The sequence below is a fragment of the Lonchura striata genome, chromosome 3 (assembly GCF_050655825.1).
Source record: "Lonchura striata isolate lonStrDom1 chromosome 3, ASM5065582v1, whole genome shotgun sequence".
Lineage (NCBI taxonomy): Eukaryota > Metazoa > Chordata > Aves > Passeriformes > Estrildidae > Lonchura > Lonchura striata.
Window position 1 is genome coordinate 10,287,488 of NC_140705.1, and position 288,358 is coordinate 10,575,845.

At 40.1% G+C, this 288,358-nt stretch overlaps 5 protein-coding genes and 1 long non-coding RNA gene across 15 annotated transcripts; 5 read left to right on the top strand and 1 right to left on the bottom strand.

Moving 5' to 3' along the window:
- The first annotated feature begins 7,852 nt into the window (after nucleotides 1–7,852).
- On the top strand, nucleotides 7,853–21,190 carry LAPTM4A (lysosomal protein transmembrane 4 alpha). 5 transcript variants are annotated; one of them, XM_085574506.1, is made up of 9 exons: nucleotides 7,853–7,999; nucleotides 13,759–13,991; nucleotides 14,038–14,067; nucleotides 14,685–14,805; nucleotides 16,843–16,919; nucleotides 17,019–17,141; nucleotides 18,320–18,415; nucleotides 19,782–19,880; nucleotides 20,385–21,190. In XM_085574506.1, the coding sequence occupies exons 4-9, from the start codon at nucleotides 14,700–14,702 to the stop codon at nucleotides 20,457–20,459; spliced, it is 576 nt and encodes a 191-aa protein (XP_085430632.1). In that variant the 5' UTR covers nucleotides 7,853–7,999; nucleotides 13,759–13,991; nucleotides 14,038–14,067; nucleotides 14,685–14,699; the 3' UTR covers nucleotides 20,460–21,190. The 5 variants fall into 5 exon arrangements, with proteins under 5 accessions (XP_085430632.1, XP_085430631.1, XP_021381026.1 ...); XM_085574505.1 differs by having other exon boundaries at nucleotides 13,759–14,067; XM_021525351.4 differs by lacking the exons at nucleotides 13,759–13,991; nucleotides 14,038–14,067.
- A 2,005-nt stretch (nucleotides 21,191–23,195) lies between these two features.
- Nucleotides 23,196–37,098, top strand: MATN3 (matrilin 3). Of its 2 annotated transcripts, none has more exons than XM_077781810.2 (7): nucleotides 23,196–23,352; nucleotides 25,017–25,586; nucleotides 28,104–28,226; nucleotides 28,635–28,757; nucleotides 29,289–29,411; nucleotides 34,714–34,818; nucleotides 36,594–37,098. In XM_077781810.2, exons 1-7 carry the CDS (start codon nucleotides 23,229–23,231, stop codon nucleotides 36,647–36,649), a joined length of 1,224 nt encoding a protein of 407 aa, XP_077637936.2. In that variant the 5' UTR covers nucleotides 23,196–23,228; the 3' UTR covers nucleotides 36,650–37,098. The 2 variants fall into 2 exon arrangements, with proteins under 2 accessions (XP_077637936.2, XP_085430630.1); XM_085574504.1 differs by lacking the exon at nucleotides 23,196–23,352 and adding an exon at nucleotides 23,420–23,666.
- Nucleotides 37,099–40,947: 3,849 nt separating this feature from the next.
- On the top strand, nucleotides 40,948–82,488 carry WDR35 (WD repeat domain 35). 3 transcript variants are annotated; one of them, XM_085574502.1, is made up of 28 exons: nucleotides 40,948–42,162; nucleotides 42,286–42,403; nucleotides 43,244–43,315; nucleotides 44,631–44,723; nucleotides 45,804–45,932; nucleotides 46,146–46,279; nucleotides 47,871–48,036; nucleotides 48,133–48,278; nucleotides 50,298–50,423; nucleotides 52,882–53,067; nucleotides 53,617–53,649; nucleotides 55,686–55,746; nucleotides 64,207–64,351; nucleotides 65,619–65,688; nucleotides 66,425–66,478; nucleotides 67,464–67,573; nucleotides 69,096–69,306; nucleotides 69,896–69,976; nucleotides 70,101–70,237; nucleotides 72,188–72,391; nucleotides 74,184–74,330; nucleotides 75,419–75,551; nucleotides 76,245–76,355; nucleotides 77,786–77,950; nucleotides 78,949–79,089; nucleotides 79,857–80,013; nucleotides 80,600–80,840; nucleotides 81,761–82,488. In XM_085574502.1, the coding sequence occupies exons 2-28, from the start codon at nucleotides 42,394–42,396 to the stop codon at nucleotides 81,909–81,911; spliced, it is 3,414 nt and encodes a 1,137-aa protein (XP_085430628.1). In that variant the 5' UTR covers nucleotides 40,948–42,162; nucleotides 42,286–42,393; the 3' UTR covers nucleotides 81,912–82,488. The 3 variants fall into 3 exon arrangements, with proteins under 3 accessions (XP_085430628.1, XP_021381028.2, XP_021381029.2); XM_021525353.4 differs by having other exon boundaries at nucleotides 40,948–41,038; XM_021525354.4 differs by lacking the exon at nucleotides 53,617–53,649 and having other exon boundaries at nucleotides 40,948–41,038.
- A 1,650-nt stretch (nucleotides 82,489–84,138) lies between these two features.
- On the top strand, nucleotides 84,139–85,943 carry TTC32 (tetratricopeptide repeat domain 32). The gene is made up of 3 exons (XM_021525355.4): nucleotides 84,139–84,269; nucleotides 84,350–84,501; nucleotides 85,273–85,943. The coding sequence occupies exons 1-3, from the start codon at nucleotides 84,148–84,150 to the stop codon at nucleotides 85,398–85,400; spliced, it is 402 nt and encodes a 133-aa protein (XP_021381030.2). The 5' UTR covers nucleotides 84,139–84,147; the 3' UTR covers nucleotides 85,401–85,943.
- A 4,792-nt stretch (nucleotides 85,944–90,735) lies between these two features.
- Nucleotides 90,736–107,618, bottom strand: LOC110467925 (uncharacterized). Of its 3 annotated transcripts, none has more exons than XM_021525356.4 (24): nucleotides 107,479–107,618; nucleotides 107,338–107,408; nucleotides 107,179–107,257; nucleotides 106,950–107,042; nucleotides 105,171–105,298; nucleotides 103,659–103,805; nucleotides 102,592–102,663; nucleotides 101,064–101,231; nucleotides 100,875–100,971; nucleotides 99,787–100,004; nucleotides 98,601–98,754; nucleotides 97,553–97,761; nucleotides 96,255–96,372; nucleotides 95,200–95,405; nucleotides 94,450–94,567; nucleotides 94,203–94,369; nucleotides 93,980–94,080; nucleotides 93,772–93,893; nucleotides 93,605–93,655; nucleotides 93,328–93,511; nucleotides 93,119–93,242; nucleotides 91,940–92,033; nucleotides 91,655–91,756; nucleotides 90,736–91,131 (listed from the first exon to the last, which is right to left on the bottom strand). In XM_021525356.4, the coding sequence occupies exons 2-23, from the start codon at nucleotides 107,386–107,388 to the stop codon at nucleotides 91,674–91,676; spliced, it is 2,784 nt and encodes a 927-aa protein (XP_021381031.2). In that variant the 5' UTR covers nucleotides 107,389–107,408; nucleotides 107,479–107,618; the 3' UTR covers nucleotides 90,736–91,131; nucleotides 91,655–91,673. The 3 variants fall into 3 exon arrangements, with proteins under 3 accessions (XP_021381031.2, XP_021381032.2, XP_021381033.2); XM_021525357.4 differs by having other exon boundaries at nucleotides 90,736–91,153; XM_021525358.4 differs by having other exon boundaries at nucleotides 107,179–107,237; nucleotides 107,479–107,617.
- Nucleotides 107,619–107,628: 10 nt separating this feature from the next.
- On the top strand, nucleotides 107,629–221,909 carry LOC146767789 (uncharacterized). The gene is made up of 4 exons (XR_014953566.1): nucleotides 107,629–109,493; nucleotides 198,331–207,132; nucleotides 215,345–215,533; nucleotides 221,363–221,909. It is a non-coding gene; the product is annotated as an uncharacterized LOC146767789 (long non-coding RNA).
- Nucleotides 221,910–288,358: the final 66,449 nt, after the last annotated feature.

The following is a 288,358-nucleotide window of genomic DNA, read 5'->3' on the forward strand; positions in this document are numbered from 1 at the left end:
ACAGCATGCTTGTGTGATTAATCTCTTTTGTCAGCAGTTAGGAAAGGGTATGTTGTTGCTTGTTTGAAATGGCTGTGGCAGTACCTGGAGCCTTCCTGTACCACATCCCCCAGCAGCACTGCTGCAGAGGCTCCCAGGGATACAGAAGTGTTCTTCAGTGAGAAAACTGAATTTACAAAAACAACCAAATCAGAACACAAAGCTCCAAGCAACTCTGTCAACTTCCATTCTTTCACTTCCCAGTTGTCAGAGGCTGAAAAATCATACAGCTTAATAAATGGTCTCTGCAGATGCTTTGAAAATCAGACAAAGCTTTGAGTTCCTTAAGAAACTCCCTTTCATCACCACATGTTCAGATTATTCCCTGGTTTCTGTGCTTTTAGGACAGAAGTTGTGCAGATCATCAGCCTGCTCTGCTGCCCTGGCCTCGGTAGGGTTACATGGGTGTGCTGGATGTGCACATTCTCCCAGTCTCTGATCTTTGCTAGCTGGAGACTATTGAAAATCCTCAGACACAAAATTCAACATCCCCCGCAACATGCTGAAGCATTGCTTGAGCTATAACTGAATGTTATCCCTTAGAAGAGTAAATCAAGAGTAGCTCTCTCTGGTCATAATAACCCAGTGTGTCTAATTGCCAGTTCATGGGCCAGGTCCAGCTGGCACCCCCTGCCTTTTCCCTAAGCAATTTATTAGCTGCTTGAGGGGCACTTGCCTTAGGAGCAGCCAAAAGTTCTCCACATGCCTGAAATGGCCCAGGAGCTGGAAATCAAGCGTCTGGTGCAGCCACAGTGTGGGAGGTGGGTTGAAGTGTGGCTGGCAAACATCTATGATCTGGTTAGGGGCAAGCAATTAATTGTTACAGCAGCAGCTGTAAATTATGAAATACCCGGCTTTAAGTTTCCACTTTCTCTTAAACTCAGTCTGCTCTATGTTTCTAATGACGCTCTTTCTTGTGGGCAGCTCTTGGAGGTAGAAGATTGGCTATATCCCTAATAAAAGAGCCATATCCGTATGTGGTGAATCTATAGGCATTAAGATATAGCTGGTTATGTAACTGACAAGCACCTGACCTACAAAGTTGTGTTTACTTGCAGGCAGACAGCAAGATGCAGATATAGAGGCTGAAGCTTCACACTCAAACCATGATGTAACACTGCCAGGGTAAAGATGGGCAACCACAGAGAGGAATTTGGCCTGCTGTGCCATAATTACCCATAACTGATCACTGTAATTGTCTATAATTATCAAGGTCCCACCCAATGTGGAGATCAGTGGCACAGCCAACATGTGCACAAGCTGACTAGCAGGTAGACATGCTACTTGCCTGGCAAGAAATAATTTCTTTACTATGGTTAGAACATGGGCCTACTCTGTAGTGCTGAGTATTTTCTAAGGGTAGCTGGATGTTGTGAGAGAGGGTTTTTAAGTCATGGGCCACAAAAATCAGATATAGGAAACCTTGTCCTTCTTTGATTGTACTGAACAAGACCCAGAGATGTTTTCAGGGTAAAATGAACTTTCTAGCATGCACCATCCCTGACATTCAGCCCTGCAGGTGTTCCTGCAAAGGAAAGATCCTCCCGTACTGACTGAAGAGACACTCTAATGCATTGATCTCAGAAACAACGCTGTGTCTTCTGTGGAAAAGGCCACTATAAGAAATATTGACCCCTGTGTCATCCCACCAAGAGAGTATCAAAATTTTGGTAAACACTATTTTCTATCCAACTTTGATTTCTCTGTGTATGCACGATTTTTGTTTGGTGGTGGTTCTGTGCAGAGCACGTTGCAGGGACCCACGATAAATGGCTTTATTGAGCTCTTCTGGCAGCAACAGTCTCCTGCCAGTGTTCCTCCTGGAAACCTGCTGGCATCCTGAACTGCAAACCCAGTCAAGGAGCCAGTGTGTAAAGAAATGACAGCCATTAGAAGGTGACTCCCTGCTTCCCTGAGGAGGTGGTGTTGAGGTCCTCAGGCTCCTCCTGCTCACCCTGCCAAGATTCACAGAGGGACAAGTCTGGGCTGAGGCCTGCAAGGGGGAGGCTGCCAGCGAGTACAGGAGATTTTCCATTTCCAGTGCTCACTGTTGTTCATGTAAAAGCTCTGAGATATCTGAAATTCCAAGTACCATTTTAGATCATGATATTTTTAGACATTTTCATAGCTCCTCAACTGTGTGGAGGCTGCTATAAATGAACCACAGATCTTTTAGTTTAGCAGATTTTGATTCTCTAAATGAAGACAAGAATTTTTGTTCAGTATTTGAGATTTAGAAAATAGGAGCATACAGCAAGTAAACCAGAAACAGTCCTGGGTTTAGAGAGACTATATAATGCTGTCATATTTTAGCTTATTTTCTAACCCTGACTTTCTGACCCATCTGTTATGAGTTTAAAAGGTTTGGAACTGAGTTAAACTGACTCATACTGGTAAAAGATAATTCATATTGTTAACAGCAACCAACTAGAACAAATAGTACAGAAGCTTGGAACATTACATTAGGAATCCCAAAATGAAGTTGATTAATTCAGCAAACAAGAGTAAAATTCAAATTACCAAACTCATTGTAATACATTCTTATTACATTCTAGTCCTTTTTACAAGAAACCACTGATCCTCCAAATTAGGTTGTTTTCCTACAAAATTCATCCTGGAGAAAAAGGATGGTAAAATTTGTTAATGCTGACTTCAGGATATCTGTGATTTGGCTGTATGAGTCACGAAGAGGAAAGCTTCCCTCTGACTAATTTATATGAGTTTTTTTTTTTTCCTCTCATGATATATTAATACATTGATTTTACTCTAGTAAATTCTTACCTTTTTTAAGGAAGCAAAAAGTCAATCCATACTTTCAACCTGGGTATTTTTCACACCTTCTGCACCAGTTCTATAGATTTTTCTAAATTCCACTAAGGGGATACAGTACTATAGATTGGAGTTTCTACATAAACATATTACTTTGTCTGTGATGTTGAAAAACTTCAGGTTTTTTAATCTAAAAATGTTTGTTCAGCATGGAAAATAATTGAATCTGAGGCGCTAACAAACTTTATTCTTTTGTTGTTGTTGTTGTTTTGTTTTTCGTTTTAGAATGCAGAGTAGCAGGCTCATGCATAAAGTTATAGGGGAAAATAATAGCAGTAGCTTGTTCCTGCCCTCATATTCAAGTGCTTTCCATTTGGGATGGAGGAGCTCCAACATGTCCTGCACTGTACCTTTTATTTCTAGGCAAAGAAGCCAATGGACAAGATGTTCCTAGAACTTTGGTTGACCTGTAATAGTGCTAGTCAGATCAGTTCATCTCACTGTACCTTTGTTTCTCAACCCCCAGCAGGACAATATTTTCACTATGAAGTGATATGAACTCTGCCCAAGGTTACATATAATTATCAGTTCAGAGTCTATAGGTTTCCGTTCACACAACACAGCAAATGCTGAAAGAGAACAGCACCTTATTCTTCAAAATGCTGCCATCCTGGCAATAGTTCAGTGTGTGGTTACAGCATTAAACCACCATCTTGTAGCCAAGGATAGACTGAAGAACAGCACAAAAGAGAAAAACTATGGTATTACAAAAACTAGCAGAAAACAGTCTTAGTGCTGCATTGTTTTGACATCTTGCAAACATAGGACTAAATTTTTAAAGATGTTGAAGTCTGGTCTCTTATTTACCTGCTTCTAGCTGTTTTGCTGTCACCTTATTAAAATCTGGTTATCCAAAACTAATTTGTGTTTGGTAAAACATTGTCAGGCTCTCTCAAGACAGAAGTGCAAATCTCCTGTCTAGACATGGGTTTTGAAAGCCCGACTAGTTTGGCTAATGAGGAACACCTCGATATCAAACCCTCCCTACCTGCTGAGAGGGAAGGAGTTAAAATGTCATGCTGGTAAAGGAATCCAAATCATTCTTTTGCAGCTGCTTCTGACTTGCAGATCTGTGTATGGCTTCCTGCTCTTACTGTTGTGGATGCTTTGGTCCTGCATGCCTGGTCTGCTTGTGAGGAAGTTTTATCACTACTACTTGCTGACTCTCTGAGATTTTGCTCGGCCTGTCATGACTGTAAGCTGAGCCCAGAGTTTTTAATATATTTAGCCTCACAAATCCTCTTTGAACTAGCAAAATGGAGAGAATTAAGGCTCAGCGAGAAGGAATTCTCTTGCCTGAGGTCATCTGGGCTGCTTGTGGCATGGAAGAACCAGAATCTTTCACAGAGAGTAGGACTAAAATCATTAGCCTATTACATCTTCCCTTAACTACAAGAAACAATGCAATCATTCTCAAAATACGCTTTAAATCTTTCTTTTCCTCTTTTTTTTTTTTTTTTTTTTTTTTTTAAGGGAGAGAAAGTGGAGAGGTTTTTTTATGCAAATTCAATAGTTCCACATCAGCCCATCCTGCTGTGGAAAGCTCCTTTGTGATGTTAAATGAGATTCACATTATTCTTCCCTGTATCTTTGTTGCCGAGTATAACAAGCAGTGAAGCTCAAGGGAATCGTATCAATTTTTATTCTGAGTCTGGCTGACAAAGATATGAACACTTAATTAAGATTTCTTTCATCTCATGAAAATAGCCCTGACAATCTGAGCCTGATGAGAGCTTGATCTTAGCGAAGGCAGTGTCCAACTGCAAGTTCTTAGCTGGAACACTTGCCATCACAAATCACTTGAACTGGGAGTGGGATTTAAAGGTTTCCAAGTGGATGTCCAGACTTTGAGGGAGTGGTTCCTGCTTTAATTTCTGAGTCATTCTAATCCTGTGAACTTCTGCTTCACACAGGGACAGACCAACAGGAAGGAGAATCTCTCAGCTCCGCAGAACAATGTAATTAATTCAGGCATGCATGCAGCAGGAATTGTTGGCTTAGTTTCCCTAAATGCCATCTGTAAGAAAACAGATTTTTTTTAAATTACTGATTACAACAAAATGCACATTCTTTTTTCTATTTTTTTTTTTTTACGTGGACATGTGTCTATTGATTAAAATTAGTCCCTTCTTGCTACATTAAATCAGAGTGTTGATAATTAGGCATCTGTGCAGAGGGCTGAGAACATCAGCAGCACTAAGGAAACAAAAAATAGTTTGTAAGAGGATCATTACAGCTATCTTAGCAGCACTTACAACATGTTTATTCAAAAATGAAATATGCCCTAAGGAAGAAAAACACCAACTATGGAACTCTGGGAATTTAAAATAAAAAAGGTCACTTTTAAAGTCCTTAAGTAAACAATTTCAAACAACTCAGTAACAGCTCACATTAAAAACAGACTAAGTGGCTAAAGCAATAAAATGTGTTAATTGTACAATCTGGAATGTATCAAAAGGACAACCACTGTCACCCCCATTACCTTATTGTTCAAAGTGAAAAACTCAATACTGATGTACATCTTGGTGTATATAGACACAGCAAATATTTATGGTTCAGTGTCTCGGACTGTGCACTGCCAAGAAGGAAATACTTGCAGCTGCAAGTAGGTTAAAATAAACTGTGCATTTCTGCATCAACAGCTCAGGTCTCCAGAAACCATCGGGTCAGGAGGTCCTGCTCCATGTGGGAGAAGGAGACTGTGTGTCTAAGTGGTGGTGAAACTTACCACATACACAAATGAAGACAGCACTTGGATTTACACACGTTTTTTCTAATTAACGTATTGAAAAGTGCAGCACCCGCAGGTTTCAGTGGAACTAATGAAGCATTTTCATTACCCACTCACCAACAAAGTAAAGCACTTCTGTGGACTGGGTTTCACCTCTTCTGTTTTCCCTATGATGGCATATCCTCTCAGCACGTAATACAGTCTTAATATTATTCTTTAATCCAAGGAATTAACTCAAAAGAACAGCAAAACGGTTCATGTGAACTAAACCTTCTGCAGCGAAATTCAGCAAAAGCCGAGGGATGCTGGCAGTACCTCAAAGCAGACCTTTTCAGGCTCTGCCCAGATGTCATGGTTTAGGACTGGTAATTCCCAGTTCAAGACCCCCAGTGCGACTTTCCGAAACTACACACTGCTCTCTCTCACTCCCCCTTCCTCTCATTTTTCCTGCTGCATTGAGATTGTTATAGATAATAAAATGATAGAGCCGAATTAATAATAAAAATAGGTTTTTATTTCGCGACCGACATTCGGTCTCTGATAGCCGCAATCAAAGGGGCAGCGCCGAGCCGGCACTGGGTGAAGGCTGATCCGAACTCTATCGCTTCGGATCCCCTTTGTTCATGAATGCTGTCTCCCTCCGGTTAGTTTTATACAGTTTTTTTCCGCCTGGGGCAGAGAGAGGTTCTCTTGTTCTTTTCGTTGCTTCACATTATTCATCGGGTCTCCTTTTCTCTGTGCTGAGCTGGACAAAACTGTTTCTGAGAAGCGATATGAATGCTGACCGTCAGCTTGGCATGCATGCTCCTGACGACTCTATCTTGATCGCAGATATTTCTCGAGTATTCATCGTTTGGGTGTCTCCTGGATTGTCCCAGGAAAGGGCCCATCTCCGCACGAAGCCACGGTTTTTCGTTTGTAAATTAGGTTTTTCTCCCTGCTGCCATCTGTGGTTTCGCAATCTTTCCCGGCTGCGGCTTGTGGTTTTTTTTAAACTAAGAATTGTTCGTACAAGCACAATTTATTTAATGTATATTTTACGTAAGCCCGAAATATTCCATAACATATGTTACAGGATGGAGTTGAGAATTAGAAGCACAATATACTGGGAACATCAGAGGTAAGAAACCTGCCCCCACTCCCAATACACAGTACCAGTCGGCTCCCTCCTCCACGTTTTCTCCATAGGAAGAAACTTCTTTTCCCCTGCTTCTGGCAATGCCCAATGATGTGAGGTGGGACAGAATAACCTCCATATCCGAGCCATGCTCCCTCCTGTCAGCTGCAAAAATTAACACTGCTCCAGCTGGCATCAGGACATCAGGAAACATTACTTATTCATTACCATTTTGGAATTAAGGGCTGTCCATAATCACAAAATGAATTAGGCTGGAAAAGACCTGTGAAATTATAGAATCGAAACAATGACCAAACACCGTATCAACCAGACCATGGCACTAAATGCCAGTCTTTAAACAGCTCCGGAACAGTAACTTCTGTTCCAACGTCTAATCACCCTTTCAACGAAGAAATTCCTCCTGATGTCCAAACTAAACCTCCCTGGTGCAGCTTGAGGCCATGTCCCCCAAAGCTCTCACCAGCTGCCTGGGAGAAGAGCCGACCCCCACCTGGCTACAACCTCCTTTCAAGGAGCTGTTAAGAGTCCTAAACTTCCTCTGAGCTTTCTTTTCTCCAGCCAAAACACCCTCAGCCGTTCCTCCTCCTGCTCCAGGCGCTTCATCAGCTTTGCTACCCTTCTCTGGACGTTCTCCAGAACTTCCATGTCCCTCCTGAACTCAGGGGCTCAGAGCTGGCCCCTCAATTAGAGCCGCCCCTCACCCGCGCTAAGCACATGAGAACGTGCCTAGACAGCGCAGCTTTCCCCATATGTTTTTCGCTGCCTCCCCGGCTGCCGAGTTCCGGCTCCTCAGACCCGGGCGAGCCGCTCCCGTGCGCCAGAGGAGCAAGGCAGGACCTCTCCCCGCCGGACCCGCCCGAGGGCCGGCGGCAGAGGCGGCACAGCCCGACATGGCGGAGAGACACCGCCCCCCCCCCTCAGGTGCGGCCCCCGCCGCCGCAGGTGAATGCGAGCGTCATCACCAGAGCTGTGGTGATTGGTCAGGAATGCTGTCAATCACCCGTCACCACGGCAACACAGGCCCGCCCCGCGGCACTCTCTCGGCGGTTGATTGGTCAGTGCGGCGGTGACGCGCACGCCGGGGGTTTTACGGCCCTCGGTGTCGGGAACGGCTTGGAGAGGGCGGGTGGCGGGTCTGGTGGTTGGAGCTGCGCGCTGCCGCCATGACGTTCAAGCGGAGTCGTGACCGCTTCTACAGCACCCGCTGCTGCGGCTGCTGCCATGTGCGCACCGGCACCATCATCCTGGGCACCTGGTACATGGTGAGAGGCGGGGGCGGCCAGCGGCTGGAGGGGCGGCGGTGGGGGCCGTGCTCAGCGCGCGTGCGCGGGGCGCTCGGTGGGGCGGGGAGCGGCGCCCGCGCGGCCGCTCTGAGGGACCGCGGGCGTCCCTTGGCCTGAGGGGTCCGGGGGGCGGCACGAAGGGATTCCCTGCGGTCCCTCTTGTTTCCCGGGGTCTCCTTAGGGCTAGCGAAGTCCTGCTGTTCCTCGGCAGCCTTCCTTGTTGTGTTTGGAGAAAGAAAGTGAAGAGAAAGCTCAGAGCGTTTTAATCTGCGTCTCAGAGAGATTGTGTTACTCTTTCTTAGTTTGGAGGGATTGCGGCTTTAATACAGTACTGAGCGTGTAAGGGAGGAGATGTGGGGGACTGGAATTAGGGGTGTATAATCGGGGAATAAGAGGTGATTATTGTGTGTGATATATGTGAAAATAGCCGTGAGTGCTGCGTAACCTCTGAGAGGAAGATGAGTGTCTCCAGAATGAGCAAGAGCTTTGTGGCAAGGGAAGTTCCTGCTTATTCCATACTCTGTTCCTGAAACAGGGATTGAAAAGCAGTGGAAAAAAATTTGCTCTCAAAACACTTCCTTCTTCTGCCTGGTGAGTGCTTTCTCTCCGAGAAAGAGCTGTGGTAGTGCGGATGAAATATTAGAAATCAAGTGCTCAACTATAGCGAAGGAGAAATGTGAAAACAGTACCAGCAAGCTAAAGGCCTGGAGCCCTAACTTCCCTTGGTTCCCTTAAAGGGGCCTGAGCTCCCCTTTATTGTAGTCATTTCCTCCTCCTTCCTTCCCCTTAACCTCGTGGGCAGTAAAAATGAGAGGATAGTTTACAAAAGTTGCGTCATACCTCTTCTGTTCTCCTGGAGTTGTAATCAAAACCTGTGTTCTCTGCACTTCTCCAGATTGTAAAAAACAAAGAATGATGAATTTTTGTGTTGACATGTAACAGACATACACTGCCCTTAGAGACATGGGTGTTTGATTTTGGGGAGTTTATGGTTTATTTTCAACAAGTATGTGGAGATCCTTTATGTTTATGCATCTTGGTCCCTCAGTTGACAAAAAAATGTACAGGCAAACAAAGTTGCTGGAGAGACGGGACTTGAGGAAAAGGCAGGGTAGGGGATTGAAAATGTAACGAAGCTTTAGGGAAAAGGTATGTCTTTCAAAATGAAATTTTACAAAAGTCTTGGCGCTGTTTAAGTTCTAGTATTAGTTAATTTCAAAGGAAAAGGCCCATTGAATTATTGAGAATCAAACTTTTAGAAACCTGCAAACCACCCTGTGCTGATGGATGGCGTTCAAGAACATGCTTCTGGTCCCTCAAGAAAAAGCACAAATCGTGAACCGTACGGGGACAGTAATCCTTGTTAGAGAACAAAAGCACCTCGCCGCCTTCCGCGCTGCGATTCCTGTTCGCGGGAGTGTCTAAACCCAGGAACTTGCTGGGGGTGGGGACACGGAGATGTTTCCGTGGCCACAGACCTGGTAGCGCTTCAGTTCCCACCTCTCCTGCTGTGCTTGTGTTTCCTCTCGTTGCCTGGATGCGGCACCTCTTTCTTCTTTCTGAATGGGTGCTGGGGACGGTGGGAGCTGCGCCGGCACCCGTGCGGCTGCGGCTCCAGGGGCGGAGTGCGGCTCTGATCGTGTCACTGCAGCCGCTCGGTCTGCTAGAGGGAAAATAGAGCCGAGTTCAAGGTGCCAGGGGGCATGCAAAGTGCTTCAGAGATGCGTGTTTTTATTAAAAAAACCCTTGTGTATCGAGCACTTTGTTATACCGTGCGTTGAATATCTTTATCCAGTTCTCAGCTGTCACCTGGGCAAGGGTGAGAACTTTCAAGTCGGGCAACAGCTGTTTGAGCTGAATTAAGGTTATAACATAAAGCTTTAGGTGGTTCTTCCCTAATGCTTTAAAATCAGAATTCAGCTATAAATTATACATATTTTGAAGGTAAAATACGGTTTTGACAGTGAAAGTTATATTTAACTGACTTCTGCTAAGCTTTATAAAATTGTCTGGAACATGCCAGGTTTTTTAGACATGTTAATTAATGCACCATTTAAGTATAGCTCTATCTTAGTCTTTCAGGCTCTTATGAGAAGTATTTCTAAATCAATTAAGTAATCTCTGCTTTTAAGTTACAGTGGGACAAATAGTAATAACTTCATGTGTAGCGTGGTGTTTTTTGGTTTGTAGGTTTGGTGGGGCTTTTTGTTTGTATTTTTTGTTTTTGTATGTTTTGTTTTAGTTTTGTTGGGGTTTTTGAAGGATGTAGGTTTTGGAGGGCAAGAAAGTTTATAGTATATAGCAAGATTTTCAGTAACATAAAACTATTCTTGAACTAAACAGTGTTCTCATGCAGTGCAGTTCTGAAGGAATTTGCTGTCAAACTTAAAATGGAGTCTCATAGCAATCTACTCCAGATGTTTTAGTAAGATAACACTTCTGTCTACTTAATGCATGTGTTATTCTTATGTAACCATTTCTTTAGGCATTATCCTATTCCTTGCTTATTTGTGTACTTTTAAATCATGCATGTAATTAACTTTGCTCCTTGCTAGAACAGTTTTATCACTGTCCTGGCTGTGTGCGTCTGCAAGTCCAGAGAGAACGAGGATTACCTTCTAAAATGTCTGCTACTGATGCTGTGTGAACAGTGTGTCTCAAGCACGGTTCTGTCTGTGTGCTGCTGCTGTTTGTCATCAGTAAATAAAAGTGTATTTAGCAAAAGACAAGTTAAGAACATTTCTGGTAGAATTGTACTTGAGTTCCAGGTCTGATAAAGCTTGGTTAGCTCTGCAACACCCACTGCTGTTCTGTGTGGGAAAGAAAAAGAATCCTCCTGTTCTCTCTCCATAATTGCAGTCGTGTTGCTTTGAAGTTTGTTTCTTCCCGTTAACTTTCATATTGGGCACTGTGCTTTCCAGAATCCGGAAGCATGAACACTGCACTGGCAAAAATGGGATCAGAGTTCAGTAAACAGCATAAAAGCTGTATAATAGCATTGTTTTGGAGGGAGGGGCTGCTGCGTTCTGGCAGAAAACTTCAGGGCTGCAGTCAGTGATGAAATGCTGCTGGTTAGCAGGAGCATGAGGGGGATCTCTGGAATTGTTTGTCCACTGAACCAGATTGACAAAAATGAGCCAATATAACTGGTCTCAGTCTAATAGTGGTAGTGCTAGAGGCTCTGAAGTACCCTATTTAAAATTGCTCTTCTTCAGTTTTTAGTTTTTCCTATTTAAATATATTAATAAACCAAACTAAATGAGACTCTCCATCTTGGTGGGGTTTTTTTGTTTGTTTGTGTTTTTTTTGTTTGTTTTTTTGTTTTGTTTTTCCCCCTTTGAAAACATGTCTAGGGAAAAAATACTGGAACAGGAGTGTAGTAGTGCAAGGCAATTTCCCTTTGTCCCCTCATAAAAGGATGTAAGCAAATTATAAGTAGGAATTCATAGTTTTACCCAAGTCACTCAGAGTGCTTGGGGAAAACTAGACTTCATGTTTAGGCCTCCAGAGAGATGAAGCACTTAGATGATGAGGCATGAAATGTACACTGTGGAGATAAAACTCACTAATTAAAAAGCTAATGCTTGTTAATAGTACCAGAGTCTTTTGAGTTCTAATCATATGGGAGCTAATTTTTCTGTTACCAGTGTGTAATAAATGATGACTTTCTGATGAAAATTTGAAATTTCAGCTATTTTAATTTTGATACAAGCTACACCAGACTGTTAAACTTAACTATCCCAGATATAAAACTGTAAAATACATTCCTTAAACTATTACCAAACTAAATTAGGGTTATTTTCATCTTAATGGTATTATTACTTGAACATGCATTTTGCAATTTTTTTTGTTACTATTTTTGATTTCTTAGCAAAAAGACCAGAATGAGGCCACTAAGATTTCTGATGTGTTACTTTAGGGTGCTGCAGTATCCACTGAGAGCTGTTTTGTCAGGCTTTTTTGGTTTGGTTTTTTTTTTTTTTTGAGGGGGAAGATGGTGATGGTTTAATCCTCATATTATATTGAGGCAAAGATGAGTTAGTTCCCTTTTTTTGGACTTCTGTATGTAAACATTTGTGAACATACATTTGATTTGTAGTGAGTATATACTTAAAAGTTCTAACAATGTTCTGTGGTCCAAACCGTATTCTTGCTGCCTGTTACACTGATTATTTTGAAACAAGCCTTGTGGTCTGGCTGTTATCAAGCTTCTGGGAAAGAACTGAAGTAGTTAAAATAGAGGCTCTGGCTCTGTAGGTCTTAATCACATTTAACATATGAATTTCAGTTAATTAGTGTTGTGATGGATTTGTAAACAGTAGTAATGGAGTGCTGGAAACCCTGAGGTGTTAATTGGCCAAGGTTTGGGTTGTTTGTTTTTGTTCAGTTTTGTTTTGGTTTGTTACTCTTTTTATTTGATCTCACTGATTCTACTAGATTGGTTTTTGAATTACTCTTATTTTCTGTTTTACTTGTATACCATTTCAGGTTAAGAAAATAAACTTTTAATACTTGGAATTAGACTCAGTAACTAATGAAATTACTAAGGACTTTGGTACACTGAATTAAGCCCATAGATAATATGAAAAAAATAAATAAAGTGACAGATGGAGAATTACAATCTCAGAATTCTGAGGCAAGTTTTTCAGTACTTCTGTAGTAATTCAGGTGCTGCTTACTTCTTATCCTGAGGCAGATAGCCTATCATGGCAGCCAAACTCATCACTGTGTATAAATGATTTAGTTGTAATTGAACATGTACTTTTGTTCTTTATGAAGTAGAGATCAATGTTTCAACTGCCAGAGACCTGAACCTTGACATAGGCTTTTTGAAACAAGTATAGGGCAGAAAGGTATTTTCAATATACCCAGTTCACTCACAGAAGAGGAAATAGAAGGGTTGAAAATGCATTGGGAGCAGAAGGCCAGAGTACAGAAGGATAGGCCAGGAGGGAGATGAAAGTGTTCTATATATGTGACCAATGGTGAAGCAAAGTAAGATTTGAAGACAAGAGGCAGGTGAACAACTTGACAGTTTGTCCTTTAAGAAGTGTCCTGTGAGAGTGAAAATAAGTGCATTTCAAGGCTAAAGATATTGGTGGTTAAACAGAGTTCTTCACTGCCAGCTGTTTTGGCTACTATGTTTTTTATATTCCAAGGCATAAAATGCCTTATAAAAAGAAAGTGCCTCAAAACAGTTGGAAATTCAAGTAAGTGATGAGATGATTGCATTTCTACAAAGTGAAATGCACTACTAACTTTAATTCCACTAAAAGGTTCTTTTAGCAGAAAGTGCAGGCAAGCTTATCACCATTTATCTCTTAAGTCCGTGGGAAAAAAAACCAGTAAAAACAGTGAGGGAAAAAAAAGTTAGAGGAACTGTGAGTATCAAAATTTTTAAAAGGTTCTGAATGTTTTTTCTTCCTTTCTGAAATCTTCAGTAATTGTATGTAGACTTGCCACCGTCATTGACTCCTGGAACCATGCCAGATAATCTCTTTTGCAAGCAGGGGAACCACAAAATTTTGACTTCATTATTGCTAAAACCCATTTATTTACCACATCTATAGACTCTTAAGTTGGTTTCTTTGTGCTTAAAATCTAACAAATACAATCTAACTTGAGGAAAGCAGCTGTACTTCTGTAATATCTTACTTCTGTAAGTCGATAGAAAAAAAATACCTGGCTAATATTCTTATGTTGTGAGAAACTGCAAACCAGTTTTTTTTTCTTTTGAGGCTAATTGGAAGGGATCCTGCTGGTGGTGGTGACAGTACTGAATACTGATTGGAAAATGTCTGCAGCTCAAAAAGACCATCATGAGGTTTTTTGGTGTTATGCAACCTTTGGCATGTGTCTCCAGATATCAGTAACAGAAACTCTGTCCCTGTAAACCTTGAATACGTTATAAATGCCGTCAAGGCAATTTTATAGAGGCTTAAGCTACTTCTGATTCTCTGAGCTCTTCCTGAAGACATTCCTGGTGTCTAACAAAATGGAGCAACAGAAGGAGTCTTAAGTGGCAGCGTGAGGGAGGAGAAAGACTGGTGAGCACACAGCCCGTGCTGGCTGCGTACCCATTGTGGGGGTTGGTCTTCGTGTGAAACTTAACTTCTGTGTTTGTGTAGACCTTTCTGATAAGGACTGGTGAGGTTTTAATAAGTGATCTGGGAAGCAGAGGAAGATGTTCTCTCTAGTTTATTAAAGCTGAAACATGGCAGAAACCCAGTAATTTATTTGTATGTTAAATTAACTCAACTTGTAGAAAGCAGAAATTCTTTAAAAATAGTGCTTGTTCAGTACCTTTATCTTTCTGATCTTTTTTAACTGTTTCTACTTTTTCAGTTCACAGATCTCTAGAGCATCAGCTTAATTATGTTATTTGAATCCCTAGGAGCCTTAACCATCCCCTCAATTTGCAAAGTTATTAATTGTGATTCACTGAACCTAGCAAGTGCTCCATACTCTTTGGGTTGTTTTGGTAGTTGTTTAACTAAATCGGCTTTTAATTTAACTGTAAATTGGGCTTTTTTTTTTTTTTCTTCCACATACAGGCAAAGGGAAGAGTTTATTTTTAACTGAAATAAAGGATTATTAGTGGTCATTAAAAACATCTTAGCTGTTGCAATGTAATTAACCTTGAGGTAACTGTGATCTCTCTCAGGTGGTGAACTTGCTAATGGGCATCTTGTTGACAGTAGAAGTGACTCATCCAAATATGGTGCCAACTGTTGATATCCAGTATGAAGTCATTGGAAATTACTATGCTTCCGAGAGAATGGCTGGTAGGTCTAGAACTCTGCTGGCTGATGGGTTGGAATATATGCACAAAACTTTTAATAAATATGGTTATCTTGTTTCTTGAATTTCTCTTCAATTATTCTAGGATTGAATTCTTCTACAAGAATAAAAATAAAGCTTTATGGACTATTATTTTAACTTCATTTTATACGCAAGCATCTTAAGTGGTGAGATTTCTTGGCCTTCTGATACTTTTAGTGTTGAAGTATGTGTGGGACATCTCTGATTCACTTCTCCATAAACATTTATTATCTTTGCTGTCTCAGTAAAACAAGCAGCAGAAAACAAGTTTAAAGACTTTTCTTGAGAATTTTTGGTGATCTTCATAGATCAGAAGATACCTTACAGCTCCTGTGTATAAACTTACTAAGAAGAAAACCATGCTATATTTTGAAGAAGAGAGGCACAATTGGAATGCCAAGTACTTGAGTGAAATCAAAGTGTTTCTCTAAGTTTCACCTACAGAAGAAATGAAAGAGAAACCACCATGAGCAGAATTAAGCTTTTTCACTCTGTTACTGAGTGTATGATGTATACAGCTATAATTGGTGTCAAGTTTTTTAACTATTGCATCTGTAAACCTGTGCATGTTCTTTGCTTCTCTTGGTTTTAAATGTGCAGAAATATGTAGTGTGGCCCTTCTAATCTACTTCAGTCTGTTATATTACATGAAAATTTAGGGAGGGTCAGATTCAGCAAAGTTAAATAGTACAGCACAAAACTAGGTTTTGAGCATTTTGGTTTAATTGTTCATGACCTGAGTTGAGGATCTGTCAGTTCTGACCTGTGACTGTAACTGGCATTTACTACTAATTAAGAGTGGGAGCAAGGACCAAATTCATGAGGCTGAGATATGAAATAAAATCACAGCAGATGTCTGTAGAATGTCATATGATCTGTAAAGGCTGTTGTACTTGGTAGCCTTAAGCTTATATGAGTGAAAGATGCTTCTGAAGATGCTTTCTTCACTCTTTAGTGTAAAATCTATCACATGCTTTTGACTTAAAAATCCTTATTCTTTATGTTGGGATCTTTATGAGGGTTCTGTTTGTGTGAAAGAACATTACAGGTATTGTACTTGTGTATATTGTGAGTAATAACTCCTCAGAAGACAGCCAGACTTACTGAAACTTAGGTCTGATCAACACAGTGCGTTTCAGACATGGTGGGGCTCTTCCTTGATGCCATCTATGTCTGTAGATATTAATTGCAGAGTAGAAAGGGTTCTCAGATAACCTTTTCCAAGCAGGGGAACCACAAAATTTTGGCTTCAATATTGCTAAAACCCATTTATTTATCACATCTATAGACTCTCAAGGTGGTTTCTTTGTGTTTAAAAAAGAACAAGTATAATTTACCTTGTGGAAAGCAGCTGTACTTCTGTAATCAGTAACTGTGATGGACAAGGAGAATCTTTATCATGCAGCGTCTATGAGTGTCCTGGATTTTGCTACAAAATGGTTTCTGTTCAACTGCCTTTTCTTGCAAATAGTAGATACCTTCCACACAGTGATTTCCTGTTTTCCTTAGTGTTACTGAAGGAGCAGTGCTGCTCCCACTGCCAATGACCAAATTACATAACCAAACCATTTTCAAGTGTAAAGCTTGATAGTGTGTTAGCTTCACTTAAGATTCTGTCCAGTTGTAAAGTTAATCACTCACATACTTTCAGCACTGACACATATTGCAAATCAGCATCATTATGGTGCATTACTGTCAAACTATGTCAAGCTTCTAATTGGTGTTCCTGGGCTTTAGTCAGGCTTTTGATTAAGGCAGAGGGATTTTTCCAAGTAGTTGTAGATTTTCTTGAACCAGATCTTTTTTTTGGTTAGGAAGGATCTGAATACTCTATTCTGCTGCTGGTAGTTGGCATGGATGAGTCAATTGAGAACAGATCATAGTAATGGACAAAGCTTGGGTATCTGTCAGCTGCAGTGTGACAACTCCAGGAAATGACTTCTTACTGTGTTTTTTTTTTTTTTTTGTTTTTTTTTGTTTTTTGTTTTTTTTTTATTCAGAGAATGCCTGTGTTCTGTTTGCTATCTCCCTGCTCATGTTCACAATCAGTGCAATGATGGTGTATGGTGCCATTGCTGTAAGTATATTTATAATCCATGGTTTTAGAGTTGCTACTTGATTTTTTTTTTAAACTAAATAATTTACAGGCTGCTCCTTTTTTCTATTTTCTTCTTAGCATCGTGTAGGCTGGCTGATCCCATTTTTCTGTTACCAACTCTTTGACTTTGTGCTCAGTTGTCTGGTTGCCATCAGCTCTCTAACCTACTTGCCCAGAATCAAGGATTACCTGGATCAGTTGGTAAGTATGCAGCTCAAGCTGATATTTTATATTTGAAATTAATGTTTGTTTTAATTGTATCAGTGACTGAGCTCAGTGGCTCTCCTTCCTCTGCATAAGAAAAAGGAATTCAGCCTGCAGCAGCCATAGGTGGTTATTAGGGAATGGTAGCTTATCATTCCAGCAGAGGTAGAAGAGTTGCTCCCTAAAAGGAAAGCAAGGGAGGAGAGTAAGGAAAGAATTGAGATGGGAACTACTGGTTTAAACTGTTTTGGCTACAATTGGACTTAACACAGTTAAGTGTGTTCTTTAACACACTTAACTGTGCCTTTTAAGCAGTGGGGTTCAGTGGCAAATTTGCTACTGCAGATTAAAAATGTGTTGACCCTTATTTGGTAGAGGACAGAAAGAGAAGTGTAGGTAAGGACTGAAGGTTAAGGGAAGTGTAGGTTCGGATTCCACAGCATTACACATGAAATCTGAGCTTTCCTTTTTACATTCTATGTGTCTCTTCTCAAGTTGCCACAACACTTTCTAAGGAAACTGCAGTGGAGTTCTCACTAACCGCTGTCTGTGCTGTAACTGCAAGAAGAGTCAATACATAGAATGTACTGTCAGCAGGGACCACAAGCTCTGGCTGGCTGGTGTTTTAATCTGTTCAAGTATGTGTTTAAAAGCAAGTCTTTTTTAAAACATTAAATGTTAGATTGGTGTTTGAGAGAGGCTTTGTTACTGTGGTTAAGGAAGGAAAAGAGATGAGTTTGCAGAAGCTCTGTTTCAGCTCCCCCAAGTTTGGGGGTGACATCTTACACTGCACACCTGTGTGTTACAGGTTGGACTGACAGGATGTAATTAACAGTAAGCCATTGAAGAGTTGTAGAGGACCATGAGTACAAATACTGCCCTGCAGCTGTGAAGAAGAATCTGTGTTGCCATGAGACTGATGAAGTGACTAGGGACACAGACTGTACTGTAGTGATCTGTTCTTGTGGGACAGAGACAGGATAAATACTGTGCTTTGTGGGTGGATAAAGAGGAAACTTGTTAGAAATGGAACTTCTTGTTTCAGGGGAGTAGTTTACACAAGGGTTTGTTTCATTTGGTGTGAAGTTCAGATTCTTTTTTATCATATTTGATTATGCAGCCTTCATTTTTATCTCTTCCCTTTCTCTCCCTTTTCCCCTGTTTTTTTTCACTAGCCGGATTTTCCTTACAAAGATGATCTCCTTTCTTTGGACTCCAGCTGTCTCTTGTTTATTGTTCTGGTGTTCTTTGTATTATTTATCATTCTAAAGGTAAGTTAAAACTTAATCATCTGTCTGTTGCAAGAGTAAATAAATATTAAGACGGTGCCAATCTGAGTTAATTCTCAATGCTGAATTCAGAACCCAGCTGCCTTCTTAATGCTGAGGTGAGAACTTCTTTGAGCACAATTGGTAGGATGTTCAGTTCTGGTATGACTTCAGTCTAATATGTTGTGTACTGGTGTCTTCAGCTAACTTGTGTGTGTCCAGTGGGGTGTGCTTATGCAGCTCTGCTCTTCCTGAGTAGGAAGCAGAAATGCAAAAAGACTGTGTAATTGGAGATAATTTTAATATTTGTAATTAAGCTTGTAGTGAAATAATAATGCATACAAGTTTCTAAACAAAACGTTTAAAATCTCTCACTGTGCCTAACAGACCAGAATGCAAGTTTTGGAAGGAAGATGATTGAATGAGGAAATGTATAAGTTAATTCTAGACCTGCATCCTCCTCCCTGCTGAAGGGTGATAGTACCAGTTACTTTCTTTCTGAAGATCTGAATAATGAGGCATTCATTTGGGTTTTAAAATCTCTTGTGTAGACATAGCATAATAGAGAAATGAATTAAAAATACATATTGGCCATGATACTTTTCCTTTATTGCATTCAAATTGCATTTAAGAAAAAATGAAATTATGAAAAATATTTTTATTGGTTTTCTATACTTTTTCAAGAGGAATGTTTAATTGGGGGGAGTGAAAACCTAATATAATTAGATAATACTTGTGTATTGATTGGGAAATTTCGTACCTTTTGTACAACAGTGCTAACTTGTTAGTGAGAGATTTAGAGAGGTTAATGTTACACAAATTAGTAAGAAAAAAAACCCTAATCCTTATCAAGTCATAATAGTGTTTCTTTCTGCAGCAGTCAGTGTTGACTCGGAAGTTCAAGCTTCATTGCTCTACCCTCTCCCTGCTGCCTCAGTTGTGTGTCTGAGCCCTGTCCTTAGCACTGGCAGTTAGCTGGAGAAACAGTGCTAAGTGGGGGAGGAGTGGGCTTGTACTGTTGGCCTCTCCCTCCTCCTGGCAGGTTTGGACTGATATCCACAGAAGCATAAGCCAGTTGGGGATTAATTTGATTAGCACTGCTGAGGCAGACAGAGATTAGGTGAATGGATCTGTGAATTCTTTTGCTAAAACCTGTGTGGTGTATCCTATGAGTCACAGTGACAGCAAAGCTAAATGGATAGCAACATAGGTATGTGGCCAGGTCTGTGAAATAGCAACCATTCCTCAGCTATGTATTGTCTAAGTTGATTTATGTTCCTTTTTGTCATATGAATGTCATCCAGCATCTAATTTCTGAATCAGCCAATGCTTATGAGGTGTTTAAAAAGAGAAATTTCTCTTCTTTCAGGCATATCTAATTAACTGTGTATGGAACTGCTATAAATACATCATCAACAGAAGTTTGCCAGAGATTGCTGTGTACCCTGCTTTTGAAGCTCCTCCACAGGTAAAACCTCTTTTGAAGATAAAAGGAAGCAGTATCATTAATTTTGAAGCAGGAATTCACCACATCCATGTATATTTCCAAGCCCTGTCCAGCTTTCTAAAGAAAGACTGGAAAGATAAAAAATTTTAAAGCAGCTAATTTTGTGGTGGGTTATTTCTTAGCTAAATTCTCAGTGCCTAAAAGAAGGGTCTTTAGAGAGACAACTCTTTGAATGTTTTTCTTGCGGTATAGGGAAGCTTTGATTGCACCAGTCCAAACCTTCATTGCTGCTTTGCAGTGGGGTGTGGAATGAATGACTGAGGGTTAGGCTCAGCAGAGCAGTAAAATGCTCCTGCACCTTCTTCCACTTCCTCATTTGCTTACTAGGAACTGCAGCAAATTCTTAAAATAACTGCCTGCAAGACAGGATTAAGTTGTTGATGGGCCATGTGTGCTTTTGTTCTTTTTTTTTTTTTTCCATTTGAAATCTTTTGCATTAATCACTTCAAAATATCTTTTCCTTAGTATGTTCTGCCAACCTATGAAATGGCAGTGAAGATGCCTGAGAAGGAGCCTCCACCTCCCTACATACCTGCCTGAAGCAATTTTTATGTTCATTAACATCTGTACCAGCTTCTTGGGGGTTTTGTCTTTTAATCTTGCAAAACTGCTTAAGTGATAGAAATATTCAGGGCTTTAGGAGCAAACTGTTCTGTTTAAAATATGTTTGATATAAACTTACTAAGCAAAACACATCTGAGAGTGATTTCATTTGCTTTAATTTTTGTTCTCCCTAATGCTCTTAAACATTTTATTGCCTTAGGGCCTTACACCTGCAAGAACTTATGCATGTGACTTACTTGTGGCTTTTAATAAAACCAGTTGAGCCACTCTGATTGAAGTTAGCTGTGATTATAAGTGTCTGCAGGATTATGCCCTTAATTTATATTAATTTTTTGTAAAGTAGTTCATAAAGACAATCTGATCGTGCAGCAAAATGACAGTTTGCCTTTATTCATTTTTTGGAAGGGGAAGGGTTTGAATGTGGTATATATGTGACTTTTTTACTTTGCACTTTTCTCATATGTTATCTTACCTTTTATTGTGGTTTTTTGTTTTGTTTTTTTTTTTTTTTTTTTTTGGTTATCCTGTGTCTTGAGACAGTATTTTTGAGGAACAAGTGAGGGTGGCACAGGAGTTCTATTACAACGAGCTGGGAATGCAAGAAAAATAAATAGAAATGTAGAAGATGGTTGCATGCTTCTAATCTTCTATGTATTTTCCTCTTTGTGATAAATGATACTTAAATAAATCTTTTACAAAAATGTTTACCAGTAGTGTTGGTTGATCTTTTTGGTGGCTTTTTTGTTTAAGTGCTTCAGTGTGCTGCAGACAGTCCAGCATACTTAGTTACAAGTTTAGTGGTTGATCCATGCTTCAAAAGTCCTTAAGTGGCTAGAGAACATGGTTTCTATGTAACACACAGTCCTGCGTTAAAGCCTTTGCAGTTCAAGTACTTGGGTGGCTTCCACTTGTCTGATTGGTACTCACCCATGAGGTGGGAAAAGGGAATTGCACTGGAGGCTTTGAGTCCTTGGGGAAATCTGATGTCTGGTCAGCTCGGGCATTAAAAGCAGGACAGACACCCAGTAGGACTACATTTACTTTGGAAAATGTCCAGAGGTGTTGGAGATATGCCATAACTTGTGATGTTCTTCTACAATCAACAAAAAAACCCAAAACCAAAAAACCAAGCTGCAAAAAACTTTTCACTCTTCCTCTTTTGTAGCAAGAGCTGTAAAGAGGTAAAATTATTTATTATTTATTATTATTTAACGATTTAAATAATTGAAAAAATCTGACAAACTTTTACTGCTTTGGAAGAGAAGAGGTACCTGGTATTAAATTCTGGGAAAAGGGATTTAGATTGTTGCAGCATATAATTTGTGGGGTTATTCCTGTACTTTCAATATGTATCTCTCTACACATTTAAAAATGCTCTGTTAGGGCTGTGCTGCCAGCAGTATAGTTTCCCCTTTCTAGTTAACTCAGGTGCCACCTGTGAGAGCACTTTGAATTGCAGTGATCTCGGAGCCTCTCTGCCCCTGTTCTGGCAGTGCTGTCCCGCTGTTACCGTGAGGGGGTACCCAGGTGGGCCCAGTGCTGCTGGCAGCTGTGCTCTTACTTCGGGATTCTGAGGAGCTGCACTGGATCTGAACTCCCACAGAGACTCCAAACCCAGGGTGTCTTCAGATGCTACACAGACTGCTTCAGTGTGACTCCGGAGGGAGGAGGGGGGCGTGAAAGACCACTGTGGTTTCGTGTGGTGTAAGAAACACAGCTGCAACTGGGTGCTGGTCAAACACGGATTCCAGCACACACTCTGCTCTGGGTCCCTCTGCAGTGAGGGAGTGTGTGTGTGTCTGACCATGAGTGGGCAAAGAGCTCCTGCCAAGGGCTGTTTATTGAGTGTCCAAGTGGGTGGCTGGCCATGTGAGTGAGTGGTGTTTGACGGCAGCAGGCACTGCCTGAGGTGTGTGTGCATGTGCTCTTGCTCAAAAAGCTGCAGTGTCTTCTGAGAGAGAAAAGCCTTTATACTCCCCTGGAGCCCTGGCCTGTGTCTTTCTTCTGCTTGTAGGGTGGTGGTCCCTCTTCCCTGATAATGTTTTGCAGCCTTTGGGGATGTGATGATGGCCTCCTCTACTGTGCTTTCGAGGCAGAACTTGCTGAAATAAGTCAGTGTCTGCCTGATACTGTACAGCTCCGGGGCTTGGTGGTTCCTCTCCTAAATCAGGGCTTCCTGTTCTACTGCTGGAGGTGATGGGAGAGATGATCCTGCAGTTCAACCGGGTACAGATTTGGCAAAAGCATCTTCTAAAGCTCTGCGCTGGAGGTCAGGGTGCCTTTGTGCCCTAAGCCGTGCTTTCCCAAAGCTCACTGCAGCTTCCTGCAGGAATTGGCCAAAATGCCCTTGGCCAAATTTGGCAACAGAGCAGGCAGTTCTTGTGCCGCGGTGATGACACTGGGAGCTTTCTGCCGTTCTTTTCAACTACTGTCCCGGAGGCGGAAAGGCAAAATAAGCCTGGACCGAACACTTACGGAGAAGGAAGAACGGTGTCTCAGCTCCCCCTGCGCCCAGGTTCGAGCCCTGCCCCGGCCCTGCCGCACGTTCCCAACGAGGAGCTCCAACCCTCGCCCCCTTCCCTCTCCCCAGGGCTGAGCGCCGGTCGGGGCGGCGGAGCCAGGGCCACCGGCCCGCCCTGGGGAGGAGGCGGCGGGGCCGGCCGATGCCCCCTCGGTGTCCCGTCCCCTTCCCGCTCCCGGCAGCTTTAAATGCGGCGCGGCGGGCGCGGGGCCGGCGGCAGCACCATGGGGCGGGCGCTCGGCATCCTGGGCTGCTGCCTGGCGCTGGCGCTGCTGCCGCTGCCCGCGGCCCCGCGCGGCGCCGCGCTCCGCCCGCGCCGGCAGCCGCGTCCCGGCGGCCGCTCCGCAGGTACCGCAGCGCGCCCGCGGCCGCCCCGCGCCGCTGCCCCGCGGCCGCTCCGCGCCCCCGCGCCGCTGCCCCGCGGCCGCTCCGCGCCCCCGCGCCGCTGCCCCGCTCCGCGCCCCCTCGCCGCTGCCCCGCTTTCGCTCTGCGCCTCTAAACCCTGCGTAGCTCTTCCCTACCTGTGCTCATTGCTCGAAACATCTTTATTTCTGCCTACAAGCACTGCACTTCATCTTTTTTTATTTCTTTTCTTTATTTTATTATTTTTTTTTAGACAAACCGTGCTTGTCTTTTTTTCTTTATTTTTTTCTTGTCTTAAGGTAGGCATGCATGCACTAACATGCTTTTTTTTAGCTTTCCAAAGGCAAAACTGAATTACAGGATTAATATGGAATTATATAGAATCCACCTGGGTGGGATCCTAGATTTGTCTGGTCTACTGCTCCATCCAAAGGCAAAATCAATTATGCTGCTGTGCTTCCTGAGAGAATTTGTGCAATTTCATTTTTTTCCCCTGTTTTCACTTGAATCAGAGAAAAAAATATTTCTAATGGCTTGTAAAAAACTAAAAAAATGCTGTTTTCACCTCTACTTTTAAGATACTTGTGAAGATTTTTTAAATTTAAGCTGGAATGGAATAATAAAAGTAAACTTGATAGTAGCCAGGAGAGGTGTGTCAGGTTAGCCCTCGATGTGTGAATTCAAACTGGACACCTCATATTTTGCTATTTAATGCACTGGTGAGCCAGGATGTTTCTTTTATAGAAATACTCTTGTTTTGGGTTGTCCATTTTTCAGCTGCAAATTCAACCTTGATGGCATAAATTAAGTACATGGCACAGTCTGTGTCAGGATGTGGTATCAGGACAAGGAGGGGGCATTTCAGTTGCCTGCTGTCACTGTCTTGATTGGTTTTTGTCTTCCTAGACGTGATGCTTGTCTCGATCTAAGCTATGGCTTTTCTACTTCTGTCTAGATTTTATATAGAAGTGAGGAATTGTATAAATGTGTGTGTAAATGTTCATTTTTACATGTAAAATTCCTTCATGAGTAATTTCATTTTTCTCTCTGATCTACAAGCTTTAAAATGACAACAATTTCCAAAGAAGCCTTTTTACAACATCATTTTTTCTTTTTCCTTTTTTGCCTTTATTTGTTCTTGTTCTGTATTTTGGATTATGATTTACAAAAAAGAAATAATTCCTTATTAGCAGTTTATATTGTTACTATCCTAAAAAATATTACTATCTGTTCCCTATGTGATCTACTCAGATGTTTGCTATTTTATTTCTTTATCTTATAAAAGCTGGAATTCAAACTTCTTGAAAATAAATAGTAAATACATTTATATATAACTTTTCCATCTCTTCGTTGGCTGGTTACATGAAAACCACAACCCTTTGTTTCAAGGACAGTTAGACATTTTGAGGGCTCAAATATGCACCTATCTATTAATGTTTAGAAAAAATAAGTTATTACTTACTCGTCAAAATTAATATTTTTGACTCTCTAATATGCTGCTCACTATAATTTGAAGCCTCTTCATAAAGAATCAACCAACATTATCTGGCAGGAGTAGCTTGCCGTGACAGCACTCACTGCCCTTGGGTGAGTGAGAGCTCCTGTGCTGTGTAGGAGATGACTGAAGCATTTTGCTTCCTTCTTGGCAGACACTGCCTGTAAGAACCGGCCTCTAGACCTCGTCTTCATCGTAGACAGCTCCCGCAGCGTCCGACCTGAAGAGTTTGAGAAAGTGAAAATCTTCCTGTCAGAAATGATCGATACCCTGGATGTCGGTGAAAGAACGACGCGTGTGGCGGTCATGAACTACGCCAGCGCTGTCAAGGTGGAGTTTCCCCTCCGGACCTACTTTGACAAAGCCTCTATGAAGGAGGCTGTGTCCCGCATTGAGCCCTTGTCTGCTGGCACCATGACCGGCCTTGCCATCCAAACTGCCGTGGAAGAAGTCTTCACCGAGGAAATGGGCACCCGGCCGGCAGCCTTCAACATCCCCAGGGTGGTCATTGTTGTGACGGATGGACGGCCACAGGACCAGGTTCAAGATGTGGCAGCGAGCGCCCGGACAGCTGGCATCGAGATCTACGCGGTCGGGGTGGGCCGGGCAGACATGCAGTCCCTGAGGATCATGGCCAGTGAGCCCCTGGATGAACATGTCTTCTATGTGGAGACGTATGGTGTGATCGAAAAGCTGACCTCCAGATTCAGGGAGACTTTCTGTGGTAAGGGGATCAGTCCAAGAGAGCAGTGTAACTTGGCTCCTTTTGACTTCTGCGGTTCTACTCCTTAAGAAAGAAGTTTTTCAGAAGTGTTATGTATCACATCTAAATATTTCCTTTACCATCCAGACAAGCCAACCCTCTTTTTCAGTACAGGCCAAGCAATGGCCTTTCATTTTGAATAGTGACCTTAGTGTAGGTAACAGACCTGACTCGAGTGGACCTCCTTGTGCAGTTGGTCAGATTTAGAGAGAAAGAGAAATCACAGCAATCTAGACAAGGTTTGACTGCATATATTTATTGCATTACTGCACACCAGAGCTGTGCAGGCTGCTCATTTTTTTTCCCATCTCACTGGGAAGTAAGGAGGGTGGGCGTGTAGAGCTGAAGGGATTCCCTATAGGTTCAGAATAGAATAATCAGCATGGCAGGTAAACCACTGCAGTGTCTTGAGTAATCTGGTGCAGGATAAAGTGCCCAAATGCAGCTGCAGGTCATCTCAGGACAGGCTTTCACTCCTTAGGCACTGCAGTGTGCCAGGCTCACATTTCCCTCTGTTTCTCTGTAACTTGATTTAGAGAAGAACTGTGGGATGTGATTAATTAGCTTTGTTTTTTCAGGGCTGTTATTATAAAAATGCTGTATGTATTTGGTTTAGGCTAGAACTCCACTAACAATGCCAGGCCAGAGTGGGCTGTTACTGTCATTTACAGGGAAAAAATGTAATCTGGAGTATTTAGAACTGTCTATAGATAACTGTGACACAACCCTACTCACAAAAATCAAATGACAACTTTCTGACAATAAAAAATCTTGTGCAAAGTAGATTTTTCTAGTAAATTTCTAAGAAATTTACTTTAAAATAAATCTCCAGCAAATAATAGGTAAAATAGGTACAAATGACATTGTAAAAGAATTAAAATAACAGCCACTTCTTTGGGAAGTTCGTTGGCAGTGTGTTACTTTGTTTTTTCAGAGCCTTACTAAAAATTACCACCACACCTTTTGAGTATGTTTAGAGTGAATAAACGTCTTTCTCTAGGTATGAATTAAATGTGTCAGACCATCTGCAGACAGGACACTTTGTCAATAATTAGCATAGGAAATGCCTTGAGGTTTGGCTTGACACCACGTTGTGCTGCTGGTGTGACCAGATCCTCACAAGTGCCCACCTGGCTGGACAGGTACGTGTGCTGTGAACACAGCACTCATGTCCACCTATGTTCTCACCAAAGCAAGTCTTTTCATAGCAGCAAAGAAAAATCTCTTGTTCTTGAGAATAAACTGTTTATTGTGCTGAAGAAATTATGCCCCTGCAAGGCTCTTGGGTAAATCAGAGAGCTCACACATGCACACTTCCAGTGGAACTCGAGGTGCCTGCGTGCAGTTTGCCAGAATCTGGGATTCATGAAAAAAACAGGGTGTAGGAAACAGTCTTTAAAAAGACTCCTATAAACCAAATTGATCTAAGAGGGCCTTGTAAGACAGTATAGTAAACTGGGTCCTTTTCCAGCTCCAGAGTGCTTTTTGGTCAGAAATCTGGACTCACCAGTGGCAATTTTTCCACTTTGACCGAGGCAATTAATTTATTTGCAGGGTGAACTGAGAACAGGAAAACTAATGTTCAGGGGGAAAACAGTTGGCTAAGATCAAGTTCTTGATGCATTGAAAGTGTTATTCAGCATGAGGCCATCCCAGAGATGGAAAAGTCTTAGCCTTGAATTGCTGTCCAAATCAGTGAATGTTTGACTTTCCTACCACAAAAATCTGACCATTTGAGTCTGAGCTTCTCACTTATGCTTGAAAAGACCACCCAGAGATTTTGTGCATGTAAAACATAAAGACAAGACAACTCTATCAGCCTTTTTAGCAGACTTTTAAATCTTCCTTATTTTAGAAAATGGGAAAATTTTGTTGCCACAAAATTGCCTTGTTTTCAGAAATACATGAGGTTTAAGTACTCTTGCTTCTGATTTTTTATCTCACCAGTATTGTTTTGGAGATTGATTTTACCAGTACTCCACAATACCAGTACCCACAATAATACTAATTAGTAACTACTAATATAAGTAAAAATCTCAGGTAAAACCAGACCTGTCTTCCCATCTTCCCATTTCTCTCTCTAATCCATCCTCCCTCCCTCCCTTCCACACTTTGTCCTTACCATAAAGGGACTGGATACAAAGAGCCAAAAGGTCCTTTTCATGGCTGAGTTCTCCTTTCCAGTGTAATGTTACAGAATGCTTAAAATCTCTCCTTGTTGAATCATCTCATTTTCAATTCATCTTTTCTCCTGCCACCTCAGGTAATGAGTTATTTCCATGCCATTTATGACCTCTCTCTCCTGGCTATGAAGTACTGCAAAGGAGGTCTGTAGCTTCTTGTGACAGCAACACAGCACTGCCATTTACTACCACTAATGCAGCAAACAGTGCAAGATGTACTTCTGTAAGCATGAATGAGCAATGCCCCTTCCTTCCCTCTGGGGTGACTGCAGTACCTCTCTGTCATGCCTTGTAGCTGTGAACGTGTGTGCCCTGGGGACCCACGGCTGCCAGCAGGTCTGTGTGAGTAATGGGGCATCCCACCTCTGTGACTGCTATGAAGGATACACCCTGAATCCAGACAAGAGAACCTGCTCAGGTATTATTCCTTTGGATAATGAGTTCAACTAGAGAGAGAAAAAAAGAAATAACACTGTTCTTGGATTTGTGTGCTTCTGTTGAAACAACAAACTGTATCTTTTTCAGTAAGAATTCTAGAAATTAATAATAAATAAAACTCAGGTGCAAGTAATGGTGAGATGTAGTTTGATTATTTCACCGTCCTTTTTATTGTGGCTACAGATCCATTCATTAGGGCCACATGCCAAAACAAAGTCTTCAAATACATTACAGATATTTTCTCCTACCACTTGTTCTAATTCCTTCAATTACTACTACCATTTCTGAGCTGATTCCAAATCAAAATATATTTAAAAATGGGAATGTGCACTCCATCCCAAATTGCCTGTTACTGACAATGAGTTGTTTCTCTAACATGCCTGACAAGCTGTGGACATGTGTGCACCTGGGAGGCATGAGTGTGGCCAGATCTGTGTGAGTAACAACGGATCCTATGTCTGTGACTGCTATGAAGGCTACACCTTGAATCCAGACAAGAAGACTTGCTCAGGTAAGAATTAAAGGCTACTTGAATATATGAAACTCATGGATATATGGATATGTTTTCTGTGAGTTACCCTAAAATGAGAACTCACCTGTAGTCTTTTCCTTGTTTCCAATAACAGTAACATTGCATTTTGGTTTAAATTTGTTAATTAGAAAATGCAGTTTGGCACTTATCTACCATTTAATGATCTTTACAGAATTCCATAAACATTGTTTAGCTGCTTAGTCTGACACAGGGCAGGTTATTGCTCATCTCATGTGGGTTTTTAGATTCATCCTTACTGGGGATGTGTGGGACTGTTGGAATTGCTGATGAAAGACAGAACTGCATGAGATGTGGTGTAGTAATGTCTTGCAGTATCTGCCTCCTCCATTAAATAATTAATAACTGAATTCAATTGTCTGCAGCATAATATAATAATGTAGTAGGATACTGGTTAAATTGTAATTAAATTGTAATTAAAAATGTTGAGCATTTAAAACAGTTTCTGGGAGGGATTAACAGATTTCTTTCCTAAACCATGGCTCCCCACAGCCCTGGACATGTGTGCACCCGGGAGGCATGACTGTGCCCAAGTCTGTCTGAGTAATGATGGATCCTACAGCTGTGGCTGCTATGAAGGATACACTCTGAATCCAGACAAGAAGACTTGCTCAGGTAAGATCTGATTAAGAAAAAATTTTTCTGCTAAATTATCTAGAGTTGCTGTACAACTCCTGAAAACTCAGGACAACTTTGTTTTTCCATATGTACAGTAGAAATTTGAGATCCTTGGCTCTTCTGCTGTTGTGTGAAGCTTGTATTTGATTAAGATTAAAATGCCATTTGGCATTTCCTTGAGGACTTCACAGTATTTTCACACCCATGGAGCATGAATTGCCATATCCAATATGTGATGTGGATCACGTCTGTCAGAAAACTCTTCAGTAAAGCAGCACAAGGGAATGAGATGAGGGAGAGCATGGGCTTTGCTGAATGAGAGATTGCAGTCTGTATCACCATGAGTGTGATTGCTCTTTCTGGTGGATATGTTTGGACCTTAAAAAATATTCCAGCCTTAGAGGTCTAGAGGATGGAGGGAAATGTTCCTTCTCAGTTCTGGTCTCTTATGCAGAACAAGAGCATAGATGTAGCTGGTACTCAGGGATGTACATATAAGTATATATTACCTATAAATTATTATCTATTCTATATTATCTTAGTTTGATTAGTGTTTAATCTCCACTCTGAATTTCTTTGGATATCTCATTGGTGATTTATTTAGGGAAAATAGGGGTTTTTTTTCCCCACTTCCACTATAATCCCTTTCCTTACTATATTTTGTGTGACAAACTTCCAGTTCCAAGAAGATCTTGGGCAAATCTCTCAAGGTAAGTCACAGGTCTCACATCTTAAACAGGTGAAGCCAGAGGGCCTCAATATTTCTTCCTGTCTAGGTTAGGAGCTGATTTTGTAAATATGGTGCTTAGCATTAGCTCTTAGCTGGCATTACAGAGAGGCAATAAATATGGGAGGGAATGTAAACTCTGCTAGGCCTCCCCTTTGGGAGTTTAATCACAAACATCATTTCATAGCAACGATTCTCCTTCTGCTTACTCAAACTTTAAATTATTTTCTTCACATTGCTTGCCTTTTTTTCCCTTTCGAATCTCATTTTGCAGCATCCTGCTAATGATTTCCCAACCATCCAGGTCTTTGTCACAACTATATCACAAAGATATGCAAAAAATGTTGCAAAAATAGTCTAGGTCTGGGAGAGGGTCTTTTTTCCCCTTTTCTTTTACCTTTTCCTTTTTTCTTCTTTTCCTTTGCTTCCTTTCCTTTCTCCTTTCTTTCTCTCTTCCTCGCTCCCTTTCTTTCTCCACCATTTATTTTTTCTTGTGCCTTACTGGGCCTTCTTACTGTAAAGATATCCAAATATAGGAACTTGTTCTCAGCTTGCCCTTTCAGAATTGATGTGTTAAATTTGGCAGAAAACAGCAGACTCACACATAAAGTGCCCACTTTGTAACTAGCAGTGGGTGTCACATCTTTTTTAGCAGCCACATATACTTTTCTGTTTATGCTCTTTTCACTCCATAAAACAGTGTCTTCTCCAACTCAATTAGAGCTGAAATAATGCCAAATAGTCTCTTAAAATCAAGATACTTGTTCTCTGAAACTCTGTTGGATAATTGTTTTGTGACTTCTTCACTTCCAGTTCCATTCCTTTTGCCATCTGTTACAGCTGCAGAAAAGTGCTGCCAGTATTCCAGAATTTCCTACTAATTCTGTGACATTGATAGCCAGATAAAAACACACTCTGTGCGCCGTGCTCTGGTTAACAGCACACTGACACGCAGTAAAAACGTCCTGGTTTGAATCCAGATGAGGATACATTTGCAAACGGGAATCACTGTGACCAGCTCTAAAGTTTGGATATGGATTGATATTCTCCCCTGCAATGCCTCCCTCAGCTGCTGATGTGTGTGTGCCTGGCAGGCATGAGTGCCAGCAGGTCTGCGTGCGGGGCCACCACTTGCACTCCTGTGCCTGCCACCCAAGCTACACCCTCACCCCTGCCAGGAAAACTGCTCAGGTGAGAGCAGGCTGCTGATCCCTTTCCAGCCTTGCCCTCCCCAGCTAAGTGCATGTATTGCAATAGCTCTTGTTAGCATGTGAATACATTTATATCTGCCTGAGGAGTTTTCACACCACTCGGGTGTTAAATTAACAGTTCTATGTCACTCTGCTTAGCTCATTTGAGCAAGTGTCAGAGACACAAAGAAATATGTAACAACGTTAGTAAATACTCACCATGCAGTCTTTGTCAGCTTATAAATAAGGCCTTCCCTAATTCATGTAATATTCAGCAAACCCAGAACTGACAAATTGTTGAGGAGAGAAGATCTGGGGTTAGTCACACACTTTACAGTACTGTGGAATGTCTGTACCACCATGCAAGAGAGTTTGAGGTGATGTCCTCCCCTCCAGGCTGAATTTCATCTTGCTGTTCCTTTCCTTAGCTTCTCAGTGACTTCATGTTACAGTAAAAATGTAACAATTTCAGAAGTATTTCTTTTGTTCCCAGTCTCCTTACCGTAAAGTTACTGTGTACTGGAAACCTTTCCTAGTGTGCCTTTGGAGCTGATGTGGCATCTCACATCTGGTGGGGTTTTGCAGCTGGGTCAGAGGGAGCAAGGTCTTAGGTATCCCTCATATTAATTAATATATTAATCCCCAGTAAGACAATTGCTTCTCCAAGGTGAGATCAGTTACACATCTCAGCAGTTCCTGATAAGATTCATAGAAGACAGGATCCTGGCATGGAAAAGCATTGCCATTGGGGAGCATTAAAAAATGTTATCTTGGTTTTGGATAACTGCTTCTCCAAAGCTCATCCTGTGTGAACTGGTGTGTGTGCACCAGGAACCTATGACTGGCAGCAGGTCTCTGTGAGTGGATCATAGACCTGTGACTGCTATGAAGGCTTTATCTTAAATTCAGATGACAAAACATGCTCAAGTAATAACTTAATGTTCGGGTATTTTACTGAATATGTGTATTTATTGAAGCACTTCTTTTTAATGTATTAAACATTTTTAATCTGTTTGAGAAATGGTCTATCAACTCACAAGCTCTCAGAAAGTATAATCCCTTTTCATTCTTTTATGCATTTTTTTCCATAATATTTTGAACTAGTTTCGTCCTTCTGCTTTAGTTCTAGCAGTTACTGTATTTAAAACTAGTTGAAGTTTAATGTTGCTGCTTCCCTATCATCACACCTTGAAGGACTGACTGCATTTGAAAACACAGTCTGTCATGATCTTCATTCCTGAAATGGGAATAATTGAAGGTATTGGCAAGGCAGGGTTCTGGGGCACCTGCCTCTGGGATGTGAGTCTCCATTGCCTACAAGCATTTGGAGAATGGCTGGGGGATCCCCAGGGGAACAATACTCAGGTTAGAATTACTGCAGTGCTAAACTTTGCATTCTTGGCATCTCCTCTAAGCTGAGTGGGGCAAGAATGAACTCACCCATTTTCAGATGGGCAATACTGGGATCAAATGTTGGCAGAACCTCTCCACTGTTTGATGTAGAATCCAAAGTTAAGTTGGGTAGGAAGGGACCTCAAGAGCTACCAAGCTGTACCCCTGGTTCAGAGTGGAAAAAACCTGCTATCACACCAAGTGGCTGAAAATGCTGTTTAAGAGCACAGTTATAACATAGGTGGATATAGACAAACACCATCTGCAAAAATAGATGTTGGTCTGGACTTGACCACATAGGCAGTGTAAAAACACAGCTTTAGCATGTTTTGTGTGACTTGTTTGGTATCCCAGTGGCAGCAGGAATGCCCCAAATTTTGAATATCAAATACTGGAAGAATCTCAATTTCACAGTAGGACTGTAGAAGAATTCAAAATACCCTTGGACAATTTCCAGAGCTGGCTGGAAAAATAATTTTGTTAAAACAGACAAAATTCAAGGAGGATCTGTATCTGTCATTGGAGGATTTAAATGGAGACATAAAGGTTAACTGGCAGTTGGTTGGAAACCAACCATGTTGGTGTGATGTTCCAAACTGGCCTTCCTCCAGCTGACTCTTGAACAGCTCTTCTTTGTACATTGACCATAAAGCCAGTGGAATGTTCCAAAGAGGGGAGCTGAACAAATACAGGCTCAGTGGAATCAAGGAGACACCAATTTCAACATTGGCTTTAAGACAAATTAGTTTCTGCACTGCCAAATCTGCAACCTCACAGATTTTGCAGTTTTGTTGCAAAACGGGAGTAATAATGGCATGACTGCTAAACTCACACACATTGTTTGACATTGATCAGCTATTTATATATCTAGAGAAAACAAAATTTATTTATGTGCTATTGCTGCCTTTGCAAGTAATGTAAAAAACCCATTTATTAAGAGATAGCTCTTATACACAGGTAATACCTCTTGATAACTTATTGAAAACTTACTTATAGGCTCTCTTTATTATTCCAGTTTCAGATGTGGATGGTGAACTCACTACAGTACCTGTGCTGCAGTAGCTGTTGATACATTTGTTCTCAGCCTTCATAAAAATGGTTCAGTCTTAACTTATTTACCTTATGGAGTAGGTGAGGTTAAATTGCCTTTCATGCAGCTAAGAACTCACAGCCATCTACTGATGCTTGACATTATTATACTGCAGTGAAATTGTCATCATTGTTGGGGTTTTTTCTGTGAATTATGGAGAAGGAATTCTTGAGGACAGCTGAAGCTGGTCCCCTGTAAGTTTGGAAGACTGAGTTCAAGACTTAGGAACCAATTAAATGGAAGCACTGTGGAGTATAGCAATGATTACTTTCTCTTTCTGAAGAGACTGGTAGCTCTTCTGTCATACTAACTGGCTCCTTCAGTTAGATTGCTGTGACTTTCTGCTAGATTTTAAATTCACTTGGGTCTATTTGAATGACATAATGCCCTCCATCTATATTCATGTGGCATTTGAATAGATTTGTGTCCCTCCTCTTGAATAAAGAAAGACACTCCCTGTGCATGCATATCGCAAATGTTAGAAACCAAGAGTACTTGTGGGATGACACAATTAAAGTTGAAGGGGAGGAGGCTGGTTGGTCTCTGCAGTCAGGCCTGTTTGTTTGTTTGTTTGGTTGGTTTGGTTTTTTGTCCTCCTCAGTAATGGTCTAATTTAAAGAGTGTAGAGGATCTAGGCAGGCAGGTGAGGAACATCCTGCTCTGCTTCCTTCTTGGTTCGAATTGAACTCTCTCTTCTCTGTTCTGGACTATCACACTCAGGTCTCTGCCTACGCACCAGCCCCTGTTCACTGCTGCCACTCCTTCCCAACTGCCCTGGCTTGCAGTGCTTGTGTAGTCTCACATCATGGGTTTGACTCCTTTCACAGGATCAAGCATTTTCTTGGGATTTAAATGTTCAATAATTGTAGTAAATATACTAAATGCTGTTTTCTCTCTTAGGAACCATAATGAGCAGTCTTGTAACTGAAGAGTCCTGTAAGTGTGAAGCCATAGCTGCCCTCCAGGACTCAGTGACCTCACACCTTGAAGCTCTGTCCACAAAATATATCCTTTTTCTTACATGATCGCCTGCATTCAGCACTTTCCTGGTATTTTAGAGGTGGCTGTTTTGTTATGAGCCAGGGAAGAAATATCCCTCAAAATAGAAAGTATTTTCAGGCTAATTTTAGAAATACTATGGGAAAAACAGGTTGTTGCAAACACCACTATGTTTTCACATTCCATTGAAGAGCAACACAATACAGATAAAATAAATGCATATGCCCACATTCCCTAGATTGTATCTGCCATGTTGAACATCAAACACTGTTCATCAAACTCATAATTCTTCTAGCTGGCTTTTACTGTTATATCAGACACTCAGTTTTGAGCCCTCCTATTATGTCCCAAAACTTTAGGGACAACTTCACTGGCAGTGTGACAACAGTCCCATCAGCTGTGGTATTCCTCTGCATCCGACCTCCCTAGGCAGGCACTGTGCCAAGTGATTTTCAAGCACCTTCTTTTCTCTGAAAATGTGTGAGCCTCTCCGGGCATGCAGGGGCGGGAGAGGGCTGGAGGCAGGGTGCTGAGGCTGGAGGCTCTGGGCAGCCTTGTGCCCGCAGAGCCCCGAGGTGCTGGCTGGCGGTGGGATCTGCCGGCTGCCTTCGCTGCAGAGCCGCGTCTGCAGCCGGGAAGAGACATTCCACAAACATGTGGGAGAGATAAAAACCCCAAGCAATAAACAAAGAGAAAGCGGTGATCTCTGTTGTACCACAGCAAGCCTGAACGCTGAAATAAATGCCCTCAGATGACGTGGCAGAAACTAATAACTGGAGGTTGGACAAGCTGTGGTGCATCACAAGCCATAATTTTTAGAAGTGAGAGTGGTTGATCACTGCCAAAATTTACCAAGGAAGGTCACAGATTTTCTTTGCTGAAAACTTTTGAAACGGAATGCTTTTTTCTGTCAAAGGTGCTCTTATTCAAATAGAAATTGATTTAAAGGAGCATTATATCTGTGGTTATCATCCCAATCTCTTAGGCTTCAAAATCAAGGAAGAGTGGACTATTTAAGACTAAAAAAAGGAGAGCAAAATAGTGAGTTTTATACATCATTTAGATAGATACAAGAATTTTTCAGTTTGCCAAAGTTTCTGAAAGTCAAGTAAAGACTTCTGCCAAGGGTACAAAATTTTCCCAGTTTTTGAATAAATTCAAAGTTATTTTCATGAGATCTAATTGCACATTCCTCTTCATGCAGTGCACTTGGTGTTCAGTTTATCTGCCTGGGAAAAGCAAGCGTAAAACCCTCAGATTTTCCTGGATTATAATGTATAATTCTAGGGAATCTATTCAGTTAAAACTGAACACCAAAATATTTAAACCTGTAATGTCATCTCAGTACTAGCACATCCTTCAGAGTTCAATCTTTCTGCCCCAAGAGCTCATGTTAAGCAACAAAATGTTGTAGGTTTAAGTTAGGAATAGACTTTACTACAAAGAACTGAGGCTTTCTTTCAAAGTCATTCTTTGATTTGCCATTTCTATCCCTAGCATCCTTTCAGGACAACCTGGAAAACAGCAGAGGCCATCACCTTCTACTCCTCATCCCTGGGTATCACCTCATCCAACTCTTTCCATGAGATTAGGGTTGTTGAGAGTATTTGGGAAGATGCCAGATCTTGACAGAAGTCTAATACGTTTAGAAATCTCTGTTTCAAGTATGTATCGACTTTATCTAGAAACCAGACTGTTTTTTGAAAATTTAGCAATGAGAAAGAGTGTAAATAAAACAAACCTTATAGCCGTCTATTTTATTGCCCTTAACAACTGACCACTAGATGAAGTGTCTGAGAAGCTGCAGACATATCAAGACAGACAGCAGATTGTCTGAGCTATCATTTTGCTTTATTTTAAAATAATTTTTCAGAATCAAGCCTTTTTATTGTTTTCAGGAAGCTTTATTTCATTGCACAGCTTACAAAACAGCAGTGGTTTATTATTATCAACAAATGTCAAGAAGACTTCAGGAAGACAAGATCCTTGAAAATACAGTGACCCTAAAGATCTTAATGTACAGTCACTTTATAGCTATGAAGTTACTCATACCTGCTGTACTTCAGTTTCTACAGCAGATACTGCTTTTCTGTAGTAACTGCATATTTTGTTCTCTTACTTCAAAGTAAATACAGAAAAACTTGAATGGATACTGTATATCACATTATATAAAACTTTCAAATGGCAAGGCAGAATGAAAAAATGTGCCTATGTCTTCTTTCAATTAAGTGGAAAAGTTGGGACCTTGTAACTTATTTTAATAAAATACAATATGATATGCACAAAGATGTTGGAAGTTATTTTGTATTCAGCCTAAAGGACATGTGTTATGAAATAAAGGGTTTAAAAAACCCAAGGAAATAAAACTTCAAGGATAAAAGGCATACATGGAAGAAATAAACAGAAAACTGATCCAAGTCACATTTGGAAAAATAAGTATTTGACTTTAAAAACTAGATGTCACTGTAAATATAGATAAAAGATTGAACAGTAATTTCAAGTATTAATAATGTTAAAAATGTAAAAGAATGAAAGACATCCACCAATTTACTATTTCTATCCTGCAAGATTTACTTATGTTCTTAGTCATTCCTACTGTCATTACGGACTTTACTGACACTTGTGTCAATTGGGCTTTTAAGATAAAACACACAAGCTAAAAATAAAAAAAAAGTAGTCATTAAAGGAATCCAATCATTTTATACACTTGGAATTTATAATCATCCAAATACTTTAGAAGTTATTTTTAAATTAGAAGTCAAAATGATGGGGTTTTTAAACGAAAAAAAAATCCCATATATTTTGTAGACCTTTGCAATATCATTACACAAAATATTATTTCTGGTAACTGGTTTGCCAAGGATGTATTAAACAACATCTGTTCTTGTTTCACACTCTGCACACACCACATTCAAGCACGTTCAGTTATGTTCACTTCACTGCACATGGGAGTGTGACTTCAGGTATGCCTACACAGCATTGTTAAGCTGGAATGTAACACAGAACAGCACAAATGAACATAGGACACAGCTTCAGCTGTAAGGGCTAAAAATGAAACTATAAACCCTCCAAGAACACTGGATTTGGCTGTGCTTGGTATTTTGTGATGTGTCCCTGATACTAATTTGCTGCAGTGCAATTAAAGTTATCATGGGATGTCCTGGCTATGCTACACTTGCTCCCTCAAAGTGCTGTGCATGCACAATTTTTTTATTTCTCCAAGTCATGGAGTTTTATATCCAGCACTTTACTTTGCTTACTTTCATGTCCTCTGCTTAAGCATGAGTATTATACAGTCATTTATAGGGCCAGAAGTATGCCTTGGCCTCTGTAATTGGTAAGAATAAACAAATTGTAAATCTAATGCAAGACTTTACAAGTTCTTGGCAATTGGGAGGGGATGACATCAGTCCTATTTACACTAAGGCCAGCTGTCAGATGAGATGTAAAATTTTATAGGATAGTAGAATATTATCCTGGAGGCCAGATGTATCTTGCAAGCTATCAGCTAGGCAGGCTTTGATTCATGCACTAATATTCATAACTTCATTTTGTATTACAAATTATAATATTTATATTCAATTCCTCTGAGCAATTACCTGCCTCACTTTGTGAGTACCACATAAAATTCCAAGATTATATAAGTGATTTGTTTAAAATAGGACATATTGTTGTTCAGAAAAATTTGATTTATTATGCAGTGTGCTACAAGCCAATAATTACACACTCAAAAGAGATTTGATTGTTTATTTCAGAGTTGTGCACCCAGGCCTGGGTGCTCAGTGGTGTTCCAAAAATCAAGTGCTTTGCCTATAAAAACTTTTTAAATTTAGGAAAACACAAAAATATAGTAAAATTTTTCCCTGAACACAATAAAATTGCAGTACAGATTCTATTTTTGTCCATGTGCAGTTCTTGAGTCCTGAGTCAGTTTCAGCTTTGGGGTCTTTTTGTTAAGACCACCACAAAGTTGGAGGAATACCTTTGGTCTATGTATAATGAATTCATGAGTCCAGTCATTTCAATTCCATGGCCCTGGGTTTGGTTAGCAGTACCTGATAAGGTTCTTTCCACTTCTTAGCTAATGAAGTATCTTTCCAGCTTTTCAGGTAGACTTGATCTCCATGCTTGAAAGAATATATTGGTGACTTGACTGGGACTGGTGTTCTAAAGAGCAAGTACCTGTGTAATAATCTCAGGGTTTTCTTTAAAGGCAAGAGAGATTCTGTTAAAGCTTTCTCTCTTACCATATAATCTGGTCAGTTTTTCCTGTCAGATTCACATTATCTTGTGTACCATACAGAATTTCAAATTTTTCTGGATTTCTTAGTACAGCCTGGCAGACTCCTTCCAATGTATCAAATCAGTGGTTGAAGAGGGAACTTTTTGAAAATGGTTTTGGTGCATCCAAATTCAACCCCAATTGGACTAAATGCATCACTTCCTCCAGTCTTACCAGCAGTACTTTCTGGTCCCAATTATCACTATCCTCTGATTTTTTCTCAGAGAAACCAACAGTTGTACACCTTCTTCCTCAATACCCACTTTCAGATACCTTTTCCCTGTACTACAAGCCAAACAGCAACAAGATAATTTCTTTTTCTCTTCCATCATCATTAACACATTTGAATCAGTTGCCAATAACCTGCATTTCTTTCTTGTTTTATGACCATTCCTCAATGAGAAAAATAAATCCACACACAAGATTTCATCCTGCTTATCCAATCTTCTGCAAAACAACAGTTGTAGCATGTTATTATAATTTAATATTCCCATTTCTGTCCACTTTTCATCACTATCCAGTTTATATTTTGGCCACCACTGAGTACAGTATTCCTTTAACTTCCACTTTGTAAGAAGCTCTCCACTAAACTTGTCCCAATGATTCAAAATACATCCTAAAGGAGAACAAGGAGAAGGATTAAGTGATTGCCCCATTCCACATTGCTACCTAAAAGAGAATGTTTTTTAACCATGACTTCATACATTCCACTTGTCACTCTCAAGCATGTATAAGTGTTCCAAAATTCTACTACAGGATACCAATTCCACAATATTATATCAACCCTTCTTCTTATTTTATATAATCACTTCATATGTTGCATCTTTGCATCTATTACCCGCTCCTGGATGAGGAGATACTTGCACAATCCCTGACCAAAAGCCCAATGGGTGCTGGAGTTACATAGTGCTACAAGTTACATAGTTCTTTTATTTAGTGTTCTACCTTCTGTTGGTTCATGATTCTCTTGCTTCTCATGTTAATTAGTCCACATGCTCAGTGTTTCTTTTCTTTTGGGCTGGTGGGTTTCTTGGGTCCGATGGTTGCAATCTGCCCCTGCTGGAATTACCCCTTACGTAGTCTGAGCTGATTGTCACGCAATGCTGAGTTAACTTTATTAATTTCTTTCTTACCTTGGGAGCTCTGCCAAATGTGGGCCTTGTGGCCCATAAACTCTGCATTCTTTGTGTCCATTATCAGTGTGACATCCTTCTTCCTAAGCTTTATTAACCTCCCCCTAGGTCTGAGATCATCAAAACATCCAGCTGTAAATTTGAACATGGCAGTATCAATGACAAGTAATTTATCTTTCTAATACCTCAACACCACCAAGAGCTTGTTAGTTGTTCTCTGTTTCATTGGCTAAGTTTCCTTCGTTTTTGATGAAGACTGCCTTTAAACTGAAGGAGGGCAGGTCTGGGTGATGCATTAGGAAGACATTAGTTACTGCGGGGGTGGTGAGGCTCTTGCACGGAGCCCCGTGGGTGTCCGGTCACTGGCAGTGCTCAAGGCCAGGCTGGATGGGGAGCAGCCCAGCCCAGTGGAAGGTGTCCCTGCCCACGGCAGGGGGACGGGATCTACATGGTCTTTGAATTCCCTTCCAACCAAACCATTCTATGATTCCATCTTGATGTAAGTTACACTACAAACACCGTGCGCGGACAAGCTGAGGTTCACAAACGTTGGTATTTTTCTTCGTGTACACGCAGCGTGACCTTTATTAACGACCTGGCAGTGCTTTGTAACCAAGCTGAGCGCTCCCGGGCCGCGGGCCGGAGCTGCCCTCACGGCGCAGCCCCGCTCCCGCGGATGGCGCCGGCCGCGCCCCCGGAAGCGGCGCCATTTCCGCGGGCGGTTGCCGGGGGGACGCGGCGCCGGCTCGGCCGCGCTGCTGTGGGGCCGGCCCGGGCGGCTGCCGCGATGTTCATCTACCTGTGCAAGAAGGTGCTGCCGGGGCGGCGGAGGGCAGGCGGCTCTCGGGCAGGGGGAGCTGCCCCGGGGAGTCCCGGGGATGGGGAGCGCGGAGCCCGCGGGGTCTGAGGGGAGCTCGGGGCTCTCCCGGCCGGGCAGGGTGCGGCGCTGGCGGAGCGCTGCCTGATGTGCCCCGCTGTGCCCCGCTGTGTCCCTCTCTGCCCCTCTTTGTCCCTCTCTGCCCCTCTCTGTCCCTCTCTGCCCCTCTCTGTCCCGCTCTGCCCCGCTCTGCCCCGCTCTGTCCCGCTCTATCCCGCTCTGTCCCTCTCTGCCCCTCTCTGCCCCTCTCTGTCCCTCTCTGTCCCTCTCTGTCCCTCTCTGTCCCGCTCTATCCCGCTCTGTCCCTCTCTGTCCCTCTCTGCCCCTCTCTGTCCCTCTCTGCCCCTCTCTGTCCCTCTCTGCCCCTCTCTGTCCCTCTCTGTCCCCCTCTGTCCTGCCCTGTCCCCCTCTGTCCCTCTCTGCCCCGCTCTGTCCCGCTCTGCCCCGCTCTGCCCCGCTCTGTCCCGCTCTATCCCGCTCTGCCCCTCTCTGTCCCTCTCTGTCCCCCTCTGCCCCTCTCTGCCCCTCTCTGCCCCTCTCTGCCCCTCTCTGCCCCGCTCTGTCCCGCTCTGTCCCCCTCTGTCCCTCTCTGTCCCTCTCTGCCCCGCTGTGTCCCTCTCTGCCCCGCTCTGTCCCTCTCTGTCCCGCTCTGTCCCGCTCTATCCCTCTCTGCCCCTCTCTGCCCCTCTCTGCCCCTCTCTGCCCCTCTCTGCCCCTCTCTGTCCCTCTCTGTCCCTCTCTGTCCCTCTCTGTCCCGCTCTATCCCGCTCTGTCTCTCTCTGTCCCGCTGTGTCCCGGGTCCCTCGGCCTGGCCCGGGGCTCCTTCGCTCTCCCGTTGCTCCGCAGATTTTCCCCCGATGGGCTTTGGACGCGGCTTTTCCGCTGGGGACCGAAGCCCTGCGCGCTGTGTGAGCCCTGTCGCCTGTTTTTGTTGCTCAGCACACCCTGCAGGTGTCCTGGTATTATCATTCACTGCGTGAGTTCAATTGCTTGAGGGTGGCACAGTTTCACCAGTGCTTGCAGTTCTGTCTTCTCTCTTTTTTTCATGTACAGATCTGGTAATATAAATAAATTTATCTCTTGTGCTATTATAGGTGTCTCTGAGGTGTTCAGATAGACAATGTAAAATAAAATGACTTATTATCGAAATTGTGTAGAGATACAAAATACTTCTTTTTCAGATTGCAATTCCTGGTAATATTCGATTAAAATGTATTTCCTGGAATAAGACCCAAGGTTTCATAGCCTGTGGTGGAGAGGATGGATTACTGAAAGTTATAAAATTAGAAATGCAAACAGGTAAATGTGTGTGTGTGTTTGTTCTTGTTTATTTTTTTCTTCTTGTTTAGGGTTTCTTTTTCGTTTTAAAAATTTTTACCTTAAGGACAAAACCCACCACTCTTAAGCATAACTTCTTCCCCGAGCTACTTGACAATATTGCATGTGTTTTAAAATCTGTATGTAGCTATTATGTATTTCTTCTAACATCAGATTTTTTTCATCACTGTCTTATGTGTACAGTTTTTCTCAAGCTGGCCTTACCTGGCACACAAATAACTTGTCTACCCATTATATCTGCTGAAGTTTTCTTCAGTGCTGCTTCATTTTTTTCCAGGGCATATAATTAATTATTTTTGTGTAAGCTTCCTCTTTATTTTGGAACTTACCTTGTTATTGATTGATTTTATCTGAATGTTTTTTACTATCTTAATTATTTTATGGAGAAAGCTATGTATTTTCTTTTGAATAAATATGTTCCAGGAAAAGTAAAATCCATTTTCAAAAATTTTTAAACTTTTTTTCCTGAATGTAACAAAATGTGATAACCATAGATGTTGTTGTGAGGTTTGAGGTTTGATTTTTTTTGTTGTTTTGTTTGTTTATTTGTTTGTTGTGTTGACTTTTTTTCCCTGAAAAACTGCTAGACCATAAGGCAGGTATCAATTTGGATGACAGATGTGAATAGCAAACACATGGAACTGAGGGGTAGAAATTTCATCCTGCAGTTACTATGTACTTCTTTCTAAGTGGTTCAGTTAATCTATGTAAATAGTGATTAGAGCTTCAGTATTCATAGAAACATGGTAACATGTATGCTTTGTTAGGTTTATTTTCATAGTGAATTGTGTTATTTTGTAGATGAGGCAAAGATAAAGGGACTAGCAGCTCCTAACAACATTTCTGTGACTCAGACCCTTGAAGGTCATAGTGGTAAGTGTATTTGGGCATTTGGTCTACTTTTAGTTAGAACAAAAATACAAGATTTTGTGAAGCTGATAGGGTAATTTTGGTATAACTTTTTATTGTAAATCCAAAATAAAGGTTGTGAGTATTCAGCATGGTATGTAACAGCTTGGCTGTATAGTTTTACTATGTTATCTTGAATAAGGCTGTTTGGGTTTTCTTTTTAATAATGTCTGTGAGATTATGTGTTACAGTTGCTTTCCATTTTCTTCTGAAGAAATGAAAATTGGTTCAGTAAACTTGATTTCTGTGTTAAATATATGGTAATTTTCCCCTTTATTGGCAAATTACAGAATGTGTATATGCATAGACTGCAGGGTACAAAATTTAGAGAGGTTAGAAAGCAAGCTGAAGTCTAATGTGTGAAAGTAAAAATTGAATGCAGCAAAATTAGGGAGGACTTCTCCCATGTGAAATGTTGAATGGTCATCAGCCATGGACAATGGGATTTGAAGAGGATGCTAAAATCCTTGCATTATTTGAGGGAGGGGACTTTTTAATGAGGACTTGCAGTTGAAATCTGCCAAGAGTCAGGTTATTTTAAGGGCGTAATTAAATAGGATTGGAACAAATTAATTGTGAAGAATTGATTTAATGAATTCTTTAAATGGGTGTCTTCAATCCTGAAATAGATTACTATTACCTTAAAAATCCCTGACAATCAGAATATCTTTGATTACATCAGTTGATAATGTTCTTGACTGAAACACTAAAAATGGAAAGGATACAGAGAAAATGGGTACCCAGCAGTGAGGAGAGGAGAAAGTGTGATACAATTTGATCTGCAGTATGGAACTGATAAAAGTTCAAACATGTTTGAAATATTTGTGAGTGGGATCCCATATGAAGCTTGAGGGTCTGAAGGATTTGTGTGTAGAGTGCTCTTTTGGGTAATTGTCAGGGAGATTCTATTTTATATGTGCAGTGATAGTGAGGATCAGACTACTAAGAGGAAGAAAAACCCCACATTTCTTACAACTGTAAAATTTTGTCAGTGTCCCAGAGTGTCAGAGGTGGTCAGAAACTGCAAAACCAGGGTTTTGGGTATGGAATCAGCACTGAGCAGGATTTGGAGAGGATGTTACTGCAGTGGGTGAATACAGAAGCAAAAGGAGCTCTTGAGCAAAATTTTGAAAGAGGAAATGACACTGAAAGAAGCCTTCAACTAAATCAAAGTCAGCAATGTAAACTTCTGAAAAGTTCCAAGTTGATTAAGTTGGATGTTGTATTTTTTATTAACTACTTAAATAATGCCAATAAAAAGCTTTTTATCACTTTCTAGGTTTTGTGCAGGTTGTGACATGGAATGAACAGTATCAGAAATTGACTACCAGTGATCAAAATGGCCTCATCATTGTGTGGATGATGTACAGAGGTATTCTGCAGGATAAACTCGAGATGGGATAATATTCTGTGTCATGAGAAATATTTTTTTCCTCACTTGCACTTTTTACTGCTGTTTTTCAGAGTTTTTATTTTGCAGATTGTATAGCTCAAAATAGTTTAAAAACCATTTTCAAGTTTTATTGTAATACTTGTCTATATTTTTTATAGTGTAGCCTCATGTGACAAGGTGCTTTTCCTGCAGAGCTGCTGTAGATGAAGATATCAGTACTTAGCCTTTTGCTTGATAAACTGCTCTAAATTTTTTATCTCTCTTGCTTGAAATAAAATAGGAAAAATATATTGTGCAGTAAGCACAAACATGTGACTACAAAAACTTATCAACACTGCATAAAGCATCAATTCAATGCTCTCACAAAAACTATCTTTAGAAGTGTTTAAGGTAGTGAACCAATATGACTAACCACTATATGACTATAATTATCTTTTATTGCTCTTGACCCTTTCACACACACATATACTGTGGTTCACTGGAATTCGTTTGAAAGCCAGCAGACCTCACAGTCAAGGTAACCACTTTCCAACACGTGGGGAAAAAAAAGAAAATAAAGAGTTTTCCTGTTCTCTTGGGAATCTTAGTTTAATGAAAAATGGAAACAAATAAAATTTTAGCTTTTCTTCTCATTTCAAGAGTAAAGAATAAAAGTCTTTCTGGCTGATACATTGTGGCTACTGTCACACAAATCTTTTCATTTTGGAAAATAATCAGTAAATTACTTTTTACCTATTCCTAGCAAAGCCAGTTGTTCCCTTGGTTTATGTTTCCTATTTTATTGTCAGTTCTGAAATTACTTAAGCACAGAGCTCTTTCTGTAGGCCCCTCTTGGACTTTGGCTCTCCTTTCTCAGCCCTCATTCATCACTGTTGGCTTTGGAAATGTGCAGCTCCCATGGGTTTCACAGTAACTGTGTCTGTGTCTTCTGGGGACACTGTGCTGTAGTCTTGCTAGACTTTTACTGAAAGGGCAGTTCAGTGATTAGCATGTACCCTGAGACCTCTAGAGATTTGTCAAATCACAAGTGTAACTCAGCTTTTCTTTCACTTCTGATAGGTTCTTGGTATGAAGAGATGATTAACAACAGAAATAAATCAGTGGTTCGAAGTATGAGCTGGAATGCTGATGGACAGAAGATCTGTATTGTATATGAAGATGGAGCTGTGATTGTTGGATCAGTGGATGGTAAGATTTTAAGCCCTACTAATTGTTGTGCTATCACACAAAATTGTTTGTAGCCACGTACACAGTGGCTCTGTTTCTCTAGGTAAATACAATTAATAGTTACTTACTAATTGTTGCTTTGACTTCAGCTGTTTTAGTTTTTACACTGGTTGCTTGCATCCTGCCTTTAATTTTGTGTTATATTTATTAAGGGCAGTCAATGTTCTGTTCCAGGCAATCGCATCTGGGGAAAAGACTTGAAAGGCACCCACCTGTGCCATGTGGCCTGGTCCTCCAATAGCAAAATTTTACTCTTTGGAATGGCAAATGGAGAGATTCACATTTATGACAATCAGGGAAATTTTATTGTAAGTTCATTGTGATATAATTAAGTATTATGATCATAACATCAGGATATAATAATAATTATTTATAAGGATTATGATTGACTTCGACAGGCATAAAAGCTCACTTCCTCTTTATTTAATGTTTGTTTAATTGGTGGACATCAGTCCTAAGAACTGGACAGCTTCCTGCACAGAGCTTTTATTCAAGAGTTCTGCAGCTTTTTATTATAATTATTTTTTTTTTGGTAGCTAAATGATTATCACATCAACTAATACCTTTCAGCCTTGCAATAGTTACTGAATATGTATGTAAAAGTAGCTGAAATTAAGTTATACTCTTTAAGACATCTGAAAATCTTTACTTTCAAAGATGTTTGTGATGATAGGTCAGATTTAATATTTTTAGCTGTTGTTTTTTTCCTCCTTTCATTATTTGTAGGAACTAATGCTGGCTTAAAGGATATTGTTTTCTTACAGCTTCTGCTTCTTAAAGCATTAGCATGCTTTTAGAAAAAGCAATAGTTTATTTTCCTATTGCTCCTATTATTCTTTAGAGAAATCCTGGTAGTGTGTAGAAAAATAGAAGGAAATAGCTATAGTATAGTGTTGAATTCCTGCAATCTAGAGTTAGTTATTTATTTTTATCTACTTAAAGTATTGGAATATGACTATACCAAAATGCTAAGTAAAACACTGTCTTTAAAACCAGTGTATCTGGGACCATGTTCTTAACTTTTAAATGCCTAATGTGGTGAATTTTCTTCTCCTTTCCATTACCTTCCTAGGAAAGTGTCTGCTACTCTTCCCATTTTCTTTTCTTTTTTCCTCCCACTGTATCATTCTTTTTTCACACTGTATGAGTCATGGTATTCCCAACTGCTACAAATTACTGAAATTCTTCAAATAATTTACTGTCATTTCCCCCACTATATCAACAATATATATGTTCGTGCTCTCTCTCCCTCTCCCCCTCTCTCCCATAATTTACCTGGCATTCCTCTTGGAATTGATTCAGAAATACTCTTATCTTTCAGACAAATCCTCACTTGTGCTACCAGGTATTCTGGGCTAGTTATTGCAAAAGTTCTCTTAATTGGTGTTCTAATTTGGACACTACTTATTTCCAGCTATTTTTATATGTTATCCAGCAAACTTTAGTCCAGAAAAAGCAAACAATTTTTTTTGTTTTGTTATTTTCATTGTTGGTGGTTTTTTTGTTGTTGTTGTTTTCAAATATTGTGCCTAGGAATGGTTTGAAATAATAATTTTTTTTTTGCAGTGTTCCAGGGGGTTTCTTGTGTCTATACACATGTGTGAGTGGTGGCTTTTTTATGTTGTTTGTTTTCTTTGTTTTTAATTTACTTTTCAAAGAATGAAAATGCCAACATTAGAGTACTTCTTTGTAGTTAAAAATATATGTTTTTGTATGTCTGAACTGGGTTTGATTATATAAGGAAGTTTTTCAAACCCATAAAATTCTGAGAACTTCAAAATCTTTCTTGGGACAGGAAAAGAATTTTGCGTAAACATCTCATCTTTTGCAAGTGTCAGTCAAGATATAAATTATTCTTTAAGTAACATGTTTTATATGACTTTAACCATTTTTGTGCAGGTGAAAATGAGGCTGAGTTGTTTGGTGAATTTAACTGGAACCTTCAGCATTGCTGGGATACACTGGTACCATGGTACCCAAGGCTACATTGAACCCAACTGCCCTTGCCTTGCTGTCTGTTATGATAATGGGAGATGCCAGATAATGAGAGATGAGAATGACTACAGTAGGTACAAAATGTAGGGTGCAAGTTACTGAGCTTCTCTTGACCCAAAATGTCTACTTGTGTTGATATTTTTAATGTTTATTCCTTAAAAACTAGATCCTGTTTTGATTGATGCTGGTATCAATGTCGTGTGTATTCAGTGGAACTCCAATGGAAGCATTCTGGCACTGGCAGGCTCCCTCAAAGCAGCTTCTCAAGATAAAGATATTAATGTTGTGCAGTTCTACACTCCCTTTGGTGAGGTAAAAATATTTGATATGTAGTGTAAATGTTTGGGTTTTTTTCTTCTTTCTAAATTTTATTGCATTTTGCTACAGAGCATTGCTGGTGGAATTTAGATACCAAAATGTTGGTGTTTAGTGCTCTGAGGTATCCATATAGGATATCCACAAGGATCTGGAAACAGGACCACTTACCCTTTTGGAGCAGCAGCATAGTGGCCAGTGTGAAAATGCCAAGTGCCTCTCAAAACACTAGTGATAGATAAGTGTGGTGTCTTAACTTCTAACACCAGATTCCTGAGATGAGACTGTGGAGGATAAGCAGTTTGGAGCTTAGGCAGCAGTCAAGATGTCAACATCTGTGTGTCAAATCCAGAAGTACTTGTCTTTCTACACCAGCTGTGTAAGAGACCTGGGCATCTCTAGATTAGAAGCCTGAAAATACAGCGGTGAATGAGTATTGGTATTAAATAGTTGGTGTTTGCTCTTTTATATGGAATCTGTAAAAGTGGCAAAAAGGCATCCTGTATCAGTAAAAGCAATGGCTCAGAAACTTCAGAAAAGCAAATTTTTTTTCCTAAACTTCTTCATTTGGCTGTTGTGGCTATTATTTTGTAAATGGTTTTGTCCATCCTGGCTTTTTATTATAGCAGATTAAGTGTTTGATAGTTGAGAGACACCTGGTCAATGTATTTTTTGTTGTGCTATTTTTGCCTTGCTAGGTAATATCCTGTTCCTTCTTAATAATATAGCTGAAAATTAGTAAGTTAGTGTTATGTATCAGAGTGTGATGAAGTTTGTCCTTTGTACAGAGGAAGTACTGGCCAGCTCTGAGCTGCGCTGTGAAGGGGGTTAAGATCCAACATCATGTGTAGGGGTTGCCTTAGTTGAAAGGATTTAATGAAACCAAAGGTTTTGGCAATAATGTTGCATCTCTGGTTGCTAGTGTCCTTTGAAGGAACTGAAACTGATGTTGCAGATTTTGTAGTTAGTGTTCAGAAGTAAATTCTTCAGGTTTTAGAATTGTTTTGTATTCGTTCTGATACTCAGATATGGACTTCACTTTTTGGAAGATGGTATTTTCCGTGAATAATGTGTGAGCGGTATTTTGATTTGGTATTTCATCTGATCAAAGGCACAAAATAGGTACTCAAAAGGAGAGTTAGACCTGAGCATCAATGTTCTACTCAGTAAAATGTATTTTTTAAGGCCTAAGATTATTCAAAAATGTACAATAAATAGTACTAAGTGTATCTTTTACTACATATATCTATATTATTTGCACCTAAAAAGGTACCCACAAAGAAGTGCTCTGTGGGACTAACATTATAGCTTTTCAAATTATTTTTTTACTAATTGTTTCCTTCATTCAATTAAAAATTCTTCAGCAAAATAAAGTTATTTGAAAAAAGATGGAAAGTGTTCAACCTGCCTTTCTTAGATTCTTTTGGAAAGGGGACAGAGAAGAGGAAAATGTCCATTGCTTTAGTGAAAATTGTGTACCTCTGCAGCTAATTAATTGCATGCTCTTGACATAGAGTAGGGATATGTTTTTATTTGTTTAAACTATCAGCTGTAGTTAAGAGTGTTGTTTATGAACTGACTAAAACACTTCCACTGTCAGTGAAACTTCTGAGGCGTGTCAGGATCAGAACTACTTCTGGGTTTTAAGTGTGACTGAAATCATAAAGGTGATTCAAATTACCAACCAAGGGGAATAATGTTTATACTGTCATTATCTACTGTTTATTTCTTCAAGCTTGAACTATCACTGAGTCCTGTTGTTTCTTTCTCTCTGGACAAATAAAACAAAATTAAAAAACAACAAACCATACCTGAGGTGAAGGAACACTTTATGGTGTACACCTTAAGTATCTCTCTTTCTTTGCATATGTATTGCAATTTGAGAATTGTTATGGGGTACTGTAAAGAATATCTATAGGGTTTTTTTTCAACAACTATCAAAACTGTAATTTATGTATTTCAGAGTGGCTTTCCTGTGATAAATCCGAATCTTTTTCTTCCCTTGTTCTAACCAAGCACTTACGTACACTGAAAGTTCCTGGCAAACAGATTTCTTCCTTGTCCTGGGAGGGAGGTGGACTGAAAATTGCACTTGCTGTTGATCATTATATATATTTTGCAAACATTCGTCCACATTACAAGGTATGTAGTAATGTGAAACTTAATTGTATTAATAAGTTTCCTGTTTCTTTTTCTCTTTCCGATCAGGTTAAAAAAGAAGCTTCCACTAATATACATACACACATACATACATACATACATATGTGTGTATACATATATATATATATGAAACTAGTGCTTCACTTACTATTGCAGCTTCATCAACACTACTGACTTACAGTTTTAGTGGAATGTGAGGGTCTGTCTTGGTGATGCAGTGACTTAGCCATTGCCTTCACAATGCATTTGGAGTTTCATTTGCACAGTAAGGAAACAGAACTGGGCACGATTCTGAATTTGGTAGGAGTTGAGGATGTCATTAGGTAAGGCTACTGTGTTTTCATTGCTGTTTGGTTGACTAGGTTGGGCTGAGCCATACCATGGGAGTTGTTTCTTACCTTACTGCCATTTTTTTTAGTGGTGAATTATTCATTTGAGCCTGGAAAGTTGAGTAGACACCTGAACAATAGGAGTGAATGCAACCTGATAGATGTACTTCCTGCTTACATTTCAGTTCCCAGTATACTTCTTACAAGTGTCTATCATCTAATTCTAAATAATCTTTTATCTTGTTTACCACCTGAGTTTTTTCATTTGGTGTTTTTTTTTTAGGAATTAAAACTATTTAATTTAAACGTACAGCTTAACAAATAATAGCAATTACTATCCAGTATAGAGTATTATATACTTCTTTTCACAGCACAGAATATGTTCTTTAATCATCAGTGTGTAGCCACTGTAATTAGAGAGAGTGCAAAACATCCTGCAGCTATATTGAAATGTATTTTAGTCAGGGAGTTGTAAACACAAATATGCTAGGAAGCCTTTTCAATTAGTTTGTTGTAAATATTCTGGAAAAGACTTTGGAAATCTGAGCTGGAAATTAGTCTTGCAGGAAACGCTACCTAATGTTTATTCTGGGAGATGTGCAACAGCTGGAACACAGGCCTGTTGCTTTTTCTTAAACTCATCAGTATCTAGGAGACCATGTGTGTTTCAAGATCTGGCACAGTTTGCAAATTAATAATACTTTGAAACTTCTGTTTCAGGAACTGCATGTGTAAGCTCATTTTTTTTTCCATTTTGCACAATTGAAAAGGAAAGAGATGTTCAAATTAATTTATTTCTGTAAATAAACTCCTAAGTAGTGTACTCTATTTCAATGTTAAATATTTTTATGTTGAATGATACATGTTTTCCTTCAACAAATACTTCTACTATGTTTTGGTAATATAAGTGACTCCATTTTAGGAGCTACATATTCTAAAAGGTGACAGTCATTAAATGGGAGTGATTCAAAGCTGTAATTACGTTATGCTGGATTGGAATTAATGACCTGGAGATGAAGAGTTAATGTCACATTACCAATCTACTGAATAATCTGTTTTCCTCTATTTTTCAATAAGCCATAATAAGAGAAAAGAAGTTTTAAATTAACATGACAGCAAAAACTATGAATTGAGCTGATCTTTTTTTAAACTATTCATAGTTTGCATGGAGTTGCATTACTAATTTAGAGTTTACAGGTCTATTTCAGAAGTTCTTCTGTTGATGCTGTAGTTTATCACTTTGGTTTCATTTCCTGAGGAGTGTGGGAGCCTCTCTTGCCAATAAGCTCTCTCTTCTCCCTCTCTAGTAGATACCGATGCAGAGAATTCTATTAGGTTTTCTGCAATTGCATTGTCATATTTAAGTGTTTTGTTTTGTCTCATTTATTTGACAGCTTCACCTCCTTTCTATTTTCTGGTTCTCTTGTATTAGAAAGGATTTTCATTATTATATTTTGTACTTTAAATCAGTTAAAATGCATTCTCATGTATATTCTGTTTCTTTTGCCTTTTTGCCCTTTCTCCTACTTGTTACATAGAAGTAATTACATTCTTCTGGGAGGAAGGGAGGGGTTTTCTCATGATACTAATAAGGAAGAGGTGATGTTAGTTATTACAGTGCTCCTGTATAATTGCTTATTTTTGTTTGCTTCTAGAATTGCACTGTTTAAGGTATTTATTGTATTTCCTTTGGGAAATGAACTTCAGGTTTCTGAATCAGTAGTCACAAAGCAAGCATTTTCATGGTGAAAACCATCATCAGACTTGGTTTTTCTGAATACCTGCTGAACTACATAAATACACCTCTATACCTGCTGAACAAGGAGGAAACAGGGCAAAGTGAGATCTTGTCACATTTTAAGGTTGATCCTTCAGTCCTGAAGGTGATAGGAAAAGCTTGCTGTGGTAGAAAACCTTTTGCCAGTTCAATATTATTCCAGTATCTTATTATGTGAGCTGTATTCTCATAATAAATCAGTTTGTCACTTGACAGGTAGGAAATATTAAATACTAATTGTTTATATGAAATAAACTCTTTAATGGCTGGAACAATTAATTATTGAATTCTTACAGTTTCTGACTGGTTTTATGAACATTGTCTTTCTTGGCAGTGGGGTTACTGTTCCAATACCGTTGTTTACGCCTATACCCGAGCGGAGCGCCCAGAGTGCTGTGTAGTCTTCTGGGACACAAAAAACAATGAGAAATATGTGAAATATGTCAAGAGCCTTATTTCCATAACAACTTATGGGGACTTCTGTGTTTTAGCAACTAAAGCAGATGAAAATCAGCCTCAGGTAAAATCTGTCTTAATTTCACTTGAAATGCTCTGTTCCACATGTCAGTTCTTTACAGCTGGAATAAGATGAAATGTAAAAGTCTGAATCTGCCTTAGAGTTGTGTCAGTTGTCATTTGACAGGATGGCATGAATGGGCTCAGTGTTCAAAAACACAGAATCCCAACAAACAACAAAGTAGCTGATTCAAAGTAACTGCATCTACAGATCAGCTCCTTGTAGCCATTAGTAACCTAATAAAAACTGCAACCTTCCAGATGAATGTTTCTTCAGAAATATTTGGAACAGTTCTCCAGAGACAAGGTAAAAGCATCAGAATGGTAATGAATATTTCATCAGTCAGAAATGGGAAAAAAAGGTGCAATTTTTTAGGCAATGTAAGTTATATTTTACTGCAAACTTCTTTGTTTATTAATTTATGTGTAATCACAATTGATAAATGTATTCTTTGGTTAATGAATGTTCTGTTAGTGTGATACTGTTACATGATTTTTCCTGTGTAATCATTTCAGAATTATTTTCTGTATCACTTATATATTGCTTACAAAGGAGGAACAGGAGACAGAGTCATTTGGTGCCATGGTAAAAAACCTCAAACATGATGTAGTGCTGCTTTGCTTCATTGTGCTAGAAATGTTATACTGTCATATGGACTGAAAACATAGGATTGTGGCCATAAACATTTGGTGAAGTTGAGTGCAATAAAATAGTTTTTTTCTGAATTATAATTTTAAAGGAGGAAACAGTGGAGAGATGTAGTATAACTCTATTCAGCATAAATAAGAGATTTAATTTTGCCACCTGAAAATTACAGATAGTAAGGACCTATCATTTGTTTTGAAATGGTTCCAGTGTAATTATTAACACTGTGAGTTGCCAGGTTTTAGGAAATGAAGTGCATAGGCTTATGGGTAGCAGTTCATTAGAGTTGTCTGAAAAACTGATTTGGTTTACAAGAGATTTTGGTCATTAGAATTGTGGTTTAAAAATGGCAGAATTTAAGCAATAGCTAATGGGAGAAATAAAGACTTAATTTCAGCAGGACCTGTTTGAAAATATTGCAAGTAGATGTGTCAGTAAATTAAGAAGGACTTCATGTTGATATCCATAACAAGGCTGGATAAATCAGCCAGTGGAATCTCCCTGCCCTGGCACCACTGTGTGTGGGTCATATAGCCTGTCTTGGATACTGTTACTGCATTACTCCTTGACTGGCTCTGATTGGCTGACTTGGAGTCTCAGAAATTACTAGATAGGGCATAAAAGAAAAATTTATTGTCGACTGAATGTGGGGATAATTTACCAGAGAAGAATTAATGTAAACATTATGGAAATAAAAACTAAAGAGTGAAAAAAGCCATGTGTGTTTTCTTACACAGGCAAAAGAACATTTTTTTTTTTGAAAATAGAAATTTGAGAATGCTGGTGGAAAGTTAAACGCATGAACAAAGAAAAATACTATTTTTGTAAGATACTTACTAGTGGTCAAACCAGAAAAAAAAAACTTAATAAAAAGAAATCCATGTTCAGGTCTTTTTCTTTGGAAGAATGAAGTTCTTATGGTAGATGAAAAGCTAAATTGAGCTGCTCTTGTGTGATGCATAAGATGTCAATCTATCAGTTTAAAAGGGTAGCAGTACAGTTACTGTAGTCACATACCACAATGACATAGATTGTTCAGGAGGTGAAAGAGCCATGAAAAACTAATTATCTTTCATTTCCAGGAAAGTCAGGGTAATGGCTCATGGGTAATTCACATTTTGGTAGCCTGGTGTATTTTATTTATTTTATTTTAAGGTTAAAGCCTCAACAGTAAAAGTTGCTCCTTAACTTCCACAATTCTCATTCAAGGCATTTCCCTATACAATAATCATTAAGGTATTTAATCCTTGATTAGACCTGAAGAACTACAACAATGAAGCATTATTGTTGAGCAAATTGTTATTTATTTGCATCTTCCTGAATTTAACAGCCCAGTCTCTGAGGTAACTGTGCTATTAAAGCCTTCCTCAGTGAGATTATAAGAAAGGAAAAACTTAAAAAAAACCCCTCATCACTTCTGTAGTACCTATGATACTGCAGGGCAGAGGGAGAGCCTTATTCTCCCTGCACTGTTACCCTCTTGGAGGTTCAAGGAGATGGAGATCTGCAAAGGATAGAACAAAGATCCTAACTGCTGGGAGTTTATTAGATTATCTTTTGCATGAGCAGCTGATGAGAACTAAATCCCTGAGTCAGGGGTGTACCATGCCTGGAAATGTTCTCAGTGCAGCCTGTGCCTCACCCAGCAGCAGGGGAGACACTGTCTGTGGTTGTGCTGGTGTTATCTCCCACTTGTTGGATGTTGTCAGGTAGATTTGCTCCCATGCATAAAACAGCTGGTTACTTGCCTGTTTTGTGCTTGATCTTAATTTGTAGTGCTAAATGGCAAATAGCTCATTACTCATGCTTATGCTGCTTTATATTTGCTGCAGTCATGGTCTCTGTGTTTTCTGTTGCTGATGAGCATGAGAATGTGTGGTGTGGGTTATGAGATGCACCTTCACAGAAAACCGTGTACAGTTTACTGATCTACAAGAAGTGCAGTAGTAATGACGCTTGCTTTTATTTCCGTACAGTATGTGCTGGTTCTCTGCAATTCAATTGGTACGCCCTTGGACCCAAAATATATTGATATTGGTAAGCAATTTGCAATAGTCTTATTCTGTAATCTGTGTTGGAATTGACCTGTAAGTTATCTTTTAATAAAGATAATGGCTTATCAAACCAGTAACATTCCTTGTCAAACTGGCTAAACTTAAACTGATTCTTCCAGTTAATGCAAGCTATGGATAATATAATTTTTAAAAATTGCTACTTTTCTTTTTTTTTTTTTTAATGGGTGTCTTTTGGCAATTCAGATTTTCCTTCAGAACAGTGGTAATTCAACTTCTTCATAAGAAAATGTACTTTGAAAAGGGTCCAGTTGTATTGGAGGAAGTGAAATAATTTGATTTGGGCTTTCATTTAAAAATCACTTGTTGCTGCTTCACAAATAACTCAAGCATCAATTTCTTGTGTTTCAGAGTTGATAATATCTTTCCCTTATCGTCCTCACAATTCTTTTACCTAAGTAGTTTCAGATTATAAATTAAAATTCAATTTAAAAAAATCAGTGGATTATAACACAAGTATGAAAACACCCCCAAATCCTAATTAATGCTGAATTCCAGGCTTTCCCTACTGTTTATTTGCTGCAGGCTTGGTACAGAACATTGCCAAGTAATTGCAAGCCACTGTTTTCTGTAATTTTTGCTTGAGAATAAAGATAATTGATTTTTTTTCCTTTTAAATAGATGAGGGAATTATAGCCAAACTGACAAATTAATCAGTTTTTTGACTAATGAATCCACTTTTATTTGTTCTGGTTTTTGCTTTATTTTTGGCTTGTTACCCAAATAGATCTGAATTTGGATTTAGAGTAGACACTGTGAATCCTGCTTGCAGTTTTCTTTTTCAACCTTGATTCTTTGATTAACTCTCCTGATTTGTTTCAAGGCTAAATAACTTATTTAAATTTATACAAATATTTATTTTCTTTTGAATGAGGGGGAACACTCTATTATGACAAGAAACCTCATGAATTTTTTTTAATGTAAATTGCCTTCTAGAGCCGTTCGTTTTATCCTCTGCATAAAGAAACTTTTCTGGCTAAATTAGTCTCAGTAGAGATGTTATTTTTAAGTCATAGTGCTAATACTTGGTGTTAATATTAAACAGCAAACAGCTATTCTCTCTGATAAAATTGATGGGCAAAGTGTCTAGCAAAGTTCTGGTAAGATAGAAATTATGGGGAAAGTAAGGTGAAGAACTATTGAACAAGAAAATAACAGCAATTCACAGAAGAATATAGGTGGGAAAAAAATCAACCAAGGACTAGAAATAATCAAGATCATAAGTTATTATTTTCCCCAAACAATGTTTCTAAGCGTTTTTATACTTTATTATATATTTATTAAGTTTAAAGCATAATTTTCTAATGTTCAGTTTTTCAGTGATAGCAGGAGGAAATCAGCTGTGAGTCACAAATATATTTTGAAATTTGTGCCGTATATTGTAGATCATACTTAAAATGAAGAGTATGCTCTGATGAGTTGGACTACTTTGTCCTATAGAAAGTTTATGAAATATTGTGGTAGTTTTAGTCTTGTGGTTTCTGTTTCTGTCCCTTTGATGTCCTCTTGCCACCTTTTGCAATAGGGGGGGCCATATCAGAATCTGAAGGAGTAATATGTCCAAGAGGTTCAATACCAAAAAGTTTACCAAGACTGGAGGAAAAAACATCAGTAAGACAACCAAACAATGCCCTCCCCTGACAAAAAAAACCCCAAACAACCCAAACTAAAAAACCTAAACCCAAAACAAAATCCCATGAAGCAGGATGATATTATGGGTGATAGTGGTGTGAGTTGGGTGTGTGTTTTGTCCCTGACCTGTCTCTGCTCCTAATCAGATGTCTGTATGTGCCCACTGGTTTTCTGGATTTACTTGGCAGGCAGGATTGGGGTGGTGGGAGGAGGGTTCAAGGACTTAGAGGGAGTAGGTCTTGTCATTTCTGCAGCTGACATCTAAAATTAAGTTGAGTGACTCATTCATGAACGGGGTCCTTTTGCTCTCCACTGGGTATGAAGAAGCCCAGGGCAGCCAGCTCATCTCTGTCAGAGATGTATAAAATTAGGTGAGATGAATCCCACTCACTGTTATAATTAGCTTTGCATGTACACGTCTAACTATGCATTTAAACTCTTTGCTTTGCATTTTTCAAGTGTTGTATTTATGTGAACTTTGAGTCTGTGAGTTTTATTTCATTTTTTTTTTATTATAAACAAAGATATCTTTATAATTCTGCCAGTATGACCCATCTCCTGCAGCTGCCTGTACACAAGAAAAGAATCTTTTTCAGTAACTGGGAATACTTAAAAAGAAAGGCTGTTTAATTGAAAAATGCTGTTGTTATTCCAACTGTACTTGAATTGTATTGAAGAGATTAAACAATTTCTTCCCTTAGCACAGCGAAGCTTTCTGCAGTCTGCTGCTGTTCCCTCCAGTACTGGAGGACCAGTTCAGTGCTAGATTTGCTCTTTCCTAGAGTGAGTTCACTTGTGAAAGTGCTGGGCATTATAACGTTCAGCCTCCTAGATGGACAAATACCTGAGGTTAGGAACATTTACATTTTTGAGTCCTGAAAAAATTCTGTAGTCTGTGTAAAAAAAGAGTCTTTCATTACTGTATGGTATACACAGCCAAAGATTCAGACTTTTTTGAATATATGCATCGTGTAAGACTTCTTTAAAGTTTGCTGTCCAAACTTGCAGAAGGGATTGAAGGTGAAAGTGAAAAGCAAATGCCTATAAATGCAACTTTTGGAACACATTGTGCCGGTTTCATCATAGTTAATTTGCTCTATTTGTGACATTTGAAAATGCAACTTTATAGAACAACTAGAAATATTTACAACAGAAGGTCAGTTGGTGTGAGAGGTTGACAGCTGTACATAGTCAAGGCCCTATTGTACCGTATATCACACTGTTTATCACAGTTGGAGCTTTTTGGCAGTAGGAAGTGTAATTGTTCCAGTTTGACAGCATGATGAACTTAAGCAGCTGTCTGGCCTTGCAGAAGTCAATAGAAAGAGAAGACCTTGTAAAACCTTAAGGGCAGAAGACCTTTCAGAAAGTTCTCTAAGATTCTCGTTGATACATTGTTTCTAACAAAATCATTGTCCTTCTGTTCTGTTTAAGGAATAAGTAGTTAAACATTAAAATTATCTCTTACTCAGGATAATTTGATGGGTATTACTGATTCATGAAAAATGCTATTATCTGTTTTTAAAATTCTTTTTCCCCTCTTCTTTCTGCTACATAAAATTTTCAGGTTAGTCTCTTTTAATAAACAAATTGTTACATAAAGTTATTTCCATTAAAAGTTAGGTAATTTTTATTTGAACTTTTGTATTTGTTTCAGACTTCAAAGTGCCATCTTTCAGAGTGGCTTAAATATACTTAGGTTGTTACTTTATTTGATTTTCATAAATGCTGGTGAAAAATTATTTCTTATGTTGTAGAATGTCCTCAGCAGACCACTTGATATCTGTGTGCTCCTGCCTTTTCTTGAGTGCTTCTTCACTACCATGAGTTCTAAACTATATTTTTTGACTGGTTATAATTTCTGTAAATTGAACAGGCACTATCTGTGGTTTCTAGCAGACTGCCCCTTGTTGGAACAAGAATCACCTGGAGTTCTACTGAACATAAAGGGTTTACTCCTCCTTGAGACTTAGGTGCCTAGCTGGCCTCTTGGGCTTTGTCCTGGTAGGAGGTGGATAGTGGAGAAAAAAGACTGCTCATGTAGGGATGCTAAGTAGCTGACAGAGCATTTAAAGAATGCATCTGAGAATGTGTGTTAAGAAACAATTTGTCTGAATTGTAAATTTATAATATTTTATAATACTGTTTCAACAAACCACTATTAATCTCCTAATGACAAAGAAATTGTGACATTATGCAATGTTTGATTCACCCTCAGGAGATGTAAATCTTAGGTTGTTGGGCTCTAAGCCAGTAGCTCAAGTAAGGCTCAAAAAAAGAACTGCTTATTTCTTTTATTCTTTTGAATGTTTAATTATATCATTAGCTTTCTAATGTTTGTCTCTGTTAATGATGGCAATAAAGGATTAATCAGTCATTATCTGATGAAGGGCCATCACTTAAGCTTTCTTTAGACATTGATGGGTGGTTACACTTTCAGCTGTTCCTCATACTGCTTTTTATTTTGTCCAAAGGCATTTTGCTTCCTCTGCTTCCTGTGCCTTGTGTTTGAGGTCCTTCACAATAGCTTGTATTTGCCAGCCCATAAATTACTCTTTTCTTCATTGTCTAACATTAGTGCATTCCATCCTACTCTGGGACAAAAATTAACCAACACAGTGTCTTCTATGCTTGCTTTACAGGCTCACAGGCTTTCTGTCAAAGTCCGTTGATGAATAACTAAATATAAGCTACAGAAGGTTAAATATCTTGTTATATAATATCTTTTTAATGGAAACACAACAGATGGTATCTGCTAAGAAAAGGTCACTTAGGCTGGATTATATCATCTTCTTCTTACATGTTTTTAGGAGCACTGACATAGTCAAGTGTTGAATTATCTTTCAAGTGTGTTAGCACCCGGTGAAATTAATACAACAGCTTGACCAACATACAGGTGGATTAAAGGCAGAGCTGGAGTCCTGCCCAGGTATCTTGCCTCCTTCCTGGATGCCTTAACAGGGATGACTGAACTACATGTGAAAAGCTGAATTGAATTGCTGTTACTTAGTTGATTCTTTTAATGTAAATTGTAACGGATTTTGCATATTTATGTTCTGTAAACTGGTTGTTCATGAGTTGTCCCACATGTCCCAACATGTTCAATTGTCCCTGCTGTTGCCTGACATTTTCTTCTATTTGTGAGCCAACACTTGTAGAAATATTTGAATCAAGCTCTAAAATTAGGTAGATTTATTGATTAGACTAAGTTCATTCCAGTTTCCCAGGAACAGCCTGTAACAGATTTGTATGAAAACAACAGTTTAATATTGTGTCTGTCAGACTGCTTCCTTTCCATCAGATTTAGGTGGGATCACTTGTCTTTCTTGTTTGTGTATACTATCTCATAGACTAGAAAGCAACACAGCTTTTTCATGTGTTGAAGTAATGTAGTCATGCATTAAGTTTGATTTCTGTCTATATTTTTACAAGAAGATTAGACACTGAAGCAGGTGTTTTCTAACAGCTTTGAAGTGAGATGGAGTGTGTGTGGATGAAATGCAAACATTAGAAGGTTACTCAAGATTCCTGGGTAAATAGGAAAGAAAGTTTCTTTCCTTCAGGGAGGAGGCTTTATGAAAGAGTAGTGAAGAGAAATGAGGTGAGAAGAGAAAGGAGGGCCAGAAAAAAATTTAAAGGGCAGTTGTTTCACATGTTGGAGTTGTTTTGATGGGGATGGTTTGTTTAGCCCTTTTCAGTATTTGGTCAGCACCTGAAAAGTGAAGCACCTGTTTAAATGTTTTCTTCACATATTTTCAGTGTCTGAAAATTAAGAATTAAGACATTAATACTGAAGTTGGGTATCTGCGAAATCAGCAGGAAGATCTCAACAGTCTAAGAAGTTTACATATTGAACATGGAGAGCTTCTGTGCAGTAGAAATGCTGAGCAGAAGAGTGCAAATTTCTTGCCTCCTTCAGGCTTTAGGTGCTTGCATTTCTGTCTGCTTAGTAGTCAGAGCACAGGTTCTGTGAAGGGCACTGATGCTCAGGTGAGCAGCACCTGCTGGTAAATCAATGCTGCTGTGTAAGATGGTATTTCTCTACACTAAAGGAAACTTAAATAGTTAAACCAGCTGCCTGGAAAGGGATTCTAGATCTTCCTCAGCCTGAAGGGATTGAAATGAGCATATTGTCTTTCTTAGGAAATGACAAATCCCATTCTTTCCTTCTCTGCCCAGCAACAGCCCAAACTTGGAGTGGCTGGGACTTCCTTCTCTCATGTTGAATTCATGCTGTCATGCAGTCAAGAAGGAAAACATTTTAGGAGCAGAACATAGCCCAGTGTGGAAGGCTCTGAGGTGAGAAGGTGGAATGGAATGCTTTCAGCTGGAGGGGACTGACAAGGATCAGCCAGTCCAGGATCACTCCAGGGCTGACCAAAAGCATGTTGCTAAGGGCATTGTCCAAATGCCTCTTAAACACTGACAGGCTTGGGGCACTGACCACCTCTCCAGGAAGCTGTTCCAATGAATGTCTACCTTCCTGTAAAGAAATGTTTCATAGCGTCCAGTCTAGACTTGGATTGGAGTTTCTTTTTCCACAGATTTTTCTGTTTGAGATTTTTTTGTTCAATGACTGACCAATATAAAATGCTAAAACAGTCCTAGAAAAATTGCCATGTGTCCTACTTTTATGCAATTGTTGAAATTATACAGGCAATTCTGTAAAAGCATCAGCTCCCACACAGAGATGCTGCTCTCTCAGATGTGGCTCCGCATGGATCTGATCCTGATGATTGTCTCTGTGCTGTGTCCTGCAATTTCACATTTGGCTTAAATCCAGTCATTGCTGAGCCTGTTGTTGCAAAGAAGGGAAGGCCCTGCCCTCTGTGCTGGCTGCTCATTCCTGCCTGCTCCATCATTCGTGATTTTCTCTTTAATCCAACTTAATGTAATCTTTTATTTATTTAATTTTGAGGTCAGTTAGATGAATGAACTGATCAAACTTAATCTGTTGTCCAGCTGCTGCTAGAGCTGATATGAAAGAAGTGGCAGGAAAATGTGTCAGGGGTTGGTGTCTATGTGCTTTTTGGCAGCAACTGTCAGTTTAGTCTTAGGCGTGTTCATAAAACACTTAATTGATTATATTCCTGTGGATAAAGCATGGATACTTTGCTATCTTGTTTCTGGATCACAACAGACCTTATGTGAACAACTTTTTTTCCCAGATTCAGGTATTCCAAGGTGTGCACAGATAAGTTTAGGCTCCATGGAAGCTGTAAGTCAAAGGGGGAGTCACCTCTTGAGTGTGAGGAATGCCCATAGCTTCAGATGTTGGTATGACAATGTGGTTTAACATTGTCTTGGACCACAAGTACTCAAATGTTGACTAAGTTGAGTTCAAATATGAGGCTTAGTAGAAGTGTTGTGATATGAGCAAACCTTATTCCCTCACAGGTCAAGAGATTCTCATGTTTCATTTTTAAAGGATAAAAAAATTGGTTGTTTTGGCACATACAGCTGGAAGTTAATAAAAAAAACAGAACAAACACATATAATTAGTTAATGTTTTTGATTATACAGGAGACTGGATCCTTCAGTTTGGATGTGACTATCGAAATGAATGTGTTATAAGTACATGAAATACACGAGTTGCATATAATGTAAATAACTGTGCTGCTAACGTTAAGCATCATCACTAAGCCTTCTTGCCCAGTATTGACATTTTTACTAAAAAGTATTCTGCAGCCATTGGGTAGCTTATATAATCCTCTTGGTTTCAAAGAAATGAAATCTGTTCAACCAATCTACCCCCATCTGTCTCTTGTAGCGCTGCTTTTCTATGTGGAAGGCTTATAGCTCCCTCCAGAGTTCTGTTCTGTGCTAAAATACAGAGGAGAAAAAAAATTAAAAGAGATTCACTGTAAAAGAATTGTATTTTCTGCTCACATCATGTTATCTGTATCACTCAGTGTTCTACTACCAGGCTGGTTTGCACAATTCTTTTGAATTTATCTAGCTTTTTTTGGTAAATATATCATAAATTATGTCATAATGATTTACTTGTAGAACTTAAAGACATTGGCAGATTTGCATTCTAGGTTCCTTCATTTTTCTATGCCTTCACTTTTTTTTTTTTTTTTTTTCTTTTTTTTTTTTCCCCCCACTGAGCATGGGTAGCAGGAATGTGATACTCAATTTGTGCAATATTCTAAGTGGGCTTAGGGACAAAGTAAAGAAAATGTCCTGCATTCCTACACTGTGATTTTTTGGCATAATAAAGTAAGACTAAGTGTACAGTCTGCAAAATATTTAATTTGTTGCCATTCAGATAAAGAGTTGATATTTGGCCCAGCTATTAAATAAAGTGCAAACAACATTTCTAGGTCTTGTCTAACTTAAAATTTATGAATTGTTTTCAAGAAAAAGAATCTCAACTTTTGAATAGCCTTAAATATGTCAGATATGGAAGTATTTAATAGATCTTGTTAAGGAGATTCGAGATGCTCCTGAGCTGGTTATTAACCTGAAAATTCGTCTGTATGCATTTTCTGTTTTCTGCATCAGCACATGAAGATTTGCTGAAATAGCAGGGAGAGGAAAGTGTTAACAGTAAAATCAGAACTTGTAAAGAAGTTCTCTGTTCTTCTGGACAAGACCACAAGGCCCCTGTGAAATTTGTTACCAGCTAATGAAAATTGCTGTTAGGTTGTGTGTGGGCAGATTTTTTGGTTGTTGTTTTTTTGCATTTAATATATGAGTGTATGTTTTCATCCATCTTGGAAAAAATGTACGAATCAGCATCTACTCCAATTGCTGCTCTAATTTTGCAGTTCTTTGGGTTTTGTTACAGAGCCATTGTTTGTCACAATGACCAGAACTCATGTGATTGCAGCCTCCAAAGTAGCATTTTATGTCTGGCAGTATCGGGTGGCCAAGAAGCTCACAGCCATGGAAATCAATCAGCTGGCACGGACCAGGAAAGAAGGCAGGGAAAGGTTTGTCTTCAGGCTTTGTCATTTTTCTTCCTCTGCTCTGGTGACATTCTGCCATGTCTAAAATGCAAACCCTTGTCCTCTCATTTTTCTAATCAGGTTTGTTGACTTTCAGGCCTGTAAGATGATATACTAGTTTTGTATAGCAACTGTGTGTTTGTTATCCACATCCCTCAGATGTTTTCGGATTAGTTTCTGTTCAGTGTCTCCATTTGCTTGCTGTATGTTTTCCTTACAGAGCTGTGTGTCTTGATGCCTTTTTGCCCCTCTCCTGTTTCTCTTCCATGCTCTTAGTTTCCAGGCAGCTCTATTCCTTTTGATAACTTTAACTGCTTCTCATCTGTCATTGCCTCTAAGAACTTTGTCCAGCTGGCTCTTCTCTAATACACTTGTGTCTGGTTGTGGCTTTGACAACTAATCCTGTATGGACTTTTAGCCTCTCAAACTAAACAAGCCAAAGTCAACATTGTTTTGCTTCCAAAATATTTCTTTCCCAGGTGCTCATTTGTGTCATTAACTTTTCTGTCACCTCCACAAAGCTTGCAATTTTGTTATGGTTTTCTTTTTAGTTATTTTGTGTGTTCTTCCATATAATCTCTGTATCATCTTTCTATAAACCTACCATCTTCTGTCATGATATGTCCCTAATAGTGAGTAATATTTGTACATATTGTACAACTTACATTTTGTAATAACTTACATTGTTGTAGGACCTGGATGTCCTAGCCTTGGACAAGATTATAAACTGATAAAAATATTGAAAAAGGTAGATAGTTGTAATTAAGGATTAATGAAGATTTTAGCATTCTAAAATCTTTCCTAATGCTACTTTTTAAGGCAAAAGAGAAGTTATAAGTGATGAATAATACAGTAATACGTAAGTTTTTGTGAAGGTGAAGCACTTCATAATTATGGAGAAGAGCCTGGGGAAATATGGAAGTGCATGTTTGACAAGGACAACTGAGTGGTTGATAGTTTTGAGCAGGACACTTAACTGTAACAGCAGGAACTTACTGTTACAGGATGAAAGTTTACAGATCATAGGGGAATGGACCATCCGGGACTGTGAATATGAAAGCAACTGCCATATCTTTATATCAATATAAAGCAGGTTTTTCAAAGGGGATGCTTTTGAACATAAGAACAGGCGTAGCTTTTATTCTCTTCTCCAATTCCAATGTTTTTTGCTTCAAGGATGGATCATACCAATGCTACCAAAGATGATCCTTTCTTTGGACTCACTTTTTTCTCTAACTTTCCTTCTCTATAGGATCTATCATATTGATGACACCTTTTCAGGATCTGGAGATGGACACCTTGATTACAGCAGAGCTTTTGAAGTGAGTGATGTTATGAACTAGTTTATTGTGTTGTCACTGCTAGCTTGAAAGAGCAGAAATTAGTGTTGATTTATTTATTTTCATTAGTGGAAGTGGTTGTACTTAAAATTTCTTTTACTTCTACCTTTTTTACTTAAGTGTTATGTTTCTTCCCTCTGGTTGGTGCTGTTACTGTGGCATTGTGTATTATTGGAAATACACAGCAAACTATAGAGAGCATAGAAAAAGTATATTCTGGGTGTGACAGTTGACAGCACCTGCTGTCTTCCTGGTCAGAAGCAGCTCCCCTTACTTCAACAAAATACAACTTTGTTGAAACTCAATAACCTTTATGATATTTTCTAGTGTTTTTGGTCATTTTCACATCACGTGTGTGCGCAAGTGCTGGCTGTCCTTACTAATATACCTGAAATTAATTCAATAACAGCCCTCACAAATCAGGGATTGTTGCTTTCTTCTCTTTCTGTTAAACACACGTTATATTTTCAGTTTCTTATTTTTCTGGAGGGAGGGTCAGGAAAAGAAAGGAAGCTGTTAATATTATTGTTATGATTGCCATAGCAAAGGCTACTGATACCAGAAACTATCCACAGACTGTATGCTGACAGGGTTTGATAGCTCCTTTTCATGTGGATACTTAGCAACACTCTTGTTTATTTAAATAACCTTCTTTCTTTAGCTGGGCATGCTTACCTTTGCAGTAACACTGATACTGATATCACTTGTTTACTTTCAGGGGACAAGAGATCCAATTTGTGCAATAACAGCATCTGATAAGATACTACTTGTGGTAAGCTACATGATTAACAGAACTCCTAATTGCCTCTTGTGCTTGCAGGCATAAAAATTCTTTTCTCTATGTCCATAAGCAGTCATAATTTCAAAGCATTTCTGAATTTAGAATTTACACTGACAAAATCTCTTTCTAAACTTCCTCAAAGATCACTTTAATGGTTTCTTCTGTTAGCCTGGACTCTTTCTTTAGAAGGCTAATTCACTAAGTACTTGCAATTTAATTACAGACTACTTGCCTGAGTTAATACTTACATATAGGATTTTATAAAGTCTAAGTGAGGACTTAATTTTGTAATCTGAGTCTTGAGAAGTCTTTGAGATATTATGTTCTAGACACAAAGATTTACCAAGTTTGTCTGTTTACATATTAATGGTATAATGCATGGTACTGTACTATATACAGATGAATACACCTATGTATTATACAGATGTGTGAGGTATTGAATAATGCCAAAAAGCTGGTGGATTTTTTTGTTCTAAGCTGGAAAGTGATTTCATTAGATGAACAAAGTTTTATGTGGGCTTTAAAGCAAACTAACTGAACAGAACAAAGAGGGAGAAAGATCAGTGTTTCCTCCTGTTATCCACCTTTCAGGAAAGATCTTGTTTTGTCATGTTCTGATTCTAGTGTGAATTTTTGGGTTTTTTTTGTTTTATCCTTTGACTGGATTTTACAAAATCAGAGGATCATGGGAGAAAGAATGAACAAAAGAAGTGTGATGGTTAATAGGTGACTATGGGATTGTTGCTGCTTGAAGAACATGAAAATGAACTGCTGACAATAATTAATCTGTGACTCTTTTTTAGAAGGAAAGGAATGAGAGGAAATGCCTTTGAGACTAGATCTGGATAAATGTGCATATGATAGTGGTTCAATTTTCCCAAAGCTCTTTTGCCTAAAACAGCATATAAATAAGACCATTTTAAGGGGTTTACTGATGGACAAATTCTTTCACTAAGGCAGCATTACTTTTCTCTAGGGAAGAGAATCTGGCATTATTCAGAGATACAGCCTCCCTAGTGTGGCTGTGGTGCAGAGCTATACCCTGGACCATCGTGCCTATCAGCTCTCTTTGAACTGCAACTCCAGGTAAGTATCAGATCTGTTTCTAACATAGATATCCAATTTCAAAATCAAGCACTAAAATTTGTGAAAATACTAATTCTGTGAAATCTATAATTCTATAATAATTATGTACTAATTTTAATTTAGTATAAACCATTTATTAATTTTAGTTGTTCTTAATGATTGCTTAACCATTTATTTATTACTAATTATTTCCATCTGGACAGTCATTGTTCTGAGAGACTGTTAGTAAAGGCCTCCTATGTTTTACACCCAATGTACATGAAAATATATTTTATTTTATTAGATGAACCAAACATAACCTTCCTTTCATCATGACACTAATTGATAAAATTATGTCATAACCTGAAATTTTTTATCTATTACTTCTCTCTATTTCTGTGTCCTTCTAAAGCCTGGAAACTTTGTTCATCCCATTTCATTTTCGATTGTGGCAGGCTATAACTAGTGGTGATGTTTCTAGTAAGTCTGGTTCTCCTGAACTTCATCTGTGCTAATACTAAAGTTGCTTTCTACTCAACAGTTTTTTTTTTTTCTTTGTAAGAGAGTGCATAAGAGTGTTGGCAAGAGGCAAAAATACACAAGAATTTGCAAGGCAATTTTAATCACTTCAAAATAACTTTATAATTTCAAACAAAATTCATAATACATGTGTAGAGGTCTTGCCTCTTCAGGTATAGCCCAAAAATAGATTGCTTTGCTTAAAAGGCAGCGTGATCTAGTCAGAGTCATATTCATTTTGTTTTGAACCCGAGCTCTTTTCTTCCTAAATGACTTTGTTCTAGGGAAATAAACTCGGATCCATAAGCATTTTGAAGTTAATTTTCTAAATTGCATTTGAAATTTTAATAGGGATTAAGGCTGTCTACCTATCAATATTTAGAAATGCTTTTAAAATGGCCTTGTGGTAAATACAGGTTATTATGATTCACTGAAGTCCTATGCAACTGTAAATTTTCAAATGCAGCCTTTTAGAAATTGTATTTTTCCCATATTTTAAATGACTTCAAATATTAATTGGCTTATACTTAACATTGCCTTGGAAAAAAGTGAAGAATACCCTTTGCAGAAATGCAAAAAAATCACATTTTAGGAATTAGCAGTCTGCATCACCACACTGAGTTTTAATTTAATAATCTGCTTCATTACTTCCTAGTAAATAAGGAAAACCCATTCTGTTCAGTTGTTAATTTAAGTCTTTGTCAAGAAAAGTTTGGTGAGGGACAAGCCTGTAATTTCTTCCTTGGTATCTGATGTATCTTCAAAATGCTGGATATAAAAATGGGCATATTTCAGAACCTTTGCAGGGCCGGATCCTGTGTGAGCAGATGAAGAACATCTTTCCATGTGTCTGGTCTCTGCTATGCAGATTCATGAAAACCATCTGGGTCTGTGCTGGTTCTGGCACATGACAGCAACTCATGGAATCTATAGAATTATACTGTGCCAGGTTAGAGAGCTATTTCAGATTTACAACCTTTACAGTGTCATTTAGCTGCCTTATTTCTTCTCTGTTGTTCTGCAGTCGTCTTGCTATCATCGACCTTTCTGGGGTTCTGACTTTGCTGGAGCTGGACGCGCGGGCTGCGGACGGCGCGGGGCAGCCGGGGCCAGGCGGGCAGCTGAAACTGGAGCGCAAGGACGTCTGGGACATGAAATGGGCCAGAGACAACCCGGACTTGTTTGCAATGATGGAGAAAACAAGAATGTATGTTTTCAGAAACTTGGATCCAGAGGTAAATATCAGCATACATAAACTACTCATTTAAAAAAATTCACTCTTAGGTTATTGGCTCTTTCTTGAATAGCATTATTTTTGTGCTTACCATTCAGTTCTGCAAGTGTTTGTTTATATAAACTTGCTTCAGGTTATATAAACCTCAAAATCTTATCAACTCTCATGTGGGAATGTTGTTTTGGACCATATAGGTAGAATGAATGGTCAGTTCTAGAAACAAAAATGGTGTCATATTTTTCTTAAATATATGAGATTTTCAGGAGCATATTTTTATGTATGCATTGGAGTACAAAAATGCAATTTTAGTAGAAATACTTGTAAAACAGGTCAGTTGAATTGAAATATTGGCAGGTGTTATTCTATCTCTTTGTCATAATTTAGTTGCAGAAAACATGAGGATTTTTAATGATGTCTGTATTTATAGAATTGTCAATAATGTTAATGATTGTAGTATCTGTTTTTTGTTGGAAGTGCAAGTATATCCTAGTTTGGAGAAGAATGTATCTAAATGTATACTTAACAGATTTGACTAGGATTTAGTCAGACAGAATACAAGTTCATTCCTTTAAAACTTATTTAATTTTCAGGAACCTATACAAACATCTGGATATATTTGCAACTTTGAAGATTTAGAAATAAAGTCTGTTCTTCTGGATGAAATATTAAAGGTCAGTATAACTAATTTCATATTGTAGGAAAAGTCAGTATCTGTCCTAATGGTAGATATCTGTTTTGTTGGGTGAAAATAAAAGTCATCAGGAATAAAATATGTTTCTTTATCCATTATGTTAGAATCCTGAACATCCTAACAAAGATTACATCATCAATTTCGAGATTCGATCATTACGAGACAGTCGAGCATTGATTGAAAAAGTTGGCATTGAGGAATCTTCTCAATTCATAGAAGACAATCCACATCCCAGACTTTGGTAAAATCTCCTATCAGCCAAATTTGTTTAAATTTGTCTTCTTTTCTATTCTTTTCCTGTTCAGACAGATCTAGTATGAAAATAAAAACCCTCAAGTTAAAACCAACCCAAGCAGTATACATTTTACACACAGTCACTTGGGATTTCATGAATGTTGGAGTACCTAGAATGTCAGGCATGTCCTGTATCATGATTGTGGGTATAGGGTGTAGGCTTTTTGCTCTGTGCTATATGGGCCCCAAAACACAGCATTCCTTGTGTTTTGGAGGGAAATTAAAGGAAATGAAAAGCTAACAGCAAGATTAGTTGGTTAAATTAAAATTTATATATTTCATTTTGAACATTAAAGAGCTTAAAACTTAGTAAAGGAAACACATCAGACTGATAGCAGGATAAGAGTAGTTTGAGTAACCTTGTAACATTTGGATGGGCCTTGAAGGAGAGAAGTGAGAAGGGGTGGGTATGTTGTGTTCCCATGCAGCATCTCAGAAGTAATCTGAGAAATGGAGATAGTGGCATGCTTAAAGTAAACATAGCTTAGCTATTTAACTAAAGTTGAAAAGCCTGCAGAGCAAACGTTAGAGTAAACCTGTGGAAACAGGAGTGCTGGAAATCTGTTTCATATCCACCTTGGAAGGGCTGGAAGACTAAAGGCCTCAGTAGATAATTTAATGAAAAGTCAGTGCAGTATGTAAAACTTTATTGACAAGTTCCTCAATGAAGGGGACCAATTATCTTTAACTCTCTGGAGACTGTTTACTTACCTGTACTTTTCTTTAATCATTTTGGATCTCTTTTGAAGCTAAATGGTCTCTTGCAGCATTGGGTGCTTATCTTGCATCAAGGGGATTGTAGAGTTCACTGTTAGTTGTGATGGTTCAGAGATTAATTTAGAGTTGCTGAAAAGCTGGACAAGACACCTTGCTTTAAAAGTTTGTCCCAAAAACCATTCTTTTCTATCTAGCTGTGCTTTTGTCTCCAGAATGTTCATTTTGAAAAACAGAACTTGCTAGTTATATATTGAAAGTTTTTGTAATACTAGAATTTTATTAGCTTGAGTATGCAGGGTGAAATGTTAGTGTTTCGAGTCTTCATTTTTACAAATGTCTTGAACTAGCTGAAGATTTTTGGAGCTTTGAAATTGTTAATGTTTTTTTTGCTAGTACCATCTGTTCACTTAATATAAAATGGCTATTAATTTTGCAAGTCTGTGTCTCAGTAAAAGTTCTATATCATAAAATCAGAAAATTTAGGTCAAATTCTGTTCACCTTGCTCCAGAATTGCCATGTATTTTATTTTTATTATACGAGGAAAACATGTCTCATATTTATGAAAAAGATATTGATTAGAAGAGCTCATTCAAGCAACCGATGCACACATTGGCCTGAATTCCCTATTTTCAGAACTAACCAATGGGGCAGTACCAATTATAAGGCTCCTCAAAGGTTTTCCATGCTGTCCCAAACTGCTGTCCTAACAGGACCAGGAATGGACCTTCTGATCCATCTGGATCAGATCCATCTGGATCAGAAGGATAATTTATTTGTTGTGGCCAATGTAGCTGGAGGCACTTAGATTGAGGCTGCCATCAAGGCTTAACGTTTCCACAAATGCATAGGGAGAAATAAATAAATGGAACTGCACTGAGACCAGCAACGCATTTCACATAAGTTTAATAGTCAAGTCTTGCCCATTCCTCCCAAGCCAGTGTCCATCTCAACAGCTGAACTAAAGAATATTAGCAATTATTTGAACATCTCTCCCTTACCAAGTACTGGACAGATTTCAGAATGTATTAGGAATAAACACACGGCTGTACTAAGATGAGCTAGTAAACAATAAATTGCAACAACTTTTATGTCTTCTTTAAATAATTACTAGTTAAATGTACCCTCATTCAATTTACTCTATAGCTGCTTTTCCATCTGCTATATTTGTTTTTCACACAGGCGACTCCTGGCTAAAGCTGCTCTTCAGAAGCTGGATCTGCAGATGGCTGAACAAGCTTTTGTGCGTTGCAAAGATTATCAAGGCATTAAGTTTGTGAAGCGCCTGGGCAATCTGCAGAGCGAGTCCATGAAGCAAGCAGAAGTGGCAGCCTATTTTAGCAGATTTGAAGAAGCTGAAAGAATGTATCTGGATATGGACAGAAGGTAATTGCATGTAAACATCTCAGCAGTAGAAAAGTCTGGGGGGAAAAAAAGCATTCCTTAATCAGGAATGGCTGTTTTCTCTGGAGAGTCTTTACCAGTTTCTGCAAAAACATAAAAGGATCAGATGGAGAGAATTTTGGTTTATGTATAGATAACCAGTTCTGTATGTAAACCAGTGCATTCCAAACTGTTTACAAAACCTTGGCTGCTCTAGGTAGTACTGTGTTTTATAGATGTTTTTTTCACAAGTATTTTGCTGGTATTTCAACTGGGATTCCAAAAATACAAACAATCTTAAATAATGTTTAATTTATGTGGTGTTGCTCTGCGCTAGTAGCCAAGTACAGATTCTTCTCAATTACATATACAAACAACAGAGTTTTTAACGAACTGTAATCTTTGGAGAGACAGAAGGACTCTGGATAAAACTGTGAAACATTGAAACCAATCAGTGTAATTTTTGCTCAGGAATGAAAACAAACAAAGCAAAATTTTAGTATTGCTGGGAATATAAATTAACATTAAGTAATTAGCTAGAGCACCGTCTATTGAAAAAAGATAATGAGAAATCAGCAGCAGCAGTTGTGCAGTGTAGCCTGTAGATGGTGGTCAAACATGGAGAAACATGAATCACTTATGCACATGAGAAATTTTTAAACTTTGATTAATGGAGCTGTGAAAAACAGTAGGGAATGACAGAGAAAAAATTAGTTATTATGTCATGCTGTAAGAATGAAAGTAAGGGGGATAGGGTGCTAGGGCAGAGGGAGAAGGCAGGGAGAAGGCAGCACCTGGTAATGAAAACTTCCTTGCATGACATTAATTAGTTGCTGGCAATTTGGTGGTTTGGGGATGTGGGCTGCCTCCTCAGCACTTCAGTCACACTACAACACCAGTTTTAGATATGGCATATTCCTTTTCACATGGCTGAAGAGAAATTTGAACATAGAATTGCAGAAGTCAAAAACTTACTTTTTTGTTTACTGGTTTCAACTTTTACAACTAGAAAAATCCTGGTAAGGATCTACCATAAATTACAATGGAATAAATCTATTTTTCAAATAAAATTTTAATGTTTTTAGATAGATGCTCTTACTTAGCTGACTGCATCGACTTTCTCGTGCTGTCCTTAATTTATTTTTAAGTTGAGGGCATTTTTAAAAGAAGGGTATAGGTCTCTGCCATTTATTTTCTATGCACCTGCAGAATTACTTTTTTATGAGCTAATATAGAATTATTCTGTTTGGTGGAAAAAACATCCCAGACAGACACACAGTGAGTCATATGTATGCATGAATAATAAAAAGGAAAAACTACTGCCGAGTCCTTTCTCCTTTATCCAAAATCACCCTGATTCTGGAAAAGAAGTCTCTGAAATCCATTTTATTACATCTCAGCTTTAGCCTCCATTATAGATATTTGTTGCTTCTTGGTCTTTCCCCTCACCTTCCTTCTGCTTTTAGCCTTTTGCAGCTGCTGCCATCTCTTGTAGTGGTCAGCAGTGAAAGATACAGAATAGAGTAAGAGGGGGCCTGAAGCAGCATCAGCCCAGCTGTCTCACTCATTTAACTCCTCACACAGGAGTGCGGCTGATAAGGAAGTGCATACGTGTGCTATAATCTGGGAGCTGTCTTGAGTATTTCCTTTAATGGAATAGTGTTTAAATTGTAAGCAAATTATCTGGGATCACTCTGATACCTGCATTGCAGGTGAAAACACTTTTGGATTCTTTTCTCGAGATGTTTGTTATCTGTTGTGTTGTGTTTGACTTTCCCTGCTGTTTCCTGTTCAGGGACCTTGCCATTGGGCTGCGGATCAAGCTGGGCGACTGGTTCCGGGTGCTGCAGCTGCTGAAGACGGGCTCGGGGGACTCGGACGACGCCCTGCTGGAACAGGCACACAACGCCATCGGAGACTACTTTGCAGACAGGCAGAAATGGTATGGTCTGTAGAGGAACCAGTAGTAAGGAACTTACAGAGGAAATTATTAAACTGATGACAAGGCTTAATTTATGAGGAGGAACAGATAGCAGGAAAGTCAGGATGCAATACATTGGGTAATTTTGGAATAATGAGATTTAGCTCATGCCTCTATGGTTCCATGATATGATGAACAGAGAGCTGCTCATCAGCTACCTAAAGGGTGAAGGTGATGTAAATCTCTGCTTTGCCAGAAATCTGTCTGCTTCAAAGGAAGGGAGGGAAAGAGAAATAACGATATAGTTACATTAGTCTGGATATAGAACATATTTAAAAAAACCCCAAAAGGGATTAAAAGTAGTAGAGAATTACTAACTATCAGTGAATGTCTTTAAACCACAAATATTTGAGAAGGTCCCAAGTTCTCTGACCTTAATCTGTCTCCAGCTCTTGCCCAAACTGGGCACCCAAGGAAGATTGCAAGTGCAATACACACCTATAATTATATTTCTCTAGAACACATTTTGCAGTCAGGTGGTTACTCAGCCAGAGGTAATGTCTTCATAGCTAATAACTTGCAGGGAATTTTTTTCATGAACATTTGTTGTTGCCTTCTCAGCCCATTCGTAGACTTCCATAGCTCCATTACGTATTGCCATTATCCACACTGTATTGTCACAATGCAACTGGAAACTTGTGATTCGATTTTGAAAGTTGAGTTTTAGGTGCTTTAGGTGACTTTGGAGAATGGTCTTGGAGGTCATGGTGTTTGCATTTTAAAATACAGAAGCACAACAGTAAAGCCTTTTCTGTAAATTGAGCTATAAGTTGTCCATTGTCTGTCAGCTCTGCAGGTATGGGAACATAGCTTTAAGAATTCCTTGACTTCCTAATTTTATGCTAGTCAGAGAATTAATATTGCTACACTTTTAATATAATTATCTGTAAAAATATTTCGGAAAAACAGTGAGATTTTAGCTATGAAAGTTTTTCAAGAAAGTTACCTATTTAAAATAATGTGATTTTAAATTTACAGATGCATAAGGCTTACAGAATTAAAGCTCTTGTGTTTATACATCAGAAGACATCATTTTTTTGTCTTATTAGGTTAAATGCTGTACAGTACTATGTCCAAGGACAAAACCAGGAACGTTTAGCTGAATGTTACTACATGCTAGAAGACTACCAAGGACTGGAGAATCTGGTCAGCTCACTTCCAGAGAATCATAAATTGCTTCCTGTAAGAAGAAAGCACCTTCATTGTTCATTGTCATATACCTAATTATTCATTTAAAATTTCCCATCTTGGGAGGGAAAGAATGAGAGAATGAATGCAGTATAGGTCCTACTCACTTATGCAGTGTAGGGCCTACTCACTTATGTGCAATGGTATTACTGTGGTATTGATCTCTATTAATTACTGTTATTTTCATACTTCATTACTCTTCCTTTTCTTTTTGTTCCAGTTTCCCAGAAAGACCTGACTGACAATACTCTAAAAGGAGGGAAAGTAGATGGGATAGGGTGTGTAGGATATATAGGCGTACAGGGTATAGGTCTGTATATGTAGCAAAAATTACCTACTAAACAATAGCTAATTTAAAACAATGCTATGGTTGACTTAATCCAAAATGCTTGAAAAATGCAAAACATGCTCCTTTAATGCCTTTTCCAGTAAATCAAGACAGCATTTTCTTTTAACCTCATTGTACCTCATTGTAGTAGCTTCCTTGGATTTAGAAGCAGTGTGTGAGACTAGCACATTGTTCTAAAGATTTACAACAATGCCTGATGCCTTCACAGGGTCCATGAAGCAAGCAACCCATTCCCCACCCTCTTGGACTTAAATTAACCAAACAGGGGCACTGCTGTTGCTACACAACGTACTAAAAATGCACCAGTGAATTTAATACAGTACTGATGCTTTTTGCAGGATATAGCTTATATGTTTGTGAGAGTGGGGATGTGTGAACAAGCTGTGTCAGCCTTTCTGAAATGTAATCGACCAAAGGATGCCGTGGATACCTGTGTGCATCTTAACCAGGTAAAACAACAGGAGATAATTTGTAATAATACCAGGTTAACAGTGAGATTTCTATCCTAATGCCCAATGAAATACAAATCCTTCTTAAGTGTGAGATGATTTGTCATAATTTCTGGAAAATTCATCTTTCAGTGCTTAAGCCAGTTCTCTGAGATTAAGATGAAACCACTAGAGGGGCAGTGCAAAGCTACATGCAGAGTATGTGGGCAGCATGTTCAGCATACAGACATTTGTAGCCTCTGTTGAGCTAGGCTGTGCTGCTTCCTGATGGAATGGGAGAAGACTGGAGAAGAGATAGATGTCCATTTTGGATATTTTCCACATCCCCTCCTTCTTTGTATAGATGCAAATGGATTTGTGGCAGCATGAGGATGTAGCTGGAAAAAGCTAAGCTGGAAACTGATCTGCTAGAGTATAACTAAAGCTGTTTCCTGGTGTGACTTAAGCTGTGCAAATGTCTGTGTCAACACAAATAAGGGAAAAACTGAGGATGGCTCTGAAGAACTTGATGGATGGGAATGGCAGGACTGACTAGGGCTGGCTTTTTGTGAACAGTTTCTTAGTTTATGGATCTGAAGAGCTATTAGGTGTGAGATTCAGTTAAGACCTCAGTCCTGCCAAACTTTTCATATGGGGCAAACACAGTAGCTGAACCACTGAAGATCAGGAAAATTCACAGACAAAATGTGGTGTCTAGAAGGATAAGTAAAGTGTTACTTTGTGCTTTAAGCTTCTGGGCTGAGGTCCTCTTTCAGACATGCTTTTGAGAGTCTGGTTTAGACTTTTCTTGGTTAAAATCCACATGTCCAGCTATGAGGTACATTGAAATGATTTTGCATAGCTTTCATAGAAGTAGAAGCAACTGTTTTATATGTGGTTTTGGACAGAGGTCTATCAGTGATTAAGAGAGACAGGGAAGGCTTTGAGATGGTCAAAGAATCTGATTTTATTGTGGACTACAAATGTTTTAGGAAGGCTAGTAATGTTTTACTACAATTATTGGGTTAAAGTTCGCACAATCAAACTCATACTTTAAACATCTCTTGCTTGCAGAAGTCTGATGTAATTTTCTTTTTTCCGGTAAATGTGTTTGATTTGATCTTCTTTGCAATCCTGATTTAATTCTCAAAGTTCTGCTTGCTCTTGCCAAGGCATCCTGTTATCAAGTCTTATGCTAATAAGGTCCACAGTACTCAGTTTTGTGTACCCCAACTTTGGTCCAGCATTTTTTCAGTACTGTTGCATCACATGATTGGAAATGATGTAAGCATTTGTATTCTCTTGTTTTTTATGTTAATTTCATAGTATTCTGGTTCAAAATGCTGATGAAATATTGCACACAGATGCTGCAGTCTGTTCATGGATAACTGGTTTGTTCTGAGAATGTATTTGAAAAAATGAGATTAATAATTGTCTCCTGTAATTTCTAGTGGAATAAAGCTGTGGAGCTGGCCAAAAATCACAATATGAAAGAGATTGGTTCCTTGTTAGCCAGATATGCAAGTCATTTACTGGAAAAGAACAAAATCCTTGATGCTATAGAACTCTATCGTAAAGCCAATTATTTCTTTGAAGCTGCTAAGCTCATGTTCAAGGTATGGCAGGTTTTTATGTCAAATGACTGGGCTTTTTGGACTAGCTCTTACTATTTCTGTGCTGCTTTTATTCGCTTGGGGTTATGTTAGTTTTAACAATGTTTAGGCAATAAGCAGATGTCATCATACAGGATACTGCAAAGATGAACCCAACTCCCAGAGCTCAGGTATCTCTATGTGTAATAGTCACCCTGGGTGTCCTCTGTAGCTAGTGGAGAGGAGACTTTGGGAACACAAACCATCTATTTATTTATTTTGAGACTTTCAGTAGGAGATGAACTGCACCTCAGAAAAGGTCCTGATGCCCTGCATTGCCTAGTAAAAGAGTATGGTAGACTTGCCTGGGGTGCAATGTCCACATTATTTTAGATATCATGGGAATTATTTTTATCCCCTTTAAAAAAAAAAAAAGCTGTAAGAACTAGAAGTTAAATTTTGGTATTTCTTCAATTAGTTCCTCCAATTAGAAATGGCTGTGGTGTGCTTTTAAGATAAAGATGTTGCTTAGATTTGGTTTGGCTGGAGAGATTTCTCTTCATAGCTTAAAATTTGTAGAAGTGATATGTAATTTTTACAGCAAATATTTATAGCAGTTTAGCAGTACACACACACACACACACATATATATATATATAAAGAAAATATATGTTACTTTCAAAAGCCATTCTTCTTTTCTGGGAAAACAACCAGACCTTACTGAAAGATATGTATGTGTTTAAAAATTGCTATTTTTTAGTTTATTTTTATACTAGATCACTAGACTTATACATGGTTACACTGATTTATCCTTCCTGAGAATCTGGCTTTATATACATGTTAGCTAAATAAATATAAAATATTGTGCATACTTCACTTTGACATTTTCATTTATAGTTCTGTTTGCAGTCTAAATTATTACATTTAAAGGCAGAATCATTTTTGGCATGATTTCCTAGGTTTGTACAAGCATGCAATTGTCCAAGAGAATTAAATCCCTTTGTTTTTTTTTTTTTTTTAAGATTGCAGATGAAGAGTCAAAGAAAAGGACAAAGCCTTTGCGAGTTAAAAAGCTTTATGTGCTGTCAGCCTTACTTATGGAACAGTGTCATGAACAAAGGCAAAATGCACAAAGGGGAAAAGTTAAAGAGAAAAGTTCAGAGGTAATGTATTTTTTTTCCTCTTTCTGAATTCTGATATCTGCTAGCTAGTCAGAAGTAAGCAAGTCATCTTCTTGGGAGCCTATAATGTTTTTTTAAGAACCCTCTTCCCCGTTAAGAACAAAGCTTTCCTTCAAGCAAGTCCCCCATGAAAACGTATTGTTTCAAGTATTATTTTAAACATCTAAGTCTTTTTATTAATAGATATTTTTCTTCCTAAGTTTAACATAGTTTTCTTAATATTTTCACTGTAACAATGAAAACCATACTAAAACTTCCTGCAAGACTCTTGTTCATTTAGGAGTAAGTATTGATTCCAAAGGATGATCTGTGATTAGATTAAGCTATGTTTCCTGTAATTCAGCAGGGAGATGGCTCCAGAGACAGGAGAAGCAAATGGAAGAATTTTTTTTCTCTGCTCACACGTTCATCTTCACATGCACAGACGAAATAGTTTAAACAAATTTTTAAGAGCTCTGGTGTTGAAATGAAGTGCTAATCCAAACTACAAACCAGTCTGCAGATGTGCACAAAATATATTTGTATACACGTGTATATGATATTTATCTTTGAAAATCTGCACCATATGTAGTGCCTGTGCTCTGTACAGAATGCCTGACAATGCTCACTGTAGGTCCATTTGTATTTTGCCTACTTAACGTGGACAGTGGTGTAATCACCAAGTATAGAAAAGCTCTTTTCATATATCCCCATTTCCTGCTGTATCTGTTTCATAAAAAAAATTACTTGTGATACTGCTTTGTTTTCAGAGTGCTTCAGCTTTGGCTGGTTTGCTGGAAGAAGATGTTCTTTCTTCAACAAATCGCTTTGCAGACAATGCTTGGCGAGGAGCTGAGGCTTACCACTTTTTCATACTTGCACAAAAACAGCTCTATAAAGGTTCTTCAGATGCAGCACTTAAAACAGGTAAGAATTGATTTTCAACCCTGTAAAATCAGCATATAATTTCATTTATAGCTGCCACATTTTTCAGTTCTTAATAAATCCATGGAATTTAAACCAAAGCCATATAATGAATTGAATATGGCTGTAGTCACATTATCTGGAAAGGACTTTGCTAAAGAAAGCAAATTTACCTTTTAAATTGGTTAATCTCTGTAGATGTGTTGCTGACTGTTTTGTTTCTCTCCCTAAATTATAAGGCATACCTGATTTTACATCAGACCTCCTTGTAGAGCTTCACAAAAAATCAGTGGGAATTAGAGAAACAAATAGCAACTTGTACTTTGTCCAAGTAATGAAGATTTCAAATCCTTCTAATACTTTAAAACCAATCAACCGAAATAAAGTGTTTCAAGAAGATACCAATTTCCAAGTGAAATCTCCTAATTCTTTAGAACAATGTTTCACAGTCATGTCAATAAAAAGACTGTGGTTCATTTTGCCCAATTTTTAGAATTAATACTGTCGTCTAGTAGCAACTATTTCATACAAATGTTTGCACTTCTCAGAAGATGTCATAATTTCCTTGGATTTCTTTTTCATTTTTTAGCTCTTCATTTGCGAGATTATGAAGACATTATCCCTGCAGTTGAAATCTATTCCCTTTTGGCACTCTGTGCATGTGCAAACAGAGCATTTGATACTTGTTCAAAAGCCTTTGTTAAATTAGAATCCTTGGAAACTCTTAAGCCAGAGCAGAGGCAACAGTATGAAGAGCTTGCTTTAGAGATATTCACAAGATACAGACCCAAGTATAACAAAACACCTGATCTGGATGATGTTCTTGAGAGGTGCGTATATTTTTATATACTTTAATAATACTGACACTTTTTTCTACTGTTCGCTATATTTTGGGTTTTAGCAGGTTTTGTGTGTGACCAAATTAATCAAGTGCTTTGCTGCTTAAACCAAATACTGGGCAAGAATTAGCAGGAGTTAGCCAGTTTGGAGGAAGGTAACACAGCACTATATTGTTTGGGAAAATAGACACTGACTGCATTTGAGGATCTGGGCATAAAGATGTAACTTCACATTAATTTGAAATGCAGGTAGACAAAGCACAGGACTTTTGAGACTGTGTCATGTGACATTAAAGTAAGAATGTTACTGTTCGCATCTCCATGGTGGAGTGTTGAAAGTATCAACAAGGGACTGTTTGACAGGTCTCCAGTGTTTTGTGAATTACCTAAATACATTTGGTGTGAAAAGAGGAATATGTGAAGTTAAAATTAATATGAAGGGCACATTTAAGGGATAAGTCCTTGGAGTGGCTGTACCCACTACAGTGTGTTTGACATGTTTCCTGCTGAGCATGGAACTAGTAAATATGGAAATCAATTGTGAATCAATTTTCTTTTAGCAAACAGGATTTTTACCTGTCTTGATTGACCCTACTGTGCAGCTGTACAGAATCTTAGAAGCAGCTGTGATTCTGTTGACCCTTCAGACCTCAGAGGACAGAGTATAATAGCAGTGCAGGTGTCTAATCAGGCCTTACTTTTGTATGCCCTTCACTGCTTCTTTTCACTCCATCTTTTGGATCTGCTGGTCCTGATCTGTTGACTGTGTGGTTCTGGGGGTGGACATTGTCTGGTGTGAAGGTTTGTATACTTGGTTACATGAACAGTGAAGTGTTACATGACCTAAGAACAACTACCACATTGCATTTTTATTCTTTCAGCTTTACTCTTTTCTTCTTTTTTTTTTATAGTGGAGATGGTAAACTTCCTGTATGTGTTGCAACAGGAGCCCCTATCCTGGAGTATCAATTCTGGATGTGCAATGTGTGTAAGCATTGCATGAAAGCCAAAGAAGTAGGCCATTATAATGCCTGTCCTCTGTGCCACAGTACAGTAAGCTGAGGATAAAGACTCTGTATCTGCATTTATGACAGCTAAGAACAGCCTCTAAGATGTTACTATCTTTTGAAATACAACTCAGGTATTGTATTGTAGCAGTTAGTGCTGCTATTAGAGAAACATTGCAACTCAAAGCCAAAAGAGAAAACCCACAAGAGAAACCTTTACTGCTTCCATTTATCCGAAGAAATTACTGTGTAAATAGATTCCATTTTTGCTACACTTTTTAAAAAAGATTTAAGGTAAAAGCATTTTTTTTTAATTGTACATTGAGCCTAGTTTCAAAACTATGTGAGTTGAACGTAGGCTCATATCAATATGTTCTACTCTGAGCAGGTTCCATTTTTTTTGTCTTTCTAATTCCATAGGAAATTCCTGGGTTTTCTCAGAATTCACAGTTTTTTGAATGAAGTGATTCCTGAGTTGAAATAATGTCACAGTAATTTTGATAATACCATATATGTTTTTGTACTACTGTTTAGAATTCCTAAAGTGATGATACCAGTATAAGCATATGTTAGTGCTGGTTTCTTTTGCCAAGTGTATTTAAACCTACCATAAAATAAAGGGCTTGAAAACATGCAGCAGTCAGTGTGTCAGTTCGGTTCCTGAGCTTGGGTGCTGTCATCCTCAACAGCTTAAGGAAACCTCCATGAACTTGCAACCAGGAACCTGGCATTTTTCATGTAGCTTGAGAGAGCAGCCTGCATCTGTTGAACAGACTTCAGGAGCTGAAGTGTCACCCTTGTTAGACACAAAGGTCCAAGGAACAATGTCTTGCTGTCCTAGCTAAGTGCTAGTTTAGCTGTGCTCTGGCAGTGCTGCAGGGCCTTGATGCACGGGGTGAGCTCTTCTGTGCTCCCACCTAGGCTTAGGATAGCTAAGGATAAGCCCTGTCTCCATAGATTCAGAGCAGCAGAACGGCCTGGGTTGGAAGGGACCTTAAAGACCATCTTGCTTTAAGCCTGATGAGAAGGGCTATGACACTGTCCTCTAGACCAGGTAGCACAAAGCCCATCCAACCTATTCTTGAGTATTTCCAGGGATGGGGCATTCGCAGCTTCTGTGGGCAATCTGTTGCAATGTCTCACCACCCTCACTGTAAAGAATTTCTTCCGTATGTTTAACCTAAACCTTCCCTCCTCCAGCTTAAAGCTGTTCTCCCTTCTCCTATCCCTTTATGCCCTTGTAAACAGTCCCTCTCCAGCTCTCTTAGAGCCCCTTTAAGTGCTGGAAGATGCTCTGGGGTCTCCACAAAGCCCTCTCCAGGCTGGCCAACCCCAACTCTCCCAGCCTGTCTCTCGGGGAGAGGTGCTGCAGCTCTCTGAGCATCCTGGTCTCCCCTGGCCTGTGCCGCGGCCCCAGAGCTGGACGCCGCCCTGCAGGTGGGGTCCCGGGAGAGCGGGGCAGCGGAGCAGACATCTCGGTGCCCGCTGAGGAGCAGACAGACATCTCGGTGTCCAGGCTGAGGAGCAGATATCATCTCGGTGCCCGCTGAGGAGCAGACAGACATCTCGGTGCCCGGCTGAGGAGCAGATATCATCTCGGTGTCCAGGCTGAGGAGCAGACAGACATCTCGGTGCCCGGCTGAGGAGCAGATATCATTTCGGTGCCCGCTGAGGAGCAGACAGACATCTCGGTGCCCGGCTGAGGAGCAGATATCATCTCGGTGCCCGCTGAGGAGCAGACAGACATCTCGGTGCCCTGGCTGAGGAGCAGACAGACATCTTGGTGTCCTGGCTGAGGAGCAGACAGACATCTCAGTGCCTGGCTGAGGAGGAGACAGACCCCCTCGGTGTCCCGGCTGAGGAGCAGACATCATCTCGGTGCCCGGTGAGGAACAGACATCATCTCGGTGCCCGGTGAGGAACAGACAGACATCTCGGTGCCCGGTGAGGAGCAGACATCATCTCGGTGTCCTGGCTGAGGAGCAGACATCATCTCCGTGTCCTGGCTGAGGAGCAGACATCATCTCCGTGTCCTGGCTGAGGAGCAGACATCATCTCGGTGCCCGGCGAGGAGCAGACATCATCTCGGTGTCCTGGCTGAGGAGCAGACATCATCTCGGTGCCTGGCTGAGGAGCAGACATCATCTCGGTGCCCGGCGAGGAGCAGACTCCTCGCAGCTCCGCCCGCGCACGCGGCGCGCCCCCGGCGTCACGGCGCGCCCGCCCCGCGTGACGCCCGCGCCGCGTGACGCCCGCCCCGCGTGACGCCCGCGCCGCGTGACGCCCGCGCCATGGCGGCGGCGGAGGCGGAGGCGGCGGCGCTGCTGGCGGCGGCGCGGGCGGAGCTGCGGGCGCGGCGGCTCTCGGCGGCCGAGGAGCTCTTGAGCCGCTTCATCGCCCGCAGCCCCGCGGGGTAACGCCGGGGCCGGGGCCGGGGCCGGGCTGGGCGCGCCGGGCCGGGCCCCGCTAACGCCGCTCCTTCTGTCCCCGCAGCGACCTGGCCACGGCGCTCAACGAGCGCGGGCAGGTGCGGTACCTGCGCGTGGAGTTCGCCGCCGCCATGCAGGACTTCACGGCCGCCATCGAGTGCCAGCCCGGCTTCGAGGTGCCCTACTACAACCGCGGGCTGGTGCGCTACCGGCTGGGTACGAGCCGGGCGGGGCGGGGCAGCCCCGGTCGCGGCGGGGACACGGGGGCGGGCACCGCTCCGCACGGGCGCGACCGCGGTGGGCAGGACAGCGCCGGCAGCTGCCGCCAGCCCCTGCCCGGCTACACCCCTCTGTAGCTGTGCTGTACCGCGGAGAGTAGGAGGGAAGGTGTAGTTGACTTGTGGAAAAATTTGCACTGGGGTAAAACAATCGAGTTCCAGACACAGCCATTAAATCTGGGATAGAGCATCTCCCAAGCAGCTGTAGCTGCAGTGAGCACAGCCTTCTCGACTTCCAGTGGGCTGCTGGCCACCTCTGCGGAATTCCTGTCCCATTTTTGATGATGCCATCACAAAATGACAGCCCCGTGCCTTTTGTTAGAGCTTGGCCATTGCAGAGGTCGAGGGACTGGAGAATGGAGCCAGGCCATGGGCACCAGCTGGAAGCTCTGTCTGTGCCTGTGTGCCAGCTTTAAGGCAGCCTCATTATTGCTGTGAGCCTTTTGTCTCCTTCTCTTGGGAATAAACTGGCTGAACTGAGCCTTAAGTCCATTTGAGATTCAAAAATACATGCTCTGGTTGTTGATGTGAAACACTTTCACTCCCACTTGGGCCTGTGGACAATCCAAATGCTGTGGGTCCAGGAAGTAGCTGCTACATTGTGGGTGAAAGGATTAGGAGGTGTCCTTGAGTTGTGAGAGGTTTGTGAGCATGAGTAGTTACAGAAAGATAATTTTTTTTTTTTTTTTTGCTTTCTTTTTTGGAACAGGAGACTTTGATGAGGCCATGGAGGATTTCAGGAAAGTATTAGAGTTAAACCCTCAATTTGAAGATGCTGCATTGAGTCTAAAACAGGCTATTCTTGATAAAGAAGAAAAACAGAAGCGGGGTTATTGAAAATTCAGGTAGTGATGTGATGTGAAAATATTCCATTAAACATGTGACTTTTGCCATTGATCGATGAAACACAAGATCATTTACATCTGTTATGACCTGTTGAAGAACTTTATTCTTAGGTAACTAAGTTAAAAATTGATTATGATTGCAAATTAGCCTGTATTTGGGATTTTTATTCTTGAGAGAAGGTGTAATGTTGATCTCTGTGAGACACCTGTACAGATTTTGTACAAAAGTACTTTGTAATTCTATAATAAATATATTGGCCAGATTAATTGAAAACAAAAATGAACATGTTCTTTTTATCACAATGATTGTCTGCAGAAAATATTCACCAGAGGTGGCTTTCTCTTCCTTATTAAAGAGATCAATTCCCTGAAAAATACAGTGTGAAATCCATCTGATGGAACTGGCTGTGAACACCCAGGCAGCTTCATTTCTCACATGGTAGGAGGGACCATTACTGAAATCTGTAAATCATCAGCAAGAAACACCTTTGCAAGTTTATGGCAACACAAGTTCTAATAAAAGAAATACTCTCTGCTCACATGAGCAGTAGGATTTTGTTTTTTAAATTATGCCAGTGACATTCCTGCTTCTTATGGTGAGTTCCTCTGTGGATGATCCTGGAGCCTGTGCAAGCACAGAGCTCACTGAAAATGGTGAAACCATTGGGGTGAGTGGTGAGAGCAGACTGGAGCCTCTGGATATCCTTTCCAGCAGCCTCACTGAGACCACTTTCAGTGTGGAGATGAAACTGCAACAGCCACAATGAGCAAATTTGAAACAGGGCTGAGAAAATGCTGCATTTACCTCTTATCCTTTTGACACCTGACTGCAACCATTTGAAATTGCAGAAGTATGATATGTAATACCAGGATGTGCCCTTTCACAATTTGAGAAATAGGCAGTGATCACTTTTCTCTCCTCAGAAGTATTAATTTTGGACTTGATATATTAAGCACATGCTTTGCTACCATTTATCTTGGTGTTCTGTCTCTGAAACAACACAGATAATTCAATGACTTGACACACTTCATGCCACCTCAGTCTTAAAAACTGAGAAATCCTACCAACTCTTGACTGATGGTGAGAAGGTGAGCTAGAACTAAACATGCTCCTGACTGACCTTGCCAAGACAATTAAAAAAGCAGTAATGAACAGTTGAATGTGACTTAGGAAGTTTTACTGTGAAAAGAGAGATCACAGATGTGATTCTGCGCAGAAAACTTAAAATGACAGGATATAGATGAAAATATTAACAGTGAATAAGTATTTTAGAAAACAAAGATGCTAGAGATAATATTCCAGCTTGTGGTGTTTTGTGAATGTTGCTTAATTACTTCTCATGCAATTGCTGGCACAGAAATACTGCACAAGGCTGGGGAGCAATTGCCAATTCTCTACAGTATTTCCTTGTCTCTCCTGTGAAAGGATGAACTGTCATCATGCATTTCAGCTTAATTTTGAATTCTTTCAAGGTTTGGCCAGTAGGGTTTTCACATTTTCCCCTTTACTTGCGCACAAGTCACTTAGTTCTCTGGCTTTCAGGTTTTCAGCTTGAAATTACGAAACAGCCCTGCTGGTTTCTGCTGGGGTAGAGTTAATTTTCGTCACAGTGGCTGGTATGGGGCTGTGTTTTGGATTTGTGCTGAACACAGGGTTGATAATAGGGAAGTGTTTTTGTTATTGCTGAGCAGGGCTTACACAGGGCCACAGCCTTTTCTGATTTTTGTACTGCCATGCTGGGAAGGAAGTTGGGGATACCTGGGAGCATGGAGGAGACACAGCTGGGACAGGTGATCCAAACTGACTAAAGGGATATTCCACACCACGGGGCATAATGTTCAGTATATAATGTGTATAAAAAATGCCCAGATTGAAGAGGAGGATGTATTTAGTAACTCCCCTTGTCCTGCAGTTTCCTGTTAAAGAAGTTTAAGACTTAAAAGCCTAATGGAGAGTAATAAAATTCTTTTATGTAATGTTTTGTGAAATTCAGGCAACCTCTCAGCCTGTAAAAGGAGCAGGGTTGTGTGCTTTGGATGCTTTGCAATGTGAGGTGCTGTAGCTTTATACCTTTATTGGGCTTTAGGGGATGTCTCTGCATGAGAATTCCACACCTCTGTGGAGCTCCTGGGTCAGTTCTGACTGTTCCACTGCCCTTGTCAAAGTGACAGGGTTGCACCAGTAAGTCAGAGGGATGGTTGCTGCTAATGCACTGTGACTCTACTCTGGCCAAAAATATTTCAGACGTGAATAATTCTCAGCTGCTTTCCCAATGTTTCCTACCTATAAACCTACTCCCCCAAACCCTTGACTTTCCTTCCACAGCTATCACTGGCAGCCCCTCTGCTTGGCTTGTTCCCTGTAAGCAGGGTTAGTTTGGCAATGAGTAACTTCTCATCTGATGATTTACCTCTAAACTTATGAAAAACTATGTGAATTGCATAACATGTTGCAGAATCTCAAAGAGTAACATCACTGCCTTACAGAACAAGGAGAAGAGTAACATCATCCTGTGCTTTTCTCTAGGACTCCATTTGTCCTACTGAAACATGGGAGGAGGAGTTAACACAATTATCAATGTTGCAAGGCCTTTCCCTTGCACTTGCAGAAAGGTGGGAAAAGCTGACAGAATGCCAAGGTTAGCAGGGCACTGAGCAGTGTGAGAAGGGTTTCATGCATGTTTAGTGTGAGTGCAGCATGGGGAACTAGGAGAGCCTTTCCAAATGGAAAGCTGCAGCACACTGAGGCCAAAGGGTTTGCTTGTCACGTAGCCAGAATAAGTCTCTCTTCCAGATGCCTGCCTTCTGATTGAGCAATGGAGGTTTGGTCTGCATGAAAAGCCTGAAACTCTTGGGCTGTTGCAAGTGAGGGCTTCACTGTGCATTTCTCATCTAGTAGGTAACCTTGTTAAAAAGTGACTGAGGAGAGAAAGGTGCACTATTCCAGTTTTGTGGGGATTGAATACCTCTATCTCAGTCAAGCTCAGCTATGCAGGTCATGCTCTCTGTTGCCTGTCAGGAGAGAAAGGATTCAGAAAAGCAAAAATAATGTTCAAAACTGAAGATTGTTAAGTGGGAGGGTAATATCCAAAATTCTTTTATGTCAGCAGATGTTCATCTGCCTCAACCTTTTAACAGAGGCAGGGGCTGGATCAGTGAAACATATTCAACCCCAGCCTGTGGCTTTCATGCAGAATGGAAGGTCTGGTTGCTTTGTATGAAAACAGTTTGCTGAGAGATCTGGTCAAGTTGGAGGCCCCACTTCCAGCATATTGTGACCAGTTGAGCTGAACATTGGTCCATTTCCTAAGATTCTTTCCAAGATTCTCCATGTAGGATCCCTTTAGTGCATGAGCAGGCAGGGATTGGATGCAGTCCAGAGCATTGCTTCCTGCAGCTCATGGTGATCAGTGTTGTAGCCCAAATTGTTCAGGCTGCAACAGATCAGTTCTTTTATCACTCGTGTTTGTGTTGTACAAGGAGCATGTGAAGTGGGCCTGAAGGATATCCTTGTCTCCCAGCATGTGAAATGGGCCTGAAGGATATCCTTGTCTCCCAGCAAAGAACAGCTGGTCCAGCTGTGTCCCAGGCATCACAACAGTAGGTTTCATCCTAGCTCCTGTTGCTGTGGAAAAGGCTGATCAGTGCTTTCCAGGCTGGGGACTCCCCAGCATGGGGACTCTGGTGTGCTTCTGTCTGTGCATTAAAAATAACTTATCTCCCAATTCTTTTTCTTCACGTTGAGTGAATAATGAAGGCTTGTTCAACTACCAGGGGTATGACCAGAGTGGTTCCTGAAAGATAATCCAAGGAACTGTTTAAGCCCATAGGCCTGAAAACTGCAATTTAGGACAGGAGTTAGGTGCTGAAATTCCCTCTGCAGCATGTGAGAGGTAGGAATAATCCCAGGAGAACAGAGGTACAGAGCAGCACAACCATGCAATAGCGTGGCTGAATCATAACTTGGGAAAAGACACCCTCAAAGGTAAACAGAGAATGCCTAACCCTAACACACTGTGAGATTTGGTGTGAAAATCATCATCTACACCATGAACAGCAACCAAGGTAGGAGAAAGAAACCAAGGATATGGAATTGCTCTGGCTTGTGTATGGGAAGGGGGAAACCTGAAATCCCTGTTGAAATGGGAATGCAAGTCTGTCCTTTTCCATCTCCCTTCCAATGTGTGTAGAAAAATCTCATCTGTCAGGTGAAGGGTATGGAATGCTGCTGGACCTCTTCCTGGTTTTCTAGGGCAAAAGGGGAGGATCTGGGATATCCTACTTACTGCAGACAAGTTTATCTTAATATACTCTGCAAGGCTGCAAAACAAAATGAACCCTAGTTACACCAGACCAGACCTGGTGTTCACCTGTGGCCTGAGAGTGCTGAGAAGAGCTAGCATTTGGTCATAATTATTTTCCCTTCATCCCAGTCTGCAAATTTCTAGAGGACTCCTTTTTAGATTAACAGAAAGTTAACCTAAATTTATGAATATGCTGCTGCTGTTAAAAACGGGGAGTGTGCTCTGGCAAATGCATGCATGGCAAACACAGTAACTTGCTGGGCTCTGCAGTGTGGGCTGTGGACAGCAGAGTGCACTGCTCATGCAGCAGAGGAAGGCAGCACCCAGGCAGCTGCTGGGGGATCCTGGGGTCACAGCACCCTCCCATTCCTTTTCACAGATCTTGCTCCTTCAGCAGGTACACCTTTAAGAGGGCATTTATTCAGCAATCATCTCAGGCAGCACTGCAGCTTTTGGGACGTGGGCCACGTATGTGCACTGACCAGCCAGCCTGGGCAGGCAGGGGCTGCAGGAGCTGGGAAACCTCTGGAGACCACACACGAGTGTGCTGTCAGCACGAGTGTGCCACCTGCCCCCTCTGCATCTACATGTGCTGCAGCCACACCTGCAGTTACACTGTAGGCACATCCTGGAGTCATTACAGGTGGTTGTGTGTCAGATTTATACTTGATCTCTAAAAAATAATAACAATTAAAGAAAAAAAAAAGCTTTCTGTGTGCACAGAAACAAAAAACGCCACGTGTCATTTTTGCTCATACTACAGTGTCCATTGGCTCACATTTTGTAGAGTTAACTTTTTCCATGCAGGGACAGGTGAGAGGAAAATGAGGAACTAACAGGTTTCCAAGAATTTCAGGTTGATGTTGTGACATGGACAAAGCTCTGCATTAGTGGGAAGAAGCTTGTGTCCTAGTGTTGCCTGCTGGAGGGGCACTGGCAGCGATTGCTTGGCTCTTTGAAGCCAGTGTTGGTACAGCAGATGGTTGCTGTTGCATATTAGCAAGGAGATGTTCTGTGCCTACATTGCTCTAGTGTGGTTTTATTTGACTTTTCAGATTTGCACTCTACATTCAGATAGGAAGATTGGCATCACTTTATGAAGTATTACAAGAAGCAGCCACAGTCAGGGCTGAAATAATTTTAGTGATCTGCAAGTCCATATTTGAGCAGCTGAAAGAAACACAAGACGTTATTTTGCAGCCTTGGGTTGTTTTTCTGCTAAGTTTTCTTCTGTAGCCACTTCAGAGAGCAACAGGTTGCAAGATTTACTGATCCTGTTAGCAAACTCAAAACTTTGTAGTGCTGTCCCACCATCTGGTCTTTAAACTTCATGCAAATAGCTCTGGCGGCTCCTGGAAGTAGCTCCTGTGCCCAGTGGCACCATTTGGAAAGCAGCCAGCACAGCAGAGCCTTCAGGTGCTGTTGGAGACACACACAAAGGCTGAAGTGAGGAGTGATGCTGGAGCAGACAGCTCAGCAGCTCTGGTTGTCCAAGGGTGGATGAAGTTATAGGACAAACCCTACTCTTTGGAGGATTTGAACCATTCAAATGCATTTGGAATATGGCAGTGTGCCTTAGTGCCTTAGTGTTTGTTTCTAAAATTTTGGATCTGTTTTCTCTCAGACTGGGGGCAGTCCTGTTGAAAACCTGTTGAAATAATACCTGGCTCCAAAACTGCCTGCTATGGCCCAAGTCCAGCATGCCCTGCTCTGCTGCTGGCATCTGCTCCAGAGCCACTCCAGCTGTGTTTGGCTTGGCAGCGAGCTCCCCTTCCCTCTCTCATGGGCTCAAGCTGAGACCATGGGACTGCAAACCATGTCCATTCCCTGTTCTTGTCCCAGAACTTTTATTTTTGAGGTCATCAAGGACAGACTCTGCACTGCTTGTGTCACAAAGCATGGTGACCTCTCAGGGTAAGTACATAGGGCCTGGTGTTCTTACCAAATTCAGTTTACATGTGTCATCTTCGATCTGGAGCAACAATCCATACTGGTCCAGCAAGTACATAGCCCTGGAGACTGTCAGAAGGGGAACCTGGAAAGCCTGAGAATGACACACATTGTGTTTGTGTAGTTTTTAAAGAATACAGACATGCTTAAAGGTGACATCAATGTTCACAGTCCCTGCTCGAGGCATTTCAGATGCCAAAGTCAGAGCTCGTAAATCTCTGAGAAACATCAGGTCAGGGGTGCATTACTGTGGTTCTTTTTCTCCTCCACAACCTACCCTTCTCCCTGCTTGAGCTGCACTGGCCTCTGCAGATGCTGTCAGGTTGTGTGTTGGTAGGAGAGCACGCTGCCACCAAACAGTGCACATACACCTGAGAAGAAGAAAAAGTGCCACTTGATCCATATCAAATCCTACTTTGCAGAGCATTATTTTGTCTTTGCCTTTTGCAGAAACTACAGCTGATTAGACTTATGCTTCTCTGACAACTCCATGTGGCACCATCTAGCTGAACGTGCCTTGAATTTAAAGCTGATGCCAAGGAAGCCCTCAGGCAGTTTGGTAACTGAGAAGCTGAGAAGGAGAAGTTAAAGCCTTGTGTGCTGCAGTTTATCAAAACTAGACAGAAACTCAATCTGGTTCCTGCTGCACACTCAGGAAGCAGCACAAGCCAGAATTGCATCCTGTTCATTTCTAGCAAGTTCAAGAGTTGAGGTGCCTATGAAAGGCTGAGTAAATCCCAGTGCAGTTACTTGAGCTGCCCAGGCAGGGTGAACACACCACGGCTGGTATCAGTACATGTTGGGACAGGCAGTTCACTCAGCTGGATGCACAAGGAGAAAAGTACCCTCAGGTGACTGTCCTGAGTTTTTCTCTGCTCTCCTTAGTCCTTAGAGGAGAACAGGATCTCAAACATTAAGACCAAACCCACATGCTTCTGCTTCTTTTCCATGGGGCTGACACCTGAGGAGATGGATGACTGCCTAGGACACATAGGAGACAACAGAGCTGAACTTCATGTGGATATTGGGACACGTAAGTTGATTCTTCTGCTCTAGACATTTTGAGCTGAAGTGATATGAATCTGATCCTACACAAAGCCAAGACCACTATATAAAAATCATATTTGTGTACCAAATTCTTTTGTTTACTCCAGCCTGTCCAATCTCAAGCCAGCTAGGTGGCAGGGGAGATTTAAGAAGAGAACTGTATTAAGCTGCACACCAATCAGGGCAGCTGAATTGAATGCAGGTTAGGGTTTAAGTCTGTGAGGTGCTTAAATCTATTTCTTGAAGCATAGAGTCACAGAATATCTCAGGTTAGAGGGGACCCATATGGATCATCGAGTCCAACTTCCTGCTCCTTGCTACCTCCAACTAAACCACATGACTAAGAGCATCATGCCGACTTCCAGGACAGAGTCCATGAGTGGGAGCTGAGCCTTTCACTCAATCCTACCTGTTCCAGTTGCTGTGCCAGGATCCTTACTGCCAGCCTTTTAAAGTGAGAAGGGTGTCTCACCCTGGGGCTAACAGGTACTGGGCAGAACTCTGCAGCAAACTCACTGCCATTAATCTCACACCTATTTGAGAGGAAAGATCAACAGATATAATAAGCAGAAATTAGGACTTTGCTGATGAGCTCATTGGACATTTAATACGACTTGCCCATCCACAGTGATGTTCCATCTTGGGGTGTTATTGAAGTCTGGAGATGTGGCTACCCAACAGTTTTCCAGATATAACTCGACACTGAGGCTCTCGTCCTTCAGCTCCACCTCAAGAAACACAGGCTCCATGGGTTGTTTGAGTATTTCCATGCTGGGCCCATAGAACTCTGTGAAGGATTCATCTCGAGAAAATATCAGGGGATTTTGTTGTTGTTTAATATTATTTAAACTAAAACATACTTTAAATTCTCTGATTTCCATAGGAGGAGATTTACCTTTGGACACTCTTGAAACTACATTCAGAGCTTGTCTTACCCTTCTGTAAGCTGCAGAGAAGGAAATGTTAGTGAGGTTCTTTAGGTGAAAGTAAGGTATATCTTAACAAGGAAACTTAGGACTGAAAGTCAGAGAGATTTAAACATGGAGGAGGAGAATTGCACACCTGCAGTATTTGAACGTGGAAACATTGTCCCAGAGCCAAAGGGAGGAGATGTGGCCGGGTCCCTGGAGAAGGCACCGAGCACTAGGGTCTCTTTTGCTTGGTAATAGCACAAGACTGTTAGTCTAGAAGAAACAGCAATTTTTGTGTTCATATCTGTTTCCCAGCAGCTGTACAGAAGTGAGCAGTGTCAGTGAGCAGCAGCCCCTACCTGTAGTCTGGATCTCTTGTGATTGTTGGTATGCTCTGTCCTGGAAGAGTCTCTTTCTCATAAGAGATTTCATTCTCATAAATAATGTGGTCACCTTCAAACTGTGCATATGGGAAGCTCATTGTAAATTGACTCTTCTCAGGAGCTGGGGTAGGGGACCAAAAGAGAAAATGCTGGAAAGGCAGAGTTCCAGCAGGTGTATCTGCTCTGGCCATGGACTTACCCTTACTGAAGTGCCACAGGTAGTGACATGGAACTTGAAGAAGGCATGGGCTTCATTATACTCTCTAGGCTTGCAGGAGCTGTCCCTTAGCTTGGTTTTACTCATGTCAATGGCAGGAACTGTCTTCATTTGGGCAGATACCATTATGGTACCATCTGGGTGGCATACTGAGAAAGGCAGAGGGTTGGTCATGAGCTCAAGAAAGAACCACACATCTTCTTATTGATTGATCAGTTGCATAACTTACTTATAAATGCTGAAGAATTAAAACTGCAGCTAATGGAGAACATCTGTAAGGTCTCCATAGTTCTCAGTTTCCTTAGGGCAACATCAAACCTTGCTTTAATTTTCTGAAAGGACACTTCCTGTGAAGGAGGAGATGGAAGAGATCTGTTATCTCCTGTACATCATCCACATGTACCAAGTTCTGCTCCATAGCCCATGCCACTTGAATACTAACAAGTCACAAGAGTTAAGTCAGTGTAAAGGCTCGAGCCTGAAGCAACATGTGGGCAGAAGTACAAGTTTTCTTGTACAAACTTATCAGTCACTGTCACAGAGATAAATTTGGACTGATTATTGTAAAATAGTTCAAATTATTACAGCATCGATTTTCCTCTGCCATGTCTTAAAATTTCTGCAAAATTTCCTTTAAAAGAGCTTCTTTCATAAAAGCTATATTGAAATATTGTTTCTGGCTCAGTGCAGATGGGACATTTTGCCTCATCTTACTAAAAACACTGAGGAGTTTGTTTTTGAAGACTTGGTTCATATCTTTTAGAGACAAGTGGGGACTGCAGATTGCACAATACATGGCATTACCATAAAGGTCCATGTCTAATGCCTCTTATCCTACTTGCTCTGTCTCAGAGTCCTTCCCTCTGGAAGTTTTCCAATCTGTGTAATACCACAACACTACAGACTGTGACTGTAGGACTCAGTGAGAGCAAGCAGTCCTAAGTGCTTTAGAAAAGGCATTGCTGAACAGCTCCTGTACCTCATAGATGAGTCCCCCAGCAAACAGAGGTATTTGCAAGATCAGGTGTGTGGAGTTGGTCGCTGCAAGATACCCATTGGTGAGGGCAAGGTGCCGGTTCAGGAGATTGTTGCCAAGGTACAGGTCCCAGTACTGGTGCAAGCCAAAAGTGGGCAGGGTTAGATACAGGTTTTCTTCATCACAGGAACCAACTGCTTCTGGTACTTCTGTGGGAAGAAGGTGGGAGGAAGAGTTAGCAATGAAGGAAGGTTTGGGTGGTGAGGTTTGGCCCAGACAGGGATTTCTGTCACAGGTAAGAAACTCCAGCAGCCTGTAATGTGCATGCTGGCATTGTCTGCAGGCTTGGCTGTGTTGGAGGGGGTGTACCAGCTGACATCTGGTGGGCTGGGGAGTCCTGCTTCTGCAGTGGCCTGCTAATTTTCTTCCAGGACTGTTCCCTCTTTCAGTAAGGCAAGCTGAGCTATGTATGTAAATATATTTTTTTATCAACCTTCTTTGATCTGAACCAAGAGCTATTTCAGAGATAAAATAGGACAGTGAGGAGACTGTCATTTTTGTGGCATGCAAAAATCTAATAAATTTGAGAAATTCAGACCTCCTGAATTTTTCAGTAACCTGCTAAGTACAGCTCTCAGTGGATGATTTCTCCTTACAGAAATTCTCTCTTTGGAGATCAGAACAATGTTTTTGAGTCAAAGTTCTTCCCTGGATATGGAGGCAGAATTGTTTTTGAGGACAAACTGAAACTTGTAGCAATGTCTGAAAGTTTTGCCAGTAGATGTATGTTCATGTTCTGAGGCATCTTGTTCACTGAGTTTGCAAGCCAACTCCTTCTACACACTTGTTTTATTGCTCTCAGTGTCTCGAGGGCAGACTGTCTTGCCAGGACACAGAAGAGCTGCCATCAGTGGAGCAGCAATTTGGCTGTTATCAACAATGAGCTATGGAGGGGTGGGGTTTTCCCCAAAGCTCTCACCCTCACTCTGATGCTCTCCCTGAATTCAATGACAGCCATGCTGCTGATGCAAACCAGTTAATGGCAGGGGAAAGCTTACCAATATCAGCAATCACACACTCCACCTCTGCTGAATGATAGTAGAGTGTCATCTCTGCACCCACACTAAGGGTGTAGTTGACCAGAAGGGTGTATTTTGTTTCATTTCTATTCACATACTGAAAGAGAGAAAAGAGTAAGGCTGCAGCAGCTTTCAGAATAAGCCGGCATATATATTCTGAACAACACTAAATAATTATTCCAACACCCTCCTCTCCCCTCCAAATAGCTCAGCTAGCCTAAAGCTATTCAGAAATTCGGCCTGGATTCAACAGCTCTTTCTGCCAAACATAAATATGGAGAAAGATGTGCCTTTTCAGAAAATGAAGACAGAAATGGACACAGTGGTGGTTCCTCTGTAGCCCAGTGGTGGAAGAGCTCATAGAGGGAGATCCATGTCCAAATCCTTGTTCTTCTTTATTCAGAGTGTGGGCTGAAACCAGGAGAGTAAGTAATTGGTTGAATAGAAGGTGTGAGGAGATGCTGTGAGAAATCCCACTTAATATCTTCTTTTCCTTCACTGAAAGTGCTCCCAAAGCAAAACCTGGTGTTTGACCTGAAAGAAATACTTCTGGATTATTTTCTTGCTTTGATCCTTAATGAAAATTGACTGTGGTTTGACTGCAACCTGAAAATATTTGCACAAATCCTGTGCATTCAAAATGTTGTTCCTTGTAACAGCATCACAGCCCTGCGTGGTTTGGTTGAAAGAGTGGTAGAGGACTTGCAGTTATGCATCCTCTCACTGAAAAGAGATGTTGAAATCCCTCTGTGAGTATATACCTTTTACAAACATTTAGATTACAAATGGTCTGAAGCTTAACAAAATTATGTTTAGAGTACCCTGAGCCTGCCCATAGCATGCTCGCATGGGGCATGGCCTATGCCAGCAGTCAAACAGTGGGTTCAGGAGTTACTGGATTTTTGAAACTGGTGTTTGCCAGCATTGCAATAATTGATTTATTTGTGCAAGATACTCCTGCTTCAAAGGGCAGCATCTAATACAGGCTTGACAAACCTCTTCCTGTTGAGCATGCACTTGGACATGAGCCATGCTGACAGGCACTAAAGGAAGTAACATTTCATCCCGTCTAATTACACTTGATACTGATCTCCTAGAGAGCTATGGAGAGCAAGGTGGGGACATAAAAGCCTCTAATCTTAACTCAGATATCTCAGACTCATTGACACCTTTATGATCAAGGAACTGTTGTTGGTTAATAAAAGCTGGACCATGTTCTGCAAAGGGTCTGCCCCACCTCCTCCGCTCTGCTGCTGAAGTGACCTGCTGTATCCTACCTCTTTCAGAACATATGGATCATCAAAAGAGACTTCCAGGATAAATGCTTTTGTTCCATTAGAAAAGGGAGTTTCATAAATCTTGAAGCCGTGGTGCAGTGCTTCCCTCAGGGAAAATGGCACATTTCCTACTGTGATTGCCACCAGAGAGACATCGGGAAGAAAGTGTCCAAATGCAACATTAAATAGCCGTTCCTCTGGCACAGTATCTGCAGGGAGAGAGCATCAAATTACTGCTGATGTGGATCAAATAAGGAAGACATTGGGGTGGTCTCCCATTCAAATTCCAGGAAACTTAGCCAACAGCCATCTCTTTAATGGCTCTGATTAATGAGTGTTTGTGTTCTAGTCAGATCTGAAATACTCTGAGTACATGAGAATTGCTTCAAGATGCAGAGGATTAACAACAAATACATATACATTTATATAAAGTGCGTTCATTGACTTTCTAGAGGTGCACTCTGATGTGCCATACCTTTAAAGAAATCTAGAATCTTGTTCAGCCACATAAAATTTGAAAAAAGATATCATAATGTATGGCAAGAGGCTCCTTTTTTTTTTAAAATATCACTTATCCAAATAATTCCAAGTATGTTAAGTGCCTTAATGCATTGGAAAATAAAATTTAAAAACCATGACTGCAGCACTAGGTGGCACAATGATTTCAGTATGCTCCCAAGATATCAAATGCAGGCAGTTTAGGGGAGAAAATACCACTGATGACTGCTGTCCTCAGATAGTTCTTCCCAGTGTGATAACTGCACATTACAATATCTTTATTCCAGTGCTCACTGGAAAATTACAGGGATTAACATGAAAGAAATGTTTACATTTTTACCAGCAACTTGTAAGTCAAGGCTAAAGGGTTTTTACTAGGTTTTTCTTTGATTGTTTGTTTTAATATAATACTTGAATTTTGACTTTGCCTAGAAAATTGTAAGTGGGAGCTGAGAATATCCTGGTGAATGTAGATGTGTGGCACAGGTTGGGTGGAACAATGTATAGCACAGCAGAAGATTGGTAAGGGTCCATGAGAGGAATGACTTACTGTTGACAACAGTTGGTATTTGTGGCATGAAAGGTGTGGTGATGGATTTGATGATTGTATACTTCGTGGTTTGCCAATCTGCATCCGTCCATGTGTGCTCCAGAAACAGGTTAATGTAGTAAATGACTCCATATACACCACCAGATATGGAGCTCTAGGAGGTAAAATGTGGGATTAAGTCTTCTCAGTAGCTTAATGAAGAGATGACTGAATATGGTTAAAATTCTCACAGTAGGAAGAGCAAATGGTATTCTAGTACAACTTGGGATAGATTTTTCTAGGAGATTTTGCTTGTTTGTTTGGTATCTTGGGCCTTTAGTCTGGTCCATGTGTGGCTCAGATACTGCTGAGATCCTTAATAAGGAAGTATCAGGAGTGTCCTCATTAAGTTTAGCATCACCATATTTGTTTTGGTTTTTTTTTACCATCCCTGGATTACTAGTCATGTCTCTTGCTCTGTCTGTTATGCAAATAGAGAACTCCTGAAGGGGATAAGTAAAAATCACACCAATGCCATCTTGTAGGAATATTGCCAGCTCCTTTCTAGAAGTTCAAGCTGGATGGAGTTTTGAGCAACCTGATCTGTGAAAGATGTTTCTTCCTATGGAAGTGGAGTCTGGAGTAAATTGTCTTTAAAGGTGCCTTCCAACCCAAACTGTTCTCCTCTCTTGTACTGAACATTCCTTTTGACATTGCCTCTGTATCTGTAAATTATATATTGATGAGGAATAAATGGAGTTCAAAGAAGGTGACTACACCCCAACAACATGCAGAGAACCTGTTCCTTGCTAAATCATGCTGTCTTGGAAATTGGCAGGGAAATTACTCATTGAGCCAGGCCAGAAGTTTACCAGGACTAATTTCACTATTGAACAACACAGACAATTAAAGTCCAATGTCCAGAAATCCCTTCACTCCTAATGTATTAGTATATCTTATATATTATTAACAAAAGGCAGTCTGTTGCTTCTACCATGTTTTGTCATTATAAATTCCTTGTTTCTGAGTAAGTGCTTTCAAAACACAGAGAAGAAGCATCCAGATCTTCAAATATTTATTGTATCTGCAAATTTTAAGCAGCAGTCAATCAGTATTTGGATTTATCAATCAGTATTTGGATTTATCATTTTGATAAATCTGTAGTATAGGACCTCAAATGTGTTTGTTGTGACAGGTTTGTACTAACCTCTAGCTTGCCTCCTCCTGCTCCAGTAGGGATGGTTATTCTGATGTGTGTTTCATTGTGCTCCAGTAAGTAGTTCATCTCTTCTGGATTCACTATGACTTGATCATCCACTCCCATTACAATGCTTTTAGACAGAAAGGTTGATTCCTGGACCACTAGTGTGGGGATAACTCTTGGCACAGTCCATGTTAGCGTGGTATCAGTGAAGCTGATGCCATCTGTAGAGTTAGATAGACAGTCCCAGAGAAGGGGCAATTGGAATTACCACTCAGTCCTGTCTCTGCCTTTCCCTGATTCCATTTCACCAGGATATCTCTACAGCTTTCACTGATGCAACACCTTCTAGGATATCAGCCAAATGTTGGCTGTTTGTCACAGAGACCCTGGCACTTGAAGCAGACCTGAATCATCAGTTTCAGGGGAATCATTAATTTATACAGAATAACTGGCAGCTGTGCTTCCATGCCACCGTGCCATTCCCAGCTACCTGCTCTGTTGTCCCAGGGCTTACTGGCAGAAGGAAGAGGGAACAGAGCAACCTGTTTGGACCTTCTTGAAATACTGGCTTCAAGGTCTCATCAACTTAAAACCTTGTGCTTCCTCATCATTTGTTCACATTAATAATCTCTGTGAGATTATTAATGGCTGTGAGAGCCAAGTGCAGCCACCACTTCTCTGCAAAAAGCCAGGATAGTCCTGCCTCTCCAGAGAAAAGGATTATGTGAGTTTCAAGGATGCAGAGCTGCATGCCTTGCTTGGAATAGTATGAAAAAGAAGAGCCAAGGCTCTGGGATTAGTCCAGAGGAGGCTCCCTGGCTCTTCTGTAGCAGTTCTGCTTGTTTCCAGTTTCCTGTATCTAATGAAGGGATTTGAGAAACCAGAGACTAGGCATGACACTGCACTGGGAACACAAGGAATGTAGTGTCACAGCAGGGACTGTGTTTGTCCGGGACTAAAGCCACAGACTCTTAGCTCATGTTGCTCTGAGGGAAGCTTGTAAACCTCTTCTCTTAGTGAGAATGGGAAGACTGTGTTTTCTACTACCTCCTTCGGTGGTTATTTTTAGTGAAGAAGGAAGAGATCCTTACCAACAGGACAGGAGACTGTTGTGTCAATCAGCAAAAGCAGCCACCGCTGCCTGTACATGGAAGTGGAAGTGATCATGTTCATATTTACACCACTGACCTGTTTGAGCCCAGGCAGAAAAAGAGAGCTGATGTTCTGGAGAGGCAGTGGGAACAGCAGAGCTTTGTGTCTGGCTGGGATCAGCAACTCACCACGCTGACGTCAGACTCGTTGCTGTGGTAGGGCGCTCGCAGGTACACTCGGGACAGGCTGTTATTGAAGCTGTAGCCCAGTTTTACTGCATCACTTACTGTTATTCTCTTTCTCCCTGATGGAGAAACAAACATCAGTTGCCATTGCTGGTATGCAACATTTTGAGTCTGCAAGAGAGAGATGAGCTATATCAGTTCTATGTCTACAAAGTCTCTTAAAAAGCTGAGTAGTGACACTGTAGTGCCTATTTTCCTGTTAGAAGTGGGAGTAACTGGAATGATACTACGAGCTCATCTCAGGCAAGAAATACCCTTGAAATATATATGTGTATATATATTTGAATATGTAAAGATAAGGAATTCTAGAGCTCTTTAAGGCATGTTTAGGGATGTTCTTCTACCAGCCCTGGAAGAAACATAGACAGGAGACCTTGAGCAAATTAACTGTGGACAAAATATCTGTGCTGTTAAGAAACAGATTGTCTCCATGTCTGTTGATTGCTGGAGCAGTACAGAGGCCAAATGACAGACTACCATTACTGTGTAGCCTGTGTCAAAGATTAGAAGAGAGCAATGGCTGTACTGGCCTAGAACAGAGTCCCCTGCAGTGATGGCCAAATGGGAGCACAGTCAAAAGGAAAATGGGCATCAGGAGCAAGTAAGACATGAGAAGCATGGGACAAGCATATATCTTTGAAAGAATCACAGAATGGTTAAGGTTGGAAGGAACCACTGGAGGCCATCTAGTCCAACCTCCCTGCTTAAGCAGGTTCCCCACGAGTGTGGTGCTCAGGATTGTGTCCAGGCAGTTTTTGCACTTCTCCAGACGAGACTCCACACCTTCTCTAGGCAATCATCTGTTTAATTCTTCCTCACATTCAGGTGGAACTTTCAGTGGATCAGCTTCTGTCTGATCTCTTGTCCTACTGCTGGGCACCATGGAGAAGAAACTGTGTCTATCCTCTTGACACCCTTCCTTCAGATACTTGTGTACTAAGATCCTCTCCCAGTCTTCCCCAGTCTAAACAGGCCCAACTCCCTCAGGTTTTCCTCATAAGATAGATGCTCCTGTCATTATTTCCCACTCATTCTTTCCAGCCTCAAATGTTTTTCATCTTAGTGACTCCTGAGCTATCTGTACCTTCTTTGTATTTTGTATGTCTTATTTGATTTCTCTTCTGTCAAATTTTCCAGACTTTCCTTGGGATCAAGTAAGCTTTTAGCAGCCACAACATCTTTTGGTGATGAGTTTGAGAGTTTCACTACCCATTGTGTGAAGAACCACCTACCTTTGTTTGTCTTGAACTCAGTTTCCACTAATGGAACAAGCATATGACTCTGTTCTCCCACCTAAATGTCTTTTTGCAGTCTAGAGGTCTAAAAATACTTGAGAGGTTTTCAGTATTCGACGGCAAATTTGTCAACTCCCTTTTTTTTTTGTCAGAGATGGAGCTATGCCCCAAGAATGACTCATAAGAGCAGAGAGAAGAGGCAGGCAAGGAGCTGTTAGAAAGACTCCCCTTCATACCTCTGGCAGCGCTGACATCCACGCTACGGTGTAGTCATTTGAAACTGCTGGGACATCAGTCTTCACTGACACCTGGGGACACAGGAGAGTCTTTGGAAGCAATGGGAGCAAACAGGTCTCCAGTGTTATTACAGGCATGGGGAACAGTATCTATCAGGATTTAGAAGTTTGTATTCATTTGAGGTAATTAAAGTGTTTCCATGGAAGTTCCTGATGGCAGTAATTTTTGTGGCCTTAAAATGAGAGTTAATTAGCCTTTATCTCTCCACTGGAGATGTAGGAGAGCAGGTTATTGGCATTAACAGGACTGGTTCTCTCTTCCCCATGCAGGCTGAACATCTAAAAATGTCCCCCAGTATGTAAGGTAGGCGTAGTGGTGTAAATCTTTCCCATATGTGCTTCAGAGTGAGGCAGGGAAACAGGACAGTGAGAAGACATCTGTACCATGGTTTAATTGTGTAGCAACCCAGACATGACTGTACAGCCTTGTGTTCTGACAGGGGAAGTATGTTTTCTTTCTCCAGCCTGTTTCAGGCATGCACAGAAAGCAATGAAATTTGGATTGTTTGCTGCCTCATTTCTACACTGGTGTGTAGGTGATGGCAGCAGGCCAAGCAGCCCAATTGCACCACCTGGCAGGAGGCAGCCCCTGTCTCACAGTCATGTCCTGTGAGTTGTGTGATTCAGCAGAGATGCAGCTCTGCAAACTCTCGGTTTTATTATTTCAGATATGAGGATGACATTCTCACAGATGCTGCAGCACTTTATGACCAAAAGGGACTCTCATGAATTTAAGAGCTTGGCCTTAAGTCTCTCTATTGATTTGCTTGCAGAGGCTTGCCTTACTTAATCTGCACAGTTAACTGAGTTTCACTGCATACAAAATATTTATGGTATGTAAATGTGTTACCAATCAGATCTACAGTTACATATTCTGCTAAATATCAGCAGGTTGCTATTATGCCTGGAACATGGGGTACAATCAACTCCTGACAGGAATTTGTGGAGGTTGCTGTGCCTGTCAGAGAGCTTGGATGTAGCCTAGCCTTCAGTGGGAAGGGTTTTACCTCCATGTAGTTTTCTTCACACACAATTTCTCTTGAAGCCCAGGATGCATAGGAGCAGTACATAGGGTAGGTATAAGTGACAGCTGCCCTCATGCTTGAAAATGAGGAGACCTTGATGTTCACAGTCAGTGAAAACAGCTCATCTGCCTGGGAAGAAAAACTGGCAATTCAGCAGATGGTGTGGAAGGTTCCAGGAGTGGCTGCATGGTCCCATGCAGCCCAGGGTTCTGTTTCTGGGAGTGTTTTATAATGATCAGAGCAGATTGAGAACTGCAGCAACAGCTCCTACAACACACCACCCTGTCTGAAATGGTTTGTGTCCAGGGTCGTACTGAGCCAGGGACATTGCTGCTTCAGCACTCACAGCCTTTGCCTCAGACCCCATCTCAGCTCTGTTCTTGCCACACTATAAAGGAGCAGCTGGTCAAAGGCAAACTTCACCTGCCTTACCATGAGGTTCATGTTTCTCCTCTTTGTGACTGTGTCTCCATATGGAGAGAAAGTACTGGAACTTTTGTTTTGATCTAAGTAGTTCAGATCTAATATACAATGCTGTTTAATGTTTAACACTAGACTAAGTCCAGTAAAAAAAAAAAAATCCTTTTGGTTCTTCAGCTCCTCAGGAGCCATACACAAAGTCATGGACTGTCCTTCTATCTGACACAGATGTGTATTTTTCAACAGAAAAAGGTAAAACTTTACAGAGAAATTTCCAGCCTGGAAATCCAGGTCATTGCACAGCACACTGTATACCCCCGTTCTTGTTAGCTAACTCTGCCTATAAAGTTTTACCATATTTTTTCTGTGGGGCTTCCAGGACCAACCAGACTAAACATGGACAAGCAATGAAGTTTCTACTCTGATTTGTTCTGGTTTTGGGTACATTTCATCTCAGCTAACATTTAGGAATTAGAAATCCAGGCTACACTTTTACACATATTTTTGGAAGGGGTGAATCACCTTCTGGAGATGCCTGCTTCTCTCCATTGACTATTGTGGAAGAGTAAACAACTAGTTTAGACTAGACATTATCTTTTAGATGGCTAAAGTTACGTGAGGCAAATCTGGGTCTAATAGACGTGTGTGATCTACATTCCTAGGCATGTGTTAACAGGCACATTACCACACAAATTAAGCCAGGAAATTATCTGCCAGAATCACACTGCAAACATTACTTTTTCAAGCAGATGCCTACTTCTTTCCAGAGAGGCTTTCAAGAAACTCTCTGGCAAATCAGCAGCTACAAGGATATTCTTGAGAACTGGCAGCTACTAAGCAGCGTTAGGATAAGTGTCATTCCATGGAGAGAGGAAATCCCATGTCAGTCACACTGAACAAACCTCACAGCAGAGAGCCATTGCCTATTCATTTCTACACTACACTCCCGGCACCAGTTCCTTGAGTTCAGTGTTCTCAAAACATGCCATTAGAATGCATATGCTATCTCAGGCTTGTATTTTTGGAGAAGGTGCAGCAGCCTGAGCTGCTTCCCAGCCCGTGTCTGGGCCTCACCTCACTGGCCACATGACAGCCGAGCACCGAGGCGCGGAGGACGGGATTGCCCCACACGTCCTCCGACAGGACATAGCCACAGCGAGATGCTAACTTCTCATCCAGCAGAACAGGACCAGAATAAGGATCTACAGAAAAAGGGAAAGATATGTGGGATGTAAAGCTCAAGGCAAGTCCTGGGGCAGAGAGGTGCTGAGGCCCTTTCACACAGCTCTTTTCCCCGTGGGTTGGGTGCTCTCCAGGGACATGTGCTGCTAAGGAGCTGTGACACTGTGCTGGCATGCGGAGGAGTGCATGAGACAGTTTGGCATGACTCAAGCTCACACATAGAATGTTCTCTTCAATGCCTGTTTCCTTGTGTCCAGAAGCTTGTGCCATTGCCACTTTGAAGTGCTAATACGGAGAGTTTCCCTGAAGCATCACTTACCTTTCTCCCTCCCCAATTTTCTTCTCTAGAAAAGAGTTATGGGCTATTAAACTCATCTGTTTCTAAAAATTATCAAGTTAGGATAATCTGCTGTTCACCCTGCTCAAAGATCACCCAGCTCACAGATCTGTTTTGGGTGGGCACTTTTACATATTGATCAGGTTTACTGCTTCTCTCTGCATACTGTGAGGCCTATAGGGGTAACCAATAAGACATGACAGGGACTGGCTGTGCTCAGCTCTTGATGATGGTAGAATTAATAGCATCATATTTTGTTAATCATCTGCCCTCTGATTAGGGAAATTCTTTAGTCTTGGGCTAGACACAAGAATATGTGCAAATAGATAGGGTTTAACTAACTGCCACTGCAATTTCTAGATTTGTCTGTCATGCCTGTATGTCAGACAGTTCTAGAGCTGCTATTTCTGTAGATGCATGCCTGCAGGCAGGATAGGCTCAGGAGATAAGCAGGAATAATTTTGGAAGAAGAAGGAATAGCTTTTATGAGACCAGCTGATAGAGCTGGAAGAAACAAACATCATTTTCTGCCTGAAGGCTGGTCTGTTTTTTCCAGCAGTATCAGTTACTCTCATAAATGCTATCCCTTCTGCCCACACCCTTTCCGTACTAGATTTTTTTGGTTCTGCCTCCAAATCAAATGAACAAAAACATAACCCAGAAAAGAGTGCACTGATCTCAAGAGAAATTAATTTGGTTTGGGGTGAAATCACATACTTTTTACAATCTGATGTGAACATTTTCTAGTTTTCATTTTGCTTCTGAAGATTTTTGTTTTCTGCAGAAAATGGAACCCCTTTGTCCAATCTGAATCATGGTATTTAAATGCCATTGTCGTATTGAATAAAAAGGAAATAAAGATACTCTCCAAAGTGCTTTAATTGCTGCAGCACTCACTCAGCCCTCATTGAGAGTGTGTTTTCTGGGTATTACCCAGCCTACACTGCTGTTGTCATTATGCTGTTCAGGACATATCCAATCTGCAGTGTTGACTTTGTTTTCCTTGCTAGACATGTGTAAGGGCTCAGCAGAAGAAAGAATGAAAGCCAAGGATCAGTCCTTCCTCCTCAGACCATGCTTTCTCCCTTCCCAGCACCACAGTAGCACGGGCAGAGGGGGCTGTGGCTGTAGTTACCAGCTTTACTCCTCTGCAGGGTTTGTGGCCAAACTGAGGTGGGAGAGGCTGGCTCAGGGTGACAATGAAGTGCTGCAGCTTCCTTGGGGTGAGTTAGCAATTATCAATAGATGGCAGCAGCATCCAGATCACAGACTCTGGGATCACTTAGGTGATTCCCCAGCCTTCATGTTATTCGGAGCTGCCACTTGTAACTCACCATAGATTTCCAGCTGGAAGAACTTTCCCTGGAGCAAGAGTTTATTCAGTTTCATCCAAAAAATTCTGGAGCGGCAACTGCTCTCTACAAAACCTAGTGGGAGCACATATAGAGCTGATGAGTCAGTGGGACTGGAGGGCAGAGAAGAGGCACATTGTGTTACGAGCAAAATAACCAAGTTCTCATCCTTGCCTCTCTCCCCACTCTGCTTTTATCATGTTTCACCAACCTGGGGGAGCCATCCGCCTCCCTTGTCCCAGCCAGAACAGTAAGAAAACCAGCCAGATCCTGCAGTATAAGCACATGAACTAATAATAGGGAGAACAGAGAGAAAAAAATAAAATATCAAAATGGAAAATTAAGGAGGTGGAAACCAAAGTCTTGTTACCTGTGTAGCAAGTGACCTACAGCCTCCATCTGTCCCCAGAGACCTGTGCATGGGCAGCAAAGTCCTCGTCCCTGTGAAGTAAAGGGGACCCAGGTGTGCAGATGGAACTTGGTCAGACGCAGGAGGAGGGGTACAGCTTACCTTTCACAGACTGTGCTGTCTTCTCCAAACCTTGTGTGTGGATCAGGAGAGACCAATGGCTTCTGTTGTGGAAGGACACCTGTGTGGAATCCTGCAATGCCCTCCGACGTTATCAGAGCTGCTCCTGGCAGGGGAGGCAGCTCCCTCTCTCTGGGAGGGCACAGCACCCTCCTGCCAGATATTTGCAAGGTCAGAGGCTGCTCCTGAGCCTAATTGTAATGAGTACAGCAGAGGGTGCTTGGTACTTTCCATCAGCCCCTGGGAAGTATTCTCATTCCTTACAAGCCAGTTGGGTGGCTCTAGCTTCAGGTCTTTAGAACACATGAAACATTTCTCCAGAGGTATTTTAATTGAGTCTACACAGGAAATACATTTTTGTTTCTGTGAAATGTCTCAGTGACCCAGCCATGCCAGAGATAACAGCAGTACTTTGGCAGCTGCACGTTTTGCTTTTGTGGATCCAGTTTGGTTGCCCTTTGATTTGTTTGATTATCAGAGAGTGTTTTGGTGAAAACATCTTGTTTTCAGAAGTGCTGCAATATCTCTGTATCAGTCCGACCATGTGCAGGTCTGTAAATGGCCAAGCATCTTGCCTGGGAAAGTCTTTGCTCATAATGGGGTTGCTTCTCTCGGACTGCAAGTGACCCAGGAAAGAAAGACTGAGAAGCTTGGAGAGCTAAAAATACAGCTTGTGTGGCATGGATGAGCCAGGGCGGGGTGAGAAGTACGAGAGACTTAGGTTGACATTTTAGCCATTTCATCCCAGAGCTCAGTTTCTTTTTGCCCCCCATTTTGGACCATTGACCAAATGTTCATACCTTACCTTTTTTCACAGACATGAGCAGAGCTGTGCTGTAGAACAGATTGTTTTTGCCGTGCACTTCACACCACTGTGGAATAAACAAAAGCCAGTGGGAACATCCAGGACACAGTGCAATCAGTGTGATTTCTTCCTCCTGCAGAGGCCCTGTGCAGTAACTACAGAACCCTCACCACTGCCCTGCCAGACATGGTCACTTTGCACAGCAGGGAACAGTGGCACACATCTTGTGTGAGTGCTCTGGAGTGGTGCCCTGGGGCTTTAGCAATCTCCTAATTAATGTCCTTTGGCCACAAGACCGTTTCTCATTCAGTGGGAGCTGAAGTCCAGCTTCTGCCACAACTTCTCACGAGCCCACGCAGGACTGGCTGCATGATCCTGGCCCCCGTTAACTCTGCGTCCGAGTGACTCTTCATTGAATCCAGCTGGAGCTGGAATTCTGCTGGAAATGGCCATACTCAGATACCACAGTGATGAGTGTGGTGTAACAATGAGATTTGAATTTTGAGTGAAAACTTCAGTATATTTGGATAACAAACAGTTCCAGTTTTGATAAGCCACTTCCAAGAGACGTGTAGCATCTCCCCGAGATACTGTGAGTCAGGGTCTGAGGGAGCCATGTTTGACAGAGCATGATCGCAATTTATTAATTAACAGTCAACTCTCAGGGCAGGTATACAACTTCAATTACCTGCCACTAGCAGTGAGACAAATTTCTACATCTTTGGACAACTCAGACCATCATGATTACTGTGTTTCTGGCATTGATTTGGTTTTAAGTGTGACAGAAGTGACTTTGGATGTGACATAGAAATTGTGGTCAGTGTGTGATAGCCAGCTCTTGGCCTCATTGTCAACCAAGCAAAGCAAAGCATGTCCAGGTCAAATGCTTTTGGCTTCCAAGGATCACTTAAGTGCTGTGGAAAGCATTGTTAGCACTGGGAGTCTGGAAGCATCAGCTGCTTGTGGTCCCTAAAGTTCCTCTGGTACTCATTATAAAGGTAGGGAGGATAAGCCTATGTGTTCCAGGTTATTATATTTCTCTACTTGGTTTTCCTTGCTGTTTTGGCTGCAGAGAAGCACCCATCTTAATGTTCTTGCAGGGTAATAAACAGCTGCTGCATTTCAGCTTTGAGGTGATGGCATTCTGCAGTGGATAAAATGATTCATGGCTCGGGTTCTTTTGAGCTGAAAGGTACTGTTTGACTGTAATGTTTTGGTTTCTCTTTTTTTTCCTGCATGGGTCTGGACCTGGGCTTTGTTTTATATAATGTGTTAGAAGGTTTAAAACCAGCCACTTGGAGCAGCACCTCTCCCAGTGAGGCTTGCTTTCAGTGGTGGAAAAAGGCTCCAGCCCTTTGAGTCATGGTGTTTGTGTCTGTTGCTCTGTGGCGCTGAAATCCCCAGGTTACATGAATACTACAGAAAAAGATTTTTAAATTTTTCTGTAATTTTTCTGTCCCAGAAAACTTTATTTCTACAATTGGTTAAAATGCAAGGAAGTTGTTTCTGGTCGTAGGTTTTTTTGTTTTAGTTGTTTGTTTTGTTTTTTTTTGTTTTTTTTTTTTTTTCCCCCAGTATGTCTTATTTGTTGATCTGAAGTAAGCCTCATGATTTGATACTTAGTCTGAGTGTGGGATATAGTAAAATGTCACCCATTATTGGACCAAAAAAACAAACTAGTGAGCAATGGGAGAAGGAATGGGGCAATGTTTTGTTTTAATGTATCAAAAGCAGTTCATAGAATCATAAAATCACAGAATGGTTTGAATGTCCCTCTGCTACAGGCAGGGACACCTTCCCCTGGATCAGGTTGCTCAGGGCTCCATCCAGCTTGGCCTTGAACAATTCCAGGGATTGGGCATCCACAACTTCTCTGAGCAGCAGTCTTTGCTTATACAGAATCTTTGCTTATACTTATAAGTTGAGAAAAACCAGTATAAGGTATCTCTGCCCTCTTCGTCCTCTTCCAACTGAAGGATTGGCTAACCTTAAGTACAGATAAAAATATTTTTATGTCAGTGTTTCTAAATCAAGAAGTGGCTTCCCAAGAAGGTAAGATGTAGCTGTCAACTAGAAAATCTTGTGGCTTCTAGAAAATCTTCAAGGAGATGCTAGAAGAGATGCTTCTCTATGGGAAAAGAAATGCCTTGGATTAAGATGAGAATTAGATAAAGATTAGGTTGTGTGTTCAGAAGGTGAGAAATGGGAATGGGGTAAAGCTTTATCTCTGAGAAGTGTTTTCTCAGGGTGTGTGTGAGACAGAGATGTGCAAGTGGCCTCCACCTGCAGGGTAACATTGGTGTTCTGGAATGAGCTTGGTCACCTTGGCAGGAGTGTGAGCCTGAGCTCTGCTCCCACCCACATGCACTAGGAGCTTGTAAATGCATTCAAAAGGCTCTTGAATTCCCAGGGTAAAATAGCACAGAAAGATAGTTCTGGTTGAACTTCTTACCATGGCACAAGACAACCTCAGTGACTGATGTCGCTGCTCTGTCTTCATATGCACACTCACGTTTCAGAGAGTTGAAACACTTCTCTTCAGATGGTGCAGGGGAAAATATACCTGTAAAGAACAACTATAGAAAAATCAGCTCAAAGAGGCAATATTTCCAATCCCCATGAGCAAGTAGTTGGCTTATGCTCTGGACTGTGAGAGTTTACATTCCTCATCTGTTATTATTAAAGTATTAAAATAATAATAATTATTATTGTCTATATAATATGTGTTTAGAAATTGCCCTTGTGTTTATGCCATTTTTATCTTTAAAACATACCACTCCCAAATGCATATGAATTCCAAAAAGCAACAGTTGCTATCATTGCATGCTACTAAATTGTTAAAGTGATGGAAAAAGCATAAATAAGCAGACCTGTACCTTGATGGGCTTTTAATTTTTTTTAACATGCAATTGGTGTTAATTTCTCTGTGTCTGTAATGTTTGTGTTCACTATAACTGAACAATAGAACTTTGTTTTTGTTCTTTGTGTAAATTAAAAACATCTGTTCTCTTTATACGAAAAGTTGTTTTTTAAAAGAAGCTGGTCTGATCTAACTAAATACCAATGCTGTGTCCACAATGAGTTACTATTAATATTTGGGAAAGGCAACCATCCAAAGCAAGTGTAATGTCAAATCACTGGCGGGAGTGCATATTTATTGCTCGAAGTGACAGATAAAAATGCAGAGGTTACAAAAACAAAATTCTTGCAGATGACTAATGATGCATATATATGCCCCCAGTGCCCCATCACCACATTTGCAATTGGCAGGGTGTTCTCCACTGCTCCTGCTCTCCAGGTTTAATCATCAAGAGACTGGTAGCTTGGCACCCTCCTTGGAGGAGCGACACTGCTCCCACCTTCCCTCCGGCAGGCCCTGCATGGAGTGACCTTTGGGGCATGCTGGAATCTGATCCATCTATTTCATTTGTCTGACTTTTCCGCCATCTCTCTCTGGTATTTGACTGCATGGGTTTATTTTCTGCTGAAGGCACATGATTTTTTTCTGTGCAGGTGGAGGAGGTGGACCATGCACTGCTGGTTTCTGTAGTGCCTGTGATGCCAGCATTGGTGGTGGTCTCCAGAGCTGACTGTTAAATTCTGGTATGAAGGAGTTGGAATCCCACGGCCAACTCAGGAGGAGTAGTCTTCATTACTCTTATTCATGAGGAGTAGTCCTGCATTTAGCAGGCCTGAAGTAGCTATTTAGGATGTTATTTCAGAGAAAGAAAAGCCCAAGACTATTTGTCATGATCTGCAGTTGCAGAACTGGGAGCTGAGAGGTTCAGCACTCTCACTGCCCAGGTGACTGTGGAGCCTTGTTACTATTGTATTTGAGCATCTCAGAGATTATGAAATTGCCCTCACAGGAAGATGTCTTCAGAAGGAAATACATCTAATTAACATTTCTTGATGAAGGGCCTGATTCAAGAAAACATCTCTGTTGAGTGCAGTAGTTAATCCCTTGCTTAAATCTCATTTATTTCAGTAAGATTTAAATGCAAGTAAACCCTTCCCAGACCCTGGGCATACCAAGCTCAGACCTGTGTTTGACCTTGCTGCTACCTCTGGTGTCCTGTGCTAAGGGTGACTTGCCTTTCACTGGCAGGAACCAAAAAAAAAAAAGCTTGACTGTGTTGAAGAATTAGATATTTTGTTCATATGCTTATTGCAGTCAGTTCCACAATAGGCATTGGCCTATTATCAGCATAATTTCCTGGCTCCTTCTTAGAGGGACATATATGAGTATGTCCTTCCCCTCTCCTGTTCTCTTGTAAAGGGGCTCTGTGCTCCTTTCTTTCTCTTACCCTTTTCCATGACTACCCCTAATAACTGTATTATTCATCTCCATGTCTTTCTACAGCATCTCTGCTCTCTCTGCCATGCACTGTGGCATCTCCCATCCTGCTCCCCACAGGTACCTGCACCAGTGGGCAGCCATCTCCCAAGGAGCTGTCAGCAGCCTCTTGATATTTTACCTCCATCTCAGACACCCACGGCTTCCTCCAGGATCCAGCTGAGCATAGAATCTGCTGAGTCACATTTTCACCACAAAAACACTCACGTGCTTCCCCAGAGTCACACAGTTATAGGCACAGCTTGGCCAGAGAGGAGCAGACAGCTTTCACCCTGAAGTACATCCAGGAATGCTGGCAAGAAGTCGCTTTTATTTCCTATCTCGGGTTACCGCAATGAGGGTTAGGACTACAAAAGCTTGAAATCCCTGGCAAGCTAATGCTGTACATCTGTCTAAGATGATGGCCAGCATGGACAGCCATGGGCTTCGACCCATGACCAGTGTGAAGCACTTTGTTCCTTGCTGAGCAGCTGTCATTAACAGTGATCTGTGAGTCCCGATTTCCCTCGGTGGCTTTCATGGCTGCTCTCTTCTCTGTGCGTTCTCCACACTTGCCTGTGTGGCAGTGGAGGTGATCTACTGCCTGGCCTCACTGGCTAATTCTTCTTGTCAGGTTGCTGTCAGGGGGATGAATGCAGTTTCCATCAGTTTGATGAGCTGTAGCCCCTCTCATGCTTGGGGATGTAAAATCTGCAAAATGGGAACAGTACTTGTTCCTAGGGACTCTTGCAAGGGATTAGTAGGGGATGTTTGCTGGGTAACTCGAGAATATCTGTAACTCACCAGGCTCCCCCTCCCTGGGAGTGGAGGTCTGTTTGAGAAGATGATCTGTGGGGTTACTGCCTCATATCACTGGTATCTTATGTGCTTTTTCTACCGTCATAAATTGGTGAATTAAATTAGTGCTGCACTACAGGAATTGAGCGTCTGTGTTCCGTGGGACCTGTAAGACTTCCCCACCTCTCAGCAGGACCCGGTGCTCATGGCTCACAGTCAAGAGGAGAGCAAGGTGCAGTGTTCTTCTGCTCTCTTTAGGGAAACCACTTTGATGCCGATTGTCCACAGGTATCCAGGCTGATCTAGTGCACGGTGCTGCTGTCACCTGCCGGCATGGTATTTTTTTTGGTGGGGGTGGAACAGCAGCCTAGCGGGGTGGGTGTGTTTCCAAAAGCAGTGCTCAGAGCGGGAGCCATTCCCGCTGTCCCCGCCGGCTCCCATTAGGTGTCTCCCTCGCCCTCCGCATGGAGAGCGCGGTCCGTCTGCAGGGATCGGACCGGCGTCGGGGCGCCGCGCCGCCGCCGTCACCTTCTGCCTCCGGGAGCACTGTGGATGCTGGGCCGGGATTTCTGCTCGGGAAATCGTCTTGGCAAGGGAAGGGAGCTGGATCCTGCTGCCGGCACCGCCGTCAGGGCAGTGTGCGCCCTTTTCCAGCCTCTCAGGGCTGCACGGTGGTCCTTGGGGCTCCTTGGCATTCTTGGTCCATGTCTGTTTGGGGCAGGCAGCATCCCTGCTCGGGACAGGTGTCCCAGCGGGCAGGGACAAACAGTGCTGATCATCGCAGAATCACAGAATGGTTGGGGTTAGAAGGGACCTTAAAGATCATCTTGTTCCATCCCCTGCCGTGGAGTGGGACGCCTTCCACTAGGCCAGGTTGCTCAAAGCCCTGTAAAACCTTAAACACCCCCAGGGATAGGGCATCCACAGCTTTTCCGGGCAACCTGTTGCAGTGCCTCACCACCCTCAAAGAAAAGAATTTATTTCTAGTATCTAATCTGAGTCTCTCCTCTTTTAGTTGACAACCATTCTCCCTTGCCCTATTGCTATCTGCCAGGGTAAAATTTGCTTTCCCTGTATTTTATAAGTAGTTTATGCAGTTAAGTTTCCCCTTTAAGTACTGGAAGGCTACTAGGACATCTCTGTTTGGAGACCTTCCTGCTTAGAGATCTCACCCGAGCCTTCTCTGCTCCAGGCCTCAGCCTGTCTTCACAGGAGAGGTACTCTAGCTCTCACCACCTATGTGGCTCCCTCTGACCCCTCTCTAATACATCCACATCCTTCTTCTGGGGATCCCAGAGCTGGATGCAGCACTGCTGGTGAGGTCTCATGAGAGCAGACTCATGGGGCAGAATCCCTTCCCTTGCCTTGGAGCCCACAGTGCTTTGGCTGTAGCCCAGGACATGACTGACTTTCCAGGCTGCAAGGGCACTCTTGTGTCATGTCCAGCTTTTTGTCCACCAGACCCCCCCCCCCCCCCCCCCCCAGAAACATACAACTTACTTTGCAGCTTCATTCAACAAACATACATGGAGTTTCAGGCCAAGTCCAGGTTCCTGGTGTCAGGAAAGCGGGCCAGGATGGTGGAAAGAGGCTTAGAGAAGGTCTGCTGCCCAGTCGCAGGTACTGTGTGCTGTCCCTGTTTGGGACCTAGGATGTTCCCCTGTGTTACCAATGTGTGAAGTAAACACATGCAAAGAAGGGCACACCACAGCAAGCCATGCACGCCATGCACAATCGTGCCTGCCCCCCTCCCTCAATCCTAACATGAAATCATGACAGTGATGTTCTGGAGACTTTCTGTGGTGAGAAAAAGGCCCTTTTTGGCAATGGGGCAGCTGGGAGGCTTTTGCCTCTCTTTCTGCAGATGATTTCTGATCCCACCTCTGCTATAATAAGTTTGACTCATTAGGACATCCCATGGAGCTGTCTAAAATTATTCAAGTTTTGTGCATCTTGACACTGGACATGAATTTCTGCTGATCCAATATTACCTGGTACTAAAAATACAGCAGATTGTGAAGACAATAGCAATACAGCACCCTGCATGCTGCAGCCTTCACAGAGATCATCCAGTTGCTGCCATGGCTTGCTCCTCATCTGAAATCACCTTGCAAGGGGATTTTAGTGGCACTTAAAGTTTTATAGCTGATTGCATATTTTATTCTTTATTCACATGCAGCACTGAAGTGCCATTAGTGGCACTCCTGCAGCATATGGGTTTAGGTCATCTTGTCACCATTTCATAGAGAGGAGGACTTAAACTTGACCCCAAACCATTATGCTAAGATTTAAATGCCAGAGTGGAATGTCTTTACAGAAGTATGTTTTAAAATTTTATTTCTGTTTTAATTTATTTATTAATTCTGGGCATGTGCTCCTGTTGTTGGCAATAATGTTAGTTCAGCTGTCTCACAAACAGAGTTTTGCCCCAGAAGCAGCTGCATCTACAATTTGTGGCATAGGCTGACTTATTCAAACAACATGTAGCATCTGGTCTCTGTGGCTTGGGCCACTTACTGAAGGTCACACAGCAGAGACTGAGAAACAGCCCAGCTCTCCTGCCTCTGATCTCTGCACTTGAATTTTTGCAATGCTTCCTCAACCACAGAACAGCACTAATGTCCACAGGTGAGAGAGGTGCTGTAGCCAAACTTGGGAGATGTGGAATTCAAGGGGGCTGAAAATCTGTCTGGGCTTGGAGGTGAGTGATTAATGAGCTGGAGTGTGGCTGGTCAGTGCTGAGTGGCAGCTCTCAGCTGTGTTACTGGCATGGATGGTGTCAAACACCTTCACCACTGCCCTGGGTGACAGCCTGGCAGGCATCTCCATGGATAATGCCAACTGAGGGAGCTCTGAGTGTGCTGGAGCTTTGACTGCTATCCAGAGAGACTTGACAAGCTGGAGAAATGGCACTACAGGAACCTCAGAGAGCTCAACCAAAAGGAATGTGAGGTCCTGAATCTGGGATGGAGCAAACCCATGCACCACTGCTGGGTGGGAAGTGATTGAGTGCTGGGAAGGAGCTTTGCACCAAAGGACACAGGTAGGGGTCCTGGTGGACACCAAAGGGGACAGAAGCCCCCAGTGGGCCCCTGTGCCAGCGAGGCTACTGTCCCCTAGGCTGTATCTGCCAGAGCATAGCCAGCAGACGGAGGGAAATGGTGACTCCTTCCTGACTGTCGTGTGCTGGGCTACTGTGCTCAGTTTGGCCCCTTGGTACAAACATGACATGGACATCCTTAAATGGGTTCAGCCAAGGCCACTGAGCTGGCTGGGGGCTGCAGCACATGATGAAATAGGAGGAGAGGCCGAGAGATCTGGGCTCTCAGGATGAGGAGCATCTACTCACTGTTGTGTTCAGCTGCCTAAAGGAGGGTTGCAGAGAAGATAGAACTGAACTTTCTCAGTTGTTCATGTCAAAAGAACAGAATACAATAGTCACAATCTGCAGCAAGAGAAATCCTGACTGAATGTGAATATAAGGAAAAACCATTCACAATCAGTGGTTAACCACTGGCATGATTGTCCAGAGAGGCAGTGCAATCTCCACCCCTGAATATTTTCAAAACATGACTGAACAAAGCCCATAGCCATCTAATCTAATTTTGAAGTTTGGAGTACAAGTTTTGGCCAGATGACTCCAGAGGTCTCTTTCAACCTCACTTATTCCATGACTTTACAATAGCTGGATACCTTTAGTATAATTCCTGTTGTATTCCTGGGTGAACTGAATAGAACCCTTTGTCAGTATTGTTTTCACAGGCACAACTTTCATAACCACCACATATATCACAAAGGAGAAAAAAGAAGTCCAACACTGAGAGGAAAAATTGAAGCAAAACAATGTTCAAAAGCTACACAAAACCTCCAGTGTCTCAAAGCTGCTGGTTGTTGCTAGTGTTGGCATGAGAGGAAGTATAAAGTGGATTAAGTGCAAGGACAAACAATCTGAGCCATCCTGCTAGCAGGTTCTCCTCTCATCCTCCTGACACTGAACATGATGGTGATCCAAGCAGTGCAGAGTCTTGGATGAGGCTCCAAGGACTGAATCACCTTGACCTGCCCTCCCTCCCCTGCAATGATCACACATAGAAAACAGACGTGACTGAGGGAAGCTCGGGCCCAGTTTCTAAAGGAAAGTCACTTTTCAGCACAGTCCTCGTGAAACAGTATTGCTTAGTTTTGTCACTTAACAAACTAATAGCCTGATGAGGAACATACTTGTCAAACTGAGTTTCCTTCCTCAGGCTAGAGGAAGGTGAGTTTAGAAAGCTCTTGCTGCTGCAAAAATGTGATGGTAGCCTTGAGGTGCGAGCTATCCCCTGGTGGCCTTCCTCCCCTGTAGCCCCAGTCATATTCAATGAAGGAGATGCAATGAAGTGACAAACATATTTTCATGCTGCCAAAAAAGTGCATTGATAATGTAGTTTTTATATGGTACAAAACCTTTTGTATTTGAAGAATATTAAGGCTCCAAAATGAAACTCCCATTGATGTAACAGTAACTCTATCCTCTCATTTTTGTGAATGAGGATGTGAAGTTCTGTGTACATGGGAAATGGATTCCAGGCTCTATCAGTCAGGTAACACAGCAGATGGTCAATGAATCGTGTGAACAATCTTTGGGCACATCTGCTTTAGTATCTTAAACCATCTGGATATCTAGGGCATGGGTACAGGTCACTTGCACCCTTCTGTAATGGGCAAACGTGTCCAGTACAGTCTGAGAGTTAGCACAGGCAGGCAGGAGATCTGCAGTTGGAGACAAGAGTGTTTGATGACATGAATACAACCAGAGAAAATATAAGTTTACAGGGGGAAAATGTATTTCTGTGCTTGGTTCCTGGCACTACTCAACCCTGAGCCCTAGACCTCATTCTTAGCCTTGGTCCCATCTTCCTTGACCTGTGCCTTCTCACCAGCTTGTTTCACCCTTGCCTGTTCCCCTTCTACAGTGTGTTCCTGCCCAGTGTGTTCTGCATTGATCCCACTCCCTTCCATCCCTGGCATTTTCCATTCTGTCTTTTGAATATGATTAAATCATCTTCTTGACTTATGGGCTTTCCCTGTATTCTGCAGTCATGGTCTTACTTCATCACTCTTCTGGTGCCTGGCCTCATTTTGCCTTCATTTTTACCACTGACTTCAGACTGACCAAACTAGCAGTCAGATCCATGTTGTTACAGTAAAGGTGTTTTTCTTGGGCTGCAAATCAGAGAAAAGCTTTGGTGTGTCATTAAGCCAATCCTTGGTGTGCTGAAGTGTGTTCTCCTGTTGCCTTGAGCAAGGAATATCTCATCTGGTCCGCTGATGAGTGAGGTGGGATTGGGCTCCTGAGCTGTGTAGAACAGTTCAGAGCCTGGGCAGAACTGATGTTAAAGCACAGATGAAACCAGTAATTTGCCAGCAGTGTTCTCCATGTTGCTGTTGTGGCCCAGACAGTTGTGCTGCTGAAAGGCTAAAAGTGACATATTTGAAGAATAAAAGACCAATAAATAGAGACCAAGGGGACTATTCAGTATTTTGTAATCTAAGCAGTAAACACTGAGGAAAAAGGGTGCAGGCTTTACTGGGATGAGCCCTAGGAATCAGTGATGTGGTACAACCTGGGAAAAATGTGTGGAAGTAGCCATGCCTAAAGCTGGAATTAACACTTGCTCAGTCAAAGTTGTCCTTATTTGGACTTTATATCATATTGAATCTAAGACCTGAACCAAACCTGTTTCAGCTCTGCTGGCCAGACTAAGAACTTGCTAATCTTGTTTTCTGCTTTGCACCTCTGGAGTTCACTTTTTGTTGTTTGAGGATGTTTTCCGTTACATTTGCACAATTTGAAACAAAACAAAACAAACCCCAACAAAAATCAGCATAACCCAAAATTTCAAAGCAATTTTTTGAGGAGTTTGAGAATATTATCTCTTCTGGTGTGAGCCCATGTGAAGCTGTAGTAGTTCAGTAGTTCCCTTGGCAAGGGAGAAATAACTACAATGACTGGCCATGTTCCCTCCTGTTCCTTGAATTTGGACAGCTTCAGGCAATGGCAGGCAGTTGGCAGCATCCTGAGTAGCAAAAACAATTTCAAGAAGCAATTACAATTATTTGTCTCTCACCTAGAGGAACTGAGCTGCTGCTGCTTCCTGCATCTCTGTTTTGAAAGCCTTTGGCCTTGCTTGTGCATCACCATTTTGAAGTCCTGCTCATTACACACATGCCAAGTAATGCTACTTCAAAAATCCAAGTCCATTGACTTCAGAAGGACTGCTTGTGTACTTCAACTTCTGTGTGTTTACAAACCAAGGTTTTACCTTGGGTTACCACCACAGAGATTGATGGGAAATCTGCTCAGAGGGTAAAAAAATTACAGAGTGTATGTCTAGGCTATTTCATTCCAGGCTTAAATTATATAAACACTCCTATAATAAGCATCTTTGGCAAAATCCATGATGCAGCTGTGCCACTTTTCTTGCAGTACTTCTATTCCTGGATCCATTTTGCTGAGCTGTAGGAAATTTCTTGAAGTGCCTAAGTAGGTGTCTCCTCAGGTTGTGCCCCCACAGCAGCCAACAGACAGAGGTCAGCTTCTCCAGACATCGTGTCCAGGCTTAGCTCTGCTCTGGAAGTGGAGATGAAGCCTGTCTTTCTTCCAGGACCCTACTGGGAATTTTCAGCGACTGGACTCCAAACCAGCCTCAGATCCCTAAAGCTGGGGGACAGAGGGAATATCCTCAGCTCTTAATGTCTAAGAACCACCTGTGAGGTTGTTTCTCAAGTCCTCATACCCAAGACTCCCCTGACCTGGGGCAGGCTGTGGAGGGTGATGGAGCTGGTCCCGCTGCTGCGGCTGGAGCCACGGGTGGCTGCACTGCCCGTCCTGTGTGCCCAGAGAGTGAGATCAGAGGTCTGTGAGATCAGAAATCTGTGAGATCAGAAATCTGTGAGCTCAGAGATCCATGAGATCAGGGATTTGTGAGATCAGAGATCTGTGAGGTCAGAGATCCGTGAGGTCAGAGATCTGTGAGATCAGAGATATGTGAGATCAGAAATCTGTGAGGTCAGAGATCTGTCAGGTCAGAAATCTGTGAGATCAGAGATCTGTGAGATCAGGGATTTGTGAGATCAGAGACATGTGAGGTCAGAGTCTGAGCAGCCACATGTGCAGGGCTCTCCACTACACGGACGAGTTGTTTGCAGGGGAGAATCATGTATCATGCAGCAAGTTCAAAAAGACAAAATTCTTGCCCTTCAGGAATTATTTTCTGTCTAAGGAAAACAACAGATAACATGGATCCATGACAAAAAAACATGCAGAAAATAACCTCAAGAGTTAAAGCTGATGAATATAAAATACTGCACAAACTATAACTATAGAACTATAACTCAGGATATTCACTACATTCGCTAAATCTCTCTCACACAGCATTTTAAAAGACCAACATTTTTTGAAGTAATCTTTCCCCAGCTATTCTGTATTAATGACTATTTACATAATAAGTTATTTTAAAAGATATATGCATAACATACTTCTTTGAAGATAGGCACTGGATAACTTGGAATAAATCCTACCTCATTTAATACAGATTTTCTGAGATGTGTAGAAAAATGAGAGTCTTGAAAAACCTGGAAAGAATTCACATCTGATGAAAAAGAAAATATTATATGTGATTAAATTTTCCAACCAGCTTTAATAAATACACTGATATTTAAACCAGAGCAAAACAGAACAGTGAGGTATGTCAACATTTTTCAAGGCTTCTAATAATTTTTCAGAACATGAATACTGAAAAGTTATATCCAATTATCATTATTCCTTTTTCTTTTATAAATGTAAAATGGTATTGGAACATGCTGCTAAAAGTTACTAGAACAACTAAATCCTCGGAACTACAAACAAAATAAAATGGGGGTAACTGTAATGATTAAGTGATTTAAATTAAACTAAACACAGTAAAAAAAGTATTGTTTTTTATAGCAGGGAAGTGAAAAGTTAAAAAGAACTTCTATATGAGATTGAGGTTCATTAATAAGACCTGCAATACTTTTGCCTCTTAAGCCCATATCACATGTAAAGTACTCTAACACTTCTAGTTTTTAAAATTTAGTTTTTGTGTGTATGTCTTTCAACATTTCAATGTATCTCCTACACCTAAAATTCAATCCTTCATGGTGAATGAAAGTTTTAAAGATGCAGTACCTGAAGATCTGGAATATTTCATTATCTATCTCAGAGCACACTTTCTAGCCTGCCACTCATATTTTCAAAATTTAAACAGAGCTGAAATAAGGAAACTAAAACAAAATAGAAAAGAAACTGTAACTTGAGTCTGTTCAGCTGCAGCACAGCCTGTCTGTGAGAAGAGATCTGAACACTAATCTCATTGTTGATTTACATCAGATTCCTTTAACTTTTGTCTGAGTCTTTACTGAGGCTGTTCAAATCAGTTTGTAAATGTAGATTGAAGGAGCAATTTATATGATTATCTTGACAGGCAGCTCAATTAGGATAATTCATTGAAAATATCTATTTAGAACTCATCATGGAGACAGAGCATTTAATGCTTCCTTTTTTCAAAAAAATAAGGACAATTTGCTAAGGAAATGAGGAATTGAAACACTTAAAAAAAATTACTTTCTAGAAAACAGATGTACTTAAGCTTTTATTAGTTCTCTTTGCATTGATGTGATAATGCATGACACTTTCCAAGTAATGAAAGAGCCTTAACCTATAAAAATTACTTTCAAATTGTATAATCTAAGTTTTAAGAAATAAATGTTTACCAAGTTATAGCAAGGGAAACAGTGTCCACAGTAACAGAAATTTATTACTTTGAAACACAGGTCCCTATTTAGCAAATCAATTTAACACGTAGATAGTAGATGAATAATTCCCTTAAATTAAATATATAAGGAACTCTTTGTTGGCATGAAGTTCAGACATTTAAACCAGGAATCTTTCCAGCAATTAATGAGTAAGGTGTTCAATTTCCCACATGCTTTAAATTTAGGATAGGAAGGCAGGTTGTCTGAACTGGCTCTTACCTATTGAGAGATAGATTTTTTTTCCTGATAATTTTACTGCTCAGGAGGCCTTATTTGCAATCCTTAGGTGTATCTTCTCACTGGTTTGTAACCCCAGGAAGGGCCAGCAGGCTCACAGACTGATAGCACAGCAGGATCCCTCAACTTTGTGCAAACAGACCTTGCAGGGATGCAGACTCTGCCAGATTTGGAAGCTGCTCCCTGGTCACAATCTGAGGGACTGGCAGTGAGGTGCAGAAAGGATTCTTATGAAAGATACTGGAGAAGAGCAGAAAGCTGCTACAAAGGGCTTCTGTAGATTGGTATGGAAGTGAAACCCTGATTTGGAAACCTTGCCTAAAAAACCATAATGCTTCTTTACAGAAGTGCGCAAATATTTCTTCAAACAAAAGTCCTATGAAAGAGTTAATATGTTGTAATTTCACTAACAAGGCACAGACAACTTTTTTTCTTAGTATCACAGATACTAAGATAGCCAAAAGACTCCAGTCTGGTTCTATATTGCTAACACTGGGGCATATTATTGCTTCTTTTTTTCTTCAGGAGTTATTAACATATTTATCTCATAATAAAGAGATATCTATACAGTATCCAAATATGCTAGGGAAGAAGGAGCAAAATGTATGGGTTTGAAACTGCCATTTCAGTAAAAGTATCTTAAATTTTTTGCTTTGAATGTAAAAACAATGAAAAAACTTAACAAAAAAGTGAAAGAGAATAAAAATAATATATTTTTTATTCGTTATGAGAGCAGACTTTTTTGTAAATGCATGAACAAATGGATAGATGGAAGAAACAGTGGATTTTGGGTGGCAAGGGGCCCTCCTTGTGTTCAGTGATACACCTGACTCCAGCAGGGTTGCCTGGCATGCCCAAAATGCCATTAACTCTGTAAGCCTAATCTATTTTTTGAGGAAATTTTAGCCCGATAAGGGCTATTTATGCCTCTTCAATTTAAAGGGCTGCAATACAGCACAGAATGAAAACGGTACATTTTCCAAACAGTGAGATACAATTGCAAAAGTTGCACAGCAGCACTAGAGAATAGATACAAGTGTTTCAGGCTGATAAGCATCGGGGTACAAACTGAGCATGAAGATAATTTATATTTGTTTTTCTTTGGCTATTATGAACTTCGATGATTTTCATCCTAATTTAATAGCATGATAAATCATTTTCATGAACGTCGTGCACTTTAATTGCTTCTTTGTTAAAATGTGAGCTAACTGTCCTTGGTCTTCAGGGAAAATAAAATACTGTTATGAGCAACCCAAGTATCTCAAGTTCAACACAGTTGCATGAAAGTGCAAATGTCAGAACAGCCTGCCGTCGTGTTCCTCGTGGGGAAAGATAAAATCGGAGCGCACCGCTGTGAGCTCGTGGCTGCTGCTGGGTATAGGTTCCGTGGCTGAGGGAATTCCAGAGCTACGGCTTGCCTCTGACCCCCTCGGCCTTTCCAGACTGCACCAAAAGACCAAAATCCCACTGGCCTGGGCAGGCCTGGACACCTGCACTGGACATGGCAGTGCTGCCCTTGCAAAGACTTTCTGTAGGGAAAGAGCTTTGCTGCTCAAAAACCCGTATGCCTGCTCCTTGGGAATGACACCAAAGAATACCTTATAAATGAAGTATGCTTCCCATTAGGGATTACAGCATCATTTGATCAAAGTCCACTGGAAATAGCTCTTGGCAGCACAGACATTCTCTGTAACTCTTCACTCGCTTGAGTCTGATTGGCAAAGTTGGGAAAAGCAATGCTGACTGGAAGGTTAGAGGAGACAAGGACATGACAGGGGTTCTATTGTTGTTTTTGTTGTCTTTCTCCTTGGTTAAGGAATGCCTGTGTGAAATTGGTTTTATGGATGTAAAGAAAACATTGGCAATGGCTTTAGTCTTCTGTGGAGCTGATCGTGCCCTACACACTGGCTTAACTTGTAAAAGTAATGCAACACAGGCATCTCTTAAAATTAAACAATTTTTTGGCAACTCTGGTGAAATATATTGTCATCGGCTGTAGAGCACCGACACACTTGATAGAGTTAAAGAATGTTTGGAAGACTTCAACCTCTCTCTGGTTTGAGTTTAACGAAATCTGGGCAATCAAAATGTCTACCTGGCAGCTCACTAGAGACGTTTCATGTTCATTATTTTGTAGTTAAGCTATCTATCTGCCCCGATGTGCAAGGATACAATTTGTATACATTTTAAAATCATCTATTTCCATTGTAAATTACCCATAAATTAGATACAGACATTTAGGCACCTCTGAGGGTTTTTTTGATCTCTATTTTGGTATTAGGGATACATGTTGCTGAATTTTGTGCATTGGTTCCTCTCTGGAGAAGATCAGTGTTTGCAGCTGGGAGAAAAATACACCCCTCCACTGCCTCTTCTTCCCATTCTATAGTCCATAAATCATAACCTTTAAAAAGATGAAATACTAGTGCAGCGCTGTTTTTTATGGCTTTTGTTTGAAGACTGCAGACCATCTGACAAATGTAAATTGATCCTGACAAAACCTCAGTGAGTTATTATAGAGGTAAACCTGTCCTTCATAGAAATGGCAAAACATAAGTAATATGATTTGTAAAAATCTCCATACCCCAAATAGGTTGTGAGCATAGTCCTAGTTAAACATGTTTGAGTCAGTTTTCCTGTTGCATGTAAATATACAAAGCCTTTAAGAAAAAAGGCAGAGATAGATGAAGAAGCAGGTCCTTTTTTTCTGCCATATTGTGCCTCAGTGTTTGCACTTCAATGTAAGAAAATTAAGGACTAGTTCTCTGCATTCTTTTGACTTTGTCTTGATCTCAAGTGCTGGTACCCAGATAATTTGGATACTGAGATGAGTACACATTTGTTTTATGCTGTCAATGGAGAAGAGACAAAGTTCTCCTCCCAGCTTACTCCCCATATGTGAAAATTGTCCCGTTGTTAGTGTATATGCAATTCTATTAAAAAAAAAAAAACCAATCAAAAACCCCTGTAAAAATAGGATTTGTACAGAACAAGAGAGAATGGAGGATAGCAGTGCTTTGCTGCTAAAGCAGGTCCTTGATTCCTCTGAGCAGTCTTCAGGCCTTTCTCACCCCTTTTCTCTCCAGACACACATGTTCCAGTTCATTTTACTTTTATTTCCTTTTTGTGAGTGTAATGTGCAGATTACGCAGCTGTCTTTTTGGTTATTAAATGGGTTTTTATAGTTTAAATATATCTCATGTCTGTGCATATAATGGTCCCAACATGTTTATGACAGGTTATGTCATTGGTTCCCTTGTTAGTGAAACTAACAAAGCTTCTCCATTAGTTTAAGAGGCCTGGGAATTTTGTGCATCCTGTTCTTGTTGCTGTATGTCAGTGCTGGGCGAATTGCCACTATACCTCAGTGCACAGTTCACTGGTTAAGAACATGTGAGTGTGTCTCCCTCTAATGTGTGGCTCCAACAACAACCTGCTCATTCCCCAAAGCCAGCAAAGGCAATCTTGCCAATTCTTGAGATTTTATTGTGAGTCCCTTGACATTTGGTGTGTGCCTTAAAAAACATAGCTCCTGGAGTTAAGATGACTACATAAGAACCTCAGCTTTCATTTGAAAAATAGCATAAAATAACATATTCTGAGCCTTCCTGTTGTGGAAGTGTTTGGAAGTAGACCCCAGTGGTTAAAAAAACCCCTAGACATCAAATACAATCAACCCCTAACGTGTTATTAAAATCATATATTGCAGTGTGATTTTTAGCTAAAGACAAGTTCATGAGTATGGGAACCTGTCTGCAACTTTTGGATGGCTTGAGCTGGCAATGTAAGAGATGCTGTTCCTGTTCAAGTGCTGGGCTTTTGATGGAATTCCCATGCTTTTTCCCAATGACAAATATAGTGCTGATCTGTGTGCTGCTCAGGATTTGACTCATCTGCAGCCAGAGCCTGGGGCTGTTTGGAACCGAAACTCAGGTATGTTGCACTTAGTCAAGGACAACTCTGCTTTCGTTCCCTCTCCTGGAAGAAAGATCAGACCTGTGTAGGTGCTAAGCAAATTCCTCCCTGGTTACATCTCCATAGCTCTGAGAGCCTTCAGCCCCTTTGGTCATGGCTCCAGAAGCCACACAGTCATGCTAATATTGCTAATATTATTGCTAATATTGCTAATATTGCTAATATTGCTAATATTGCTAATATTGCTAATATTGCTAATATTGCTAATATTGCAGTGCTCTCTGCTTTCCCGTGTGGTAGTTCATTTGGGCACCCTGCTACACTAGCACAGAGATACAACTCTGTGACAGGAGCAGCTTGGAATTTGGGGTGAATGCATTGCTTGGGGAGTCACTTCTTAATGGTCAATTGCCCAAAAGAGGCCCTGTGCCACCAAAGCTGTGCTTTCCATCACCTGTGCCCACCCATGTTTGACAACTATTGTGTTCATACATGTGTAAAATGGAGCATCTCAAGCTGGATTTACATTTTATATGTTGGGCTTTTAAATATCTGCCCATGCATGTATCTAAAAGCACTCTCTTCATTGGAAATTGACTTGTAGCAACTTCAGCACTAACTTGATGATATTCACTGCTTGAGATATTGATACTCTTCTCTCTTTTCCCATCTATTTCCTCCTTGGGTTGAGCCAACCCCTGTGGTCCCATATGGGCAGATTTGGCAGGTGCAGGGGCTGGATAACAAGCTCTGGAATATATTTTTCCAAGTGTGTCATCTGGCTTATAGGAGAACTCTGGCTTAGCTGTACTGCCAGTACTGGAATGACTCTGGAGCTGTCTCCCAGTCAAATGGTCATAGAGCTGGCTGGCTTGCTTTGTTTTCCTGGACAGTGTATTGTCTCCCTTAAAAAAAAAAAAAAAAAAAAGAAAAAAAAAAATATATATATCCCCTTTTCACTGTGAGAAATATGGTACATATGAAACATCTGACATTAAACCCCTGTTTTAAATTCCTTCTGAAGTCTGTGTACTAGGTCCATTAAGATAAAGGGAAGTATTTTTCCAGTGTCCATATATGTTTGTGTTATAGCTGGGAGAGGAATTATAGGAACTACCTGTGTCTCTGCTTCTGAAATCCAAATCTCTCTGAGAATGAGTGCAGAATTCTTTGCTTGCAAAACCACAGCTGAGGTTAATGACCATAATGGAGATGAAGCAGCACATTTTCTTGCAAACATTAATAACTCCTGTGCACATTGTCCACATTTTGCAACCACATTTTTCAAACCACGGCATGTTTTTCAGAGGACAGCTGCTTGAGGAAAGCCTTTCTTGCTACCAAATGCTGGCACTTGGTTGCAAAGGTCTGCTCTCGATTTAAAGAGTAGAAATACAACAGGACTGGCGGCCCAGCACTTGAAAAATCAACAACTAAATAAATCTGCTAGCTATTATTGATCTTCATTTCCCCCCAAATGGTATCAGAATTCAGCATTCCTCAGGCTGAAGGGAATGAGGAGTTCATTTTTGAGTACTTGCCATAGTGCATATGTCAGTACTTGCCACTGACTTTCCCCCATTGCAGCCATCTGCAGCCCTCCTGAACAAAATCATGTGCAGCATTGTGTTTAATGTTCCTGAAAGAAAAGGGAACATGTAATAATTATTTTAAAATAAACACCAAAGGGACAAGTACTGTGTTCTTTGGCTTAATTCATACACAGATGAAATCATTTCTCTAAGCAGTCCTGCCAATGTCTTGTTTCAAAGTCTGAGCCTTGGAGGAGGGCTGCAATCACTGAATGAAGTGTCAGCCATCCCTCCCTGCTCCCGCCCTGCTCCCAGCTCCACGGCAGCCCAGCGAGCTCAGCCACTGCTGCACCATGTCCAGGGTGGGGAGGTATGGAATACCTGCTCAGGATAGCAGTATAGCACCATATCCAGGGAGAAGAGGCATGGAATACCCGCTCAGGACATGAATATAGCACAGGCATAGAATGTGAACAAGAGCCCAGGTCTCCTGTGGCAGCCAGCTCAGGTGCCTTGGCATTGGCTCCCTGCTTCACCACCACCTTAGCATGGAGCAAACACAAGTCTAATGGCACTGTCCATTGTGAGCTCAATGCCTCCAAGAACTTGGGATCAGCCTGGTCCCCATGGTGGCGTGGGGATGAGTGGGTTCCCCTGTGGGTGCCACGTGTGCTGCTTTCCTGCCTGGCACTGAAGTGCTCTGGCTGTGGCACTGGGGCTGTGCAGCAGGGAGATGCAGCTACTGCTGTGTCCAGCTCCAGTGTGTGGGCTCCAGCTCCTGGTGTGGGCAATATTAGACAGCTGTGAAGCCTTAAAATTTGTTGTGTCTGTATTAGATAAGAGTGCTTGTTCTCTCTCTCTCTCATACTCTCTTCCTCCCAATTCGTCTCCCTTTATTTGCAACATTTAGTGGCAGTGGTACAGAGAAGGGGTCCAAGTTCAACATGTGGCTTAGCCCATCCTGAAAATCCCACTGCTCTGCCTGGCTCTCAGCCCACAAGAGAAAGGCCCATTAGGCTGAACATATGAAGATGCTGAGATACCCATGGGTTATTCATGATCACATGAGGTCAGGTGTGATGAAATCCAGCAAAAGTCTAGCTCACATGTATTTCAAATAGATTTTTGGTTTTTTTTTTATACCTGATGGGCACAGAAAGAATTGGCACTTGTGTGATGGTGTAGAGCCACAGAAGTTGGGGCACGATGACCTCTGCAGTGTCATGGCCAGTGTTGTGTTCCTCTGCTACCAACATGCCAGAACAGAGGACCAGGGACTTGGCAAGGGCATTTACCACCTCTTGGCAAACACTGTCCAGTTTAATTTTTAATTACCTTTGAGGACAACCTCAAGATATTAACAATGCCCTCAAAGGAGTTGCGTCAGTCTGTATTCAGAAATAACAGTGAAAACTCAAACTTTGCTTTGGCATTCATTCTGAGGAACATTTTAAAACTTTAATATAATTGACATGAGACCCTGTAACAGACCTGTGTTTTGTTTTTAATTTCCAAGTAATTATTTGATTTCTCTGAGATGGTGCCTATCTTGTCAAACAGAACGTGATACTGACACTTTATTTATTGTTTATAAGAAAATCTGCAAAACCTTCTTCCAGCCAGGACTCCATAATTCCTACTTAGTGACAACTGAAAGAAGTGGGATTCATCTTGTCTGCACCAGGCTGGCTTTTCCCCATTAGCATCATTGCTTTAGCTCTGAACCAGAACCAGGACAATTCACACCAGTGGATTCTGTGCCAGCAAGAGGGACGTTTACAGACAAACCATCCTGCACTAGGAGACAGCACAGAGTCAGAACATAAATGCTTCAAAGGCTTTCAAAGGCTTGCAGCCATCTCAGTGCGAGGATGCTGATCCAGTGAGCAACATCCTGAACAGATGTCTGCTCTGTAATTGCTTGTGTGCATGTTAACACTAGCAGGTGATGACCTGACCACCAGCCTGGGTGTGCACGGGTGTGTGTGGGTGTGCAGGGGGTCAGTGTGTGTCAAAGAACACGATTTTCTGGATACTGATCTTGATGTACAGTAGTGTTTGATGAAATGCATCGTTTACCCTGAAGAGGGGCCTGATCAATCACAACAGGTTGAGCTCTATCTGCCTAGTCTTAGCCATGTGAGTCGGTGGCTAGGGAGGAAATTGTTACTCTCCAGCTCAAGTGAAATGAGTCATGAAGAAGCAAAGATCCTGTGTGAGTTTGATACAATGTTCACTATGTCTTGGAAGAGCTATTTTAGGAAGAATTTGGCCAGAATCCTCGACTTTTGATTATTCTTCTTTCCTTCTCCTTGGATTTTACTGTTTCCCTGTAGCATGGTCTAAACGTTGTGTCTTGATTTATATCTGTAAATAAATCTCCTTATTTATGAGGATGTAATGTCCCTGGGGTCCAGGAGGCCCCAGCCATTCCATGTAGCTGAAAGAGACGTTACCTAAGTGGACCATGAATCAGAAGTGGGGCAGACAGGGAGAACTATTTTTACCAACCTGCTTGACTTGTGAGGGGGTCTGCACAAAAGGCTGTGGGGGCAGCTGTTGGGGGGGACTGGGAAGGTGATGGAAATGATACCCTAGGGTATAATTTCTGAGCGTTACAAGGTGCTGTGCTGAATTATGGAACCGTGGAAGGAAGCAGGAGAGACTGTGGGAAAGCTGTTCATGTGCTATCTAAGCAATAGCCAGGGCATTCTTGACAGAAGAAGAAAGGTAGAAAATGGTGGTAGCTGCTAAAATGAATAAGTTGCTTTCTGCTGTTTGCTTGCCAGAAGCAACCTGATAGAAAATGTGTAGCAGCTGGAGTTGGGTTGGTCACAATATAGATATGATGGAGCTTTTCTTGCAGCCTCGTGGGCTGCACTTCCATTCCTGCATTGCCTCTCTGATGACATGATATAAAACATAGTGCTAGCAGTGCCATTGCTGGCCAGTGTCCACAGAAGAGCTACATTTCCATTCGATATGTTTCAGTGTGAAACTTACAGGAGGTTTCTGCTTCTCTTGGGAGACAGAGTCCTTCCATCTTTTTCTGGACAGGTTCTGGTTGGAGAGACGTGGTGTTATCCACAGCAAAGTCAGGTTGTGAGGAGTGCCAGTATCTGTCACCTAACTCTTCTGTGTTTATGGCCTTTTTTGGTAGGGTAGAAACCATGTCCTGTCACAAGTATAATTTCCATTGCCTTCACTAAGAGATTTCACAGACTAGGGAAAAGTCTTTCCTTGATTTTTTTAAATCGGTCTTTATTTTTTAGGATTTTTTTTTTACCCATTTATCTTGGTAATAATATGATTCTTGCTCATCTCAGTGAACTGGAGATGAAGAATGGCTCTATGTACTTTTACAGATAGTTTTATTGTTGCTAGTAGGGTCTTGATCTATGATTAGAAAAGTAAGTATCTTGGAAATGGCATCTTCTCACTCAAAATATATGTTCTGGCCTGACTTGAGTCTAGGCTTTTACTGTGAGTGATTACTGAAGATAATATGTTTATTTTAACAAACTAACAGATGTTCTACTAGCACATCATGTTTAAAAACATTTTCATTGACTCTTTCCTTAAAAGGCTTTTATTTCATGGGAAGATTGAGTCTTCTGCATGAAAAAATAGAAAGATTTGAGAAAATCCAATAAATATTTCAGGTGAAAAATGTTGTTAGAAAGTTCTATGTCAGGCCATCTTCATGTCCACACTTTCTGATATGGACTGTGACTACTGATGTAGTCACAGAATTGACACCTTGCACTGCTTCCTTTGCTGTGTGAGGACATCACAGTGCACTGGGAGATGCAGTTCAACTATTTGCATGAAACAAGAAGCATAGCATTTAAAGATTAAAATACTGGTTTATTTTCCCCCCATCCCCCTACCCCATCCCCCTCCCCCCCCAAAACCCCCCCAGGATTTCTGTAAAAAGAAGGAAAAGTGCTGGCATAGGCAGGAGACAGATTGAATTCCTTTACATGTCACTTCAGCACACTTATTGGCTTAGAAATGATGACAATGTCCTCTTGCTAGTAGTGAGGTAAGTGGCAGAAAGCAGCCAGTACTCTTATCAACTCCCTTGAGGAGTTTGGGGAGTGACAAAGAAGAAAAATCATATTTTGTCTTGCACATGGACCAACTATGATATGTAATCACAGAAAAAAAGAACACACAACCAGCCAGTCTTTGTCAGCTGTCTAATTATAGCTACAGTCAACTAAATAGCCAGCATCATTAAAACTGCTGTGAGCAGAATTTGCTGTTAGGGTCCAGAGCAGCTGGGATAGTGAGAGGCTGGACAGAAGTCATGCAGGGAAAAATTATTTGAGGAGAGGAATGTCTCTGTGGTCCCCCACCTTTGGAGATTGAGGAACTGAAATGCTAATATTAAGAGGACATGACTTTTTTTCAGAAATTCAGTGTGTGAGTGACCCAGAGATGTTGAGGATGATTATTCAGCTGCTCTCTGAGATATTTTGAAGAACCTTTTTGCTGAAAACTTCCCTTTCAACCTTTTAATGACTGAGTTTTCCTTTGCTCTAGCCTCATTTATGTTGTTTTAACACTGGTAGGGGATGAGGTTGCCACTCTTTTCAAAATACAGAAACAAAAAACCTAATAAATAAACAATCTTTCTCTGCTTTTATTACAAAAGAATGCTGGTTGTGTGTGGGCAGCTGTGATCAGAGTAACCGCACTGAAAATATAAGATAAATGCATGAAAAAGCTAGCTAAAATGTCTGGGAAGTGTCCAGGTGGCAATATGAATAGGAGACTCAAAGACTCTTTGAAAAACTTTGAAATCTAAGTTATAGAACACTTTGATAGCGATTTTTAAAACATGAACAGTACATTTGCTTTTCCTTCTTTCCATGTATCCATTCTCTCTTAGGATTCTCCTGTGGACAAAATCCCTTCCTGAACTCTTGCTACGATGATCTGTTGTCTGCTTCATTTCTGAGCAGGTGCACACCAGATCCTCAGACTGTATTAATGGTTTGATTCAGTAGCAATAGCTGAATGGTAGGGGAATAGATAAGATCAGCTTTTTCCACCTGAAGGAGTTCTCTAGAGAATCATGAGTTCAAAAAGGAATGGGGTCTTCCTCATAAAAAAACCCCAAACACCTTGTGGTCTTGGGGATATTTAAACGCAACCTGGAAAATCCCCTGAATTTTTCTACCAGCAGCAGCAGAGTGTGCAGCCAGAGCCGGCTGGGAGCTGTGCAGCCAGAGCTGGTGGCTCTGGGAAGACGCTGACAGGTGGAGAGGGGAAATGAGCTCCTCTCTGCTCCCCTCTCCCTCACCTCCACCTCCCTCCTGGGTCAGCAGCGAGGAGTGAAAGGAAGGGCTCCATCTGCTGCCATCTTTTCTTTTTCATTAGGAGCCTGGCAACCATTCCTTCTAGACCAAAATTATTTCAGCTTTAGACTGTGGGATTCTGACCCCCTCAATACACACCTATGAGCAGAGGGGTGGTATATATAAGCCCATCACTCACAGCTAAAGGGCATCCACAGGAGCCTTCAGGCCTAGAAAGGCATAGATGCACAAAACAGAAGACCTTACTGATGATTTGCTTCTCTTTATTCTCAAAGACCAGTGTAAAGGAGTTTAAGGTTTGAATTCATTCTTAGCCATGCACTGAAGTTGACAGAGTTAGATCAGGACTGTGTTTGGCAGGATTTCCATATCCTGCAATTCAACATGGAATATGTAATCATCTGACAGAAGGTTCAGTATGTTTAGTTGTATAACTGTTAGAGCAGATAAAGGATCAGCCAGGCAAACAGTGAAATATGAAAACGGTTCTCGTAAAAACATCCCAGCCTTGGGGCATGCATCTGCCAAAACTACTCCGTGGTGACATGAATGGACATAGCGTTTAACTACTCTCCAAGAGGAGAGAGGATTACAAGGAGGTGGGGAAAGCAGAAGAAGCCAGAACAAGCCTGCCAACAATAGCAGGTTGCAATACTTAATCTCAGTGCTTGTGCCAATGAGCTTCGAAGCTGCTGTTGTTTTTATGAGGAAAAATGCAGAAAAGACTAATCTGTGTATTTATGTCTGTCTGGAAATGTTATAAGTGCCGTGTGGTCATTTTGATTCCAGAACCAATGGGGTTGGTATTCCCAGGATGGGGAGACTTGGACAGGGTGCCAGAACTCAGCCACTACACGTGGGACTGCAAGAAGAGAGACTGAGTAAATGGAGAGATTCAGCAAAGTGGAAAACAAACCACAAACTCTACCCACACTTCCAAATAATGAAATTTTTTTGGGCTGTTTCAGCTCAGGGTTACAGCTTCTATACCCTTGAGAAGTCTAGAATATTGTCTTCAATCCTCTCAAATAACAAAGTCACCTAAATTGCTCATTTCTTTTCCACTGTGAATATAGCTGTTATTTTGCAGGAGTTTATGCTGGTGAGATGAGCTAAAGTGAGCATCCTATGTGCTGCAAGCTTCAATGAACACAGATAAGTGCAATAGAGGAGCAGTGCTTGCCTTCCAATGACAATATTTTCCTGTGTTTACCAGTATAATGTTTCACAGAACAAGGGCCTGTGGCTTATTATCTACTTGTCTTTCCATTCTCAATGGAAACAGAGCATGTCTTGACAAAATAGATTGGGTTTTAATTGGTCGCTACTCTGTTTTGGTTTTTGGTCCCATGTAATTCTTTTGACACTGGCAGCAGAAGTTGTCAATGCAGCACTGACTTTTTGTGGGCACTAGGATCTGTGTGGAGGTGACAGGTACATCACAATCAGTATTGGTACAGATCAGGCTTAACATGACAGAAAATTGTGTCCTTTATGGTCACCACTGTGGCTACCACAGGCTGCCTGGGGGCTCTGGGGTCAGGTTTTGCTGCTGGTGACAGCACAAGGAGGAAGGAGACATTCCATGGGTAGTTTGAAAGATCTGCAGAAGTGGATTTGGATTCACTGGGCATTCCCTGAGGAGGGTGGAGGAATAACACAGATGATTTGCTGCTACTTCATACTACTCTTTGGTAACACAAAAGCCTAATACACTTATTTGTCTTTCCTATCTGATCCTGCCATGGTAGTCTCCATGCTGTCTAAGGGTTTGTTTGATAATGTGTCTCTGGTGGCTTGTGCAGTTTTGCTTTAATCCAGCTAAAGCTTAGCTCTGTTTGACTGGTAAAAGACAGTGACATGTAGGAGTAGAGCTTCTTTGGCTTTCTTTGTTGGGTAGGACAGATACTTGGCAGCTGAGTTTCCCCGGGACTTAGGAATTAAAGTGAACCTTGAGTTTCTTTCTTACTTGAAAGTCTCCATCACTCCAAATTTAACATTTTTCTTCTATATAGGCTGTAAACTACTGCAGGGAAGAAACGTTTTCCAGATGACACTGCTCCATAAATGGTGTTGTAGGATGTCAATTTACTGTGATGCGAATTGCACATCTCTAGAGTACGCACGAGATCTCTTTTGACAATGAAGTGTCATTTTGGAGATAAATGAAACATGTGTGGACAGGTAAGAAGTTGAAAATTAGCATAATCCTTGTCTAAAATTGATTTATGTGAGCTTCAGGAACAATTTCTTGTTGAACTGGGCTAAACTTAGGCTAGCCTGAGTCTAAAAGGGTTTGCTGCTTCTGTAAATCTTTTATCTTTCAATGTCTCTCTATCTGTTAATGTTACTATAGTTTTTTAAAGAATGGAAAGAGAATTTCCACCACAATGGTGCCATATTTTGATGTTCACCAAAGTTTGTGATCTTCCAGATCCAAATCTGAATTTCTAACATGATAGCCTTACACAGGCTATATAAATGAGAAGTTGCTGTGCAAATGGGAGTTTCGGCTGAGGTGGAAGAATGAACCATTTCCTTTGGAAAAGGAGGAGATAACAAGGAAAATGGATGTTCAGCAGTGTGGGTACTTCAAATACAGATTCCCACATGCCTTACCGTAATTTGTCTTGATAATTCTGTGGAAACCAATTCTTCCTCCTGTTATCCTGGATCAGAGCTCTCAAAGATATGAGATGGAGAAGAGGAGAAACTGTCTTTCAGATTGAAAAAAAGTCAGATCAAGCAGCAAATAAATAAACTTTGTGTAGTCAGACACCGTTGCTGCATACCTAAATCTGTGATATCATATGAAGTTTATCAGAAGGTCTGGAACGTCTACACCAGTGTTGTGGCCAAATTTCTCCTGGGCGAATTGTCATCCATCTTCTTAAATCCTTTTGGCATTTTCTGCTGGAGAAAGAAAAAGGGTTTGCCATGTGCTGAGGCCCTGGACTGCACTCAGGTCAGGGCTCATGCCCTGTCCCCGTGCATGGTCCCTATCTGAAAAGGATGATATGGACATGGGCTGCAGGTCAGTTGCCCACTGGGATGATAACTTGGGATGGGAGATCAGGGAATGGATTCCAGAGAGGCTCGGAGCCCCTTTGGTGAGGAGGGCCTTAGCAGACGAGCGTGCTCCTCACGCCCTGCTCCAGACACCTGCGTGCGGCTTCTGTAACAGCTCCAAGCCTCACTGCCTTTGATCCGTAGAGGCAATTGCCTTTCCCTGGCATTGTGGGTGGGTGAAATGACTCTTGCAAGCACGTAGCACAAATGAGTTGTACGAGTGCCATAGTACACGGGAGAAATGTGAGTCATAAATCATCGTTAACATCTGCTGGAAAACATATTTGTGCCCCAACACAGTACCCATGATTGGTGTTATTTGGTATGTTTGGGACACAAATCCATAAAGATTGAGACTAATAGTTGCTTTAACAGGTGTGTCAGTTTGGGCTTAATGAATTTGTTAATATCAAGCAACTTTCTCCCCCCAAACAATGGTGTTGGTAATTCACAAGCTGTTTTTCTTGGAGCCCCACTCTAACAAAAGCCAGCCTTTCTGTCTGAATGTTGCTGCTTTCATATTTTATTGCAGAAATTACACAAAAATATTTGGCTTGTCTAATGAGGGCTTGACGATATAGTATATATTGCTGAAAATGTGTCATCACATTATTCCTACAAAAACAAACTTTTGTGGTTTTTTTCCTTGTCCATTGGCATTTTGCTAGTTCAAACTGGGGAATACGGGATGTCTGTGTAATTTGTCTAATAATACAAAACAAATGATACGTGTGTAATGCTGGTATTATCGTGGCTACATAGATTGCTCCTTTGCACTTACACTTGTTTTCCTCCTTCTTTAGATCTATAGCTTTAGACTGCTCATGGCATCTGGAGTTTCAAAGGCTTTAGGAACATGCGTTTTGTCCTCCCTGAATGTCCTTATTAATCCATGTTCTTATGTGCTAGATAATGCAATTTGTTTTGCAGGAGGCCTTTAGGGCCAGGAAAGCTTATTGTGGTTATCTAATCTGACCTATTTCATTATGGAGGTCACTGAATAGCCCCCTCAGGATTTCCTGCAGCTGGGAGAGAGAGTACTTGAAGAAAGTTTTCCATTGTAATCAGAGATGGTTGAAGGCTTTTTGGCAGTGTAGGCAAAAATTTATTTTCAGGGCAGCAGCAGGACGGGTTGTGAGAGTAGAAGGGCTGGAAGGGGCCAGGGGATTTCAGGAGATGGGGATGAAAATGCTGGGATCGGTCAGGAGGACTCCAGTAGGCAAGTGTGAGATTAGCAAGCTTTTGGAGACCACGAGTGTCAAACAGACAGGAAATATCACAGACAACTGCAGAGAAGATATGGAGGCAATTAAGTTTATTTTTTGGAAGGTGTGTGTTTCAGGAGGAGGTCACAGGGCCAAGCAGTTTAAAATTGAAGCTTTACAGGCTGGAGATGGAGAAAAAAAGTCATGGATTACAGGGAGGGAATGGAAGTGATGAAACTGTTGAGAGAGGTATGAATGGAGGGATTTGAAAGACATGGGTAGTTTGAGGGAACTGTCATTTGAAGCAGGGATCCTCACCTGATCAAATCCTTTCCCCTCTGGATTGACAGAGGAGACACTTCAGATACTTCCTATACTTCAGAGGAGAGTGAACCCCAGAGCCTGAGCCCCAGCTGACCCCCTGAGGCAAGAAACACCTGATTTCTGCTGCTCCTATTTGTCCTACTGTGCATCAGGGGACTAACACAAATGGATGGGAAGAGGGCTACAGGCAGGCAAGGTTCTTGAGGGGGGTGCAGCTGGGGAACAGTCCTTTCTGCTGCCAGGAGTAGCAGGATGCACCATAAGCTGCTTTCTGCTCCACCTGTGACCCAACACTATTCCCAATCCTTCCCTTGGGGCAGGATCAGGGCATTACTTTGGCATCCAGATGTGCTGTGGCTCAGAGGGGTCCTCCACCTCTTTCCTGGCACTGCACGAGAAGGCAGCTTGTGGATCTCCCTTCCCATTGCTCTGGGCTCAGCCCCTCTCACCTGCTGCTGTGATTTGGCTCTGATCTTATATAAAAGCCACACAAGTGGTGGAGAGTCTACCAAGGCTCTTGGCAAGTAATTTCAATGAGTAATGCAAAAACCATACACCTCTTTACTGGTTTGAATCTATTTACCATCAGAAGCATGGGAGAAAAAGAAAAAGAGCAGAAGAGAAGTGCAAAGCTGGTCAACAGTTTGAAAAAAAAGATAGCAAAGACAGCTTTTCTCTAGGTGCAAGGTTAGAAACACAGGGCAGAAGGAAAGAGAAGCTGACATGAATTGGATTAGGCAGCTAATGAAGGATTGAAGCAATACATTATATTGCTACTGTGGAAGAAAACAAATACCTTCCTCCCAGAGATGAGAGATGAGGAAAGAAGTGGATATTTGTTCAGTGCAGAGTGCAAAAAGCTAGTGGTTGTCATGTCAGAATACAGTATCATTGGCTATGTGAGGAGGAAAGTGTGGAAGAGTTAAGACTTCCAAACCTGAACTGAAGATTTATAAACTATTCCTGCAAAATGAAAGCAGAATTTTCCTTTGATAAACAGAATTTGTCAAATACTATCTTTTGTAGTCCAGATTGCTATTCCCTCTCTGACAGTGCCCAGATCTGATTTGTCAGAGGGAGACAGTGTGTTTTGTGTAACACACACACACACGGTGAGTAGCTCAGTCTTATGGAGAGGAATCAGGCCACACATGGATGCTTAATTCCCATTTTGTTTTCCTGACAACCTCTAATCCAGCCTTAAGATGTGTTCTCTCTCCTTTTTCAGTGACCACATTACTTAACCTGTGACTGGAAGCAAAGTTTGTGCGCTGAGGACTTTCTGAAATGCTGTTCATTTCATGACACAGAGGAAACCCCACAGTTTAAAGGGGCAAACCCCTAGTTTATTATCATATAATTATAGAATTTTCTGAGTTGGAAAGACCCAGAAGAATCATTGAGTCCAACTCCTGGGCCTCCACAGGACAACCTCAAGAACCACCATGTTCCTGAGAGGGTTGTCCAAATTCTTCTTGAGCTCTGTCAGGCTTGGTGCTGTGACAACTTAATGGGGACCCTGTTCCAGTGCCCAACCACCCTCTGGCTCAAGAATCTTATACTAATATTCAGCCTAAACCTCCCCTGACACAACTTCAGGCCATTCCCTGAGGTCCTGCCACTGTCACTACAGAGAAGAGATCAGTGCCTAATCCTCCACTTCTCATGAGGATGCTGCAGACTGTGATTAGGTCTCTTCTTTTACTACTCCCTGTTACTAACAGAGAAATACAGACATGGCACTTTCTAAATGGAAAGAAAATCAAAATGGCTTTTTTGAGAACTGATCCAGGTCCTGGGAGAATATTTGCATAGGTCCATCTTTCAGAAAACTGCTTCTGGTGGCAGTGTTTTTATTTCAGTGACTGAAGGAAAGGAGTGCTATGGAGAAATCTGGTCATGGCTGGTGAGGAGTGGGGGTCCAGGCAGCTCTTCCAGGTGTGCCGTGAGGCTAGTACACATCTGGATGCACTAGGTGGCAGGATCTGTCTGCAGCAGTGAAACATGCTGTGGGAATGGTGTTTGCATTGGACAGAGAGCAGGTGGAGAGCATATTTCCTTGGAGATGCCAAAAATGAGTCCAAAAGATCTCTATCTAAAGATGGTATGCAATTCATTACCAAATGCAAAACAGTCTGCTCCAGCATAGCTCACTGATGAGCAAAAGACTTACATTTTGTTGACTGAAAAGGAAAAAGGGGAGTTTTGCTATCAAAATATCTATAAGCCTTGTCTTTAGGTAGGGAGAGAACACCACAGGAAACAGCTCAGTCCTCTTCCTCTACCTTTTTGATATTCAATAAATTTAAAACTGAATTGCTCATTACATCTTGGGCAGACAGGGATTTATATTCTGCACTTGGCCTGACAGAATCCTAATTTGGTTCTTGCCTGGAAACTGTGCTCAAGGGCAGCAAAGAGCAGGTGTGTGAGAAGACCTGAGGTGTTCTCCAGTGAAAGCTTTGCCTGAGAAGCCTTGGTCCAGGGAAGGGCTCTCTGTGTAGAGAAGTTTATTAGAGGTGCTGGTAGCAGCTGTGGTGGCAGAGATATGAGCAAAAGGAGAAATCACATCCTTGCTTCTGTTGGGGGGTATATTGAGTTGATGTTTTAGGATGAAACTACATGGAAAGTTAATACAAGGCCAAGACTGGTGTCAAATGAGCTCTCTGGAGCCCCGAGTTTGGATGTGCAACCATGTCTGGTGTGAAAGCAGGTGTTAGCTGCTTCCTGAGTTATGGGCCGAAGATGTTGATGTTGTCTGACGAAAAGAAAAAGCTTGGGAATAGCAAAATCCTGACCACAGTATTGGAATGTTGTTACCCTGAAAGTGTAGTTTGGTGAAGAGACAGGTCCTGTTTTTCCCCACTGTAGAGCATTTGGGTTTCAGCCTCCTCTCTCAAGATTCAAACAGGTCACACATTAAGTATGTGTTTCCTAAATGAAATACATGGGATCTCTGCTGGGAAAGATCTCCTAGTCACAAAAACTTGAAAACTGTTAGTGTGGTTGTAGACTTCTCCCTTTGCACTTCAGAGGCATAAACATAAAAGACAGGCCCACACCAAAAGGGGAATCTTCATGCTCTGTCCCTGGGATTCTTTTATTTTTCCAGACTAGCAGCATGAATACAACCTGACATTTTTAATTTTAAGCAATGACTAAATGAACTTTAGGTCATGCCTTCATATGGAAGTCAGTTGTTTTGGCTCCTCTCTGACAAGCAAATAGTGAAAACCAGGTGGTGGACAAGACTCTGACATACTGTACCTTCATGTATTTTTCTGAAGAATGCATCAATGATAAGGCAATACAGCTTCTTTCCTCCCCCCCAAGATGTGCAGAGTATGCTTTCTATTTTGTGCAGGTTGAAGTGCATATTGACTCATTTTTTCCTATAGCAGCCTCTGGTCAATTGGTCATGTTGCACATAATTAATTTTGATGGTCATCATCTGATCCCTCTTCCCACATCACTTATATCACTGCTTATACCACTGTAATTACAGTTCTTGCTTAACTTCTTCTGATCTACAAAATGTTGAAAGAAAGTATCATTTTGCCTTCAAGATCCATCCAGACCAAAACCTGTATTTGATTTGATAGATTTGGACTGACAAATAAAACCACAGGTAAGAAAAATAAACCTGTGGCTTCTTTGCTAGGAAGAGCAAAGGAGGAAAGTAAAGCTGCTTTCCTTTTCTTGTGACTGAAAAATAAACTGGCAGAGGGAAGGATCCTATGGCAACTCAAGGATCAAAGGGGCAGCTTCATTGCCGTGTCTGTACTTGAGGACCATGGAAAGAGATATCAGCTTCCTGGAGTGATGTGGAGCCAGCTGTGGTGTTTGGTTTTGATGGGGAATAGATCAGAGAGCACACTCCTGGTTGTCCTTGGATTTTGCAACAAGAGCTTGGGGCTGCTGCTTCTCCCTCAGGTCTGACTCCCAACGGAGCATCTCCAGCATCGGCCAAGGACCTGCCAGGCTGGCTGCACACAGGGACCATGCAGGTGCCTCAGGTCCCACCCTGAGTGCTTCCAGTACAGTGAGATTTTACTGCTTGGAGGCCATGAAAGTGCCTTAACAAAAGCTGGCATGAAATTTGGTCAACCTTCCAGAGCAAAGGCATGAAAATTCTCCCAAGCTGAAGAGCTGCATTTCAATTGTGTGCAACTACTTGGGTATTAACTCTGCACTTCTGGCTTTTTCACTGCTCCACCAGATCCTCCTTCCACTGGCAATTATCTCTCCTCTCTTCTTACCCCAGTCATACCTCCTTTTCTTCTATTGGCTGATTCCACATTCCCCACCTCCTCCTGCCCAAGTTTTTTCTTCCCATCTTTCTTCTCCAGTGCTTCACCAAGATCCTTTGCCAGTTAAGAATTCTCTCTTACATTAGCTAAGCCCAAGACTCCTTCTGCCTCTTTCCAGTAGACAAACCTGGAAGAGGCCAAGGCAAAATCAGGAATGGCAATCCAAATGCACCAGCAAAACACACAAAGCTGGCACTTATGGGTCAGTGAGTATCACTTTGGGCACAGGAACAAGAGAGCACTGGTAATCATGGGAAACAGTGTTTTTGGCAGTGTAGAGGAATGACATCTAGTCAGGACTTTCCAGGTGCAGCTTTATTTCCATTTCTGAAAAAAAGGCACTGAAAAGGGAACATGGATAGCCTAGGATGAAGCATGTCTGTCTGTGGGGGGACAAGCAGGATTTCTAGCCCAAGTTTATGATGGCCTATCAAGTTTAAGAAGTGGTCTGCAGTCCCGGGAGTATCCTGAACTGGTAACCAAGTACAGCAGGTGGACTTTCCTCTTATAAACACTTATTTGTTTCCAACAATGGTTCCACCAGACACCAGTCAGCCTCGACCAGCCTGAGTTCACTCAGCAAGTACCTCAACTCAATCACTTGTTTTTTGGTTTGTCTGGAAAAAAAAAAAAGGAAATGAGAGAAAAAGAAATCCCAGGAAAAGTGAACATTTCTGAGAATGATGGTTGTTTGCTGTTTCGCTTCTATTTTATATGAACTATTTGGGTTGGCTATAGCAGAGCTGCCAGGTGGCTAAACATGCCGAGTGAGTGTGGTCAGTGCTTGGGACACGCACTGTGCTCAAGGCATCCAAAAAATTACTCTTGACCTTCATTTAGTCTGCCAATCACTGCAGGCTGCCCTTACATCACATTTTCTCACTAGCCAGTAACAGATTCATAGAAATTAGGGATGGAAAAGACCTGTTAGGTCACACAGTCCACTTCCCCCCCTTCCTTCTCTCTGCTCCCTGAAGGTCAGCCCAGGGCTGTTCTCTACAGTGTATTTTCTAGTGCTTTGTCCAGTCTTATTTGAAATTACTCAAGTAGTGGGGCTGCCAGAATTTCCCTCTGGGAGCCTATTCCACAGTCTAATGGGCTTCACTGTTAATTTTTTCCTGATTTCCAGCCTAAAATATCCCTTTACTGGTTTTGTCTCATTACCCACTTGCACCACCCTCCACAGTTCCTCTCCTTCCTCCTCGTTAGCAGTGCTAACACTCCACGCTGAGAAATCACCAGTTAGCTGAGAATTCAAATATGTTTTGCAGAAAGTAGCCATTAGTGCTTCCTTTAGAGCCACTGCAAAGAGAAGTTAAGGAGCTGGGAGAGAAAGTGAGTGATGACTAGAAGCAGACACAAACTCACATCTTGTAGCTCATTTCATGGCCTTGGTAGATGAAAGCCTGTTTTCACCTCTCCAGTCAAATTTACACACAGTGAGTTGAAAATGAGCAGGGAAGAGGAGGTTTTGATATTGATCACAGCAATTCCTTGACACTTCAGTTTATTGAAGTGGTGACTGGGAAGAAGGTTCAAAATCTTTTTCTATTCCATCACCTTCTCCCAAAAAGATGTCTTATTGATGTTTGGACTTAGCAGTATTCAGAGCTTTTTTTTTTGGAATAGGATGAGGCCCGTTGCCAGTGTTTTCTGACTAGATAACGTCTCAACCCAAATTTCTGGATGTAAACAGATATTGTAGTAGACTGTCTCCAGCTCCAAGCTTCACAGCTGGGCCTTATCTCTAATGACACATTGAACCAAAATCCCAGCCCCAAGAAGGCACAGGATCAGATAGGGGTTTTGAGCCCTGAGCCTCTGTCTGGTCAAAGAAGAGATGCTTTCTCATTTACCCTTCATCAAGTGTTTTCAAAACCACTCTGACTTTTTATATCAGGTCTTATTTCTTGGAAGACCTTTGCAAAGGTGCTTGCTAATCTGTGATAATGTGATCCTAGCTTTATCTTAGTGCTTCTTGGTGCTCTTTGAAGCAATTGGGCATGGCGGGAGCCCAACCTGCAAGGTCCCTTGAGGACTGGGCCCTCAGAAACAAGAGATGGAAGAGACCTACAGGATTACTCATCGTGTTCATTCCCCCGCCAATACAAGCCTGTTCCCCACGGTACATTTTCCAGGGCTGTGTCCAGACTGATCTTATTTTTAAATGATTCATATGATAGGGTTTCCTCCAGTTCCATTGGTGACTGGATGGTTGCCAGAACATTTTCACCATTCCCCCCCCCCCCCCCACCTTTCTTTGACTTTGCCTCTTTGGATTCATCCAGAATTTTGAGGTCTGCAATTTGTACTGAACATAAACTGGCAGGGAGTAACTGCAGAGAAAATTTTGACTTTATCCTTGAGGATAACCTTGAGGTTTCTTGAGGCAAATAAATCTCTGACAGAAGCCAAGAAAAGTGTGGCTTCAGAGAGCCTGGGCTGCTGGTGAAAGCTGCTTGTGAAGGACAGATGTGGGTTGGTTTGAAAGCACCTCTCCAAACCTTAAGGCTGACATCAGTGGTACCACTGAGGTTTCTATCCTAGCTGCCAAACTCTCATGGCTGGTGACTGGGATTGCTTTCTTCCCTGAATTTACAATGGCAGTCTGAATTTCAGGGGACTATTCTGGGCCTATAGCCAGTGTGTAAGGAGTGAGACTGACCAGGTGCATTGCTGCACTGTGGCTCCTTTTTTTGCCATCCTGTGGCATAAACGCTTCAGTTACTTATTGCTGCACACTGCTTTCCCTCCCATGTCACTCGTCACTGTCCTGTGACCGTTTGGAGTTCTTGGATACTGACGTCTGTGTGCTCAGAATCTCATCCTTCATGAAGTCTATAAATTGCCACCTGGAAAATCATTTGGGATGACCAATATGACCAGATTTTCTGCAGTCTTCAGCACTTGTCTGTCTTCAAAAGTCTTCAGCACATGTCTTCAAAAGGACAAAACCTAGCTCAGGAAAGAGCTGCAACTAGTAGCAAGGCTCCCACTATGAAAAGACCAAGGTTTCACCCCTTGCACTTTTCCCTCTATTTTTAATCTGCTGCTTCTTCAAAACTTTTTCTTTTCCCATTCAGGGGTGGATTGTTTTGTGTGAGAGATGTGGGGTGTGCCTTCAGGGCATGCTGCATGTATCTCTGCAGCTTTGGGTAGCTAATGCCTAAAGCTAGTGCTACCAACAAGAACCCAGTCAGGAACATCAGTGATCTGTAGGCTGAAGGATCCCTGCAATGGACAGCTAGAAGGTAGGAGAGATTTGGAAATAGTGTACCAAAGACTAAAGAAAGAGGGTAAGAAAGAAGAGGACAGAGCTCAGGGCCACCTCTTCAGAGAGCACAGTTGTTGCAGAGTCCTTTGCAGCTTTCCTGCCTTCATGCATCACAGGAGCCATGACCATCAGCAGGATGAAGTCACCTCTGGAGATAAGTCCTCCACCTCTCCACACTGGACCCCAAAAATCCTTGACCCAGACCTGTTTCCTCCTTGACATATAGAGGTTTCTTTTTAATCTCCAGACATGCATGACATGTCACTGAATGAGAAATTATGCTCTGGTATGATTAGTCTTAGAAAAGAGCTGGGTGTCCATCAGTCTCCTTATTACTTTTACTTAAAGGAGTGGCAAAACCCAATTTCTTCTTTATTTTTTTTTTTTTTTGTGCCAGCCAACTGCAATAGACTTATCTAAGAAGATCTTAAGGCACACTTTATCTTCCTGCATGTGCTCTTAGAGATGTCTACATGCGGTTTTCATTATTTTATCTTGTAATTTTTTTCTTGGAGCCTGGAACAGTGACTCTTAGACTTCACTGACTTTTATCCTGTAGGAACAAAACCAGTGGGATCCAGACTAGTTTAGAGGGATGATGGCCAAGTGAGTTCTAACAGGTACCAGTTGTGTGCACTGCACTGTGCTACATGTGACCTATGTGCTTTTCCTTTTTACTTGCACAGTTAAAATATGTGAACTTAAGGAGATCCTGTCCTGGAAAATTCTTGCCACTCATCAGTCAAAAAGCTTTTGTTACTTAGAAGCAAAGGTCATGAGGCAACCTGTATTGTTTAGCAGGACTAAAATTATTATTATAAACATTCATATCTGGAAATGTACTGTACTGTCACCAGATAATCTGCAGAATAAAAATATTATTCCTTAGCAGTGACTGAAGTGGAAGACTGACCATAGAGGAAATAATCTGAATTCTGACAAAAATTAGCCAAAGCAAGATAATTAGAAATCAAAGTAGGAAACTGGCGTTTAGTCAGGGAATTTAGTCCAGTTTTTTCCACACTGCAGATGATTGTAGATACATTCACCCTGCAGTATATTTCTTACATCCTGACCCAGTGAATGCATCTGAAGTCAGTGCCCATGGCTGGCACCAAGTTGTGTGGTCATCTCCGTGGCATGGGATCCATCAAATCTTCCTGCTCCCCAGGAAACACTCTGCTCCATCAATAGTGGTGAGATATCACAGCTGAGCTCTGCACACTTAGATTATTTAGCTTTTCCTCATGGAGGAAACAAATCACATGTAGTTTTTTTTATAAATTAAGCTAAAATTCAAATGTTGATCCTCCTGTGGACAGACAGGAAATAAAAAGGTGGTCCAGTTTCGTAGTTACAGAACACAAACCAGAGATAATCTTTATTTTGTTAAAGCCATCCCACAAAGGTCAAATTTAATAAGTTTCAGGGTAAAGTGAAGGACTCATTTATTTTATCTGGCATGTAGCTGATAACAATGAATGTGTTTTTGATCTGATTATTTATAGCACCACCAATATTTTAGATATGATGGGTTGAAAATTTTCCATAAAAATTGTTTTTGGATGAAGGTTTTCCTTTTGACAGAGTAATTTATTTTGGTGAAGAAATGATCACTCTTGGGAAAAAGTTTCCCCTGAAAAATAGCATTTTGGCTGAAAATAGATTTTTTTTTATTATTATTTTTCCTTTTTACTATGGAAAGGAAATTTTCCACAGTGAGAAAAGAAAATTCCAAGTAGCTTCAGCATGAGGTATTTTATAGATAGGCAAGGAATAATCCTGCCTCAAAGGGAATATAAAAGAAACTGACAAAAATCTAAGAAATTTGGATCCGTAATTTTGAAGTTACAAAAGTTTAAATTCAGCAGCTTTTCATGTGCCTAATAGAACCTCTGCAGTGATCTGTTTTTAATGCCTCAATTTGGGATTGCCCATCTGAGAACATCTCATTCCAATCACAAAGTCCTTTTCCATAGTGTTTAAAGTCAGTAGAGACCGTGAGATCATCTGGTTTGGCCTCCTTACATATAACTCAGTTAACCCCTTTCTGAGCCCAGAAGTCACATTTGCCTGAATCACAGATAGAAGAGCAAAGCTCCTTCACTTTCCTTTCAAGAGTGGTTGCCTTCTTCATCTGTTGTTTCTTTTATTGTTAGATCTATCTATATTGCTCAAACACTTAACTGAAAATCTGTTTTCTTTTGGCTATGACAATAATTTTCTGTGTGTATTCAGATAGGTTAAAGATCACTTGTGCAATCCATTACTTTATTTTCATAAGATTGCAGTATATGACCATCAAATTACTGAAGTTTTAATAATCATTAATAATCTGTTGGTGGTACATGCAGTGGAGTTCTTCAGTCTCAGCCTGTGCTTGCAGGGTGTGTGAGGAGTGGGAAAAAGAGCAAAACAATGTTCTTTAAAAATGTCAAAATTTTATTCAGTGTGGTGGCTTTTGCCCCACCAAAGATACAGGAGGAATTTAATCCCAGATAACAGCACCTTAACAGGTTTTCAGGGCCGCAGCAGCACTTTTTGCTTGATGCCAGGACCTCAGCCTGGCCCATTAGAGCTTTAAAATCCATCTCAGAACTGCTGCTATCCAAAGAACCTTTCAGTTTTATAGAAAAAGCCCATTCTTTTTCTTCTTGCAAGTATGAATTTTTGGAAAGCCCTTTTTTTAGTAGACCCAGGTTACTGGGCACTACAGTTCACTCTGCTTGCACTCTCCCCACTTTTTTTTTTGGCCATTCACAGTTTTTAAATCATCCATAAAAATATCAGCTGTAATTTTAAATTTCCTTTCAAATACTTGAGGATAGTATGGTGTAGATCTCATATTTATGACCATGATTTTGTGACTTTCCTAGAAACAGCCCTATTTGCTACATTATTTACAAACACTTTGGCTTATATTAGTTAGCTAATTTTAAATATATTTTATATACAGTTTCTTAGTACTATATACTCCTGATTTTTATATCAGAATATTGTGTGGTACCAAGTCAAACACCCCATAAAATTTTATTACATCTACACAGTTAAATTTATCAAAAAAAAACTTCTTAGAGAGTGAACTCAAGTTTGTTTAAGTAACACTATTTTCCATAACCCATTTCATGTTGTCTGGTATTCATTATATTGTTCTCCTTTATCAGTTAAATTCCATATGTGCTTTTTTTCTTCTTTTGTTTGAGGTTGATGTCAGGATATTCAGTAATGTAACTCTGGTAGGTAGTTTGCTGCTCTCAAATGTTTGCACAAGGTGATCATTCATCTTGTGCTTTCAGACTTGTTTGGTATTCTGGGATTTAGTAAAAATAAGCAACAAGTGAGCAGTGATTTCTTTAGGCAAGTCTTTTATGACTCCTGAGTTCAAGTTATCAAGAAGATGGCTTTAAAATGTACATCCTTATATAACAGTATCAAATTCCCTGTTTTGTACCTTTTCTTCTTATTTGTAATAAAAAATTGACTATTCATACTTGTTGATTGAGACACATAATGGTAAAATAGAAAACTTATGTATAAACATACTTATTTTATTTTTATTTTTATTTTTATTTAAAAAAAAATATTTCTATTTAGAATTTTGCCCTTGTCACTGAGAAATCTGCATTCATTTTCTTTGATCTGATTATATTTAAATTTTTTTTCAACTTGTTTTTCCAATCATGATGTTTTCCTTTAGGATCTTTTGCCCATGTTACACATGTTTTGCTTTTTACAGAAGCTAATCTCTATGGATTAGTTTGTGTTTGATATCTTATTTCTTGAATAAAACCTCTGAAATTCTAAGCATTCAGTACATCACTGAATTGAGGCAATCTTTGAGGTACTGCTGTCTTTTCCCATTGATCATGTGCAGCCTGGTCATCTAACAGGTTCTTGAAGAACTCTCCACTGTCTTTCATAATTTTTTGTCCAGATTTTTCCTATTACCACATTTCTCTTGTGTTTTCCCAGTGTCAGAATATAACTGTTTGGAAATACCCAAATATTTTTGCTCTTTGGCCTGTACTGTGTTTGCCTACATGAAATAAATAGAAACTGGTCGTGACCTGCAGTTCCTAATCCAGCACTCTTTCATTGTTCAGAATTCAATTCACCTTTATCCATATAAAGAGTTACCAACACTTTGTGGATTTGTTTCTCTTTAATAGGCAGCTGCTTCATCATATCCTTTTTTCCTTGGACATTTGTAGTGGCTCACAACCTTCTGCCCTCTCTCCTCAAAAACTTCCTTTGGACTTTGCTCATTGCATTGACCCATGGATGTTCAGGTTCCTACATTTCTGACATACCAAAACTCAGTCATGGGTTGTCAGAGATCTGAGTTAACTTATTAATCTGATTTATCTTATCTGATTTACCTTATAATACTACCCACCATCTCTTCCATTATAAATTACTTTCTTCTGGTGTGGTCAATAGGGACTACAGCTCCACAGACTGAAAATATCCATGTATGGCAATGCACTCGGTCAACCAGGGAAAGCTAAATTTAATCTGTAAAGCCTTTTGGGTCTCTCTGATTAACAAAGTACAGAAACCTTTATATTCTATTCTCTGAAGCAGTGAGATTTATGAATTCACCAATAAATGATTCATAGGTTTAAAAAATAAAATAAGCAAAAACTTCCTATAATTAATTATTCAAGTGCTGAGACTGAATAGCTGGAGCTGAGAAGGTAAGATGTTCCAGAGCTTGAATTGTTGTTGCAAATTAACTCTGTTGGTTGTACATATTTTTTTTTTTTAATAGTTTCTCTTTACCTACAAAGCTTGCTTTCAGCATAACTGTTACATATTAAAGGTACATGATATGTAACAGCCAAGTTAGGGGTTTGACCAAAAATAACAATTTAAATGCTGATGGATTAATGAGATTTGAAGCTGAAAGGGACCACTGTCCCAGTGTATCTGACCTACTCTGTGATATGTGCCACCTAATTGCAGGAAGATTTTTGCAGTGTAAGGAACTGGAATTATTTTACACTTAGACAAATGAATGATGCTGTGGTTGTTAACTTGCTGTTGGACTACTAGAACATGTCACTTAAACATCCAATCTGAATTTAAAGGCTTCAAGTGATGATGAATTTACCACTTCCTTGGGTAGCATGTTCCAGTGATTAATTACTCTCTCACTGTAAGGAATTTGTGTTCTATTTTGAGTTTACATTTCTCTACTTTGCACTTTCAGCCAATCGATCTTCTAGGGCCTTTCTATGATACAGTTAAGGGGTGGCTCATATCGTGACCCCAGAAGCTTTCAAAATTCTGTTTCTTTGAGGCCCTAAACTGATTGAACTCTTTACATTTCTTGATGGAAAATGTATTTTCTAGAACCTTTCCAACTTTTGGTCTGCTTTAAAATGCAAATTCTAGAGCTGGACACATTGTATAAGGTTCTTAACAAATTGTGTGTGGAGGCATTACTATTTTTAGCATGCAATTAAAGTGATTTTATAGATGATACTTTTTGGCGCTGTATCGTGACTCCTGTAGCAGATTCCTGTGATCCACAGTCCGCCTCTGCAGTGTCAATCTTTGTCCCATGCATACCCCCACTGTTAACAAAGGTCGTTTTTGTGGCAGAATTCACTCCATTACAGCAAAAGTAAATAAAGCCTGTCACCACTCTAGCAGTGAGTGTAGGTGCTTACCTTGGAGCTGAGCTGTGTGGGTAAATATACTGTGAATGGCCAATTGGAGCACATCCATGGAGTGTGTCAGAAAGGAGCCCTGACAGTCTATTGTTTCACTTGTGCCTGGCTCTTTCATGTTCACCCAGTGTGAAGAAGAAAAAGCAATTATCAAAGGCATCTCTCAGGAGTAACTTTACATATGGGATGCAATTACAGTGTGAAAGAACGTTGGCTTCACAGGGACAGACAGTGACTAAGAGATATGATTACCAGGGAGCTGGCTGCCAAAATCACATCCAGGAAAAAGGTGTGGGGAAAAAACCTCTCAGACTGGCCTAAATATTCATCAATCCACAGCGATAATGGCAAAGTGCTGAGTGTGTTGGTTCATCCTCAGATGGACTAGTGCAGCCCTCTGAGTCCCTCAGATACTTGTGCATCTTGTACACCTGCATCTCCCCTGTTGGAGCCTGGAACATGGCCCTGGTGAGAGGCACGGCCCTGCCAATGTCACTGTCCTGCCAATGTTGTGCCCAGCTTTGGAGCTGCTGAAACGTGTCACAGGCCTGCTCACCCTGCTCCCAGGGACACTGCAAACCCACTGTGTCTGCTGCCTGGCAGGGAGGGATCAGGTGCTGGCAGTTTTCTCAGCTGCCCTCCAGAGGGGTCTGCTCTAAGCTAGGGTCATTCCTAGCTGAGATGCTGCAGGGCACCATGCTAAAGTCTGGAGACCTAAATACCATTTTAAAGTAGTTTAAAGCACTTGCATCACTGTGCCCTCTATCAGCTGGCCTTTGGTATTTAAACCAACAGCTATTTTTCTATGAAAACATAACTCTGACAAATAGATTCCCTTTTTTCATTTTCCATTTGTCATCTGAGATTATTTTATTTAATGCTTTTCACCAGTGGATTTCTTTAGTTTGGCTTTGCTGTGAGCCCTGAAGAGTCCATGATGTCACAGAAACCCATCTGAAGTCACCAACTTACCCTCATGGATCTAGGTTTGCTCTTGAATTCTAAAATAATTTCAGAGTGTCTCTGTTTTCAGCACACCTTGTAGCCTGACCTCCAGCTACTCTTGGACTCCAGGTTCCTTCTCTCTTGCCTCATGTTTTATTTTGGCCTCTCTGCTCTGCTCTCCTCCTGATTTTGTTCTGTGTTTCCCAGACTTGCTGCCACCTTCTCTCCCTTCAGATAGATTCTGTGCCCAGAAAATCAGGGTCCTGGATTGCTGCCTGTGGTTGTGTTTCTTTTGCCATTAGCTTCAGGTGGTACCATTCCATTTGGTGGTAGTAGCAGTGGGATGGTGGCCTGGGAAGGATCTGGGAGGACTTTGGGGGGCTGAGACCGCCCCATTCCTCCTGTGAAACTATCATTGAGGTCCCTGGCACGTGCTGACCATCTCCCCTAGGCACAGTTTGGTGGGAGAAGCCAAAACCCTCATTTATTTCACTGCAAGGGAAGAGCCTCGGTCCCAGCAGAGCCGCGCATCTGCTCGGGGATCGCGCCTTTCCAGTTGGGAACTGCGGCTTTGCTGATGCTCTCGCTTGTGTCTGCCTTGGCTGAGGAACCGCTCACGCAGAGCTGTGGCATCTTCACGCCCTGTTTTAATACTGCTACTTGTCAGTGGATACATGAGTCAGTACATCGCCAGCTGCCTCCTGCCGCGCTCATCTGGGGCCCAGTCTGCAGGCTCAGATCTGCAGGCTGTGCTGGGAGAGGCAGCATTCTGTACTGTTTCCTTTTTCATGTGCCTGCCTCTGGACCGATGCAAGATTCAGATGTTTCACTTTGCAACGTGCCTTTTTTGCTTTCTGGTGTGTTTTCTGGGTTGGCTCTGCAAGAATGAGTGGGTCAGGCTCAAGCTCATTTGGGTGGTTGGGAGAGGTGTCCAGCAGGCCCAGCACTGCTGCACCTCCTCACCTGTGTCCCACCTGGAGCTGTGCTTTATCCAGAGCTTGACACTGCCGGGGTGAGCTCTGAGAGATGAGCCCTCACACCCTGCATCCCTCATCCCTGACCGGTGACTATGTGACTCTGTGATGAGCAGTGTAAGGGCTGCTTTAAGAACAGCTCAACTCCACTCTTGCCCCCAAAAAGCACAATGGGCCAGAAAAAAACATGAAATATTTTTCTTTATGTATCCAGATCTACTAAAGCAAAAAGGGTTTGGTTGGAGGATTTTTTAAAATTTTATTTGCGCATGAAGAGTGAAGAACTAGAATGGAAAATCAGGTGCAAACATTTTGTGTCTGAGATTTTTTTGTGTCTTTGACAAGATAATGTCAGAAATGCCAGTAGAAGTGCATTGGTAGGGCAGGATTTCTAGAAATGTGACTCCTGACTTCTTATTTGTCACAAAATTTCTATGTTACAGCTTGTAATATAAATAAACATTGACAAATAATTTGGGTAATGTAGCCTTTACTATACACTTCTGCTGCTTCATGTTCCATCAGCCTTTTACTTTAGATTATTTCACACCACTTGGAAACATGGTAATATTGTAATTTCATAATATCTGCTGCCTTTTGGATGGTGCTGCAGGTTTTTTTTGTTCTTGTTTTCTTTTACAACCAGCAGATTATATCCGGAAGACACACTTCATATTCTGATAATGGAGGAGGAGTGTAATCCTGGTCCAAATGAAGTCAGTGGCAAAACTCCCATTGACTTCATTAGGGATAGAATTTCACACCATCTTTTGTTGCCTTGCCTAAAAAAGGAGAAGAGACCTGATGTAAAGCCTATTGTAGTCAATGGAGAGGTTCCCAGGGATTTTAATGGGCCTGTATTTGGTCCAGCGTGAGGTTATTCAGGCACCTTCAAATTTTACAGAAATATAGCACTTGTGTTGCATTCTCAAAGGACTAATAAACTTACACTAAGTTAGATAAATTTCTACACATTTATTCTCTTGAAGCATCTGAGTGTGCTAAGAAGTTAATTCCTTTTTTTTTCCCTTTTCCATAGTTTCTCTTTTCAGACACTGTTTTGCCTTATAGTCATTCTAAATCATCACAAAACAAATCAACACAGAACAATGAGCAGGATATATAAGTTTGGGTTTATAGATTCCAGTTCCATGAACTTTGATTTAATAAATCTACCCCTCTTTTTTTAGCAGAAAGCAAAAAACATGGGCGGGCTGGTGGATTTGAAACCTGGTTCTGATTCGGACCTACATTTAAAAGCTAAATTTGAGTCTGATAAAGTTTTAAAAACACTGGTAATATAAAAAAGATGCTTCACTGTTCCCTTTGTATTTTTAACCTTTTTTCCTATTAAATCTGTAAACAGTTTTATATTATTGCAGTGAATTCTTCTCTAATTTACTCCAGTGTAAATCCAGAGGAATGTTTCTGAGGGCAGGGAGCTGTTCTGCATTCTCACTGGGGTGAGGGACGGGGGCTCTGCCAGGCTGTTTGCCCTTCCTCTTCCTCCTTTCACTCTTTGTCTTGGATAACCCTAGACAAAAGTTGCCATTAAATGCTGCACTGGCTCCAGTGATGGTTGGTTGTCTCTGCCATTCCCCATCCCTTTGACTGTGAGTATTTAAGTGCCTCCAATATCTAAAAACCAGAAAAGTTCAGGCTAAAAAAAGCCTTTCTGGTGGATTCTGTTTACCTCCTAAAAAAATATGACTATTTATTTTCATTTTTGCATTGGAAGAAAAACAAAACCTCAAGCATTTTATTAAAAGCTTTATGTGGGCTGAAACATCTGGTTTTGCCTCACATGTCAGGGCCTGATTTGAATCTCTTGCATAATTTTTGATAAGGCAGATGGACTGACTCCTTCTCTCTCTCTCACACACACACACATGCAGACATTATCTGCTTTGAATTTCTGAAAATTTTCTGTCAAACTTTTTTTTTAATTTGAGGAAATTTTATAAAAAATGTTTTGTTCCATTTAAGAAATAAGCTTTATGTTAATGTTTGTGAAGAGTTAGCATCAAGAGTGTTTTCAGTTTGTTTTCTTGTATAATGAATTTCATTTCAGCAGAAAATGGACTTTTATTGAGTTTCACTCCAAAAGTAAAAATGTTCTGTATAAAATCTTGTATTTTTTTCAATTTTTCCCCTTTCCCTTCCACATTTGTTCTTCATAGTTTTCCTCACAATAGTGTATAAAAAAGAGTGAGCATACAAGTGGGTGTTTTTTAGATTTTGAGCTAAATCATAGTTTTTCATTCAGTCTGTGTGCAGATGAAAAGCACAGCTCTGTTGTCCTTTGGCTGATATATACTTGTATCCTTTATTGATCAAAGCATCAGTGCTCATTATTACAGTGGGACTCATCAAGTCCAGGTGCACAGACCTGAGGTTGTATCTGAAAAAGTAAATATTCCCCTGGAGCTCCCAGAGAATTAGGTATCTCCAGCACACAGCCCTGACTGTTGTGCCAGCTGTAGGATAAAATAAATAGTTTATTGGAGGTGGCTCCTTCTCTCTTTGACCCTAAAGGGAATGTAGGGATTAGTTCAGACTTAGATAACTAAATGTTAGACATGTAAACTATGGCAGATGAATCCTGCACAAAGTCCTTGGAAATGTTAATTGGCTTCCTGGAAGAATCAGTGTAAATCTTCCACTTGGCGAAATGCTATTGTTTATTAGTTACTATATGAAATTTTTGCAAACATGAAATTGCAAACTAAAGGTCCTTTGTGCCTTGTGTGGTTTCTTTTCAGAGATAAGCCCATTCTCTTTATGCATACTCTATAAGCTAATTTTATACATTGTGGCTGCTTTATTCCACCTCAGGAAAAGAAATCCTTCTGGGAAAAGTTGCAATGTGATCCAAAGTCCAGATCTTTACATAGACTTCAGCAACTTTTGGATTATGAACAAAAGTGTTTGGCATTTTTTTCAGCAAAAAACCGCAAAGTGATTTTTTCCATTATTCAGAAGATACAGTCTCTTGTCAAGTGTTAAGGACATTGTCATTTTTAACTGAAAACTAGTGCCATTAATTATATTGGGGGGGTTGTTTGTTTTTTTTTTTCTCTCCTACCCTCATACATCTAGTAGTCAATAATTATTCATTAATAGCAATAAATGCATGTCTGTAGGCAGCAGGATTGCATCAGAAATGAAAGCAATTTTTTTCCATCACAGATTAGATTCTGGTTAAAAATGAATAATCAGAAAATAAAATTCTCTAAGATATCGTTGAGCTAATCTTCTAATACTGCATAGGAAAAAAGTTGATACATTGTTTTCTAAACAAAAATAACTGTTTTCTTATTTTAAAATCTCCTTAAGGCAAATGTTCCAAAACCTTAGGCTCTGTTTACATTTTTTTAGCAGCTTTCTGTAGTTAATTTTTGTCATATTATCAGCACTACCTTCTGTAGTTAATTTGGCGTGCAGAAAGTTGTGATTAATGGGCCTTTGCTATAGCATTAATTTTCAGCCACAACCCCTCCTTGCCCTTTGGTGTTATGTTAATTGCTGGAAAAGAACCGTGAAATCGCGTATGGCACAGAGCTGTGGCGTGGTGAAGAGCAGCAGCCAGGACCTAGGTTCTGAGATACATCTGGGCAGCAGAATGTATCTGATCCAAAAGTATCTTATATGGCTAACAAAATGAAAAATGTGAGCTGTTCTAGGGATTAGGCAGTTCTGATTTATTCTGAACAAGTGCTCCATCTCACCACTTTCCTTTGTCAGTGGTAATATTTTGTAGTTGTGAAGAAAATTACTGGGCACTTCTTTTCAGTCCTTGGGAGGACACTTAATTTGAAAGCACTTTCCTCAGCAGATTTTCTGCCTGGCCTGACTGCTGTAAGGGCTGCTGGTTCTTGATCCAAAACCAGCTGGAATCATTGCAGTGAGTTAAGCTTTACATCTACCCTGCTCTTATAGAAAAGATAGTCCTAAAATGGTCACCCCTGGAGAAGTAATTTGCTGTGTTAAAAATACCTAACATCATTACTTAATAATCCTGTGAGCAAACCGCTTGATTAGCAAACCAAATAATTTAATGATGAGGCCAGAATTATTATTTACTACTACCAAAATAAATGTGAATAAGATAAGCTTTGGTAGAAAAAGATTTTCTTTAGCATGGGGATGTATCCTACATCTCTATTTGTTGAAAAAATCCTCCCCACAGGCTGTTTGCAAAAAGGGGGAAAGAGTGGAAGGTCCTACTTCTCCTTGTTCTTGAAACTGTTCCTAGGGGTAGAAAAAAGTGCTAGATGCAGCAGGAAAAGACTAAAGAGGAAGGAAGCAGGTGGTGTAACTTGCTCTTCCATGGGCTGTTCCAGTCATTTGTGCTGAGGCTCACAAGCAGTAGCCAGGACCCAGAACTCATCTTTTTAGCACACAAATAGCCCTGCTTGCTGGAAAGTCACATTCATTAGTCCCTGTATTGTCCTCAAATGCTGTACTGGCCCTCTGAGGTGTATGAGTGGGAATTGAGCTGCAGGGTTCAACAGAGTTGTCAGGTTAGCCTGAGGGGTGATGGTCCCTGGCTGGGCAGTGCAAATATGTCAGGAGCTTGGCAAGACACCCCTAAGTGGCATCAACAACAGGTTCATCTGCTTTGTTTTCATCAGGAGTGGCCTTGCAAGCTGGCAAAAGACTGATGTCACCTGCAGACAGGGGAAGACTGAAGAATAAAGCCAAGAAAGTAGATAGTACATTGTAAAATACTGTGACTTTGTATTTTTTCCAGTTTAAGTGCTAGGCTTGCCTTTCTGAAGCCAAGAAGTATCATTTCAATCTCTCCCACTGATGACATAAGACTGCTGCATGACACATAGCCTTTATAAAGCATCAAACATCTAGCAATGTGATAGTTGTTTTTATCACAATGCTCCCAACAAACGACACATGCTGTTAATATGAATCTATCTTTCAGCAGCAGATATTTCAGGCACTGTTAGAAACATAATCTCACAATGTTGCCCTAATAGAGTATGCTGCAGATGCGAATCTCGCTGGAATGTATTCTTTCTTTGGTTATTTTCCTGTGGTTCATGGCTTCAGTGGGACATGTGCCCATGCACTGTGAACATGATCAGCCTTGTTAATCTTTGTCTTGAGTCAGCTTTTTGTTAGCCTAAGTTTGTAGGTGCCAAGATGCTGGAAGAGCACTGAAGGAAGCAGCATGGGCTGGAGGGCACTGTGGAGGAAAGGGGGAGCAGCAGGGCTGACCAAGAAATAAACTGGGACAGCAGCAAGGTTGTGGTGCTGTTACACCCTCCTTAAAAGAGTTTATAACATTTGACTGGGATTAAGGGCACAGCACGCCAAGGGCAGAGGAATCCCTGAGCTCCAGGTACAGCACTCCCAGGGAGCCTACACTGCTCATCACATGAGGGACTACTCATGTTAGTGTTGGCTGCAGGGTACCCATCTCTCTTGTCACCCAAGAGTCACCCATCTCTCTTGGGCAATTATCCCTCTGTGGTGTCTGTACTGACACATCAGTGGTGCCAGAGCTCTTGTCTTGGCCGTGAATGCTGACTTTAAAATGTCAGAGCTGGCCTTGGCATGGACTTGGCTTGGGCTTAATGAAAGTCTCTTGTACTGTTCCTGGTCCAGTTACCCTGGGCCAGGGGCAATCAAAAAGATGGTTTAGATATAACATCCCTATTTTAGAGGAGAGTTTAATAAATGCATGTGGCCATATTGTGACAGCATGCTTCTGCTCACAGGGCCAGAGAATAGGGCCTGGACCTGCCTAGTTTATTGTTAGGGATTTAGTCATTGTGTCGGAGATCCTCCTGCAACAGGGAGGCTCTTGTTTCTTCTCCTGTGATGTAAAAAGCACATGAAGTAAGAAAAAAACAGGCATTGATTACATTTTATAAAATATATGCTCTTTAAAATTTGTATTTTTGCTAAGTAGAGAGCAAGGCAGAAAAAATTAGAAGTTAGAAGAACTCAAAGAAATGTGAATCTTGAATATTAGACAATACAATTTTACATGTGCATAAAAAATAAGAAAGCTGCAGAAATCTAGAAACAACAATCTAGAAAGTCAAATATATAAAAGTCTACATACTAGATAAACTAGATCTGGAAGATTTTGTGAGATATTTGGTTGGTTTTGCAAATTAATATCTTCTCAATATTCCTATGAACAGGTATAAAAGTGTTAAGGCAATATTTAATAATTCCTAGCTTTACCATATGTGTGTTGTCTTCTGTTAGTAGCCCCACTAATTTAAATTGAATTAATCTAATATAAGGTTGGTAGAGCACATTGTTGAATTGTACACAGAAATTCTTACAGGCTACTCTTATGTTTGTTGTCACAGGCCAGATAATTTCTAATTCTTTGAATATGAAATGAATAATAATTTAGTATTGTGGGTTCATTAAGTCCTCAGCATTTGTTAATCTCACAGACTATGTAATCCTAATTAAGATCTGTTTCCAGTATATGCCTCTGTTATCCAAATCCTAAATGTATATAACATTTATCATGGTCGTATACTCTGTTTGGAAAAAAACTCACCAAAATTACTTCACTATTGTGGCCTGAGAAAGTTGTGTTCTTGCAGCTGCCTGTAGCTATCAGTCAGAAGCATTTATGTTGACCAAAATACTCAGATGACTGGGTTATTGCTGTATTGCTGTGGTTTTGTTGTAAAACCTGACCGTGGTGTTACTCTGACAACATGATAAAGTCTGGCTGTTGAGTTTCTATTTTTGCGAAGTGACCACCAGGACTGGAAGGCAGGTAAAAATTATAGTGGTTTCTCAGAGTCTGAAACTTTGGATAGTGCTTCTAAGCTGTCCTTACCTTCTCACATCTCCATAACCTGGACAGACAAGGAGGTTCCAATCTGGGTTGCCAGACCTTCCCACCAGTGTTCCCTAACCATCTGACTGTGGCACTTCTTTAATTTTTCTCTTCTTTAGTTGAATTTGAAAACTCGTCTGATGGATCCTGTGTGTGTTTGTGGGTGACAACACTGTGGGTGTTGAGACAGCAGAAAGGAAAGGTTTGATAGCATTGACTTGCAGCTATGGAGAAGTCTGGGCCTGAGAGATAATACACTGCTCCTGGCCTCCAGAGTGGCTTGATGCTGGTTGGTTTGAGACTTTATGCCAGGAAGCACCTCTGGCACATGGAGCCACTGATGAGAAAGGAGACAGGCTGGGCTGCAGGGGTACATGGATGACACCCAAAAAATATCTTCTCCAGAAGAGCTCATCTCACTCATCTGCGTTTTCAGCTCACACCAACTGGCTTGAAGCAGAGCCCAGAGGAAGCAACAGTGATTTGCCGACCAGAGTTCAGAGCACATCTTTTCCATGACACCCATGGGGCCCCAGTCCCCAGCATTTCAGGGAATAACTGTTTTCCCTTCTGCTTCTGCTCTTCAAATCTGGTAATTCAACATTATGGTCGGCCACAGACCTGAATGAGAGCAAAAGTTTAATCACTTCCATACTCCCTCTGCTCCAGTCAAGAGTTTAGCCTGAGCCCATTTGCAAATAAAACAATGAAGAGAAGACTCTTGTCGTATATGCATCTTGGAGCTGTGTATTACAAAAAAAAAAAAAAGTGAGAAGCTGCAAAGCTCCAGGCTGGTAGGGGTAGGAAGTGTTTTATTTTTGCATAGAAATAATGCTCAGTCAAACACCTACAGAGTGTAATTGCACATGACAGTCCATGTCAGAGTTCAACAATGAAAATTGAAAAGAATATTTTTTTGTTTTTCAAGCTGGAAATCATGTGTCAGCCTAATGAGTAACAGGTTTTGTTTGTTTGTTTGTGTTGTGTTTCTGTTGGTAGGGAGGACATGCTCCTTTGTTTGCAACATTTTGTGCTGTCTTGGGTCTCCAATGCTACCATCACACTGCCTTTGACAGACTCAGCTGGAGAATCAGATTATTTTAACTAGTGGTGCCTAAATACCAGCTCTGTGATATGATTCACCTTGAGGAGGAAGAAGAGAATTGTTTAAGTCACTGCCTGGTTTATGCCCGAAGGATGCCTGCTACAGAGGAGGTTTCACCTGTTAAATCTACACAACCTGTTATCTTTCTAAAAAAGTATTTTTGACAGTTGTCACATATACAAGTGCTGTACAAATGAACTGACATCTGCCTTACACACCTTGAATTAAAACCATGCTGTGGTGCTATTAATTGTTTTTGCTATCTGTTTTCTCAGTAGTTTGATCCCCCCAGCACAGACCCAACAGAGGCCCATCTTTCTGAAGTAGTTTAGAAAAATATATTTCTTTCAGAGAGGAAGTGAAAATACTTTGAACTTTAAAAGACAATCTAATTAAGCAGTCAGGGAATGTTAGTTTTTAGACTTCAATACATTCAGATCCTCAGACATGCAGTTTCGCTAATTTAGTGTGTTGGATGATTGAGGAGGGTAGAAGGTATGTTAGGAACCAGATATGGCATGATTTTAGTGAATGGGGAATGTTTATTCACTGTTTATCATAAAGCAAAACATGAAGGGACTTCTGTGAAGGTTATGGGATGGCAAGTTGAAAATAAACAGCACATAGTTTAAGTGCGGCACTTATAATCTTGAAAGTTTATGTGAATTTAAGAAAGCAATTAGATGAATTCATGGAAAAAGAGTACTCAAAGGCTAATAACATGAAGAAATAATCTCTGTCTTAGGAAGTCTTTATGCCTCTGATTACTGGCAGCAGGAAAGTGATGCCAAGAGAGGCATCAAGATCCTTTCTCCTGTTCTGCAGTTTCTTAGTCATCCTCTATCATTCACAGACCCAAATCAATCTTTGTGCTCTTCTTGCAAAATTAAAACCATAAACACAGTAGTGAATATAAGCTGGTGTTAAAGCTCCATTGAGTAGATCCTAAATTTGGGGTACTAACACTGCCAATTTCATGTTCCATATTGTAAGCATTTGGTTCACACAAAATTTGTGATTGAAATTTTCTTCTTTTATGCTACTCCATAATTTTATGCTGATACCAAAATGCTCCACTTTTAAGTAAGCTGATTTTTAATATTATCCTGTTTTAAAATAGATACCTTGAGAGATTAATCACTTTAGAATTCAAGTAAAGGTGAAAGATTATATTTTATGGTATTATAGTAACTGATACCTGACAAAAAGAACATAATACCTGTATGCATTTAGTTTGCGTCTTTTGTTCTTATTTCTTATAATAATTTGCAGAAGAAATGGTCTTTTTTGAGCTTAAAGAATAAGCGTTCTACAATAATGAATGTTGAGTAATATTATAAAATTAACAATATCTTTCAGTTCAACTGTATTAACTGTACAAAAGGTCTGACTTTCAATTTGTGCCTATAGTAATGGGTCCTATATATCCCTTGCCTTACACACAAATGCACATACATATATGTGTTCATGTATGCAGCTCATAGACATATTTTTTATATTTACACTATGTATTTATGAATGATATAGAAATTACACATAAATTACAAACCAGAAAAGAAAATTAAAAAATATTGTGTATAAAAGAAGGACAGTGGTGCTTTCCTCTCATCATAGAACTGAGTTTTAAAATTAAAATTATATATTTTTAGACCTGTCCTCAATGTAATATTAATCTGTTGACTTTTTTCATCATAACGAAAGGCTCATTGAAAAAAGTTGTTCCAGTCTCTTAACTTTGTCACTACTTCTTTTGACAGATTTGTTATTACATTTTATAGCAGAAAAGCATCATTCTGTGGGTCTTGTAATGGGAAATGTGTCTGTTAATATGGCAAGTTATATTTGGAGACAGCATGTACAATACTAAATGCCAGAATACCAATACAACCCATCTGCCCAATATGTAAAGTATAATAACACCATTATGAAGTGATGATATGTTTACATACCCTTGTAACAGGATTAAAGTTTTCTTAATTGTCTCCTGCTTGAACCTAATGTAATGTTTTTGGTGTGTCCTATAGAATAATATTGAAAGAATGAAGAAATCAGTGGCGGAACCTTCTGAGATTTGCCTAATTACAACTCAAATTGTTCCCATATTGGAAATTACATGCATATAATGCCTTTTGGGGCACAGAGTAGAAGAAGCATGCGAAGGTCAGCCAACAGTATTCTGCAAAGAGTTCTGTCTTCATGAACTTTAAAAATGTCTTTTTCATGCAATGAGACACATTAATTTACTTGAAACAGATTTCAGAATTGTTTTATCCCATTTTGGAAGGCTTATTTCTGCAATCCCCATGAACCTGCTGAGGAAAACACAAATTGAAATTGCCCTGAATTTAGTTAAATCACCACAAATGGAAATCACTCAGCTAGATCATGTGTAGTATTAGAATGCTGCTGCTGCATTTCAGGTATGTGATTTAAGGGCTCTCGAGAGGTTTAGAGACCTTCAACCAGATCTTGACCCATGCATCATTCAAAACAGCCCTGTGACAAGCAGGGGTGTCTTGGGCAGGTCAAGAAGTACCAGCTGCGTGCAGGTGTGTGTTCCCATGACACCGCTGCGTGATTATCATATGTGAACATATGACAATTTTTTCTTTTCATTCCACTTCAGCATTTTTTACAGCACAGCTGCTTGTTAACCAACATGATGACTTCTTGCTCACCTAGAAGTGCAGCCTCACTGAGCAGAACTGCATGTCTGGGAGCAGAGAGATACTTGCAGAATGACTAAATCTTTGGGGATTAAAGATCATTGAGGTCTTCCTGAGCTATTGATAATGGCACATGTTTCAGGACTTCATTGATTTGATTACTTCAGGTCAAAAACATACCTTGGCAATCTCCTTCAAAAGTGCAGTACAGTTTTCATAGTGGTATTACGCAGTAATTCTAGGTATTGAAAATCATACAAATAATTAAAATGTTAGCATCTATATATTATTTTAAGGTATATTATAACACCAGTATTCTAGTAAAATTCATGTTTCATTCAATGAAACAAAATTAATTGAATTTAATGAAATTCCATTAAATTAATTAGTGACACTGAGAAGTATCTGAGGACTTGCATGTTAGAAACAGCCTCTGTACCATCCTGAAACAATAAAACTAAACAACATGCACAAGTTTTGATTGTCTGTTTTTTTTCAAATAAAATATAACTGCTTGGAAGGTGCCTTACTTCAGCCTAATTCAGAAGAATGGCAACGCAAAGAAAAGGAGTAGATATAGTCCACGATGGATATAGGTCAGAAAAGGATCTGGAAATGTTGTCCTGTTATAGAGAGAATCTGTCTGGGACATTCTTTTTGGTAACACAGTTCATGTATTGTAGCTTAGGATCTTTTAATCTAAAAAATGAGTTTTGGCATCAGTTTTTTTTTCATTCGTAGCCTTTTTCCTTCCAAAATCAGTGCCGAAACCTATTCTAACTGAGAAGAAGGAAAAAAAAAGTAATTTGACAGTGCTCCATGATCTTGATTTGCTCTGTTTGGAGGGTACAAATGAAAGCTGTATGGTTGTGGTTTTTGCTTTTGTTTTTGTTTTTTTTTTCTTTTTTTTTTTTTCTGAAACCATTGCTTACTTTTTTTCAGTTCCCTGGAAATTTACTGATTTAGAGAGCCAAGTCAGACTCCTTGCATGTGTGAGAAAGGAAATTAAAATGCAATTTTTTCAGAGTGAACAGCGTATTTGACACGTTGTGATAGACTTGTACTTGCATTATCTTGTGAGCTTGGGATTTAACACTGCATCATTACCATACAGATGAGGGCAGCAACAGGAACAGGTCTAGAACAGTCTCAAACCTGAAGTCTACTGCTACCAAAGATTTGTGCCTCATTTTGTTATACAGAAACAGCAGTTTAGACTTAGTCTATACCAAAGCTTTGCAGCTTTACAGAGCTTCAGAGCCTTGCAAATGTTTAGGTTTTGTCTTGACCTGCTCTAGCAGGGAGGAGTGGGCAGGGAGTTCATGCTCCTACCCGTAGCACAAGTGTGGATAGCATTAGGGTTTGGACTCAGTCCCGTGACAGGATAACTGCAGCCAGACTCCCTGGAGTGCTCTGGATGTTTTGTGCTGAACCTGTAGTGCAGTCTGACTCTCCAGCCAGCGTATCTGGGCCCATCACATCAGCTTTGTTGGTGCTCGCAGACACGGAGAGCTGGCGTGGAGCTCCCAGTGTCATTCTTTTCCCAGATTTTGGCTGCACAAGGCAGTCATGTGCTCATGACACGAACACCTTCACGTTGCTCCAGTTCATGGTGGCTGGCTTGGCCCCATTGCTTGCCATCAGCTAAAGCAAGATGACTTCTTGCTGCCTCATTGGTGGCACTAACTTGTGTTTAAAGGGTCTCGGTACCTTGTCTGCAGGGCAGACATAACCATTTCCAACATGGCAAATGTTCATTAGCAGTGCTTTTTCTTTCTGGAGATTTTTAATATATGATTTTACCCTTAGTGAACCTTGTATCTGCAACAAATGTTGGCAGTTTTGTCGGTGTTATCTCAGATAATCAGCTTTATTAGCAAAATCAGGTATCACAGCTCGCTTTGGCTTGGTTCAGTGCAAAGCAGCATTAACAATTTAAGTTTAGTCTGAGCTAGTTGCCTACAAGGGGATTGCCAAGTTTATGTGAATGCTTCTGTGTAATTATAATTATGAAAATTGCTCTTCAGCTTGTGAAATGGTGCATTTTTGCAGGTTTTTTAGATTAAGAGGCTGTCAAATATGTATGCTGTTCCAATGCACAATTCCACAGCTTTAAAAAAAATAAATTATTTTGAATGTAGGAATCCAAGGCTCTTGCTATACAATTATATTATGATTTAAATATTATTCGTGTGAATTATGGCAATGCCAGTTAAGAAAAACTAAAGGGAATCTAGGATAAATTATTTTCATAATTCACATTTTATTTCATACTGTTACTCATTTGCAAAGGAACTCTTTTGTTGTCTATCACCATATTGTTAGAGGATGGAATCTTCAGCATGATGTAGAATTTATGGTTCACACTTAAAATTATGTACAGAAGAGAGATATAATTAATCTAAACTAGTTACTTTGGGTCTTTAGCAGGGTAAATCCATAGAAAAATATTCAGGCATACTTTTGGCTGATGTAACTTTAAAGAAATAATGCCAAGTTTTCTCAACATGATCTCTTGTCTTATCCTTTGTGTCGGAATGGAAATAAAGTTGGTGCAAAATGTTCATTATCAATACCAGGACCATCAGTCCCCTTAAAATATTTCAATCAGGAGTAAATTCGACCCAGTAACAAGCAGTGGGTCTAACAGCCTGTGTTATTCCACAGGCTGGAGGGAGAATCTTAATAGTCTTTTAAGGACTCTAAGTCTGTGAGTAGAAGTAACTCATTTGGAGATGTAAAATGTGTTACAGGTTAATTTCCATATATGTTTTTCATTAATGCAAGAAAGAGCCATCTTCCTTTCTCTATGAGTAAAGCTGTCTGTAAAGCAACATGAAAAACACAGGAAAAATGTGTGAAGAGTAAAAAGGTTGAGTATGGTGAGGTGAAGTTCTGAGCACTGGGAGTCTAGAGGGAGACCTGAAATGTGCAGTCCTGAATGGCCATGAATCTACGCTAATTAAGAAAGGCCAGGAGCGTGCACTAATGTGAGTTAGTTACAGCCCACTGAATCCAGCCACAGCAACACCTGTCTTTAATATACAGAAAGAATAATTGTCATGAGGGACTTGAATCCAGGATGCAATGATGGAAGCTCCACTTTGTGCAGAGGGTAGAGAAGCCTCTAAAAATGATGGATGATAAATGATGGTTTTCTAACACAAAACATACTGGGTTTGACAATGAGTAATTTTATGCTGGATCTTGTTCTGATGGATATAAATGAATTAAACAATGTGCAGCAGCCTTTAGTGGCTATGGGTCTGATGATCACAATCTGATTGTAAGTAATATGTAACTTAATATATTAAAAGAGAACTGTCCCAACAACTAGCACATTTGTGAAAGTTAGGGAGAAGTGATGAATAAATTTTGTGGAAGTTAGGGAGAAGTGATGAATAAATTTGCCTCCAAGGAAAACTGGAGATATAAAAATCTAAATGAAAGCAGGGAGTTCCTCAGCAAAAGTTTATTATTTGGCTGGTAAGTCTTGACTCCACATTCATAGGATATAATTTGCTAAAATAAATTCTGGTCCAGTGGATAAACAAGGCTATAATCATTCCCAAATATCTGACATGTAGGAAAAAAATAGAGATAGTTGTAAGCAACTTCTATAAATTAGATATAAAACTTATTACAAAATCCCTGGTTACAGAACAAGGAAAAGGATATTTGGAACAGAAGAAACCTTTGGGAGGAGGTAGGTTTGATGCTAGAGAAAGCAGATGATACTGACAGTGATGAAGTAAAAAAGACAGAAGTAACAAGGGTTTCTCATCTCCATTTGGAAATATATACTGTAACATACTTTATCACCTTCGTAGCTCATCAGTACTGAAAGAAAACAATAGAGATCTGCTAGGGATAAACATTTTTATATTGTCTGTCTTGGCTAACTCGCATTTAAGGATCCTGAAAGAGTTGGCTGAGGACATCTCTGCTTCACAGATGTTCATTTTTAATAAGTCCTGAAATCTTGGGAAACATCCAGAACAGAGGAAGAATTGCAATATTGTGCCAGCAAACAAACAGCAGAAATGAGATGATTCAGACAGCTGTAGACTGGTCTACCTGGCCTCACCTTCCAACCAAACAATGGACAGTCTGGTACAGAATTCTCTTTATAAGAAATTAATATTTACATGAATGTAACAAAAGTCTGAACAAATAGTTTAGATAAATATGGGGTTTACTTTTAGGAATGACAAATTCAGTTGATTCTGGTGACAGCATAGACAGAGCACATTATGGACTCTTTTGATTGCAGCAAGTGTTATTCTGACTAAAGGATCAGCACTGCATGGTATCAACAAGGTGTACTTGGAGTCTATTGTGAGTCACATGACAAAATCTTAGAGTCTTGTGGGTACCTTCAATAAGTAGAAATTATTTCAGTGGAGCTACAGAATGGCGGCTTCTGCCTCCAAAGCCATGTAAACCTTCCCTCAATGCTATGCAAGTAAGTGTGCATCTATCCCTGTGGACATTTCTGAAAGACACAAATACTGTCCAAGTGATTTCTTGTGATGATTATACAAGGTAATCCAAATAATTTGGTCCAATAAAAAAATTATTTGCTTAACTGAGACAGAGATATGAAGATTTTTTCCTCTTTGTTCTGTTCTTCTTAGTACCAGCCTATTGTTCCTGAAAGGAAAGGTGATGAGTTGGAGATTTTGGGGAAAAAAATCAACAAAAAATCCCAAGCTATAAAAATGCTGGAGAAAAAGACTTTTGGTGACAGAATTAAAGTAAAAGAGCAAGTTTTTGTTGTTTTTTTTTTTATTCTTATTATCAAAAAAATGAAAGTTTAAGTGGAACAGGAACTTTTAACAATAAATTTTTTATTGGAAAAATCTGCTTTTTGGAATCAAAGTTCTGTTAATTTTTTCTTTTATTTGACTGATTTTTTTTATTTAGCTTTTGAAGATGCTGATATAAATTATACTAATATTTTTTAAACCATAAAGGCCATTTTTATACTTTAAAATGGCTCATTTTTTTCTGAAATGTAAGCTAATTCTGGTTGTTATAGGTAGTTATAAAAACAGAAATCGGTATATTCTTCCCATCTGATAATCCAAAAGTCCAAAGAATTATGAAAATTTTAGTGTCTTGGAATTTTGTTGGTGAGCATTTTGAATATCTTAGATGGGAAAGATAGCTGTTTTGGGAAAAAAAAATCAGAACAACATTGTTCTATTATGTAAGAGAGAGATTACTTGATTACAGAATATGAATAATTTAAAACAGGATTAGAGTTCTAGGAGACAAATTTGAAAGTAAATATTTACATAAGAAAAAGCTGATCTTTTGAACAATGCAGCCATAGCAATTTAACTAATTATTTTTATATCGAATCCAGTAATTTATAAGACTAAAATTTATCTTATGGAAAGATAGCCAGTTTTGAATTCATGTCTCCAAGATAAAATGTTCAATCATTTTCCTTGGGAGATAATTTCAGTGATCAGTGATTCATACTTTTATCAAGATGCACTTCTGCTTTGAAAATCTTTCTCTTGCATCCTACTGTTGACTCTTAAGAAATTATCCTATTAAAGTAGTCCTTTAAAAGCTGCTGGTTTTCTTAACAACATAAATTTTTATTTATCATAGTCAAGATTCCCCTTTAACTAGCCATGCCATACAGAGGCAGTCAAAACTGAAAAGAAGACTTTATGCTACATCAAAGACCCAAGTCCAGGTTTTGCCTAAAGAGACATTTTATTTGAAACTTGGTACTTCCATTCCAGCTGTCAAATATACAGATCCATAGAAAATAAATCTATGATAGACAGACCTCCAAGGATCATTTTGTACTGTGGCTCAAGGCAGAATTAAATAAACTTGTGTCATTCTTGCCAGATGCTTTCCTAACCTGCTCTTAAAATCCTCTTAGGATCCTAGAGGTTCCTTAGGAAACAAATTCCAGTGCTTCATTATCCTTACCATTAGGTAATTCTCCATAATATCTGATTAGAGTCTTCCTCAATGCAAAGTCCATTACTTTTCACTCTTGAAGACAAGGAGAGCAGATTATTGCTGTCCTTGTGCCTCAGACTTTCCACTGTCTTCAGATGTTCGTTTCTTGAACCTCCCCTACAGGAAGCAATGATAGATGTAGCTTTCCTCAGAGTGCTCCAAAGTAGTGCACTTGATAAAGTCTTGCTAAAGCTGATGGACTTTTGCTTACATTTTAAAAGTATTCCTGTTGCTATGTGGCCTTCCAGAAGGTGTTCATTGAGACAGTGACCACTGTTCTTAAACATAAAGAGTATCATCTCTTCAGAATGTTCATTTGATGCTGTTGGAGTACATTTAAGTTCTTGTATTGCACATATTACCAGGGCTACATGTCCTTAGAGATTTGAGATATCCCAAAATGTAGTTCAGACCTGTCAGCCCAGCTTTCCTTCATTGCTGAAGTCTGATGTGATAGTAACCTTGTTTTTTTTGAAACATATTTTTCACATTTGAAAATGTCTGTCACAGTTTGGAGCATCTCACTAGATTACATCACAGTGGCATGCAACACACAGGAAATCTGAAAAATATGCTGCATTAAACTGCCCTTAAGGAAACTGTGGTATTCAAAATAGAATATGTTTTAAATCTTACTCCCTTGTTTGTACAACTGGCCTGCACTACGAAAGCCCTGTTAAAGCTGGGAGGTTGTGTGCAGCAACCAGGTATCCCCTGGTTTTGGGTAAGTTCACCCATAATACCATGCACTCTCTTTTGAGGTGAGAGGAGCTGGGGAGGTTGGTATTTTAACCTGAAATGAATTATTAGCCAAACTGTCTGATTGATAATGGAACTGGGATAGAAAAGAATGAGACATTTATCATCTGAACTCAACTCAGTTTAGTGAGACTTTATTGACACCAGAACTTCTCTAACATCTGCCAAGGAATGTTAATCACTGTGCTATCTGTCAAGAGGAAAGGGATAACTCGGTATAGAAAGAGCCCTTTATTAGTGTGCAGATAAATATAAGTGTAGATAAAACCAATATATTTTTTTATATTCATCAGGGATTGCTCCCTTTATGAAATTTTACTTATTGTTGCCAAATGATTGATGTACTTGTTTTAAATCATAATTTCATCACATATCCTTCTTTACAAGATATTGAGAAGACACTGTGATTCTCACTTGATTTCAGACTTCAGCCATATATAGCTCTGTCCAGTTTGGCACCCTATTTAACCTCGAGGGGAAAAAAACAGGTACTTTTCCCCTGCATTGCCTTTCTTTACCCTCTCCTCCTCCACTGCTCTCACCTGCACCCTGCTCCATTTCCATAATGTGAATGTGATTAAAAGATGCCTTTGGCTGGACTGGAGTATATCACATTTCTTTAAGGGGACAGCAGCCTCTCTCCCATGCTGACTAGCCTGAAGCCATTCTGGTCTGTTCCAGGGCCTTAAATTATCATAATGTGAATAGCAAAAGTAAAAATAACACACAAACAAAACCAGCCAAAATTTAGAAAGGTTAGTATTTCGTATTTGTTTCATTTGAAAGTAGCTCATTGAGCAGGTTGGGTTAGTTTCAATTGTTTTTTGTTTCTCATTGTTTAGGAGAGAAGTGGACTGTGGCCAGGTTTTCCTATCACAGCCCATCTGTGTTATGTGCTAGGGAGACAAAAGAAAAGATTAAAGATGTTACTGTGTAAAATGCTTTATATTTTGGGGGTGGGAAGTAGAAGAGCTAAGGAAGATAGAAAATTATTTCCAGTTGAAGACTGTACTCAAAAATTATCATCTTTTGTTGGTTTCAGTTGTCTGGGGATTTTGAGATGAATGATGTTACAAATTGCTGATCGGATGTGTCAGAATTAATTTATTCTTTCCATAATTTTTTTATAAAGCTTGCTCTGGTTGAACTTTAGGCTGCTTTCCTCTGGAAATAAATTTAAAAGTGGTTTGACATGAAGGTGTAAGTATGGAAAAATGTTAGCATAGTACTAAATATGTATGTACTAGAAAATAAAATTTAACTCATAAAAGGAAAACTTGACCAATGTGTCAATCCATAATTTTTCCAAATGCTCCAGAGTCTTTAAATGCAAATTAACTGCCCAAAAAGATATTATTCAGGTTGTAATGTCAAATACTCAAGTTCTTGGAAATTGCTCTCCCATACAATGTGAATTAAAATCTCATGTGCATATGAAGCTGTCACTAATTGCATGGTCCAATATGCTTTGCTTCAGTGGGACCTTTGACGCTTTTAAGGGAGGGAGTGGATGTTACTGACTTAAGAGAACAATTATTGCTTATCATATGGCTAAGTATCTACTTGGACTCTGAAGTCAGAATTATTAATTTCCCCATAGTATTTTCTGTCCTGTGAATGACTTCAAAATCTGGGGCTTTATATGTCCAAAATTTATGAGAGTTAATTAACTCCCCCATATCCCTTTCAGGTACAGGGCAGCACTATCACAAAGCTTTGGAGCACTGAGGTAAAACATTGTATGCCAAAATTTAAATGCCAAATTTGAGACACCATGAGTCTGATTAACTGCCAAATTCAGCCATGTATATCACAGTTGATGTTCAAAATACAGATCTTATTTTCTTTATTGACAATTGTGAGTCACCAGCAGATATGAAAATCATTTGGACACTCAAATAATTAAGACTACACTAACAGCAAGTGCCTGGGTAAAGTTTGGAATCCATGTCTTTCCTTCTATAGCTGACAAAGGCCAAACTGTTCTGCAGGATGTAAAAAAAAATCTAAGGCTGGTGATGCCAGTGAGAACAAATGTCATTCTGACCCTACTTCTTTATCCTGGAATTATAAGAAGACTAAAATGGTCATGGAAGATGGCAACTTTCAAGATGGTTTTGTTAAAAAAAAGGCTAATTTTTGCTAAGTAAGTTGCAAGTGCAGACCGCTTTCTGAATCTTATTTTTGACCATTGTTTTCAAGTGGGTAATATCACACACCTAATATACAGAACTCTCTTTTTTGCTGGACTTCAAGTTTCTTAAAAAAAAAAAAAAAAAAGGAAATCTTTGATTCATTGAAATAGATTTCAGGTACTTTTGCCCTTATTTTTGTTTTTCAGAATTTCTACCATATTAGTTGAAAATTAAACTAAGTTTGTGATGGACACCAATTATGTAGAAGTAGCAATCTAAACTTTTAAACCACAGTTGAGGGCCAGTGAACAGGGAATTAAAAATGGGAAATCTGGTGCAAGTTTCCTAACCATACACAGCTATTCAGAGTCTAATCCAGAGCTGATTGGGACAATGCATGCCCCTCCTTTGAGTCTGCTTAGTTATTATTCTTCAGTTTGGAAAGATTCTGTGACTTCCCTCTTGCTGTATAACACATTTGCCTAATCGTTCATTCTAGTACAACATTTTACTTAAATGGAAAAGTATCATCCATGCTTTGCCCTTGAGACTACTGAGCCACATATGGTCTAGAATGAAACATTGCCTGAGTCAAGATGAGAATTTAGAACAGATTCCCCAGCAGTCACCCTTTTTCTTGCACATCTACCTCCTTCAACTGCATCAAGTGTGGTAAAGTTTTGCACTCACATCTGTGTTTCAAAATGCTTCACAGGGAATATACATGGCCAACCCTATGGCTTGGGGATTCATTTCTGGTTGCAGGTCGATGGCTGGTTTTGACATATAAAGCACTAAGTTATGTTGGTTTTCCTGACCCAAGAACCACATTTTATGGTGCTGCACAATTGGAGATTAGCAGGATGTTGAAGAGGGCACTGTGTGTTTTCAATAAGCCCTGATGTAGGAGGTCCTGAAATGGGCGATATGAGATCTGTGATGTAGAGAACGCTGGGTTTGAGTTTTTGAGAATTTAAAGAGTCTTTGTTGGCAGCTCCTGGCAAGTTATCTGAAAGGTAACAGGCAAATTATTTCTTATGAGTTTAACCCTCGATATTGTAACTAAGCCTGCAAAAAAATTTTTCAGGGCATAAAGTAACAAAAGATTTAATTTGGCTTGAAAAGAGAGGAACTGCAGAGAAAACTGAGAAACTTTACCAGAACTCATGTATTCAAGCATATGCTCTTGATCAGCATGATTAGAGCTACAGATATCACTGGAACTGCTCACAAGCTTAAAGCAAAACTATTGTTTAAATATTTGACCATATAGGGCATTCTGCAGAAGACCAGAAGGTATGCTAAAACAAAAGAAATGAGATTGGACAAGTGACTTAAGGGTGTGAATGGCAGGTGTTTCAGAAGGAATGGATCTTTTTTAAAGGTTTAATTTACCTCCTAAATTAATCTTATATGAGCCTCTTTTCTCAGAAAGATACACTTAATAGATTTTCTCTTTTGTTCTGTTTATTTTAGTGAGAAAACTCCTATCATAATTATTTTAATTACATTCCAGTATAAATAATGGGTATTATTACTATTACTGGCAATATTTATAGTTAAAATATGCCAGATTTAACATCAGTTTTCTCTGAAAATCCAGATATTTCAAAAGTAAATGCCCTTTTTCCCAAACTCCTCCATCTTCATTTTCAGAATACTTTTAATGATTACTTTGGAACAGTTGAAAAATCAATTTTCTGACCCTTAGAAATACTGAGATGGAAAATCAGTCCTTCCTTTTGGGTTTCAAAGGAAGTTAACCATTGATCTTTAGTATCATTTAAATATGATTTAGTGCTAAAAGCTTGCATACATCAATCTTCTGTCAGTGGCTATGGAGCTTGGTAGAGCATATCTCAGCTATTCAAGCATGTGAAACTCCTGAGAGGTGATATCTTGCAGTTAAACAGACAATTTTTGATATAAGGTGGAAGGATATACCCTTCAGGTGATAATATTGCAAATTTGCACTTTTGCTGGTCAACCATTTCCAGTGTCCTGTAGCTTTAGCTGTTCCTTCAGTTGCATCCTGCTCCTCCACAGCAGCATTGGTGCTGTCCGTATTTCCACTCCCAGAAGAGGCTGCCTTTCAGTTTCTGCCACGAGGTGGGATAGCAGGAAAGCCAAAAGCTCTCTGCAGCTGCAGGGAATCAGGGTTGGCTTGGGTCTGAGGAGGCACAGCCCGGCTGTATCTACAGGAGCTGGAGAAATTAATCATGGTACTTTCTCTGGCACGAAGTTCAGCTTTTGTGGATGCACTTCAGCTTGCTGACTTTCCACAAAACGAAGTGGCTACATCCTAACTGGCTGTGAGGAATGGTGCTTGGCTATCTGATCCCTGAACCATGCTGGGCTGCTGTCAGGGAAATTCTAGCTGGCACAAGCCAAAAGTCGGGCAGGAAGTGCTGCCAACTGGGTAGCAAGATGATTCGATGTTTGCCAGTCTGCTGGCCCTGTTGAGTTTTTTGGTGTAAACAGTACCTCTGGAGCTCAGCTTGAGTTGGGAAATCTGGGCACTAAGCACCATCCCCACATCTCCTAGGGAGGCAGTGTTGCTCCTGCCATACTGCTGATGGAAAGAAAGGGCAGCAGGACCCAGCACCCCTCTTCCCACGGGCCCTCAGCATGCTTTCAGTCAGGCATGGTTAATGTTTTACATCAGGAGAAAATGATGTCTAAAGAGGATGAGCACATGCAGATACACAGCCTTTACCTGCACTGGTGATAAGTCAAGCCCTGTGGTACCCTGCATTATTTGCCTGTATTTTAAGCCCATTAGCCACCATGCCCTACTGCCACTGACTTTCTAAAGATGAAGGTTCCTCTGAAGATCTCCTTTAAAGGCCTGTATTTCATACTGAGCTGATAATAATGCAACTCCATGTATCTCAGAATAGAACTTTGTTCATCTTCCTTATTGAGTGTGGGCTGCTCACTGGAGTGGAGCACTTTTTGGTGCTGGGTAACCATCCAGAGTAATGGCTTTTATGAATTTTGCTGGTATGTACTGTAATAACATTAATCATGATGAACTCATTTGGCAGTAATAGGAATGTCATATGTACTTGTATAAGAATATTCACTGTAGTTCATCATTAATTAACTGGGCTATTATTTTAAAGTGTTACCAGACATGGTATGTAGAAATGGTTTACTTTGCAATCTCCTAGTGTTGAAATCATGTAGGCTCTTTTGCTATGGTTTATGTCAGAGAAAATCACAACAGAAAGAGTGAAGAATCCAAGGCTTAGATAATACATTTCAGCTGTATAACCATTGGAACCAAGAATGTAGGACTTGCCATTTAGGCAAAGTACTGTGAATGTTGTGGCCTATCTAGTCTGGTCTCCTGTTTCTCAACAGGACCAGAATGTCCTGTGCCAGATATTCCAGGTATAAAAGAGAAAGAACACAAATGGGGAATTATATTCTGAAACCCAGAATTTTAGTACATCCTACTGTTAAGAATTTGCTATTAAGTACAAAGTTTACATGGTAGTCTTTTGCGAAGGTCACTCATCCAAATAAATATCAGCAGTTTCTTCTTTACCCATTACTTTGTTGTCCTGCTTAAAGAATTTTAGAGAAACCAATTCTGTTTTAGATAGAGGAAAAATACAGGAATAGGCTTGGAAAGAACTGCTGGCTGCTGATGCCTTGTCCCCTAGTAGTCTATCCAACCTTTCTTGAGTGCATCAAAGTTCAACCTGGAATTAGCTGGGTTTCTTGCTACTGTAAGACTGTTGCAGATATGCAGCCCAGTTACAAGCGTTCTACTTGCCACATGTAATGTTATTTGCTGCTAATTATTTCTTGTGATAACCCTGACTTTCCAGTTAAATAATATTTATTCCTCTGTGTGTTTACTCTTTTGATACATCTACAGAGCAGGCCATTCTAATTCATTTGCTAGACTAAACACATTATGTATTTTAATTACTCTCATAAGAAAGATTTTTCTTTTCCTCTTAATGTCATTATGACTCCTATTTCCTCTATTCTCCTGTCATAGGTTAACTGTCAAGGCTTAAAACTGATTTTGGGTCAGTGGGACAGTAAACGCTACAGCAAATGTTGTCTTGATGCCACTTGTGACAATGGTGTTCATGTTTCTTCATCCTTGCATGAATACCTCTCCTTCTTTTTCCTCTAAATCCTAAGTCTTGAATACTACCATTGAAAAATTCATCTAGATCTTTTTCATTTTAATAATTTCCAACCAATGGCCTACAGCTTTGAGCAAACGATTTAGTTACACAACTGTAACAGTGATAATCATACTGATGGCTTTAAGTCTTTTCTAGGACTAGAAAATAATCTAGGGTCTGTGAGATTTTTGAAAGTGAATGAAGAGAACCTGCAGCCTCAAAAACTGATTCAAAATCACAAGTTAGACAGGTAACATGAGTTATACAAGAATTTCACCCTCACGAGTGTGTGACAAAAACTTGCTCCTGATAACTTTCATCCTTTTTCTGCTACTCCTCAGAATCACCTGGTGGGAAAGTCTGTATTGGTGAAGTCCCTAGAGCTGTCACCTGCAGCTCTAAGAGCCACTTTCAGGTGATTATTGACTATTGCAAATAAAACAGTCTCAAGACTTATCCTTGAGGATGCTCAGTGGAAGAATAAGACTGACAGCTCTCATTTCTCCCCCTCAGTCCCCCAGTTATAATCAAGTGTCCACATAAAAGTTACTGAAATCTTTATTTTCTGTTATAACTAGCAATCCTAATCCTCATTGTGGCTTTGTTTCTTTTTCTTTTTTTGTGAGTGTGTGAAATCTAAATGGATCAGCTCACAAGTTTCCCTTAGCCATGAATTATTTATTTGATAATCAAATAGATGAGTTTTGTCTGTTAAAACCTGATTCAGAAACATCTGCATGCATTTCAGTCTGTCCTTCAGCTTTCCTTCCGTGCCTTCACACATCTTTTTATTCATGATTAATCTTTGTTGCGATACAGTTTTAGAGAGGCACAGAAATTGACTGAGAAATAGAACATAATCCATTAATCCATTCACTTAGGGATTTGATTGTTCTACTTTTTTTCATAGCTTTAACCAGCTTCAAATCTGTTCATCAAATCTCTCTCATTGATCTTTGTGATTTCCAGGAATACATTGGCACAACTGCCTTGCATTAAGCACCAAAGCCTTGAAGAGTTACGTGATGTTATGAGATGAAAATTCTGCCCTGCTGAACAGATGAATTATTCTAATAAAAGAAGCTCTTCTCATAGCACAGGTTTTCACCATTGTGGATTCTTTAATTGGGAAGAAAATTTCAAGGACATAGCCTGATCACATTTACAAAAAACCCTTCAGAAGGTGATGTTGAAGGGTAGAGAGGCTAAAGGTGTTTTTCATCTCAAATTTCCTGTTTAATTCAGCACTTTTGTTGAAATTTATCATTGTTATGATTTTATTTTTCATAGATCTAATTACAATGCCAGAAGAGCAGGGTTTAAATGGCCCTTTTTTGAATTAATAAATTAAAATGATATATGTAGATGTATGGAAAATTCCTTTGGAACAGACATTTGCTTTCTTCAATTGGTTTACTGGAATAAAAAGAGAAATCTGGGTAATTTTTTCTCATTCCACACTCACTACTGATTTTAAAGTATCAACAAACTTAAGCTAAATGTAAAGTTAAAATTGCTTTGTTAGATTTATGCACTGAATAAAAAGATTGTTTATTCCTGTGGACCAGGTGGTCTTGATATATACAAACTCCAACAAATGAATATACTGATAAGTGAAGTGGAGCAAGACAATTTAACAGCCAATGAGTAATAACTCAATATGAAATTGTGAACACACTTGTGGTGTGTTCCAAAGTTTTTTACAGGTCAGGGGAAGAATAAGTTCCAAACTAGAGTTGTCATAGCTTTCCAAGGGGATCATCGACTTGTAGAATGGGTTGGGCTAGAGGCACCTTTACTGATCATCTGGTTCTAACCCTTTTCCATGGGCACAGATGTCACCCACTAGACCAGGTTGCTCAAAACTCCATCCAGCCTTGCCTTGAACACGCTCAGGGATGCAGCATTCACAGCCTCTCTGGGCAACCTGTCTTAGTGCCTCACCATCCTTATAATGAAGAGTTTCTTCCTAATCTAAACCGACCCTCTGTCACTTTAAAGCCGTTCACCCTTGTTCTATCACTCCATGCCCTTGTAAAAAGGCAGCTCTCTTGCAGCTCTCTCCAGCTCTCGTGTAGCCCCTTTAGGTACTGGAGGGTACAATTAGGTGTCCCCTGAGCCTTCTCTTCTCCAGGCTGACCAGCCCAAACTCTCTCAGCCTGTCTTCACAGGGGGGATGCTCCAACCCACTGATCATCTTTGTGGCCTTCTGTGGACTTGTTCCAACAGGTCCATATCCCCCTTCTGTTGTGGGTGCCAGAGATGGATGCATCATTGCAGGTAGAATCTCATAAGAGTGGAGTAGAGGGGAAAAATCATCTCCTTTGTCCTGCTGGCCACGTTGCTTTTGATGCAGCCCAGGATATAGCTGGCTTCCTGTGTACAGTACCTTTCCTCTGGCTTGGCTCAAGATCATTAAGTTCTCATGGTCTTCTCAAGCCTCAGAAGGCTCCTCTGGATGGCATGTGTTCTCTCCAGTGTGTTGACTACACCACACAGCTTGATGTCATCAAAAGCCTTTCTTTCCATAATGTACCAACACCTCCTCTTGAAAAGCATTTTGGGACAAGTATTCCTTCAAATTGTCACTTTAGTAAATGATTCCTTCAGATCGCAGGTAACACACAAAATGGCTTCACTAAGGGCAAATCATGACTGACAAATTTGGGTGGGTGAATTCAATCCCATTGTCTGTGTCACAATGATGTTAGACAGAGCCAGCCCCAACACTGACTCCTGAGGAACAACACTCACCACTGATCTCCACTTGAGCACTGAGCTGTTACTGCAGCTCTTTGACTGTAACCATCCAGCCAATTCCTTCTCAACAGGGGAGTCCACCTGGCAAATCCGTGTCTCTCCCATTCAGAGACAAGGATGTTGTGTGTAGCAGTGCCAAATGCTTTGTGCAAATCGAGGTAGATGACCTTAGTTTCTCTTACTTTATCTACCAACACCAACTCTCTATCCCCATGATAGAAGACCACCAAATTTTTCAGGCTTTGTCCTTAGTGAAGCCATGTTGTCTGTTACTTGGGATCTGAAGGAATTATTTACCACAGTGACAATTTGAAGGAATACTTGTCCCAAAATGCTTTTCAAGAGGAGGTGTTGGTATGTTATGGTAAGGAAAGTGTATGTGTATGCAAGAAAGATGACATTACCTACTGCAATATCTGGTAATGAGAATGGCTGTCTGAACCTGATTTTATACAAGCATAAGTCACTTTTTTTTTGACTTATACTTTGATCATTATCTTTACACATGCTCCCTGCCCAATTTTTGTTTCCTATGTGAAAGATGCTGACCTCCTACTTCAAAGAGAAATGTGGGTAATTATTCGTACTATGCTACAGTGTAGTTTTAATTAGTTGATCCTCAAGTGATTTACTATAAATTGTGGCATTGTATTATAGCTCTGTGCTAAGGATCCAAACCTCACTATTAATCAATTCACTGTGGTTTATAAAAGAGATGGGAGGATTCAGTAATGCTTCATAAAAATTGATAAGAAAATTCTTTGTGCTTTGTGTTTTAATTTATATCTCTCCCTGGCTTCATCTGCACTGCCTCAGTACTACTTCTGTCCTTCTTTCCACCTTTCTTTTCTTTTGATATCAATAGGAGAAAAAGAGGCCTGGGAGAGGGGACAGTGGATATTCACACATTCACGAAAATTATAACTACGTGGAACCTTTTGTCTGACTATAATTAATTAAGCCATAAATGCCCCCAGGGTGGTCTCATCACTAAGGGCAGAAATCTCCAGCTGACCTGGAGAATATGTCTGAGGAAGATATCCAGCCCAGATGTGCCAGGGTGAGGGCATGGTTTTCTCTGTTAAGATCAGTCATTGCATATTGGCACCTCCTTTAGTCTGCATATATCTAGTTATAACCAGATGTTGTTTAAAGCCCAGAACCTCAATATGTGTTGGTGACAATGCTAGAAATCTATTACTGGAAGATTATATGTACTAAATCTCATTGTAACTCAGTAGCATAGCTCACTGGTGAAGTTTTATCTTTTAATAGATATGGATTACCAAACCCCTAAATGTTCTTCGATTTTTTTCCCTACCTTATTTAAAATATATATATATATATTTTTTTTTTCTGCCTTGTTATCAATGTTCTTGTGATGGTCTCACCAGGATTTTATGAGCATTTCTTCCATGTACTCTTGATATCTCAAAAGTTCACATTTTTTTCCCCACTATTTTTTTTCCTATTGTCAGGAAAAAAAATACATATTCTGTGCCTTCAATGCTTTAATCATATTAAAATAATACAATCTGCAAGATGAAGACCTTCAGCTTGGATTCATTCCACCTCACTTTAGGCACCAGACCAACTTGCCTAGGGGTTCTTACTCCTTAGCTCCCTATACAGGCAATGAGCGTGTCTGTCTGCATCTGTTGGTTATAGATGAAAAATAGGCTCCAATTTAGATATCTCACTTTAATGTTCAAATGATGTAAGAAGATGCAGGAGAACAGTATATAATCCTAGTTTCCATGAAAAAAACCCAAAAAAACAGCCTCCCAGGCAGGATGTACTAACCTTTCCTAGAAACTCAGCCACATCTCATTTCTTTACCTTCCCTGTAAACTAATGTGACCCACTAGTATATTCACACGTCCAAGTGCATTTGGCATGTGAGAAAAGAAGAGAAAATGGATTTTAAAACCATCTTTTAACAAAAAGCACAAACTCTTTTATAAAGTTTGGACATATCTTTTGAAGATCAGCTTGAAACAATAAGAGAGGGTGGGGAGGGGAAATCACTGAGAGGTATTGGAGCAGTACAGTACTGCAGGAGCACATCATAGGTTTTGGCCATTTGTACCAAACAAAGTCCAGTATGTCACCTAACAGAATGCTGTAATGAAACTGGTAAAATGAAATTTAAAAATAAAAGAGAAAATGCCAATGTGCTTGTCATTAAATCTCTTTCTGCGCTATAATCCAACCTTGACTTTTCCTTTGTTATATTTTTCTCTTTGTGGATACTAGCCAGAAAAAACATAGTTGTGGAGGCTGAAAAGGAGGATAACAAATAGTGCTTTTGTGTTCTTGGGTGAGATGGATGAGAGGTGGCAGAACAGGGCTTCATTTGAAAAGAATCCTGCATGCAGAGTCTGACTTTCACATAGTGTGTGCAGGACTTGGTTTTTACAGTGCCATTATTTTCATGGGAGTTGGCAGAATCTGAAACCAGTTCTGGGCCATTGCCCCAGTTGTACAAAACACGGGGAATATTGGTGTTTTAATACTGGCTTGAAAAACACTTGGGATACCTGCTTTCTTTTTAAGTGGCTCTGAGAGACAAAGATAAGAAGTTTGTAATATGGTTCTGACTTGAGACTTGTCATTTCTGCTCTCACATTTGAAATGCTCTAGGTACATGACGTGGATTACACTTTTGAAGGTAACAGTTATTTTGGAAACTAATCTGGAACTGAGGCTTGAGGCAAAATCCCCAAATTCCTTCACACAAAATTTAGTGTGTTCTTTAGTTTCTTCTCCCATGAAATGAAATTGATGTCACTTTCTTCAGAGAGAACTGAAGAACTTATCTGTACATTCATGCTGGAGATCAATTTTCAATTTAAGAATCATGGTTTGGCTACACATGTTGCAGTCTCACAGATCAGCAATGTGCAGTGCTATGTCCATGAAACATGGTGCTAGGTAAAAATTGATGTGCTTTTATACTGAAGGCCTCAGAAATGCTTGCAGAGGATTTTGCATTAAAATGCAACCAGTTTGCTTCTGAAGGTCATAAAAGCCCCAGAGGAACTGCACAATTTTCAGTGTGAAATTCAGGATTCTTATGATATTTCATTTCTTAGAATCTGCTGTGTCCAGTAAAGTTATGTAAGGTCCTGATTTCCTCTTTCCTTGTATATGTCTATACTAAAACAAACAGTGCCAGGAATTTTCCCTGAACACAGGAACTTTATAATTTATAGTGTTCCTCAGAGCAGTCTGGGACAGGCTGTCAGCCCATGCCTACCAGCACTATGCTGAACAATGCCCAGGAATGCTGGGATTTAAGGCAGGATTTTTCCTAGCAGAGAGTTTGCTTGTAGCTGTCCTGATGTGGAGGGCAGAAGATTTGGATAAGATGGCTGTGGAACAGTCCATGCCAGTTGGCTCCTGAGCTAGAACACAGTCCAGGGTACATTTAAAGTATAAAATGTTACAGGTGTAGCCTGAAGGTCTGGGATCTTGCATGTTGTGCAAGTATCATAAAACGTCGCTGAAAATGACATATTTTCTGATATACTCTTCTCTCACTTAACCCTTCACTTAACCTAATGTTTCTTAATTGTTTAAATTACGTCTGTATTTCTCTCTTTTTATATATATGTATGTGTATATATAAATATAAAAAAAATGAATTATAGAATGATTTGGGTTGGAAGAGACTTTAAAAGATCATCTGTCCTTGAACACTTCTAGGGATGGGGCAGCCACAGCTTCTCTGGGCAATCTGTTCCAGTGCCTCACCACCCTTGCAGTAAAGAATTTCTTCCTAGTACCTAATCAAAACCTGCTGTCTTTCAGTTTGAAACCATTGCCCCTTGTTCTATTACTGAGTGCCATTGTAAAAAGTCCCTCTTTAGCTCATTTATTGTCACTTTGTAGATGCTCTAAGGCCTCCCCAGAGCCTTCTCTGAACAGCCCAAACTCTCTATGTCTGTCTTAATAGGAGAGTTATGCCAGCCATTATATGTGTGTATATATACTTTATTTTTTCCTAAATGAAAAATAAATATCTGAGTGAAGATATTTCCCCTTTTGAATAGATTGGTATGGACCAAAAATTGACTAATTTTCTGTGAGGCTATACCTAGATCTAATTAGGAGCTATTTGGTTTGCAGTCTGTGGGGTCAATTTCCTACACTTACTTGTGACTCTTCTATGAAGTGTTGTCAGCAATAAAAGAGTCAGATAAAAGAACCAGGCTCCCCATAAAGTTTGCAAATATTACTGCTCAAGATCCCAATTTAGAAAACTGGGGAGAAAAATAAAAATCAGTTTCTTTGTCTTTACCAACCAACCTTCTCCATCACAAAGTACTGTCTGATACACAAAATGAAGAAATTGAAACACTTTGTTCCTAGATAATCAAATAAAATTTTTTGACAATAGTAATGGCTTTTGAATTAGTGTTGTTTTCATGCTTCCATCCTCCCTGCTTTCCCCCAGAGCATTTATTTTGCAGCACCCTGGGAGGACTTCTAGGGAAGCTTAGCATCATTATTGCTTCTTTCATTAGATCAGAATCAGTGACATAAATATATAAATAGACCCAAGGGGAGCAGTGACAGGGGACAGAGGTCACAAACAAATGGACACAGTTGTTTCATCCCCCAGCACATGACACAGGGCTGCAGACCTACAACAGGCTTCCAGCTCATACTCACCTGTGACAGATTATCCAGATGTTTGAGTTTAGTGGCAGAACGATGGCCTGAAATGAAAGCAGTTCAGGGATAAAACATTTAAGGATTAAAACTGTCAGGACTTCACAGTTTGAGTACCCTTGGCTTTTGGGATGCTTATGTTACCTGTACTTACCTCCATCTGCTTTTCTCTCCATCACTGCTATCATCACATTAATGACTTTTTACTTCATTATCTCTTCATTCAAGCCCCAGGAGGTTTTTTTTGCACTGGATATTTTAAAATTTTAATCTTAGCTCAGGCAAGAAGCTTTCCCGCATGTTTTCCCACTGAGTTTTTTGCTGAAGGCTTGAGAGATTCAGCCTACACACAGATAGGGCATGCATTGCCTCTTTCTGTTATGCTTCTGTTGTTACCAACACAAATTTGTCTCATCTCCCAACTGACTTGCCTTCACTGCAGTGTTCCCAATTCCCTTGACATGACTTTACTTCAAGGAAAGGTCCTTATATAGGGATATAGGGGCTCAACTCATTCATATTTAACAAAAGGACTTTTTTTCTGTTGTATCCCCATATTTGTGTAAAACATACAGTATTATTTCCCTTCATAAAGAAACAGCCTTTCCTCCCAGTTCCTTTTCAGTAATAGCTCCACAGTGGGAGTTAAGATTGAAAAGGCAGATTGACCATCCTGCTGTCATGCAGCTGAACCATGCTTGATGCATATGCCCCGTAAGCCAGACATGTTTATTCTTCTAAATTAGATTGATATTGGAGTTGTCTTTTTTACTTTTTCTCGGAGCCTTTATTAAAACTATTGTTAATAAAACATTGGTATGGCTGGAAGGCTACAACAGAAAAAAAAATCCACTTCTCCAAACTTCAGATATGCTGTTTTGCACACATACCTATTTTGTTAGCAAATGGAAATATCCGCAAGGAGCTAATTTTTTTTTCTTTGTTTTACTTTCAAATCCTTCTCTCTTACTGGTCAGATGATGTTGAAAAATCCTGGATCAGGATTATTCATCCTGTAAACCCCAGCCTCCTGCCAGTGTGACAGACTCTCCTGGCTCACATATGAGATTTTAAGTGCTGTGCATGGGTGGAGAATGTGGCTGCATCTTATGGTGTGGCATGGGGAGGAGCGAAGCTCTCTGCTCTCTGCTGTGAAGGAGCACACAGAGCTTCTGCATTCACCTATGAAACATGTTAGTCAATCAGTGTAAATAACCTGGGTGATTAAGCAGGAAACTTTATTATTACTCAGTACAGGGAAAAGCTTCCAGTTAGTTTTGGGGGGAGGCTTGTTGTAGCTCTGTGTTATATCCCTGCTTTAGATTTCATAGGGTTATCATGTGCCTTTGCTAGTACACAACTACTGCTCCTTAATGTTTTATAATGGGCAAGACAAGTATGGTACTTTTAGTATAAAAGACTGTGCAAACTTAATTGCAAAGCTATCCTAACTCCTTTATTGTCCCATCACCACAGCATTTGACATAGTTGGGAAACTGTCAGGATTTCACATCTTGTTGCCATCCCTGCAGCTTGGTTAAAAAGTTACCGGATTGAGATCAGAACATGAACAGATCCTCCAATATCCTCATTTTCCTTGGTAACTGGGATAAAAAGATAAGTGTGGATTCACTATTTTGATCTGGAAGTTAACGAGGAGTATTATCTTTCTCTGTGCAGTTTGGCACAAACTTCCAGACCTGCTGGGATTCCTTCCCTAAGCTCTTTTAGCAGGGATTTTGAACTGTTGCTGTCTGAGCTTTTTCTCACCTGCACCCAAAGCTGATTGGTTTAGCTCAATTCACTCGGCTGGCAAGAATGGGTTGTGTGTTCACAAACAAGCAGTCCCTGCCTCAGAGTGCTTGCTTTAAGCTTGTGTTAAGAGAAAAATGAACTAGAGTAATATGTAGTCCTTGCTTGTCTCTGTCCTCTTTTTATTCAAAATCAGGGACTATTTTCCCTTGCACTTACACAAATGCCCAAGTTTAAGAGACCAAATAGTTCTGCTGACTGCACTCAGTTGCTCATATGGTTAAAGTTATGCATGTGCCCAGGAGCCTCGCTGATTTGTGGCCTAAGGTCACATCTATTAAAGCACATAACACAACACTAAAACCTCTCCTGCTTATCCAAGCCCTGTTAATCTAAACTACTTTCATGTCTCTGTTCCATTTGGCTAATCAAGGCTTCAGTAGAGTTGTTCTGTAAGGATAAATACCAAAATTGGTTGAAGTCTGCCCTCGACAAAGTACTTCTGGCTCCTGGAGCCTTTAATGAGAGCCCCGAGTGTGGATCTGAGGTTGGAATTTGGCTTTAAAGAAAGGTGAATTTTTCACACAAAATGATGGGTTTCAGTTTTTATACCCACACATCATATTGTACTTGCAGTTACCTTTGGCTGAATGATTCCTGGAATTTCTTGCTATCACATCCAAAAAAATGACACACTGAATTGCATATCAGGTTCATACATAAGAAAAGGTTCTTCTATAGGACAACATTGAAAATGCTGCTTGGATTATCCCTCATGTCTCAATTGCAATTTAGCTTTATTTTTCTCAAACTCTTCTTTTGGTGTGTGCCCACTGGGTTTTTAGTAACCTTGGGGAGATGAGCATGACTAACTCTCTAGATCTCCTCTTTGCTATGGAGAAAAGGAATGGCAACTAATTGTTGAAGAAAAATAGTTTTCTTGTCAAGGAATAATTTTTCATTGATAGTTAAAGCTTGATAGATATTTATAGATAGTATAAAGTACATGTAGCTCTTGGACTATGAGAAAAACAACAGTTAAAGAAGTGTTCAGTCTGTTAATTTACAAACAAGGTGTGCTCAGATGTGGGACTACACTGAGAAGATGATGATGGGGAGAAATAATCTTGTACTTGTGGTTCAAAAGCACCTTTGTGCGTTCAGTAGCTGTATATATTTTCAGTAGTCAGATTCTGAGATCTGCAGGAGCTGAAACAGACTGGGCCTCCCTTCTGCAAAGCCATTTATTAGAAAATAAATTAAGAGAATTGTCTAGGATGAATGGAGTGAATTCCTCCCTGCACAGATTTATATTTTCACATGGACATCAGAAGGAAGATCAGTGGTTAGTTTAGACTTGGCACATAACTTTAAAGGGTTTAGAATTAATGGGGCAAATCACAGCCAGGGTGTCTGGGTGTGTGATGGAGCTGGTTTTTGAGAGCCTGGGGAAATAGGTGGGCATAGATACCTAAATCTCAGGAATTGTTTCAGTCCTCCTACAGCTGTTATGCCAGAGACTCCTCTCTGATGCTGCTCCCCAGCCTGGTATGTCCCCATTCAGACCAGTACCTCCTCTGACTGTAGCATGGACTATAGGAGTGGTGCTGTAGGATCAATGCCTCTCTATTTGGAAGTTTTTGGAAGTTTTGAATGAAGGGTAAGTGAGCCATGACCCTGTCCACATCTCTTCTTCATGTAGGACCAGGTGCATGGAAACCCACTGAGATCCATGGATGGACATAAGTTCCAATAGGGCATAGACGAGTAATTCTGAAGCTCCAGAGAAAACTCATTATTTCTGCTGAAGTTCATTTCCCAATTTAACTCTGAGTGAGGAGTCTGCTATTTAGGTTTATTGGGTGTTGCAGTTAAGAGTGTGCAGTTTAGCTGCAAGACTAAAAAGTTTTTGTAAACTCTACCTAACATTTTCAAGAATTCAGACAAGATATGATTACTACCACATTTTGGCACTTGATTGTTGCTGAGGCTTTTAAAACTTGAAATAATTGAAAGAATGACATTTAGTTTCAGTCTTTTTGTGTTTGAATTGCTCTGCTAATTTCTCAGCAAGATAGTATTTATTGTCTCAATAGGAGACAATAATATGCCTTAATCACATGATATATGCTGATTTCTCAGTAAGTATTATTTTTCAGATCTGACTTTTTAAATGAGTCCAGGGTCCCAGAGGGATTTAAGCTTCTAATTTTAAATGCAAGTTAAGTGTATAAGTACTGTTGGAAATATGGGCAAGAATCATTATATAGTTGGTTTTGTGGCAAGCTCCCTTTAGATCACAAGCATTCAGGGAGAATATTTTCTTGTTTTAATGGACATTTTATAGGAGAAGCATTTTATTACTGGTAAAGGTTTCCTATCTAACAAAGATTTTGGGTTAGAATCAAATAAAGCTTAACAATGTGCATTTATTTTTAACACTTAGATCACACTTTCATCCTTTTTCAGTGAAGGTAAAAGATATTAATTCCTTTAATTTACAGATTTTTCAGTCTTTGGAAAGAGAGTAAGACAGTGATTTTATTGATTTATTTTTTGTCTTCAATACTAGCACAACCTTCCTCCCCTTCCAAATTCTTCCTGTCATCATAGCAATTCAGTGCTGCTGATTTAGTGAATTGGATTGAGGGAGACAAGCAATCCAGTGTGTCAAATTTGAACTCTGACCTTCCCTTTGCATTGTTGCACAACTTCTTAGTTTTACTAATCAAAAAGTATTCACCCTCCTCCTCTTTTTTCAAATGAGCAACATTTTGAAATATAGAGGGACAGGGAGGTTTTGGAAATGATCAGGAAAAGACACCTGTACATTTTTCTGGTTTGGCTCTGAGTTAAGCATTTCTTATGGATCTGAGATCTGATATTATTTGCATTGTTCTTCAAATATCAAGATAGGACTAAATTCCTCAAGATTCCTATTATGCTTAAACACTGGAGCATGTCCAAGCACATGACTTCTCATATGCTGTCTTCATCAATACTCAAGCTCTTGACATATAAATCATGATAAATTGAGATGGACAAGACATCAAGTGCATTTTAGCTCTACAGCAGCTAAATTCACAGGGACTTCCAGTACACTTGTACACGCTGTGAAAGACCACAATGCTCATACTTGAGCTGTGGCGTGTTCAGCGCTTGCTGCTATTCCATTAGATCATACAGTGGGAAAAAGTACAAAAATAACAAACTTGTTAGTCGGCTAATTGCAGGCTTGTTAAGTGATATTCCATTTCTGGTGTTTCTTTTTCCTCTCCATTGCTCTGATTAATGACTACTCAAAGCAAATACAGAAAAGCCTCCTGTAAAAAAAAAAAGAATAAAATCGCATTGCACCTGAAAAATCTTTTACTAGATTTTCTAATGCAAACCGTGCATTTGAATATGTAGCTACAGAACTGAAAACACCACTGCTGTACCCATTGGATTTATTCATTCAAATGACATCCAACTTTTGAGAAAATCATCAACTTATTTGTGACTTAAGAATGCTCTGAATGTTCTGTTTCTTATGTTCTTCTAGAACAAGGATTGCCTGTGTAGTTAGGACCTTTCCCTTCTCTGTGCTTTGTGATAGAAACCTGAATTTCAGTGGAAAGTTTCCTATGGACTTTGAAGACTTCTGGATAGACTCAAAACAGTAGGAACTCTCAAACCTCTTATTTCAGTGGAAGAAAATAAATTTGTTTTAGTATTTAATGAGGGAGGGCTTTTGTGAAATGAGTTTTGTTCTCTCTTTGCCTCAGATGAATTTGTAAGAGGATTTTGATAGCAAATACGCATTAAGCAACATTTATTACTATTTGATATGGACACCCTCATGTAGAACAAGACAATTTTGTGTTAATCTATTTCAGTCATTGTTTCAATATGACTTCGTTTCAAAAAAAGCACCACCTGGGAGCCATGCTGAGTCTTCAGGGATCTTCTCAGCTAGACCAGCTGGAACTCAGGTAGAATTCTTAAAAATAAATCCTCACAAAAAGTGCCCACAGTTATGTTGCATAACTTTTTGAGCATCCTCTGTGGTGTATTTTCTACGGTGGATAGGAAAATGACTCCTTTCCACGTGAGCAGACAGCTCTGCCACACCTCTACTGTGGGCATCCTGCTAAACGCCATTTCACTGAAAACCAGGATTTCACAGGTCCACCCAGGGATGCATTCCCTTTAAAGGATGGTGAGGCATTGGAACAGGCTGCCTGGAGAAATTATGGATACCCCATCCCTGGAAATGTTCAAGGCCAGTTTGGATGGGACTTAGAACAACCTGGTCTAGTGGTAGGTGCCCCTCCCCATAGAGAAGAGTTGGAACAAGATGATCTTTAAAGTCCTTTCAAACTCAAAGTATGCCATGACCATGTGAAAAATCTCAAGTGTTTCAAAAGCTACTTTTAAAAGAGTTGATTGCTGTAAACCAGAAGGCCTTCCCTGCTGAATGGAGCACAAATCAAACGCTTTGCAATTTTCCTTTCAAAAACCACTTAATTTTGTCCCTAAAACAAAATAGAAGAATTTAATAAAGTTCTTCTATTCTGTATTGTGGATTTTTTTACTCCCTGATGTGCTCCCTGAGCAGATTAGTGCAAGACCTCCTTGTGAATCATGTAGGCCCCACCTCATGTAACTCATTGATGTGCTTCTGAAATATAAGAAGAAAGATCTGGAGGTTGATATTTGCCATGCAAAGATTAATAGTCTTTGAAAAAGAAAACATATTACTCTTTGAAAATCAGGCAAGTGGTATTGTGGGAAGGTATAACACTGAACAGTTGAAAATAAAAATATGGGAGAGCTCCAGAATTAACCAGAACAACTGCAAAGACCCCAGCCAGCAGCTTCTCTCCAGCTATGCTGTTCAAACTTGTCTGCAGTTTAATGAGCCTTTTACCCCTTGTAACTTTACCATTCCATGAAAAATGACTCACAGATGAAATTCATCGGTTTGACATGGAAGGATGCCATTTATGGGCAGAAAAAAATATTTTTTTAATATGGGGACAAAATTTTCTATTACTTTTGCAATTGCAACTTGCTATTTTGAAGCTGTGGTGCCCATGGCTTTTGTAAACAAGTAAGGTTCATCAATTTCAAGTCAATTGTTTCCTTAAAATTTTTAAACTACAATAAAATTGTACCTGTGTACATAGAGAGACATGTCCTCACATCCAACTTTAGTCACCTAAACTTTCTCATTCAGAGCTCATGGTGGGAGAGCTTACTTAGCTTTAGTGTCCACCCCACTGACTGTTGGTGGTGTCTGAGTGAGTGGACACCCTGTCCCTTTCCTACATGGCTTTGGTATGATGAGAAGAATCCCTCAAACTTTGGGCAGAAAACAAATGGATCAAGGAGGGAAAATATAGAAAGCTGTACTCTGATTTAAATGAGGAACAGCACCATTTCAACATGAAGAGTGGGTCTAATCCACCATCTTTTTTCTTTATAAATTAAAATGGTGGTTTACTGCCTTTCCTTTTCTTTGTCATGGGCATATGCAAGACACTTCAATGATTAACTAAAGTATTCTTAATGGTTTACTTTTCATTAGAACCCCTTCATCTCTTAATTATTCATTTTAACTAGTTTCTGTCTTCTTTTTTATGTAGTTCCTCATGTTATGTATATTTTAAAGACTCTTCATTATGCTTTTTACATGATGTACAAGACTTTATATCCTTGTTAGCCAAACTGGCCTTTGTTGCCCTTTTCTGTGTTTAGATTATAACCAGGATGAATTTCACTTGTGGTCTCTTCAGCTGTTTTTTAAGTAGTTCCCACTTTTCTTCAGCAGATTTCCTTCACATTAGAAGATTCCAATCCAAATTCCATAGGGTATTTTGCCTTCTCTTTAAATCAGCTTCCCTTCATGTTTCTTTTCCACGGGTCCTAGCTCATATGAATCCTACAAATGCCGTGTTATAATTAGAACTATGTGAACACAGTACTTCCATTTCTCAAAGGTTCCTGCAAACATTTGCTTTGGGTTTCATCCATATGAACTCCCATTCCTTGGTAATTTTGACTTTGAATTTCATATGTGAACAAATCAAATATCACTGAGGTCAAACTCGGCTCCAGTGAATCAATGTTAGGAAGCCCTGAAAAAACTCCAACAAAACAACCCCCAAAAAAACCCATGAAATTTTACATTCTTTTGGGTAGAATCCACAGAGCTTAAATGTTGACGCTGGTAGTTACCTGCCCATACTGAAACTTGAACCCTAGAAAATCAGTGCTTGACTTCTCAGATGTAAACAGTGAAGGGGTTATATATATATATGATATTTATATAAAGTATATAATAATATTTATATTATATACATAAATCTTGAGCCCCCATTCCACAGGGGTTCATGGCTCCTTGCTTTAGCCTGGAGCACAGTACCTGGGCGCACCTTCCTGCCTCGACAGGCTGGGTGAGAGCTCCCTCTCCTGTTCCATCTGGATCAGGCTGTGCCCTCGTGACCCCCAACATCTCTCCAGATGGGTTTTCCTGCCATCAAACCCAACTCAGTGTCCTTGTTTGCCAGGTTAGATCTGGGGCAGCCTCGATTTTTCTGCCTTTCCCAACGAGAAACTATTCCACTCGCTTATTTTTGTATTGTTTTTATTTCTGTCTCTAGTTATATAGTAAACTCTGTTGAATGAGACAACCCAAACTGCCTAACACCAAACCATGCAGTATTTCTTAACAAGGTCTTTCAGTTAGAATAGGAATGTTGGAAGATCTTATTTTCCCACTTTATTTAGGTGCTTCTGCTTTTTTCAAAAACAATGGCCAAAAAAAACCAAAGGAAGAGAAATTGAAACTTCAAACTATTTAACTTATTTATTATTTTATGCCTTTGTAGGATGAAAGAATGAAAACAGGCATACAAAGTGAGAGGCATAAGAATGTTTGCACTGAAATCACTAAAAAATTGTGCAATGTTCTGTCTTAAGAGAGGTGGTCATTTTGCTATGGTCCCTCACTTTAATAGTTACATGTGCATTGAAATTCTAACTTGTCAAAATTGATTTAAAATATGTTAATGCCTTTTCCACTATTCCTTGAATCTATTCCTTGGATCTATTCCCAAATTTATTCCTTGAATCATGAAACTGTGCTCTTTTTTGTGAAGCATCCCAGCTATAAAGGACACAAAAATTGCACCATTAATCTTACAATTATCAGTCTCTTATTCTTACTGTGTGGACAAGCCTACAGATGGAATGTCATCTCCTGACTCCTGAGTTTGGCAATTGCTGTGAGTTACTGCCCAGGCACCCAACATAGTTTGTGGTCACTGTGTTTGGATCTGGAACTGCTTAAAAAGGTTGGAATCGACTTAAAGCTTCATGTTGGTTGCTTTAGGAAGAGGGTAGCAAAAGGGCAGGAGAGCTTTAATTTATCTAGTGAGTATTGTTGACATTTTTTGTGTTAACAATGTTAGGAAGTTGCTGACAGTTTGTTTTCTTTATTTTTCTTGTTTTGCTTAGAATTATTCAATGGGAATGGAGTTTTTCATGTAGAATGAAAGAAAATTGCAAGTCACAACAGACTATAAGAGAAGGTCGATTTTTCCTTTCCAGACGTGGCATTTGCTGGAAACCATAAAAATGAAATAACAAATTACAGAATGGAGATAATAGCATTTTAGAAAGCCACATTAAATTAGAACAGTTGAAGGCAAATTCTTTGCAGCCGCTAGCACCAAATTATGGATAGAAAGCCAAGAGGATTCTTAAAGATATCTTTCTTAATTAATGTAACATTTTCCTTGTTGGCCTGCAGACCTGCCAGTGTGAACAGCGTGTGTCTTCCCCATGGGCTGCAGCTGTCTGCTTTGTTCAGCTTTGGAAGCCGTGGGATGGTTTTCCTGCCTGGGACAGGTTGGGATGGGGAGGGAGGCAGGGGCGGTGAGAGCCACTGGAGGGCAACCGAGCTCCGTCTGTGTGACCCCCGCTTCTGCCTGACCCTTTGGAAGGAGGTTTGATCTGAACTCTAATAACAGTTTACATTTCCTCATCCGTATTAGATCTGGAGCTCCATAAAGCCAGGCCAGCACTATATGTTTTTGCTCTCTCAAATATTACATCGTCTATTTATACTGTGTGTTTTTGTAGCCCATGATGTAATATGACAAAATTTCAGCCATGTGCATCACACATGCAAGTCCGAGCACAGCTGGGTTGTGTAGCATGGCTGAGGTAATGTCAAGAAATTTCATATTATATTTAAAATGACACCTGTAAAAATAATCTTCAATTTGTAATTTAAATACTGTAATACTCAATTATGTGAACTGACAGGAAGTGTCCCAGCGGTTTTGGAAAATAACATTCTTTTATCCATCGAACCTTTGATGCATTTTTGAACAGCCCTAATGGAAGTTCAGATCATGACCTTCTGCTTTGAGAGAACACAGCCAGGGAGGAATAAAATTTTCTTCTGCAGCAAGGTGAAGTCTTCTCTCTGCATATATTTCTGCTTTCTTGGAATGAAATGTCAGCTGTGCTCATTTCATCATTATCCAAGCTCAAGGAGAGCTCAAAACTGTAAATCTAGCCTAATTTCTAGTTGTGTGTCTTGCTAACAGCAGCACATGCATGTCATCTGTAAATATATATCCTGCTTTACTCCTAATGAGAGGCTTCGAAGGTTTTCCTGCAGTCTGCCTCAGTAACTAACAATCAGTCTTTTAATGTCAGAGTGAGGTTTGTGACTTGGCCACTGAAAAAGCTCAGGAGTCTTCCAGATGCAGGAATAAGTTTCAGAGATCTACTGAGCTGCTTCTTAAGTACATCTCCTTTGCTTATTTGGGGGTGGGGGAGTTGTGGGAGAATGACAAGATGTAGGCTTTGTGCAAGAAGGTAATGAATGTGATAGCTCTGGGACTTCCCCCACTGTAAATTACACCTTCTTCCCTAATTCTGTGGCATTTCCCTTATCCAAGAGCTGTTTCTTAAGCCTCACATATGCCTTAATAGCCACCTCCCCAACTTGTACCTGTTAGTGGCTTTTGCAAAATCTAAGAGATTTCTCTTATGTCCTTTTCCATCATGTACTTTTGAAATACTGAATGTGACTTCCAAAGAGTTGTGCTTTGTGCCACTTAAATAAACTCTGTTCTTTCCATTCAACTCTGGTAACCTGATACTGCACAATAAATGCTAATAAGTTTCCTGCAGAGTAGTGCTCTTAAGACAGCTTATTTTTCATCCCTCCTTTCATGTTGTTCCCTTATTGATGGCTCAGTCCATACCACAAGTGTTCTTAAAGAAGATAAAATGTAAATAACAGTGGAAGATGCTGGTCTGATAAGGCACTCAGAAGGACACAGGAAATGCTTCATAAAGAACATTTTTTCTGCACCCGAAGTTGCCCCTTTTAAGTGGCAGTTACTGCCTATTACTCTTTGTAGGCCATAAATGACAAAACGTTGCATTAAATAATTAACAACAGCAAATTAATATTTGGTCTGCAAATCAAGGACATATGCCTTTACTGATCACCTTGTAGGCTGGAGAGAAGTTCATTTTCTATTGATAAAAAGTTTTCCTAATCATATTCTTTCTGGGTGAAACTCACCTGCAGTATTGCATCAGGGGAAGACCTGAATGACCGCTGTGATTCCATGGGGAATCAGGAGCAAAAAGAGTGGGAGGGCTCTGTCTGAGAGAGAGAAACTCTGTCAAGCATGAAACAAATGTGCAGGAGCTGCCTGCCATGGCCGCACAGCTGGAGCCACCAAACCTTTGTGTCCCCTCGCCCTGTCCAGAGAAGGGTGGCCTGTTCCTGAGGGCACCGAAGGGCACCCCTACCCATATCACAAGCCTTCTCCTTTCCTCTCCTGCAGCTCCCACGTGCTGAGTTTCCTTCCTTGGCCATTGCTCTGGTGGTAAGGGGAACGCCAGCATCCGCGTGCAGGTCCCAGGATCATCTCCCTGCACGCTGCGTGGAGCAGCCCAGGCAGGGGAGGAGAGCTGACAGGGCTGCTGCAGAGTGCCAGAGGGAGGGCTGCTCTCCCATATTATATTTAAAATGACTGCTGCTCTCTGGGGCAGGCAGCAGTGCCAGCCAGGGTCTGCAGGAAACACTGAGGTGTTTGCTGCCATTTCTGCAGGAGGCTGAGTGTGGCAGTGCTGTGGGGCCATGGCAGGCAGGAGGCAGAGCTCAGAGGCACAACAGCAGACTGCCCTGAAGAGCTCCACACCGATGGTTTAAGGCAAAGAACAGCACAGCTGAGCCCTTTTAATGCTCGGTGAGGAAGGAGAGCACATCTTTCCCTGCTGCCTCACGTGACAGACAACAGGAAGTGCTCTGCTCTTAAAAGTTTGTTTCACTCTCATGTTTTGAAAGAGCAGGTCACTTCAAAGTCCCACCATAAAATTACCAGATGCCATCTGCTTGTTACAAATGTGCAAGGGAAATTATTGGTGCTTCTGCCTTTTTTCTGTGATCCAAATGTATGTATGTGCCAATTATTTATTTTATTTTTAAACAGACTTGTTCAGTTGTGTCTCACACTTCCAATGCTTCTTACACTGAACATCTTCTTGGGATGTCAGGCCTTGGGGTAGGAGACCACATGTGCCTGCACTGCTCTGCTCATCTGCTTGTTCAGATGTAAAAGGACCTCAGTGTCCATGACAAAACACAGGGAGGGCAACTGGCAGGTTCCATGTGGTGCAAACGTGTTTTTTGGTTGAAGCAGGCTAAATCCAGTGGCTGATATTGTGCAGCTTTCCTAAAAGTTGTAAGCCACAAAGCAATTCAGGATAGGGGCCCTTGATGTGCTATTTCCAGAGCTGGTGGCCTGGCAAGATGGTTGGATTGTCCTGCTCTGCATCTCAGACTACAGATTTTTACCCATACGCTCTATTAGCAACCTTTTTTAGACAAAGTTTTTAAATCCTCAATCACTTCAACCATTGGGCATCTCTCATTAGAGCTGAGATGAGCAGGATTCAGGTCTTCTGTCTGCTGTTGTCAATTAAAATGTTGCTCATCTTGCTAAAATGCAGGTGCCTAGTCCAATACAGTTATTCAGATTTTGTCTATAGTCAATGCAGAACTATCTGCGGGTCCAAAGGGGATTTTTTCCCAGTTGTTGGGACCTATAGTAGGATGGGTTGGAACATGATAATTTATCTCATTTTATTTTAGAGGGATGTTGAACAAGAAGCTTGGATTAGATTGCTAACTTTTACAGCACTAGGGTGGTATGACCTCTGCATTTAAATCCTTACTGTCAGAGTGTTTCTGTGAACACTGGGTAATAATAAAACCTCTGAAGGGATCGTCCTACTAGGTTAATGGAGCATGGTCTCAATCAGAGCCTTAAAAATGCTTCCTTATAGAAACAGTAACTGATCTCAGTGGGGTTATTCTTGATTTATGCCAGTGTAAGAGAAGGACTGGTTCTCAGGTTTCCTGTTGCATTCAAGCTAGCTAATTTTTCACATTCATACCAATTTGAGGCTGAGTGCTTTACTTATTTGTATGACATTTACATTTATTTTTAACCAGTACTTGTTAAAAATAAACTTTTCATCAGTGAACAGTCCAGGGTGGACAGATGACTCACATGTGCTAGTGGGAATGGGATGAATCAGCAACATCATTTGATTGATAGCACAGTCTTTCGTAGAGCAGCTGCATCTGGAGGGACTGGACATGCTCCGTGTTTTGGCGTGTTACAGCCCTGTCCCCAGCATGGCTGGCTTCCTCTGTCACATGTCACAGCCATGGGGTGTGCACAGCCTTCTGCGAGGTGCAGAAGAACCTATGCCAAGCCAGCACTGGATGTGTTTTTAGCTCACCCTGGTATCAGTACATGCTTCCCCCAGCAAAGTGGCTTGTTCTGGCAGTGCTGTCTGTGCACAAGACCAACCCCAGCCTGGGGCAGGTGGCTGAAGCTGCGAGGGCTCAGCTTCTGATAGCCACGTCTGCCTTTGGTGGTGGCTGGGACATCAGCTGGGCATGACCTTTGCTGTTGCCCCTGTGTGTCATCTGAGGGGCTATGCCCAAGTGCAGTGGGAATTGACTTTCTACCTCCATGAATTTCCCAGGCATTTCCAGGAGATTAAGCCCTCAAAAACATGATGTGGCCACAATCACAGAGTTATTACTGTACCCTTAAAGTTATATTGAGTCTACAGATATACATATTTATGCCTTTCTGTTAACCCAACTATATGTTTTCAGTCCTTAAAGCTGCAAGACATTTTTTATATTTGTTATTGAGAGCAGATGTGCCCAAATCCAATCATATTCTACTGAAGAATGTCAGGGTTGTGAGAGGTCGAATGGTGAATGCCTTTCAATCTCAATTATTATTTCCTCCACTCAATTGCCGCAGCAGGGAGACTAGAGTTGTTAATAGAGACCTTAAAAATATTCAAATATTTTACAGATCAAAACCTCTCTTGTGCTCTTTGTTTTGCCTCCTTCTAGTCTTGAAAACTACTCTGACTGTGCTGCTACATCATCCTGGAACCGGAGCTGATCCTTCGTCCAAATACTCCAACTAGGGGCACTGAGGACATGCTAACCTGCTTTAGAGATTCATCTAAACCAGAAACCAACCTCCTTCGGGGACATGTGACCACACACCCTGCCATCTGTCCTGCAGATGCATGGCCTTTCTGACAGGACCTTGCCTGTTGGCCTGCATCCACCTCTGCCTTTTCCCAAAAGAATTCCTCCCAGGGGCCTTAAATGGAAGACGCCAAAAGCAGTTGCAAATACTTTAAAATGCTCTTTTCTTTCTGAACTATGGATGTGGCAGTGACCAAAGTGGACGGGAAAAGTGCTGGAAGGAGAAGGGCACAGGAACCAGGTGTATGCGTAAACACAGCTGAGGAATACAGCCTCTGCTGTCCTCAGGAATGGTCAAGGGATGCATTCAGATGTCTTGCAGGCTCCATGGAAACAACCATGCTGAAGACCAAAAAAGTCCAATTTTAGATCTATGACAGGTTCTTCCCTTTCCTATTGGGACCTTGGAAGGAGGATTATGGAAGAAGATGTGATTAATGCCCTCTCTCTGGGAGGAAGAAAACATGATTGTGCATTCTTTCCTAGTCCCGTCCATCATCCTCAGTGATACTCAAGGGAAAGCTTATTTCTCTACAGGCAACATTTGCAGAACTAATTTCCAAAAAATTAGGAATGACTTTAAATAAAACAAAACATAATTTTGCAATTATCTGCAGTGATTTAACATTTATTGATTTTCTCAGTCAGAAATTTTTTTCCTCTCTCTTCAGAGCAGCTATTTAATACAACTGTTCAGTTTTTCCTGTGGTATTCTTTTTCATGAAAATGTGTGGTGGGTACACTGTAACCTTGTTGTGAAGGCAGAGTTTTGAAAGATAATTGGGAGATTATAAAGAACATATGAGCTTTTTTACCACTTGTCCTTTCTCAGTCAGGCCCCCATGTCTTCTGTGTGTTGCAAATGATGAGTATTTCTTCCATTGATTTCCTCACTTTCTAAGTAAAACACAAACCAGTCAGAGAATAAAGCTCAAAAATATCTTCAGTTTGGAAAAGACATGTAAATGAATGCAATGTCCTGGATCAGGAATCTTGTCATGTTAAAGAGCATTAATAGTCCTGAGGACAGGGCTACCAATGGGCTTTAGTGCCTTGGGTGTTAGGGCAGGCCTGCTTATGTTCTTTCCAAATCAGCTGTTTTTAGGGGATTGCTAGAAAGCACCACTATTGAGAAGTGATACCAAATCCTAAGTCATCAAATTCAGCACCTGATAATTCACTCCCTCCTTCAAATATTAAAGTCCCATACTGCGCTGCTCTTGATATGCAAGGAGCCTTTGCCTGGAAACACTGGATGGTGAATGTCATGTTTGGTTTGGGAAGCCAATAGCTTGGGAAGGGACCTGGCAAAGTGCTGCCCACCCCTCAGTCTGTTCAGAAATTAAGCTAGTGGGAAGCAGAGGAAGTCTCTGCATCAAGGCCTCTGCATCGTCTCACAGCAGGCTGGGGCAGACCTATCATCACTTCCAATGTTGGAAGCTGGTTTCATTTTCACTAATTAAAATTAAGACATGCTCAGTGAGTTAAACACCTGGAAAGCCTTGGGACTAGTAAGGTTTCTCTGTCTGCTTGGGGCAGTGAGCAGGTCTGCCAGCTCCTCCCAGGCACCTCCAGAGATGCTGAGAAAGCCCCCAGGGCTGCATTTGTAGCAGGGGTCACAGCTACTGAGAGGCAGGCTCCTCCCTACATCCCCCCTTCTGCTGCCACAAGCATTGCCAGCCCCACTGCCACACAACTATGGGGAATCTGGGACATCTGGGACTGGATATGAGCAGCCTCAGCAAAGCAAAGGCTTTGGCAACAGTGTTTGACCTAAATTGCTCTTTGAGCAACACATTTAATATAGCTGTGCTTATATCTGTTTGTACCTAACAGCAGCAACAGCCCAGCTTCACCTCACAGATGTGGTGGCCTGAGTACATCACAGAGCAGGAGGAGCTCTGATGGAGCAGGAACAGGGGCACCAAGCTACTTAGAAATGTGGGGTTTAAAAGCCTGTGCCCACCTCTCAGGGTAGGTTAATAGGAAAGCTCTCACCACATGGCTGCTTTCTTTGATAGATGAAGGACTATCCAGGGAGCAATCTGAGATATACATTAGCCTCTCACACAAATCTGGGGAGTCATTTCAGTTGGAGCAAAACTGAAGATTAAATATTATATTTCACTGAAGGGGCTCTGAGTGGCAGTGAAAAAAACCAGAATACAGTTACCTAAAATCTCAAAACAAAATACAGAGCACAATGTTTAATTAACCTTTTCTTCTGATACTTCAGGAAAAGCCAAAATGGATGTGTTTGCTCTGTCAGCCTTTGGGGAGCCTGTAGGACAGTTGTTCCTTTCTTAGCATGAAGTGCACTGAGACATCAGGGATGTGTCTTTATACATTAATTTGTGGGGTGGCTGTAAATTATTCAGGGCAATGTCAGCAAGCAGCTGGGACTTCTGTGGTTTCAGTAAGGCTTTCTCATCTCCAAGAGATGCATGTTCAGTATGGGGTGATTTGTAACTGGGGTATTTGGTTCATAATTTTAAATGAAACATCAGAGAGCAGGAAGTGTTAATTCATGAAAATATACAAATTTTATTTCAAGGAAAATATTCAAAATTTTTTGTCGCAAGGCTGGGTGATTGTCCACTTGAAAACATCATACAGGTGTTTCACACTTCTAGTTTCCCTCAGGGTGGGCTGTCTGCCCCAGGCTTACCTGTCTCTGTGAGGTGTCTACAGTGTCTGATGGAGTCTGGTGGCAACAGAAGCGTTTTGGGATGATAGAGGTCCATTGATTGGTTTGGCAGGCAGAGAGCAGCAGTGTTAGGGAGTCAGAATTCCATATTTATACTGAAATTTTATCCCCAAAAGCTCCTCAGTGTAAAAGCAATGGCCACCCAGCACAGGTTCCAGGGTAAGCTATGGTGGTGTCAGGAGAGCCCTAAATGGGTTAACCCTAATGCACGGGTTAACTTCAAGGCAACATCACTACCCCATTGATCAGAATTAGTTTCTTTTATGCATTCTGTGTCAGAAGTGAGTGTGTTGATGGATAGATTCCATATTTTCTCTCTCCAAAGTACGAGACCACTTGTGAAGGTTGCTTACAGCTACTGCTGGCCTCAGCAGGCCCCAGCAAGGTGAAAGGTCCTTGTTTCCCCAGAGGACTGACACGTTATGATGGCTTCATTTGATTAAAAGGGGATGTTGGTCATTATGTTATGACCCAAATTTCTTTTTTTTGGCAATCATTCAAAGTGTTCCCAGGTGCCCATAAGGCTGTTTTTACCTGCAAATAAAACATATCTTTATAACAAGGACATTAATGTTAATGAACAATATCAAAATGTGCCATGTGCCTTTCCCAGGTCTAGTTTTGCATTCTGATGGATTGAATGATGGAAGGGAAACATATGCTTTCCAGATTGAACCCAAAGAGTTCACTAATTCAGAGTCCATGCTGCTTTAAGCTGCAGCCAAAGCAGAGAATAAATTGGATAGTATTTGTCATCCACTCGGGATTAATTACTGCATTTTAGAGGTAAGTAGCTGCACCAGTGAAGGTTACCAGTTTCTTATTTAACTTTTTAGTCAGAGTACTGAAGGAACTAGGAGGGATAACTGGTTAAACACAAATAACTTGGATATTTCTGTAAACTAGGCAACAACAAAGGAGGTCAAATGTTCAGTTCATGAAATGGCATGTATGTATTCACTTCTGTTGAGGATTAGCTCAATTGTATGAGGAATAGGTACGCCCTCCATGTTAGCATTAAAGACCATTGACAAAGCAACAGGAAAAGTGTTTGGCTTTTTATAGTTAGTGCCATAGTTGACCTGGAATTGGTACTGTCCTGGAAAAAATGAGCATTGTTCCCTGAAGGACTCATGTCAGCCTTGAGCTTTGGACTTCTAAGAAAGGAATTGTCCATCTGTCAGGCAGTACAGCATTAGGACACTTGTCCCCAGGGTCTCCTTTTATTATGTGATGAAATTTTAAGGAAACTAGCTGATGATTGTGATAGGGAAAGAGCTGGATCTGAGCTTGAAAATCATACAGATTTTTGTTTCATTAAATGCACATCTTAGCAGGAAGTTGAAAAGGTGAGGTCAAGAGAGGAGGGTTGTGCCAGGGGTGATGGTGTAAAGGTGATGGTTTAAAAATATAATCTGATTTAGATATTTTTGAGGTGAAATGAAAAATGAGCACTTGAAGAGTGAGTTAATTAATCATCATGTCTTAGCTATTCATAGAGCATTTCCAGTGATCCACAGGGTAGTCTTTCATGTTTTCTGTGGTCAGGAGCTGCAGAACATTATAACTCTTTGCTTCTTTTATTTGCATTCTAGTTTTTGGTCCTTCAAGAATATTATTATAGGAACATGTGAGGTCAACTGAGATACTGTGGAGGGTGCTGAGGTTCCAGTGTTTTAGTAGTTGTATCTGCTTTACCATTTTTGCTTGAAGCAACACTGTTCTTTGGAAGGGATGGCCTGGACTGTCTGATTTGCTGCATGCCCTTTCCACCCACAGAGCAGGATTTGTGTGCATAAAGTTTGCGTTTAGGGTAGACTCAACTGGAACTTCTGTCCCAAGCTGGTTCTAGAGGGTTTACCTAAGGAAATGTAGGGATCCAAACCTGCCACAGGTCTTCCACACAGCTTCAGACCATGTGTAGGGAACTTTGGTCCGTGGAACCAGACAGCGCAATCCCAGGGAGTGCCCTGAACAGTAGTGGCCACAGCACTGATTTATGCTTTATGCCACAAATATAACTCAATGCCCTTCCCCTCCCCCTTTTTTAGTCCCTGTGACCTGATGTTCTTAGCAGTTATCTTGTAGGTACCTTTACACTTTAGCCACTCTGATAATTGTACTGGAACTGGAACAGCTCAGGCTTCAGCTTCTGCTCAATTTTGGATTTTGGTGGCTCCTCATGATAACATGATAACTTAAAGTAAGGCTGAAGGGGAGCCAGGACACGTGTAGGCAATGATGTGATGTTCTTAATGTGCAGTGATACAAGAAACCATTAAACACTGCCATTCTTTTAACCTTGTGTCTCACCTTAATACCTTACTCTTGCCTGGCTTGCTTTGCCAACTGATACTGCAAATGCCCATCACAACCCTGCCCACCTTCCTCTCTCAAGTGCCAAATCAATGTCCATGGACAAAATGGGCCATTGGAGTGGAGGAGGAAAAGGCTTCCTTCCAGCACCCTTCTGCTCAGTCAGCTCTGCTCTGTGTAGCACCACTTCTCCCAGACTTGTGTCCTGGCTGCCCAGCTGCTCCTTCCTCTCCAACCCCAGTCTGAGGCACTGAGAAGAATATTAGTCAAGGCAACATTTGGGTTTTTCTTTCCAGAATTCATGTGTGATCAGTAAGTGATGTTTGAATAATTTCTATCTCATTTCAAGACGAACAACTCAGCAGCTCCATCTGAGATCCTGAAGGCTCATTGTGAGAATATAAATTCAGCAGCATTTGCTTGAGGGATCATTCATCCTTCAGAAATGTAAAATAAGCCTATAGTCATGCTGCCCTGAAAAGGAAACTTCCCAAGCTGCAGCCAGAATTTTGATTTCAAGCACTGACATTTTTTAATTTTGGCCAAATAGCAGGTGAACCAAGTCTTCCATCTCCACAGAACATGACACTTAGAGTAGACCCATTGAAGCCTGAAAGCTGTTTCTTTTCTACAAATTTAGCATTTAAAATAAAGGTTCCAGATGCACTTGCAGCCAGGAAGGAAACAAGTACAGCAAACTCCCCTTCTGTCTTACTCTTGTGATTCTGACTCCAGGTTTAATTTTCTTTCCCCTACTAGCTGTGGTCGAGAAAGCAGGAAACTTGTAATCACATCTTTGTTAACAGCTGAGTGAATATAATCAAACCATCTATTTTATTCTGCACTTGCCTTCTCCTACTTGCATTTCCTGATAAACGACATGAAGTGAATAAGACACTAAACAGTAAGCACTGGGCTTTCAGGACAATTTGTCAGAAATTATCTTGTTTGTGTGTCCTACTTCCTACAGCACTTATTCACAGAGAGAAGATGTGGTTGCTACCAGTGCAGACATGTTCAAAAGCTGTAGGAGTCTGGCCAGATGCACCCACAGCTTCAGAGAACTCCTTCCAACAGATCATTGCCTGTGCTGAGAAGTGGAGAAGAGCAGAGTTTCAGATATTGTTTGTCCCTCTCTTGTTCCCCAGATCAAAATCAGGTCTGGAGAACAGGTCTGTCAGCCACTGATCATTTCCTCCTTCTTCCCCATCCCCTGGAGTTATTTATCATAGCATGCAACTAGAAATACCATAAGACAAATGATCTCTGTGAATTGCTTGATCTGCAGTGGATGATCTGTGCAGTGTGGCTGCCTCAGAAAGGAGGTGAATGCTTTCCTTTCCTATTGTAATAACACATTGGGGATGAAAAATGCCTACACTGATTCCTGATTCCTAGAGTATAACATCAGTCTTTATTGCCACTGTGTTATGGAACAGAATGTGAGACAGATTTTGAGATTTGTAGTATCAAGTATAGCAAGTAAGTTTTCCCTCGGAAAATCAGATGGGTTATTCAATATTTACCCATTGTTCCACAGTTATCCAGTGGACTGGTCCCAAACCTCAATGACTAGTTCCTCATTCAGAGACATGGATCTTAAATTTCTATTGCAAGATAAATTTTGGTTTGTTCTAAAGAGTTAGACTGTTACAGTTGTGCACCTATTGCATATCAGTTTTAGAGAGCTTTTATGTTGCTAACAGTCAATATTGATGTTATCCTAAACATCAGCAGTTTAGCATTTATCATGTGTGCAAGTCAATTATCATGGTCACATTTACAGGGTTGATATCTTCAGGGGTTTATATAACTTCTACATGTGACCTAGAGATGTGATGTTAATAAGGATTTCTTGCAGCAAAGAGAGTGATGAAGAGTCTTGATGAGTTTCTGAGTTGTCAAACACTGATCATCAGTTCAAGGACCCACCTTTTTCTTAATGATCACTACTCTCCAGCCAAAAAAGTTGCCCAAGTTCATCTCAATGGAAAATAAAATTGGAATATTGAGCATGGCACTGTCTTTCTCATCACATTATGTGGATACAGAAAATAATACATTTTTGTGTTGAATTATTTTGCCAAACTGTGCATGCCCTCTTGGTCCATCAATGCTCACTGCAGGGAGGAATGTGCTGGTTTAAGTGCCAACTCCACCAGCCAGTGCTGAGGTGGTGCCTACTGCCTCTGACTGAACTGTGCTAGCAACACCCATGAAATACATTGCATTTGCTCAGGAGAGGAGTGAAATTTGTCAAGTTTCCCACACTCAGTTATACACACTTATAACTCAGTTTTGTTCCTACACCAGAAAAATGCTTCTGAAGCCAGAATCAGGAATTTGGTCTTGGATTTGTTCAATAGAAATGATCAATTTTGATAATAACCTGTTTCTTGAGGGATATTCAGCAGAGAAACTACATTGAACAGGACTGAAAGGCTACAAGTTGGAAGCTATATTTCTAATTGTTACAGATGAAGGTAAAAGAGTTGTCAGAGAGAACAAAACATGATTCCAATAGCAGACTTACAGGTAATTTAAAGTATTTAACCGTTATTTTAGGCCTCATCACCAAAGATAAATCTGGGGAGGTTTAGGAGTAAATTTAGTATCACATATTTGCAATAAGGTTTTCTCCCTCAAAGGGTTGTACCACATGGTGGGCAGACTCTGTGGCTGTAGGTTAGGGAGCTGCCTGCCAGTGATGATCTGATGAAAGATGTTAAAGATGCTTATCTGAGGAGATAAAACTCTATTCCCTCTCAGACAGAAAAGAGGGAGATCTGGAAGACGGTGACTGAGTGACTGTGAAGGAGCAGAAATCTATTTCCAGTTAGTTAAAAAATATTTAATCTTCTTATTAATTTATAGATTATCCTGCTATCTAATTATGCTAGCACTGGATTGCCTGGACTTTTCATGACGAATGCCCTATTGAAATCCTTACTTATGTATCCTCACTTTAAGGCACCTACATTAATGGAGAACCTGCTTCCTGACATTTTGTTGCTCTACACATTGTTTTATGCTTGTTTGAGTGTGTGCCTCACTTGGAATAAATGAAAAGTGTCAGCTACAGCCTTAAGAAAGGTCTGCATGATGCTAGGACAGCTGCTGTGCCTTGCTGATATGCAGATAGGAATTTCCAGAGGAAGGTACTGATGCACAGCTGTAGGGACTTAGCTATGTTTCAAGGGCAGAGTCATTCATCACATGTAACCACAGGTAATACCTCAGGGCTCAAAAGCTGAACCACTACAGAAATAAAGTATGTGACCAAACCCTCATAGTTTGTGTTAAAAAAGTAGAGTCTGTAAGTCAGGCAGTTTTTCAGGGTGCAACAACCTCTGCTTCTACATTCTCAGAGGTGTCAGCAGAGGTGCACACCTGCACCTCAGCAAGGAGTTGGGTGGGAGCCCACATCTCCCAGCTGGTCATCCACCCACTTGTGCTCAGTGTGTGAGCATGAACAGATGACTGCTGTGCTTAGTTCACATTTTTTGGGGTGGGGATTGCATAGCTCTGGCTTCTAAATGTGCCTCTTTTGCTGGCTCAGCCCCTTGGTCACTTCAGCTCACCACACCGAGTCTGACCATCAGAGGGAGATGCAAAACCCCCCACAGTTAGCAGAGGTAAGGCATTTATCATATCATACAGTTTCTTTGTGTCAAACATTTGGAGATCATACACTTACAGATAAGGTTGTACCACCTTATCCTGTACAACAGCTTTACCTGTGGTTACTCTGGTTATTTCTGTTACCTTTCTGGGCAGCCAAGCCATCTTTCCTGTGACGTTAGATAACGCTAGTAAGATGTGTTGCAGAAAAACTATTTTTTTTTTTCAAAGGTGGAGATTATAATGTTCCCTATTCTACTTTCACTGTTAACACCAGGAAGCAAAAGCTTTCTCTTTGGGTCATTTACACTGCAATGGAAAATCTGAACTTTCCTCTCTTAATTCCAAGGAGGAGGAAACTTTCTTTGATGAAGCACTGTGGATTTCCAATGCTTATTCTGTTGTCACTGTTGAAATCCACAGACAGTGATAGCCCAGAGCTCCATTCTGGAAAAATTTCTCTCTTCTCTCATGGGGAACAATTTGCTTCTATATTGCTTATTTTTATTTACCACTCTTTTAACTACTAAGTAGCAATAATGTATTAACACAGTACTTTGGATTTTATTCCTTAAACATAAATATTATCAGGCACAAAGGTGAAATGTGTTTAGTTTCATCTTACTCATCTTCTTGCTAATGAAGATGATAAGCAACTTGTATCAGTTTATGTCAGGTGGAGTAATTTAATTCAATTTTTTTTAAAATAGTTGTCTGATCATAGCGTGTCCTATTAAATGGTATAAAGTGGCAAATGGTTTAGTAAATAAGGTCATCACTCTACTTTTAGGTAGTAAAGAATGTATTTTTGGCATTGATTTAATAAGTTCTGTCTCTCATCTTTCATATCCAGTAGGAACATGACATGTATTTTTGATGAAAACACAGCTCTGACCACAGTTTGTATTTGTATCATGTCACCTAGGAGGTGTAATTGTGTAATTGTGGACTGGCAGCCCAGAGTGCTCCGGGCAGTAGAAACACTCAGCAGAAATGCTCCATGTCTCAGGGCATTTGCAGTCCAGGCGTTGCACAAGAGAGGGTACATGGATGCAAACAGTGAGGTGGGAGGTTGTGGAAAGTACGACAGTGTTGGCAAGGATGATGGGCAACCTGGCACACCACTCAGATCTACCACAGTCAGCCAGGAACTCTGTTGGTGAAGGAGTCATTGAAAAAGAAGTGGGATTAGGAGATTTGGGAATAAGGAGTCTTTGAAAATGGTCTTGGTGGGTATTTTAAAAGACATTGATAGGGATTTGTCATTTGATCTTGTTGTAAGGTCTGTATGTTGGAAAGGTCTACAGGTATGACATTTTCTTTCTCCAAATTCTGCCTTTTTTCCAAAACCAAGAACTTTGCATGGGGCACAGTCACTTGTTGCTGATTAAAACAAGAGCTTATATGAGAAATGTACTTTAAAAGACAATTTTGAATTCTGGCCCTTGTGTGTTAAAAAGAACAGTACTGAAACTAGAAGTGCAACACAATTTATGACAGTGTCTTCATAAAAGACTAGTTTATCAATTAAAATGTGAATCTGTAGTAAAACAAATTTATTGGAAAAAAATCACCGTTTCTTCAGTTTTTAAATTGTTCTACTACTGAAAATTTGCTGTAGTAGTTCACTTCTGTCATTTGTCAGTTTTTAGCCTTCTGGTTGTTGTTAGTTTAGGCAAAAGGCATCGAAAGAGATGTACACTGAGTTGCAACAGGCGTTTCAGCACAGTGCTGTCTGTTGAAAGGGTAAGACTTACTGGCACTCCTTTCCTTTGTTCCAGCTTTTGGCATGGGATACTTACTATCCAAGAGCTTGCATTTGTTCTCAGTGCTATTGTTTTGTGCAAGACTGAGGATTTTCACCTTAAACCTCAGGGCTGGACTGTCTTTCCACCTACTGCACTCAGAGCTAATGCATAGGCAAATAAAGCCTGCCCAAGGACCAGTCAGTGGGACTTGCAAGGGCACAGCAGTATTCCAAGTCCTATTTTGGGAAGCCCCTCTGGCACTTTGGAGCATATTTGCTGGGCTGTGATCATGGTGTACTCCCACCATGGTACTGCCTGTATTTGAAGCTAGGCAGTGGCACAAGGGCACCAGAGACAGGTGCAGAATGGAGCTCAGGCAGTCAGTAGCTGGGCACAGCAGAGGGAAGGTTGTTTGGAGGGGCACTGCGCCACACAGGCTATACCAGATTGCAGCAGAGCCACACTTTAGCCAGTCTCACCACAGAGAACATGCCTTGAAGAGACCTGTCAGCTTATATTTCAGACTGTGGCAGAAAAAAAAATCCAATTGATTCCTTCTTAAAATATGTTCCACAAACTTGCTCCAACCCTTCCTCTTTGACCCTTTGTGTTCAATTCACTTGAATGGTGCCAGTTTTTGCTCATATTTCTGCAGTGGTTTTTATTATTTTTTTTCCCCTGCAGTTTCTGCTCATGGGACTCTTTATTTCACTGATGAGCCATTTCCTATAAAAAAATGTAAGGGAGTCTTCTCTGTTTCTCACAGGCTGAGTGTGGATGCCAGGTCCTGCGCTCAGGGCTGCACAGGTATGGGCTAGCAGGATGACCCACACTGCTGTGCATTGGACGTAGTTCCACCATAAAAACAACCACGGGCTCAGAGATAATTAAGAATAGAGAAGTCCTGTTTCTACATCAGAGTGCCAAATGCTGCTAATGTAAAATGAAAGTAGAAGTGAAAAGAAACAAGCTATGCAAGTATGGGAATATAGTTAATTTATTATGGCAGGTCTATAGCTTGGCTCTAATCCCTCATTTGGAAATCAAAACCAGACTGCTGGAACTCACCTGCCACACTCAATCTGTTTCATAATTAACTGTGGGTTGCTATTTTTGTTTACCTTTACAGCACAGTAAATACTGCTTCCGCCTTTGTTTATGATGTATTTAAGTGATGCAAATATCTTGAAGAAATTCTGGTTTTAATAGCACCCCAGTGACTACCTTCTTTCACCACCCAAAATAGAAGCAAATGGATCAGGACTCCAGCATGACCTGTATTAGAGGGGAAAGAGATTTTAGTATGCTGCCAAGCCTGATGTTTGTAATGATCTTCAATTTTTAGTTGCTGCAAGTGATTAGAAAACATGGGGGAATTTCATTTAAGTACTGAACCTGTTTCTTTAGAGGAAAGGTCCAGCAGTCAGATGATTTACTAATAAAAGCTTGAAGTTTGATTTTATTGCCTCTTTCTAGATAGCTAGGCTGGGACAATGGGACAAAGGGCTCTCTTCCTTACTGGCATTCCTGCAAAAATTCCTGCATGAATTAGGAGCAAACGGATTTGTTCACTGGTAGCAGTGCCTGGGTTGAGACCTCTGTATGCATGTGCTTAAAGGCTAGAATTGGTTCAATCTTCCACTATTTGATACTATGCATTTCTGAATGATTTTATCACTTATTGGGGAGAGAAATTAACTTCTCTCTTGGGTTCAGAGCTGTGCATGACAGTACTTCAGGCTGGAGGTAGTAACAGAGTAGAGAGGAATAGGCTGGTCTGCTCAATACTTGTTTGCAGGTGATGCTCAAATCCTCCAGCTCTCTTTTTTTTTTTATTTGAGGAGTTTGAGAGCCAACATAATTTTTATGTATTAAAGAGGCTTCCTGTTCACCAAGAAGCTCTACAAGGGCACAATTACCTAAACTGACCTTGATGCCCTCTAAAAATGTTGTTGTGAAATGAACCTATCTACAAGAAAGGGAAATTCTCAGAGTTTTGGGGTACTTGAGTAAAATACAGAGTGTGGCAACGAAAAAGAAAAAAAAAAAATGAGCAAGGAGAATTATGAAACTTTTAATCATAGCTGCTTTTGTATCTGTGTTGGATGAGGTAATTATGAGCCTAGCCCAAAACACTTTGCATGCTAAAATAGCTCTTTTCCCTTTGGAAAATCTTACTGAAATGCTACCTCTGTAAACAAAGTAAAATAACCCAAATTGTAGCTCTGAGAGGCTATTATCTTGGGAATTGGTCACTTCAGGTCACACAAAGATTTGCTTGGTTACATCTTGGTTAAGGTGATGTAATCATCACTATAATATCAAAGGGCCTTCCAAGGAAAGCAATACTAATAAGCTAATAACAAGGTTTAATAGAGTCTCTACTGCTTCTCTGTTTTGGGGGGTGGTGGTGTCAAAACAGATATTTTCCTCAGAGAATCAGGAAACCGGAATGAATTCCTTTGTCCTAGTTATGAGTTGGGTTTTCTGAAAGTGGACTTTTCATGAGTTTTACTTTGAAAAAAAATTCAGCAGTTGCTGTTTATAAAAATAAGAGGGAGCTGAAGTGCCTGTAGTGTTTTGTAATAGCAGGACACTTCTCTGAGTGGCCAAATTAAGGCTGTGTTTCAGAGTATGATTTTGAAATCATTACTTTTACATTTTTGTGTACCTTTAAATGAGTCATGCCTGGAAAGTAGGTAACATCTCATGATACTTTGATAATGTCCCAAACCCTCAGTTCCAGTTCACTGCCTAACCAGTGTATTTTTCTCATAAAGAAACAAAATCTCAGTTGGAAATATCCATGTCCATCTCTACATGCAGAAGGAAATAGAAATTTCGACCAGTTTTAAATGAAATGAAGGTTTCTTTACAGCTGAAGGGAAATCTTTGCAGTCTAACATTTAATGGGTTGTATCAATTTGTGTTTTATGAAATCTGATAATCTTGTTCTACATTTTTAACTTTATAACTAAACGCCTTTAATTTAGACTTTGGAATAAGCAAGGCTATAATCATTTTTATTAGTTTTTCAATTTTAAAAGCTAGTAAAAATTATATTTGAACCTGAAGTTGAAAATGAGTGTCAACTTTTTTTTCTTACATCTAAAACAAATTTGAGAATGCCATCATTAATATATTAAATCATTAAAATATGAAAGCAGGATAGTTGAAAACATATGAAATATAGCACTTGTAGATAATTGGTATCCTTTCTTGCAGGCTTATCTGGCAAGCTATCAGAACCAAAGGTTATAAACTGCTATTTTATTTATGAATCTGTTAGGAATTGTGAGTGATCTAGTGAGGAAGAAGAACAATTAAAATACGAGATTGTTATTTGCTCTCGTACAAAGGTTGATGTCAATAAAGAGGAAAGAACTGTATGGAAACAAACATGCATACGCATGATCAAAACTCATTAAATCCAAAATTCATTTCCTTCAATTCTAATTATCTTCACTATATCTTTTACCTTTGGCAGATTTTCTTAGGGTTGGAAGCTGCAACGATAGAGTTTTTCACTTCTAAAGAGAAGTGATAAATCTGAAATGAACAACTGCTAATATGATTGGTAGGTTGCTGGAAGAAAATGCTTTTTATGCAGCATCTTGTCCAAGATTCAATCAGGCTTAAAACCAAAGCATTCCAGTCAGACAGTTCTCATGGATTTTCAGTAATGAACAAGATAGGGTGGGTGGGGGAAATATTTACCAGTGTCTCTAAGGCTTTTGAACTTCATGTTCCTTTGCATAGATAATTTACTAATCAGAAGTTAGTTACTACAGCTGGGTCTGTCAACAGATGGCTTCTTTGCGCACATTTAGTCCTTGTGACGCGTGGCAGGGCACAGCACAAAGTGGCAAGAACTCTGCTTTCTCCAGCAGATGAAAAAAGATCAAACTCTCCTTAAACTATTCATGACAAGGGGACAGTCTTTGTAAAGATTTGATCATTCCAGGTCCAGAGACTTCAGGCCTTAGGGACACAAGTTAGTGACCAAGGGCCAAGACAAATGTTTCAGCTCCCATGGTGTAAGAAATGAACCTTGGCCACGTTTTTGGAAGATATGGTTTGAGTTAACAATAGTGAAGAAAGTAATGAAAGTCCATGAATCTTTCATGATTGATTGTGAAGTCATTGTCACTCTCCTTTACATGAAATTGAAATAAGCATAATCAAAGTAAATTTTCTTTTCATCTGATATTCAGTAGTTCATCTAAATTTGAATATGCTCATGTTGATAATTAATTTGCTTTAGGCTTATACTCTAAATGAGAAAATGAAAGAAAAGAACAACACAGAAAAAGGCCCACAAAGATGAAACAGGGTGGGTAATTTCAGGGTTTATTTTTGTCTGTGTGATGCTGAGCATTTCCACAGAGCCACACTTCCCTCCTTGTGGTAACAATCAGGACTCAGGGTCTGCTGTAAACCCTTTGCTCATTTTCTGGTCAGGTAGTATTCAATTCTATAGCCTCTTGTTACAGGGGTCATAGACTTCTAAAATGATGGTTGCATATTTCTGTGATGAAGCAGAAAAATTTACACAGAAAAGTGCAAAACAACTGCAGCTCCTACATCCCAGGGAGAAAGACAGGTCACTATAAAATGTCATGAAAAAGGAAGGACAAAACCAGGTCAGCTGTTATATTTGTTATCCTTATTATCACATCCATAGCCACAAATTTTTCATCAGTTCATCTTTTGCCATTTAATTTATCTCCTTGCACTCTAGGAAATGTGATGTGACTGAGAGCTCTGCAAAAATCATTGCTATTAACTATTAGCTAAAAAAATGCTGTTGAAAAAGCTTCCCATAAGACTGAAAATTTATGTTGTACAAGTCTGTGGCAACAGAAAGTGAATATTAACTATTTTTTCTTTTCTTTTCTTTGGCTACTACTGGGTGTTCTGTTAAATGCCTGAAGTGTATAAAGCACAGTGTTAAAAAAACAGCTGTTTTATAAAATATTGAACTTATGTTCTTACATCTTTGACAAGTATTACATTGAAAATATTTGTTTATAGAAGCCTGTACAACATGAATATTTAAATATATAACAACTTATGTCCTAGTAGAAAGGTCAGCCCAGCTGAAAAGTCTTCAGAAAAGGGCAGCTGATGTGTGGGAAACTGATCTACATCCACTGAGGAGTTGCTAACTTTGCATATTGATTGCATTAAAATCGTGACCCATGGTGTAAAATGAGAGTAACTCAGTTTATGGGTGGAGAAATGTTTTAGATTTAGATGAGGATTAAACTCCACTGTGTACCTAGCAGTCTCCTAATACTGTCATTGCAAGTTTCCAACTAACTCTTGGTTAAATGTCTGTGTTTCAAATGAAGGAATTTGTCTTTAAAAAATGTAAAAATATACAGTAATTTATTGCATTTTGAGACTGCCATGTGACTGAATGTCGTGGTGAATCAGAAATTTGTTATTATTTTATCTTTACACATATTTCTATTTTACTATGTTTGGGCCTTTGGGAGGTGTTCAGCTAGCAGGATATTGGGAGAAAAACAAATGCATGGAAATTTTTGTAGAGACACTTCTCTTTTCAACAGAGCAAAAAGCTCTGTCTATTTTGAAGGCTTGTGCTTTGAAATATAAAGAGCTCATCTGAAAGACAAAGTACCTCTTATGCCTGGGAGAGCAGAGGGAAGGGAGAAGGTGGAACTCCCAAGACTTGCCAAAGCCCAGGATGACCAGAGAACACGTGCAGACCTCCAGCACCCTACATCAACAAAGAAAGGTTAGGCCCACAGTGTTATTCCAGGCCTTCTCCTAAATACTGGGAGAAAGAAAAGGGGGAGCTAAAAGCCACAGCACAGCACTTCATCCTCTGGCTTTGTATCCTGTACAAACATTTTATTTAACCACTATTTTGGCTCTATAAAATAAACAAATCTCTACTGCAGAGATGTCAGTTAAATGACTTCTAGTACTTTTAGTAGGCTTCACATGGGAGACACTGGATTTGTATTGATTTACACCAGCTGATGGGCTGGCACAGTGTGTATGCTCTGCAGCTTTTATAAGATAATTAATGAATAATTCAATATTCTAGTACTTTAAAAGGTGGTTGTGCCTCACAGAGGGAATGACTACCATTGCTGTGTTGAGAGAGATATTTCAAAGGTCCTTCACTTTGATTGCAAAATTTTGAAATGCTCCTTGGAAGAAATCCAAACAAACACAAAGTACGACAACTTCTGGTCAGATTCCCACCCAATTCCAGTATTTCACATCTAAAAGCCTTTATCATTTTTTATGTGTTAAGACAATATTCCCTCATCAGCTCCTCAAGATGACATATGTAATGTCATCAGCATCAGGCATCCTCCTCTCAGTTGCTGCTTTTCTCTTTAACTTCTCCAGCACAGGCAACAGTCCACATGCTGAACTCTATTTGGGATACTAAAAACCTTACCTTGTTTAGATGTCTTGTTCCCTCTTTTTTTCCTAGCAGGATGAATGGAGAATTTTGGACAGATCATATCCCTGGCCTTAGGCTGACCCCACCAAGGGACCAGCTGTGAGACTGCTCACTGTTGCTGTGAGCAAATTTGGATACACCACTGAGCATCTCTGCAATTCTGCATTCACCTCCAGAATTCACACCTTGGAATAAATAATTTTGAACAGCAATTGTAAGGTAAGTGTAATGATGGCAAGAGATGCCAGTTTGACAGATCTAGAGAGCTGCAGCCTCTCCCTCATTCTTCACTTTTATGAGAACACTAAACAGGAATTCAATCCCATCCCTATCTGCAACATCTGCACACACAGGCTTCTCCCTGGGCTGGAGTGATCTGCTCTGGAGCCAGCCAGAGAGTTTTCAAACAGGGTAAATATAGCCTTTGGAGGAAGTTTTCCTGTGTAGGGAAGCCAAGGTTGCCTCTTTACAACTGATTTCCACAGCTCAAACACCAGTTTTCTCTGTTACATAAATTATTTTACTAGAATGCTTTAATATCCAGTAATATTTTATTAAGTGAATCGTGGAGCTGACAGAAGGTTTTTGTACTAAAGAAGTGCACAGCTGTAAGGTGAGGGGAATATCAATGGGTTATGTTTTCTGAAGCCCTCCCTTATGGATTCTTTCTGCTATCCCTCTAAAACTGGGCATGGGATACAAGCTGTGACCTTGTCAATTCTGAGAAGGGCTGGATAAATACTCAATGACTTTTATGGAATGATCATTTTAATATAGCCCAGAATTAAATTTTTTTCTTTTGCAAAACACCACATTTGACTCATCATAAGTTTGAGATCTGAAGTACCTCTGAGATCTTTCCTGCTGAACTGTTGCCCAACCACAAATATTCTCCACTCTGTATCTGCATTTCAGTTCTTCTGTACTGGAGTTTATCTTACCTTACAAAAGACATTAAAAAAATAACTATTTTATCTGTGCAGTTCCCAGGGCTTCACTTAATTGCAAAGCAGAGACACAGGGATTTCTGGAGGGCAATTTATCCCAACTGTCCCAGATGCCTGGATTTCACATGAACTTGCAAATTGTCTTTCAACAATATCAACCTGTTTGACTATTTCATCTCCCAAGATCACATTGATTTCAGAGCTTGTAGTTCAAGTGCTTGTCAACCCTTTCATCCTGCTGTTATACATTTAGAATATAAATGTTGTACTTATGGTGCCTGTCTTCAATGGCAAGAAATACCTTTATTGATAGGTATGCTTAGAGTAGGGTTACCAATCAAGTGTAGAAAAAGAATATTATGAGTGTTTTACCTAAATTCTACTTTCTTAATTTGTTTATAAAAAGAAGTGCCAGAAGATGTCAGAACATCTTGCAAGGACTATTTCTGCAATCCCTATATCCAGGAGGCTGACATTCATGTCCAAAAAGAAAATGTAACGGCCTTGACATGAGTTTGTTTTGATGCACCTACAGAGTTCTCCCTTTAATATTTTAATTACTTTTCTCTATGTTTTAAAATTATTTTAAGTAATGGCTGAAAATTAGCCTCTCTGGTCTCATAATTCATGCTTTTACAGTATACTCAGATTGATCTTTATGAGATTCATACAGTCATCCATGAATCCTCAAAAATAATCACAACTGGTTCAGTTTGCTCTAGGTAAGTTCTTCGAAGTGTACCTAAGGGTACAAAACATCTTTATTTTTCTAAACATATTTTTCCCTTTCTGATCCCTCAATTTAAAAAATATAAATATCTGATTAATTGTGGGATTAATTATGACAATATTAGAAATTACTGCAGTGAAAGAACTAACAGTCTTTTCTGTGTAATTTTTTTCTCAGTAAGGAGAGAGTCTCTGTGCTCCTTTGATTTCTAACATGTAGCTGCATTTTGTTCTCATTTTTCATACATTCTTATGGTAGCTTTTCTAGTTTCATCTATGCTTTTTCTTCTCGTCCTTAGTTGCTTTTCCTGGATCTCACTTTTCTTCTCAGCTTTCTCTGTTCCTTTTCAGTCTCACATCCTTAAAGGGTTCCTAATGGAGCCATATCAACTTTTCACCCCGATCTTGAATCCTTCCTCCTTTCAAGTTCTCTCATTTAGAAATTCCCTGTCTTGTCTTTGCTTCCCTGTTCCTTTCCCTGAAAACATCTTCCAGTTCCTTGAGCTTTTGTGCAGCTCATGATCCACTCCCGTGTGACCCCAGCTGGGCTATTCCAACCAGCCCTGGGATCCCAGCACAGGAAAGACATGGACTCGTTGGAGCAAGTCCAAAGAGAAGGCCACCAGGTCATCAGAGGGATGGAGCACCTTTGCTATGAGGACAGGCTGAGAGAAATGGGATTATTCAACCTGGAAAAGAGCTGAGTGATCCAAAATGATCTAATTGTGTCCTTCCAGTTCTTGAAGGGAGTTGACAAGAAAAATGGAGACGGGCTCTTTACAAGCACCAAGAGTAACAGGACAAGTGAGAATGGCTTCAAACTGAAAGAGGGCAGGTTTAGATCAGACATTAGGAAGAAATTCTTTACTGTGAGGGTGGTGAGATTCTGGGATATGTTCTCCAGAGAAATTGTGGGTACCCTATCCCCAGAAGTGCTCAAGGCCAGGCTGGATAGGACTCTGAGTCACCTGGTCTAGTTGAAGGTGTCCCTGCTATGCAAGGGGGGTTTGGAGATAGATGATTTTAAGATCCCTTTCATCCCAAACCATTCTGTGATGCCATCCTTATTGTGTTATTGCTTCTGTTAAAGAAAACTCAGGGTTTTTTTTCTGATCTGCTCTTCTCAGTCATAAACTAAAACAACTTCCCCTTTTCTGCCCTCCAATTATTCTGAAAACATGTATCCTCATTCCACCTGACTTTCAAAGAGTCACTGATCTCCAGGACATCCTGCTCGTTGAAAGCTTGAAAACTTTGCTATTAGAAAGTATCATTCCTCTCTTCCTCCTTACTATCTGATAATAGTATGTTGTGGTGTTGACATGCCCCCTTTCTGCTTCCTTTCTTTTCACCAAGAAATAAAGGAAACACTCAGACCTGTTTCTGGCCTTCTCCTGGATTCCAGAGATTGTTTTTTGCTTGTTCTTTGCATAGAAAAGAATTTCCCTAATTTTTATATTTTTTTTTTTTCCCTGAAGTTTCTGTACTGGTATTGAGATCTTGCTCTGATTTAGCACACTGTTCCTTCTGATGTACCTATGCAATGCATATTTTCTGTTAGGAAGCTTCAATTTTATTATTCTCAAGGAGCATTCTCCAAAAAAGAAACACTTCTGGAAACCAGGTAATTTATTTGGGGACTACTCAGTTCATTATAAAAGAAACACGGAGCTGCCTCTTTTTCCAGAAGGATGACAAAGTAGATCTCTCTTTTTATGAAGTGTATTGTCTGTTACCTATATTTTTGCTGATCCACATCTTTCCCCTCCTTTATCCAACTACACATAGCATATATTCAGTGCTAGTATTTTCTTTACATTGCTCTAGAGCTAGTTTCTTGGTGCCTACAGCACAAGCAAGGGCAAATTTGTAATTAAATGTAGAATTTTATTGGCACTACAGAAACTCAAGAATATTTCTTTATAAAACTTATTTTTGAAGTTTTGTTTTGGTGATAGTAGGGGATGTCCCACTGCTAATTTTCCTTCCATAACCTTAAATCTGCACTGTATCCTCATGTCCACTGAATTACTGTTACAAGACAAAATCTTCACATCATATACTATATTATAAAATCAACAAAACAACAAAAACCACTACTGTGGAATACTATATGCTTTGTGAAATCACTTTTGCCTGTTGCTATGGGTAGAGGATGCACAATGAACAGTTGTAAATCGAGTTAGTTTTACATACGTGTTTCTGCAGAAATAAATCAGTCACTAGAGAATCATTCTCTTGGAAACCAAACACTGCGGGTGAGTAAAGAGGCTTGGGAGTGGGGATAATCAGCCATGGCTACATCTGCACAGCAAGGACCAATAGTCTATCCCAGAGCATTGTGTAATACAACAAAATCTCCCCCTTAACCTTGAATCTGTCTTCATTTGAGCAAAGTCCATATTTAGTTCATTGCTCCCCAACACACAAGTGTTATTTTATGGAAAAAAAAAAGGTCAAGCTGAGTCCAGCTGACCCCTTTTTGTTTCTCCTTGCTTAGTTGAATATTTTCTTTTTTTTAAATGAAAAATTCAGCATGTTGCAAGCGACTCGTATGTGAAAGATATCTGGACATGAGCAGATAGGGACACAGCATGATCTTTGCTGCCATATAATCTTCCATTGTGCTTCCCATGAGATCAGAATACAGCTACAACACTATAAATAAATAAAGAATAATGAAATACTCTTGACCTCGCTGGAATACTCCCTCTCTCCTCTAGGCTACTCCTGTAATATTGGTCAGAAAACACTCAATATCCATGGTAATCCTTGCTGGCATATTTGACACCAGAGCTCAGATTGTATTGTCTGCTATGCTAAATGATTTGTTTGAGTCATAAATGACTGTTTATGACTCTCTTGTCCCATTCTTTGCTCCACTTCTGTGTCTTTTTCCAGGAGGGCAAAGAGAATAGAGATTGTGGAGCTTCTTGAAGCAATACCCCACCGTCTTTGCCAGCTGTCATTTTGTCATTCCTCCCTTCACAAAATGTGTCCACAGGGCTGAAGGACCCTTAAGCTGTCTTTTGTTTTTCTTATGGCCAGTTGCGTAGACCATTGCATGGTCACCTATTATTCCTCCTGAAGAAGAGCAGTTGTTAGGGCTTTATTTTTTTCCAGATTATTTTTTTTTTGTAGGACAGGGGTGTAGCCTGGTGTAGTCAAATACTGTCATCCCATCTTTTGTGCTGGTGCTAGAGATCTTTTCCGACTTCTCAAAAGGGATTTCTGCAGTCATTCCAGAGGGCAGCAACCCTGTGTAATAATGAGCATCTTTGACCTCTACTGAAACCTGGCTTTCCAGGATGCAAATGAGAGATATCTCAGAAGAGAATTAAAATGTTGGATTTTTTTTGTTTGGTTTTTATTATGGCTGTTATCACACAGTAAAAGAGAGGGCAACATCCTTTGGGGTTTTCCATATGTATAAAATGAATTAGCAAACAAGGTAAATATGTAATATAAGGCCAAATTATCAAGGTCTGGACATTCAGTCTGGATAAGTTCTTAGCACTAATATCCTGTATGTATATCTCCAGTAGGATATGGGGATATAGGATAATCGTTCATATATAGGATATATCCTTAGGGTGGATTATACATATATGCTGGTGTATTTAAGTCCTCTTTGCTGATTTGAGAAGATAGGATTGTTTTGTCTGGTATTCAAAATGCAGCAGTCCATGACATTGAAACACAAGAGAAAGAACAGATCTCTGAAAGCCACTGAATTATTGAATATTTCTACTATGCCTGGTACAGAAAGTGACACTTGCTCAATTTTCCTGCTAGAAAAATCCCTTAACATTTTCTTTGAAATGGTTGAGAAAACTTTAAAAGTTTGAAATTAAAGCTGATACACTTACTGCTGTTTTTAATTGATTGAACTATACTTTTATTAGAAATGTAGCATGTCTAAAAATAAATAAGGGGACCGGGAAGCTTTTTTCCCCCCAAACATACTATATCCTTTCTTTGCCAGATCACATTTAACAGACTTTATAACATTATATAAATGTTCAGACTGGCTATAAAAGATCAAATATAAAATTCCAGTGCATAGAACAACTGGTAAAAAGGACAACAAAATTTAACTGACTAAAGGCTGTTCTTTAATTTACCTTTATTAATTGAAAACTTTGTCAGGGAACAGAAAGAATCTGTTTTCATTGCAAGATGCTGTGGTAAGGGTGGTAGTAGTTCTGGAAGAAAAGTACACTGAGAGCACAATTCCCTCTGGAGATATCTGGCTTGAGAAGAAGACAAAACTATAATTTTACTTTAGCTCATGGCTCCCCCTTAAGTAGGTTGGGAGTTAGGGAATTCTGAAAAAAAGAAAACCTGGAGAACATTTGCTGTTTTGTTCCAGCTCTACAGTCACCCGGGACTCAGCTCTGTGCCAACACCATAACAGATAAGACAGTGGGAAGAGAGAGCCAAGAGTGAATAAGCTCACAGCTTGGGGATCCTGCACTAAAGAAGACACATTTTGCAAGACACACTGCTCTGCCCTTTTTGCATCTATGTTACATTTAACAGCACATGATCTGTTTTCAAGATCGTTTCCTTCTGGAAGTTGTTCTCACAGGCCAGTCCTGGGAGGTGTTAAGTGCCTTGAACTTCCACTGACGTCAGCAGGGGCTGTGGCACCTGGGATGGGCCCCACTGACCTCCCTGTCCGCCCTCCCAGCTGCTCCTGTGACATCTGGACATTTGCAGGAGCTGGCTTGTGCTTTACGCCCAGCATACCTGCCTCTAAGTGCAGGCGCTCTCTGCTTATGGCTGCAAACACTGCTGTATCCCAACTGCTGAGTCCTGCAAATGCTATTTATCTTTGGCTCCAGCAAATGCTATTTATCTGTGGCTCCCATTAAAATCCAGAGTTTACCACCTGTGACATTTCAGTGCAGTTGCTAGGCTTGCTAAAGTCTCCCACAGCAAGGCACTGTACATGCCATCAGTTTGTCCATCTCATTTCATCAGGAGAGATCACATCACCTGTACCAGTTGCTAAAGTAACTGAAAGATAATGACAGTAATTTGGAATGTGTTCTTCAAGCCTTGGTGTCTGGTAAAAAGAAGAGGAGGCAAAAACAGCCTTTCCCTTGAGAAGTTTGAAGTAGGCAGAGATGCCTCCAAGGGAAGGAGCAAGTTCCCAGTATCTTCGAGAAAAGTGACAATTTATTAATCAGCCAAGCTTTCATTTGAATTTCTTTCACATAACAGTTGGAAACTTTTAATTTTGTACTAATATGGCTTTAGCGATGGCAGAGCTGAATGTAACTTTTCAAAATGCTTGGGCAAGAGACCCTGAAGCACAGAGAGGGACTCAGAAAGGACACAGAGCAGAAAGGGGAGGAGAGGGAAGAAGGCACAGGAGGATGCTCTGTTTAGCAGAGAGGGATGAGTATTTCATTGTGCTACAGGCTCCAACTGTATTGCCCAGGTCCTGCCAAAGCGTCAGGGGGAGGAAGAGATGTGAGGTGGAGCCCAGAGGCTGTTCAGGAGCTGAGGCATGAGAGTCCCTAAACAAGTAGTATAGGGGAATTTTAGTCTCTGGTGAAACTATTGCCATCTTTTCTTATGCCTGACTGGTGATGTTGAGCTACACCCCTGGCTGAAAAGCTGCTAAACCCTCGGCAGCCCGGTGATGGCAGGAAATGGAGCTGCTCTGTTTTCTTGGTCCTTGCTTGTGTCTCCTGTCTGGTGATTTCAGCTAAGCTCTGTAGTAAAAGTCATGGAAATTGCATGTCCCTGAATGCCTCCAAGCTTGGACACTGAGCTGGAAGCAGTACAACAAGGAAGGTATAATCATGACTTCCTCAAGAGCCAGTCCTAACTACAACAAAAGGAAAGGCTCAGAGCTGCTGCCACAGGGTCCTGAAAGATGAGGGTTTTTTCAACAGTTAATTATTCAGCTTTTCCAAGCTAGTGTTATATTTCTCTTCTTTGGCCTGCTCCCCCAAGAAAGCCCTGTTTGTTTAAAAATATCACTTATGAATGGGGAAGCACTGCTTTCTCAGGTATCCAGACAGCGCAATTTAGGTCATGTCAACCAGATGAGTAGAGACTCCTGAACTAGCAATGACTCAAATAGTGACTCTACATGTTCCAGCCCATAACCTCAACAAGGACTCACAAGCTCAAGTCTCTGATAGTTTAGTCATGTTCACTTGGTGCTGCATTTGAGCTATGTAATATCTCTGCTAGACTTGCATTTCTTAGGCACAGCAAAGCACAAGTGGGAGTATGCTGCACCTGGAGAAAATATGATTTATATCTGGTGGGCTTCTGTGTCTCTTCACTACACACCACCCCACTCATGGTTCTGGCATCAGGATGAATAGAACAAATTTGGTTTATCTGCTACTGCCCTTCTTCTCCTAGGCTCCTGGGAATGCAGCTGGATCTGTGGGTCTTAGAGACCCTATATTGGTTATAATTTACAGATTATTTTAATTTGTTTCATACCAGTTTTAGAGTAGTCTTAAGGTGTCTTCTACATGCCACTTCTCCCCTTTCTTCTCCATTCAGTGTTAGCATCTTCCTTCATCTCATGTCCTAACTCCTTCCATCTTTCCCTTCAAATAGTCATTCCTTCTCCCCCTCTTCCCAAGTTAATGTTTTGATACTGACAATGTGGATGACTGCATCTGGGCTCCTTCAGCAGTTAATGGAAGAAAAGTGGGACTTTTAGTGTGGGGTTCATCACACCTTCCTTCAGGTGTTTGCATTAGCATGAAATTAGTTGTGCCTTAGAACTCTGTGTGTTTGCTGAGGTAAATCCCAACCCTGTCACCTAATTCTACCTCCTTGGCCTTCACTGGGACTCTGCATTTTCAGCTATAAATTCCTCAGGCTCTCTCACTATTGCATAAACTCCTGGATATATCCTGTTCAAATTTTGCTTGCTCAACTAATCTTCACTGTAGGCTACCCGTATGTTAATTCTCAATTTTCCATTTTCCTCTGTACTGAACAGAGGAAACTTGTACCTTCCCTGTAACCTCCTGCCCCACAGGCTCCTTTCTAAACACACTTCTTACTACCTTGACTCAGGAGCTCTGACTATAGCCCATAGCCCTTCCCTGCTCTTTAAATGTTGAATTCTTCAAAACTCTCTGCCTGGGGAACTCTTGAGCATCTGAAATACTTTTTAACTTCCTTCAACATTTTGCTGTTGTTGATAGTGTCTCTTGATGTAGGCTCCACTTTGTCTTCCATCACTCTTCATCTTTGCTCTTTTTCACCTTCAAAGCACTTGATCTTTAGTCTCTGTATTTCTCTTGAAATTTCTTGGAAGATGTTGTCAAGTTCTTATCCTACACTGCACTTTTCCTTTTTCTCCTTTCAATTGAAGACATCATTGAAGACTCCGGAGATGCAGCAAAACACTATTGTTAGAGCAGATTTAAAACTTGTCTCTATGATGAGGATTCATGTCCTGTGATCTGATCTGTCATCTCATTCACCTCTCCTGGTTTAGTTAGAGGTTGTCCATTGTCTCAAACACAACTTGCTGTCTCAGACTTCACCTCATTACCACTGACAGCAGCTCACACATTTTTCTGCCACTCAGGTTTCTCCTCTGTGAACGTTTCTGCTTCTTCCTCCACAGCATTTGCCAAATGTACTCCCCAGTCTGTGTATCAACAGGGCACTGTGCTAATGAGATATATGAGCTGTCATGAGGAAATGTGTCAGTTAACTCATGATGTAGAAAGCATAATATATAGAAAGATGATCAAAGGTAGTAACACAGATCCCCAAAATTTTCTGTGGTACACACAGACACAGATTTTTCAGTGAACACCCCCCCCCAAAAAAAAGGATGCAATTTGTTAATTAAGTAATATTGCTAAGAAATATTCTTTTTTACAGTGTCAGAGGCTACACTAAGCTGCTTATATAATAGACCTGTATGTTCACAGGAAAATTTATATTGAATGTGGCAGTGAAACAGATCTTGAATTTAGCTAGGGTTTTGAGGTCTGTAATTTTTCAAGGATTTGTCATATGAACGTGTTGACAAGCTTAGCAACCTTCAGCATCCCTCAGAAAAATCCAAGTAGAATTTCCTGGACTGATATGCATCACGCACTTCTCTTTGCTTAAGATTGAAGTCCGTGGCAGGCAGGACAGGTGTTCATTTCCTAAATAATGGCTAAAGAACCCATATAGATTTCACAGCCTGAAGCCTCAAAGCATATAGATAGAAAATAGTTCTTCCTCACTGCAAAATGAAACAATTTTATGTTCCAAAGTTGCTCCAGTCCTGGATAAAACTAAATGTTTTTCCAGTAATTTCACTTGTGCCTTTATTTAGCCACGCATGGTTTTTTTTCTTTTCTGTTCTCTTGTCTCTCCAGAGCCGTGCTCAGTGGTAGGTTACTGATTTTAAAAAATTGAACAATCTCTTTTGCTGACATATGAAAACCAACTGGACACATTTCACTAGACAGAGATCTCAGGTCAGATTTTTATGTAACATGTCTGCATTGTTAACAGCACACTCAGAATCTCCAAAAGAGGGAGTGGAAAGAGGAAAAGGGTCTCATGACCTTCAAGTGGATCCCAGCTTCTCTACACTCCACAGTCCTCTCTGGCCCTAGTTGCAAAATAACATGTCCTGAAGGTGGAAAATAAAATTTCCAAACCTCATAGAACATCAAATAAATTTATGTTCAAATCCCTGATTTTAACAAAGATTCAAGGAGCTCTTTTTTTTTTTTTTTAACTGTTTTTTGTTTTGGTTTGGGATTTTTTTTATGACCCTGAAATAACACTAGTTTTTACTTGAGAAGGAAAAAATTCTTAACATGCATGTGACTCAGAAGAAAACCTGTTTGTTTTCTTCAATAAGTAAATGATGAATCATTGGTGGTTTATTTCACTGCACATGAGATGTGTTGTGCAGTTGAATTTGGTAAATCTTAGTACGTCAAGCCGGCTTCTGCGGCTCTTGCTTGCTCTGGAGCACACAGAGAAGCTGTCTGCAGGGGAGAACTCTAACTGAGAGCTAAGGAGCCAAAGCCAGCAGGTTAATTCCAATGTCATAGGGCAGGGATCTGAATTAGTCTCTTCAGGAAGAACAACTTTGAATTAACAATACAACCTGACAGCTTCAAGCAGAGATGAAAATACGGGTGTATTTCAGAAACTGGAATAAGCTAACATGCCTGTGCTCCTCTCGAAGGGAGCAAAGACTGAGAACAAATAGGCTGGGAAAGCCTCTCCATCTCAGGGTGCAGTAATCCAGTTGTAAGTAGCGGCTTTCTGGCCATTGGCTCCCCTGGATCACAGTAAGCCACCAATTTGTCCTGCTGGGGTCTCACCCACGCCTGTTAACGTCAGATGCTTCCTCTTCATTTCAAGAATGACTATTTAAAGTGCTTGTACTTTGATATACTCTGTGGGGAACAGGCCTATATGAGTAAAAGATGGACCAGATGAGTGCAAAGTCCCTTTTTATCACAGATTCCTGCAATTCTTTCTCTGTATCTTCCTGTTAATCCTGCCAGTGCCAAACAGAGACATAAAAGAAGCAGCTCACAAAGCATTCAGTCATACAGGATCAACACTTGCATACAATGTATCACAAAATCTCAGAGCCTTTTCTTTCATAACTAATGAAAAATATAATAAGAATAGTCTGTTTGGAAAAAAACCCCAAACATTTCTGTTTTGATACAGTGTCAGATATTAAAAGCTTTCATTAGGCAAAATCTTGGCACACAGATTTGGTGAATGGTTGATATTCTACTCAGGCAATGGATGAATGGAGTCAGATGAACAAAGAAGAAAACCATGTTAAGATCCCTCCCTTGAAATGAAACTCAGGACATCCAGGAGAATGCATTCTAGCTATTTTTTATACTTTGTACTTTTTTTGGTAATTAGTGATGTCTATACCATCAAAAGAACAAATATATAATCAGAAGATAATATCAGAAGATAATTCTGATGCTATATTTACTTTGAAAGGAAACTCTATGAGAAACATTGTTGTAGACACGTCAGGATCAGAAACCATGCTCTGGAGTATTTAACCTAATGAAATTGATGACTTTTGGATCAGCCATAACATCAGTAATGAGAATGATGCATCTTATGAAGGATAAACTGAATAGAACAATTTTTCAAGTGAACTGGTAAATGGAAAATAGATTTTAGACTGTTAAAATAATGATGGTAAAGGGGATGAAATTCATTGCTATCTGGTTGCTAATCATTATGCCATATGCTAGCAAACCTTCAGAGTTTATATATTTGCTTCAAAATGTTTTACCTGGATAAATGTATTTAAAGGTTTAATGTATAAGATTTAGTGCCCTACAAATCTTCATAGCAGTTGACAGCTTCCTTGCTGTTCGAAGAGATGAGCTTGGAAGATGGAAAATAAAGGTCTCCCTAGGGAGAGCAGATGGGGTGAGAATGATGACGGAAAGGGATTTATCATGAGATGATTTGAGCTGAGATTTAGAGTGAAAATTACCAAACAAGATAGGGACTTAGGGATGTCACTTCTACAAACCAGGACTATCAATAAGAACTTAAATACCAGATTCCAGAAAGAAAGAAAGAAAACTGAAGTCTTGGCCATAGAAAAGTGCTCTGGACTTTGACTTCCTTTACCATTCATACAAATGTATTTCATTGGGGAAGGGCATGAGGAGCTGAATGGGAGTTAAGAAAGTATAATATTCTGGGAAACCTAAAAAGGTGAGCACAAGCACTGCATCTTTCAGAAAAACTTATCCAATGAGTAACTGAAACACAAAACACCCCTCAGACCACTTTCTGGTCTTTTCTTAGGCTGTGCTTTGGGCTCAGAGAACATATCCATCTATACTAGCAAATCAAGTAGTCACAGCTGCTGCGCTGGTTTCTCTCATGGTTAATCTCCTCCCTTGCCCCCAGCTCTAGCCCTACAGTGAAGTCATTGTGCTAAACCCCTGACATCCCAATACCTTCCATAGCAACAGAGCACAGTGTCCTAAACACAAGATTAGGCACAGAGCCTGACCAGAGGAGGAAATTGGGATGTGGGGTGGAGGCTGTGGCTGGACACACGCGACACACCTGCGGCCCCGCGATGGCCAGGGAGGGGCGAAGGCGCGGCAGTAAAACCTGCAGAGCTGAGAGCCAAGCTGGTGATTCGGTTTGTGGCACTCCAGAGAGGCATTGCTGGAGCCCTGTTATCCTTCACTGCTGAAGGCAATTTGTGTCTGGCTTCCTTCTGCCAAAGGCTGCATACTTGAGCTGTCTGTGCTATCCCTCAGTAGCCTACTGAGGCTTGAGCACGGACAAAAGCAGCACCAGAGCTAAGCAGGACTATAATGCTTCCTGTACTCAATATGTTTCAGCCAAATTCATGGTTCCTTGTAATCTAAGATGGTCATACAGTAATTTAGACCCCCTTGAACTCATATTCCCTTATGCAGTTAGATTTCCTGAAGATAAAGCCCTGTTGACATGGGAAAGTTTTACCGGTTATATAGACAAGTTAAGCTGGTGTAACCACACCCTGAGCATATGGAGACTCCTCTGGGTGTAAAAGTGAATTTTTCAGTATAGCCTGCGCTTTTACGTGTGCTAAACCAGAAAATTCACATTGATACATTGGAGGAGTACTCTACTATCTGAACGTAGACACCTTAACTGAGTTGATAAAGTTAAGAGCCCAGATGCCCCCAGATGACACACCCTGGGGGCAGGTATGTGCCTCTGGGTGGTGATTCACAGCTCCAAATTTATGACCCTAAGCGCCGTTGTCAGATGAGTTGTGATGAGTGTTCTGAATTTCTTGCTATTGTTTGCTACAGATTACCTTTTCCATTAGCTTCTGTAGTCTAATTTAAACAGAAAATAGGTGATAAAAGAAATAGGTGGTCCATCTATTAAAACTTGACCTAGCTAAATGTTAGAATAATTTTAGCCTTAGCAGCAAGCTCTTTGTGAGGGTAGATTTTCTTAGGGGGAGCCAAAAGCATATTCTTGAAACAAAGGGTCCCTGTCCAGTATTCTGTCTTTTCACAAGAAGGAGAGGTCAACTACTGAAAGAATAAAATCTGCCAGATTTTCTTTTTTTTTTTTTTAATAGGGACAAAAATATGTATTCTCTTTTGGCTGAACTCTTGGAAATCCTTGATGGTTTTTGGCTAAGAAGTTTTGAAAGAATATTTTGCTAAAGGCAGCTCAAAATTTAGTGTGAAGCAACTAAAGTGGCTTAATTTAATATTTTTCTGATGTACTGAAAACACGTATGGTAGGGAAATTGGTGGAAAACTTAAATTATTGCTGGTACTACTGGTGGTTGAAAATGTAAATTCTTGAAGTTGGATATAAAGGATTTCTGCTGTTTATAGACATGGATACTCTTATTGTGAAGATACAGCTGTAATCTGCCTGGAATCTCAGTTTCTGGCCTCTGTCATACCTTGTGATAGTCTCGATAAATAGTCCACTGATTACTGGTGCTTTTGTTGGACTTATTTCATGGATTGTTTTCTTTTCCTTGTACTACACAGGCAGCTCAGTGGAGTCTGCAGCTTAATTAGTTTCCCTATCTTGATCCGAAATCAAGGGTAGATGCAGTTAGTGTAACTCAGACATCCAACTTCTGTATTTTATGGATCTGATGAAGTAGCTCTCCTAAAGCAAATGTGCCACTTGCTGTTGCAGTCAACAGAAGACTACAGGTGACTTTGAAGGTTTCCAGAAGAGAGTCTGACTAAGTGGTCAGACCCCTTCTCTGTGCAGCCCTTCAAAGACACCTGTGTTTCTCCTTCTGACTGTAAAGGGAATTTAAGCACTTAACTCAATAGGTGCCTAAAATTTAGGTGCCAAGTGAACATTCAAATGAAGCCAATACAATTCTGTTTCAGATTTGTGGAGTTTCACTCTAAGAATGCATATATATGCGCATATATATTTTTTTTATATATCTCTCTCATGCCTTTATCCAAGTAGGCATGCTTCTTTTGAGACATTGTAATTTATAAATATAAAAGGTTTATATGGAAACTTGCCAGGTAACATTGGTTTTGTATTTCTGATTTCAATTTGACACAGTTTGCAAATGCCTGGCCTCCCAGAAACACAAGCTTTCTTACCTCTTATTAAGTTCGCTGATCTGGCCTCCCTGTGTGTCTGGTTTGCATTCTTTTTTTTAGCCATCAGAAACTTTCTGCCAAAAAGTAGCACATTTAAAACTGTACAATTTACAGAAGCAACAGTAGATGATTCATTGGTTGAGCTTTAACTTGAGCACTCAGCAAGAAAATATCGTGCATGGACCTTTGTGGTGAGGGCAGCAGAAGCAATGTTTTCCTTTTGTTAGCAATCACTTACTGTATATTTTAGCTTTCAAGTCTTGGTGGCACTGTGAAGAAGTGTGTCCCCTCACTTGTCCATGTATGGTAAAAATGTACTGCAAAACCCACTCTTTATATTTAAACCACCCCTTTTGCCTTCAGTGAACATAAGCCAAAAAAAATAGTTGTGACTATTTCTTAAACCCAAATGTTTTGCATGCAACTTTTCCTGAAATTAAGCTACTGTTTAAACTGGGTAGCAAATATTAGTTCTAGACAGCTATGGAAGAAAAATGAACTTGATTTCATCATTTAAGCTCACCACAACACTTTAAATGGTTACTTCTGTCATTTGGAATGGGAAAAAACCATCTTAAGCTAGCATGTATTTATTCTGAAGCACTAAAAAATCAAAACTTATGAAAAAAAATAAAGAGAAGCTGTTCACAAAATATAAGCACACAGTATACATTTCACATGTTTTTCTGTTGAGACCCACAACCTGAATCCCTCTGGCTAATTTTGTTAATTAAATATCCCATTACATTCTTCATCTGATAGCGTCAGACTTGTGTATTCTGGCAGAAATCTAAGTGTTGAACTCTTCCTAGTGTAAGAAGACACATCTCATACTGAATTTTGGTTCCCTGTTTATCCAAGCACTAGGTATGTGTTTGGTTTTAAAGAATATAAATGGCCCATTGAAACTGATGTGCTGTGAGAGTTCCACACCAGACAAATGACCAGATCTGACTTTGGCTGTGGCTGTGCAGCTTGACAGAAGTTAATGGTATTGCTGAGATATAACTGAGGGCAGAATTTGGCCCTGGTCCCATGCTTGTCATAACTTACCATACTAAGCTGAATGTTAAAAGTTTTGTACAAGGAACTCCATGCAGAGCCCCGATGATTAATGGGATCTGGATGCAGAAATTCCTGTGGGCTACAACTGAAAATTCATTCCTCTATTTTGATGGCTGTTCATTTTAATAGAGGACTTTGATACCACATTGTGTCGACAACTGTGGAATAGTCTGGCTACTTATATTTATCACTGAACTTCCAGAGGCTCTTGAAACCCTTATGGAAGCTAGGCATTGCATGAAATTCCAAACTACCCAAAAGTTTAAAGCTTCTGTTTTCTCCTTCTGTTGAATTTTGACAGGTCCTGAGAGGTATTATTTAAGCTTCTCCGGGGAGTATTAATAAATTTGAAAGAAAGGTAACAAAGGATAATTTTGTTTATATATGTACCAGTACAGCCATAGCAAACAGTTAAAAAGATTTTCCTTACAAAAGGTAATGAAACTTCCACAAAAACATAACCAGGCTCCTTTATATTGAGAAAGGTAATCTGCAGATAGTTCTGTTTCTCAAATAGGATGCTTTATTGAAGAGAGAATGGCATTATCTGAATGGGACATTTTAATCTATTTCAGATATTAGGAGCTGCTAATTTCTTATTTTAACAATCCCAAAGGTGTTTCTTCAGCTGAGCTGGCAGCAACAAGGATATGAGCTGGAAATCTTAATGAAGGTAATTTTTAGCTGCTTTCTGCCCCCCACCCCACTGCTCTCTTTTACCTGTAAAATATTTCTGTTAAAATTCTGAAGTGTATTTCTCCAGCAAAAGGCACTCTTAGTATAAAGAGGGTCTGAGTATTGCTTAGCCTTCCCTACAGAGTGGTTCTCCTGAGCTGGCAGAGGAGTGATAGCAAAAAATGTGGTCTTTGATCCTTGATCTCTGTGATTACATTTATACTTCCACAGGTGACCCAACCATGGGAGGATATTTAAGAACTGTGTGAGTAAAGGGGAGGGAAGGATGGCAGATTTGGCATGTGTGATTTCAGCTGCTTGAAGATTACAGTTTGCATGGCACTGTCACCTGCATGTCTGGCTCCAGGAGATTCTTCTAGGCAGCCCTGGACACACTGAAAAGAGAATATCTTGGACCCTTGTTTCTTATGGTCACCTCCATTTTCTGCTGCTGTGAAGAAGATGGGAAGGGGGAAGGAGGAGGAGAGGAGGAGGAGGGAAGTGTTTCCTGATACAAGCCCCATCTAGATGTCTGATACAAAGCCCAGCAGTAGGCACAATTAAGCAAAAGAAAACCATGGTTTGTACTCATGCAGCTTAGGAGAAAGAAGCTTCTCTGGTGCATTTGTAAACTATTGGGCTTTTGGCCTGTATGTACTGTGCCTTTTCATCAACACAACTACTGAACACTGAGCTTGGGTGCAGAGTTCTCCAATCTCTGGCCAAGCAGCTCCTCTTGAACAGAAGGGTCAGGGAAGTGAATATGGGTGAAATGGAGAAGGCAGTCATCTTCCCATAAAATTCTGAGCTTGTCAATACCATAAGAGAAGCAAAGTTATAAAACCTGCTGGCAGGAGTGCAATCCAAGTGAAAAATCAGTGCAGCATTACCAGCTGAATTGCACTCTTTAACTGTGTGAGTCAGTTTCTGTTCTCATAGGGTGCAAATCTGGACCAGCTCTCCTGAGTCCAGGAAAGTATTTCAGGATTTATATCTTCTAAGTGGAGCTGAATTTGGCCCTCTCTTGTTCAGACTGGAGTTATACTGTCAGTCCACAAACTTGAGTATTTTTAGCAGCAGTTGTCACATCTAATCAAACACAAAATTTAGCAGGATGAAGTGAGAAAAGTGCATGGTTCAGGAGACTTAGCGCCAAAATTCCAAACATTTTATTCAATCTCTAACTGTCAGATAAGTAAAGAAGTTTGTATATGTATATATGTATTTAAAAGTTATTTACTGGTACTTTTATGCTCTTAGCTACATTCCACTTTTGAAATCTCTAGCAGATGCCTCCTATCCAGACACCTCCTAAAAACACCCAAAAGCCCAAGCACCAAACCTTCAACAATGATATGTTATCTTAAAAGTGAACCATTTACAATATTAATTCATAAACTAACCACATTTATTTAGGAAGAGAGCAGAGACAATAATATATAATCTATTTTCTCATGCAGATTCCAAATCACAAATGCTCACAAGTTTTTAAAAGAATCTGTGACCCAAGATTGGTTCGTATAAATAAAAAACATATAAATTGGCTGATAAGAGTTAGAAGAAGAGATAACAATATCAATTCATAAGCAGAACCATGTGTACATACAGGGAAACAAATTTGGTTCAGTAGGCTATTCCTTACTGTCTATTCATTACTGATTACTCCCTCATCTTTAGCTTTTAATTCCCCATATCAAATCTTTTCAATTCATCATCAGCTATGGAGATCAGCTGACATATGCTTGCCTAGTTCAATCTGGCCTGAAGCAATATCACAGCTGGAGGTATTTCATGGAAAAAATGACCTTTTCAGAGTGTATCATCAGTTATTCAAATGATATAAAGTCAGTAATCTTGAATAACTGATTTTATGGAGTTGGTATATTCTTTTTCAATGGTTTTAAGGAAAAGGATTGGAATAAAACAGGAGGTATCAAAGAAGTGAAATATTTGAGATTCCTGAATGCTCGATGAGCATCCTAAAAAAAAGCCATGAGTGTAGCCTCCTCTACTCATTTTTTTACTGTGTGACTATCTGGAAATTTATCTGTAGAGTTTGGTTACTATTGTGACAGTTATTTGTCAAGAATAAATTCTTAAGTCTGTGTTGGGAATAATGTCACAGGACTGAGACTGTAATCTTGTCATCCAGTTGTTCGAGAAAGAGCTCAAGTTTTGCAATTCCAAAGCAAAGGAAAAAAAATATCTCTGAAAGGAGACTGAGGTTTTAAATTAATAGTTAATTATTTAAGAACTATTTGCAATTGGAGACACTCAGGAAGACAAATTGCAAAGTTATTTTTATTCTTTTCTTGGGTAATTTTGAAGTTCTCAAGGTTTTCAGTTTCTTTCTAAAATGGCTGTACATGTGCAGTTGCAGTTTTCTGTGTGTACCACCCCCACCCTTACGTGGCCCCGTTGGTATTTCTGAGGTTGTACAGCCTGAGTCACTCTGCACGTGTTAAAAGGAGTCACGCTGCTGACTTCAGTGGCTTTTCAAGAAGCCTTGAGGAACCAAATGAATCCTGCCTTTTCTCCATCTCATTTTGTACTGGTGCTTGAGTGGCAGAAATGTGGAACAAGATAGTCCATTTGGCTGCACATTTGCTGAGTTTAAATGAGGTGGGTGAGCAAGCTTTAGCATGTGTTTGAATAACAAAAACTTGCAAACAGGCAGTTTCTGTGGGAAAAATCCCTCACAGCAGAAGGAAAAGCTTTTGCTGTAAAATTCTACCTGATAGTTCATTTTTTTTAATCCTTTAAACATCATGGAAAGAATAAAAGTTTACTGGTAGAAGTGGGCTTAGGGACTACCTCAGCAGTACCTTATTGCCACTGTAAATCTAATATGGGAGAAAAAAAGAAAAAATGTGGAGAAGGGTGGGTGAAACTTGGCACATATATTAATAGAGAAATGCAGGACCCAAGAAAAATAGCTTTCAAGAGGATTTGCTTGGCTATGTGTCAGGCTGGAGAGTATTTCTGTGCTTGAAGAGAGCTAGATCACTGTGAGAGTAGGGGCTGACTTGACAGTCCCAGGGACAATTTGCTTGGTGACAGAGAGGAAGGAGCACTGCCATCCTTGTGTCATTTTTCCACACTTATCATCAAGTCCCCAGGCTCCAAGGGATCCTCAAACCATCTCAGGGTGGACTCAGGGTGTTGATAATATCTAGGCTTTGCTTTCCCATTCCCTCACTCCATACTTGCCTGAGTTTCTGCTGTGGAAGTACACAGATGTTTACACAAAATACATACATTTGTGATGTCCCCTGATCTCACACCTCCCTCGCCCCAGGACACACACTGTGTCCTCTCTCTCAAAAGTCACAAGTGCTCTTTCCCCTGAAACTCTAATTTCTCACTGCAGCCCTGGCAGACAGCCCCTTCCACATCTGCTTCTCTCATCTCCCACCTGGACATCCCCATTTTGGCCCACTCCAGGGACCTGTAACCTGGGGCTTTGTTCCTTCCCTGCCCTCTCCCTTACCTCTGCTGCTTTTCCAAAGCACATTCATGTTATACCTTTGGCTGTCCCTTGCAGTCCTAGAGCTGCCAGCACCAATTGCTATTTTGCTAGCCTTGAGGGCACCTTTGTGAATGTGTGCCCAGACCACTGGATGCTCCTTCAGCACTGGCACTTTTAACTGTACTTTGCAGGAGGTGCCTTTTGAAGCCCATCTCTGTAGAGACCCTGCTCCTTTGCTGGCCCACCTTCCTACAGCATTTCTAACAAGATTGTTGTTAATATGTTGGGTAATTTATTTTCCTTAACGTGTTTCAAGTTGTCTCACCCCCTATATAACTCCTGGCAGGTCTGGCAGGTTTCTTGGATGTCCTGCTCTCTGAGATCGGTGTTGTACAGCATGGCCTGCAATGCATGAAATCAGAGCAAGCTGCATGCTTGCACCATGCAGCATGGCTAATCATTCTCAAATGCTATCATCAGTTATCTTGGAGGAGTTAAAAAAAAAGAAAAATACTGAAGCAGTCTGTGGCTGATTTAATCTTTAAAATCAGGAGAGACTTTACAGTGATTAAAGAGCCATTTCCTGACTACATATTGATATGAGTTGCTTCCAAGTCAAATATGAGGGAGACTGACAGGCATTCAGTCTTGGTGTGATTGGCAGGTCCCAGGCTCATGAACAGTGAGCTGTTTCCTGCTCTTGTTTAAAGGTGTTCTGGGGTGGTCTGTATTTAATACACAGCCATCTCAAGTAATGGCCCTGGTATTTTCTATTGTAATTGACAAAATTGCACACTTTAATTTTTAGTATCCATAAGGACAGGTGGAAAGTTTTATTCAAAAACTGAAGACTTCACATTGTTTTCCAATAGCTTCCAGAAGCCAGTCACTTTGGGAGCAATTCTGTGTTCCGAGAAATGCCAGAAAAAAATGTGTGCTGAAGGATTTCTCTAATATTACTGATGAGCACTGAGTCCTTTTTAACAAAAATCTGCAAGGCAAAGAATTGTAGGCATGAACAACAATGGTTTTGTGGGACACTGATCTTTGATATCTGGAAAGCACCTCTAGAAGCCCTTGATTAGCATGGAGAAGGTACTCAGGAAAAGAGGTTTGGTCCAAGTATTTCTGCAAGGCTACTGAATGATGTTGGCTTTGTTATTTCACTTATCCAAGGAAAAGTTGCTTCATCTGAAGAAAGGGAGGCTGAGATAGACACCTTCTCCGTGAAGGATTTTGGCATATACTCCAAATTTGTGAAAGATATCTTGCAATATGGTGCCCAAAGTAACAGGAAACTCAGTGATTCAGCGCTGTCTTCCAGTTCTGCATTCCTGAGGATGTAGAAAGGTCTGTGTGAACTCAATGTTTTTATTAAGGATGGCCTGGATTATGAGTTTACAATAGATAATAATGTACAAATGGCCTTCCATTTTTAGCTTCCCCTCCCTTCAGAGGATTCCTCCCTGCATGGACATAGTTTTCTCTGTAACTTCAGCGTGACTTTAGGCAGAGACAGAGTACCCGCAGCTCTGGGAGACTTAGTGCTGAAACTTCATCTGTTGCAATTGTTCACACAGTCCTGTGCTTTCCTCAGAAATCAAGTCACTCCTACTCTGATTCTTGTATCTCATATCATCTCCCTTTGGAGATCCCAAGCCTATCCTAACAAATCATTACATTCACAGAAATATCCAGCAAACTCGGGAAAACAGCATCAGAGATTTAGTCTTGCTGTTTTTTTCTCTCATCTTATCCAGATCTGATACCAGAGAGAAAAAGGAATTTTGCTGTCCTGATCATTTTCTTGCAGTTATTTACATTTTGTTTCATTGCTAACAGCTAATCAATTCAAATAAAAACAAATACTTCTCCAACCCCAAATGTGAATAGCTTGTGTGTGCTTTTTTTTACAGGAAAGATAGCTGATAGTTATAATACCAAGCAAAAAACCCCAACTTTTCTGCAAAGAACTAAAAATGTACAAAAACACAAAGAGAAAAGGGATGAGGGATTCAGGATGAAAAAAAAGGGCTTCAGGGAATCATTGTGCTATTTGCAAAGCAAAATTGCAGTTTCTGTAAACGATTATTTAATTGTTGATATGAATTTAGCATGGTGATAAAATTTTTTCCTGGCTCTGACAGACATTCTCTAGTGGAAAGAAATAAATCTGGGGAGTTTGAATTATGTGCAATTGGATCACTGATTTGTTCTAAGTTCAGCATCAGTTGGATCTTATTGTACTTTTCTGATATATTTCTATACATGAAAACGCAACTTGAAAAGTATTAAAACTGATTAAATGTGACATTGCTCGACATAACATTAATATAAAAGGCAATTCCAAGCTGTGGGACACACCTCTTGAGTGCTCTTCTATTCTCACAGATGCTGGAAAATGTGCTTTTGTCTCAGAAGAGGTCTTTTGCTGCCTACCAGGAATGAAACTATGTCGCAAACCATAATTTGTTCAAGTGCAGGACAAAATCTGAGCCAAATTTAGCTTGCAAAAGTAACCTGAGTTATCACACAGGAAGAATTAGTGTTCAGCTTTTTTGATATGTTTGTGAAAATATAAAATTCTGAGGTTTGTTAATAAGCCAAATGCAGATGACCAACCTTTGATTGGTGTAGGAATGCACGAGCAGCAGTGGCTGTACATCTAGGGAGCAGCAGGAAAGTGCCTGGTGTGCAAGATGGAGTCAAAGAGGATAAAACTATTAAAATAAGGTGCATAATTTATGTTCAGTTTGGAGAAGAGCCACAGAGGTGTTAGTTTACCCAGCTTAGAGCTGTGATGAATATAAGCATGGAGGTAAGGAGCAAATTCCCAATTTGCCTGGAGGATGAGGCAGAAATCCCTCTACTTTCTGTGGGATAGGACTTCTCCTTGATCTTCCTTTGTTTTCCTCTCACCATCCTAGCCATTAGGATTTCTTCCTCATTTGATTCAGCAGATGTTGCTTGCCTTATGCAAGAAGATGTTGTCTTAAAAAAATTTCAGAGGAAAGTTCAGCCTGTGGCTTGTTACGGCCATTATTTATTTTGAACAAGATCCAAGATTATAAGGCACATGGACAATCAGGCTATGGATAAAATGATTAGGATAGGGCTGACTCAGACCTGTTAGTCTGGCAAAGACTCAGCAGTGTATATTCCAGAAAGTGAACTCCCTAAGAGTAATTTGCCTTATCAGAAGCTTTTATAATTCTGTGTGAGATGATAGTGGATGGAAATAATCCTGCTTGAATTGAGGACATATTTTTTCCCCTTTTTTGTATTTCCAGAGATGAGAACTGTAGCCATATCTACACATAATGCTCTTATTTCCATCCTATGTTATATTTGTGTCCTGAGCCTCTCTTGCTAGAGGAGCTGAATCAACAATCTGCGTTTGTCTGATTTTGTGAGCCTAGCAGAAAATCTGTCACTGCTGCTCTGAATTCCTTCTTACCGCAATGACTGAAAAGATGTAACAATCTTATTTCTCAGCTAGCTATGCCTCAGCTCTTTTCAATTCTCATCGCTTTAACTTTCGGCTCAGGAAAAGAGAAGAGATGAAGTTATCTGTAAGAATAATCTGAATTTACTGAATTCATCATGAACTGAACACATAATATATGCAAAAGTGTTAACCTGCTAAAGAACAGATCCTTTTATTTTGGGATTCATTCCAACAAGTTAATGGAACTTGCAGACAGTGTGCAACAAAATAAATGCGTATCAAAAAAACCTTAATTTATGTTTATGCTGCTAAGTATTTCCTTTCAGTATTGAAATGGAATTCCTAAGTTATGAAAAGTAGAAAGAGAAACGGAAAAAACAATTAAAGCTGAAGAGGGCTACTTTATTATCTATGTCTACTTTCCCTGGGCTGCATCCAAGAATTAAATTATTGTTTATGCACCACAATATATCATAGCAGAAAAAAAACCCAAAAAATACCCCAAAAAACAAACAAACAAAAAAACCCCAGAGGAAAACCTACCATCCTTTGTTTCCAGAAGGGTTTACCACTGAGATAGCTATCTTGAAGCAAAAGGACAAACAATAATAAAGCCTTGTATTATTTAATTTACCAGTGCATTCAGTTTTGCCTTAAATTGATCATTAAAAATGTGTGCAAGGAGAGATTTGCCTAAAACAAAACTTCTGAAAAGGAAAAAAAAAAAAAATCATGTGCTGGAAGTAGCATTTGTGCTATTTCAATGATGAGGATGCTTCATCAGATTTTTAACTGATATTTTTGCTGAAATGGCTTCAAAACAGTTATCTATTTTCTTATTCTGAAAATAAAATTCTCTTGAAGCTCACAAATATAATTTTATATATTTCAGCAGAATAAAATGTGTCCAGTAAGTATTGAGTAAATAAAAAATGTTCAGTATTTATAAAAATAAACTAGAAAAAGAATTATTAAATATGCATGGGACTTTGTCATTAGCTTTCAAAAAATGCAAGCATAAAGTGTGGGTTTTTAATGAAATAACTATCCTACTCCTAAGTACCTTCAATGCTGTTTTTTAAAGGGGAAAATTAACTTCAACTCTAGGAAAAAAAAAAATCCTTTCTTGATTATTTAATGTACACTGAATAAATAAAGTATAAAGAAATATGTGGCTTCTCTGTTACTGGGAATTTCATACATCCTTATCAGACTATTGTGGTTAAAGAAGTAGAGCCATTCTCTCTCTTTCTTTGTACTGAGGACTCTTCTGCTCAAAACCAGATGGACATTAGAAAGAAGCACTTGAGCAAGAGAGGTATATGAGTTCCTAGGAGTGCTCTGCAGGAGGAAAGCCCTGCTCAGAGAGGAAGATCATGTCCCCCAGCATCCTGAGCAGGGAAGGCAGTGGCTGGCAGGGGGTCACCTCCCTGGCCACCTCTCGCACATCCCGAGGAGCAGCTGCCTTCAGGCCAGCCAGGCTGCATCCATCCAGGACACTGGCACTGCCTGCAGTCTCAGAGCACAGCAAAGCTATGGGCTTTCTTCTAGAAAAGACCTCTAATATAAAAAAATAAAGTGGCAGAGAACAGCTTCAACAAGTTAGAGCTGAAAGCAGAGGAGATGACAGGATGTTGGGGCTCTTTCAAGTTTTGACATAATATGGACATTTTAGTGCCCTTGAGATCTTGTGTTACTGCACGAAAGGCTAAAAAACCTCTGTCTTAAAGCAGACCCAGCAAAATTTTGAGCACATGCTTGAACATGAAATGCAAGGAATTAACAGGGAGAGGCTGAGAGCTGGGACTGTTGAGTTTGGAGAAAAGTAAGTTCAGAGGGGATCTTTCCAATATGTATAAATATCTGATGGGGGAATAATGAGACCTGTAGCCACTTCTCAGCAGTGCTTAGGGAGAGCACAGTTGGAAATACAAGAAACTCTGCTTAAACAGAAGAGAACACCTTTTTGTATTAGGGTGGTCAAGCAGTGGAACTGGTTACCCAGCATGATGTCCCTTCCAAACACATCCATTCCATGAGTCTGGGATTCTGTGAGGTACTGGAGAACTGTATTTCAGTGGAAACTTCCCCAAAACTTCAATTTAGGAAAAAAAGGATCAGAGAGGGTGCCCTGAGATGCTAAGTCTTTCTCACTTCTCAGAGCTTTTTTTCATATCCCTCTTAATGCAGACCCTTGCTCAGTTTTCCAAGTCAGTTATCATCAAACTTTTTTTTCTAAAAATCGGTGTAAAATTAGCTTTGTCATGTTAACTTTTCTCCTTTTTTTTTTTTTTTTTTTTCCCTTCCCAGTTTAACAGTCAAAGCATTACTTGGCAGCTAATAGTCTTTGGTACACATTGTTTTATTTACAGTGTGGCCCAGACTGCTTGTCATGCAGAGGTTTGAAATTCATCTTTACAACGGGTGTCCAGCTGAAACAGGGCCCTGCAGTGAGCACTGTTATGGACCTGCACACCTGCTTGTAGCTTCTTACTGACCTCAAGTCACTCCATTTGTCTGCAGGGATGCAGCCCTACTGCAATTCCTGCTCTTCCCCTCCTTCCAAATTCTTAGCTCACAGAGAGCTGCTTTCGAGGTCAGAATAAATGCAGGAGTTCAGAGGATTTTCATGATGTTGAAGTGAGCTACCACTTAGCTGAAATGAACTGCAATTTTTCTTCCAGTGTGACAGTGACAAATGGTGTTTAAAACATTAAAAATGCTTTGTAGTAGGCTATACAGAATGCAAGTTTACTGCTGATTGACTTGATTTTCCTCAGGTTGCATTGTATCTACAGTAAGAGCACTTCAGGAGAACATTTATCTTTGCTTCCATGTAGGAGCAATCAATCTAAATAACAACTATGAATGCAGATTGAGCCTAAGAATGAGTATTGTTTGCAATGTCAATTTGTCTGAGAATGCCAAAAAAGCTTTCAATAAAAATGAAGGAGCAAAATCACATTTGCTCAGTAACAAATTATTTAATAAATAATTACCAGTATTATGGTTTCCCTTTCCTTGAGTTAAGCACCTCTCTCTCAATAGGTATCTCAACTATTTCTCTTCCTTTCTCCACTAATCACACTTAGGAAGCTTGCAGGGAAGTGAAAGATTGCTTTTACCTGGTTTCACTGCACTGCTAACAATCTGCAAGCAGTATGTAACCATCTGCAGTGCTGCTGAAGGAAATACCCAGAGCTCTTCAAAGTCATCTAATTACCCATGTACCTACTACAGGACCTACTGCTTCATACTGATTTATCCATGGGACTTAAAGCTAGGCTGGAAAGACCACCTCTGAGGGGTGAAATGGAGGTTCAGCCTTTCTGACTTACTACTTAGCCCCACAGCAAGGCCCGTTAATGAATACCAAATGTGGTGTTGTGGAATTAGTCTACCAGGATCTAGCCAAAGACTGCCAATTTGTCTCACATAGGCCAGCAAGTAGCCAGATAACAATCTGAGGTAGTAACTTTGGGGTAAAATATTGGCCACTTCAAAGGCAATAAGATTTGTGGCCGTTGACACTGTGACTGTGATTTCTGCCCTGGTTGCAGATGACTAGTTCAGATCTTAGCTGCCTGTTGATGGATTTAAACTATCTTTTGAGTCACCTAGACTTTGCCTCTCCTTACGCTCGCTGCCTCACCTCACTCCTGTAGTTTGTCTTCAGCTTTGGTCACCAGCCACAAGGTTTCTACATAAAAAGCACTAATCTCTTTCCTATCTTTCCCGTTCCCAGTGAAAGCTGTTTTCACTCAAGCTGTTGTTGGAGCTCTGGATGACATTGTGCAGCACAGGCGGAGCGCTGGCGGGGGGAGCGCAGCAGGGAGGCCGGGCAGTCGCAGAGGTTAAGCAAACAGCTTCCAGGAGCACCCAGCCTCTGCCTTCCCTTCCTCTTCTCTGCCGTTTGCTGCGCGTGTGAGTGTAAGCATGAGTGTACTTGGAGAATATTATTTTTTTTCCATGTTCCTGCTAAGCTTTTTGAATGTGCCTGCAGACAGATGTGTTACAGCCCGCTCAAGATTTTGTTTTTGTTTTTGTTGGTTTTTTTTTTTTTTTTAACACAAATTCTGTGTTTGCAGGTTCTTTCACAAGTGAATTAACACTATCTGAAATGGCAGGCTCTATGAAGTTTAAATTACTCTATCACTCATGAGGAACTATGTTGTTAGTGTTACTGGTCTCCATTTCATTTAAAAAGTGAGGAAAACACAATTCAAACGTCTGCAGACTCAGCCTAATAAAAATGATATATTAGATGTCAAACTGCTCCACTCCCATCCAGCCCCTCCTTTCTCCAACCTTTCCTTCTGTTGTTCAAAAAGGAGTCATGCAATAGCTTCCTTGCTGCTGTTGCCTTTTGGTAATAGCCAGCTGATTCTAGTAGCTCAGGGATTAGTCTATTTTGCTTGCACTCAGTGACCAATGCTATGTAAAAACTTGCCCTGCCTTAATAATTTGGCTCTTTATGCTCCACTGGAGTTTGCCAGCCCACCTTGGCTGCAGATCAGGTTTGAGATTAACCTCTATGTTCTACCAGCCATCTGAGCTGCACAGTGGTTCACAAATCTTGCAGGATGTTTCTGTAATTATGTGAAGGTGGTTTTTCAGAATAAGTTGATGAAAATAAACCATAATGGAGCTCTTACAGGCTGGTATTTCACACTAGTAATCAGATTAAGTCCAAGATGAATGCTTCTGGTATTTTACAGGCACCCTCAGAATACAGAAATAATTGAAAATATGATAGAAGAAAATTATCTGAACACTTGAAAGAAATATTAATGCGTCTAACTGTATAATATTAAGATTAATAGGTCCAGTGCCTGAGTTACTCAGAGCTAGTTGATGGTTCTAAGGAACATTTTCAGGCACTGGGACTGCAATGTCTGTACATTTAAAGTGTCACAAGGCATCCTGTGAGGTCTGAGTTGGGGCCAGGTGGCACCCTACGCACAGGGCACAATTCCTAGGAACATCCTGGGATCTTGCACAAGCATTTCCCAACTGTTTGGATATGACCACCCTATTTAAGAGAGTATAAAATCTTAGTAATATAGATACAGGGTGTTTCCTGCCAGCTGGCTGCAACACCAGAGAATGGCACTGGGCACATTTAATTTATTAATATTGACACAGCCAAAGAGGCCAGAGGAATTTTGCCACGAGTTTGAAAGGAACCAGCATTTGGCTGGTGCTGTGCAAGCATCACTTCCAATCTGTAGTTCTCAAAACACTTTACTAAAGGGACTGAGAACTAGTCTCAGTTTACACAGGGAGAGTAAAATGTGGAGAGGCTAAATGGCTTGAATAGGTCACAGATTTCATCTGTGGCAAAGAAAGTAAGAGATTCCTGTATCAGCATAACTTCATGTCTTATTGTCAGATTCATTTATGGCTTTCACCTTGATGTGTAACCTTCAGTTTCATGTCTGAGCTTCAGTACGTCTTCAGATGTCTTCAGCAATCAGGCTGTTCCTCCCTTCTGTGCCTTCAACCAAGTTTCTTTACTGTCTTATCACTTTAAGCTTAAAATCTGTCTGAATTTAAATATGGGAGAACTCCCTTTTCCTGTGTATTGGCCAGATTGTTACTTACCATGTTATACCATCTGTTTATATTTTCTTTACATGTGAACCTGCTGTAAAAATTGTCTTAGTGAAAAATGGAAGAATCCCCTATTACTGCTCTTTAGGAAGCCAAAGAAACAAATCACCAAAATTGAATATGTCATTCTTGTAGTTTTTGACACTGAAAACTTTTTTTCAAAATTCTGTGGTGCATTTTTTACTTTATTTAAAATGTAAAATAGTCATCTGCAGCCCAGATTTTCTGACTTATAGCTGCTTCTTTAGCTAAAAGTCATCTCCCCCTCACTACATATCTTTTCTCTAGGGACTCTTGTGACCCCAGCTGCCATAATGGTTTGAAAATGCTGAGTTAGCACCACTGTGCTTTGTAAAAACTTGCATTTGTTAGCTTTTCTTCTTACATTTGGGTGGAACCTTGACAAAATGTCACAGTCCTCTCTCTGAGGAAAAAAAAAGAGGAAATATAAGGAAAACAAAACATGCAAAAACTGTGACACCTCAGGGGGCCGTGACTGAAATAAGAAGAGATGAAGGGATTTTCTGAGATTCAAAGACGCATCAGTGAGGCAGCGCTCCCTGAGCGTGTCCTGGGCGCCCGCGGGTGACAGAGGCTGGGCAGGGGGTTACTGCCCTGCCTGCCAGGACCTCTGCTGCCTGAGCGAGCTGGGGAGAAATACAGCTCTGTGGTGGTTATTACATCCTCCCCATAACCAAGCAAAGCAAACTAAATCAACAAACCAAAACCCCACAAACAAACAAACAAACCAAACCAAAACAAAAAAACAGTGTAATGGCTCAATCCCAGCAGGACTCTTAGCCTCATAAAGGCTCGCTACTCCTCCCAACAGGCTGAGGGAGAGTCAGAAAAAGTAAAAGAGGGAAAACTCATGGGTTGAGATAAAGATAGTTTAATAGGTAAGGCAAAAAGCCATTTGCACAATTCCTTGTTTCCCATTGGCAGGGAGATGTTCAGCCATCCCCAGGGAGAAGAAGCTCCATGACGTTACATTAACATCTTCCCTCGGTTTTTACTGCTGAACAGGAAGTCATATGATTTGGGATATCCCTTGGGTCAGTTGGGATTAGCTGTCCCACCTGTGTCACTTCCCATCTCCTTGTGAACGTCCAAACATCCTGGTGGGATGGAGTGAAAAAGGCCTTGATGCTACATAAGCACTGATCAGCAATAACAAAAACATCTCTATGTTTTCAATCCCGTTTTCAGCACAAATCCAAGGCACAGCACCATATCTACTATGAAGAAAATGAACTCTACCCCAGCCAAATCCAGTACAGTGAGAGCAATGAAGAAGGCAAAAATGCAAAATAGAAAGGAAAGGAAGAGAAAACATATGCAGGAAATTTTATGGGGCAGTAAGATATACGACAAAATGCTCAGCTACACCTTATAGAAAAGTTTCCTCTTGCTTTTTTTTTTTTTTTCTTTCCTGATCTGCAAAGGGCAGTAAAAAGCTGAAAAAAAAATCAGTAACAAGGTTGTGGGGTCTCTGTTACTGGAACTATGAAAAAACAGAAATTGTCAGAAATGGAGAAGACATAGACCTTTAGGGCAGGTTTCTCTGGTGTGTAGGGGGTTGTCAGTGGTGGGGGCTATAGCTCAGTCTTGTCCCACTGTGTATCATTTGCAGAAAAAGTGAGATCAAGATCAGCAGTTTATGGCATTGAGGTTTTACATTCTAAGAGAAAATTTTGATCTCTCACAAGGATGATAATTATACTGAATACAATACATGAAAGGTGTTCCTAACAGAAATGATGAAAATGATGCATTACAGACAAGATTTATCAGACAGAAAGACCCTTCCTAATTAGAATTGGCCTTCCTCAGAACACTGACACTCAGTTGTCCTTCAAGGGCTGACCTTAACTCTACTGATTCTTTCTATGCACTGTACTCTTCTTTCTCAGATTGAAATTTAGTATGATCAGATATTAACAAAAAATTGTTCTCACTTCCTGCTCTCCCACCCCTGAATACCACAAAAGGCATGTGGATGCAGAGGAATCAATGAAGTGATACAGGAATGGGAATATAAAATATACGGCAAAATTTTTGCTTTCTACCCATAATTTGTGGAGTAGCCATTGAAGTCCTGTGGCTAGTTTGGGCCAAATTTAAGAATTTTTTTTTAAGAAAATAAATGTAAGAAAGATTCTTAAGAAAGAAAGTTTGGGCCAAATTTAAGAAACATTACTCCCCCTAGTTTGGGCCAAATTTAGAGGGTCTGTTAGAGAAGGTCTTGATGGTAACAATAGAGTAGTTTTGGAAGCACATATGACTGAAAGCCTGTGTTTCTCTTAACACAGAGAAGAGATATCTCAGACGACACATGAAAATACATTAGAGATTATATAATTATAACATTACTACAAGAATAACAGAATAAAATCTTTTCTATGTCTTTGAGGATAGCGCAAGGAATAATGGGCTCAAATTAGAGGCAATTAATTTTAATGCAAAGTTGTTATTAATGAAGAGATTAAGCCCTCGGGATCCTGAAGAATTATTTTATAAGAACAATTAAAATGCAACTGTTTAGAATGACAGCGGCTGAACTTTGTCAGCAATGGAAAGGGAGGAGAAATAGAGCATTACTAGAGATTTATTTCGGATTTATTTGCTGTGATACATATACATATACATATGCATATACATATACATATACATATACATATACATATACATACATGATTCATTTTCATGCACATTTTTTTTCAGCTTAGAGGGAGGTCTCTGCTGTTGCTGAATATTTCTGCTTTAGTACAAACACTGCATAGTGAACATGATGAACATCTGATTTTAACTGTTCTCCAGCTTTACTTTCCATTTAATTTCTGCACTTGGATTGCTTGTCAGTGTGATATGACCACTTATTGCCTTTGTTTTTCCCCCTTCTCCTCCTTTTTCCAGGAGCCCGAGCTTCCCTTTTTCTCACTGCTATTACTTAACCTTCAACTTTGAATAGTTACTTTCAGAGTGGAAGTGTAAGATACTTTCCATGACCATCCAAATTGACCTTGGAACTTCTAAACTGTGGAAACCGAGCTTGCCACACAGATCTGCTTTTAAAGCACCTGACAAAATCAAGTGCAGAGCTACTGGAGGAAGGGACCTCTTCTTCCCCTGCAATTTACCAAAGTCACCGCTGTCAAAATTGAGGAAGATGGATTCTGCTCTCTGGCCAAAAGTTCTGCTCAAGCACTTAGCCTGCTGGGAAGCCAAGATCCACAACACTTTCTGGCTTCCAGATTACTGATCAAGGTGGCCCCTAGTAAGTGTTCAGAGCTAAACAAACTAAACGATGACTTCCTTTCCCAATACAGGGCCTCTGCTCTGCAGAACTTGCAAATTTGCCATAATGTAAACATCCTTCCATCATAACAGAAACAGATGTCTTTCTATTAGTTATGTTGCTACGCCCGCAGTTGCCAAAAGCATCACACATACTATTTGCTCTCTGCCCGAAATAGCGATGGGCAAACTTTAGACAATTTGGTGAAAATTCTGTTATGGCTGGATGGGAGTTGAACTTCTGTGACCTCCATAATTCAGGAGAAAGAGCTGTAGAAATGGATGGGGTTTTTTTTTATTATTTGAAACTGAAAATCTGCAGAAATTAGATATAAAATTATTTGTCCATGTTCAGTTACTTATCATCCTTAGAAAACATAGAACAGTAAATTACTGACCCTGTTCATAAAAGAGTGGCTCTGTGTATTCAAATCCTGTGTTTTGATATTTCTTCAATTCTAGAAATCAAGAATTAAGGTTTCTTTAAAAAAAAGAGATTTCTTGCATGGACCAGGAGAGAAATCATGTTTCTTTTAGGGGAACAAAGTGTATAACAAATAGGGAAATAACTATATTTATAACAGTTCTGCCTTATATCATGAGTTGAAGAGGAAAACTAAATAGACAACGTAAAAAACATTCACTTCAAAAAAGTGTTGTTAAGCTTCCTGACAAAATCTTAGGTTGTACCCATGAGATGTTCAAAGCATCAAAGGACCTAACTGAAGAATTCCAGTCTCCCAAATACATTTGCAGCTGATTTATTCATTTATGAAACACAAATGCCAGCCCTATATATAAGCTGACTTCTACATAGATACTGAAGAGATCCAGGTCCAAATGTCCACATCTCAGTTTACATATATTTTTAAAAAATTCAAATCCCACTTTTATTGGAAAAATCCAAGCAGCTAGGAATTTATATTCCCATGCTCCACTTTCTAATAATATCTTTTTCCATGATTAGATAATGTAGTGGTGGGATTGATAGAAATACAGCAATAAGCACCTCAAAGGCTTCTGGAAATTATTTGTCTCTTGCTGCTGCTGGTTCTGCTATTCTGAGCTGAAGGCCATACTAGAAAAAACTAAAATAAATGTGTACCTGCAATAACTTTGTCCTGCCTTGAAACTGCTTGCCAAAGTTGCAAAGTAGTTAATTTTGTAATTGGTTTTTCTGACAATATTTGTGTGAATTTTTCTCCTGCGAGATGGCATCTAAAGAGCTAGGGATTCTTATAAGATAAAACCAAATGTTATGAGTTAATTAGTACCAAAATGTGAATGAGACACAGTCTCCTCAACCATGTTAGGCTTGGTGAATGAAGGAAAGAGGTTTATCATTTTGAAACTTGCTAATTGTGCCTGTTTCTCTGTTTGGAGAAGGGAGTCTGCAGGTCTGGGCCAGTTGTCCTTGGGGACCTATCTGTTAACTCACTGTCACCTTCTCTTGAGATACCATCATCTTGTAATGCTGAGCAATAAAATTTATAATTGTTGGTCTTCTGAAGCCCATCACTAAAGGACACTGCCACAGTTTGTTTACTCTGAAGGAGTTCACAAGAAAAAGTTAAGTAATTAAATGAGGATAATGGGTTGGTACCAAGAATAAACCAGGCCAAATACACACTTCTATTTCAACCAGACTTCTATTTATCTTTGTTTTACAGTAGAAAAAGAATCAGAATGAAAACAACTCCAAAAAGAGTTGTTGTTGTTTTTAATTAGGGAACTATTTACCCTAAAAGCATCAGCTCATCTTGTAATTACTGATCATTCAACCTGTAGCTACATTAATTTATGGGTTGAATTTCATTTCATGAATTGCTTACTTTTTCCCTGTTAGCAACAGGAAAAACACAGAGATGATAATTTACGGAATTGATGTTTAGTTGGCTAAATGTAGACTTTGTTTTAGGGAATCTTCTGTCTTATTCATAATTTGTTTTCCAAAAATGCATACAGGCTCTGATTAAAGAAAGTTCCTTTACTCCAAGTCTAAATTTGCATATGCCTTGCAATGGGTCAGATCACATGCAGAGTGACTGGAGTGCACTTGGTTAGTTTTCTGAGTTGATGCCATGACAGACTTAGCTGCATCAGTTAATATGTGAAGAAGAAGCAGTCTTGAAAGTGTAAAGTGTTTTCATTCTTTTTAATGAGGTTTAATACATGGACTGAACCCCTGTTCTGCTTCTTTGACCTGCTTTGGATCTGATTGGATCAAATCTCTGTACTGCATTACCTTGCATTCCTGGTTCCAGATTTAGACATGCCAGGTCCATCACTAGCTCTTTTATGCTACTTAGAACAAGAAAACTGGTGCAATGCCATTTGCTGTTTTTTGGCACAAAGTAAATAAATAAATTTTTAAAAATATTATTATTTAAATAATAAATTTCCAGAACAGCAATGCTTGCCAACTTTGGGACAGCTTTTACACTGGGCCAGGCAATCCACACCCATATCAGACATGGTCCACTGGCCACATCTGCACCACTAAGCAGTGCTGAGGCCTATTATAAAGCTATGAGGTTGTGACCCAGTTTAGCCATGTTCCTGTTAAACTCTCATCTTTCTAAGCTGGGATTCTGTATCCAAATTCCCCATGGAGAATGCTGCATGCACAGCACTAAATACTCAGTGATGCTTGGGAATTGCTTGCCAGGACCCTTTAAAGAAAGAAATGATACAGACCACCAAGTTGCAGGCCTGGGATCTTGGCCATTTGCTATCATGGAGATGATCATTATTTTTGTACCAATGACAGGAGCTCCAGAGGAAGCACAGCACCTGTCCCGTGGAGCTGTACATGGAAGCACTGCCAGGTTCTTCAGGGTGATTTCAACAATGGTGGTGACACTGTCTGACAGAGGTGACAGTGGTTATGCCATCAGCCTCCCTTGCCCCTTGTATTCTTCAGCTCTGAGAGCTAAAATGTGGATGTCCAAATGTGACAGTTTCAAAAGAAGAGTTGAACTAGAGGCCCCCCTCCCCCAGACAGGATCTGAACAAACGCCAGGCTTATGGAAGAGCCCTGGAGACTGATGTAGGACTGAGGCCAGCAAAAATGCTGTCTCACCTGGTCTTCCCTAGAAGGATGAACATTGATAGTGAGCATGACGGTTGCTAGGATAAGGCATTCAATTACATTTGTCTGGAGGAACAGTTTAGTTCTGTGACATTTAAAAAAAAAAATTGGTTTTTTGTTTCTTGTAGCATATAGGAAGTTTTGATAACATAATGAATAAATATCTATAGTTTAACCCCCTGACATTAACATTAATTTGAATGATTTTGAATGAGACAGCTAATATGTCACTCACTATATATTTTGTTTACAGTAATGTTTTAACCTCTGAGACAAAGATGCTTTCTTCAAGAATTTGCCCTTGCCTCACTGAGAAACTCTTTGCTTCCAAACAGTGCATCATCGATGAAATTATTTCTGACATCTAACGGCTTTTCTGATAAAGAAAAAACACCTTTGAAATACTGAGTTTAATGGCAGATGACTAGATGGTCTGACAGCAGTATTTATGGGCAGTACGAGATGAAAGTTAAACTGGCATTTTTATGCCCATTCCCTGGGCCAGATGTTTGGCAGGACCAGATGTTGCTCTTGTTTTCTTCCAGCATCACCTACAACAGAATGAAACATAAAACATAGCCACTGAAGCCACTGGAAATTGCTGCCTCTGCCTCCTGAAGGCCTGGGGGATGTTCACAATTACTGGTTCACCGAATCCTACTCTGCTGATTAGTGCTTGGCTTGGCAAGATATTGTTTGACTTCCAGCACCTTTGGGAATATCCCCAGAGTATGGACAGCCACCTCCAAGGTTATTTGCTCTAAGCAGACACTTGATACATTGATGGACAAAAATAATTTTTCAAAATCAGGAACTTCAAACTGTTTGTGCTAGGGAAAAGCATTTGCTTTTTTTCCCTTTCACTAGTTTGTGTGACCACACCTGAAAATAAAAGGTTCTTAAAAAAAAAATTGGAAAACAATTTCATCATTCATGTTTCTGTTTTAGTTTAACATATTTGATGTTCCTATTAGTTCCACTTGGAGAGAGAAAAAAGGGTTCATTCTGCATTAGCTGATTGTTTCCATCAGTCTCCTTTCCCTCTTCCCCCCCATTTTTCACACTTCCTACTGTGTATGAATGCCTGCTGCACCATTTATTTTTGCAATGTATAAACTGTTACTTCCTCCAACAAATCAGATCTGCTTAGGGTGAAATTAAAGATCTGAAGTGGTGATCATCCTGCTAGTCTGATGTTTTAAGATTTCTGTTCTAGTCAAGAAGCAGCTGCCCTATTCTACCTATAGATCTTTTCTTAATTCTGAAAAAGAATTATGGAATCAGAAATTAATTATTTTGGCATAAAAAGAAAATGAGAAGGATCTGTTCCAGGAAATACAACCTGCAGTTTTTCCAGGGAGAAGAAATCTGGAAATTAACAGGGTGAGAAATAATTGACCTCCCTTTGGTGACTCCAAGCAGTGGGCAGGAGTGTCTGGACCTCACATTTTGGTGCCAAGGTTCAAGGTCATGGTATAGACAGATGTAAAATGGATAGATCCGGCTAAGATAGAAGGAAGAGTGTGGCCTCCTTGTATAGATATTCCGCTCATGTGAGTTCTCCCCATATCTCAAAATAGCTTCCTTGGCTGCAATTGAAAATTTTTCATTTGTGCAAAGATTTGTAGGATGAATTCTGTACATTGTGTACTCTTTTATTTAAAATAAAATACATGATGCTACACTGGTCTGGTATCTCAGCAATGATTGTTGTAATTCCCAGGACAGGAGCTGGCATATATACCCATAGAATGGTACAACCTGTCTGACATGTCCCAGGATTGGTCTAGCCATGCCACTAGCTCTCTGGATGTGCCACTGGCTGTAAGGGGAAGTGAGGGTGACAGGTGGGAGGAAAGGTTTGTGTTTTAGGTGGCGTATGATCGGTGAAATGAATTTCTTTTCCAGGAGAGGCTCTTGGCTTACAGTGAAAGACAGAATCTCTGCACAGGAATAACTCTGTCAAAGCAGGATTGTGGTTTTGCATCAAACTGCTCTTTTTTCCCTCGCAGGGCTTGTTCATATTTCTAGAGGTATGGGCCATTAAAGGACTTCTCACTCCCTCATCACGCCATGGAAGGTTCCAGTTGCATTTCTTTTCCTAGTTTGCAGTCCATAAGGGGATAACATCTAGGAAAGTAACCTAACCTCTGCTCCTAGAGAAAGGAAAGACCATGGGAAGAAACAGAAAACACCCCCAGTCAAAGGTTTGAGTCCCACTCACATTTAGCAGCTCACACTCTAGCTGCATAGACTGCTCCTACCTTTTGTCTCATATCCTCTCTTTTTTGATTGTTATATAAGTACCTCACATAACAGTTACTTAGCCTCACTGGCTGAGGCAAATATTGTAAGATAGCTGGTGTAATTTGCAGGGGTCAATTCAAAGTTCTATTGCATTTTTAAAAATTTCATTATACCAGTGTTTCTTGTCACTATAGGGAACGCATCTAATTGTGTATTAATTGATGTAACTAACATCTGTTTAATGTGGTTTGTTCTGCTTTGCGTCCTCTTCTGAAGTGAGAGAATTATGTATTTTGTGTTGGATGTTCTGGTTTTGGTCTTTTCCTTTTAAATATAGATGAAGTATAAGAGAATGAAGAACTGCAGCTTGTGCTCAGGAAGAGGTGACAGTCTTTAATCCCTGTAGGAGTCTGTTTAGCCCTGAGAAAGTTTGTAGTCACACTCTAGTTCTGTTGTATAAAAATAAAACCAACAACAACAACAAAAAACAACAAAAAAAAAAAGAAAAAAGAAAAAAAAAAAGAAGTCCTAAACCTTGCACCTAAAAGGTGCATGTACCTTTTTGATATGGTTGCAACAGTGATTGGATGATTGCTTCTAGTTTTTATCAATTTAAACAAATCCAGATAAACAAGCCTGTCTCCAAATACTCATGGATTCCTGGACAAATGTTTGGGCATCAATTCCAAATCAGCTTTTGGCTGCTGAGCTGCTGCTCAGGACAGAAGCTGGACTTATTTGGGTACCTCTCTAGGATACATCTTTGGATAGTAGGACAGTATGAACTGTGGAGAGGCTGGGGCTGGATCACGGCATCTCTCTGGGGTGCAATGACCAGGAGAACAGGTCTGAGGTCACCTGAGGTAGAAACCAACACCTTTCTGGGACCAGCTCTGAGATCTGCACATCTTTGTGCTAGGAAACTTCCTTATCCTTCAAAACAGGGTGGTGTCATGAAAACTGCCTGCTGGGGAAAGCTCCCTGTCTGATTTAATGTGTGACCTGTGACATGGGATAGTTTCTGTTTGATTTACTAGTGTGAAACAAACCCTAAAGAAACATGGAGCAGCAAAGGGGAATGTCTTTAAGTTCCCTTGATTTTGCTCCTGATTTGACAGTGGCATCTCCATATCCTTATATGTGGATTGTTCTTGCTGACCTCAGGCATTGTTCCTACATGAATAACATTACTCAGCTCATTTTAGTGTTATCAGAATAAAGGCCTTAAGTCACCATCACTGTTCTTAAACTGCTTAAAGATTATCAGGGAAATAGCAAAGGTGAGGCAAAACACTGCACTGAAGTCTGCTGGAAGGACAGAAGGCTTCTTATTCAACTTGGAGCTGAATTTGCATTTTTTTTCCTCAGGTATACTTGAAGCTGAGCACATGCTTTCAAGCAGCTGCTGCTTTGGGAGCTGGTCTGTTCAGTTTAGGATGTAGGTAAAAGTGTTTTCCTGTAAAGAGAATAATTATATACTCCCAAACACACAGAAGCATCAGAATTCACAGCATGCTCTTTACAAGGGTAATAAAGTTTTATGTGCATGCACAGAAGAAACAGTTTGCAGCAAAATACTTAATGTACCCAATTATCCCCCAAAATAAATGGATAAGAAACTAGCAAAATTTGGCTCAGTCTTAATTATTTAACATTTGAACCTTTCTGTTATTAGCAACAAATTCCCATTTCTGCCACCCATTTCTTGGTACTTTGTCTGGACTCTTGTAACTGCACTTCAAGCAGTTAGGAGGCTGCCCAATGTCAGCGTGAAGAATAAGGGAAAGGCTTGACATCAATTACAACATTACACACAACATAAAATTTAATGGCTTGAATCAGCCTTTCGTTGCTATTTAAAGCAACCGTGTATGGTTTTGCTAAGATCCTAAAAATTAACCAGCTTCTCAAGGTCTAAATTATTCAGCATCATGGGATCTTATGCTGAGGTTTTTAAAATGTTATTTCAGTTCTGTGGTATAACTGGGGGGAAAGTTTGACAGGTAAGTGGATTTTTTAAGTAGAGAAGAAATTAATCTCCTGTGCAAAGGAGAACTCTGTGAGGTAAATTAAAAGAAATACAGGCCATCAGATTCTCCACCGGCTTGCAGACTTTGCAATTCCTTGGAGAGGGGACAAGCTGAAGCAGTGAGCTTCTGGTTCCAGAGCTGGGGAGGAATTTGGCCTATAGATTTTAATGCATGTTCTTAAAAAATCAGGAATCACATGGAGGACTTTCAGTGGCTCAGTGATAAAGTGCTGGTTTTCCACCTCTGTGGCCAGAGCCGGGATTCACGGTGGCCCCAGCTTTGTCTCTCATAACCCGCGGGTTTGCCCGGGGAGAAGGGGCCGGCCCCGGTCAGGGTGGTCCCGCAGGCCGGGGCCGAGGTCAGCCCCAGGGCGGCACGGGGAAGCCTGCCCGTCCTGCAGCTGCAAATTCTGGACTGTGGATAAATAAAAGGCTCCGTTTCTAATTTTTTAACTAAATAATCAGATCAAACTTGGTAAAAAAAGAAATCCCGAAATTTTGCTAAATAAAAGAAGTCCTCAGGAGAGCTGCAGACATGTTTTTGGTCAGTGGTCTGTAGCATAATTAAGAAGCCACTTTGATGACAAATGAGATGGTCACAGACCTTGACTATCCCACCTTTAAGAAGGAGAGAAAAATATAACCTTTACTTTAGGCATGTTTCACTGATTTTATTTGCAGTCCATAAAATTTTATCTCCCTGAGCTGCTGTCTGCCAGGAGCAGCTTTAGTTTGGACTGGATGGACTGGGAGCTTTAGTGAGTTTTATTTCATACTGTATGATCACTGGTGTTGTTTTTTTGGAAATATTTTTTTCTCAGCTGAAGTATAACTGTACCCATGACCTAGGTCACAAACATTTCCTGAAGGGGTTGTGAAATTTTCCACAGATTCCAATGTTTTCATTGTTGATATTTCCGCCATTTAAAATGTATCTGGTTTTAAATATAACATTTTGCTTTATCAACACTGCGAATGACAGGTAACTTTTACTGACTATATGGAAAAAAATAGTCATAGGGTTTAGCTTACAAGTCTCGGAATGTCTTGGAGAATCTTGGAAAGATTGTGCAAAGGCCAGTCATAACTGCAGGTATTTGACAAGCAGCTTCTATCCAGCAAAAGAACTGAGCATCTTTCATCCTCCCACCCCAGTCCAGGGAGAGAAGCCAATCCCCCTTTGCCAAAGGAGACAGGGAGGCCTGATAGTCCCCAAAAGAGTAAGCAAAGCCTCTTGTGGCACTCAGGGACACTGGTGAGGGATAATTGAAATTCCATTAGATCTCAGGCCAATACACACATAGATATATATTTTGTGCAAAGCACCTGAAATATAGTCTAATTCCTCATCCAAACATCCCTGCAAGGAGAAGGCTTGAGTCACCTTTAATGTACGTGTTGTGATTTGATGGGCAGTGTGAATCAAATCCTACCACAGAAAATAAACCAAAAAAACAGAAACTGATCCTGGATCTTGAGGAAGGAAAACAACCCAGATTAGAAATTTAGCCACAGTGTCATCTGGAAATTACCAGATGTTTTTTACCTGGCACATGTTTGGAATTTAATCAAAATAAATGTGAAATGAACTATATTTATATTTTAAATTATATAAGAATTAATTTTCATTTAAAAAAATCTATTTCATTACCTTAGTAGTTTAAAGGTTCCCAAATCTCTAGTTTAATGGACAAAAAAAATATATTTAAAGAAACCATTATCTAGTGTTGAACTTCAAGGCTTTCAAACTGCAGCTGATACACTTTGAACAGCCACCAATGATTCAGCCACATACGACATAAAAACCCTAATCAATGCCATTTTTACATAAAAAGCAAAAGACTGTGTTTCCCATCATAAAAGGTTATGGTGTTTACACAAAAGCTAAAGTTAACCTCATAAAACCCTGTTGATTTCCCAGTGGGGTCCTCAGAGGACACTTGGCTGTGTTAAATGACACACTGACTTCCAGCACCAAAATAACCCTGGTTTCCTTTTGGAAACTGGGTGCACAACACTGTTCTTATCAAGTGGGTCTTTCGATGAGCTCCTGCAGAATTCTTTATTATGAGACCTGCCTCTCAAGAACTTCATCTCCAGTGTTCTTTTTGTGAAGACAGACAAAACCTCTAGGAGCAAAACACAAAGTTGGGAATTTCTGTTATTTTTCTCTGGGTTTTCTTTGGTGGTAGAGTTTTTTCTCTTTTTAAAGGAATGCCTGTCCTGGGAAATTGTTAAATAGCTACAGTAAATAATCAGATTTTTAGAACAGCTAAAGAGAAAAGAGAAAAGAGAAAAGAGAAAAAAAGAGAAAAAAAAGAGAAAAGAGAAAAGAGAAAAGAGAAAAGAGAAAAGAGAAAAGAGAAAAGAGAAAAGAGAAAAGAGAAAAGAGAAAAGAGAAAAGAGAAAAGGGGAAGGTGGAGGTGGAGGAGGAGAGGAGAGGAGAGGAGAGGAGAGGAGAGGAGAGGAGAGGAGAGGAGAGGAGAGGAGAGGAGAGGAGAGGAGAGGAGAGGAGAGGAGAGGAGAGGAGAGGAGAGGAGAGGAGAGGAGAGGAGAGGAGAGGAGAGGAGAGGAGAGGAGAGGAGAGGAGAGGAGAGGAGAGGAGAGGAGAGGAGAGGAGAGGAGAGGAGAGGAGAGGAGAGGAGAGGAGAGGAGAGGAGAAGAGAGGAGAGGAGAGGAGAGGAGAGGAGAGGAGAGGAGAGGAGAGGAGAGGAGAGGAGAGGAGAGGAGAGGAGAGGAGAGGAGAGGAGAGGAGAGGAGAGGAGAGGAGAGGAGCAAAAAAGAATAAAAAAATAAGATTAACAGCAAATCTCTCATTCTGACTTGAATTAATTTTAAATGAGGCATATACTGAGAATTTCTATTTATAAAATCTTTTTACACCAGGCAATTAAGCAGAATTTTCTCCAAAAACAACAGACTTGCCTTATTTTCAGAGGCATGTCAAAGGATTGTTATACAACAGTTAACATCAAATGTCAAAGGATTGTTATACAACAGTTAACATCAAATGTTTGATTTTTCCATAGGGTGAGTAAAACAGAATGATGTGAAAAAAATAATAAAAATATGACCAAATTCTCTGTTGTGGCTTAAAATGTTATATAATATTTAAAGTCTTATAAAACCTGAAGTCTTATGGCAAAAAATTTCATTGTTTTAAAATAAAAAGAACAATAAAAAAAAGAAACAATTATTTTCTTTTGTTTCTTGAATCTTATGAAGTAAAACAAACTGAGCAAATTAAGTTTTTCTTGACAGCTACACCAACTCCAATTATATTTTATTCCAGAAGAACTTGCTTCCTTCTCTCCACCATTATTTCTTTAAAAGCATTTAATATTAAATGCTAAATTATAATATAATCTAAATTATAGAAGGAAAAATCCTCCTTTTTCCAGCTAACAGGAGCTGGGGAGTGTTTTCTAGGGAGTAAGATCTAGTTAGGCAAGATCAGAGATTGAAAGATCAAACAAATTGAAAATAAAGATGAATTGTGTCACATCACAGGTCTTAAAATTAAGACAACTCATTCCAAAGAGAGCAGAGCAGCTAGTTTTAAATTACAGAGATTTTTTTTTATTGAGGAGTGGAAAGATAAAATATGTTTGTTGGGAAAACCTCATCTTTAAATATTAAAGGCTTTTAATATGTGCTTTTCTTTCCCCTCTTGCTCAATTAAAAATATGTTAATACAATGTTAAATTCAAGATTTAAACCCACAAGAGTCAGGAAATTCAGAATTAAAGCTCCTTTGGTAACCCCAATTCTGTTCCCATTGTGCATATTATTTTTTATGATTGGGTCTTTCATTACGTGATCACATAACACTGGGGCAGTGTGACATGCAAAGAGTGGTATTGAATAAGTGTGGTTTGTTATGGAGGTTAAAGAAATGTCAATGTCACTAAGTAGCCTTGCAAAATTGTAAAAACTGCAGTTTTTATAAAATTACTGCTTCGTTATTAAAAAGCCAATCACTTTGAGTATACTGTTGCACACAGACACCTTTTTAATAATGGTATGTGCAAATGCAAATGCAAAAAAACAAAAGGAATTTTTTTCCTTATTCAGAGACTGTTCTCAAATAGTATTGGAGAACATGACCTGTGTAACTGGATGAAAGGAACTTTCTTTTTTTATCCTTTGAAATGGTGGGGATTATATCAAGCCCTGTGAAGGCAAGTGGTCTGGAAGATGAACCATTTTTAATTACAGAAATAGGTTTGGAAAATTATTTTCTACAAAAATACAGATGCTTAAATGTATTACCCAAAACTATTTGATGGCCTAGAAGTAAGGTGTGAGTCTTGTCAACTTTTGAGTTTGGAGGATGTTTTCAGAAGCACCCTCCTCATTTCTCGGACCAATTTTTGACTTGGTGATGTAAAACTTCATTACAGACAAAGATCTGAGACTTCCCTCACTCAAGCTTCTACTCATGGATAGTAGCATGCCAGTTTCTGTTTGGACATTATCCCATAGATGTGCAAGTTCTGTAGGTCTCAGGTACACTTGCCATCTTCAGACACACAAAATAGATAAAGGTTCATTCATAGCTCCAAAATCTCTCTAAGACCTCAAGTAGGAAACCTTTGTCATATTTCTCTTTCATTTAAAGGCAAATACAGTATATTAAGAATTAAATGAAGATCTAAATATGCTCTACAAAAACTACGGAATGGGTGGAAAAAGTTTCAAAGACGGGCTAGTAGATCCCATGTGCGTGATAGGAGGGAAGTTCTCCTGCTATGCTTGTGTCTGTGGAATGGTACATATGCTTGAATCAAAAGCCCAGGAATACTTTTAGAAGGATGACTTGAGAGATGGAAGACATCTCAGATGTCTTGTCCAAGTAGGGCATGTGCTACAGCAATGGCAGAGGTGGTTGAAAGGTTTCAAAATTGGCATTTATTGAGAACAGCTGTTGTGGTTTGTGTTTTATGTTTATTTTATTAAGTTGATTGTCAAATAGACTGTTCTGTTGTCCCCCATGTTTTCCCCTAGTTGATATGTCCCTAAGTTGTGCCCTCCCTTCCAGTTGTCCCTCAAGGAATTCCCTCTCCTTATTCCAGACCCTTCCCTGCTTATCAAGGTGACCCAGCCCCTTCTTTGCCTATCAAAGCAACCTGGCCCCTTGTTCTAGAATATTCCCTGCCACTCATTCCCTGGATCAATCCCCAACCAAGACCTCTCTCCTCCCCCTATCCTGGTTGGTTGTTACCCCAAAACTCTGCCTCTGGTATTACTCTATTGGTTCTCATTTTGTGTACACTGCCCTGTTCTGCTATGCTTTAAAACCCTGTGCACAGAGGTGCTCAGGGATCTCCCTGTCCCATATTCCCTGACGTTATAAAGTTTGTTGGAACTTCACAACTGGAAAATCTCCTCTTTCTTCTTTACACTTCTCCAGTTAGAGCTTGGATAGCTCTGAGGTTCTGCCCATGGCTTCACCCAGCCAGGGCAGTTCCCCACTCTCGTCACCACACGGCAATAACAGAGAGCTAGCCCGGGCTCTGCTGTGTGGTGCAAGCAGCCCTTGCAGAGAAGGACTTGAGAGAGAGGATTCTACCCCTTTGTTCTGCTCTCATGGGACTTTGGCTGGGCTTCCACACCCAGCTCTGCAGTCTCCAGGACAGCAAAGACATAGAGCTCTTCACATGGTTCCAGAGGAGGCCATGAAGATGATTAGGGGGCTGGAACACCTTTCCCATGCTGTCAGGCTGAGCGAGCTGGGGTTGTCCAGCCTGGAGAAGAGTGAGTTCTGAGGAGACCTTAGAACATCTTCCAGTAAGGAGAACAGGATGGGAACATTTACAAGGCCATGGAATCACAGGACAGGGAGGAATGGCTTTAAACAAACAGAGGGCAGGTTAGATTAGATGTTCGGAAGTATAAAATGATAAAATAAAAACTTTTTGCTGATTAGCAAGCTGATCCAGCTCATTACGTGGTCAGGTGAGGGCAGGAGCTGGTGTACTGGCATGGAATATACAGCAGGGAGAGGGAGTATTTTTTTTTTTTTGTATTTTTATTTTTTCTTTTTTTTTAATTATTATTTTATCAACTGTTCTAGGATTTCTAGAATTTACTTTAATTTCTAGAATTTGCTTCCATAGGGTTCATGTTCACAGCATAAGAATCAGATTCTTCTAAAACTATTCTCTTTCCTGTTAGTTTTAATACTGATTTGCTAAACCAGACACTCAGAACTCGTTGGAATATTTATACTCACTGGCAAAAGAAAATAAAGTGGTAGAATCTTCTTTCTACTGATGCAAAAATGGAGACAGCTGCTGGAGGTTAACTTTAACATGTCTCCGATTTAATAAGAAAGGTGCAGCCATTCAGACTGCAAACAGCCTGTGAACACAGTGCAGGCAGGTCAGGCAGAGCCTGCTTTTTGAGGCCCTATTGTCCTTTCCTCCTGCAGAACAATAATGAAAAGCCTGAGGTAAAGCCATCTTAGGGGAAATGTCCTCTAAGTTTAAAAATAAATTGGGGAACAAAACAACAAAAGAAATTGTTGATAGCCTCTACTCTCCATCCTGTCTGGCAACCCCCTTTATGGTCAGCCTTATGGTCCTGTCAGTCAGGAAATGGGAATTAAAGTTCTGTCAGTCACAGATAGGAAATAAATGCTGTCCCATCCCATGAGCCTTTTCTTCTGCGATGTGCCTACCTAGTTAGTCTTCAAAGCCATTTTGAGCTGTTTTTGTCTTTTCCTGCATGCTTAATGTGGCTGATGTGTATTCAGTCCACTGTCAGAGAGAAGCTGGCTGTTGAATGCATGGTGTTTAGGGCTGCTGATGGAGAGGATGAGAGGAGAGAAGTGGACAGCAGTATTACACATGTTCATCCTGTTTGTTAGCGCTCTCTCAGCTCCCATCCTGTGTCCTGGCCAGAGTCCCTCTGGGAGGTCACCAGGAGGACTCCAGTCCCTTCTCTTGCTTTGAAATTCCCCCTGGGAGGAAGTGAGTGGGCTGGGATTTGTGCATTTAACAAGACTGAAGGATGTTAAACTCTTGTCTTCCTGAAAGTGAAGCCATATCTCAAGTTAAGGGGATGCTGGGGGTGATGGGAGAGGTGGGCACAATGTTAGACCAAAATCCAAAATGAAGAGGAGGAGATCTTGTGTTTCTGTGTATTTCTAAGGTTAACTCTCTGGAAGCTGACACTTTTTGGGAAGTGTAAGCTAAATTTAGGGTCTAAAAAGGATCACATTTTAGAAGAGAACATGTCAGGTCCCCTGCAGTCTGAGATCCCTTCTTCCCAGAAGTGACAAGTGACTTCTCCTTGAGGCTTCCTCTTTTCTCTTTCCCTCTCTCATTTCTTAATATCTTTCTTTTTTTTCCCCCTATTTTTTGTTTGTTTGGTTTTGTGTTTTTGTTGTGTTTAGGGGTTTTTATTTTGTTTGTTTTCTACTTCATTCAGGTTTGTGTGAGTTATGGAGACTAATTACTGATGGGGGTCAGACATTTTTAATTAAGTCAGCTATGGAACCTAGACTGTGGAGCAGATTTCTGTTTTTTTCTTAAGTCCAGAGATGAAATGGGAGTTTCAGCTCTTGGAGAAACAATGATTTCTGCTGGGAGTAAATTATAGAGCTTCATGGAAAGAGGTCAGACTGTCTTCCTCTTTGCATTGCTTGGTAGGCATTTGTCATTCCCACACTCATGGAACAGGTAAAGCAGTGGAGAAGAGAATACTGCTGACACCTTTTGTCTTTGTAATGCTGTAGGTGAATCAATTCCTGTTAACAAAAGGTGTCAGTCTACTTTCAGTGGTGTTGCCTGTGACTAGAGAACAGTCTGTATTCTTTAATGAATTTTCAGTTTTGGGGTCTCTTTGATGCAATAGTATTGTGAAGATAACAAGATTTTATCCAAGGTGACTGCAGACATTTCATCCTGTGGTCTTCTTTTCTTAAGTAAAAAGTTTCTGATTCTCCAGCAATCCTCAGTCTCTTGCTTGTCTTAGAGGTATCAGGAAAGATGTACAAGCACATAAATATGTACAATGTGCTAAATCTATGTGTATTTCCCCAAAAAGCCATTTCAGTGCTTACTGCTGACCATCAGGCAAGTAAAGGGAAAGGACATATATGTGTGAGAACAGCTATGCTGGATCAGACTAAAGGTCCCTTGGCCTAGTGACAGACTTAACAAACACTAAGGGAGGTGTCTGTAGCCAGCAAAGGTCAAGCAGAGATATTTCTGTCTTTTCTCTCCTCCCACCCAACCTCCAGCAATCTGGGATTTCCTGAGCGTGAGGTAGTATCTTGGGGGACTCTAAATTTAATCTGAGTACAATGACTTTTTAAAATTACTGGTTTCATTTGTATTGGTGTAGCAGCCTGGGCTAGCAGAGAAGGTGTGTTAGATGTTACACAAATGTGGGACAGAAGAACCCTCTCTGCCCCAGTAGGACCATGCTGATGGTGAATTTATAGTGCTTGCATGTAAAACACATTAAACAATTTTAAGTAGAGTAGGGTGAGGCAGCTGTGATGTATTATTAGCCTTCAACAACATCAGCACATCAAGTACACACATAATTTCCATTTTCCTATAGATGTCATGGCAGACTTCAGCAGAAGAGCCTGAGGATGCTTCTTGACAAGGAAGGACATTGCAAAGTTATGGAAGAATCTTTTAGGTTGGAAAAGTCCTCTCAGATCATTGCATCCACATCCAAACCATGTCCTTCAGCACCACATCTATATGGCTTTTAAATCCCTCCAGGGATGGTGAATCAACCACTTCCCAGGACAGACTGTTCCATGGCTTGAAAACCCTATCCAAGAAGACTTTATTAATTTCTGTCCAATATAAACCTACTCTGGTGAAACTTGAAGTAATTTCTTCTTCTCCTGTCACCTGTCACCCTGCTCAAGAGATCAACCCCTACCTGGCTACAACCTCCTTTCAAGGACTTGTAGATAGTGAGGTCTCCTCTCAGCCTCCTTTTCTCCAGTTCAAACATCCCCAGCTCCTTCAGCTGCTTCTTGAAAAACTTGTGCTCCAAACCCTTCACCAGCTTTCACCTTTCACCTTTTTTCTTTTTTATTTTTTAAGGGCTTTTTATTGATTTCTTTGTTTCAGTTGCTTACAAAAAAAATATTCTTAATCATGAAGGAAAAATATAAGATGCTTCTTTGCCAATGGACAATGTAATGTAGATGATCAGGTTCGATGCCAAGGAAGATTGCTTTTCATACTTATAAGAAATGGGAGGAGGAAGGTAGGCAAAAAATGGAGAAGGACATGAGGACAGAGGAAAGAAAGGAATTTAAGGAAGGAGACAAACAAACAAAAAATGACAGAAATTGGCATAGTTAAAGTGATGTACTGGGAAAATAATTTTCCAAAGGGACATTTGAGCTGATATGAATGGAAATGATGCTGTTGCCCGGGAAAGAAATCACTGCAGTTTTTATACTGAAAAAATGCTCCAACCAAACTTTTATCTGTTCATTTTCTTGTGAGAAATGGTGGTAAGAGTAACTGGTTGCTAAATACCAGTGACCTATTGTAAATCCCTGGGATCAGCACACAGCCATGATGAGTGTCAGGCAGTAATTTCAGAGCTGCAGAACAGCAATTCCTGAACTGCTGAGTGTGGAAGCACTTGAGAAAATTTTAGTTCACGTCACAACTTTTAGATTTCTTCTTGTAACGTCCTATAAAAGCATCCAGGTAGAGTACCCCCATTTTCTTAGTCTGCTAGAGTCTTCACATGCTGTTTTTTTAATATTAAACAGTCTCATTTTTTTATTGCATAGTCATAAATCTTTAAAAAAGATGCCAGGTTAGTTGTGTGAAAAAAAAAATAAAAATGCTTTATGAAAGTTAGTAGTGCACAATATATTCTCTAACACTGGAATTCATCTTTGTCTTTTAGCATCAGCTTAGATACTTATGATACTTAGATACTTAATAGATAATTATGTTCTTTTAATTTTTCAGTGATTTTAATGAACATGGTACAACCAAAAAATAAGCACTAAAGTACCAAACCTGTAAATTCCCTTCCATTCCCATCTCTCTCTTAATTTGTTCCTTCACTGTGTTCCAATAGCCACTCTCTCTGGTAGCAGAAATACTGTAACATTGATGTCTGCCGGCTTCTCTTTCTTTCTGCTCTCCCCTCCAAGTATACAGCTCACTGCTCCTCTCCAAATGGCAAAAACTCTGAGGAGCAGCCCCTTGCTTAACATGTCAAAATGTGAGTTCTGGCTGGCAACTGCTTTGGTTTTGTTCCCTTGAGATCTGACAGTGCCAGAAATCAAAGCATAATTTTGCAGATGTCGAGATCCCGCAAGCCCCCTAGGTTGGAGATCTAAGCCAGAAAGCCAGCTGGCACCGTGCACTTATGCTAAGAGTGTAAAAGTATACATTTTTAGTTTTCAACCAACAATGACCGACCACTGGTAACTTCAACAGAGAGAAGCATTACTAACTTTATTTTTGGAGAGTAAGTGGCTTTGTGCATTCCCCTGAGCTCTTCTTCTGTTCTAGTGCTGCTGTTTTAAAGATGCTTTTACAAAGTATAGAAGTTTTTTGGTGCCTTTCCAACATATCTGCTGCTCTTTAAAGGGATACCACACTCTGACAGCGCCTTCACAAAATTTAAGAGTTATTTCAATCAAAACTTAACCTTCTTGATTTCAAAGTGTTATACCTTTCTTCTAAAGGAAGTGCTTTCAAGGGGGAGAAACACCCGCACCCTTCCCCTGCCCAACGCCCCCCCAAAGCCTACATGAAGATTAGAAGATGATGGGACAGCTCATCTGCAGAGGGCTACTGGATAGTCAGGTTGCTTCTGGGAGCTTAGACAGACCTTTCACTATTTTATCTTTTGCACTATGGGAAGCCCAAGATTTAGTAAGCTGACCTCAGGCTGAAGTGACAGAATTCACCCCTGGATGAACAGCAGGCTAAGCCAGGATCTCCTTGATGCTGTACCAGCAATGCAGCAGGGACTCATCTTTGGTTGTCCCTTGTCCAGCCTTGTACTCTGACTGCAACCTTACTCTGAGCTATTATTTTTCCCGGTTTTCATCAAAATTCCAGGACCTGGGGAACTTTTCCTAAAGCAAATTGCACCCAAACCTCTAGGTTCTCATGCACAGTTTAAATTTCAATGAAGTGGTATTTTCCAATGAAAAAAAAAGTTTAATTGAAAAATTCCTGACAAGCTCTAATCCTATTAACTTCACTGTGGTTGCACGTATGCTAATGAGAGCCGTGTGTGTGAGACTGTTGCTAAATTTGCAAAACACAATACCCAGGACATGCGTATTATATGTAGTTTGACACAGGCACATATGGTTTATATTCTGTATTCTAAAACAATATTATGAACATTTTATAAGGTTGCAAAAGTGAGTATTGTAAATTCAAGAAATGCAAAAGTTATTGAGGCATGCACTTTGGACTCTCCCTCTCTCCAGTGTAATTGACCATATACACCTTCCACTTCCTCTTCTCTCCCTGCCTGTCCCTCTCACATTCCTCCTCTCTCCTCAGTGACTTTCCTCACTGGATAACCTTCCTTTTTAGCAAAAGCCATGTCTTTCATATGACTCTAACATGGCACTAGATGACATTGTGAGCTAATTATGTGTTTCCCTCTCCTACCTTTCTTCTTTCCTGTCAGGACTAAGTTCTGCAGGGAAAAGGATGCCTGCTCCATGGAGGGCAGTGATTACTGTGTAAGTGCATTGCTCTTGATTGCTCTTTGGACACTTTGCAGAAGACACAGTCCAACAATAAATATTTATCTAAATATATGCTCTGTATTATTTGCTATTATTCATAAGGATTTATTTTTTTTTTGACAAAAAAAATCCTTGTGTCCTAAAATTGTGTCAATTTTCCTATAACAATCAACCTTACCTTACAGGTGAAATACTCTTTTGCTGGGGTATGTGATTGATTTCTTTCAGTGCTCTCTTTGCCAGGCTAATGGAGAAGTCTTTGCTGATCTGAAATTCCAGTGAAATCAGCAGGACGCTGTTCGTGCTCAAGGATTTGTCCCAATATTTTAACTTTGAGAGTTAAGACAGACACAAATTTCCTCAAAAATCAGGGGTGAGCTGACTGGGGAGGATGTCAGCCCAAAGGGTGGGAGCATCTCACTGCTTTCAGCAAAGTTAATGTCTAGTCTAAGGTCTGATCCATCCTTAATCAATGGAGAAAGGTGGCAGAGATTAATTCCCTTTCAGTGTTACCAGCCTTAATTATCTCTCTTAGGAGAGGACAGATTGTCTTCTGAAGGCATTTCCTGTCTCTAATCAGAGATTTTAACCATGCTGCTTAGGCACCATGACTAATTTTGAGACATCTAAGGTACTAGGAAAATAATTTCCATGTTTTGTTTGAGTTTCATGTGGCAACTGGGCTGCTCCTTGCTCCTCTTGCTTTCATGGTGTCTGATCTTGTGTCGTCATTTGCATGATGGGGGAGGAATTGGCAGGAAGGGGACCACACTGTCCATGTCCTGAAGCAGAGGAACTGATTTCAGCTGCAATTTCTGTGATGCACCACAGCAATTCTGTCATATATACATTAATATCATGCTGACTTGAAAGGAAGTCCTTGACAAGCTGAAATATTTAGAATCCAGTTGACTTGATCCAAAGAAATGTATTTTGCTTACATTTTCCCTGTGGAAAATGGAAGCATTTTTGGAAAAAGTTGCATTTTCCCACAGAAAAACATTTTTTTTAACTTAAAAAAAATGTTTAGATGGAAAGTTTCCAACCAGCTGTAATTATAAAGCATACATAAAAGGGGCCAAATTGATGCTGTAAGGGCCTTCCTGACTGTATTCTATCCATAACTTCTGAGTGCTAGTCTTTGTAACATCATAACTTTGTGAATTTTTTGTGACATTCATAACTTCTTAAAAATTAATGTAAATGTACTGCTTTGTACACTGCTGTGTACATTGACTTATGGTAAAATAAAGGGCAAAACCACAGTATGGGCAGCCACCCATTAGGCACTGGGCAAAGACCACCAACTCATGTTCATCTCTGAAGCTGTTATTGGGTCTGATTCTTGAAGTGTTCAGTTTTATGTCACTGGCAAGTCAAAAGGAGATGCAAATGATAATTCTTAAAGTGTGAAAAAGAATGTGGCCATTTTCAGATGAGCTGTGATCCAGTTTTCTTGAAAAAAGGTACATTTTGGGGAGAATGGAGGGCTGTTGCTTTCCTCCCCACAACCCCCTCTGGAAGTAACAAGCTTATTGCATTTTACACCCAGGTGTTTGCCATAGAATCTGACACATAACCGTGCCCTGGAAAACTATAAAACAATATAATTTATAGAAATAAACTGAGTGAGAATCATTATTTTTTATTGGTACCACTTAATGTGCAGAAAAAGCATACTTTCCAAAAATATGGAATAAACGTTCTGTTAGCCTTATTGGGTCCAAATGTTAGGGTTTAAATTATTTTACTATGCAAACTTTCTTTCATATCTTGGCAGTAGTGATTTCCATTTTTATTCCTTTGGTATCCATAATCTTATTAGAATCAAAAACATATGCTTTGAGATCATTGGACAGATCCCTTCTCCCACCCTACCCCCTTTCTCTCTATGTTAAAAAAATGCACTGAAAAGACTGAGACTCCACTATTGAGAATAACAGGAATGGTACAGGAGAAAACGATGCAGACTACCAAGTCTGAATAGGAAAATTGTTTGAAAACTGTGTTTTGTCTTCATGATTTTGATTTGGAAGTCATTAAAGGTGCAAAAGTCTCCAAGCCTCCCACTAGCTGCCATTTGGAGCCTCACTCCTTCTCCTACAACAGGAGGTGCTCACACCAGGATCACAGATTTACAACATGAAAAAGAGCACAGGCAGATTTGAACTTTATAACACTTTTGGGGATGTAATTCTTCTGCAGCCCTTACATCTTGATGTTAGGCAATCATATCTGTGGGGCTGAAATGTCAGCTCATTGCTATAGATGTATGAATATACTTTTTTTTTTTTTTTATTTGTAGAGAAATGACAAAATTCTTAACATGCAGCCTGGCAGTTTGGTAAAATGTATTCCACGTGGTTGCCTTTAAGCCATGGCTTACTCAGCAGATGAAAAAGAGTTGGTGGCCTTTGTTTAGATATTTTCATGATAATAGACATTTTTTTTTTCCAATTTGTCATTATGAAAGCATATTTGTTCCCATTAACTTAGTTGTCATGACAAGTTCTTACAATTACAGATAGAAGCCTAGAAAAAAGTACTCGCTTTTGTCTTCTGAAGCATCCACAGCATCCTTTTATTCATCCATGGTGTATTCTACATGAAACAATCTTTTATTCCTTCTGAGTTGGAATAACAGTTCAAGTTCCTGTCAAAATGTGAGGGAAATATAAATCAAACTGATTGCAAGTACTCCAGAAGCTGTACTTAAAAAATTCAAACATTCTATGGTATGTAGGTTTACTGTAAATGCCCCCAAACCATCTTAATTCCCCATTGCCAGTGACATCATATAATGGCTCTTTGAGCAAAAGTAGAAATATTTATTGTTAAGTATAGTCCAAACCCAGAATTTTTTAAGGGAGTTGACATTTACTGAATTGCAGCCCATCAACTAATGACACTTAGAAACATCACTGGGGATATATGAATTTTTGCTATATTTTTAGCAAAGACAGTTTTTAATCACTGTTTTGGGAGCAGAACAGAACTCAGCCCACAAGAAAAGACTTGCAACTTTGCTTCTCTAATGACATTTTGAGACAATCTCCTTTTGAGATTTGCATTCTGCTTTCAGCTGGATGAAGAGTCCTCACTAATTTCATAGAGCTTCTTAAATACCTTCTGGATGTAGAGGGTGTTGAGGACTTTAAAGAATTCAACTATCATAGCCACACAGAAATGGTCATTGAGAGGTGACAGGCTCTTGGTTCTTTTTCTGTTTTCAGTATTATTCTGACATCTTTCAAAATTGTATTTCAATTGTATTATATGTTATGATTCTGATGAGTTAGAGAGCTCGGCGAGATTTAAAGATGTCACTGGATTTCATAGTTTTGTTTCATCCAAATGTACTCTGTGTTCTCCACTACCAAGAGTTGTCAGGTGGTATTATAGCTTGAACTTTTACAATTTATGTGAGTGTAACACAAAATATGCACCTCATCCCACTTCTGAAACAGTTTAAGCTTTTCAAGAAAAAGGAACTTTTAATCCAGAAAAGCCACATCCGTTATCAGAAGATGAGTTGTACCAGCTTCATGGGCATGTAGGGCTGCCCCCAGTACGTTTTACAGCTGATGTGGAGACAGCCATCCCTCAGCTTGAGTTCATGTCACTCAGGGGAACACCTGCAGACAGCACATGATTTCTCCAAATCAAAAGCCAGGCACCTCCAGAAAGTTGGATGTTCATCCCTCTCTCAGCACTGTGTCCATAGCCTGAGATGATTGATTCCCAAACGTTACCCAATTTGTAGGCCATGCTGTTTACATTATCTGCTGATTAAGCTGAGAAAGAACAATTGTGGTTTGTTTGAACTTGTCATGAACTAAACTGGTTTGTTAAAGTGACACTTGTGGCTGAACTATAAACACAAGGAAAACTTATCAAAATGTGTATGTAAGACTCCAATCTTTGTATTTGGTGACCAAAATAAAAGGAATTCAATAGAAAAAAAGGAAGAAGGACATTGACTTTAGGTAGGATTAACACTGCTCCTCTACAAGTAGTATTAAGGCACCTGAACTAGAAGAATACTTTCTGGTATCTTTGTTAAATGGTAATTGAACATACTTTCTGCATTATGGAGAAATTATTTCAGCTATAAATAGGAAACTTTTGAAGATAATTAACAATGATTTTTTTCTCTTCCAGAAAACATCCGTAGAAATAACAAAATTAAAACAAAAATATTTTGCTGAAAAAGAGTAACTTTTCCCAGAAGATGTGAGGAGTGTTTTTCATTAGTATGAACCATGGGAAATATTGCAGCTTCATCAGTGAAGGCCTGACATACGATTTCTATCAAAGACACATTTCATTTACCCTCAGCTTATTCAGCACTACTCTTATACAATGTTCCCTACCAGCTGTTGTTGCTGCTGTTTGCTGGTAATTGATTGCTTTGTTCCTGGCCTGAGAAATGGTGTTACTTAGCACTTAAGCTTCTAATGGGCTACCAGTTTCTTCCTTTACCAAATATTAATAGTGCCAAAAATTACGAAAGTTCCTAATAAAACTTGGGATGCAAGTAAAGTTTTTTTTTGCTTAATTTCATCCTTCCCCACATGAATTATACTGCAGTGAGTATTCCTGACCCTCTAAAATAACACAAATTTGCTAAAGTATCTGCTTCCTTATGTATCAGCCACATGTTCTATTTTTATCTCAGCAGTGAATCCAAGAAGTCAAATTACCCATTACTAATGGTCATGTGGCTGTAGCAGCTGAGATTCCAGAAAATGCCGAGAAAATGCCTGAAAATATCCTTGGGAGCATACAAGAAAAGCACAAGTCTGCATGCTTTGCAGTTAGCCATTAGATGGAGTAATCTAGATACATTGGTTTTGGTTTTGGGGTTTTTTTTTTGGTTTTTTTTTGGGTTTTGTTTTGTTTTGTTTTGTTTGTTTGTTTGTTTTAAAGCTGTTTAAGGAGTATCATTCATGGGCATTCTTGCTATGGATTTTCATTCTGGCACTACTTACTTGTCTAACTCAAGACTGTATTATGCAGTCATGGTCAATGACACTTAAATAGCATTGTGGGGGGGGGTAAATTTGCACCAGCACTTGTCAAAGGCATGAAAAAGGCCAAATTCTTATTTACTTTTTCAGTAGAATATGTATTTTATAAAATTGAGGTCTTGAGGATTCATGGTTGAAACATACTATTAAAGTGATAAATTCAAGCACAGAAGTGAGACTAATAGATTATTGCAGGGTTGTTTCTTTCTTCTCAGAGGGTTTTGTTTTAGGTTTTTTTTTTTTGTAGTTGCTTTTAGTAAGGTGGAATGTGCATGTTTATGTTTATTTGAAATTAAACAATACTTTAATTCATGCTATATTTAAATATAAATGATGTATCTGATGTGTGTGTGGCTGGCTGACAGTCATTCTCACAATGTCTTCCAGAAAATTTGGGAGTTCTGGAAAAACTCCATGCCACGTGATCTCCCTAAAGGGTCAGAAATTTTTATTTACTCAGCTATGTTAATGCCTCGAGTTAATGAGATCTTCATTAGGAAAAGAAACCGCTTTATATAGAAAAGAAGAAGCCACAAGAAGCTGATGGCATTCAGATTGGATAAATGCCATGCAGCATAAAAAATTATTTGGAATTTGCCTAATAACACGTTCTATAATTAGATTATGCCTCAACATTTCTGTTAATGATGCAAAGGAAGCTAGATAGGCATTTAACATTTGATAGCTTTTATTGCAGACAGGAGGAAAAAAAGCATTCATTAGTTCTAATAAGTGCAAGTACTGAGCAATTCACTGGTAAGAGTGCAAGTCAGTTTATAGTTACAGGCGTAAGATCTGGACCTAAATGCACAGAAAGAAAAGCCCCACATTTTTATTCAGTGGTTCTAACCACAAGAATTTAATAAACCTCATTTCCTCTTCATGTGTGTCCAAAGGCAAAGGTGAAGAGAATTTTTAAAATCTCAGCAAGATGAACTTGTACTGGATGTTGTCCAGTCTTGTAATACATAGTAAAACATAGACTTGTAAAACATAGACTATTCTGCAAAGGAAAGAATCAATCCCCTGCTCTGTGTTCAGATGCTGACCAGTGGGAGTTTTCTCTGATTAATGAGTAAACATCAAACCAGAATTTTGCTCTGAAAGGCATAAGCTGTGGATGTGAATTGACCATTATCATTGTCCTGGGTCTGTTCACTGGGGCATCAGAATAATTCTCTGATCCCACGTGCAGGACTCATCAGAAAGGCTTGGCGTCATGTAATACTAACATAAACAGTTTATAGTAAAGGAAATTGGGATATAAAATATCTAAAGATGAGAATGTAGACACAATGTGTGTTTCAAAAGCTCATCTGAGATTTCACTGAAAACCAAAAGAGGAAAGATTATTGAAAAAAATTTGCACAAATATCTTTTCCACGTTTTTTCTGTTCTATACCAATCTGCTATTAAATTACACTGCAATTAGCATTTCTAAACCCTAAACATTTGTACCATGACAATATACCTACAAAATATTTAAATAAGGATTTTCAAAAGGCACAATGAAAATTCTGCCTGACTCTATATATTATTCTCCTTGAATTAGATTCTCAAGAGGAAAAATTTTCACCACCAGTTTTCCCTGAAGTACATTTTGCATCTGGGTGAAAGTGCATAATTTTTGTACCCATGCCAAAGTCCCTTTTTTTTCCTGTCCCTACCCAGAACAAGCTTTCCTTAAGATCTCTGTATTCAGAGCCAAGTTTCTGTGTGTTTTTCATAACATTGTAATAATAAAGGGAAAAAATGCATGCTCGTGATGAAAATATTGACTTCGTTCTTTTGGGAGACACCATCACTGGGTGAAATCCCTGTTTTATAATTTCACAGCCAAGTGAACACAAATTGCTGACTATTGGGTCCTGCATCAAGGCAGCCAGGGACATAAATTTAGGGACTCCTTGAGAAACACCATCTCCTAAAGAGATCTCTAAGAAAAAAATCACTGAAGATGGAAATGGAAAAGCAAACAAATAAAGCCCCCTGGAAATCAAAATAAACAGTCAATAGACTACATGGAAAACATAGGAGAGCTCCTTGTAACACTTTATAGTGGCAATGTTTAATTTATGGTCTTGGAGGGTTTTTTTGTATATGTTGCCCAGTCTTACCTTCTTTGTTCTGGCTCAGGTACTGAATCCATATTCCTTGATGTTTCTAACAAATTAATAATTACTAAAATGGAATATTCAGCTTTGGCCTAATCCCACAAGGAAGTGGGATTTGGTCACAACCACTTTTCTTGAGTTATAAGTATGAAACAACGTGCTCCTCACAGCTGCCATGGCAATAAAATCTGTACTTTAAGCCTGACTTTTGTATCTCTCATTGATCAAGTTCAAGTCAAATTTCAAATAGATTGCTTCAGTAGCTTTAGAGTTCTGAATACTTAACATACATAAATATTTCTTCAACTAAAACAGCCTAAACAAATTCCAAATTTGGAGAATTTCAGGACATTCCAGAGCCTCTTCTGGCCTCTGAGCTGGTGACAGTCTAGTGTAATCCAACTGTGTGATGCCAAAATGTGACAGCCTTGGCCAGGAATCAGGGTCTTTTTATGCAAAGGCAAATATGGGCCCAAGAGGGAAAGATGCACTGTTGCAAACTCGCAGCTAAACATATACCACTATGAATATTTATGATTACTGTGTGAATCTTGTAATAATAAAGACACACAAAGATGTAAAGATAGATAAATAAATCTCTGAATAACAGATTTTTTTCTCTGTAAAATAAGCCTTCCACAGCAATTTTCTATTTTATCTTTTTTTCATCTTATCCCAGACCCATGCCCTTTGCTTCCATAAACACAAACCAGGGAAGTTTAATGTGCACAGAAGTCTATACTCAAGAACACCTTTAACCACCAGAAAAATACTAAAATTAAAAGCAAACGTCCAGGATTAATTTGAAATAGACTTTGTCTATTTTACTTTGTACAGCATGTTTTCAGAGGGATTTGCCAGATCTTTAAGTACAGAAGAGAACATTTGCTGTTCTAAGCCAATGAATACCAAGGTTCATTGCTTTGCCCTCAGATAGCCATGTATTGAGTGCAAAGGTAAGTGAAACTTATGCACTTAATCTCTCAAGAGAGGTAACACAGGAATTAAGGGTACTGAAAGGTGAAAATTCATTACCTGTTCAAGTGTAGATCCAGTGGAGCTGAACTCTCCTTATGGAAAGGGAGAGGAAAACTGAAAATTATTAGAGATTATTTTATCAGTTCCTTAAGCTTTAAAAGCTCACACTGTGCAACTCACCATCTATTTCTCTGTTAAGAGGATGGAAAGATCATCCTCCTAATTTATCTCTGCTTCTTTTTTCCCCTGTCATTCACATCCATAGCACTCAGAGCCGAGCCCAGGGAAAAAAACAAAACAGGAAAACCCCAAAAAAGGCCAAAATTTGTGGATGTAGGTTTCCTGCAATGCTTTATTTTTATTTTTTAATAATGAGGAGCCCTTTGCATCCTGTCTTAACTTTTTAGGATTCTGCCTTTCCAGTGTCTTGAATAATATTGAGAGCACAGCATCCTTCCTGTCATTCAAGTGAAATCCTTCACAGAACTCCCAATGACCTTATTTATCCCTTAATAAGCTGGCTATGATATCTATTCTTAACTATGGCTGTGCTTTCAAGACAGGAATTCCTGTGTGTAATGACTGCAGATTTGGGGTGATACTGGAATACATAGAACAGATATGGTGTGATTCTTGGGATATTGTTCTCAGAGGAAGGAGCTGATCCAATGATCCTGATAAGTCCCTTACAACATAACATATTCTCTGATTCCATGAATATTATCTAAGGTTTGGATTTCATATGTATCATTTTGGAAAGATGTGACCAAGATAAGATCCATGTCCCCATTCATAGCAACAAGTCTTTATGTAAAATTCTTACCTCTTTTTGCCCTTCAGAAAACTTCCCTCAAATATTTACAGATTGATGCAAAAATAATATTTAAAAGTAAATCACTAGGTAGAATTATCATGTCTTATTGAGGATCACAGGGCTTTTGCAAAACTGGTGAAATGGTTTCTTCCAAGTATTATGGTGTAAATAAGCAAACAATTTGATTAGTACATAGTTTATGACACAGAATTGAGTGATACTGTTTTTAAAGTTTTCTTATTTTTAAAATCTGACTATATCTTCTTGCCACCAAATTTCATCATGATTTCAACAAGATGGAGAGTACCTCCATTCTTAAACTTTTAATCAAATGATTGAATGAGAAGGTTGTTGCTTGAATTTCAGTACGGATAAAAAATTTATATGAGTTAGACAACTTCCTGAAAGAGCTCTCCTACCCTGGTCTACGCCTCAGGTCTCCAGCCTGTCTTCATGCAAGTCTTTTTGTAGGAGATATGTTGAATTAAGTCCAACAGGTTTCTATCATTTTATCACAGGATCAGACCCTGGTCCTGATACCTTTTTCAAAGCATTCTTGTGGTGTTGACTTACTCAAGACCACCCCAGAAACTGTCTGATACCACTCAGTTGTCTGTAGTCATTCTATATCCACTGATTTAGCTACCACTGACCTATTTCTGAAGTCACCTCCAAAGAGATCTTGTCTCTAGAAACCTCATCTCAAGAACTTAAAAGATGCTTAAAAACATCCTGTCTCCATACATTGATAAGTAAGTTAGTCCACACTAAAGAAAGAGCAAGATTGTTGTGGTCCTGAAAATTGTTATGACCATGATTATATAGAAGTTTCCTGGTTTTCCACATCCTAGGAAGGTCTTGATTTGCAACTGAGATGAAAAGTCTCAGAGTTCATAATACTTCACATTTCTTCCTTCCTTTTTTGTTTTAATAACAAGTAAAACTATAAATTTTTTTCCCGATGATTTCTAGAAAAAGGTAAACCATATATCTTTCAGGGATATTTTGGGAAGAATTGATCTTGCTTTTCTTTCAGGGATTGGAATAGATGATATCTTGAGATCCCCACTATTCTGGTTTCTGTAACTTTGTTGTTTATCATCTTGAAGACTTTTTAGTAACACTGATTTCTTGTTACGCCCTGAAAAATTTATTAAAATGTTACAGGGACTAAGGAAAGAGGTGCAGTTAGGAAGAGTTTAGTAGATAGATTCCCAAATTCTTGCAGATGTCAGCCAGCTATGTTATAGGTGATCATCTTTCCTCTGTAACTCTCTTATGTCTCATTCATGTGACATGGAAACAATTACGAGAAAATGCAGATGTAGATTCCAGTAATCTCTTTGGAATAGATAAGTAGACTTTGAAATAATTTACAAATGATGCACAAAATCTGTGAGCCATCTGCTCACTGTTGGGGAAAAAAACCACGTTTCTCCCAACAGGCTTTTTATATACAGAATTGCTCTTTTCACACAGCAAGGAGGAAAACAATAGATATCCAGCAGTCTGGAATGCAACTCACTCACACGCGCTTGGAGAGCTGCATTGTGATCAGATCTCATGAAAATAATTAGGGCTAGAGCTGTAAGTATATTAGGAAATTGTTTTTTCCTCAGCCACATGTGCAGCCAGGGCAAGGACCACTCACAGCAAGAACCGCCTGTGCTATCTGTTCTCCAAACTGTAAATGAATTGAGGTGAATGTTAAATGGAAGAAGGCAAGGCGGCATTATAAACCACACCAGGTGCTACCTATACTGCAATACCTGCTTCTGTAAACCTCTTGGCAAACTTAAAAAAAAACTTCTGGTCTTATTCCTGTATCTTGTAGACCTCTGCCTAAGCAAATCTCTGAAAAACTTAAAAGACTTTTTGTATTCAGCATATGAAATAAAAATCTACTTTAATTCAGAACTAGGAAGGAGCTTTGTTATGCATTGTCCTTGTGTTAGCTGATTCAACAGTTAAAATCCCTTTGAATTAGTGGCATGTAAACTGCACTCTAAGAGTGATGGTCTAGAGGTCTTTTGTGTGATTCTTAATCATGTAAGTCACATAAATATTGCTAATGTTTGCACAAGCCAAGTCACAGCATTCTTGGTGGCAGAATTGTCAGCCTAGACTCTGCTGATCTACAGAGGATACTTCTCCACTGTGAGTCATTGTCTGCACGTGGCTATATCAGCACTTCTAATTTTCTTGACAACCCCATCTGTGTCTGCTGGCAACACTCTCTAGGTTTGACCAGAGTGGAAACAATTCAGAACAATTCTGCAGCTATGAAGTGCTGGTTGTCAAATAATCAGATTCCCAGGAAGACAGTGTCTCACCACAGATGACAGTCTCATTTTTTCTGCCAGGAAGATCCTGCTGAAAAGTCCTGGTGTGAAAAAGACGAAATACGGGGTTGGTGGGATTTGATGTGAGTTATAAAGGGGTGAAAGGGATTGTGGTACAGTGGGAGGTCAGTTGAGCTCTCAGGATGTGCCACCATTCTGACTGAAGTGTCTTCATAGTGACACTATGGGCTGTAGGCTCCCAGATGCCATACACGGTTTTCTCTTGGTGTTGCATATCATCAGCCAAATGTGAAATAAGTAGGATCAGAGTGGAATCCATTATGTTGATAACTGGTAGTAGAGGTCAAGGGTAGAGTTCTGAAAAGAAAGGGTACACATTCCCACATGGATCTGCAATGCTTAACTATTAAATCCCATTTGATTGCTATAGGTCTCAATTTTGGCAGCCAGTGTCATGAGGTACTAGGAATGAAGTCAAAGTACCCTGAGTGCAATATATTTCCTCTATCACAACATGCATCTTCTGAGTTCCACAAACTTTGTGATTTTGAAAAAATACAGACAAATTATTTTGAAGTATTCAGTACCAAATATCAGTTTTGGTCAGTAACGAGAAACAACTAAGTCTATCAAAACTGAGAATGATGAATGATAAGTGATCTGAGACTGAAAGCTGAAGTAGATCTCATCAGAGATGGTAGGCTTCTAGAAAGTCTGCTGAAATAAAGTTTTATGAATTGGCTATAGTTAAGATCTGAAAGATAAGTTGCTCATTTGGGACCTTGACAAGTTAGCCTTCCCTATATGCTTTCCACAATTGCTTGGGCAAAGCTTTCCTTTAACCCAAACTTAAATGATCATATATTTGTCCAAATTTGGAAGAAAATGCTCTAAATCTCAATCACTGGTAAATACAGGTCCATTCTCCAATTTCCCATATAACACACTATTAGGGAAAATCCTATTTACTTCAATGGGATAATTCATTTGAGTAAATGGTTATGAGTGGGAACTAGAGTTATGTCAAGAAAAGCAAAGAAGATTAGATTCATACTTGTTTATGGTATGAACAGATATATTTTTCCACACTTCTGCCATCAAGTTTTACTTAACTCTGTGAAATATAGCAACTGGTAGTAATGCTGCTGTGACAGGGTCCTGCCTCAAGGGAATCCTATCTTGGCTGACTGTCATTTCAAAGGCTCAGAAAGAGGGGCTGCTTAGATCATGTGCAAATTTGGATGGGGAATCTGCAGTACAGCATTGTTGCCACAGAGCATTTGCACATACGGTTTTTGTTACCCATTGTCTGTTCAAAGTGCTAGACACTGGCTGTGTGACTCCTTTAAAACTTTCTTTTGTAATTTATTTATCTAGGAAACCACAGTTTACACTCAATGTCTGGTTTCCAGTGAAGTCTTGCTTTTATTTCCAGCTGAACTTGCTAAGGCACAAAGAAGTCAAACAACCAGTGAAAGGTCACTTGTTGATATTAGCCAATGCTTAGGCCAGATCACCACTCAGTGCCTTCCAGCTAGTTGGTAAATCTTCCAGTTTTTAATTTTTTTTTTTACTGTGCTTCTCTTCTACTCACCTGTTTAAATTGCTCCTTTATGGAAGCTGTAGTATAAAAGCCCAACACATTGCCTTAGGGTAATGTTTCAGGACCCTATTTGTGGAAAAACTTAGACAAGATAATTTTGTAGACATGGGCTGTGTACCAGATGAGAGTGTACACTCCATAGTCTTGGTGTTCTAGTTCTCGGAGATCTCACTCCCTTTATCCATCTGCACAGGGTACTTGAATGAAAAACTGTGGAAACGAGGAGATTAAGCAAAATTCATTACAAACCATTTTTCATTCTGGAGTTGGCACACTTGCCCAACAGTGTCCATGGATTTGTGAGCAATCTCAACACCGGAATCTGATTGTCCTGTTAGTTCGATCACTGGCCTTCCTTCACCCATTCTGAAATTTTAAACAAAGGCTCCCCTAAGACAGTACCTGTAGTCTGATTGACTTAAAAGGATGTCAGTGACAGACATGAGGATGAAAGGTAAAAGAGTCAGGACTAGAAAGGAGCAAGATCAAAAAAATCAATACAATATATTACAGTATCAGGTAGAGTTTGAAAGATGGAAGAGCCTTGTACCTATAATTACAATATACAGCAATCACTTGCTTAATTCTACTGCAGCAAAAGAACCAAATTTTTTGATTGAACAGACCACAACAGTCACAAGAAAACTGAAAACATAAATAAAAAAACAAAAATGAAGGTCATTTATTCCTTTACATAAAGGTCTGTTTCTATCCAAGGTCTCCATTCAATCTCCATCCCTGCAAGTGGTATGGACAAGGGAATGGCCAATGAATGTGTGGGAGAATCAAGCAGCATGAAAGGATGGTGCATGATGTGAGTAAGGACAGAGAAAACATGTCATTATGTTGTCATCTTACATCTTGGCAGTGAAATTGTAAATCGCAGCCTAAGGAGACAAGACAACAAGAGAAAAATAAATAGAACTAGTAAATTTTATTAAACTGGCAAGAACAGAAAACCTCTTAACTCAACTACTCACTATTCTGGTGGACTTTCCCTGTAAAGAGTTGTTGATGGAGCATCTCTCTTCCTGAACCTGGTTTGTGGGAGAGGAAAATAGAGTCATTTTGTGTCTTGTAAATGCTCTGGAAGACACTTTATTGCTCTCACTTGCGCCCATACAAAAAGCTGTATCGCATCTGTGGTTATGCACTGCACACGGTGTTGACAGTTCCAGAGGATCAAAAATCACAAGCTTGATTTGCAAAACTGTGTGATTAATTCCCAAAGTATCAGTATATTTCATCTGATTTATTTTAAAACTACTACACTGAACTTCTTGGCCTGTCTTTAAGCTTTGGAATTATTCCTGCCCCTTTTCAGCCCCTGAGCACCTGGTTCCCTAAAGGGTCACCCTGGATTTCTAGCTCCCACAGATGCATAGGATAAGATGATTCAGTGCCTTATTCCTCATATTCCTTATTCCTTATAAGCTCTCCTATCTTTCATAGTCTCATTGGTTCTGTCGCCACCCATTTTTCTCTTCATCCACAGGGCCTTTTTTCTCTTCCAAAGACATACATCCTTAATTCTTCCCTTAGTACTTTTTATCATCTTGAAGATCCTTAATATAGATATCTTCCTCTGCTGCACCTTTAAGTAAGTGTATCAGTCTTATGATTCCTCCTTTATTTCCTCTGTTTTACAGGAAAAGAAATGCTGGGGGCTTCATCTAGAACAAGAAGCCTAGGCATGAAGAATTAATTCCTCAAGAAACTGGGCTTCTGTTCTCTCATCCCACTGTAAGAGCTGATGTCAGAGGAAAGGGAGAGAATTGATTGCACTCATTGGGCCTCCCATTTGCAAACAGTGTTAGATTTTTTTTTCCCAGGAAAACTAAAATTCAAGAGGAAACTGGAGCTGTTCTTGTGGAACTCACAATGGCTCCAGCTACAAATGACAATCTCTCTTCCACTCCTCTGCCAAATCATATAATAAAAATTGCTTCCTGCTGTATAACAAGTTATGAACACAGTGTCTGTTGAGTGCACTGACAAATCTTATCACAAACCATACACAGTTGTGACAGTCTCAGCTCAAAATTAGATCCTATTTTCCCCCTCTTATCAAATGGACCATCCAGATGCCAGCCTTGTTTCACAGCACTGTTTCACTCCCTGATGGCCGTGCTACTGTTTCTAGGTAGAGTTCACGTGTGATGACCTGGAGCCACAGGACCCGCTGGGTCACAGGAGCTTCAGCGCTGGGACCAAAGCTCATCTGGACTCCTGCCTGTCCTGCCAGCTGCCAATACCAGCTGCTTCCTGCTGTAGATCTACCACACCACTGAACATTGTAAAAATGTTTTTAGCAGGGATGGGAAGTATCCAAAGGAAGCAGACAGGATGAAAGGAAGGAGAGTTCACTCTGGCTGATGGCACTGTAAAATGAACTGGGAGTAATTTAGAAGTGAAATAACTAAGTAGTAAAGAACTTTAAATAACGTGTTGCTGCTGCTAGCTTTGTTCCTGTCACCTCCTTAAACTATATTTCTCTATTCAGATACTTGGAACAAATTCTTATCTTCTTCCTGGTAAAGTGAACTAATGAGCAGTTGAAGCTGCTCTTGGGACATTTCCAAGAGACAGCAGTATTTTCAACTAATACGTATGTGCATGTGTGTGCATTTCAGGATAATAACTATTCCTCTTACTGCATGTCTATCTGTGTATTTATAAAAAATACTTAATAAATGCACAGATATGTAAATTTATTTCAGAGCTGGTTACATTTTTCTGAAAGGTGATATTTATTTAGAGATTTAGCTCTTGTTTGGGAGTTCAGTACTTGCTAATGACCATTGTGACTCTATAATAAGTTATAAAGACAAAAGCCTCTCCCCACCCTGAGATACAAGTTACCAAATAATTCTTAGCATGTCTCTGAGGTAATAATCTCATCTTTTCAATTGTAAACTCTTGAAAGCTGGATCTATGGGTTTTTTTAAAAAACATTAGTTACGAAATACAAAATGCCATGACATCTAGGACTAAAATGGTAATGCTATGCAAAGTAATTAGAATAATAAAGAAGTATTAATCTAATCTTCTTTGCTCTTCCTGATATAACTCTAGTTCCCAGTCACAACCATTTACTCAAATGAATTATCCCATTGAATTAAATGGGATTTTCCCTAATAATGTGTGAAATGGGAAATTTCTGTTATCATTTTAGTAATTTAAGAAATATTGTGCTAATTAAGACTATGTACTAAATTGAATCAAATTCAAAAGGAAAAATTAACTTCAGGCATCCAATTGAAGGCGGGAAGAAAAAGCTGTTTGTCAAGTTATAAGTATTTTTGTTTTTAAATATCTAGTGGAGGAAGGAAGGTTTTGTGATTGATATAATAACTGGACTGGGAGTTGGAGAACCTGGGTTCAATTTGCAGCTCTTCACAGACTTCCTGTGTCACCTTGAATAAGCCATTTACATTTCCCAGTTATTTTTCCTCCCTTCAAAAAAGGAATAATTATATCTACAACAACACAGGAGGTTTTCTGAGACCAACTTAAGAAACGAGACTAATAACTTCTGGAAGAGTTCTGACTCTTGGAAGTTGCTCTACAACCTCATGTTCTCAATATGCTCAGAGTACCAGACTCCAGAGCATGCTGGAAGGTCTATTTTATCTCTGGTGCACATGAGGATCTATATTAAACTAAGCTGGATAGGAGGAATTCTGTTGATATTGTGCATCTGGGAATTTCTGTAATATTTATATTGCTTCTAATCCTACTTAGGTCTCTTTAAAAGTTAAAAGGTTGTCTAGAATGTTCAGGGCATCTGCAGCAATTACAATATTTTAAAAATTTTTAAAAAGGAATAATTGTATAAGGATATGAAACCTTTGGAGGGGTCTTGCAGAGTTTCACAAGTTGAAGAAGTTCTTACGTGTCATTAAAACTTTAAAAACATTTTCAAGTTTTTTTTTCTTTTCATTAGCTAAAGCTTAATTCCTTTTTATTTATAGTCATTTGACATCAGAATACATTCACAAGCAATGTATATTCTGAATGTGTTGGTGCATGTATATATTTACGTGTATGAGTGTGGTTCTGCACATGTAATGTATATGCATAAAGAAAGTTGCCTCTGAGTGCATGAACTTGTGTATGAAAGTAGGAACAATAATTTTTGTATTGCAGCTGTGGCTGTTTTCAACATCAAAGTGAAATGAAAACAGTAAAAGTAAAAGAATAGGAAAAAAAAAAGAAACATAAACCAAATTATTATTATAGAAGAACAAAGGAACTGATCCCACAGACAGTTTTTCAACAGCTGGCAAGGTTCATCAGCTATTTTTACTGGTCTAGTGCCTGTCCTCTAAACTCTGTCATTTTTTCTGTTTTGTTTTGTGTACTTTTTTTGTTCATGAGTAACACTTGTGGTTGGATTGATTTCAATTATGCAGGTGTATGTGTTAACTAAAACCATACTGAAGTCAAGGAAGTGCAAAAATCAGCACCCTCAATAGTTCTGGGGGGACTTGTTGCCTTGATCTGCCAGGCAGGTGGCCTTTAGATAATATATATTTAACAACTGGTCCAGCATTTCAAATATCCTTCCTGGATTTTGTCATACTGTAAAACAACCCTCCAAGTAAGCACCTTTATTCCCTTTTTGTAGGAAGCTGGGAGAGCCTTTACACCAACAGCCACTGACATTCAGAATTTGTATTGGTTGTCAAGCAGTCAAAAGGTTACTCAAAAAAATCACATGACTAAATAAAATGGGAAACTCCAGGTTTCATTTGGTTCCTCCTTTCCAGCTTTCAGTTGTGGTCTAGAAACTGGAACATAGTTTTTTATAGGATGAAAATGGAGAGTCTTAATCGTATAACCCCAGGAGATGAAGTTTCATGGAAAAGAAACAGCAAACTGCCATAAGATTCAGGATGCAAATTATGAGAGTTGGCAATGTTGAAGTCACATATTCCTCTTCTTCTAAATCTTGGATTGTTTAAGAGAGATGGGCTTTCAGCATCATACAGAAGCTCTGCATGCATGTAAAAATTTCATCAATAAATGATTCCTGCTGATGCAGCTTCTCTTCCCTTTATGGGGCTGTTGAGAGTACTGTGACTGGTAGCACAGATTTTTTACTACCAACAATTCCCCAGAAATAGATTGTGAAGAAAACCTGGGAGAATATTTTTAAGAATGTCCTGATTAAAGAAACTTAGCTGTCTAAAAGATGTGATTTGCCTGTTGGGAGGTAATTATTTATAGTTAAGGCTTTGCAAAAAACTCATCATAGGGATAAGGGACTGATAAGTGAAGCAGAGTAGCACCCATAAATAGGGTACAGATAGGAACAATAAAAATTCTTTGGTTTTGTCACTCTTGGGAATATTTTCCAATTATGTTATCTACAGAAGGCATTAATTCACTGAAAATCAAAACTGTAGATACAGCCAGAAATTAATCAAATCAGTAAAATATTTTTTGGCCCATTTGTGGTGTTATGGTTAATTTGTGACAGGCCCATCATTATTATTTCCCATTGGGTCAGGTTCAGAACTCCCTCTCAGCATCTGTTTCTGGCAGTGTGATGTCTATAAATGTCTGTCTGGACATAGGCAGGGATTCCAGATATATAATTTTCTCATATAGCCCCTGTAGGAGTGGAACAACCCCTAATGAGTCATTCCTTCCTCCTGAAAGTTAAGCAGGAGCTGTCTAAACTTACCCAAAAGGATAGGTCTCATACAGGGACCTGAAGTTAGCATTTTCTTTCATACTGCAGCTCTGAAGTTGTGGATACTGAGTGGATGTGTCACCTGCTTCACAATGGAGAAAAGAGAATCTTGCTCAGGAACTGTATGCATGAATTTGAGTAATTGCTCAGAAGTGAAGACTTGTGCTCCATGTGGGAAAGATTTAGAAATCGAGTTGTCCCTCTCTGAGAAGCTTATCCTTATCAACAGCAATTAAGCAGGTTGGCTGCATGGATGAAGGGAGCTCCCTTTGTTCCTCTTTTCTGGGAGCTGAGCCACTGCACAATTCCGACTGCAATTGTTATGGACACAATATGAGCCCCTATGACTGCAGTGGAATGATATCAGCTTCAATTTTCTACCTGCTCGGTATGTGGTCCTCCCATTCCTCATTTTGTACGTGGTCAGCTCCTTCGGGCTGGGTGAAAGCCCCTGTGCTTGCTTTGCTCTCTGCACTGCAGAGTGTCCCTGGTCATGCACCATGGTCTGCCTGAGCATCATGGACCAGATCTTCCCGAGGGACAAAAGTGTAGATATGTTTCTTCATGACTTGCATATGGATTTCTTGGAGCTCAGACTCCCTAGCTAGGCACCTTTTTACTGAACTAGCAAGAGCAAGTGTTCCCCAGATCTTTCCCCAGGAGCTGGAGTAGAATCCTATCTTTCTTTAGGCTATCTTTAATTTATATACACTGAGCCCTTTCAAAATGACTTTGTTAGATTTTGATCATGACCATTCTTTGGGTAAGTACATTTAGCTTTGGAATTACTTGATAACATGTGAAATAATATTTACATTGGCCTACTATGAGAGGAAAACATGAATATTTCAAACTGTGTTCCACATGTTTACTTTTTAAATCCTCCTAAGCCAGCTAATTTTTACACTGAGTCTGTACATTCATTACCTGGAATCACACACAAAGAAAATGTCTATGGATTGATCATGCTGATTTCCCTACACATACAAAACAATTCCTGACAGAAATATTTTCTCTTAGGGATATTTTTGTAAAGAATATTGTTTTGGGTCGCTTTAACTAACTAATCAGAAGTTCTATCATGAATTCCCTTGGGAAAATGTTCCACTGAATAGTAGATCCCACTGTTAGGAACATGACTGGCATTTAGACTATTTTGTCTGGATCATTTTATCCCTTATAATCTATTATTTTATATATTTCTTCATGAAAATAAAAAAAAGTCCTTCTAAGGCATCATCAAAGTGTTGAGGAGTGTTAGAAATTGCGTTGTGAACCTGAACAGCTGGGGTTTGCTCTTGTTGTCTATACATGCCTTGTGTCCTTTTGAGATCAGTGTGGGATTCTGGCTGGCCTCCTGCTGCTGCTCCTAAATGAGCACTGCAGTCACCTGGGCCTGGTTCTGCCTGACTCTATTGGCAACTCATCACAGCCTACGTAATGCTGTGTGAGTGAAATCTCATGGGCAAAATTAATCTGCACAGGAATATGTCTGTTGCCATCTGAAATGCCCAAATATTTACCAACTGGCCACACAAGAGATTTTCTCTATCACATAGGACATGCAGTGGACCCACACATACATGGAGAAGCTCATGGAGATTGTGGAATATTTTAAGCCGTCTAAATATTTCTATGTACCTATGTTTAGACATCTGAATCTCATCCTGAATTTCCAGAGGATGAATATTAAGATCTCTCTTAAAGCTTTCAAGGAATGTATTTATTCAGTTAATTTAACCACACAGATTCTTCCCTTTTCTATCATGTTTTAATGCCTTTCTGTGATGGCTCATTTAATGCTTCTACTTTATAGTAGGATAAGTAGAGGTTAAAAGTTAAAGAGTACTCCATTGATACCTAATCCAAATATGCTTTAAAATGATAGCTTAAGCATGGAGCATGAAAAATATGATTACACTGGATATTTACATCACCATGTGGCTTGGCATCAAGCTTGAGTATCTGGATTAGAAGTATCTTCCTCTTCCCCAAACATATAGTGAACCACAAATAAAGCTTGTGTACCCTATCACCTGAACTGAAAGTCTAAAATCAACAGGACATCTATTACCTACTGAAAGCAGTTGCAAAATGTTTATTCCAGAACTCTGTAGTTTGAATGCTTATTTATGAATGTTAGATCTCTACTTATGTCTCAGTGCAATATCATAGCCATGAACCCCAAGAAATGCATTGAGATTGACACTTCATTGGAAATAACTGGGAAGAAAAATATTTGTATACTCAAAACACAAACTGAGATGTTTGCACAGGCAAGAAACTTTCTTATTGTCCAACACTTACTTGACTCTAATATAACCAGAATAATTCCAAATCAATTATTTATGTGATACAGCTTGCAAAAAAATTTAATTCTAGAAGGTGATACTTTTTTATTTGATCTAGTAATTACTTGGACTTTTGTGAAAATTTTAAAACATTTTTAAACTCCGCGCCTCTGTGTCTGGGATTAAAAATGCCAAACTTTCTGAGTTTTGCTTAACTGTCATCATTTGGACAGAAGCTTTGCTCTAGTTGTATGTGAAGTTTTCTTTGGTAAAAGCTTTTGTCTCCCTCTAAAAAATTATGTCAAAATTCATATTGGTGCAATGTCATACTTGGGTGTGTATAGCTGATATGCCATTCCCCCTTGTCCTGTCATGACATGCCCATATGCAATGTCCTCTTCTGTTTTTCTTGCTGGCTCCTGTAGATGCTGAAAGATAGCTACAAGGTCTCACTAATCCTTGTAAAAGAGCAAAATCCACTAAACATATTCATTTGTGTATGGGAAGATTGCCTTTGATTTACATGGATTAAGACAGGGTTTTGGAAATACAATTATTAACAGAACTAATAATGTAATATACCAAGACTTATACCCGCAAAATCAACATTATACAGATGCCATTATAGCTGTGTAATTAGATCCTGAAATTTTGCTGTCAGCCCTAAGGAGTCAGAAGCTACCTCTAGTATTGTATATATCTTATGCTTTAAGCAGAAATATGAAATGCAGGGTACGTCTGCATTTCAGCTGACTTTGTG

What these genes read in the sequence shown, in the direction of transcription:
- LOC110467925 (XM_021525356.4), bottom strand. Translation starts at nt 107,388, where the DNA reads ATGCACAGGTCTCTGGGGACAGATGGAGGCTGTAGGTCACTTGCTACA. An exon ending in CAGGAGGAGGCAAGCTAGAG is followed by an intron (nt 98,755 to 99,786) that starts GTTAGTACAAAC and finishes TTTACCTCCTAG; the next exon opens with AGCTCCATATCTGGTGGTGT. An exon ending in TCCACGTTCAAATACTGCAG is followed by an intron (nt 93,656 to 93,771) that starts GTGTGCAATTCT and finishes CCTTCTCTGCAG; the next exon opens with CTTACAGAAGGGTAAGACAA.
- WDR35 (XM_021525353.4), top strand. Translation starts at nt 41,015, where the DNA reads ATGTTCATCTACCTGTGCAAGAAG. An exon ending in AAAATTAGAAATGCAAACAG is followed by an intron (nt 42,404 to 43,243) that starts GTAAATGTGTGT and finishes GTTATTTTGTAG; the next exon opens with ATGAGGCAAAGATAAAGGGA. An exon ending in CTGGATGATGTTCTTGAGAG is followed by an intron (nt 80,841 to 81,760) that starts GTGCGTATATTT and finishes TTTTTTTTATAG; the next exon opens with TGGAGATGGTAAACTTCCTG.
- LAPTM4A (XM_021525351.4), top strand. Translation starts at nt 7,901, where the DNA reads ATGACGTTCAAGCGGAGTCGTGACCGCTTCTACAGCACCCGCTGCTGC. An exon ending in TGCTTCCGAGAGAATGGCTG is followed by an intron (nt 14,806 to 16,842) that starts GTAGGTCTAGAA and finishes TTTTTTATTCAG; the next exon opens with AGAATGCCTGTGTTCTGTTT. An exon ending in TATTATTTATCATTCTAAAG is followed by an intron (nt 18,416 to 19,781) that starts GTAAGTTAAAAC and finishes CTCTTCTTTCAG; the next exon opens with GCATATCTAATTAACTGTGT.
- TTC32 (XM_021525355.4), top strand. Translation starts at nt 84,148, where the DNA reads ATGGCGGCGGCGGAGGCGGAGGCGGCGGCGCTGCTGGCGGCGGCGCGG. An exon ending in ATCGCCCGCAGCCCCGCGGG is followed by an intron (nt 84,270 to 84,349) that starts GTAACGCCGGGG and finishes CTGTCCCCGCAG; the next exon opens with CGACCTGGCCACGGCGCTCA. An exon ending in GCTGGTGCGCTACCGGCTGG is followed by an intron (nt 84,502 to 85,272) that starts GTACGAGCCGGG and finishes TTTTTGGAACAG; the next exon opens with GAGACTTTGATGAGGCCATG.
- MATN3 (XM_077781810.2), top strand. Translation starts at nt 23,229, where the DNA reads ATGGGGCGGGCGCTCGGCATCCTGGGCTGCTGCCTGGCGCTGGCGCTG. An exon ending in ATTCAGGGAGACTTTCTGTG is followed by an intron (nt 25,587 to 28,103) that starts GTAAGGGGATCA and finishes CATGCCTTGTAG; the next exon opens with CTGTGAACGTGTGTGCCCTG. An exon ending in TGAAGCTCTGTCCACAAAAT is followed by an intron (nt 34,819 to 36,593) that starts ATATCCTTTTTC and finishes ACAACTGACCAC; the next exon opens with TAGATGAAGTGTCTGAGAAG.